General features: G+C 45.0%; 4 protein-coding genes across 4 annotated transcripts; 2 read left to right on the top strand and 2 right to left on the bottom strand.

Annotated features, from left to right (window-relative positions):
- The first annotated feature begins 6,805 nt into the window (after positions 1 to 6,805).
- On the top strand, positions 6,806 to 54,764 carry PDE6A (phosphodiesterase 6A). Its single transcript, XM_030212023.1, has 22 exons — positions 6,806 to 7,279; positions 11,238 to 11,390; positions 11,829 to 11,918; positions 12,917 to 13,057; positions 14,568 to 14,642; positions 15,197 to 15,261; positions 15,913 to 15,979; positions 18,304 to 18,351; positions 25,859 to 26,008; positions 28,567 to 28,710; positions 29,552 to 29,617; positions 31,979 to 32,125; positions 33,416 to 33,523; positions 35,037 to 35,146; positions 35,289 to 35,376; positions 39,026 to 39,126; positions 40,185 to 40,292; positions 41,474 to 41,537; positions 42,513 to 42,587; positions 43,979 to 44,062; positions 46,890 to 47,046; positions 54,336 to 54,764. The coding sequence occupies exons 1-22, from the start codon at positions 6,806 to 6,808 to the stop codon at positions 54,410 to 54,412; spliced, it is 2,592 nt and encodes an 863-aa protein (XP_030067883.1). The 3' UTR covers positions 54,413 to 54,764.
- A 5,818-nt stretch (positions 54,765 to 60,582) lies between these two features.
- PPARGC1B (PPARG coactivator 1 beta) lies at positions 60,583 to 181,490 on the bottom strand. Its single transcript, XM_030212054.1, has 12 exons — positions 181,374 to 181,490; positions 99,002 to 99,169; positions 92,907 to 93,098; positions 85,099 to 85,215; positions 83,044 to 84,109; positions 80,262 to 80,298; positions 75,914 to 75,978; positions 74,156 to 74,867; positions 72,134 to 72,218; positions 66,849 to 66,970; positions 66,201 to 66,355; positions 60,583 to 63,295 (listed from the first exon to the last, which is right to left on the bottom strand). The coding sequence occupies exons 1-12, from the start codon at positions 181,443 to 181,445 to the stop codon at positions 63,192 to 63,194; spliced, it is 2,895 nt and encodes a 964-aa protein (XP_030067914.1). The 5' UTR covers positions 181,446 to 181,490; the 3' UTR covers positions 60,583 to 63,191.
- Positions 181,491 to 237,558: 56,068 nt separating this feature from the next.
- ARHGEF37 (Rho guanine nucleotide exchange factor 37) lies at positions 237,559 to 274,241 on the bottom strand. Its single transcript, XM_030211809.1, is given in 15 exon segments — positions 237,559 to 238,405; positions 238,563 to 238,735; positions 239,324 to 239,519; positions 243,204 to 243,332; positions 244,047 to 244,376; positions 245,902 to 246,012; positions 246,251 to 246,355; positions 246,697 to 246,827; positions 247,663 to 247,862; positions 251,690 to 251,834; positions 254,548 to 254,581; positions 254,583 to 254,674; positions 258,222 to 258,606; positions 273,810 to 273,974; positions 274,107 to 274,241. Coding segments are annotated over 14 exon segments (2,316 nt in total). The 5' UTR covers positions 273,861 to 273,974; positions 274,107 to 274,241; the 3' UTR covers positions 237,559 to 238,171.
- Positions 271,851 to 286,926, top strand: LOC115475806 (toll-like receptor 13). Its single transcript, XM_030211808.1, is given in 4 exon segments — positions 271,851 to 271,962; positions 279,282 to 279,434; positions 283,168 to 284,504; positions 284,507 to 286,926. Coding segments are annotated over 2 exon segments (2,883 nt in total). The 5' UTR covers positions 271,851 to 271,962; positions 279,282 to 279,434; position 283,168; the 3' UTR covers positions 286,054 to 286,926.
- Positions 286,927 to 288,358: the final 1,432 nt, after the last annotated feature.

Genomic DNA, 288,358 nt, shown 5'->3' with positions numbered 1-288,358 from the left:
GCCTGCAACCTCGGTGTCATCTTCGACTCCTCCCTCTCCTTCTCTGCGCATATCCAGCAGATAGCCAAGACCTGTCGCTTCTTCCTCTATAACATTAGCAAAATTCGCCCCTTCCTCTCCGAGCACACCACCCGAACTCTCATCCACTCTCTCATTACCTCTCGCCTTGACTACTGCAACCTACTCCTCACCGGCCTCCCACTTAGCCATCTATCCCCCCTTCAGTCCATTCAGAACTCTGCTGCACGTCTTATCTTCCGCCTTAACCGATATACTCATATCACCCCTCTCCTCAAGTCACTTCATTGGCTTCCGATCAGACACCGAATACCGTTCAAGCTTCTCCTACTCACCTACAAGTGCACTCGATCTGCAGCCCCTCCTTACCTCTCTACCCTCATCTCCCCTTACGTCCCTACCTGTAACCTCCGCTCTCAAGACAAATCCCTCCTTTCAGTACCCTTCTCCACCACCGCCAACTCTAGGCTTCGCCCCTTCTGCCTCGCCTCTCCCCATGCTTGGAACAAACTCCCTGAACCCATATGCCGGGCCCCCTCCCTACCCATCTTCAAATCATTGCTCAAAGCCCACCTCTTCAATGTCACCTTCGGCACCTAATCACTACATCTCTTCTCAGGAAATCTCATCTACCCCAACTTGACATTTCGTCCTTTAGATTGTAAGCTCTTCTGAGCAGGGACCGTCCTTATTCGTTAATTTGTACAGCGCTGCGTAACCCTAGTAGCGCTCTAGAAATGTTAAGTAGTAGTAGTAAGTCTCCTGTAATTTGGCATTGAATAAGCTAATGGTAGAAAACTTCAGTGGAAATATGTAAGTGGGCAGTTCAGTCATCTGTGGTTACAATCATTGGGATGAGCCAACAGAAATAAATGAATTATGAGCATAGCTTGGAAAAGAGCATGAGGAGGAATTTTGTCCATTGCAGGACAGCCTAATCACAGGGCAAGTACTGGTAGTGGAACAGCATGATCATGGGAAGCATAATGCAAAGAGATATATGGAGTCAAAGCACACCAAGAAAGGAGAGGGGAGGCTGCAACCCCCAAAAAGGAAGAACTGAAGAGTCTGTTCAGATTTGTCCTGTACTGTAAATCAGAACTAGGAAATGGATGCGCGGCAATTTTCATTTTGCCGCACTTCCATTTTCGACAAAAATTTAAAAAAGGCATTTTTTGTAGGTGCTCTGAAAAATAATTCTGTGCGCATCCAAAGCACATGTCTACGCTACTGCAGGCCATTTTTCAGCGCATCTTAGTAAAAGGACTCCTTAGTAATCGCTGGTCTTCTGTTTCGTATGCTGTCATCTTATTGTCCTTGTGCTCTGCTATCAAGATGTTATTAGAGTCAACATAATCATGCATTCAAACAGTGTCTACGTCAGTGAACAGCTTATATGTTTGTAGGGAGACAAGCTGTTGCTCTGCAATATTTCGGAACATATACTTGGATCTCCTTTTGGAAGTCGAAAGTGCTGTTCCTGTTATCAGTCTGTGTGGCACTTCTTATATTCTAATTAAAATGATAAGGATAAATTGACAGATTTCCTTATATCGTATGAGCGTGGATCTTGTGTATCAGGGGACTGTTGGGCAGACTGTCGTCATTTACTATGTTACTTTGTTCCCTTCATGCCTGCAGTTACTCCAACAATGGCCAGATGTTGAATCCATTTCCTGGGATTTTACTGATACTGACCCAGCTTTGTTCTTTTCTTTTTGATCTTTCGGACCAGCATTTTCCATCTTTCAACAACTCTGACAGGGCCAACAATGCTGGACCAGGCTCCTCTGTTTATGATTTGTCCTACAAAAACTCCTCTCTCCATCTCTCCCCGTTACAGTGACGTGACCCCTGTTACATTCATCCCTTTTTAAACATGGTCCAGCCCTACTGACAGAGTTCCAACCACTGGGTTATTTCATGCTTATATCTTGTTTGCTTTACTTGAAGAGCTCAAGGTATCTGTTTGTTCTGTCTTTGAACAAAACAAATAAATTTGTGAAAGTGACATGTAAGACCATAGGGGAAGATGTAAGAACATAGGGGAAGATTTAGAGGGGCATCTAATATAATAATTTGCTCCTCCAACATTCCAATGTGTCTCACTGAGATTGTAACCACCTGCTGACATCACTCCTCCAACATTCTCCTCCAACGTTCTCCTCCAACATTCCAATGTGTCTCACTGAGATCGTAACCACCTGCTGACGTCACTCCTCCAATGTTCTCCATTCCCTCTTCCTCCCAGTTCCATGGGACCCTGGAACTGGGAGGGAAGGTTGGAGGGACAGAGGGAGGGGGACCCTGGAAATGGGAGGGAGGGGGACACTGGAACTCGGAGGGGGGAGGGAGGGAGGTGGGCCTGGAACTCGGAGGGAGGTGGAGGGGGCAGGGGAGAGATGCTGCACATGGATGGATGGAGGGGGCAGGGCACAGAGGACGTTGCCTGCATATGGATAAATGCAGGGGAGAGAGCATAATGCAGGGGAGGGAGGGGACCCTGAAACTCGGAGGGAGGGAGGGAGGGTCGACCCTGGAACTCGGAGGGAGGGAGGGGGACAACAACCCTGGAACTCAGAGGGAGGGAGGAAAGGGGTACAACAACCCTGGAACTCGGAGGGAGAGAGGGAGGGGGGACGACCCTGGAACTCAGAGGGTGGGAGGGAGGGGGGACCCTGGAACTGGGAGGGAGGGGGGGGCCCTGGCACACACTCTCATGCTCACACACACACACTCTCTCTCTCACAGGCACACTCGCACCCAGTCTCACTCTCTCTCTGTCACACACACACACTCGCATATTCACTCTCTCTCACACAGTCACTCTCACACACACTCTCTCAAACATACACACTCCGAGGAAAACCTTGCTAGCGCCCGTTTCATTTGTGTCAGAAATGGGCCTTTTTTACTAGTTTTCTATAAAACATCTAACATTTTGCTAAAAACGTCCAAAAAGCGAGTGACGAACAAAGCCATTTTTGAATCTGAAAAACATCTATCTTTTTGGTTTGAAAATCACCTTTTTCCTAGATGTTTTGTGCTCAGTGTGTTTTTCTTTTGGGACCATTTCTGAAAAAAAAAATGTCCAAGAGAAAAATGTCCAAAAACCAGTCACTGGGATGTCTGGGTCCATCATTCTTAGTAGACTGGCCACACAGACATCCCAGCAGAGCAGTAGGGCAGCCTAGGGGGTGCTGCAGTTCACTTCACATAAAAGGTCCCAGGTACACATCTCACCATAAACCCCTTATATTGTATGGTCAGCCCTCCAGGAGCAGGAAAGTACCTACTGTACCTCACTGTACACCACTACAATAGCTCTCAAGCTTGCAGGTGTCACCTATATTTAGGTACAATAGGTATTTCGTGTATTTTGGAAGGCTCACACATTCCACCACAAGTGTACCAGTTTGAATGGGATATGGTCCTGAATCCTCTTCTTTGCAGTCCACTGTACTGACTGCAAGGTTAACCTGCTGGCTGGTTTAACAAGAATGGTTATCATATGTGAAGCTGTCATAGAGCCTGGTATGTATTGTCACTGTCACATCTCAAGGGGGTGGGAGGGGGGTCTGTGACCACTGGGGGGGGAGTAAGCAGGGCCGCTGAGAGGGGGGGGCAAAGTTCCCCGGGCCTCCAAGGGGGGCCTGGTGCCAGGGTCAGGCCCCCGGCGCTGCAGTCCCCGTTCTCACCTGCCTGCCTCCTCGGCTCAGGGCCCCCTGCATTCAAAACGGCACTCACAGATCGCCTCTCTTCTGGCCTTCCCTCTCTGTGTCCCGCCCTCGCGGAAACTGAAAGTTACATCAGATGAGGGTGGGACACAGGGAGGGAAGGTCAGAAGAGAGGCGATCTGCGACTGCCGCCTTGAATGCAGGGGGCCCGGAGCTGTGGAGACAAGCAGGTGAGGTGGCGGGGGGGGGGGGGGGGGGGGCGATGGGGGGGGCGGGGCGGACTTGTCTCTCAGCGGCCCTGGGAGTAAGGGGGGGGGGTTCTTGGGTAGGCTACTGCGTTTAGTTCACCTTGCTGTTAGACACCATTAGGAACAAATGATTCATTTAATCCTCTTCACTGTCAGCAGTATTAGAATAATGAGATTTGATAGCTGGAACCTGTACATAGAAATAGGCCAGTGCCAGTGTTTTGAGACCAGACAACTAAAAAGATCACAGCACTTCAGTTCAGCCTACAGGAAAAAGGGCAGAACCTCACAGGCCTCTGATTTCTCCTTCTTTTTCTTTAGTGCTCCTGAAAATTTGGAAACAAGAATTGGAGTGAGATTTACTAGCCACATGGTGACCTCTGTCTGATCTGCAGCAGCACTGGCTATCCTTGGCTCGGGCTGTGCTGCATCAGGCTGTCACTTTTCCTCAACAGATTATAGATATAGCCATATGGGGAAGGGGGGGGGGGGGTGACAGATGGAATAGATTTCCATAGTCTGTGACCAGTTTCATACCCCTGGACCTCACAGCAGTTTTCAAAGAAAAGCTATGCAGTATAGATTTTCTTTGAAAATTCATTAACGCTGGCACAAAAATCCACCTCCTTTTCATGTGGGTGCAAAAGTAGGGATGGAATTATGCGTGAGCCTTTGAAAATTCTATTCTGCATGTGCGCCTTCCCCCCTCCCCCAAGAATACCCCCTTTTCATCCAGAAACCTGTGTGCACTGTGACTCCATGCATAGGTTTTAGCCACTGTGACGTGAGCCGTGTTGTACCAGGATTTTTTTATTTTATAGTTATTGGGATTTTATTTACCCAACAAGACCCCCTTGAAAACTGACTAGGGGTGAAGTTTAGATTATCACATTAATTTCACTTATGACCTAAGGTAACTCAGAAAAGGGATTCCACACCAAGATCTGGAACATCTTCCAGTCTAATTATGACATCTAGAACTGGTTTCCTTTGTACCTATAAGAAACTAAGAAGTAACTGTGTTGGAATTCAAGCAGTAGCTCATAGTTAATTATTGAACGTTATTAGTGTAATTAAATTGTAAACATTACAAAAATGTTCCAAGTCCATGTTAAAAGACGTAAACGCATAAAAAGTGATTCTATAACTGGCTCCTAGAGGTTGAGCATCACTTAAGCGCATTCATTGACAGGCTGATGCCTATGTCCAATAGAATTGCATCACCTGATGTACCTAGGCATTGCCAACTTATGCCTACCATTGACATGGTGTAAGAAGGTCGTGCCATCACCAATGTGCACCAACATTCTATAGTTTATTTATTACATTTGTATCCCACATTTTCCCACCTATTTGCAGGCTCAAATAATGGAATCTGGGCTCCAAGATGCTGTTTTAAAATTGGTAGAAAGCGCAGGGTGTTGGACACCAAGAATGAAGCAACAATTTATAGAACTGCTGCCACAAAACACAATTCTATAACTGGGTGCCTGCCATTACATGCCCTGCACACGTAAATGTGGAGACAACTGGGGCAAACGTGTGTAAGTGCACTATGCACTACTGTACAAGGCAGTGTGCAAATGTCGCAGCACGTAGCTGCAAGGGGAGCATGCACATGGGCACAGTGTGGTATCTGCAGCTGTAAATGCCACATCACATAACTGCAAGGGTAACATGCGCATGGGCAGAGCATGAGTGTATCTGCAGTTGTAAATACTGCATCACCAGACTGCAAGGGGAGCATGCACATGGGCACAGCATGGGTGTATCTGCAGCTCTAAATGCCGCAACACATAACTGCAAGGGGAACTTGCACATGGGCACAGCGTGGATATATCTGCAGCTTCCAAATGTGTTCTACGGCACAATTTGGCATGCTTATTTGCGACTGCCTAATGTAGGGCCACCAATTCAAGTTTACACTTGTATTGTATAGTGGCATCTTGGCACTGAGTGACACCAGCACGCCTAACTAGAAGTGCCACGTTAGAGAATGTTTGAGTGATAAATGCTCCGTCTTGGCTTATGTAGTGTGTAGTTACTGCTCTGTGGTTGAAAATGCTGTTATCCACGTGTTATAATTACACACATATTATATTACTGATTATATATGGATTAGCCTGGTTCTCTATGCAGGCAAAGGAGGTCTTTCACAAAAGATTAGCATGAGTTATCTGCAGCAGAGCCCCTAGGAATCAAATGAATCCTGTGGCAGATAACATACACTAAAGTTTACTAAAAGACCCCCAAAGAGACTTATCTCTGTTTGTAACAGTGGATTCCCTGCTGGACATTCCTGTCTGTAGCGACCTATGAGACTCCTTGGGTGGCCATGTAATCAACGTTCTCCCAATCCATAGTTTTGGATGAGGTATCAACTCATTTTGTTGTGTTATGTTTTTATAAGTATTGTTATGTTGGTTTTAGATTGTGAATTCCTCCTTAATATTGGAGTTTTTGTTATTTAATGTAAATCGCTGTGAATCCTTTTGGAAAACTAACGGTATGCACAAGTCCGATAGTAAAGTATAGTATTACAAACCCTGACTGTAGCTTCTATCAGTGGCACTTCTCAAGCTCGCATGTGATTGGTCAGCAGATTAGCAGAGTCATGTGACCATTTAAAAAGATCAGGATAATCCCTTCTTCACCTTCACTGTTAGGGGACTAAGGTCAACCCAGCTCAGAATCAGAAGAGGAAGATGGAAGGAGGCAGGATCCCCCTGTGCAGCTGAAAAGGAGCAGGACATTTGGGGTATTGGTGTTCTTTGTTGTTTTTAATTGAACATTACTGGACATCTAGGTGTGACACAAATTCAGTGGTGGGGTCTTTGCAAGTTGGCAGACAGTGTGTTTAGAATGAGCGCAGTAACAGAAGAAGCAGTGCAGAGGTTTTTGGACTCTAATCCTGCCTTTGCAAAGCATTATTACGATCTTAAATTCAGACCAGAGGTCACTCCCCAACTGCTCAGCTCAAAAAATGGTAATGCGGACATTAGCCCTCATCATACTATGACCAGTGAGGAGGACAGCGAAATCATTTTTGAACTCATTAGAGAGTTCCAGGACAACCTGCAGATGGAAAAATGTGTTTTCAATGTTCTGAAACGAATAAGCTTCCTCATCCGGGCAGACCGCATGAGCCTCTTCATGTACCGTACAAGGAATGGCACACCTGAGCTGGCCACCCGGCTCTTTAATGTCCATAAGGATGCCACTTTGGAGGAGTGTCTGGTTGTGCCAGACTCTGAGATTGTCTTCCCATTGGATATGGGCATTCTTGGTCATGTAGCACAATCCAAGAAAATTGTTAATGTCACCAGTGTCGAACAGGTATATCTTCCATTTTTCTTTCAAGTTTATTATAAGTCAGTGGCTCTCGGTCCAGTCCTCAGATCATACCCGGCCAGTCAGATTTTCAGAATATCCACCATTAATATCTGCATACAACGGAAGCAATGTATGTAAATCTAGCTCATGCATATTCATGGTGGATATCCTGAGAACCAGATTGGCTGGGTGCATAGCAAGGACTAATGTATATTGGGTTACAGTGACCCAGTTGTGGAAATGGAGGGAGAAATGAAAGGTCAGTATTTTGCACACTACAATATTCACAATGATTTAACTGGCAGGAAAGGCTCCTGCCCAGTTAAATCATGCTGGTCAGCCAAACCTCTAATATTTAGTCACACGTATGTGCCACTGAATATCTGCTCTGACCGTCGTGGCACTATCCAGTGAGTCTAGGGGCGGAGTCAGGGCAGACCCAGAAGTTATCCAGACCTTCCAGATATTCACTCTTTATGATTGTTTAATGTTTTTAGCTGGTTGTTTATTATTTCATTTTATTAGAGCTCACCACCTTAAACGATTATACATTAAAAAAAATGAATAAAATAAAATAAATAAAGGCCTCATGTGATATCAGATGCATCATAATAGCTATTCTTGGAATACAGATAGCTGGGTTTTGCAATGAGCAGAGAGCTGCCGGGGGAAGGGGGGTGATGGCAGGGAAGGGATTTCATTCTTGTATGTCTTTGGTTTCATGAATCCAGGACATGGAAGTGAAGAGGGAAGGGACAGAGAAAGAAATGCAATACAGAATATTGTCTCTGCATAAAGGTGGTTAATAAATCCCAATAAATAAACATGAAAAGAGATACTCAGAAATTCTGGCAGAGATGCTGCTTCTCTGTGTTCTGCACTATGTTAGGTCCAAACATGTCTTAACTTCTACAATGGCCTCCAGTGATGGTTCACTTCATGGGGCAGATGAGAACCAAACAGGTTTTTTAGCTTCGTAATTACCTCTGATTTCACCAGGGGGAAAATTCCCTGGGTACTTAATGTGAATCCTCTCATCTTGATTTGATTAGAATAACCTTGGATTAAACCTAGAGGTGATACACCCCAGCCTGAAGCGACGGGATAGACTACACTGTAAACGACTTTACCCATGAATATTTGAAATAAACATTTTGGATGTTTACTGATTATTATTGAACAATTTTAACATTTCTATTAGTTCTCTGAATGGGAAAAGAAAACACAGCTCCTTAGAGATTTGTACAAGGCTGTTCCAGCGTTCAGAGGTTCCTTTGAGAGACTTTTCATCATTTTTTGATTTTTGTAACAAAACAAGCACATCTTTGTCATGTGCAGTAGTGGCAGCCGAAGTAAGGGTCCTTCTTAGATGCACTGCTTAGGGCATTAAAGGATACAAATGCTTCATTTATGAAGATACATTTTCTAAAACTTCAAGAATGATTTGTCAAACATTTGACAAAATCCTTTGGCACAACCCTCAGCAGAGGGATTTATTTACTGCCTTTTTGAAGGAATTCACTCAAGGAGCTGTACAGTAGGAATAAATCAAACATGAGCAACAGGCAATTACAGCAGTAAAAACATTCAAATAACAATACAAAGTATGGTATAGTTACTGCTTACAATGTCATCACAATGGACCTTATTCTATAAAGGTTATTCTCCTAAATTTATGCTCCTGAAATGTATGCTTGTAATTTATCAGCATAATTTATTCTCATAAATTAGGTACATAAATTTTAGGAGCATAACCTTTATAGAATAATGTCCATTATGTAATAGAGCATTTTAATAGACAGCATAGGGTATAAGTAAAGATGGAACATATAGATAGGTAAGAGAGTAAAAGGAGTTAGAAAATAAAGTAACCAATTTAATGAAAGGTGCACATGAGGTCAGAGAGGTAATTAAATATTATCTCAGCTAGGGTAGGAGTGGATAAACATGTCCTGCTGCAGTATATGCAGTCTGTGTCACTTCTTGTGTGTGTGAGAGAGATTAGCAGGTTAGTTACTTCCTGTAATCACATATCAGTTACAAGGTTCTTGAACATATTGACTGTCAGCTCAGTGTAAGATGAAGGGGAATGGAAAATGAGAAACAAATTTGAAACTCACTATAATTCTCCTTGTCTGCTACTACTGAAATAGGTGTGACTGAATTCAGACTCCTTTCCCTTTCCTAAATCCACAGCACGGATACCTGGATGGAGTGCCAGAGGGCTGATTTTAGAGGCAAGACTTAGAATTCTAGAGGAAGAAATGTTCCCGTTCCATGAAGGACATAAGAGGACCACCATGTAAACAATGCACACTGCCTTCAGAAAAAGCATTTAGGGACCAATTCAGCAAAATAGGTGCCGGGAAAAATCAGGGCTCAGTGCAATTGTTTAAGGGGCCTAGCAGGGATTCTCATGCCTAACTGTGGTCAGGAGAACTTATGCCAGCTGAAACCTGGTGTAAATCCTGGTCCCGCACTTTTGAAGCAAGATTTGTAGCATCTTTTTTTGTAGTGGTTCTTTCCTTTTTGTGGAAAGACGTTGAGACATTATGTACAGATACATAGACTCCTGAAGCAGGCTTTTTCATAGCCGAAACATGGGACCAAATCGGGTCCATTGTATCTGTTTACTGAGAATAAAGACTTTGATGTACCTACCTCTGGCATCCTACATGTTTTCTGGTTGGCCTACGTCCCTTCACTACTTTATTGGACAGTAAATCCTGGTATGGGATTTGGGAGCACATCCCCCGAATTTTATACACTGGAATGCCCCTAATGTACCCATGCCTCTCCCATGGCCACACCTCCTTTTGGGTTACACATGAGGGGATTTAGGAGCAGATCCAGCCAGAACCACGCGCAAATTCAAATTACAGCCAATTAATGTCAGGATCAGGCACAAATTTGGGTTCCATTTATGAAATCCAGGGATTAGGATTATCTAGGGTCAGCGTTTAATGTAGTGACTGTATGTGAGACACCGACCTCAATGGCTGGAACTGTGGAAAGAAAACATGAGATTACAGCCTCCCTCATAACTCATTTCTGGATGACCCATAGCACTGGATATCTGAATATCTAGATCTACTCGATGCCAGGACCTGGATAGCTAGCCAGGTGTCAGAACTGCCCTGTATGCAGTCCTATTTTCCCATATATTCATCTGTCAACTGGTACTGAATATCCACCTCTGTTTCATGCCCAGACTGTCCCGGCACTAGCCAAATACTGCCACAGTGGTCACATATTCAGGAGCGCTATCCAATTATCTCCTGCTGAATATCATGTGGGGAGCTGGTCAGTGGTAGTTAAGCAGGCAGGAACCACCTGTAGATTATGGGAGGGGGGGGGGTAATTTTCTAACATTTTTCAGGTTATAAATCTTGTTTTCCATGCCTGAAAAGTCTTTCATAAAATTGCCTGGCAATATGTTTCCATTGCTGATTGGCATATTTGCCACTGGATGTTTTCACTCTGAAGATTATATTAAAAGACTTCTGAGACAGGCCTTTGGCCAAAACACAGTGCTGTATTGAGTCTTCTGTCAACAAAATTTGTGTAATTAGGAATCTAACGTCTCTTTGATTTGTTCCTGGAGAGCCTGGTCCAATTCTCACTGTTTATGTACATATAAGTTCCTGAGGGCATAATTTGGGCATAGCAAGCTGGCATTGCAATGTGCATGTGTAGTTTATAACACGCGTGAGTACACGTGCAGAGTGCATGCACATATTTCACTTGCCTCGGAGCAAGTGTATTTGAGTCTGTTGGCATGTGCACACTCTTCCAGCTGGATCTGAGAGCCTGGCTTATAAAATGCACAGGCCACCTGCGTTATCTTTATAAAATCGGCTTCAAAAAGGCATCTTTTTGGTAAAATCAGGCCCATAAAGGATCGCGAATATTTAGAAATGTCTCACACTTTGATTTATACATTTCTTCTTTTCTTTTGTAGGAAGGTCATTTCTCCATGTTTGTAGATAATCTCACAGAATACAAGACAAGGAACATCCTGGCTTCGCCTGTCCTGAACGGAAAGGATGTTGTGGCCGTTATTATGGCTGTCAATAAAGTGGATGGTCAACATTTCACAAGAAATGATGAAGCGGTAACTCATAGTGGTAACGTTTGAAACCACAGGAACACAGGCACTCAAGCCACAGGCACATGGCATTTTGGACAATTGTAGGGTTATTATCTTGATCATTTTCACTTACTTCTTAACTCCTATTGCTCCTTCAACAAAATTCAGAACGTATGTGTCCATGGCCATCAGGGATAAGGGAGAGTTAGACTTGAGAAAGCTTGGGCAAAAGAAGTGAACATCTGATACGCCAGGATTCAATTGTCCCAAATTTCTGAAAGGGAAAGAATTCCACAGTAAAGCTTGTATAGTAAACGGGATGGGACTGATGTGGGATCTTTAATTTAGAAAACAATCCCACAGTGCTTTTGGCAGAAATATTTGCCCTCTATTAATAGTGTTACTGTGCTCCACTAATTCCTCATCTAGCGTTCATTGTGTACCACATTGCTTTTCTTGCAGATTTTTCTAAAGTACCTCAATTTTGCCAATCTGATACTCAAAGTTTATCATCTGAGTTACCTGCATAACTGTGAAACCCGCAGAGGTCAGGTAAGGTGCCCATTTCATCAGCATTCAAAGGCTGTAAGGAGAGAACTGAGGCACAAGGATTGTTATTATAATGTTCTCAGCACAGTAGCTTCACAGTAAAAGCATTTCAAAGCAAAAGGAAAGCCTCGGAACACTCAGGTATATTTCAAAACCTGTTTTGGTGCAAATCAAGCTTTGACATATACCTGGGGGGGTTTGAGGCTTTTCCTCCTATTTTTCATATGTTTCAGATGTTTACTGTGAAGTTGCTTTTGACTATTTCTGTTGATTTATTCTTCACATTACCCATCTGTATATGTATTATAATGTTCTTACATAGATAAACTGAGTAATACTGTTAACAAAACTGTAAGTTTTATATTAAAGTGTACCTGCTGTACACTGCCTTGGGTGAATCTCTTCATAAAGACGATTAATAAGTCCCAATAAATAAAATAAGAGCACAGTGTTTCCTCTGAGTCCCTCCAGCCTCTGTCTCATCCTAGGCTCAGTGAGATGGGGGGAGAGCATTGCCCTGAGCACTGAATCTGACTCACTTGAGTGTTGAGAGCAGCTACTCTGGAAGCCCTGTGACATCCAAGGCGACTGATTAAGCTGTCTGCTCACACTGGCTTCACCCATCTCCTGCACTTCTATACAGAGGGAGCTGGTCCATTGTGAGGGATTCATGTATATGTCTGCCCCTTCCCCCCCCCCCTTTTTTTTTAAACTTGGAAGACAAAATGGCGGAGTTTCAGTGGTTCCCTTGTTCTTTTGGTCCTATGAGTCCTATCCATGTCTACATCGCTTGCTCTGCACAGGTCACTATCTGCCACACAGCATTTTGTTAATATGGGTGTGTTTTGCACTTGAAGATGCTGGGAAACGGTGTGATAATTCAATGCTGTGAGATGATTACTCTTGACACGTCATCAGACTTCCCAACATACTTTGATGTTTGTGGTATGGGATGCATAGAGACTCCAGTCTCAATGGATTTGGGCTTTTCTTTCTCATAGGTGCTACTGTGGTCTGCAAATAAAGTCTTTGAAGAGCTCACAGACATTGAGAGACAGTTTCACAAAGTGCTTTACACAGTCCGCGCCTTCCTCAACTGTGACAGATACTCTGTGGGACTCCTAGATATGACAAAAACAAAGGTTAGCACAAATGAAAGACAAAACTTGTGTTTAAAATTTGACCTAGGCTACTGCATTAGTGCATGCTAACTTGCACTTAACACATTTTATTTAACGTGGATTCCATTTTATGCAATAAGACCTATTTATTAATAATATACGTTAAGGGTATATAACAGTGGAGTAGCCATAATTTGGACTGAGGCTCATCCAAAATTGTGGCACTCTTGCTGTGGCTGGCGGGGATCCCCAGACCCCACCAGCTGAAGATTTCTTCCTCCTTGGACAGCCAGAACTCTTCCAAATGGCAGCCGACAGCACTTGCCTCAAGCTGACAATGACATCAGCCCCACTGCACATGCTAAGTTTTCATGCATGTGCAAGCTCCGAGCATGCGCAGCCTGCCAGAAGTGGGATCAGCTTGAAGCAAGTGCTTCTGGATGCCATTTGGAAGAGTTCTGGCTGCCCAAGGAGGAAGAAATCTTCACCTGGTGGGGTCTGGGGATCCCTGACAACTCAGATATTTAATATTTTGCATTGGCTGGCGGGTGGAGAGTGGAGCCAGGGGAGGGGGGTGAATTCCGTGCCCACTTTCCTTGAGGTCAGGTCCACCCAAAATTGGCCATCTGGCTACAAGCCTGGCATATAAGCAAACTTTAATAAATTTAGCCCTTTTTACATATACTGGCAATAGGAGAAAAGCCCTAAATATATAAATCAACATTTAAGCAACTGAGAATGACATGCACTGACAATTCTTTTAAAAGAGTAAGGAGAAATGGAGCATCCTAATTAGTGAAAAATTACCGAACAACCATAAAGCAAGATTTTCTTACCACACAGCTTTGCTTTCTTTCACCTTTCCTCTTACTGGTATCTATTCAGCTAATAATGGAATCATCTCATTGGCCAAAGCAGTTGTCAATCAGAATGACCCATTCCATCACAGAACTTTCAGCTGCCATCTTGGACAGGCAGTTTTGTGAGAGGAAAATAAACATAAGATCTTCCTTCTTTAACGTCTTCATATTTTTTTTAGCTAGTTTCAGAGTTTGGTATTATCGAGAACCAGCCGGTGTAACAAAAACAATGAACATATGTTCAGAAACCACCTAGATATCTTTCTAATAGGCAATAGATCAAATAAATATGAGACCTGAAATGAAGCCTGGGATCCAGAGCTGTTTATTATTGTACAGTATATGAGTTTGGGACAAATCAACTCAGAGACATTATCCTGTGAAAGGTCATAGTCAGGGTCAGTGGGACCTTCCTCCACTGTCTGTGAAGGTTGTCTGAGATTTCTGAGTAACAGACCCTGAAATAGTGTCATGGACATTTTACTGTCTTGTCCTTCTGGCTGTTCAGAAAGCGTCCATATTTATTCTCATTACTTTTATACCCTGGTGGGATGGCACCATGGAAAAGTACTTCAAGCCAGTGCTCAATTTCTTCAGTAAAGTATTTTTCTTATTAAAGCAAGTTAATTTGATATTAAAACCTATACTATCTATGAATTCTATTTTCTCAGGACTTTTTCGATCAGTGGCCAGTTCTGATGGGTGAGGTCCCCCCCTATTCGGGGCCAAGGACTCCAGATGGAAGAGTAAGACTTTTAGGTTTTAATTTGATTATTTACACCCCAAATACATGTTTATATTTGAGTATGATAGTTCCATGCTTGTGAAAAAAGATCAACACTCTGTTGGTCAAATTACAAGAGTTTTCTGCTTCCCAAGAGATCTAAACCTTACCTCTTTGAGAAGATCCACAATGGCAGGAAACAAATAGGAGAAACATCAATTTGTTACAAGCAAGATTTGTCTTAAAGCATTCCCACTGTATCACCTACACAGTTAAGATTTAAAGTCTCTTGAGGAATCTAAAAGATGCACTTCTTGTGTACCCTTGGGGAATCAAATACACAGCAGGATGAAAATCTGAGAGAGTTCACTGTTGTGGAGTTTGATTGTATGTAAAACATCAAAATGTTTGCATAACTCCTTCATGATATCCTGCTATGATCCGTTAACTAGCTAGAAATGTACCATCTGCAGGTGGAACGGAGAATACAGCAGCATGAACTACTCTCAAGTCACCATTTGGTTCTCTGTAAGCCAATGACCAGAACTTTCCTTTTTTGTGTGTGTGTGTATCCAGGAAATCATTTTCTACAAAGTGATTGACTACATTTTACATGGGAAAGAGGAAATTAAAGTTATTCCGTAAGTTCTATTCAAATGTTTAACTGTTTATAGCTTTATTCTGAATAACTAGGCCTTAGGCCTTGGAAAACCCTTTCAAGTGAGTTTCAAAGAGCTAGGGAGGTATATGTGATAGGATAGGTAAAGGGAGATTTGTGAGAAATTTAGATATATCAATGGTCCAAATGCACAGGAGGCAGGTCTCTTTCAGTCGATAGGAAGCTCTGCAATAAGGGGTAGTAGCATGAGATTAAGGGGGGGGGGGGGTAGAAGACTTGGGAATAATCTAAGGAAATATTTTGTATGGAGCTGGTGGAGCCAAGGACAGTATCTAAATTTAAGTAAGCATGGGACAAGAACACAGGATGTCTGAAGGAGAGAAAAAGATTGTAGAACTTAGTAATTGATGTAGGCGATATGGTCTTTATCTGTCATCATTTTCGATGTTTCTATATTTGTTTTTACCAGTAATGAGCATAAATATAACAAAAATATTGGCAAAGATATTGGAATGTAATATGGGTAGTGAACCCAGAAACATATGTTAATTAGTAAAAATAAGACTGCAGCACCATTCAGAAAGGGTGAATCTAGACAAGACGCCATGAACTGTGTGTAATGGAACATGAAATGTTTTGTAATTAACATCTTGTTTGTGTGATGTCCTTACAGGAATCCTCCTGCTGACCACTGGGCCTTAGTCAGCAAGCTACCAACATACGTTGCTGAACATGGACTTGTGAGTAGGAAAAATAAAGAATTATTTCTCTTTGCAATAGAAAGATAAATAGATATAGACATACATAACGACACATTGGGCAGCAGAGAAAAAAACCCCAAAGAAGAACCAAAAATCTTCCACAAAAAACTGCAAGCACAAACCAAATGAGAAGTAGAAGTCATCACAACCACGTCCAAAGGTACCATATTCCAAGAATATACAATTTAATGTTCCAAATTATTTATTTGTCAATGGTACATAGCAAAACACAGGCCGTGTTTCAGCACAATGGCCTTCATCAGGGGTCCTATATGGAGCCAATGCATACACAGCTGTTTCTATGAACACACACCACTGTTATAACACCAATGAAGGATACTTAATCCTAAAGTGCTCCAGATGCAATGGTCACAACACAGTGTCCTATTAGAAATGTTTGGAAACTGGGCAGCAAGTCATTGGTTATACATGAGTTTGGCACTAGAGGGAGCACCACAGAGCACAGGAGAGTTCTTAAAGGAAGTGAACTCATGGAATTCTGGTAGATTTAATCCCTGAAATTCATGAACTGGTAAAATAGAAGATCATATTGGAGTCTGGGAGGTGTAGTGACAAAGCATCAAGGGTTTAGAATGCAGTTGAAGGTAATTGAGCACCTGAAACCAATTAGCACTTTGAAGGGAACAAAAGTCCATTCTGTTTGATCTGTCTCTCTGCCTCATTATTCCTTTGCAGAGAGGTGGAATGCTCCAGGCTTAGTTATCAGACCCCTGAAATGAGTTTGAATGCTGTTACTGATTTTCATTAAGGGATTAAGGAACAATCAGTATTTTGGACATTGACAGAAACACAGTGTGTTGGCCCTGTGATAGGTCCAAATTAGACAGAAGTTATAGCAAATCATCAATCCAGTAGATTGAATCATTGCTGCTCAACTATCTCCTGGAAGCATAACTAACCAGTTGGCTTTCAGAATTACCACAATGAAAATGCATAATATAAATCTGCATGTTTTGGAGAACAGTTGTATGGGAGTGAAGGAGTGGCCTAGTGGTAAGAGCACTGGTCTTGCAATCCAGAGGTGGCCAGTTCAAATCCCACTGCTGCTCCTTGTGATTTTGGGCAAGTCACTTAACCCTCCATTGCCTCAGGTACAAACTTAGATTGTGAGCCCTCCTGGGTCAGAGAAATATCCAGTCTACCTGAATGTAACTCACCTTGAACTACTACTGAAAAAGGTGTGAGCAAAATCCAAATAAATAAATAAATTCTATCTCATGCATTATTTGGTAATCCTGAAAACCCAACTGGCTTAGGTGTGCATCCAAGAGAGGATTGAGAACCCTTGGGCTAAAGTACCTGAAGAAAGAATTTGTGCTGGGAAACAGACAGACAAGTTGGGATAGGTAACTTTAGCACCATTAGAAATAAACCCTGTTTTAAAGTAGTGGCATTATGTGGGCTGGGAATATTTTATTTACCAGAGGCCCAGGGGAAAATTAACCTCCCAAGAAGATTAATGTTGAGGCTCTGCAGCGTCAGGAAAACTTCAGTTAAGCTGCTGACAGGGGAAGTCAGATACAGATTAAAGAGCCTAGATGGTGCTCTGTACAATGGAGAATCAGACAAGCTAAAAGAGGAAAATTTTATTTCTTGTTTCTAGTTGTACTTTGGATTAAGTTGTGCAAAAGCTGTAAATTTGCTATAAAAGTTCAATAGCACATTTAAAGCCGTGGCTTTAGTGGTTGGGGAACGTTACTGCCTGTTTGAACTTGTGTTTTGGATTAAGTTGTGCAAGTTATGAAAGATATGCTTTGGATTAATTTGGAGTTGTTTTTTTCATGTGTGTTCATGAATAAGAAAATACCCATGCACATTCAATTGGTTGATTTCTTGTATCTGACATTTTAAAGTACCTAAATTATATGGTATTGTACATAAATTTAACTAGCTACATCTATCTATCTATCTATCTATGTCTATATCCTGTTTTGCCCAAATTATATCAAACATAGAAATGTTGTATGTTTCTCTGTTTAACATTATAATGTCAAAGTATCTTTAATTCCTATTTCCAGTTTATGTGCTATTATACCTACATTTAACCAGCTGGATATGTAGATATAGATAAGTCATGTTACACTTACTGTATTAATAAAAGTTCTATTGATCAATAATGTGGCCAATGAACTAATTGATTAAACCAACTAGGAAGCTGGAATAACAATGAATTGTGCTGGATAAATGTATTGCTTCCTGAGAGAAGGGAGCAGACATCTGGATAATAGTTTCTAAACATGCCTCAGATAAAAAAAAAATATTGGTCTATACTTCTTTTCTAGATCTGCAATATTATGGATACAGCAGTTGATGCCTATTTTGAGTTTCAGGTAAGAGGCTCTCATGTTCTGGGTTTTCTGTGGCAGGAATGATCACTGTTGGCCGCGATATCACACTGAATTTGGAGCATTTGGGATTTAAGTGTCATATGTTGTGTTGAACGGATCCAGTTTACCATTTTTAAGTTTACTGTCATAAATACAAGACCCCTGATGAAGATAGTGTGCTGAAACATAGCCCATGTTGGGTCTTGCCTGCATTTGTTGATGAACAATAAACATTATAGATGATTTCAGCTGTTGACGAATAAACATTGTGGACTATTTCAGTTGAATATTTTCTGAGACTTCTGTTCTTTGGACATGTGGTTTTGGTGACTTCCACTTTTTGGTTGGCTTTTTTGCTTGCTGCTTATCCATGGAAGGTTTTGTGCTCTTCCATTCTATTGGAGATTTGCATACTGCCCATTTTCCAAAAGGATTCATAGCAGTTTACAGTGCAAGAGGGTCTCAACAATAGAGGGGGCATTAACATCTCAGAACTATAAGCATTAAGGTGAAACTGAGGTCGATTACATAAGTACGCAGATCAATTGACATAGGCCTGGCTGTTGGTCAAACAGGTAGGTCTTCAAAGTCTTCTGGAAGGAGTGATAGGAAGATGAATGTTTTAGATCTGGTGGTAGTGTGTCTCATAGTCGTTTCCCAGTGAAAGGGAAGGAATTTTCATTAATGGTCCTGAAGCGAATGCCCTTCATAGAGGGAAAACCCAGTTTCAGTGTCCTCAGAAAGACTAAATTCTTGTTTAGGGATGGTACATCAAGAAGTTCACCCAGCCCCTCTGAATTCTGACCAAATACAGATTTAAAGATTTAGTAGATTACCTTAAAGTTTACGTAAGTAATGCCATACTGGGAAAAGACCAAAGGTCTATCGAGCCCAGAATCCTGTCCCTGACAGCGGCCAATCCAGGTCAAGGGCACCTGGCAAGCTACCCAAACGTACAAACATTTTATACAAGTTTAATATGCTGACTGATTGGCAGCCAGTGTAGGTTTTGTCTGGGAGATGACCCTCTGTCACGACAACCCAGACCACAAACTAGCTGAACGGCAGTGTTTTGCAGTAGTTGCAAATAGTTGCGTAAGGTGCTTGAAATATGAAGGTATAGCAAATTTCCTGGGCATTCCAAAATTTATGAGCAGTGTTTTAGAATATGGCCCAGTGTGCATAAATCTACATGCAGGGATCAACCCCACATTTTTGTTGGTGTAAATGGCTGTGTGTAGTTTTAAGCACTGGGATATCAGCTAAGTGTATTCTATATACCGCACCTAAATCTAGGTATAGCTTGCAGAATACGCTTAGACGGAAAGGTTTACCATGTGGATTTTTTTAGGCACCATATATAGAATCTGTCCCATATGGCCTATATAAATAAACTCACTTTTTAGAATTTTTATTGGTACCCTGTTATAAAAATACCCTTAGATTGCGCAGACCAGATTTACTGATTCATTTCAGTGGAACTTCTGGTAACCAAGGCTGCACCTGCAGTGCAACTCATTCCAGGAGTGGGATGGATAGCTTAGAAACATGGAATGTGAGGGCAGATACAGACTTCAAGGTTCATTTAATCTGCCAATTTCCAATTCTGCTACTGTGCCAAGATCCTAGATGGTCTTTGGCTTTCCTCTCACTTAAAACTTGTAATTAGACATAGTTTTTATTATTTTATTTTTAATTTATTAAAATGTAATTCTCTCTCTATCTTCTAACCAATAAAATGCGACACAAAACTCTGAGCACTAAAACCCAAAAGATCCCAAAATAAAATTTGAAGTGACCCTAAGATATCAGAAATGTGTTGAATGAGAACACGAAAATGAAAACGCTGGGAATCTTCCACGGAAGGGCTATGAAAGTGGTTTTGCATCTGTTCCAAAAATCCTATGTTATGAGACTTAAGATCCTAACTAAGGAGACCCTAAAGGAAGAGAAAGAGAAGGAGGTATGATAGAGATATTCAAATGCCTCAAATGTAGAAATAATGAATAAGAAGCATCCTGAAAATTCTAGAAGTCATGATATGAGGCATAGCAGGGCAAGCTCAGAAGGAACATTAGAAAAAAAGTTCATTTTTGCAGAGGTGAAAGGATGCATGGAAAGGTTCCCAGGGAAGGTGGTGAAGGCAAAAAAATAATCATAGATTTTAAGAAAACCTTGAATTGGCACAGAGAGGCCTACGTTGCGAAGAAGTGAGGGGAAAACAGAGAACAACTGGGGTCTATGGCAGTGAAGTGAAGTGCACCTTATTGATCTGTGGTTTTATGTTCTGTTATGATTCTGCCGGTTTGGCTGAGGGGGAGGGGGGGACGTCTCTTCTGATTGGCTGCCAGGGGTTGTGCTGACGTCAGGGGATAGTACTTTAGCCTGCAGCTGAAGAGTTTCTCTGCTTTTGCGTAGCGTTACTTACTTGGTGGTAACAGGAAAGCCTGATAGTTTTCTCTCAGAAAGTGCTCTAGGTTCTGACAGGGATCTGTCTTGTATTAGAGTATTCTTTTCCTTCCCTCTGGGTTAGCTGCTGCTGTGTGTGTGTGCGTAGCTCTATAATCAGGGTCAGCTGCTCGTTTGTTTAGTGGGGGCTGGGCATTGCTCAGCCTCCGGGGGGGGGGGGGGGGGGGGCTCTGGGCTGAGTGAGAGCGTTCTCCTTTGTTTGTTTGTTTTAAGGATTTCTCTTCCCAGTGTCGGCCAACATTAAGGACGAACTCACAGGCCGGGAGCTGCCCTCAGATCTGAATGACCTCATCCGTCTCTGCACCCAGGTGGACATCCGGTTCAGGGAGCGAGCCTGTGAACGTCGCGCTGGACAGCAGGTTGCAGGGGCTAACTCGAGGAGCTCGCACAAGAGCCCTGCTTCCCCGTCGCTGGGTGTGCCCGACGGGTCTGAACCTATGCAGGTTGACCGGGCGGCCCAGGAGAGACAGCGGAGACGCTCTAAGGGGCTGTGCCTGCATTGTGGAGTGAAGGGGCACTTTGTCCGTGAGTGCCCGAAGAGAAAGAAGTCGGGAAACCAGCAGCCCTGATACCGGCTAGGGAGACCGGGTCAGGGCCAAAGTCCGTCTCCCCTTGGATGCAGGTTTTGGTGCCAGTTCTACTGGCGATTAAGGATACCCCTTGTTTTGAGGCGCTAGTTGACTCGGGGGCGGGAGGCAACTTTATCAGCGCGGACCTGGTGCGGGTTCATCAAATTCCTACGATGGAGTTACCTCAGTCCATCACTGTCTCAGCGGCTTAGGGACTGGTTCGGGGAGTCCTCCGCTCCAGGACCGTGCCTATGACCATACGGGTAGGAGTCTTACACAAAGAAGTTATCTCCTTCTATGTCCTTCCGTCGGCCACTGAGGCCATAATCCTGGGATTACCCTGGCTTCGCCTGCATAACCCTTGCATTGATTGGGCCCGGGATGAATTGACGGCGTGGGGCCCGGGCTGCCAGAAGATCTGTTTGGATAAGGTCTCGCCAGCCCCAGTGACGCTTTCTTTGGATCGAGCCAATGTTATGTTACCAGGCCCCTACAGATCCTTTGAAGATGTTTTTTCCAAACAGCAAGCAGAGATTCTGCCTCCTCATCACTTCTATGACTGTGCCATAGAGCTACTACCTGGCACTGAACCTCCCTGTGGCCGCGTATACCCCCTATCCCGGCCAGAGACGGAAGCCATGTCCCAGTATATTCGAGAGAACCTAGCTCGAGGCTTCATCTGGCCCTCTAAATCGCCCGCGGGGGCTGGATTCTTCTTCGTGGAGAAGAAGGATGGGGGGTTGCGCCCCTGTATTGACTACAAGGGACTCAATGCCATCACGCGGAAGGACAAATACCCCCTTCCCTTGATTTCTGAGATGTTTGACCGCCTCCAGGGGGCCCAGATCTTCTCCAAGCTCGATCTCAGGGGGGCCTACAACCTTGTGCGGATCAAGGAGGGGGATGAGTGGAAGACGACGTTTAACACCCGCGACGGGCATTACGAATATCTGGTAATGCCGTTTGGACTTGCTAATGCTCCAGCCGTCTTCCAAGCCTTCATGAATGACATCTTCAGGGATCTCCTGTATAAGTTTGTGATGGTCTACTTGGACAACATTTTGATTTTTTTCAAGGGCTGAGGAAGAGCACCAGGAGCACGTGAAGACCGTATTGCAGCGGTTGAGGGAGAACCACCTCTATGTGAAATTGGAAAAATGTGAATTCCATTGCTCCGAACTGCTCTTCCTGGGGTACATCATTTCTAACCACGGGCTGCGTATGGACCCCAGTAAGCTGACAGCCATCCTGCACTGGCAGCAACCTACGGGGCGTAAGGCTCTACAGCGCTTCTTAGGTTTTGCAAACTACTATAGGCAGTTTATTTGGAATTACTCGTCCCTGACTGCCCCTCTTACTGCCTTGACTAAGAAGAACGCTGACGCTCGCAACTGGTCGCCTGAGGCGTGTCAGGCCTTTGAGAATCTGAAACAGGCATTTGTTGGAGCTCCAGTGTTGCGCCATCCCAACCCGACAAATACATTTTTCGTGGAAGTGGACGCATCATTGTTTGGCGTAGGAGCAGTGCTGTCCCAGGCCCACCCCAGTGGGAAACTTCTCCCATGTGCATTCTTCTCTAAAAAGTATACCCCTGCCGAGAAGAATTATGCCATCGGGGATCAGGAGCTATTAGCCATTAAATTGGCCCTGGAAGAATGGCGTCATCTGCTGGAAGGAGCGCAGGAGCCCTTCACGGTGTTCACGGACCATAAAAACCTGACTTATTTACGAGAAGCGAGAAGGCTGAATCCTCGCCAGGCCCGGTGGGCACTATTCTTCTCCCGCTTTGATTTCATTCTGACTTATCGTCCAGCGGAGAGGAACATCAAGGCAGACGCCCTCTCCAGGTCCATGGAGGCTGACCTGGAGGAAGAACCCCTGCAGTATGTTATTAAACCCGATGTCATTGTGCCCGCGATGACGCTAGCAGTACCTGCAGGTATGACCTTTGTGCCACCCCGGCTAAGAGAAAAGACACTCCAATGGGGGCATGCCTCTCTAATGGCAGGACATCCCGGGATCCTGGGAACCAAGCAGTTCATCTCCCAGCAGTATTGGTGGCCTTCACTTGATCGGGATGTGCAGGAGTTCGTGGCTGCGTGTCCTGAGTGCACCCAGCATAAAGCTGACCGTCGGAGACCCCAGGGGTTGCTGATGCCTTTACCGGTACCTGAGAGACCGTGGACCCACATTGCCATGGACTTTGTTATGGATCTGCCCAACTCTGAAGGGCACACAGTTGTCTTGGTAGTGGTGGACCGGTTTTCTAAAATGGCCCACTTCATACCCATGCCTACCCTTCCTTCGGCGGTGAAGCTGGCACAGTATTTCATCAGCGCTATTTTTCATCTCCATGGTCTGCCAGAATCTATTACCTCTGATCGAGGAGTACAGTTTGTCTCAAAGTTCTGGAGAGCCCTGAATCGGGCCCTTGAAATAAAGCTGAACTTTTCGTCGGGATATCACCCACAATCCAATGGCCAAACAGAACGAGTGAACCAATGCTTGAAGCAGTTCTTGCGGATGTATGTCAATGAGCACCACAATGACTGGAGTCAGCTGCTGCCTTGGGCAGAATTCGCTCATAACAACCGAGTGAGCTTGGCCATGGGCGCTTCGCCCTTTTGCATCGTATATGGACAACATCCGCGGATACCAGCCTCCTTGAAAACCAACTCGGATGTCCCGGCAGCGGCCAATGCGGTGACCTCGCTCCAAGCAATTTGGTCGTCAGTTCAGAAAGCGCTGCGAGTGACCTCCGCTCGTATAAAACGCCAAGTGGATCGGTCTCGCAGAGTGGAACCGCGCTTCCAGCCTGGTGACTTGGTGTGGTTGTCCACGCGTAATCTTCGTCTGAAGATTCCATCCTCCCACTTTGCACCTCGATTTGTGGGCCCGTATCCCATTGTGAGGCAAGTGAATCGGGTCTGTTATCAGCTAAAGTTACCACCTACATTACGGGTACATAACACGTTTCATGTGTCCTTGCTGAAGCCTGTGATTCTGAGAAAAGGGGCTTTGCCCGCGTTGCCTGCTAGTCCAGCCATCTCAGCCTCCCAGGGGGAATACGAAGTCCGGGATGTCTTGGATGCAAGGCGCTTCCGGGGACATCTCCAGTATCTCATTGCGTGGAAGGGATATGGACCGGCAGACAACTCCTGGGAGGACGCTACTCATGTCCACGCGCCAGTCCTAGTCAGACGGTTCCATCGCCTTTTCTCTCACAAACCTAAACCTCGTGGACGGGGTAGGGGGGGCCCTTGAAGGGGGGGTGATGTTATGATTCTGCCGGTTTGGCTGAGGGGGAGGGGGGACGTCTCTTCTGATTGGCTGCCAGGTGTTGTGCTGACGTCAGGGGATAGTACTTTAGCCTGCAGCTGAAGAGTTTCTCTGCTTTTGCTTTACTTACTTGGTGGTAACAGGAAAGCCTGATAGTTTTCTCTCAGAACATGCTCTAGGTTCTGACAGGGATCTGTGTTGTATTAGAGTATTCTTTTCCTTCCCTCTGGGTTAGCTGCTGCTGTGTGTGTGTGTGTGTGTGTGTGTGTGTGCGTAGCTCTGTAATCAGGGTCAGCTGCTCGTTTGTTTAGTGGGGGCTGGGCATTGCTCAGCCTCCGGGGACTCTGGGCTGAGTGAGAGTGTTCTCCTTTGTTTGTTTGTTTTAAGGATTTCTCTTCCCAGTGTCCCGCCTGCTGGCTCAGTGAGTTTAACCCTTTGTGTACTGTGTGTATTGTATTCCTGCCTCTGCCAGTGTGTTTGTTGGATGGGCCCCGCTCCCTCTCGGGAGGGGAAGCGTTCTCTCTGATTGTTTGTTGATTTATGGCACTCTCTCTCTGCTGGCTCTGCAAGCTTAACCCTTTGTGTTCTGTGTGCCTCTGTCTACAGTGGGTTTAAGGCAAAAGCTTTCTGCCTTCCTTTTGTGTCTGGTTCCTCTGGCTTCTGCCTGGGGCTCCTACCCTGGTGGGGGGGGGGGGGGGTTGCTGTGTTAGTTCCCCTGTCCTGCACTAGTCCCCTGGGTGGGCGTGCCGCTCTGGTCCTTTGTTTTCCCCTCTGCCCTATTGCTGGTGTTCAGCGCGTGTCTGGCATCTTGGGGCCCTCTGGGTTCTTTCACCCCTCCCTGTGTGTGATTGGGTTCCAGTTCAGCCGTGAGGCTCACACGAGTGGCTCTGTGTACGAGGGTTCCGGTTCGGCCATGAGGCCCACCTGTATGCCTATTTCCCTTCTTCCTGAGGGACTGTGGGGAGGGGTAGCTTAGGGGGTATTGTGTAGCTGGGGTGTGTGGTGGTGGGTCGGTCTCCCCTTGGCCTGGGTCGGCACCCTGCTGGCCTCGGCCAAGGCCCAAGGGCTCACGACCAACCCAACGGATTACATGTTCCATGCTTAGATTGCCCCATTTTTATCACAACTCGTTAGAAACTTCTAGCGATGATATATAGATTGCAATTATACTAAGACTAAATATTTTTATATAGAAAGAACCTCTGGATGAGACTGGCTGGATGATCAAAAATGTTCTTTCCATGCCAATAGTCAACAAGAAAGAGGAGACTGTTGGAGTTGCTACGTTCTACAACAGGAAGGATGGAAAACCCTTTGACGAGATGGATGAGGTTCTAATGGAAGTAAGTCTGTCTGACATGGAATTACATTTAGTGAAAGGCTTTCACTGCATATCACATCTCATCCTTCCAAATATCAGAGATTGTAGTGACAGAAACATAGAGAAGTGCTGCCGGGCTGCTACAGTAGCCCGGTAGTACTTCCTCTTTAGCGAGTGGTAAGCCCCCTCCGCCTTGTAAAAGGGACCCATAGTAACATAGTAGATGATCTAATCTAATCAGCAGTTTGTATACTGCACAAATCCCAGCTGGAGGTTCAAGGCAGTTTACATAAGAGGATCAGGTCAAGAATGGGTGAATTGGGAAAGGAAGAAGGGAAGGGTAGATGGACGTTATTGGCAGATAAAGACCTGAACAGTCTATCCAGTCTGCCCAACAGTCATACTCATGATCCATTCATGATTAAATACTTGATCCTGCTCTTTCTTTGCCATTTCTAGGACACAGACTGTAGAAGTCCACCCGGCACTGTCCTTACTTTCCCAACTAACTACCACTTTCCCAATCATTAAAAACCAACCTGTTCAAGAAGGCATACCCTAATGATCCAACTTAAACACCTGAACCCTGCAACACAATGAAACTAATACTAGAACTGGACAAAACTTAACTCTTCCTCCTTGATTACCTAATGTGTTCTCACTTGTGAACTTTAACACACTACCACTCTGTATCTGTCATACTGGAATTGGCGATCGCCATCATGGTACTATGTAAGCCACATTGAGCCTGCAAATAGGTGGGAAAATGTGGGATACAAATACAACAAATAAAAAAAAAATATTTACAACCTGCCCAATGATTAGAGCAATGGGCAAAGAACCAAGCAAGTAGGGGTTCAGTCTCCTTTGTTTCACTGACACTCCTTGTGATCTTGGGCAAGTTACTTCATCCTTCATTGTTTCAGGTACCATCTTGGATTTGTAAGCTTTCTTCAACAGTTGCCTGTCACAATTTCTCCATATTATGGTTATCCACGTGTAAACTGAGCCCTTTCTAAAATGTCTATTTACAAGCAGATGTTGTTTCCATAGGCAAATGCCGGCATTTACATGTGCAAATCACAAATAAAATTTCTAAACTAAAGGCCTTAGTCTATTACATAGAAAACTTTATTTCAATCCATAACAATGAGCTGCTGTGATGCAAAGGCATGAACAGGACAGAGCTGTAAAAAGCTAGGACTGCTGACATGTATGTGAGGGACTGACTGGAGCTGGAGGACAGCCAGTAGACACCCCCTGTAACACACACTCAGAAACTCCTCCAGTGTTTTTGTTTTTTAAATTATTATTATTAATTTATCTCACACTTTTTAGTAGTTGTTCAAAGCATGTTACATTCAGATTCAGTAGATACTTTCCTGTCCCCAGAAGGTTTACAATCAAAGGGGTTCTTTTACTAAAGGGTGTTGAGCTCTTAACCTGGCATTAGCACAGGAAAACAGGCCTAATGCAAAATGCTTTAACATGTTTTGCAGTATTTTAAATGTTTTCACACGTTAAGCAACAATTTTTTAAAAATATTTTTGTAGAGGGGTGTGTCACAGACGAAAAGTGGATGGCCCTGCGCTATCCAGCTACCATATTGTGATTAGCACGCAGTAACAGCATAATGCTCAACATCTCCAGCGCTGCTGCTTTTGTTGAGGTTTTTCAGTATGATTCAACATATCCATTCTACTCACACAGTTGTCTCAGCTGCACAGAAGTCCATTTAACCTTTATTCACCAGGTTGGTTAGACTCCTGAGGCAGGCGCTTAGGCACCAAAACACAGTCACTGTGTTGAGTCCTTTTGGCTCATTGCAAATAAACATTACTTACTGCCATTCTTCCAGAGGCATACCAAGGGTGGGATGGTGGGGGCGGTCCCCCCAGGTGCATTCTGCGGGGGGGGGGGGGGGGGTGCAGGGAGCAGGCACGCGGCTGTCGGCTCCACCAGTTCCCTGCTCACTCTGATGTTATTTCCTGTCCCGGGGCAGAGGGAGCAGGGAACCTGCAGAGCCGACAGCTGCGCGGCTGCTCCCAGCACCCCAGGAAGTAAGAGGCAATGCACCCGGGAGGGGGGGGGGGTGTCTTGAGGTGATGTGCCGTGGTGGGGGGAGACGACGCTGCACCCGGCTGCAATCCGCCCAGAGTGCCAGCCGACCAAGGAATGCCACTGCATTCTTCATGTCTTCCTCGTGGTTTTTAGAAGTGCCCTACTCCTTGGTTAAATCTAGCCTTAGCACATGGGAAAGTCCCGTGTTAACATTACACTCTAGTGAAAGGGTCCCTAAGCTTGTACCTGCAGCAGTGGAGGGTTAAATGTCTTGCCCAGGGTCGCAAACAGCCACAGTAGGATTTGAACTCCGACTTCCCAAGTTCTCAGGCCAATGCTCTATCCACCCTTCTCATTTTTGTGTGCACTATAATAACAGGACATTTTTGGAGTGTGTGTGTGTCATTTAAAAACATCAACACATCCCTGTATTCCTAACATAGATCAAAGCAGTTATTCACCTTGATAAAAAACGATGGCATTAAACAGTTATCACTCTGGTGTCCTCTTGCTCCAAAGTCTCTCACACAGTTCCTTGGTTGGTCCGTCTTGAACACAGACGCCTATGACAAAATAAACAAGCTGGAGAACAGGAAGGACGTTTTCCTGGACATGGTGAATTATCATGTGAAATGCTCCAGTGATGAACTCCAGACGATATTGGTACAGCGTTTTCCTTCATGTTTCCTCTTTGCTTGTTTTTTTTACTGGTTCCTATTGTTGGTGGCAGAAAGTGTTAATTTAACAGATAAGGTGTTACTGAGGAAATTAGCCAGTTCAAGTGCTGTCTGACTAGTTCATGTAACCACTGCCCAAACTGTTTTCTAGCCAAAGGATAATGACTGTGGTCCATTCGTAGAGGCCTATTAACTGCACGCCAAGAGGGATGCTTCAGTTATATAAGGGACAAATCCCACACTGCTTTGAGAAGAAAGATAGAGACATGCACAAGACCAGCTCAATATGTCATTCATGATTGACAGCCCTGCCGTTCCCCAAATCTATTTCACTTCAACTGAAACGTAACCTATCCTGCAAAGATGTTTGCTCTGATAGTGTTAGCTTTAAATGAGATTCATTAGTGCCGTTCAGAATGCTGTGGGCCATAATTTGGAAACTGTTTCACTTACTCTGCTCCTAATGATAAACACTTTTCAACAGTAGATGTAAAAGTCAGGGAGAAAGCATGATTAGGGCTCAGGGACATAAGTGTGTAATCTGATTTTCACCTGGGGAGAAGAACAGAGGCATAAAAACAAGCAGATGATGTGATATAAGTGCTAAGCTTCCTGCATCAAGACCTAGGGCAACTCTGTGGTTTCGCTGGAGTCAAACATGTCTTGAATTTTCTGTAATTATCACGTGGGAGAGACGGGGTACCTGCCCTTTGCCAGGATAATAGCTGAGAGGGTGAGCGCACCACACATCAATGTCAGATCTGCTCTCAGCAAAAGCAGTGAGCTCCATGACCTCTGTCATCGACATCATTACTTTGCATTTCCAGAAAACAGAAGAGCTGTTGGGAAGGGAGCCAGAGGATTGTGATGAAGATGAGCTGTACGAAATACTGGTGAGTTGTCAGCCTTATCGAATCCCACCCTGTAAAAGCATGACTTAATGGGAATAACGCTACTGCATGGAGTCCCCTCTGTCCTCTCCTTGGTCATCACCACCCCATTCGTTTGTGCATTCATCTGCAGGGACCAATCTTCTTCTTTCATCAGCCTTCACATGTCAATATTAACCCTGTGGGTGAGACAGCTGAATGCTGGAAAAATATTTTGGTTGGATCAGATCCATCTACCTCTTCGAAGGAGGTCAGCTATCCAGGATCTGAAGTTCAAAGACTCCAGAATCCACTGTGGTGTCCAGAAGAATATCACAGAGGCCCAACTCAGCCAAGTTTCAGGGGTTTAGAGTAGTTTAATATACATAATCACAATTATATTTCTATGTTTCTATTGCTTTTTTATAAGTATTATATCTATCTATCTATCTATCTTGTATTTGTTCTCACCGGAGCCATCAAACGCCTTCCGGTACTATGTAAGCCACATTGAGCCTACAAATATGCGGGAAAATGTGGGATACAAATGCAACAAATAAATCTATCTATACACATGATTTTTTATCATATATAGGAAACAAGGGACACCGGAATAAAACTTTGAAGCTTTGTAACCATGTAACCACAGTGAATTCTGGCACCTTTTTTGTACTCTCCTTGGTCGTCACTACTTCTTAGATAATGTGGAGGGGCATAATCGAACGGGGCGCCTAAGGTTTCCTGAGGACATCTTGCGAACAGGCGAGGAAACCCATATTATCAAAACAAGATGGGCGGCCGTCTTTCGTTTTGATAATATGGTGAGAGATGCCCAAATCTCAACGTTTAGGTAGACCTTAGAGATGGTCGTCCTTAGAGATGCTCGTCCCCGATTTTCTGAGATAATGGAAACCGAGGACGCCCATCTCAGAAACAACCAAATCCAAGCCATTTGGTCGTGGGAACAGCCAGCATTCACAGTGCGCTGTTCCCCATGACATGCTAGGACACCAACCAGGCACCCTAGGGGGCACTGCAGTGGACGTCAGAAAAAGCTCCCAGGTGCATAGCTCCCTTGCCTTATGTGCTGAGCCCCCCCAAAACCCACTCCCCACAACTGTACATCACTACCATAGCCCTTGTGGATGAAGGGCAGCACCTAGATGTGGTTACAGTGGGTTTGTGGTGGGTCTTGGAGGGCTCACATTTACCACCACAAGTGTAAGGTAGGGGGGGATGGGCCTGGGTCTGCCTGCCTGAAGTGCACTGCAGTACGCACTAAAACTGCTCCAGGGACCTGCATACTGCTGGGTATGACATTTGAGGCTGGCAAAAAATATTTTAAAAGTTTTTTTTAGGGTGGTAGGGGGTTAGTGACCACTGGGGGAGTAATGGGAGCCCATCCCCGATTCCCTCCGGTGGTCATCTGGTCATTTAGGGCACATTTTTGTGGCTTGGTCGTAAAAAAAAAAAGGACCAAGTCGGCCAAGTGTTTGTCAAGGACGCCCTTCTTTTTTCCATTATCGGCCGAGGACGCCCATGTGTTAAGCACGCCCCAGTCCCGCCTTTCGCTATGCTTCCAACATGCCCCTGTGAACTTTGGTCATCCCCACAATGGAAAGCAGTTGAGGATGCCCAAAATCAGCTTTCAATTATGCCAATTTGGGCGACCCTGGGAGAAAGACGCCCATGTCGAAAGATGGGCGCCCTTCTCTTTCGAAAATAAGCCTGTAGGTCTGTTTTGTCTCATTTCTTGTCACAAATCAGTAACAAAGTGTACTGCAGAATTCTTTGAGTTTGCAGGAATCTAACTGGGGCCATGGCAGCTTCTGCTGTGGTCCCTGGAATGCAGGACTATCAGCATGCACGGAGTGCTTTACTCCCCTGTAGTATTTGTCCTTCCTGATTTATTACATAGGTCTCATTGCCTGTTACCATGATGGACAAGGCCAGGCTGTTGTTGAATGCATGGGCACATCCCAGGAGGAGGGATTTTGTTTGTAGTAGGAATGTTGGGCTGCTCTTGGCTCAGGGATTGGGGTATCCGTATACAGTAGTGCCCAGGCAATGAGTAGCTCAGCCATCTTGTTTCTGACCACTGGTAGTGTCTTGGCTTGGTGTGGTCCAGACAAGACCCCATGTGACTTTTCATGTTGACAGTCCTGCTGAAACTTTCACCTTATAAGCCCCTATCAGCCTGATCTAGATTTGAATTGGTGTCACAGTATTATGACATTTACTCCTTTATGTTACTTCCACTTTGTTTCTGACCCCAAAGAGCTCAGCCTCAACTCTCCCCTCATCCCCGTTTTTCAGTTACAGCTCCATTCATCAGCCACATTTACAGTCAGTTTTGGTCATACTTTCTCCTCCTTTGGGTTACAGCAAAGAGAGCTCCCAGATCCCAAGGCTGCTGAGATTTATGAATTTCACTTTAGTGATTTGCCTGTTACGGAGCTGCATTTGGTGAAGTGTGCGATCCAGATGTACTATGAACTAGAGGTGGTGGATAAATTCCATATACCACAGGCGGTAAGAACACAACCTATTACCTGACAGGGGTCATTGGATATACTGTTGTGTTTCAGGAATTAAGGTGGGGCACATTTTCTGAATTTGACAATGGCAGTTCAGGCCTCTTTGATGATGCTCAGACTGGAAGAGAAATGAGCTGATTGCGAAGACTCATGGAAGTTAAGAATCAATGGCCAAGCTTGAAGTCATCAAAAAACCGTGAAGAACCTTACGAAGCTCTAGTGTGAGTGTGGTGGGAGAAATAGGTCCAGATGCATCAAAGGCTCTTTCCCATTTGGGGGGCACTTCTATAATGGGGGGGGGGGGGGCAATGCTGCATGGGGAGTGCCTCTTCTATAGCAGCATCGGGGATCCCAGCTTCTGTTATACAATGCTAGCATAAATCCACATTGGAGGCCTAAATGTAGTCGTGACCTTTTATGCCAGGTTAAATAGTTGCTCCTTCCGTGCGCCAAGTGACACTTGCAAGCTGTGGTATTCTGTCAGTTGCGTGTGTAATTTGGAGATATACCCATGTCCCTCCCCCTTGCAGTTATGCACAATAGAATTTACAGACTACCTTACAGAATAAGGACTGTTCTTCTGTGCACACACCCACTTATAGAATTGAAAGTGATGCATCTTTGTTCTATTTAGAAGGGGGTGAAGTGTTTTTTTCTTTCCTTTTGAATGTTAGGCTGTCAGAAGTGGAGGAGTAGCCTAGTAGTTAGTGAAGTGGGATTTGATCTTGTGGAACTGGGTTTGATTCCCATTGTAGCTACTTTTGTGACTCTGGGCAAGTCACTTAACCCTCCATTGCAGGTACAAATAAGTACCTGTATATACCATGTACACCGCTTTGAATGTAGTTGCAAAAACCACAGAAAGGTAGAATATCAAGTCCCATTTACCTTTCCCTATTTGAGATTCTGCGTGGAATGTTGCTAGTGGAGGAGTAGCCCAGTGGTTAGTGCAGTGGACTTTGATCCTGGGGAACTGGGTTCAATTCCCACTGCAGCTCCTTATGACTCTGGGCAAGTCACTTAACCCTCCATTGCCCCAAAGTACAAATAAGTACCAGTATATACTATGTAAACCATTTTGAATGTAGTTGCAAAACCCCCCCAGAAAGGTGGTATATCAGTCTCATTCCCTAATGTGACTTTGTGTTTATGGTGTTTTATAATTTTATGTACACTGTCTTGATTGGGTTTTGCCCAAGGAGAAGGTATATAAAGAAATCATACTGCACACTGTGGGTTCCATCTCTTCAGTTGTGTATGACCCATTCGTTCTGTGTTTTAACAGGTGCTGGTCCGTTTCCTGTTCTCCATCAGTAAAGGGTACCGAAAAATCACTTACCACAACTGGCGTCATGGTTTCAACGTGGGGCAGACGATGTTCACCCTACTCATGGTACACTCCATGAATTAGATGTGTTAGATAACTATGTTCCTGTGGATTCCAGATTTGGGGGTGGTATTTGATGGTACATTTGAAATGTGGATCTGTCAGTTCTCAGACATTGTCTCAATATAGAAAACATTTAGGCCAACCTACAGCTATGGTGTCCACAAAGCATACATTTTTCAAAAAGAGAACAGTATTTCTTTTACATGATTTTTCTGACTATTAAAACAAGTTCTGGAGTCTTGTCCTGCTGCCCTTGGTACAAAGGACTAAAGTAGAGGCTTAACGTCATCGCCAACATTGATCATTTCCTGTAACGTGCCAATGCTGAGGCAAGGGGAGGTGTAGGCATCAGTTTTGCACAAGGGTTCTCAACCCAGCCCTCAGGACACATCCAACCAGACAGGTTTTCAGGATATCCACAATGAATCTCCTGCATATTCATAGATTTGCATAGAATGGAGAGAGCACATCCAAATTTATCTCATGCATATTCATTGTGGATTTTTTCCTGAATCCTTGACTTGAGGACTGGGTTGAGATCTCATGGTGTATCAGGGATGAGGCAGACACAAAAAAGTTACTGCTTGCTAACTGGACAGCTTGGCAGGGCCACCGAGAGGGGGGCAGGGGGGACAAAATTCTCCAGGCCTGAGCCTCCAAGGGGGGCCCGGTGCCAGGGTCAGGTCGCCGGCACTGCAGTCCCCGGTCTCACCTGCCTGATCCTCGGCTCCGTCCGCCACCGGGCCCCCTGCATTAAGATCACGATGGCAGCGTCACAGCTCTGTTTGGAAAGGCAGATCGCCTCCCTTCGGGCCCTCCCTGTGTCCCGCCCTCGCGCAAACTGGAAGTTACATCAGACGAGGGCGGGACACAGTGAGAGAAGGCCCGAAGGGAGGCGATCTGCCTTTCCAAACGGAGCTGAGGTGCTGCTGATCTTAATGCAGGGGGCACGGTGGCGGACGGAGCTGAGGGCAGGCAGGTGAGACCAGGGACTGCAGCGGCGGCGGAGGGGGCGGTAAGGGCGGCGGCGGTGGGGAGGGTGAGGGCAGCAGCAGGGGGGTGGCTTAGTCTCTCGGCAGCCCTGCAGCTCGGAGCTGTCCAATCTTAGCAACTGTCCCTCTCAGAGTCAGAATGAGGGCAAAGGGATGACCTAACATGAAGGTGATCCATAGCTTCACTCCATTGTTCTTGAAACTAAAAGAACCATCTCCACATTACTTCCAGCCAAAGTTAGGTCTAATCCTAGATCTCTCATTTACACAGACTCTGCTTTGTACACAACCACCATCACCTCACCTAGCAAAACTTTGAAAGAAACTATTTAAGTAGCCTGCACTGCTCTGTGGTAAGTCATCACGTAGGAGAAAAGTGCAAACTCTGTCCCTCCCAAAAGTCTGAGGTTTACTCAGATAATTCAAGCTTCTGGTGAGCAGGACAGAAACCTCACCATAATGTCTACTCAGAAATCCTTATTAGTAAATTTAAATTCAGAGGATGCTGCCTCTCGTTCTTCTAGACAGGAAAGTTGAAGCGCTACTACACGGACCTAGAGGCTTTAGCAATGATGACGGCAGCTTTCTGCCATGATATCGACCACAGAGGCACCAATAACCTGTATCAAATGAAGTAAGTCGGAGTTCACCATCTAGCATAATAGGAATGATAAGTAGTAGCTAGTAACTCGTCTTCAAACCGCAAGGTCTTCTGTCTGAAGTCATGCTTTAATATGTTTTGCTAATTCTTATTTCTTTATCCACTTTCTTTATAGATCATCAAACCCTTTGGCAAAGCTCCATGGATCCTCCATTTTGGAAAGGCATCACTTAGAGTTTAGCAAAACCCTGCTCAATGATGAGGTAGCTTAACTAGTTTCCCATGTTCAGGTTTTGTCACATTGCTACCTAACCATTGAGGCAGTGGTTCCCAAACCTGGTCCTGAAGGCACCTCAGCCAGTCAGGTTTTCAGGATATCCACAATGAATATTCATGAGAGAGATTTGCATGTAGTTACCCAGATGAAGAACACTCAAAGTCTCATATGATATGGTGCTAATATCCTGAGTCCAGACAGGGCCGCCGAGAGGGGGGGCAGGGGGGACAAAATTCCCCGGGCTTGTACCATTAGTCTGTTCTTATTATTAAGATCACAATTGTCGTCAGTTCTAGTTCTATACCTTTTATCTATGGAGTGTGGTCTTTTTTCTGGATGTGTTGTAAAACTCAGTATGTGACTGGGGCCTAATCCGTTTCTTTGTTTGATATTTAGCTCTTGCTTTGGCCCATGGATATACAGGGCCTCTCTTATAATCATCAATGTCACGTTTAAATATTTCCATTTTACCTTGTTTAACCTCTTGTCTGAAGCTCTTACTACGGGTATTGACATCTAATATAATATTACTAAAATTATTATCATCTTTTTCAAGAGAATCCTGTTCAATCTTGAGCTCACTCTTAAGATCTTCAGCTTTCTTTTTAGCTGTTTCTATTAAGAGAATCATCAAGTCCAAAGAGCACTTGTTTAAAATCTTACACCAGCTGTCCAAAAACATCTGGTCGTCTTGGAAAATGGTGGGTCCTTTCATGATCCTAAGGCCACGGGGGATTCTCTGTTGTCTGCAGTATTCCAAAAGAAAAGAATAATATAGATCATATCTAATGGCATTCCTCTGATGTATAATAACATTGGACCAATGGTCTAACAACGTAGTGTTAGTGTCCTCATCCTCAGTGAAGGGAACTTGGGACAGTAACAGTTTCCCAGGAGATCACCTTAATGAACTGAGAACATCCTCCCATGGGCGGAAGGCCATGTTGGGACCCAGAAAAGATGGACCAAAAAACTCGAAGGGCACAAAGGAAAGGAGGTCCAAGTCTTCCACAAACAAGCCAAAAGTGGCAAAGTACACAGGGATGGAAGAAAACCAAGTCCAAAAGACCAGTCCTGAAACCACGGTGGTAAGAACACCAAAATTACAGTTTATTGGGACCCTACACGGTCCGTGTTTTGGCTATAAAGCCTTCTTCAGGGGTCTAAAAACATAAAATGCAAAATGTAACCATAAAATTTAAAAACATAATAAAAGAGTATATATATAATATAAGAAAACAATATAAATATAAATATAAACCACTGAAAATACAACAAAAGCATGGATCATAAGGACATGACAAATAAAAATATATAAAAACATAATAAAAGTATACATGGAAAAATCCAATTGTGTATACATATATATAGCAAGAGCAATGGACTTCTATAACATGCATAGAAAATTAAATATATATATATATATATGCATAGCCACATAAGAGCATACTACAGACGACATAGGGATGGAAGGGAACTGTATTCCAGCTTCAAATTGAAAGACGCAGGCACATTTAAATGACATTATAAATGTACATACCAACAAATTGATGTGTATAGATTTTGCGCCTGACCCTCTCAAACATGAGCAGCAATGAGCTGCATCGGATACAAAGGAGAAAGAGAGGACAACTGTGAATATCATTGCGTATTGTAAAAACAATCAAACATATAAATGGCAAGTGACCGACTCACCTACAAATGTGCAGTAGAGACTTCCCTCTCTGTCCCGCCCCCACGTCAAGACGTGATGACAGAACAGAGAGGGAAACTGCGCTGAGGAGTGCACCACACGGAAGGGGAGGGAGGGAGGGAACCACCGAGGTCGCTACCGCTCCTCCCCCCCCCCCCAGGTCACTGCCGGCCCTCCTCCACCCGGGCCGGGCCCTCTCTTCTCCATTGAACTTACAGTGCCGAAACCGCAGCAGGCAGAGCAGCTCCCGTCGGCCTTCCTTCTCTGCCAGTGTCCCGCCCTCGCCGACGTTACGTCACACGAGGGCGGGACACAGGCAGGGAAGGAAGGCCGACGGGAGGCGATCTGCCTGCTGCGGTTTCGGAGGTGAAGCGCTGTACGTTTAATGGAGAGGAGAGGGCCCGGCCCGGGTGGAGGGGGGGGGCGGCAGCGACCCTGGGGGGGAGGGGCGGTGGCGACCTTGGGGGGGGGAGGGAGGGGAGGGCAGGAGAAATGCTGGACATGGGAGGTCTCAGAAGGAGGGGGGCCTTGGAGCTGGGAGGGATGGACGGAGGGGGGGGCCTTGGAGCTGCAAGGGAGGAGGGACCTTGGAACTGGGAGAGAGGGCGGAGGGCCTTGGAGCTGGCAGGGAAGGAGGGAGGATGCTGGACATGGGAGGTCAGAAGGAGGGGAGCCTTGGAGCTGGGAGGGATGGACAGAGGGGGGCTTTGGAGCTGGCTGGGAGGGAGGGACGGAGGGGGGCCCTTGCAGCTGGGAGGGAATGGGGCCTTGGAACTGGGAGGGAGGGCAGGGGGCCTTGGAGCTGGGAGGGGAGGGGGAGCCTTGGAGCTGGGAGGAGGGGGGAGAGACTTGGGCCTTTGAGCTGGGAGGGAGAGACGGAGGGGAGCTTTGGAGCTGGGAGGCGGGGGGGGGGCCTTGGAGCTGGGAGGGAGGGACAGAGGGCCTTGGAGCTGGCAGGGAGGGTGGGGGGCCTTGCAGCTGGGAGGGGAGGGGGAGGGAATGGAGCTGGGAGGGAGGAAGTTAGACATCAAAATAGAACATACCAATGCTCGCCCGTTTTAACGGGCTTAACGGCTAGTAATCCCATATTTCAGAGACGTTTCTCGCATGTATCATAATAACGGTCGGGATATTCAGCAGCAGGATCCAGATATGTGCCTCTCTCTTTGCCTACAGACTGCCGCCCTCAGCACTATGCAAATAGTTGCTTTGGCAGAACATGGGCAGAGCCAGGGCGATCCTAGAACTTATCCAGACAGTGAAATATTCAGTCTACTTATCTGGATAACTTAGGAGAGGAAAAAGCTGTCCTAAGTTATCTGAATAGCAGACTGAATATTGTACTGTCCAGTACCTGGATAAATTAAAATACTGGCTGCCTTACCCAGATATTTCATATACTGAATATAGGGATACTGTTGACTACTACAGTCAGCAATTAAAAAAAAAATTCTGACCTTGGCAGGTGAATATTGATCCACATATTTAGAAAGTAAAGACATCTAAAAATGTTCTCTGAATAACTGTGTCACCAACTTACATTTTATATATAAACTAAGCCAGACCTGCTATGGACTCTCCTAAATTAGGCATTTGGGATTCACCCAGTTTTATCTAAGATGAAATATAACTTATGAGCCTTTATTTCCAGATGAACTAACAAAGTAACCACATTTCCCTTCATTATCCCAGAGCGTTAGTAATAATCTCTGTACCCCAAAACCTTTATAATCACATTGGTGCCTTATCTAGAGAAAGCAGAACACAGGAAGCTGTGCCAGACCTACCATCCTCTGCACCAATAAATGCATTTCTTTCAATAAACTTTCAGCTCTAATCCTTCATTAAACCCAAAAAAGGGTTTGCACAGTTATTTACTGCTCGAAGCTCTCTGCATTTTGCATTGCATTGTTGTACTCTAACTCTTTTCTCCTCTGTCTAGAGCATAAACATCTTCCAGAATCTGAACAGAAGACAGTTTGACCATGTCATGCACATGATGGAAATAGCCATCATTAGCACAGATCTGGCTTTGTACTTCAAGTAGGTATTTGGTTGTCACATATTTCCCCTTATTTTTATACCTCTGGTTCTTGCTAATTCTTTGCTGTCTTCAGAGCAGCCAAGTTTTAAGAAGTTGGAATGAGTAGGACTGGAATTTTGCCTGGTCCTTGCACTGTGCATCACAGCTAGTACAGAGCCAACTGCACCCATAAAATACCCTTCCGAAAATGGCGAGAGGTATGCTGCACTTCAAAATGGCACAGGAAAGACAGTAAAGTTGGCTGTTTTGTTTTCTGTTGCTTCCAACCTGAAACAGTTTGTTTTTGTTTTGATGTGTGCTAAAAGAAATAAAGAAAGTTTACAAACAAACAAAAAAGTGAATGGAAATTATCAACAGAAAATAAAAAACAAAATGAAATTTTTTTTCCCATTCCTGTTCCTAAAGTGGCGCCTCTCAGTTACATGGCTTAAAGACATTCGGAAACAATCATTTATTAATATGATATCATGCACAGTGGATGGGTTTTATGTACTGTACCTGTATGATTAGAGGAATAAACCACCCTGAAATGATTATATTGTTGCACAGCAATCTACAAGGTTTATGTAAATGTTGTCTGCATAATCAACCTGATATTGAAATAATTTATCAGGGTGGCAGCTCCTGGGACCAGATCAATGTCATTGACCAAAGGCCAGTCACTGATGCCACTGAAAATCACTGCAGATTGCCACGGTGCAATCCAGATAATATTGGGGTGGCTTGGAGGCGGGGCTGGAAATATCTGGATACCAGTGAAATTCAGGACCGGTATCTGCATAACAAATCCGGATAGTTATCCATATCCCAGTGCTCAGTACAGCTCTAACCACATAACTGCAGCTGCTGGCGGACCTCAGTATGTCTGGATCTTCAGCACCACCATCCGGACAGCAGACGACACTGAATGACTGGTGTCTGTTTAAATGCTTCAGCCGGTATTTATACAGTGACTGACTGTTTCTAGTACTTTCCATATAATTCCACCTCTGACATACCTGGGTTTGTGCCTCCCTGTCAGGACACCATTTCTCACCCACCTTTCCTATCCCTGCAGAAAGCGGACAATGTTTCAGAAGATTGTAGATCAGTCCAAGACATTTGCAAGTGATGAAGCCTGGACAGAGTACATGATACTGGATCAAACAAGGAAAGAAATTGTCATGTGAGTTTTTTTCTTAACCTCTCTTTGATGTGTCTCTTTACTGTGGCTCCTGTGCAGCTCCGTTAGAGCATTTGCATTTTGACACACTGCGCATGATTTTATTACAAGATGCCTAAAAGGCACCTATTTTAAGCTTATTTCATAAAGACAACATAAGCACAGTCCAGAACCAGCCCCCCTACCCCCATAGCACACAAATGCTAGAGAGCAAATCTGCACCTGCTGTGAAGTTACTACTACTACTTATCATTTCTATAGCACTACTAGACGTACGCAGTGCTGTACCCTTGAAGTTGGTGTAAAGGTGTGTATGCTGTCTGCACAAACTATGTATTTTATTAAACAATGAGTGCAAATCACAACTCTGCCTCCATCCTACTCAAGCTGCTCCCCTGGGAATGCTGTACCTGTATCACAAGGTCTGTGCACATGCTTTTTACAGGCATCTGGGCGCACTGTAAAACAGACTTTATATGTGGACAGAGCTTTATCAAACTACCCACGCTGTGGCTAGGATTTGATTTGTTGCCAATTTGTTTTTAGGTCACATGGTTTAGATTTAAATCTGTACATTTATAATTATAATCTTATTAATCGTAACAATGGACTGTGCAATTATCCAAACTACTGTACAGAGGTAATAAATAGATCATTAGTTATGAATGAATGCATGAAATTATCAGTGTTCTTGTCACATTCTTTATAATTGTAGGCTGGAATCAACTGGACAAAAGGAAGAAAAGGGCTTTCCCTCCACACAAAATAAGAACTGTATTTAATTTTTAAGTTCCAAAAAAAAAAAATGAGATCATTGCATTTCTAAAACTGAGCCCAACAACTTCTGCCCTTTGAAAAATGGTCATGGGATAGGAAGAGCTGTGACCTTGTGAAGTGTCTGAATCGCAGCCTGTAATCACACATTCTGCTGCCATGTTAACTATGACATAGGAATATAGTGTGTAGGGTTTGTTCCAGATATCTCTGCACTACAAGGATCCTCTCCCTGACCAAAATTCAGGGACTCTTCTCACACCAACACTGAGTAGCTTCGTCATATGGATGATTCCAGCAGCTAAGATTAATAGTTGACGTGTCTGATCTGCTGAGAAAAGGGCAGTGTACCGGGTGAGAACCTCGGATATTGCAAGTTTTTAATGGGATGGTTTTTCATTCTCTCCTAGGGCAATGATGATGACAGCCTGTGATTTGTCTGCTATTGCCAAACCCTGGGAGGTGCAAAGTAAGGTAGAGGCACAAGTGTTCCGTGATCCTTTGGTTACATGTTCATTAAGTAATGCACTTTATCTAGACCAGAGATGTTCAATATTTTTCACCAGGGAGTCACTGTGTCAAAAACATATTCAATGAGAAAGCAAGAGTGGGAGGGGGGGGGGGGGGTGGTTACTGCCATATAAGTTGCATATTATTAACCCTTCTAGTCCAGCTGTCTGTTGGTCTTGCCACTCCCAAACGGGTACTCTCAGGCATCTTATATTTGAATGTGTGTGCCTTCACAAGTACTGGTCAGAAATCTGGTCCCAGCTGGTAGCCATTTTTCCCCTCCCTGGTTCCATCTCTTATCAATTTGTGATTCTTCGGGAACAGTCCTTTGGGGGTCAGTTAACTCCTAGTGAGGGGGCTCTTGTTAGTGCCATGGTCTCTTTGGCATTGAAGGTGATCTTCTCTCACTGGAAGTCCTTACATCAGGCCACTTATCAGGAATGGTGGAACTCATTGCTCCAAATGTACAAATTCGAATTACATCTGGCGAAGAAATCTTCTCGCTTCGCTTCCTATAGGGAAAAATGGCTGCCACTGGTGTCCTATTTTGCTTCGGTACAGAGATAAACACTGAGGTTGATGTATTTTGTGGCCTATGCATGCTCCATGACTGGATTTGTATCCTCCAGCACCCCCCCACTTCTCCACCTCCTCTTTCTTCCCCCCTTTTCTTAATGTGTTTCTAGTTGTGGATAGTTGTTTTTTTGAATGCGAGCTCCAGTTTTGCCATGTTTGTAACTGTTGTTTGTTGAACTGTGATGCGCTCTTGCTTGTTTTGTATTATGATAAAATCCAATAAAAGATATTAAACAAGAAAAACATATTCAATGAGAAAGCAAGAGTGGGGGGGGGGGGTTACTGCGTTAACTGGTCACTCCCAAACTTTCTGCACTGAGGGTCTCCATTTAACCCTTTCCATTCCATTCTTTCTGCTTCCAGGTGGCTTTATTAGTTGCTGCTGAATTCTGGGAACAGGGTGACCTTGAACGAACTGTGCTGCAGCAGAATCCCATTGTGAGTAAAGGTTTGGTTGTCGGTGATAAACAGTGTTGTGGAGTTAATGGTAATGGTGTACTGTGTAAACTAAGGTGTGTAAGATCCTACTAAGTGAAAAGTATATTTATCATGTGACATTAGAGGTTCTCCCTAGCTACAGCCCTGCCTGTGTAAGATGCAGTACTATCAGCTCTGTATAATCACTGACAGATGAAAGAATAGAACGGCTTCTGGCACGTGAACAGACTGTGACAAGGTTATAAACTCTGTTTCGGGATTGTAGAAGATCCGAGCGAAGGCGCACTGATTTCGTTTTGCTATCTGGGGGTTGTCTCAGCTTTGTAGCTGTAATTGGGGGCCGAAGTTAGCGCCGGCGGGAAGTTTAAACACTGTGAGCGAGGTGTCTTGGAGTTTTCTGTTTATAGGTGTAGCTTTGTTTATTATTGGAGCTCTAGTGAATCTTGTTGGCGAAGCGGCAGGTGTTGTTCCCGTATCGGGTGAACTCTTCTGGACTATTGAAATCGAAAGATCTCTTGTGTTCTGAGATCATCTCACTCTTTTTGTGAGACCCTTTTTGGAGGAATACCAGTATAAGCCAGTCTGAAGACCCCTGAGGAAGGCCTTTTTGGCCGAAACACGGACCGTGTTGGGTCGTAATAAATTATTTTGGTTCCCATATCTGTGGCTTCAGTCTGGTCCTTCTGGATAGCTTCCGCTCATTTTTGTTGTGGTTTAAGGTTATAAACAAACCATTTCCTGCCATCTTTACGTAAATTAAAGACAAACGGTTTCACGGGGCAGAAATGCAAGACAGCTTGACCCATCCAAAACACAGTAAGTGACGGCAGATAAAGACCTGAATAGTCCATCCAGTCTGCCCAACAATCACATTATCAATTCAAGATTAAATCAAGAATGAACGTCAAAGCTGTCAAAGCTCACTCCAGCCTATCCGAATCAGTCTTGTCATTTGCAGGACAAACACTATAGAAGTAAAAGGGTAAAAAGATGTTTGTGGAAAACAAGTGATAAGAGTGAACTTAAAAATTAAACGTGGCATTACATCTCACATTATGGGCCTCATTTTCAAAGCACTTCGACTGACGAAGCTGCGGGTACCTGGACTGCCCGCTCCCCCACCATATTGGTTTTTTCCCCTACTATCCCTCTTTCCTGTATCCATCGTAGTTCCACCCTGGTTCCTTTTGTCCTATGTCAGTATCATGTATCCTCTCCTTCTTTCTCCTTTTTCTTCGATTGTACGCCACCCAGATGGTTTTCTGTTGGGCAGGATGGAAAGTCTTTAACAAACTTGAAACTTGTGCGATCTGTATCCTGAGTCAGACTGGAAGACCCAGGCAAAGCCAAGTTAATGATGTCCTGCTTCTTGTGCAATTCTTTTCCTACAGCCCATGATGGACAGAAATAAAGCTGACGAGCTCCCCAAACTTCAGTGTGGGTTCATAGACTTTGTTTGCACGTTTGTATATAAGGTAATCTCTGCCCTTCCAAAAGCAAACACCATTAATTACAAAATGTCAACACTTGTTGAAGTACATCCCTCTGTGTTTACAGTAGCAAATATTAAGTCTGATGCATGAACTGAATGAAAACCGGGGTGACATGTACACCCTTTGAAAAATGTAGCCTTGTTAAACAATTTCTGAAAATGTGTTACTTCTGGCTAGTTAAAGGGCTGTTCCTATGTTAACCCAAGAAAATGTTGCAGTCTAGTTCCTTAACTATTGCAAGTTATATTTCAGCACACCTATGGCATTACTGTTGTCACATCACCTAAGTACATTTGGGGTTTATAAAGTCAAAGGAGTCTTTTTATTACATTTGTACCCCGTGCTTTCCCACTCATGGCAGGCTCAATGTGGCTTACATGGGGCAATGGAGGGTTAAGTGACTTGCCCAGAGTCACAAGGAGCTGCCTGTCCTAGGAATTGAACTCAGTTCCTCAGTTCCCCAGGACCAAAGTCCACCACCCTAACCACTAGGCCACTCCTCCACTTTTTACTAAGGTACACTGACGTTTTTAGCTCATGATAAAATCAGCAGGTGCTAAACGCTGGGCATCTCGGCGTTTATCGCCAGCTGATTCTTAGCACGAGCTAAAAACGGTAGTGCAGCTTAGTAAAATACCCCCAAAGCACAGTAAAACCATATCAACCACATTTCCAACTTACGCCAGAAGCACTACCATGATGTTCTTGGCATCTTCCACATATTAGCAGTGCAGGAGACATAGGGGCAGATCTGTTACTGGCTGCCACACGCGGAACGCTAATTCTTTAATGAAATCCAGGCAGCAAGATTCTGCCATAGATGCAGAAGCAGAGCCAGATTGACAGCACGGGGGGAGTGAAAGCGGCGTGAGAGTGGACTTCTACCGGCGCTGGCACACATTTTCAATGCAACATGTTGAGAAAAAAATAGGCGCCGGTACCGGCAGAACTCCGTTTGGGGGAGCAGCCATTCCCCTGGCACCCCCCCCCCAGCTACGCCATTGCATAGATGGGCATCAACATGCCAACATTTAGGGGTGCGCCAGTGTCAGCGCGTGTTTTTGATGAGTGCTCAGGCCCCCTTTTACCACAAGAGGTAAAAGGCTGTCTTTTTGTCTCAACAAGAAATGGTCACGGGCTAAGTGAATCACTTGCCGCACGGCCATTTCAGGGAAAGCTCTTACCGCCACTGGTTGAGGTGGCGGTAAGGGCTCCCACGCTAGCCCAGTGGTAACCGATTACGCTACAAAATTGAAAACATTTTTGTAGAGCCAGAAACAGCACGTGCGGGGGGTGGGAGCTACTGACGGTGGCTCCTGCGGTAGCCCGGCAGTAGTCGCAGACTGGCACGCAGCAAGCCTGTTGCTGCATGCCAGCCCTTTAGTGAAAGGGCCCCTTCGTGCACCCACATAGCACTATCAATAGCAGATGGAAGTGAGGTGCTAATTCCACGCCCACATTTCGGCATAGAAAATGCGTTGCAACGTGTGCGAGGTGCTAAAACGGGGCTGAAACGTCAGATTGGCACAGAAATACTCTTATGTGTCCAGCTATAGAATAGCTCCTAAGTGTTCCATGTGCAGCTGCAACGGGAGGGAGGGGTCCCAAGGGAGGGGCAATCCAGAAAATTGCCTGCAGTATTACAGAATACCGAGGATGCGCATCCAACTTGCGTGCCAGGATTTGCACCTGGTTTCAGTTGCTGTAAGTGCTCTCACACCCACAGTTGGGCACGGAATTCGGCGTCCTTTTGCTATTCTATAAATAGCGCTCATCTCGGAGCAGCCTTTAGAGAGTAACACTGGGGCCGATTTGTTTTGGCGCTCATGTTTGGCTGCCACTTCCTGAATCTAGCCCTGGAGTTTAACTTAGGATTCTGTAAGTTGACCATATAGATGCTGATCCTCACCAGGCCCCACCCATGATCCTCCACTATGGGGCCCTTTTACTAAAAGGTTGGCGTGCAGCAACAGACTCGCCATGCGCCAATCCAGAACTACTGCCGGACTACCGCAGGAACCCGGCAGTAGTTCCCGCCCCCAGCACACGCCGTTTCCAGCACTACAAAAATATTTTCTATTTTGATAGTGCCGCTGCTTACCTGGCGTAATCACTGCCAGGTTAATGTAGGAACCCTTACCGCCAAGTCAATGGATGGTGGTAAGTGCTCGCGCCCCCTCCCCCCCCCCCGAAATGGCAGTGCGGTTACCAAGACAGCCTTTTACCCGCTGCGGTAAAAGGGGGCTTCAGCGCACATCAAAAACATACACTGATGCTAGCGCAGACCCCTTTTACCTCTGCTTAGTAAAAGGACCCCTGAGTTGCGGCCATCGCTTCTAAAATCCCACTGAGCGCTCTGCTAGCAATTACCCACTTAAGTGCTAGTATTGTATAAATTATGAGTGTGATCGGTGCATAAATGTTAAACGTGGTGTTGTAGAGTTATTTAATGACAGGAGCCTAGTTTTAAGAGGGTAAGTAGGCACTGCATAGTCTCTATTTTATAAAGGCACTTGTACACTTCTAGCGGAATCAGCAAAAACTGCATCTGTGTCATAGGTCTGGACCTTTACACCTGCCTACATTATGCAACTGTGACTGTGGATTAGCAATAGTTTGTAATAAACTTCACCCATGCTTCATCCAAATTCTGCCCCTGTACACACCGCCATTATCTCATGTCACTTTTACACCTATTTTTTTATATGAGGTGCATGAAAATGACTGTATACAATGACCTACCTAGTGGAGATGGCGGTGTCTGAAGGTTGGTGTGTGTCTCCCCCCCCCCCCCTCCTCCACTTTGTAGGAGTTCTCAAGATTCCATGAGGAAATCTCCCCCATGTACGATGGAATCCTCAACAACGGTAAGGAGTGGAAGGCTCTGGCTGACGAGCACGAAGCAAAAGTGAAAGTGCTGGAAGAAGAAAAGCAAAGGAAGGCTGCACTGCTGGCACCCAAACAAGGTCAGTGACGGTGGGAGAACTAGACCTCGAGACAAGAGCTACCAGAAAACACAGGCAAAAGCATAGACTCCACTTCCCTAGAGCAGTTCTTCTCAACCCTCTCCTGGAGCCACACCTAGCCAGTCAAGTTTTTAGGATTTCCAAAATAAATACTGTAGGTATGAAATCACCATGCATATATTATATGCAAATCCTATGTCATGCACACTCACTGGGGCTGATATTCTGACCGGGGGAGGCAGCTCGACACTGAATATCTGGTTTATTTTTGTCTGGTTTAAATTTATCCAGCCAAGCCACTATTCAGCACTGGTCAGTTAAGTTTACAGCAGCCAAAGATAGGCCCAATTTGGCCACCAAACGTAGCTGGATTGGCCTCTGCTGGAAGCAGGATATTGGGCTAGATGGACCATTGATCTGACCCAGTATGGCTATTTTTATGTTCTCAAGTATTATTCGCAGATAGCCGGTTCTATTGTGCGATATAACCAGTTAGCCACTAACCCCCCGATTCTATATAGCGCTGAAATCGGTGCAGATTCTATAACAATCAGCATAACAAGCTTAACAAGATAATCAGCACTGATAGCAGCACTTGCATAATGAGCACTAATTGGCACCGAGAATTTAGGTGCACAAGTCACTAAGCATATTCTGTAACAACGTACGCCGATCCTCTAATGCACACAGGCAAAAATGGCATGGTTATGGGCGGGGAAATGGACATTCCGAATTTTCACGCCTGGTTATAGAATATGGTCCAGTGTTCCTAAATCTACGGGCTGGGATTTACGCCACATTATTGTTTAGTGATGGATGTGTGTAGATTTAGGCACTGAAATATCAACTAAGCGTATTCTATAATTGGCGTCTAAATTTAGTCAGCGCTGATTTCAGCACCGATTTCTTTTTTGTAGGCACCATATATTGAATCTCCCCCTCAGTACTGACTGCAAATACTCAGTAGCAGATAAACCAGCTGTTTCCCGCTGAATATTTGTGGATAGCCAGTTAAGCGCTATTTAACCAGTCAGGAGCCATTCCTGGTCGGTTAAATATCTCTGTATATTGGGGGTGGGGGTTGTGTCTCCGAAACAGTGTTGCTGTACACTTGATCTAAAGGCAGCAAAAGGGAAGCCAAGATACTGAGCTGCTGAATAAAACAACTTTCTTAGCATCAAGAGGTCATTTGGCTCATTAACAGGGACTTTTATTTTTTGAACCTGGCTCAAATCGAATGGAAAAGGAATCCACACTCCAGTACAAGTTTAAACGGAGACTCTTCATTCATAGGGAAAAGGAAAGAACAGAACAGGAAAAATACGGCCAAGAGGAGTCACAAAATTATAAACCAACTTCGTTCCAGGGAGAACATCGGAGTAAAGCTTTGCAGATCTTATTTTTCCATTCAACCCGGCTGCCAAGTGTCTCACTGTCACGCAATGACAGGTCCGTCTCCGGTCAATAATCTCTTAGTCACACTAACTGGGGAGAATTTCCTCCAGTGTCTGGTGAATGTTTGCACAGCGCATCTCGGGCAGGTCTGTCCAGCACCAGTAGCAGTGTTCACTTGCTGTTGCTAATAAGTTTTCTTATTTTTAAAGCAGTAGAGTTTGAAAGAACCGACTAAGAGGCAGATGCACTAAAGCTAAATGAGCCTTTAATGACCCTCCAACGAGGAAAATTTGATCCGTTGCATGCATCAAAGGGCTTTTACCGAGGAAGCCAGCAGCTAACGAAAACGGAATGGAGATGAGCAATTAGTGTGAAAACCCCATTGAAACGACATGCACTAACCTTTTCCGATTGCCTTTACGCAGGAAAAAGGCAGGAAATCTAACGAGAGGTCTGGACCTCTCGTTAGGACAGCTCTGTGCCAGGAAAAATCATTAAGTGAAAAAATAAACAAACTTTGAGCCAATCCCAGCGCATTAGCAGAGCTAAAAGCGCTGTGATTGGTCCAAAGGACGTCAGAAAAAACATCAAATAAAAAAAATAAAAAAAGGATCGGGAGGGGGCAAGGGCGCTCATCAGGAGCGTCCTGTATGGACGGCCTTGCCCCCCCCCCCCCCCCCGCTGCTCCCCACTTTCCGCCGCTCCCCCCCCCCCCGAAAAAGCAAAATTCTAGCAGCCCCGGCCCCCCTCCCTTCCTCACTACTCTGTCTCCCCTCAGCTCCGCCTCCCGACATCCTCCGCCCTGTGCCCTGCCCCCTCTTGGGGTCGTCGCCGCCATTCCCCTCCTCCATCGGGCCCCCCTCCCTCTTACCGGGCCCGTGCAGCGCCTCTCTCCTCTGTCCGAAGGCGCTGCACGGGCAAGAAGAAAGCTGATGCCTGCCTTCGCACAGCTTCGGTCGCGCGTCTCTCTCCTCCTGCGCCCGCCCCTGTCTGACGTCAGTAACCTACGTAGGGGGAAGTGGGGCGGGGGGAACGGCGACCACGGGTGGGGGGGGGCAAGGACGGCCATACAGGACGCTCCTGACCAGCGCCTTTGCCCCCTCCCGACCCTTTTTTTTTATTTTTGTTTTGATTTGGGAGCCATGTGCTTGTGTTTTGACTGTGTTTTGACTGTTTGTGGCATGCGCAGAGCAGCTAACATAACGCTTGGCTGCTCTGCGCATGATTTGGGGGCCGATTAACGATGTGTATTGTGATTCTTTGATACATTGTACGTTTCAATACCGATCTCAGCATGTGTGACTTTCTTTTTTGGTGCATTCTTCGTTATTTTAAAATCGTTAGGGACTTTAACGATTTAGATTTTTTTACGTTTGGTTGCTGCATCTGCCTCTAAGAGACAAGAGTTCCTGTAATCCTCCTCACATTGGGTCTTCTGTAGGTACATTCCCAGTGTCACAGCTACTACTGAAAAAGGTGTGAGCAAAATCCAAATAAATAAAAATAAAATAAATGAATAGTACTGCAATCGCTACGGATGGAACGGAAGTGTAGTTAGGAGTCTAAAGTGCTACTTGGGGCTCATTTGTCAAGCCTTTTGCCCATAAACATAGAAAGGGAGAAAATTATTTTAAATTCCCCCCTCCCTTTAGACTGTGCACAAGGTATCTGTGCAAAGCACAAATGCTGCTGTAACACATCCCAATGAAAACCGGTGCTAGCAGGGCCGGAGTTAGGGGTAGGCAAACAGGGCAATTGCCCTGGGCCCCCATGCCTGAAGTTGAAAGAGGGACAATCTGCAAGCAAGTTATGGGGGCCCACTCCCTAGCGTTTGCCCTGGGCCCCATCATGTCTAGCACTGGCCCTGGGTGCCAGGCTTGTACATTACCAGTGCCTTTGCTTATTTTAAAGTTTCTAAAACCATCTTATCCTGACATCTGCCACTTAAAAACTCTTCTGCAGATGTCATAAAAAAAAGCTTCAGGACAACCTTAGTTTGAAAGAGAAAATGTTTCTGCACTCAATGTGTAATTAAACTCTGGAATTCATTGCCAGAGAATGTGGTAAAGGAGGTTAGCTTAGCAGGGTTTAAAAAAAGGTTTGGGCAGCTTCCTAAAGGAAAAGTCCATAGACCTATTAAATTGACTTGGGGAAAATCCACTGCTTATTTCTAGAATAAGCAGCATAAAATGTTTTGTACTTTTTGGGGATCTTGCCAGGTATTTGTGACCTGCATTAGCCACTGTTGGAAACAGGATGCTGGGCTTGATGGACCTTTGGTCTGTCCCAGTATGGCAACACTTATGTACTTGGGATTCTGAATGGAATCTTGCTACTCTTTGGGGTTCTACATGGAATGTTGCTACACTTTGAAATTCTGCACGGAATCTTGCTATTCTTTAGAATTCTAGTATCTTGCTATTCTTTGCGGTTCTACATGGAATGTTGCTACTCTTTGGGTTTCTGCCAGGTACTTGAGACCTGGATTGGCCATTGTTGGAAACAGGATACTGGGCTTGATGGACCTTCGATCTGTCCCAGTATGGCAATACTTATGTACTTATGACTTTTAGCAAGCAAAAAACGGGGCTGGTCTAATGGCTCAGTGGTGCCACCTAGTGGCCAGAGTCAGGGCCCATGACTTCAGGGTTCCAGAAAGTGTCTCCATGCTTGGTTCTTGTTTGAAGGACTGATGCCACAATGTTGGGAGAAATGTAAACTAGAGAGAAAACTCCATGGGTATGAAGGACCCTGGTGCCAAATCCCAGCCTTAGACTTGACTGGGCTGAAACTATAAAGAAGCTGGAAAAAACTGCCATGTCGAAACAAGAAAAGAGCACATAACTGCCTCAATGAAGGAGAATTAACAAGAGGCTTCCAAAAAATGTTAGATTTCTTACCACCCAATGTCTTGCATTGAGACTTGCAGCTGACGGGTTTGTCTCCTTCCTTGGATATTTGGAAATAAGGGTCAACAAACAAGTTGTACTGGACTAACTTAAGGCCCTATTACTAAGCCACGTACACGCATCCTATGCGTGCCAATTTTGAACTACCGCTCGGCCGGTAATTTCATTTTCTACGTGCCCAGGAAAATTTGTGGCACATGGCACTAACCGGGCGGTAATCAGCATTGTACGCACGCTGACCAACTCTCTTGGCTCTAATCCTCGACTTCTCTTCACCACATTGAACTCTCTCCTCAAGGTGCCCCCTCCCCCAACTCCCCCTTCATTATCTCCTCAGACCCTTGCTGAATTCTTTCACAACAAGGTTCAAAAGATATACCTTGCTTTCTCTACCTCACCAGCTCTTCCTCCACTAGTCCGTTCCCCTCTCTCTCCTTCCCCTCATTCCCTTTCCTCCTTTCCTGAAGTTACTATTGAGGAAACTACACTTCTCCTTTCTTCCTCAAAATGTACCACCTGTTCCTCTGATCCCATTCCCACCCACCTTCTTAATGCCATCTCTCCTACTCTTATTCCTTTTATCTGTCACATTCTCAACCTCTCACTTTCCACTGCGACTGTCCCTGCTGCCTTTAAACATGCTGTGGTCACACCTCTCCTTAAGAAGCCTTCACTTGACCCTACTTGTCCCTCTAATTACCGACCAATCTCCCTCCTTCCTTTTCTCTCCAAATTACTTGAGCGTGCTGTTCACCGCCGCTGCCTTGATTTTCTTTCCTCACATGCTATTCTTGACCCATTGCAATCTGGTTTTCGCCCTCTCCACTCAACCGAAACTGCGCTTACTAAAGTCTCCAATGACCTATTACTGGCTAAATCCAGAGGTCAATATTCCATCCTCATTCTTCTTGATCTTTCTGCTGCTTTTGACACTGTCGATCACAGCATACTTCTCGATACCCTGTCCTCACTTGGATTCCAGGGCTCTGTCCTTTCCTGGTTCTCTTCCTACCTCTCCCTCCGCACCTTTAGTGTTCACTCTGGTGGATCCTCTTCTACTTCTATCCCTCTGCCTGTCAGCGTACCTCAGGGTTCTGTTCTTGGTCCCCTCCTCTTTTCTATCTACACTTCTTCCCTTGGTTCATTAATCTCATCCCATGGCTTTTCCTACCATCTCTATGCTGATGACTCCCAAATCTACCTTTCTACCCCTAATATCTCACCTTGCATCCAAACCAAAGTTTCAGCGTGCTTGTCTGACATTGCTGCCTGGATGTCTCAACGCCACCTGAAATTAAATATGACCAAAACCGAGCTTCTCATTTTCCCCCCCAAACCCACCTCCCCGCTCCCCCCGTTTTCTATTTCTGTTGATGGCTCTCTCATTCTCCCTGTCTCCTCAGCTCGAAACCTTGGGGTCATCTTTGACTCTTCTCTCTCCTTCTCTGCTCATATCCAGCAGACCGCCAAGACCTGTCGTTTCTTTCTTTACAACATCCGTAAAATCCGCCCCTTTCTTTCCGAGCACTCTACCAAAACCCTCATCCACACCCTTGTCACCTCTCGTTTAGACTACTGCAATCTGCTTCTTGCTGGCCTCCCACTTAGTCACCTCTCCCCTCTCCAGTCGGTTCAAAACTCTGCTGCCTGTCTCATCTTCCGCCAGGGTCGCTTTACTCATACTACCCCTCTCCTCAAGACCCTTCACTGGCTCCCTATCCGTTTTCGCATCCTGTTCAAACTTCTTCTACTAACCTATAAATGTATTCACTCTGCTGCTCCCCAGTATCTCTCCACACTCGTCCTTCCCTACACCCCTTCCCGTGCACTCCGCTCCATGGATAAATCCTTATCTGTTCCCTTCTCCACTACTGCCAACTCCAGACTTTGCGCCTTCTGTCTCGCTGCACCCTACGCCTGGAATAAACTTCCTGAGCCCCTACGTCTTGCCCCATCCTTGGCCACCTTTAAATCTAGACTGAAAGGCCACCTCTTTAACATTGCTTTTGACTCGTAACCACTTGTAACCACTCGCCTCCACCTACCCTCCTCTCTTCCTTCCCGCTCACATTAATTGATTTGATTTGCTTACTTTATTTATTTTTTGTCTATTAGATTGTAAGCTCTTTGAGCAGGGACTGTCTTTCTTCTATGTTTGTGCAGCGCTGCGTATGCCTTGTAGCGCTATAGAAATGCTAAATAGTAGTAGTAGTAGTAGTAGGTTAACGCGTGAGACTTTACCACTAGGTCAATGGGTGGCAGTAAGGTCTGAGGCCCAAAATGGACGTGCACCAATTTTTATTTTGCTGCACGTCCATTTTTGGCTAAAAAAAAGAGAGGCCTTTTTGCAGGTGCGCTGAAACATGGACCTACGCGCGTCCAATACACGCGTCTACACCAGTGCAGGCCACTTTTGGGGGCACCTTAGTAAAGCACCCCTTAATATATCTGTGACAAGCTTTCAAAGAGTTATCCTCTCTTCATCAGGCTGGGATAACTCTCAAAAGCTTAGGCTAAGTTACTCCAATCTCACCTATAACCAGGGCTTTTTTTGAGGGGGTACTGAGTACAGGCACCTTTTCCGTTGTCTGCTACAATTGACCCATGGACCCCAAGTTTTAATGAAAGAGCTGAGGCTCTACACACCAATTCTGCCTTGTCATACATTCTGTGATCGGTTGCAGGGGGCTTGGCTATTGTGGGATGGGTCCCTCAGTGATTACCCCACCGCTGAAGAGTGGCCTAGCATTTGAGTACCGGCACCTTTTTTACTAGGAAATACGCACTGCCTATAACTTACTGGTGACACTTATGGCCCCCTAAAAATGTGAAGACTTCCAAACTGGCCAAAGGAAATCTTAAAACTTTTAGAAATAAAATTTGATTTAACCACTCCTAATCCCAGAGAGTCAATTGCAGAAAATGCAGAGTAGAACTGCTGAACCCAGCAGACCTGACGTGACTTTCTGTATCTCATTGCAACAGGTACCGGCAAAGAGAATGGAATGAATGGCCCAGCTGCTGAAGAAGTTTCTCAGTCCAAGAGCTGTTCCATCTTGTAAAAACAAAACTAGATTACATCCTTTTATCTCAGACACATCGTTCTCTTCTCTGGACCTGAAGAAAACCACTTGACAAAATGCTAAGCAACTGAAAAAATATTTAGTAAGTGTGTCGTTGAACAATTTCTGCAAAGAGGATCTTGTGAAACCTTCAGTCCAGTGGTACCAAGCCTGTGCCAAGACACCGGATCTTCTGTGTATGCACAATATGTCTTTACAGGCTGATCCTGTATGAATCCCGCTGAACAGGGCATCATTGAGTAGTACACTTGTTTGCATTTTATTAAGTTTGAAGTGTGCTCTCACATCCCCCATGACAAGCCAAACTAATATGATGAATAAACAAGAAAGATAAGACACAGAAAACTTCTCAGTCACTACCACTGTAAAGAATAAACAAATGAAACAGTAGCCCTGAAGGGTCATTGTGGATGATTCAGATTGGATATGACAAACACACCCTTTTCACACCCCTCCATTCAAAATAATCCGAGCTGGCATGAGGAGCTCATGGCTCCTGGAGAAGGTACAGGATATACCCGGTAGGTACATTAGAAGAGAGTTCTTAATTGCTAGCAGGCTACAAATAAAGACTAGACAAACATCCTGTTTACTCGGATCAACATCCCTCCACTGTCCTTCTAGAGCCCTTTCTGCTATTTCAATTTCTGTCAATACCCCCCCCCCCCCCTTTCTTTTGCAGATCCTAATGGAACCTTTAGCTCAATTGCTCTTTCAGTTTCACTCAAAACTCCTTTTTGCAGGGATTTCCTTTGCTGTTTTCCCATTCTGAGCCCAACCAAGCCCAGGATCACGTTGCCCCCCCTTTCTATGTCCACAAACCCCTATAGCACTCAAGGGGGAATGGGCAGGTCAGGTGCGTGTCCAGCAATTATGCACTGTTTATAGAACTCTGGAGGTTGCACATGCCCCTCCCACTTTGATACAATGGTACATAGCTATACATAAAGTCAATAAATCCAATCCACTCCTGTGGCCACACCCCCTTTTGGGTGGTATGCAAGACAATTCAGGTGCTCAGTGTTATAGAATAGCGCAAAAATCCAAGTTACTACCAATTAACATCAATTATTAAGAAAGGGATGATATATAAGACCGAGAATACTATAATGCCTCTGTATTGCTCCATGGTGCAACCTCACCTTTATTGCATTTAGTTCTGGTCACCATATCTCAAAAAAGATAAAGCAGAATTAGAAAAGGTTCAAAGAAGAGTGACTAAAATGATCGAGGGGATGGAACTCCTCTCGTATGAGGAAAGACTAAAAAGGTTAGGGATCTTCAGCTTGGAAAAGAGACGACTGAGGGGGGATACGATTGAAGTCTACAAAATCCTGAGTGGTGTAGAACGAGTAGAAGTGAATCAATTTTTTACTCTTTCAAAAAGTACAAAGACTAGGCAACACTCAAGGAAGTTACATGTAAATACTTTTAAAAGGGAAAGAGAAATGATATACCACCTTTCTGAGGTTTTTGCAACTACATTCAAAGTGGTTTACATATATTCAGGTACTTATTTTGTACCAGGGGCAATGGAGGGTTAAGTGACTTGCCCAGAGTCACAAGGAGCTGCAGTGGGAATTGCAGGGCCATACCGACAAGGTAAGCGAGGTAAGCAACGCAGGGGGGGCGCCGACCTCTAGAGGGCGCCACTCACTTGCAAAATCTTTTACCTGAAGTTGTGAATCTCCTCTCTCCCCTGCCCTTCCCACATCAGGAAGTGAAGGTAGCCCAACAGTGCTGAGACAGACAAGCTGCTCTGCTAAAGCTGCTTCAAAGAGTACAACCAGCAGCTATTTATGGCTTTGGTGTGTGAACAACTTACATTCAGGGTGAGCTGGAACAACATTCAAATTAAAGAGAACAGGTTTGGAGGCAGGTGTGCAAGTGAGACTGGGGAGAAATAAAAAATAAATAGTGTAATTGTTATCTGTAAGTGGTTCAAAGTTTTTTGTTTTTTGAGCATGTACACTGAGAGGAGGGCATGACTGCAATGATGTGTACATAATTATCATAGCTACACCTAAAATCCATTTAATTGGCTGAGGTTCAAAGAGGAAGTTTAGCTGACGTATAGTGTAGAATAGCTGGTAAGTAAAAATCTGATTGCTTTTTTTGTGTGTTTGTTTTTATATAAAACATTCTGCTTGGATAGGGAGAGTTTGTGATATTTGAAAATACATTTTGCTTTAATGAAATTGCTAAACTTTAGAGTCAGAGACTTATCAATGAGGGATACATACAGTGGAAAGGAAGCCCTGGAAACAGAGTTAAGAGGACAGATACCAGCAACAGAATCAGATACTGGGCCAGCATGATCAGAAAAAGAAAGTCACCAGCCAACAAAGGTAGAAAAAAATCGTTTTATTTTCATTTTAGTGTTTGGAATATGTCCACTTTGAGAATTTACATCTGCTATCTTATTTTGCAATGTATAGCAGTCTCCAAGAGACTGGGCTCCCAGTGAGCCAGGGAGGTCAGACTGTGTAAATGAGATGAAGAGACCCCCCCTCCCCCCCACTTTAACAAAGACAGGAACATGCATAATCAAAGCTTAGGTCTCTGCAGTTACAAGGGCTGGCCATTCCTAATTATGCTAATAGTTTTTAATAGGCTAAGTCCCACTGAAAAGCCTCTTTATAAAGGCAGTGCTTTCTCTGGAGAGCAGTGTTAAGAAACAGCAGAAATTGTGTTTATTTTTTTAAACTGCTTTCCTGTGTAAGCTAATTTACAGTTTTCTAGTATATGCTTGACATTGAAGGGTGTGGTAGACCCTTTTGTCAGGTCTGGCAGGGCCTGTAGTTTTCAGTCTAAAGGAAAGACAAGTAGCAATGGAGAAACATCTAATGAAGAAGCGAGACGGGGGGGGGGGGGGGCACACCAACTGATAGTCTGCAGGGGGGCACCAGAGACCCTTCGCACGGCCCTGGGGAATTGAACTCAGTTCCCCAGGATCAAAGTCTACTGCACTAACCACTAGGCTACTCCTCCACTCCGAATATGCCAGAGGATATGGTAACAGCGATTAGCATATCTGGGTCTACGAAAAGTTTGGACAAGTCCTGGATAAAAGTCCATAGTCTAGAGTCAGACATGGGGAAGCTACTGCTTGACCTGTGATTGGTAGCATGGAATGTTGCTACTATTTGGGTTTCTGCCAGGTACTTGTGACCTGGATTGGCCACTGTTGGAAGCAGGATACTGGGCTAGATGGACTGTGTTTCTTTAATGTACCTAGTGCTTGTTTTGAAATCACGTGTTCTGCGTTGTTGTACATGAGCCACATATGCTTTTCTGCAGTGGCCTGGGCAGCTGTCATACCAGAGCTTCCTAACCTTGTCATGGGGACTCCACAACCATTTGGGTTTTCAAGATATCCACGACGACTATGTATGAAATCAGTTTCCACTGTGTCTCCAGCGCATGCAAATTGATCTCATGCATTTTCATTATGGGTATCCTGAAAACCTGTTCCAAAAGAAGGAATTATAATTAAAAAGAAATCTCAACTAATATAACCAAGTTTGGTAAAAATCATTAAATCTCCAATGAAAAATAAATCAACAGAATGTGCTCATAAATATCATGTGGAGGGGCATAATCGGACGTGAACGCCCATCTCCATGGGCGTCTATCTCTGAGAACAGGTACGTGAAGGGGCGGGACAAACTGTATTTTTGAAAAAAAATGGGCATCAGATTTGTGCGGATTTGAGCTGGGCGGTATCGTTTTTCAGCGATAATGGAAACCGAAGGTGCCCAGCTCAAAAACGAACAAATCCAAGGCATTGGGTTGTGGGAGGGGCCAGGATTCATAGTGCACTGGTCCCCCTCACATGCCAGGACACCAACCGGGCACCCTAGGGGGCACTTGTAACAATTTAAAAAAAAAGTTAACTACCTCTGAAGTCCATAGCTCCCTACACTCCCTTCCCTTGGGTGCTGAGCCCCCCAAATCCCACTCCCCACAACTCTACACCATTACCATAGCACTTATGGCTGAAGGGGGGCACCTAGATGTGGGTACCATGGGTTTTGGGGGCGGTTTGGAGGGCTCCCATTTACCACCACAAGTGTAACAGGTGGGGGGGGGGGGGGGCCTGGGTCCACCTGGCTGAAGTCCACTGCACCCACTAACAACTGCTCCAGGGACCTGCATACTGCTGTGATGGAGCTGGGTATGACATTTGAGGCTGGCATACAGGCTGGAAAAAAAAAGTTTTTTAAGTTGTTTTTTTTTTTGGGTGGGAGGGGGTTAGTAACCACTGGGGGAGTCAGGGGTGGTCATCCCCGATTCCCTCCAGTGGTCATCTGGTCATTTAGGGCACTTTTTCGTGAAAAAAAAGGTCCACAAAAAGTGTCCCAAATTCGCGCTAAAAACGCCTTTCTTTTTTCGATTATCAGCCGAGGACGCCCATCTTTCCTCGGCCGATAAACATGCCCCAGTCCCACCTTCACCATGCCTCCGACACGCCCCCATCAACTTTGGCCGTTTCCGTGACATATCCCACATTTTCCCACTGATTTCAGGCTCAAAGTGGCTTACATAAATCTGTAGTAAGGCTACAGTGCAAGAAAAAACAGTTATACAAAATTGATAATAACATAGGAAAAAACTATATGAATGGACTTGTATCAATTTCAATCATTGCACATCAAGGAGAAAAATCTCATTTTCATATACATGAAGTATAAGCAAATGCTTTCTCATCTATTTTCTCAAACTCCTTGAGAAAACTTGCTGTGTTCAGATCAACAATATACATCTGACACAAAGTCCATTCAAAGCAAAAGATCTTCATACGTCTCCAGTCCCGACATAGATCCAAGTTTCACTAAATTGCTTTCTCAGGGGACTAAGTTGAAATCCATGTAGTTTGGGAACCTCTGTGATATACAGAATAGAAGCGTGTACCTCTAAAATGTTTATAGGACAGTTCCTGGAAACTCAGGTGCTGAGAGCGACTGACATTACGAATCATTTAAAAATCCGGGACACCTGCTTGGTTCTTGAGATTCTCTTCAAAGGGAGAGTTTTGTTAAAATATTTGCACACAACACAATCCATAAACGATGATTTTCCCACAGTCACTGTAGAGACCAGACAAATGTTTTCTCACCAAAACTTTTACAAAACCTCAAAATGGCAAATGAAGACACCCTGATGTATATGTTACAATTTTATTTATAAGCAGAGCACTTTACTATTTACAAGACATGAGTTGCAGAGACTCGACAGTCTTTTGTGATGTAAACAAGAATCTTCTGAGCCAGAGAGGAAAGTCTGGAAATCAAAAAGAGTCAGCCCAGAAATATTTACACAATTCAAAATAGAGAAGATTCATCAGGATCATTTTTCATTGCGCAATTTTGGTTAAATTATCTATGAAACTATAGGATCTGACATGTAAAAGTACAAGAAAACATTCTTTTGTTTATAAGGTAGACAGGTAAATTCCCACTACAAACAAAGAGAGGAACAAGGAAATTCACAGAAATCTATTCCATTGAGGTTAAAATATATAGTTACATAAATAAAGACATTATGGAACAAAAATTGTGAAATATAAAAAAAAACCTCTACCAATCTGAAAACAAAAAAATAATCCTAAAATTTTCATCTTCAGTTATTTAGTCAATTATTAGCAGTGTCCCTTAGAAAAGTAAAATTTAACTTATTATAAATATCAAAGCAGATATTCCCCAACCCTTAACCCCCCCCCCCCCCCAAAAAAAAAAAAAGCAGGTGAATTTTACACCCATTGAAGAAATGCATCAGCAGACACAGGTGGCTTCCTATAGCTTATGTTGTGTTTCGATCTCTGCTCAGTGCCTCTCGCAGCCCAGTCTGGTGTGTGAGCTCCCAAATCTCCCAGTCACCCCCTTCCCCCAGTCTGAGGACACAGGTACAGTATGAGTGGCAGAAAGGACCATTCTACCATCTTCCTATTGCTCAGGACATGTTTAAGGCTTCTCTCAGGTTAAGGGGTGTAGTTCAAACTGATTAAACTTTACAGAAAGAAAAGGAGGGATTTCACAAAGCTTCTAATCTTGGATTATGTCTTTCAGATGAACTGAGTTGCTTTCTGTGAAAGCCTGGCACTGGGAATTGCATTAAATTTATTGGGTCAACTCAATAATAATTTAAAAAAAAAAACCAGAAATGGAATAGCTGTCAGTGTGTGGTCCCCTCTCATGAGTGGCACTGGCTGGTACTTTGCTGATTGCATGCCCCCAACTGCAGGCTCTGGTACCCAGCAGTGGATGAGGAACTAGACACAGTTGTCATTTTTCAGTCCCTGGACAAGAGCAATCAAGTAGGCTGCTATTGCTATAAGTGAAGTGGCCATCAGTTTGAAGTTAGGCACAAAGCCAGCAAGTTGCCACTAGATTTCGGACATTCTGGCTACTCTTTGTTCAAAGGTTTTGCCAGTCACCCTTCTCCACTTGGCATGATCCCTGTAGAAAAACAATACAGCAGTGGGCAATGTCCACAGTTTCCCAGCACCCTCTCTCCACCTCTGACACAGACTAGACTATATATGACGGGCCAGGGAAGTTTTCGGCCCTGCAGTTTGCCATCCACTCCCAGAAACAGGCTGAGCAGAGACCCAACAGTATTGCTAGAAAAAAGTAAAATGGCTTAATCTAATATTACGTAAATCACACCAAGTGAGTGCCAGAAGCACAGCAGTAAAGACCGACTGTCCTCTCCAATCTTACTAGTGCTTCCTTGACAGTCACTTTCATAGCACTAGGAATTAGCATTGTTCGCAGGCATCAGCCGCTTTTGGTTAACATTCAAGGGTGTAATACACACCCCGTCGTATACATGGCCTTAGGGAGCACAATCGTGTGTCCTGTGCACGACTGCAGAACACGTTTCATCCAAAACAACATTCAGAAGGCTTCGGGCAACATAAATCTCTTTTATTGCATCTCATAGTATCCTGGAAGCTCAGCCACAGCTGGTGAATTTCCTCCCAGAGCGCTCCTCGGACACTGAGAATTCTGCACGGCTCCTTTGCCACCCAGGGGAAGCGGTACCGACGCTGTAGCACACAGGGAGACAAACGGCCTGCCCTGGCTGCAGTGCGACTCATTCAAAAGACGTCTTCCATCACTGGAGGAATTTTACCTTCTGTAATCAAAGCACACTGTCCACTTTGATTCTGCCATATGTTTCAGGTTAGGAGGAAAAAAAGGAATTTGCCGCTGTAGGGATTCAGTGATCAGTTTTTTTGTTTTTGAAGTATTAGCACAGCACAGTACAGTACTATATTCACCCTACAGGTGTCATGGTAAGCTCTCTACAGCAAGCGCATAGCAATCACATGTAAACATCATCGAGTGAGGAACTAGAAGGATAAAGAGATACAATGAGGCATTTGTGAAAGACAGATCCTAAATCCCAGCTTCAGTCGTGGCTGCTGATGCCCAGGCAGAGAAACACAAACATCAAAAACAATTTCAAGGCTAGACTAGACGTCTTCGTTGGACAGGTCTCCTCTCTAAAAAGTTGGTGAATGTGGTAACAAGAGAGGCAGTATATTACCCAGCCTTAAAAGTTCTCCCACAGCAGCATCACAAATGGCTTTTTGGACAGATTCTGAAATGACAAAGCAAACCTGAAAGTCAGCGAATAGGACCAACCGATGCGTTTGCCACGTCAGGCTTAATGGTCTGGGGAAGACTATGGCTTATGATCAGAGACTGAAAAATTAATTTCTGCTCTGACGCAGATTACCAGGGAAAGGACTCTGTCACCCCAAAGGCAATGGCAAACTTTTCCAACTAAACTCGGAGCCTTTTCTTAGGAAGCATTACTGATTCAAGGCGCCTTATAATGTAAATATTCAAAATGTAAATCACAAGAAAAGCAGTAGAAGTTACCCAATAACACAAAATCCTAATTCACCCCAACAGGCATAGGACCCCCAACCCCCCCCCCCCCCCCCCAAAAAAAAAACAGCTGAAGACCCTCCAGAGGGAGCAGCCTTTACTGCTTGCCTGTCTTCTGCTTTCTGTTTTGGAGAGGTGGAAAACCATCACCAGTGAAGCTGCAGGACAGAGGACACTATACAGAACTCCTGCACCGAGGGGGTGGGGGGGGGGAGGAAGAGCAGACTTCCCATTTTCCAGCATTCACTGCCTTCCACCCTCCTGAGTACCTGATTTGCGGATATTTTGATCTAAAGGGACTATTTACAAACGGCCGGGATTAAGCAGCCTCCTTGAACAAGTGCCTCGCAAGTGACTCGTCTGTTCTGTGCGCTGGGATTGAGTCTGTCTCTCTCTCTCTCACAAACACCTCATTACACTGCATAGATGAAATTAAGGAAGGGTACGTTACAGTACATGTGAACCATAAATACATCTTTAGGATATACTTTTGTTCTATTAAAAATTAGTTTATAATTTCATTTCTATTCACAACCAACATGTTGTCATCACACACTACAGACACTAATGTGAATGGTGAACACAGCTGCAGCTTCACTACTGGCGGGGGTAGGGGAGGGTGATGGAATGCCTGAAAATACACCCAAAAACCCACCAGTGGGAAGCAAGAATACTAGCGTGTGGCGGTAGGGCTTTAACACACCATGAAAATCACAAACGGAAGCAGCTTTGTTCAATGTAAACATCAATTTTAAAGGATAAAAGTCTTTTTTTTTTGTATATATTTCTTTCAAAACGTAAACATACTGGAAGTGCCTTGACTGAGGTATTGAGGTATTCCTCGAAGGTTAAGGCTGTTATCGATGTAGGCTCATCTGTGCCTCCCTCAGCAAGCTGTCAAAATCCATACACTCGTACTTGCTCTTCAGGGAAGGTGTTGAGGGCTCTTCTGCACTGGAATCTGGTATCAAGAATGAGAACATGAGTGCTGGCACTCCCTCACAAATGACAAATAATGGTCTTGGAGGACTGTGAGCTCTATATGCTTATTTTACAAGTTCTACTCCTGTTTTGGATGGCTGTAAATTGGCGTTTAGATGTTCAAATCCTGATTTTATAAAACCAGGATATGGACATCGAAGACTGCATGACAAGGGGGCATGGTCTGGGCATGTTTGGGCCAGACTAGAAAGCTGGGAGGAGAATGCTGGCCCATTATGGAATGGAGGTTCGGGACTGGATCTAGAGGATTGAGGTTCCATAGCCAAAAAGTGCCAAGATAGAGGTCTGAAGTGTCAGCAACTTCTGATCATCCACCGTTGGCAGCCCAATCCCTAGAACAATAGAGGTTTCCCTAGCAACTATCCCCTCTGGCACCCTCTTTCACCACCCTCATTCTTTTTTGGGGTGGATGATCCTCTAGATGGTGCCACCATCAAGTCTGCCTCTTGCCCTTCCCTGCTTCCATCAGTGACTGGTCAGCAGGATGTTGAGCCTCTGGTATTCGAGGAGGAGGAGGACAGCAAGAACTCCTCAAAGTGGGGAATCAAGGCAAAACTCCAGAAATAAATAATGGGGTCAGATCATTACATGGGGCTAATCAGACCTCAGGAGTGCAGTTCTGGCTTTACTTCTCCGCTGACTCATTTATTTTTGGGCCCAGCGTGCAGGCCTATGAACCTCCTCACGATGCTTGCAGAGATGTGAGATACATGAGCAGGAAGTGGGGCCGAGATGTGGAGACACCATGCTATTAGGTCCTATTCCAGATGGATTACTACATCACTGTGTCCTCTGGTTTGATGGATGTCTTCAGTAGCCAGAGGGCACTGAATGATGTACTCTGCTCAGCACCACCATCCCCTCCCCACATTTTGTAAGTCAACATTTCAATTTTTTTCTCTGTGAACTCTATTTCTTTTTGTTTTGCAGTCACAAGTATACTGGTTTTATTTCATTCTCAGTTTATGGTTTACTAGTGGAACCCAACCCGTTTCCTCAACAATGAAATGGGCCCTAGAAAGGCTCTCTTGTAAGCAATTTTTTTGTCTCTCCCCTGCCCTCCCCTCCATGTCCAGCGATTCTTCCCTTCCCTCCCCTCCATGTCCAGCGATTCTTCCCTTCCCTCCCCTCCATGTCCAGCGATTCTCCTCTTCCCTGCCCTCCCATCCGTGTCTCGCGATTCTCTTCTCTCCTGTCCTCTCCTCCCATCCCATCCCATCCATGTCCATCGATTCTGCTGGAGGCTGGCTGACGTGATGAGATCTTACGAACCCAGGCAGCCAGACAGCAATGGAATGTTGGAGGTGCAAATTATTATATAGGATTTGGACTTGCTGGACTGCTCTAACTGCCTTGACAGAGCAGAGCAGTTTACAATACTACCATCATATAAAATCAGGAAAGGAACACCAATTTTGATAGTAAAGAAACATTCATACAAACGGTAGGGAGCAAAGGACAATCTGTTAGGTGGAGTTCTCAAGCTGGAAGGACCTTCAACCTACACCTTCAAAAGCCCGCTTAAAGATGAAGGCTTTAAGATTCGCTTTAAAGCATTTTTGAGAAGAATTGCTGCAAAGTGAGAATGGGAGAGAGTTCCAGATAAATGGGGAAAGAAAGAAAAAAGCACTATGTCTGGTAGATTCATAATGAGCTAATTTTGGATTAGGAAGGACAAGGCGATGGTTGTTAATGGGGCAAAGGACCTTTGCAGACAAATAGGGGATGGTAAGACGTGCTAGGTAATCCGGAAGGCCTATACAGAAAGCTTTAAAAGTTAGGAGCGCTATCTTATAAGTGATTTGTTTTTCAATGGGTAACCAGTGGTAAAGTTTAAGGACAGGAGTGGTATGGTCCCAATGGTGGGCATGACAGAGTAATTTAATAGCAACGTTTTGGAGGGATTGGAGCTTTTTCAGCGAGGAACGGGGTAGGCCTGCATAGACAGCATTGCAATAGTCAAGGTGAGAAGTAAAAAGGGAAAGGATAAGGGCACGGAAATAGTTACGATCAAAGAGGTGACGTATTGTTAGCAGCTGTCGAAATAGAAGAAAGGAAACCTTGGACAGATGCGAGTTTTAAGGGAGAAAAGAAAGAGATGATCCCAAGGCCACGGAAACTAGTATCTGGCCTGACTTGTGCATCAGAAAGGGTAATAGGGGTTGAAGGAGGGGTATGGAGTCCAGAAAACCAACAGGCAACTGTTTTGTCTACGTTAAGGACCAGCTGGTGATTTGTTAGCCAGGTCTTTACAGAATCCAAACAAATTTGAAGAGGGGTAATTAAAGGGGAAGTAGCAGGATAGACTGGGAACAGCAGCAGTCTATCCTGCATAGAAATAAGCTGAAATGCCTAAGGACTGGATGAGACCAGCAAGGGGGGCTGAGGAACAAGTAGAAGTGGTGACAAAATCGATCCTTGAGGGACTCCACAGTGAATGCTTTGTGACTGGAACAGGAAGAGGCGGTGGTGACTGGTCCGCTTTTTAGCTTTCTTCCAAGACATTAGGTCTAAAAGAGACCTGACCCCACTGACTTACCATTCCCCTCTGCTGGAAGCAGGCAGGGCAGGGGGAGGACATGAAAGCTGCCACCAATGAAAAATATCTAGACCCTTTAGCCTTCCTTCTAACTTTTGTTGCATTAATGCCTGTAGAATCCAGAAAAAAAGAGACAGTTGGCATCTTAACCCCCCCCCCCCCTCATGACATCTGATAAGACCCCCTCCTCCCCCAAATATCTGCTTATCTATAAATTGTTTATGAGAAGGTTCCCATTTTAAGGCTGGTTAGACAGGTAAGAGTTCAGCATCACCGTTTTATTTCTCAAGAATGCCCCAGTGCTGGGTAAGAGATGCCATCTTACCTAGGTCAGCGTAACGAGTCCAGAAGAAGTGTCTGTGACCCCCATAGCTGAGCTGGAAGGAGGGCTCGTTCCTCTTTCTCAGTGAGGTCCCTTTCCTCAGTGACAGGGCAGCATCTTCAGAGCAGCGGTAGGTAATGAATCCGTACTTATCCTCTCTGAATAACAAGAAATAAAACGGGAGACGTCATTAAACCTGCCTAGTCTAACTCCACTTAAGGTTTTCACGCTTACAAGCCACAAACTGTTCACCCCATCTTCACACTGAAAAGGATCACTTCAGGCTATAAAAAAAAATAATAAAAATCACACAACCTTGTGAAACAGTGAGTAAACTATTCCCTGACACAGCAAGCGTCTGCTGCTCAGAGAGTAACTGGTGGGGAGGCCTGGAGGTCCCAGGCTAGCAACAAGTCACTGACCAGAGAATGCTACTGGGATTATAAATGATTTGGTTTAAAAACAAAGCATGCAGATCCTGTGTATTTACAATGATGGAACCTTTCCTCCCTCTGTTAGGTCATGGAAAATCCATTTCACACCTGGCTTCATTAGCCAGGGTCTATGGCAGCAAAGCCCTTCCATACCTATCTCTCTTTTTGAGCCTGTCCAGACCCCCACTATGAAGGCCAGCGCTGAGGGCCGACTCACCTATTGCTTCGACTCAGAACTCTGCACTCCACAATCTCCCCAAACACCTCAAATCGTTTCTTCAGCTCGCTGGGACTGATGTTTCTGGAGAGGTTTCGAATGCAGACCATGCGGCCTTCGTCCTGTGCAGAAAGAGACAAAAGTCTTTTGGTCTCATTGGTGCCACTTGAATGAACTGTGTATGCCCTGGGCCTCTGAGCAGTAAACTTCACCGGGTGGTGCAGAATGATTAGTTTGATGCTTTACTGCTGTTTCATTGTAAAACAGGATATCAATTTCGGAGATGGTGTAAAATCCAGGCTACAAGCACAAACCCCAGGACTCATGTCATTCAGCTCCAACTCTCTTTCAACCTGACATCCGGCCACTGATGATACATTTAATCATTTATAACCCACTTAAAACTAAGTAGGAATACACGTAAAATATACATAATCAAATAAACATGAAAATACATATTGCAATAACAAACACAATATACAATGACACTGTAAAAGACTTGAAAACCCTTAAGGCTTAACGAAGATCATGCGTCTTGCTGACCGTCACCAGAAATTCAAGGCCAGGGATGTCCAGGTTTTGGCACTGAATTTCCAGGTTGGTGGAGCCAGCATTCAGTGCTTAACTGGTTATAAGATACCGCATAAAAACAGAACTGGCTTTATGTGGTTAAGTTCTGAATATCCAAAGAGAATCCATGTATGTGGAGGAGAACTAAAAAAAAAAAAGTCCCATGGAGTAACTCACAGCGAGAAGAGAAGTGGGAACAGAGACCACAGGTTCCGGAGACTGGAGAACACAAATATCTTGAATTAAAACAAGGTTTATTGAGAATCAAAATCGACTCAACAAAACATTGTGTTTCGGCCGGAGGACCTGCATCAGGAGTCTGGGTGCAAACTTCAGAGTAAAAGCATCAAAAAGTGAAATCGTAAAATCCACAATAAAAGTAGAAAGGTTATCTTTGGAAAGATCGTTGGTTGTATATGCTGATCGATAATAAGACTAATTGCCCTGCAGAAAACGTTGTGCTGAGTCGTTTTTGATTCTCAATAAACCTTGTTTTAATTCAAGATATTTGTGTGCTCCAGTCTCTGGAACCCGTGGTCTCTGTTCCCACTTCTCTTCTCGCTGTAAGTTCTGAATATCAGCACTTAACTGGCCAAGTACCGACCGCACCCCTGAAACACCCCCAAAATAGCCGGTTTCCAGTTCGGCGCTAACCGGTTACTTTCAAGCAGCACTAACCAGTTAAGAGCCTCTGAAAATTAGCTCCAAACAAGCGATTTAACTAGCCAGGAGCCATTTCTAGCTGGTTAAATCATCTAATATAATAATTTGCTCCTCCAACATTCCAGAAACGACCGTGCGTAATGTCAGGTGGGCAGCACAGGCTGGCTTGTCTGAGTGATGACTGGAGTGCTTAATGTGGAAATGAGCTTTAACACTTCACGGGTGGACACCTCGGCCCTGCAGCTGATGACAGCAGGTGGTGGACGGCCCATGCAGCTTGACGCAGGAATCTAGATTTCAGATCTGCCTGCTGGGTCGGATACACTGCGAATTGTCTGCTGGCCCTGACAGATGGAAGCACTTGCCTGAATATATTTGATTGTAGCCTGATAGTTTTAAACGACAGCTTAAATCCCTGCTATTTATGCACATGTACGGCATTGGTGTTTAGATGACTGCATTTGCTCATTAGTGTATTTGTAGTGCCCATCGGATCTCACTGGGATCATAATCACCTGCTGACATCACTCCTCCAACGTTCCAATGTGTGTCACTGGGATTGTAACCACCTGCTGACGTCACTCCTCCAATGTTCTCCGCCCCCCTCCCTCCCAGTTCCATAGGACCCTGGAACTGGGAGAGAGGGACGGAGGGACAGAGGGAGGGGGGACCCTGGAAATGGGAGGGAGGGAGGGGGACACTGGAACTCGGAGGGGGGGGGAGGGAGGGGGGCCTGGAACTCAGAGGGAGGTGGAGGGGGCAGGGGAGAGATGCTGCACATGGATGGATGGAGGGGGGCAGGGCACAGAGGACGTTGCCTGCATATGGATGAATGCAGGGGAGACAGCATAATGCAGGGGAGGGAGGGGACCCTGAAACTCGGAGGGAGGCAGGGAGGGGACGACCCTGGAACTCAGAGGCAGGGAGGGGACGACCCTGGAACTCGGAGGCAGGGCGGGAGGGAGGGGACAACCCTGGAACTCGGAGGGAGGGAGGGAGGGAGGGGGGACGACCCTGGATCTCAGAGGGCGGGAGGGAGGAGGGGCCCTGGCACACACTCTCATGCTCACACACACACTCTCTCTCTCACAGACACACTCACACCCAGTCTCACTCTCTCTCTGTCACACACACACTCGCACATTCACTCTCTCTCTCTCACACAGTCACTCTCACACATACTCCGAGGAAAACCTTGCTAGCGCCCATTTCATTTGTGTCAGAAACAGGCCTTTTTTTACTAGTGTTGAATATTGACCCGATGGGCACTACAAATACACTAATTAGAAAATGCAGTCATCTAAACACCAATGCCGTACATGTGCATAAATAGCAGGGATTTAAGCTGTCTTTTAAAACTATCAGGCTACAATCAAATATATTCGGGCAAGTGCTTCCATCTGTCAGGGCCAGCAGACAATTCGCAGTGTATCCGACCCAGCAGGCACATCTGAAATCTAGATTCCTGCGTCAAGCTGCATGGGCCGTCCACCACCTGCTGTCATCAGCTGCAGGGCCGATGTGTCCACCCGTGAACAGTGTTAAAGCTCATTTCCACATTAAGCACTCCAGTCATCACTCAGACAAGCCAGCCTGTGCTGCCCACCTGACATTACGCACGGTCGTTTCTGTACAGATGGGACAGGGAGGAAGTTGACTCATAGCTGTTGCTTGTCTTAATGGTGTCCAGTGTGCAGATGGATTGTGTACCAGGGGCTGGTGTTGGTTCATGCACATACAGGCAAACAGAGGCACTAAAACAAGTTTGTGTTTCTTGCAGCAAAAATTCCACATTTGCTGCCCAGAAAGAGGTAAAACCAGATTCTAGATGTATTTTCTTAAGTCTGCTGCCTCTGGTAAAAACCTGAAATGCTTACAATATTTTCACTGACGAAGTGATTGGAGCAAAGAATGATGACAAAGAAATTCTTCTTAAAAATAAGAATGTTCCATGTTGACCCCATCTACAAAGTGGGGTTGTGATGTGAGGGCTGCTGTGGTGGAGTTTTGTTTTATTTCTGATATTTGTTTTATTATGGACTTGGGGTGTGGTTTTTTTAATGAAACATGTAGTGAAATGGAAGTAAAATAAGTACATGAATGAAATCTGCAGCAAAGGAGTAGAGTTCGAGAAAAGGAAAACAGCTGAAAGCAGAGGGGAAGGTGCCCAGTATAAAAAGAACACTGGATATCACAGTATCAGCCTACAGCTTGCCTCTCTTCTGCCCTCTACTGGCCTCAGTATGGAAAAACACGGATTCTTACATTTTCCTATTTCAGTGACCTAAAAGATGGCCAATTCTAAAATCCTGACGTCCCTGCTCAGCGGCTGAGGGTTTGTAACTATAGGCAGACTATGATGCCTATGCAATGCTGTACCCTACTCAACAGAGCTTGCAATCTATTCGAGACAGACAAATGGATTAGGGAAATACTTTTGTGGGAATGATTAAAACAAACATAGGTACTGAAAAGGTAAATAGGGGTCAGGAATTAAAAGCAGCCTCAAAAGGGTTTTAGCCTAGATCTGAATATAGCCAGAGATGGAGCTAGAGGTTCTGATTCAGGAAGTCTATTCCAGGCATACGGTTCAGCAAGATAAAAGGAAGGTCTGGAGTTAGCAGTGGAGGAGAAGGGTGCAGATAAGCGAGATTTACCCGATGAATGGAGTTCCCGGAAAGGAGTGTAGGGAGACATAAGAGTCGAAAGGTACTGAGGAGCTGCAGAGTGAATGCACTTGTAAGTCAATAAGAGGAGTTTGAACTGTATGCGGAAACGGATAAGGAGCCAATGAAGTGACTTGAGGAGAAGGTTAATATGAGCATTGCGACACTTGCAGAATATAAGTCGTGCAGCAGAATTTTGAACAGATTAAAAAGGAGAGAGATGGCTAAGTGGGAGACCTGTGAGAAGCAAGTTGCAATAGTCTAAGCGAGAAGTGATAAGAGTGTGGATGAGGGTTCTGGTAGTGTGCTCAGAAAGGAAAGGACGAATCTTGGTGATAATGTAGAGAAAGAAATGACAGGCTTTAGCAGTCTGTTGAACTATGTGCAGAGAAGGAGAGCGAGGGGTCAAAGATGACCCCAAGGTTATCAGCTGATGAGAGTGTTATCCACAGAGATAGAGAATGGGGGAAGAGGAGAGGTTGATTTAGGAGGAAAGATAAGAAGCTCAGCCTTGGTCATGTACAGTTTCAGATGGCGGTGAGACATCCAGGCAGCAATGTCAGACAGACAGGCCGAGACTTGGGCCTGGATTCCTGCTGAAAATTCTGGTGTGGAGCGGTAGATCTGGGAGTCATCAGCATAAAGGTGATACTGAAAATCATGGGATGAGATCAGAGTACCAAGGGAAGAAGTATAGATGGAGAAAAGAAGAGGTCCCAGGAAAGGCTTTTTGTAAAGTTGTCAGGGAGTGGTGCTGCTCTTCTGTTGTTTATCATGCACTGCTTCAATAGTTAGTGTATCTTGGTTTAAAAATGGTTTGGACAAGTTCCTGCAGGAAAAGTTCATAGGCTGTTACTGAGATAGACACGGGGAAGCCACTGCTTGCCCTGGGATTGGTAGCGTGCAATGTTGCTGCTCTTTGAGGTTCTGCCAGGTACTTGTGACCTGGATTTGGCCACTGTTGGAAGCAGGATACTGGGCTAGATGGACCATTGGTCTGACCCAGTATGGCTTATGTTTTTATGCTATCAATAACTGAACCAGTATGAAACTGGAAGAAACTATTGGTATAGCTTCATTTGTTTACAGCAAGGGTCTGATTTAGGAGAACATTTTGGCTCACCCTTTCCTAGCTGGTGGCCTTTCACCTCCCTGGCTAGGAATCCTAATTCATTACACAGAACAGGAAGCAGGCAAAGAGCAAAAAACCTCCTGCAAAGAAAGGGCACTCATAAAACATCAGAGACAATGCCAAAACCAATGAGAGAGAGAGAGTCCTCAAACTGTATGGAGCCTCTCCCAAAACCTGAGTGCCCCCTCCTGGCTGCCATGGAAACTACAGGATGTGGGCAACCTCCCCCCCCTCCCCTCCCCCAGACTACTTACAATGGCCTTTTCTCTCCTCTTCTGTGTATGGCTCTGGCTTTCTCCACCACGGTACCGCTCCTGGCATGTCTCTCTATTCTCACATCTGTTTAAAAACAAGGAAAGGCGTGAGGAAGGCTCTGTACATTCCCACCCCACCTTCCCTAAAGATTACAGGTTCTTAATATCTGTGGCTTATATCTGTGAGGTAGACATAAAGAAAAAAAACCCTGAAGATGTGCTGAACAAGAGAACGCTAAATCTAATGTATGTTACAGCCCAATTTATTACCCATTACCTTCATGCATTACCATAATGTATACTCCCTTACCATGTATATATGCACATAATATATATTTATACCATGATCTGTTCCATGCATGTTATGTTCCATGTATATTACCATGTAGGTATGCACCTGAACGGAATACCATTTGTAATTCTGTTACCCGGAAGTGGCATACGCCATTATGGCAAATGTAAGCCACATTGAGCCTGCAAATTGGTGGGAAAATGTGGGATACAAATGCTACAAATAAATAAATAAATATATATAACTGTTTGTAGCACTAAACCAGAGAAACTACAAGGTGTACATATCGTAGCCACTATTTTCATCTGTATGCATTGTGTGGAAGTATTTGGAAGGTCAAAGATCTGCCAGCAATGATGGGGATGTTATATTAGCCAAATGTCTCTCACTGTACAAACACCCTTTTTTCTTCCACTGAATTTAATGCCCGAGAAAGGTGTTGGACTCACAGCAAGGGAAAACCAATGCTTAACAGTTTCTACTATACAGAGGTGACAAAACCTTCAGCTCTGCTCTGAGTGGCCCACTGGTAGCAGTGAGAGGATTGCTCTCTCTCCATGCCTGCTTATAATGCTGACACCTGCCCCTCAGAATCAGGAACGAGACCACTGACAAACTGCACAAAAGCTGCCAAGCAACTTTCAGGTACTGAGGACTATCAATCTGAATTTTGGCCATTGAGGTGAAATACTTTGCACTGTCATTGAGTTGCCAGCAAAATGACTTTGTGTGTAAGTGGCATAGGGAAAGGGGACGGGATTTGATATAACGGCTTTCTGTGGTTAAAATGAAAGCAATTGACAGATTATATACAGATATGATAGAGACATTTAAATAAATATCTATGTGGCATAAATGCACAGGAGGCGAGTCTCTTTCAATTGAAAGGAAGCTCTGGAATGAGGGGCACAGGATGAAGGTGAAAGGGGACAGACTCAGAAGCAACCTGAGGAAATGCTTCTTCATGGGAAGGGTGGTGAATTCGTGGAACGGCCTCCCGGTGGGTGGAGAAGAAAACAGTATCTGAATTCAAGAGAGTTTGGGACAAGTACATAGGACCTCTAAAGGAGTGATACAGAGAACAGATGGCATGGACGGCCAGACTGGACAGGCCATATGGTCTTTATCTGCCCACATTTTTCTATGGGGCGATGGAGGGTTTAAGTGACTTGCCCAGAGTCACAAGGAGCTGCAGTGGGAACTGAAGCTGGTTCCCCAGGGCCTCAGGCTGCTGCACTAGCCACGAGGCTACTCCTTCACACTGTACAGATGCAAGGTGGTGTTTACATGGGCGGAGCATGGGGGGGCATGGGCAGTGCTGCCGTTTACAGACACAACTTATACCATCCGGTCACTTACATGTGTTTCTGCTGCATTTAGGCACCAGTAGCAAGGCCAGATCTATGGCTGGTGTACCTGCAGATACATAACTGCAGTGTATGCCAGTGTTGGGTTACAATAATATTTCTAGAACAAAATTTGAGCATCCAGATGCTATTATACAACAGGCTCTGAAAGCACAGTATTGTGGGCACCTGAAAAGAGGTCCCGTCCCCCCTTCCATCGTATCTGGCATACATCGTTAGCAGTGTGCACAGGAACAATGGGTATATGGGATAGGGTAGTTGATATTTTTTTGCTGTCACTTACTGGGTTATACTCATCATGATATTTTTCCTAAGTTGTTATTTATTCAGTCCCACGAAGCCCCGTAATTGGTGACTTCATACCTGAATGCCCTCCTGTTGGCCGGAGATCTTGATCTGCAGCATGAAGTCTCAGATGTGGACCGGTTCTGAGGGCAATGGTGCCCACTGGCCCTTGCAGACGGGCTTCTGTGTGGATACAGTTTGGGCTTACAGGGCAGTACACAGCACTCATCCTCTACAGGGGAACCACTGTCACTAACACTGTCCTCAAAGTTGGTGGCGTAGTCGGGGCTCTTGCAGACAGATGTGATCTCATCTTCCAGAGAGCCAAAGTGCTTGGTTAAGCTGGCTCGGATTTCATGATCTTTCAGTTGCTTGCCACCCTCCGTCAGCGATGCCTCGCTGTCTTTGTCCTTGCACCTGCCCATTCCCTGCTGCTCTCTGCTTCCCACCTGTTTTGGGGGCTCCCAGGACTTCAGTACCTTTCTCTGTAAAGAAGCCTCTGGTTTTCTAGCTAGACAGTAATCGTGGTCCCCAAAAGAACGAGAAAAAGGTCTTTTCAGGGTCTGCTGCTCTAAGCTTGCAACTTGCGTGACTCCCTGGCTCAGGTGGGCCAGCAGTTCAGTCCGCTCTGGGTGCTTCTTGGGTTGCTCCCTGGAGGCCCCCAAAACCTCATCTTCTTTGACTGAGGGACTGATGACAGCCTTATTCTTTTCTTGCTTGTGATTCATGTCTGGCTTGTACAGCTCCTCATCCGCCGGTTTGTAGGGTGGGGTGGTAGGCGGTGTGAGACCTATATCAGAAAAAAAGACAATCAAAGATTAAACCCAGCAAATAACAAGATGCAAAGATACGGAAAGCATTCTCAAAGCTATTTAGCTGCTCAAAAACAGCTGCTGACTGGTTAAATAGCATTTTGGCACGGAGTCGCAAATATTCAGTGCGAGATAACTGGTTATCTGCGCTGAATATTCAGGTCAGCGCTGAAAGGTTAGCCAGTTATCTCACGCGATAACTGACATCACTCAGCGCTAACCAGCAAATCAGACCACATAAATAGTAGGTCCCTATGTTTGCCTGCTATTAACTTAAGCGGCCAGCCAGTTAAGTTAGCACCAGTCAAAAAAAAAAACCCGGATATTCAATGCCGGTCACTGGTAACCGCCTGGCAGTGAACATCCGGGGTCAGCGCTGACCGCGACACTTATGCAGGCTGCCTCCCGCCAGCTCAATATCGGCCCGTCTGTGTTTAGAACTTGAGAAAAAAAGGGAAAAGCCTTGGGCAGCAGCTAAGAATTCTCTCAACAAAAGGACCAGCTCAAAAAATTGTCAGAGAATGTATCGGGTAGTGGAAAGAAGACCAGAACTGGATCCTACAGTCACTCAGGAGTGCCAACGATGGTGGAGAGTATGGTGGCATGAGAACAGCAGCGGGCACACTAGCTATTTCAGTGGCAGTGGCAGTGTTAAGCAGGGATTCCATAGCACTGTGTGGCAAGGCGGCTAGGGTTACCATATGGCTCCAGAAAAAGGAAGACACATTGATCCAGTCCGGGTTTTGCTTCCATTGAAAGCAATGGAAGTAAAACCCAGACTGGCTCAATCTGTCCTCCTTTTTCTGGAGCCACATGGTAACCCTATGACAAGGCCTCATGGGCATGCATGAAAGTGGAAAGGCCCTACACATCAAGAAATACAGGAAAAACTGTGCATTAAAGCGATGCACTGAAATAGCAGAAATGCACTTAAAGCTCTTGTCCTGCATGTGGAATTTCATACACAGTCTGTTTGCTGCCGTATAGAAGGAGGAGGGGCCAGGCTGACACCGACAAGCCTTACCTGCCGTCCCAGAAAGCTCCACAGTCAGGGTCTGCTCAAAACTCTTCTTTCCAAATGAAGGGTCACTGTAGGATATAAGCAAACAGTAGGTGCGGATGAGTTAATACAGAAGAAGCAAGTCAAGAGTTTAGAGTCTATCGACAACAGAGCAAGCTCACTGCAGAGACTGCTCATCTCCAGTGTTAGTCAATGGAAAGATGCCATCAGGACATTTCTGGATGAACAGGACAGGAACGTAGGACACCAGAATGCTTGTCACAGCCCCTACCCTACCTCAGCAGTCGGCAGAAGCGAAAAGAGCAGTAAGGGGGGAGTGCTCCTGAACAGGGCTTGCCCAGAGACAGAAACTGCTGGGTGCTGGGAAGTGTATGCTGTCTGACAGGGTCTCAGTGCAGGGCCCTTTTCACTGCAGCTTAGTAAAAAGGCCCCTAAACCATTTTAATGCAGCAGGTAAAAAGGCTGAAAAAAAGATTGCTCTTACCACATGGCCATGTGGGGAAGAGAACTTACTGCCACCCACTGAAGTAGCAGCCAGGGCTCCCCCGATAACCTGCAGGGTAACCCCCTTGTGGAAATATTTTTTTTACTTTTTCCGCCAGTGCCAAAAATGCTGTGCGCTGGTCTGGAAGGACAGCTTGTGCCCGCATCAGACCGGCAGTCGCTCCAGATTGGCGCATGGTAAGCCAGTGGTGGCCTTACCGCTGCTTAGTAAAAGGGCCCCTTAGTGAGAAAGGACGCTGTTGGGGTAGGTAAAATGGAATCATCTAATGCTTATTGAGGAAATGCTGCAGCCACGAGCTTATGCAAGTTCGGGATCCAGCAAGAAATCCTCACGATCCGCCTCAGGAGAAGCGCCCCCCTCCCCCGCTTCAATCTGTGCACGTGCTGCTGGAGCGCAGAAGAAAAGGAAGGGTCCTTTTACAAAGCTGTGGTAAGTACTAACGCGTACTCAGTGGCGTTCCTAGGGTGGCTGACACCCGGAGCGGATCACCGATGCGCCCCCCCCCCCCCGGGTGCAGCGCCCCCCACCCTCGGCGAAAGGACCCCCCCCCAGGGGCATTTTTACCTGCGGGGGGGGGGGGGGGGGGTGCCGCGCGCCTGTTGGCTTTGCTTGTTCCATGCTCCTTCTGCCCCGGAACAGGAAGTAACCTGTTCCAGGGCAGAGGGAGCATGGAACGAGCGGAGCCAACAGGCGCGCGGCACCCCCGCCCAGCGGCGTGCACCCGGGGCGGACTTCCCCCACCACCACCCCCTTGGTACACCACTGCGCGTACTTACTGTAGCCGAAAGGTGTTACCGCCGGGCGTGCTCAGGCATCCTTCGATGCACGCTTCCCATGCACTACAAAATAGATGTTACTTGTAGCACTGGAGGTGGGTTGGGGCAGAGAAGTGGCGTGGTCTGTGCTAATTGGTTAGCACAATTATATTGCCGAGTTCTAACTGATGAGCGTGTGAGTGCCTACCGCCCACAAAAGAGGTGGTGGTGGGGATTCCCTAATGGCCCGTGTAGCCATTAATTCAAAAAATAGAAAAGCAGCCATTTTACCCAAGCGGTAAAAGTGGGCTTAGCGCAGGGAATGACCCGCGTAAGGGTGCGCTACGGCCATTTTTTTTACTGCAGTTTAGCGAAAGACCCCTAAGAGTGGAACAGGAGGTTCAAACAGAAGCTCAAATATTGCCCTAAAGCAGGGTGTCACTGATACATGAAGGTGAAAGGGACAAAGGAAACAAGCTAAAGAGAGGTCAGGAAGTGAGGGAGGGGGGGTGGGCCAGGGTCCTATTAAAGCCAACTGGGATGAAGGGTTTAGTGCAGGGGACACTTGTCCATTGGGAGCTGACCCGAGACCTCCTACTCATTCCACAAAAGCCACCGACTGCAGATATAACCCTGTCCCTCAGACCCTTGTTTTATATGTGGGGAAACTGAATTACGCTTCATCTGTGACTCAGAGTTTGCGTTGCGCAGATTGATTTGGAAGTTACTGGTTCCAGCACTAGCAGCACAGATGAGCACACGGAAACGGCAAGCTTGACTGATCCTGCTCAGCTCCCCTAAGACTCAGCAGAGTCCAAATTTGGACAGAAAAAAAGCAAAGGGAAGAGGAAACAAAGAGGCAACTACCTCTTATTACACAAGAGGGCAGCCCTTAAATATCAGCTCTATAATATCACCGCGTCTCCAGTTTTAATCATACAGCTTGTTAACTGCCATAAATGTGTCAAACTATTGTTAAGGATAATTAACCGGTATTTAAGGGCCGTCCTGTCATTTCTTTTGTGAAAAACATACAGCTAAACACGAAAAAAACCTCAGAGCTGATAGTGGTGATGGTCGGGGGGGGGGGGGGGGGGGGGGGGAAGTGGGTGAATAGTCAGTCATCTTATGCATATAAATTGGACTGCTGAATATATTAGGAAATCATATTGTAGTCAAGGTAGGACTGCTATCCGTAAGGTAAATTTATCCCAATATCACGTAAATATCGTTACTACAGGCCTGATACCGAATGAATTTATGCTCCCAACTGAGAGTTCTGCTCCTAAAGAGGCCTCTTAGAAATTTACTAGGATCAAATTCCTAAATTTGTACTCGAAATTTCAATAAATCCCTAAATTTTGTAGACTAAAAAGGGTGGGGAAAAAAGTTAGGAGCTTAACACTTATTTTCAGCCCTAGCTTCATAAATCAAGCTCATAAATCTAGGGCCTACATTCATAACAACAACTTTTAAACCCCTAAATTAAGATGATGTAGGAGATCTGCTTTTTTTTTTTTGCAAACTGGGCCCAATGTCACTAAAATTTAAGGCCCCTGCAACACTCTGAGGGGCATAATGGAACAGAAACGCCTATCTCCATGGGCGTTTATCTCCGAGAACGGGTCCGTGAAGGGGCGGGGCGGATCGTATTTTTTAAAAGAAAAAGACGCCCATGTTTTATTCGTCAAGGTGTGAGCTGGGCGTTTTTGCTTTTCAGCGATAATGGAATATGAAATCGCCCAGCTCAAAAACGAATAAATCCAAGGCATTTGTTCGTGGGAGGGGCCAGGATTCATAGTGCACTGGTCCCCCTCACATGCCAGGACACCAACCGGGCACCCTAGGGGGCACTTTTACAAAAACCAAATAAAAGGTAAAAGAGCTCCCAGGTGCATAGCACCCTTCCCTTGGGTGTTGAGCCCCCCAAATCCCCCTCAAAACCCACTGCCCACAAGTCTACATCATTACTATAGCCCTAAGAGGTGAAGGGGGGCACCTACATGTGGGTACAGTGGGTTTGGGGGGGTTGGACGACTAGTAGCATTAAGCAGCACAATTGTAACAGGTAGGGGGGGGGGATGGGCCTGGGTCCACCTGCCTGACGTCCACTGCACCCCCTAACAACTGCTCCAGGGACCTGCATACTGCTGCTTGGGAGGAGGGTATGACATTTGAGGGTGAAAGTAAAAAGTTGTGAAACATCATTTGTTGTGGTGGGAGGGGGTTAGTGACCACTGGGGGAGTCAGGGGAGGTCATCCCCGACTCCCTCTGGGGGTCATCTGGTCATTTAGGGCACTTTTGGGGGCCTTATTCGTCAAAAAACAGGGTCCAGGAAAAGTGTCCTAAATTCTAGCTCAAAGCTGTTCCATTATCGGCGAAGGGCGCCCATCTCTGTTCGCCCGATAACCACGCCCCAGTTCCGCCTTCGACACGCCTTCGATACGCCCCCGTCAACTTTGTCCGCATCCGCGACGGAGTGCAGTTGAAAGCGTCCAAAGTTCGGCTTTCGATTATACCGCTTTATTTGTTTTTGTGAGAAGAACGCCCATCTCCCGATTTAGGTCGGAACTTGGGCGTTATTCTCGTTCGATTATAAGCTGGTCTGTCTCCTCATATAGGACTTATTTTACACGGCCATGCTTGTGATTCCCACACGGCAAATGAGAGGAATATGACAGGAACTGAATGGGCTTCCTCTCATTTGCCAGGTAGGAATTGCTAGTGCGGCTTTGTAAAAGAAGCTAATAATATACTGGAAAATTAAGTCAACTCATACCATGACTTATCTCTTTGGAAGCTGGATCACAGCCTGTCATATAAAAAAAAATAACATTCACTGATCCCTGGTTTGTTTGGGTTTTTTTCAAATGGTCTTTTCAACGTTCCCCTTACAGAAATGTAGAGGGCATGTTCTTAGCAAGGCTACAAAGCGAATCTCCGTATCGCAGGTGGGACCTGTGCTGACTGCTATAAAGCCAGTGCTACAGCCTCATATGAAATCACTCATAATGGAACCAGAACCAGCCAGAAGCAATAATTGAGCAACCCTATGCAGGCCACAGGCCACTACAAAACTACCACACTTACCTCTGTGATAAGGCCAGAGAGAGACATCGTGGTTTATCTGAAAGAAAAGCACAGAAAATTACATGAGACAATATACTACAAGCCGTCTTCAGCAGCTTCCACATACCCGATTCTTAAACGAAGTGTGAATTTCAATCTTTATTTATTAAAACATGGCAGTGCACTAGGACTAGACATGTGAAGGCCTAGTACGTATTGGCAGGCTTGGGCCCCCTGTGGCCTAGGGGCTCAGGGCAATTGAGCTGGTTGAACCCCCCCCCCCCCCCCCCCCCCAACTCCGGCTCTGTGATGTACCGACATTATTTTTCCAATCAAAGAAATACCACACTGACAGTGGCGTAGCTATGCAGGGCCACGGGGGTCTGGACCCCCTCAAATTCACTCTGGGTCCCTGGTTTGGCTGGCAGGGGTCACCAACCCCACCAGCTGAAGCCTTTGTCCAGCACTGGTCTCCCTGCTCTCTCTTCCCCTGATATCTGGCACGCTCATTTTAATGAAACTGAGCATGCGCATGTGCCCAATTTCATTAAAACAAGCATGTTGGACGTCAGGGGAAATGAGAGCAGGGCAGACAACGCAGCGGCGCCGGAGACCAGCGCTAGACAAAGGCTTCAGCTGGCATGGGTTGTGGACCCCCGCCAGCCAAGGTATGTGCAGCGGCGACAGTGGGTGAGGAGCAGCAGACCAAAATGTGTCCCCTCACCTTGGGCTCTGGCCCCCTCCTACCTCAAGGTTTGGATACACCTCTGCATACTGGGAGCCCAAGGTATAAGGTCCAGTAAGAGCAGGAGCACCAGCCAACCTATGAAAGAAACTGTTTATGCTTATTTTACTACTGTTATGCTGTTAACAAAACTGTAAGTTTTATATTAAACTGTACCTGCTGTAAACGCCTTGGGTGAATCTCTTCATAAAGGTGGTTAATAAATCCCAATAAATAAAATAATATAAGTATTCCACACTTGATAGATCACCTCTCTGTAATTACAGTCAAAGCGGTTTACATATACTATTTTTTCAGGTACTTTTCTGTCCCAAATGGGCTCATAATCTAAAGTTATTTGTACCTGGGGCAATGGAGGGTTAAGTGACTGCCCAGAGTCACAAGGAGCTGCAAAAATAAATATATAACATACCTTTAGTTGTAAAATTTAAATTTTAATGAAATGCAGCCCTAATTACAATAAAACAGTAGGTATTAAAGCAGCCCAGAAACACTCTGCAGCACTAGCCTAGTGCAACAACGCTACACAGCAGATGCACATGGTCACCACTCCAAGCTCACTTTAGATCTTCAAACACCAACACAATATTGAGGCATCCGAGCATGAAGAGGATCAGCTAATACCTTCTAAAGCTAAGGAACGCACAAAAAAACTATCTAGTAACAGATTAATGCCATTAAAGCTGTGGGAATGTAATGCCAGAGTATGAGGTCAAATCTAGTAATACAACTCAGTTGAAGATGTTGTGGAGGACACTCCATTAATATGGGGATCACCACTTCCTTCACCAGGGAAGGAGCAATTAAGGGAGTCATCTGAGTACTTTCAGGTGATCCAGATTGGTCATGGTCAGAGACAGGATGCTGGGCCATCGGTTTAACGCAGCAAGACACTACTTATGTTGATCAGATAGAGAAGGAGCATAAAATTAACTCTTCATATTGCCACACTGGCACAGTCTAATGTCCAAAGCAGCGACCTCCTGGCACAAACTGTGCTTTCAGGTCCCATACCAGGACTTCAGGCCAAGTTCCAGGTAACACTTTACACTGGGCGTGATTTTCAGGATCTCTAGTCTGTGACTTTATGAATTCAGGGGCAGTTCTATCACTGGGCACCCAGATTCCATTACAGAAATACTAGTGCAACGCGGCATCAGCATGCCTAACATTCACATGCCCGCAGTTACACTTTGCATAACTGCGGGCAGGGACAAGCATAACACAGTCTTCTGTACACATGTAACGGAGCCCCACCCATGCATATATGCACCCTTCTTATTACTCACTAGGTTGCACGAGAGCACTTAGGTGCCCTACTGATACTTTCACGGGCAAGTGTACCCTTACACACGTTAGTGACGTTCTAGACCTTTATGTGCACAAGGGATGTATACAGGTAGGTGCCCAGATTACAGAATCGCCTTTTTCGTGGATAAGTTACCTCCAACACACACATGAGTGCTGGAAAACTACCCTATGCTCTCCAGAACAAGTGTAAGCAGCTTTGCTGGCACTCTGTCAAAGTCACAGATGAGTTGCAATGTATTAAATCAAAGAGCTCAACAAATGAACTATAAGGACAGTAACAGAACTCACCGAGGCTCACTCAATAGTAAGAGAGAAACATAAGTGATGAGGCTGCAGGTGAGGGTCTAAAGACAACCCTCTTTACCCCCTGCTTTTGCTCCCATCCCTGCCATTACTCCTGCCATCTGAAGAGACACTAAGGGTGGCCCAACCCAAAGAGTGAGATTTACCGCCCCTATGAGTGGGACTGAAGGCCAGTGAGGGAGATGTTTCCAGTGGTGTTTCAGAGGAATAAACGCATGCTTCCCACCCAAGCCATTCCTTCTCTGTGGCCCTCCTTCAGCAACCTCTCTCCCCCCTCCCCCAACTCAATCACCTAATATCACCCAATACAATCCCTTAGCAAAATGCAAAGACAGGGACCACCTCCATCAGCAGAAGTGATGTATTAAGGTAAAGGTAGATTTCTGTAAAAGCAGCTACCAGTGTTTCTATAAACAAGTTTTTTAATCATGTGGCGCACCTTACCTGGATGACGGAGCTGGCTGCAAAGCCGGTCTTCTCCATTCTCAGCTCCACTTCCCATTAAAGGATGCTGGGATTCGGTGGAAGTGCCACCCACTTCCACCCTTGTCACCTGTTCTTCCTTGTCAAAGACGACAGCTGCCTCCAGGCTCAACATGGGCTTAGCTATAGTGACCTCCCCCTCATCCTCCGATTCAAAATCTTCTGTGGGTTTCTCATCTCTAAAAAAGAACCACTTGCTCAGCTCTGGGTTCAATCTCTTGGAACGCCGGACGGCATAAAGCCCTCTCTCCAGTTTCTGTGGCACCCTCAGCGATTTGCTTTCAGAAGCAGCTGTTGCAGTGTGCTGTTTCACATTGTGGCTTTGTACTTGAACTCCAGGAGAAGGTCTGAGGCATTGCTTTGGGGTGATTACCTCCAGCTGCGTCTTGCCTCTGATTTTAGAAAGTCCAGGGGCGTCAGCCTCCTGAGTCAGTACACGAGGAGTCTTGCTGTTCTGAGCACAAGGCAATGAGGAGTAGGTTGGCTGCACCAGTCTATACGGTTTGCTCACATCACAAGGGACGTCCTTAACCAGAAGCTCCTTCAGGATGGAAAGTTCCAATGATGTGCTCTGTTTCATGCAGCTGGCTGATGTAGCAGTTGGAGCAGTGGGTTTCCCATCAAGTTTAGCTCTCTTTTGAAAGTTGGTACAATGCTGATGTTTGACGTCTGACTCCTGAAGAAGCAGTTTTCTCTGAGGAAGGCAGTAGGTGTGCATGTATTGAATGAGTGCCACCATCGCTTCCATTTCTTTGTCACAGGTGAACTGTGGGCTGGTGGGCAGACTGTCCTGGGATAAGGAGTCACCGGAGACAGTCTCCACTGGACTCTGAACTTCTTCCTCAGATCCACTGTCCTCTCCCTTGGGGCTCTTATACTGAGGGACGTTGTCCGGGCCGTCTCCTGCTGGGGCACCTGCTTTGGTTTGAGGGCTGTGCTTAGCTGAAATCAGGTGTTTGTGTAACTCACTACAGATCCTGGTTTGGCCATGGAAGAAACCAGACTTTCTCTCCCTGTGGTTCTCCACCTTTAAACAGGAAAAAGCAAACCAGTTAACTACTGTACAATTCAACCACTGGAGCCAAAGGAGCATCACCTGAAGAACTGAAGGTCTGTAACAGTTCATGTTGCAAGCAGAGAGTGGACACACTCAGGGTAGTCAGATGTGCTGAAACCCAACTTTCAACTTGGAGAACATGAACGATCACACCACAGCTAAGCGAGGGACTACAAGTAAAATCAGTTCCCTTCACCTAAAGCACCACAGGTATCTCATAGGTATCTCATAGAAGCCAGACACACCTTGAGGAATCAAAGTGCTATTGTGAAATAGAAACATGTCACATTTTATCTTGTATATCTGGAGCAATTTCTCTTTGTCTTTCATCTGTGTATGTACCAATACTCTGTACTAGAACATTCTTTACCAGAGTTTTGTATTCATAATTCTTGGTGGGTTTTTAACCTGCCAGCAATGTACCAAAGAGCTCTTTTTAAAATTCTTTTAAAGACTTTTCTTTTCCTAGTCAAAATCTTTCATACCAGTCCATGAGGGTTTCAGGGGACTGTATTTATTTATTTATTACATTTGTATCCCACATTTTCCCACCTATTTGTAGGCTCAATGTGGCTTACATAGTACCGGAGAGGCCTTTGCAGGCTCCGATGTGAACAAATACAGGGTGATGTTGTGGTAAGATCAAGTTCATGTGGCACAGCCACATTAGGGAATCGGAGAACGGAAGAGTTGTGTTATGACCATTACGTGCTTTAGTTTGGTTGTGTTGCAAAGAATAGGCATTTAAGTTGGATCGGTAGGGTATGCCTTTTTAAACAGGTTGGTTTTTAGTGATTTCCGGAAGCTTAGGTGTATGTAGGGTTGGGTCAGCCCAGAATACACCCAAAGGGGATTTAGTTACAAGGTGCTTCAGGACTTGAAATATATTACATCCAGCTTTCCCACCATCCTCGCTTTACCCCTTGTCATTTCCCTGCGACTGCTCTGACCAGAAGTACCTTAATGCAAGCATGTTGGGATCGGGATTTGGGACCACCATGGCGCCAGGCGCTCACATCCTTGTGCACCTCAAAGCTCTGAGCCACATGGGCTGGAGAAAGAAGCAACTTCTTTAACTGTGGAAACAAAGAGTGAAGTGAAATGTCAGGCTTCACACAATGTACAGAAGAAAAACATGTCTATACTGAACTGGTAGAAGAGCAGATGCTGTTCTCACATGACTTGAGCCTACAGCAGCTCTTCTTTGTGGCCGGCATTCAAAAGAAATTTGGCCGGCTAACTTGGAAAGTAGCTAGATTTCTCAGACTGAAAATAAATGTAGATATGCAGTTTCACTAGGTTTAGCTGCTCAGAAACTGGACATGAGGGGTGGAAACAATTCAGCTGGTTAAGGGGACCTTTTCACAAAGTGGCAGTAGAGTGACCGATGCTTTGTCGCGTGCCAATCTGGCAGTACCTGAGGCTCACCGCAGGAGCCAGCGGTAGTACTGCCCCCACTGGGTGCCATTTCCAGCGTGCCACATGCTATTTTTTCCACCGGGGGCTTACCCGGCGGTAATCGGTCAGCACGGTAAGGGCTCCCTCAGGAAATGGCTGCACGGCAAGTATGTACTTACCACACAGCCATTTCCTTTTAGTCAGAAAAACCCCGCCTCAGTGAAAGGGCCCCCTAGCAGGGGCATTTTCAAAAGAGAAGGGCGCCCATCTTCCGACACAAATCGGGAGATGGGCGTCCTCTCAGGGTCATCCAAATCAGCATAATCGAAAGCCGATTTTGGGCGCCCTCAACTGCAGTCTGTCGCGGGGACGACCAAAGTTCATAGGGGCGTGTCGGAGGCATAGCGAAAGCGGGACTGGGGCGTGCTTAAGAGATGGGCATCCTCGGCCGATAATGGAAAAAAGAAGGGTGTCCCTGATGAGCATTTGGTCAACTTTACTTGGTCCATTTTTTTTCATGACCAAGCCTCAAAAAGGTGCCCAAACTGACCAGATGACCACCAGAGGGAATCGGGGTTGACCTCCCTTTACTCCCCCAGTGGTCACCAACCCCCTCCCACCCTAAAAAAAAATGTTGTTTTAATTTTTTGCCAGTCTCTATGCCAGCCTGAAATGTCATACCCAGCTCCATGACAGCAGTATGCAGGTCCCTGGAGCAGTTTTAGTGGGTGCAGTGCACTTCAGGCAGGCGGACCCAGGCCCATCCCCCCCCCCACCTGTTACACTTATGGTGGTAAATGTGAGCCCTTCAAAACCCACCCGAAACCCACTGTACCCACATGTACGTGCCCTCCTTCACCCCTTAGGGCTATGGTAGTGGTGTACAGTTGTGGGGAGTGGGTTTTGGGGGGGGGGGGGCTCAGCACCTAAGGGAAAGGAGCTATGCACCTGGGAGCAATTTGTGAAGTCCGCTGCAGTGCACCCTAGGGTGCCCGGTTGGTGTCCTGGCATGTCAGGGGGACCAGTGCACCACGAATGCTGGCTCCTTCCACAACCAAATGCCTTGGATTTGGTCATTTTTGAGATGGGCGTCCTTGGTTTCCATTACGGCCGAAAACCAGGGATGACCATCTCTAAGGTCGACCTAAATGTTGAGATTTCGGCGTCCCCGACTGTATTATCGAAACGAAAGATGGACGCCCATCTTGTTTCGATAATACAGGTTTCCCCGCCCCTTTGCCGGGACGTCCTTAGAGATGGGCGCCCTTAGAGATGGTCGTCCCCGTTCGATTATGCCCCTCCACATGATCTAGCCAACTCTGTTCTGCAGCTATAACCAATTTAAACCAGCTGGTGAAATTTAGCCCAGCTAAATTTCAGTCAATTTTCACCCACAACCAGGCCAGGTGGACTGTGGAGAAAATTTCTCTAAAATATATTCGGCTAAGCCCTTCCAACATTGGCCACAAAAAACAGATCTTAAACATATGAGTCTCCTCTTTTGATCACATCATTTTCTGTTTTTCTATTCTGTGCATCAGAGATGAAGCTCTTAAAGGTACATTTGCTAAAGGATTTAAATAATAAACACTAAAAGTTACACTTAGAACACATTTCTCGCCCTCATGTCATTTTGACTTTGGTTCCCAACTTCTGTCAAGTCCAATACCTTTGGCACTTACATATTATCTGCGGTTCTGTCTCTGGGTTTGTTGAGTGCTGGCTGGGGTCTTGTATTTAACATGTGTTCCTCCTGGCCCTATTGTCAGAGGTAGATAGGTTTGTATAGGTTTCTGTTGGGATTTTTCATTCCCTTTGCTACAAAATACTGCATGTAACAGATAAAGTTGGGTGTCATATGGCCCACACTTAACAAGTTGTTATGGGGTGGTGATGTCCACAGATTTTGAGTCTAAGGCTCCATTAGAACTGTAAGACTCTGGGTTCCATATCAGAAGACACCACCCTGGAACAGAATCTTGGAATCACCGCAGATAGAATGTGAGAATCCTCAGCTCAGTCAACAAAGGAAAGTAGAATCTTACTATTCCGAAAAGAATGGAGACTAAAACAAAGAATATTACAACGCCTTTGTTCTGATGGTCACTCACTCTCACAAAGGATATGGTGGAACTAGAAAATGTTCAGAGAAAGGAAACAAAATGATAAAGGGGATAGAACACCTTCCTCATGAGGAAAAGCTAAACAGCTTGGAGGAAAGACGACCCACGTCTGTAAAATCACGATGGGGTGGACCAAGTAAATGGGAATGGTTGTTACCCTTTCAAATACTTCAAGAACAAGGGGACACTCAATGAAATTAATAGGTAGCTCATTTGAAACACATAGGGACCGTTATTCAGACTGCGGGAAGGAGTCGGGCTCCCTCCCATGGTCGGTGGTCAACCTGGATATTCAATGCTGGTGACTGGAATTAAATTTCCAGTTTATTTTTAGCCGGTTTAAAGTTAACTCACTAAGTCGACATTCAAAGATAGCCAGTTAACTTTAAACCGGCTAAAGATATACCAGCCATTTAAGTGGCCCGATGTGGTTGCTTACAATAGCCGGATATGAATTGAATATTTAGGGGTAGCTGGCTATATCCTAGGCGCCAACCGGGAAATAACTGGCTACCCCCGCTGAATATCGCCGGACAGCTGGTTACATGGTGCAGTTCCTGGTTAAATGGTTTTGAATATGAGGCAGATAGTATTTAACTCAACCTACAATTAAGATGTGGATTTTGCTGTTGGAAGTTGTGACCAAGGCAACAAGTATCACTGGATTTAAAAAGTGTTTAGACAAGTTCCTGGAGGAAAAGTCTATAAACCCCTATTAGAAAGGTAGACGGGAAAGTCACCACTTATCTCTGGGTTAGGGTTAATGGTTGGGACTGGGGTTGAGGTTGGGGATGGAACTCTGGTCTGAGCCAGTACAGCACCTCTGTGGTCTTATGCTGTCCAGTATCAGGCCCTGAATGATACAAACCTCCCTTTGCTTAGTTGATTAAAATAATATTTTTACATTTCCATTTCATCCTTACACCTGGCAAATTCTGTTTCATATTTTATGCTCCCTCTTTTCTTTTCCAATCCCTTTTCAAATTTGTTGGCTATCCTTCAGCAATACCTCTTTTGTGGTTAATTTGAACCTGTCTGACCCTCTTGTAAGGCTTCCTCTGTCCTTTCCCTTTGTAATCCACTCTTTCCTCTCTCTTACAGTCGGACTTTGTGGATAACAATCTGTAATTGAATTAATTATGCAATACTACCCAACCCTTTCATGATTTCAGAAACAAAGAAAGCTTATTTCTAGAACCGTATAAAAACTATAATCATAAAAACTATAATCAAAAAGATTTATGGCCTAGCCAAGACCTCTTGCATTGTCTCTTGAGAGATAGAAGTGGATACATACCGGAATGCATTAGAAAAGACTGGACCAGTTCACCCCAGGAGGGGACAGTCTACAGCCTCGGTTGTCACTCCCAGTCCTCAAGGGCCACCAACAGGATATCCCTAATAAATATGCATGAGACAGATTTGCATACAGTGGAGGTAATAGGCTGGCCTCTGAGGACCGGGAATGAAGACCAGGGGTTATAGGATTTCCTCATATGGCTGTGACTAAAGGCAGATCAATCAACAAAACCAGAATTATAAATAAAATACATTTAAGGACTTGTTAACAAGATGAAGGAGCTGAAGCCTATTTATTGCTACTGGTCTTTGAAGAGGAATATCCACCTTAGCATTGCAATACATTTGCATGGGGTTCTCGGTGGCTGCTAAGCAGGGTTACCATATGGCTCAAGAAAATGGAGGTGACAAAAGAGAGGGTAAAACAGCATAACATGTGGAGGAGTGGCCTAGTGGTTAGGGTGGTGGACTCTGGTCCAGGGGAACTGAAGAACTGAGTTCGATTCCCACTTCAGGCACAGCTCCTTGTGACTCTGGGCAAGTCACTTAACCCTCCATTGCCCCATGTAAGCCGCATTGAGCCTGCCATAAGTGGGAAAGCATGGGGTACAAATGTAACTTAAAAAAAAAAAATACAAGCATAAACAGAAAAAAAGCAACACTGGGCCTTCAGTACTGAGATAAATGCATATCTTTTAATTCGGGAAATTAGCCGACAAGGGCAGTGTTTCGGCATACAAACGCCTGCCTCTGGGGTCAAAAAGTCTTTGTGGATATATAATCACAGAAAGTTGGGAAAACCCAGTCAGGGTATGTTGGCGTTTTTTTCACCGACAGTGTTGGCTATAGACTATACAAACATTTGCAACTCTCAGGGCAGCATACCCTGACTGTTTGGTTTTTTCCAACTTTGTGATTATATCTGTAGGCGCCGACTCCATGGGTGCTGTGGGTGCTCAAGCACCCCCAATATTTCACCCACTGGAAGTTCGTTCCCTCCCTCTGAGTTCCAGGGTCGTCGTCCCTCCCTCCAAGTTACTACTACTACTACTTAGCATTTCTATAGCGCTGCCAGGGTTACGCAGCGCTGTACAAGTTTAACAAGGGGAAGGACAGTCCCTGCTCAAGAGAGCTTACAATCTAAGGGTTACAAACTATGTAGTCAGTGTAGGTATCATGAATGGGGAAGGTGGTTAGGTGCCAAAAGCAAGGGAGAAGAGATGGGCTTTGAGTAAGGACTTGAAAATGGGCAGGGAGGGCGCATGGCGTATGGGCTCGGGAAGTCTGTTCCAGGCATATGGTGATGCGAGGCAGAAGGGGCGGAGTCTGGAGTTAGCGGTGGTGGAGAAGGGTACAGATAGGAGTGATTTGTCCTGAGAGCGGAGGTTATGGGTGGGAACATACGGGGAGAGGAGGGTAGAGAGGTAATGGGGGGCTGCAGATTGAGTGCATTTGAAGGTTAATAGGAGAAGCTTGAACTGTATACGGTAGCGGATCAGGAGCCAGTGAAGTGACTTGAGGAGAGGGGTGATATGAGAGTATCGGTTCACGCAGTAGGTAAGACGTGCGGCGGAATTTTGGACAGATTGAAGGGGGGATAGATGGTTAAGTGGGAGGCCAGTGAGAAGAAGGCTGCAATAGTCAAGACGAGAGGTAACGAGCGAGTGGACGAGGGTTCGGGTGGTCTGTTCAGAGAGGAATTGGCAAATTTTGCTAATATTATAGAGGAAGAAGCGACAGGTCTTAGCTGTCTGCTGGATATGGATATGGTTCCAGGGTCATCGTCCCTCCCTTCCTCCCTCCCTCCCTTCCAGTTCCAGGCCCCCTCCCTCCAAATTTTAAAAGACATCTTGACTTACCTCGTCAGGGTTATGGCGGCCTGCAGCAGCGGTAAAAAGCGTGCAGGCTTGGCGCTTACTTCAGTTTTCCCTTCTCTCTCTCTCAGCTCTGGACCCGTCCTCATTTCCTATTTCTGCAAAGGCAGGACCAGAGCTGAGAGAGAAGGGAAAACTGAAGTAAGCGCCAAGCCTGCACGCTTTTTACCGCTGCTGTTGCTGCCGGCCGCCGTAACCCCGACGAGGTAAGTCAAGATGACTTTTAAAATTCGGAGGGAGGGGGCCTGGCACTAGAAGAGAGGAAGGGAGGAAGGGAGGGACGACGACCCTGGAACTGGGAGGGAGGGAGGGAGGGGGGAACCCTGGAACTCGGAGGGAGGGGGGAGAAGGGGGAGGGGACCCTGTGGAACTCGGAGGGACTGGGACCCTGTGGAACTCGGAGGGAGGGAGGGGAGAGGGAGAGGGGGACCCTGGAACTCGGAGGGGGGGACCCTTGGAACTCGGAGGGGGGGGGGAGGGAGGTGGGCCTGGAACTCGGAGGGGGGTAGAGGGGGGACGGGGGGAATGAACCACCTGTAAAAAAAAAAAAAAAATTCAGCAGCCCCAATCATTTTGAAAAGTTGGCTCCTATGATTATATCCACAAAGACATTTTGACCCCAGAGGCAGGCGTTTGTACGCCGAAACACGGCCCGTGTCGGGTCATTTTTCGAATTAAACGATATGCATTTATCTCAGTCCTGAAGGCCCAGAGTTGCTTTCTTTCTGTTCAAGAAAAAGGAGGACAGAATGAGCCAGTCCAGGTTTTACTTACATTAAAAGCAATGGAAATCAAACTTGGACTGGCTCAATCTCTCCTCCTTCATCTGCAGTCGTATGGTAACCCTATGCTAACGGCACATGTTAGAGCCACAGAAAATCCCTTTGTGCATTACTAGCTAAAAAGTCTGCTTTAGACTGGCAAGAACCAGTCTAAAGCACACGTTAATAGCACGGTAAGCTTTGTGCATCTGGCCCCCACAACCAATACACAGCACCTAGGCGTCGATTCTGAAATTATAGAAAAACTATTTCTATCATTTAATGCTATCCCCTGAATGGACAACTTCAATCGAACTTTCTGAACTGGCCACTTTAGGAAAAAAAAAGTTTAGAAATGATTTTGAAAATATTTCATAAAAACAGGAAACATACAGTATGTCAGGTTAATTCTGAGATAAGATTGCCTGCCCTGCTATGGGAATGACATCAGTTCTCTGTCAAGCATTTTGGGGGGGGGGGGGGGGGTTATTTTTATTAGGATCCTGGGAAATGCCATGCATTACCCCAGGCCTGGTACCCTGAGCAATGGAGCAGATCAGAAGGTTATTTACTGCTGGGTTATACTATTACGTACTTAGGATGCAAGAATATCTCTAATTACATGGGCAGAATGAAAGCTGGGATGGAGGGGAATTGTTTTAATGGATTATATTGGATTTCTTGTCAGGGGATCATGTAGTCTAATGATATTTATTGTAAATCATTTTGAGGTTACATAAATTAAAAGCAAATAACCAAATGTAAATCAAAGTAAAATCAGCTGAAGACCATTCAGGAATCAGTATTCTCATCTTCTCCCACTGGTTGATTAGATATTCTGGAAAAGATGCACATGAATGCTAAAATGCAGCAAAAGAGCAGCAGAAAGGGGTGTTTCATATGTAAAAGGCAAAGGGAGAGTTGCCAGATTCAGATGATTAGGCTGATCCAGTCCTGGGTTTACCCAAATTCCATGCAGAGGCTTGTGGGCTTACAACTGAGAAATGAGAACTACAAGTCCCCTACATGCAATGGGGCAAAACAAGGCCCGGATCTACCCTGTCAGGTGAACCTGGAGCCAAAGCAAGACATGTGAGCCAGAAATACTGATGCAGCACATATTTCCCTTAGAAATTCTTACATTACAAACCAATTGCAAATTATGTAAACATCATGTATTTGGGTGTTTGTTAAATGGTTTGAAAGCCTTAAATGAAAAAAGTCAGACCTTTGTTGCCTATATCATACCCATGCGGCCGGCTATTCAGCTCCTCAGCCATTTCCACTTTAAACAGTAGGAACTGGTTCTTACTAGAGACAGCTCATCGTCAGCCTCTGGGGCTGGAGGGGGCAGTGCAGGGACACTGGGCTTTGGCGATGGTGGGACAGAGAGGTCCCTGTCTCCCGTGATTTGGAAGGCAGAAAAGCCGACATCGTCCTCTTCTATATCATCCAGTGTCTGTGTAAGAGCGGCCAACAAAGCCTCATTTTCACTGTCTGTTATCTGCAAGGTTAGAAGGAATCGCAGTTACAAGGAAATCACCACCGCACATGCTACAGAGTTAACAGGCTACACACAGGGATCAAGATAACGATTCTTATTCATCACAGGAATCAGATCTCACCCAAGTCACCCATTCCTATTCTCAGCCACATAAATTCACCAGACCCCCAGTTGTGACTAAGAAGCAGGAGTTCATGGGCAGATGACGGATAACAGGAGAATAGTTTTGACTGTTTTACAGATGCTGGGTCTCAAGTGTAGACAACAGGGCCACAAAGCCTGCACAATGACTTTAAGAAATGAAGGCACGCCTCTCGAGGTCTCATTTCCAGACAAGAATTGCAAAACTATTTAAAGATTTATGCTTTATGCCTGTTTACTAGGCATTCAACAAGGACACAAATTCACAGCCTCAAGGGTCACCCCTTGGAATAGGACAGCCTTAAGATCTCCATTTCCCTCTCCACAGACATTACTGATGTCACAGGTCAAAGCCGAGCATAGAAAGAAGACCTGCACCCATGTGAGAGATGTCAGGATTTGTACTGGTGCCCACGAGGCAAAGAATTGTTTCTGGAGTCTATTGCACACGCTGGGAGTAATTTCGTAACAGTGCACTCACATATCAAGGAAAGTCGGCACCCACTTCCTGTAGACAACACTAGGGTAACAGGTGAAATGCGCAGCTATAATTTAGGTGTGAGCATGTGTGGCAGCCATAAAGCTGGTAGAAGAGCTTGCACTTAAGTACCAGACATTCGAACTGTACTTATAGTATTCTGTACGTTATTTGCGCTGCCAGTTCCGCTCAAGCTCCGCCCAGACTCCGCCTATCTTTAGTTACTGTAAACATTTACTTATTTTAAACATTTATATTCCGCTTTAATCCCAAAGTGGATTACAATAAAAACAGCAAAACACACAGTCATCAAGACATACACACATATAAAAACAATTATACTATGCCTCGGACAAGGTATGACTGAAAATATTGAACTGATTACAATAAGTAAGATCATAGCAGCACGTACATTTTAATGCATAAGGTTTTGTATTCAGGATTTCCATCTTACCTTTCTTCCTCTCTGGTCTCATACACCCCTCCAAGAGTCCTCCGTTCGCTCCACAACAACCATCTCAGAATCCCTCCTTTTAACAAAGGCCCATCTCGATGCCACACCCCCGTGGAACTCTCTACCTGCTTCAGTCCATTTAGGGACTCTTACTAAGGTGTACTAGGATTTTTAGCGTGCACTAATATTTAGGGCGCGCTAAACGTTAGAGGCATCCATTTATTCCTATGGACGTCTCTAACGTTTAGTATGCCCTAAATATTAGCGCGTGCTAAAAACGCTAGCGCGCCTTAGTAAAAGAGGCCCTTAGAATGCTCCTACCCCAGATTTAAGACTCTCCTGAAGACCTTTTGGTTTGAAATGGCTTTCTCTAGCCATCCTAGCCCAGAAGAGGCCCACCGAATCCATTAGCCTTCTGCTCTGACCTCCCCCCACCTTTCTCTTCTCCTCTGCCTCTTTCCTCTAATCTTACAATTATTGGCGTTCCTTTCTTATTCTATTGCTTTAAAATTCTTTTACATCATTTTGTTATCCTTGTGATGAAAGGTGATTAAGTATTGAGAAGCAAAACCAGTGCTGGGCAGACTTCTACAGTCTACGCTCTGAGAATGGCAAGGACAAATCAAACTCGGGTATAAAGTATCACATACCATGTACAATGAGTTTATCTTGTTGGGCAGACTTGATGGACCGTTCAAGTCTTCATCTGCCGTCATTTACTATGCTACTGATTCGGATTCTACATGGAATGTTGCTACTAATTGGGATTCCAGAATCTTGTAACTCTTTAGGATTCCAGAATCTTCAGAACTTTTAGTACAAGAAGAGTGCTGGGCAGACTTCTACGGTCTACGCCCTGATCGTGACTGAATAGATATGGATAGGCTGGAGTGTAAATTTTAAGGGGCTTCGACGTTAGCTTCAGAACTTAGTACATGAAGAGTGTTGGGCAGACTTCTACGGTCTACGCCCTGAGAATGGCAAGGACAAATCAATAGGGCCACCGAGAGACTGGGTCGGGCCTCTGCCGTCCTCGCCACCCCGAAGTCGCCACCGCTGCTCCCCCCTCCACCCCCCGAGGTTGCCACAGCTCTCCCCCCTGATATCGCCGCAGCCACTGCTCCCCCTCTCCACACCCCCAAGGTCACCACAGCTCCCCCCTCCACCCCCCCCCCCCCGCGATCGCTGCCGCCGGTCCCCCCTCTCCCCCCCCAAGGTCGCCGTCGTTTCCCCCCTCCGTCCGTCACCGGGCCCTTCAGCTCTCCTTCCCTCCTTGTTTCCCACCCTCGCGGAAGTTACGTCAGACGAGGGCGGGACACAGGGAGGGAAGGAGGTCCGAAGGGAGGTGTTCTGCTGCCTGCCGCGCTGCTTTCACGGAGGTGAGTGCGATTTCAATGCAGGGGGCAGACGGTCGACAATGGCGAGCGGGTGGGACTGCGGCGCCGGGCCCCCCTTGGAGGCCCGGGCCCGGGGAATTTTGTCCCCCCTGCCCCCCTCTCTCGGCGGCTATGCAAATCAAACTTGGGTATACATATAAAGTATCACATACCATATAAAATGAGTTTATCTTGTTGGACAGACTGGATGGACCGTACAGGTCTTTATCTGTCGTCATTTACTATGTTACTATGTTACTCTTTGGGGTTCTACATGGAATGTTTCTACTAATTGGGATTCCGGAATCTTCAGAACATTTAGTACAGGAACAGTGCTGGGCAGACTTCTATGGTCTGTGACCTGAGAATGGCAAGGACAAATCAAACTCGGGTGTAAATTATCACATACCATGTAAAATGAGTTTATCTTGTTGGGCAGACTGGATGGACCGTACAGGTCTTCATCTGCTGTCATTTACTATGTTACCAATACATCAAATCAAATTTTGGCATTTCTGTGCATAATTGGCACAGAGAACGTTAGCACAATTTCATCGAATAACCCCGCTCTGTACAGCAGAGGCACCTGAGCAGGAAAAATGTTACTCCAATCCAATGGAGTAGAGGAGTGGCCTAGTGGTTAGAGCACTGGTCTTGCAAGCCAGAGGTAACCAGTTCAAATCCCACTACTGCTCCTTGTGATCTTGAGCAAGTCATTTAACCCTCCATTGCCTCAGGTACAAACTTAGATTGTGAGCCCTCCTGGGCCAGAGAAATATCCAGAGTACCTGAATGTAACTCAACTTGAGCTACTACTGAAAAAGGTGTGAGCAAAATCTAAATAAATAAATGATGGATCAAGAGCAAATGTAGCAGAAGCAAGCTCAGTTTCATTTTTTTTGTTTTGCTTTACCGAGCCCAGCAGGGACCCCCACAGCACATTTCCCAAGGGGAAAAGAGACAATGGATAATCAGTGTAGATCACAGAAGGATAATGGCAGCCAGCTCCAGCATTCCTAGAAGGGAAGGAGTCAAAGGCAGCTAGATGTGAGTTAAAAGGGTTTTATTAAGCTTCTCCGCACCAGCTGGTGCGGCCTCCTGTTTGCCAGTGTAGTACCGCATGTCCTCACTAGGGGTCAGCACTGAACTACAGGCTCACAAACGTTCTCGGGGTGGGGGGGGGGGGGGGGGATAGGAACTGAACAGACAGGCACCGAATCCTCTCCCGGACCGGTAAAAGGTTCACGACCAGCTCAGCAAAAGGAGGCTGAGAGGCCTGAGAAGGAGTGAGGGGCAAAATCTTGCAAGAATCCTAATAAGAGGGCTTCCTGTATGTGCCAATGTATAAAGTCCAAAAATTCACCAATACAGGGGTCAATGTGCCTTTAGAATCCAGGCTCTCGGGACCATTCCTAACGGCACCCCAATGCTCTTGCATAAATTGAAGCTTCCTCCAAAGAAGGTGTAAACGTGTGCAGGGCATCTCTATGTGTATTTTGTAAAACAATCATGTCCTTCGCAACATGGTGCCCACCGAAGCTTAATTTCTGGAGGAACGGCCTGGAACGCAGTTCCTCCACTGTTTTCAGACTCCAGAGCAGCAGGGGGTGTTCCGATCCAGTCCCTTCCTTCCAGACAGCCTGTAGAGAAGGGGGTTTGGTGTGTATGTGGGGGGGAGCCTCAAGTAAAGCAGAGAACAGTCACTCTGTTCCCTAATCCAGTTGCTTCTGCTCGTTTTTTCGACAAATGAAGCACTGGTGCCAGCTCTGCACAAGCCACATCCCTGGGTACAGCTATGTGCAATGTCAGGGACACTTCCAAAAGTCTGCGCTTTGATGCAAAATCTGTGGGTGCATCTCCTCGTGATTTGTACCACTTTTCACAGGGCACAAATGTACAATAGTTTCCATCTGAAAACTGCTCAAGGGAAATGAACCAGCAGGGATCGGTGCTGCCTTCCCTGACCTAGCCCTGAATGACACCATGAAATTATGCTCAGATCAGTTCTTTCACTGGCTGCCTGAAGGTCGGCCTCATGGATTCAAGGCAAGTGCTGCCTTCTTTTCTCCACTGAGGATGTATGATGGAGCTGGTTTCTGAGTTCTGTTGAGTCACGTACAATCTGGCACGAGTAACCACACTGTGTGCTGTGCTTGTAAGAGAGTTTTTGCTACACAGGCAGGAGAAATGCTTTAGAACACAGGTTCCAAACTATGGTTATCAATTCATAAGAAGAAATTCCTGCAATACTTAAGTTTTATGCAGGTCTAAAGTCTCACTTGCGGCGGCTGATGCACAGATTGTATTGAAGGTACTTTCAACCTTGAACCCCCAACATACTAGAACAGGAAACAGCCTCCTAGCCCTTCTGGGGGTGGGTGACGGACCTTAAGTATGAACAGAGGCTTCTAAAGGCCTCGAGTGCTGAAGAGCATCTCACCATCACCCAAAAAGAATCCCACATCAGGCAGCACCGTTTTCTTATGAAGCCACAAGAGAAACTGCTGAAGTGGCAAATTCCTCTCTCCCCATTAGCTTTACCCTGCTGCTAGATTTCACAACAAATCCCAAATTAATGAAGCACTGATCCTTTGGGCATGGTATATTCAAGAAGTTAGGCCTGATGCAGTAAGATCTCAGCTATAACAACTGAAAGTTTTGTGTCAGTGAATCCTTGAACGTCTTCATCAGAACTCAGGAAATAACAGCCCACAGTCAGATACGTTAGGGGTGATTGTGTAAGTGACTTGAGTGTGTGGAAGAGCATTTCACATGCTCAAGTAGATGCTTAGAAAATTGATCCAGTAAATACACCAGGAAAAAACAGTGCCTAATTATATCTGATAAATATGTTGGTGTTCCCAGGGCATAAGAGCATGCCATACTGGGTCAGGCCAATGGCCCGTCTAGCCCAGTATTCTGTTTTCCAAACAGTAGCCAAGCCAGGTCACAAGTACCTGGCAGAAACCCAAATCGTGGCAACATTTCATGTAGAACCCCAAAGAACAGCAAGATTCTGGAATCCTAAAGAGTGACAAGATTCCATACAGAATCTCAAAGAGTAGTAACATTCCATGTAGAACTCCAAAGAATAGCAAGATTTTGGAATCCTAAAGAGTGACAAGATTCCATGCAGAATCTCAGAGAAGCAACATTCCATACTACAAATCCCAGGGCAAGTCATAGCTATCTTAAACTCCTTAATAGAGGAAATACTGCAGATAGGAAGTGGTAGTTGCGTCCCATGTCTGTCTCAATAGCAGACAATGGGCAGAGCAGGAGAGAACTGAACTTTTAGCTGCCTCTTAGAAAATACCCATCTTAGCACCGATTCTTACCCACAAAGTTACTCCTGTCTTGGAGCAAATGTAACTTTGTGAGGGTTATTTTAAGAGGGCACATAGATGCCTATAACAAAATTACCCTCCCTAAAGTCGATGCTAAGTTACTGTACCTGGAAAAGCTCTGGGTCATCTGTACTGTAGTGGCCTGATTCATTCTCAGAGTGGTCACTGCACCACTGCAATTCGTTGAAGCAACTGGTGGAATCAAAGTCACCGGCATCCAGCTGAGACAGGTCGATCTCTGGGAAATCCAAGCACAGGGCTTCCTCTCCAGACACCTGCAAATGGAGGAAAAGAGGTTACTCACTGCGTCTTCCTTTCTTACTGCATAGACCTCTCTGGGACACAACACTTAAGGGGTAATTCAGTAATGGATGCCCAACGGGCAAAATTTGGCATCAAGAGGTATTTTATAAGGGCACTTAGGCAGGTAAATGCCATTATAGGAATATGGGAATAAGGCGCCAGTTACGCACGAACATGTAGCCGCAATTGCTTACATTTTGTCAACAGCTGGCACGCAGCTATGTGGCACCTCATTCGCGAATAACTTACACACTTATCAGGTAGAGCCACCCACTGGCCGCCCATGAGAATGTCCCCCTTTCACATATGCGCTAAAGAGAAAACATGCATATTTTACAGAATCACGGCTCGTATATACACGGGATAAGCGTCAGATAGTATGCGTAATATTCTGTAACCGCAGACTGTTAAGCCCTCTGCTGACCGGGAAATACCTCATGTACTTGTATATAATTCAACTTGAGCTTCAGTTTGGAAATGCGAATAATCAGTTTGCTATTGTTACGCTGTTAACAAAATTGTAAGTTTTCTGTCAAGCTCTACCTTGTGTGAATCTCTTCATTAGGTGGTTAATAAAAATTCCACAAAACCCAGACTCCAAAAGGTCATTTGCTACAGCCCCTTTCCTTAGACAGGAAGCTCTTCTCCACAGAAACCCACCGTATAGTCATTAAATAGAGAGAGCAGGTGAACACGGAAGACCAGATACAGGAAAACATGCTACAGCTGAGTGTGAGCAATTACTCCACCCCATTCAACTGCAAAACCCAAACCTGTGTAATTTCCCAATGGAAAAATACAAGCAAAATCAATTTAAATAAACTTTAGGTCTTCATATCAATCATTTCTATGACAACTTTAGAAAACAAAACCTATAAATCAATAGAATTACACCACAATCTAATGGAAGAAACATTCAAATTGGTTTTAATTGCTTCTAAGCTGCTACCCTTCCCCAACACCAACCAACATCATTATTGATGTACCTGAGATTTTACTGAACAGCTAGAAGATTCTGAGAAAATAATTTGCTACCTCTGGATGGAGCAAAAAATGTGCCCATCGCTGGCCACTGAACTAGTGATTTTTGTGGGTCACAAGGTACCTCTTGAAATGTGATGCCCAAAGAAGTTGGGGATGGCAGTCTATGTTCTAGGTGTTTCTGCTCTACAGAGGAATCTTGTAAGAGTCTCACTTCATGAATATAAATAATGGTGGATAAAGATCTCAACTGCCCAGTTGATATTCATGTCATTGTGCACACGCACATAAGAGTGTTCTCACAGGTAGTCCAGCACCAACTTCTCCTCACATCTCCCATGCCTACCTCTAATCTCCCCACTGCTACAAAGGCTGGTTAGACATGCTGAGGATCAGGGCAGCAATTTTGGGGAGGGCTCTGAAGTTACATTGGCGCCGGGCAGGCTGAACTATCTTCCACTTTCAGCAGATGTGGAGCCCCCTGTGGCATAGGGGCCCTGGAAATTGCCCTGTTTGCACCCCCTCTAACACCAGCCCTAATATACCTGAAAAACTATACTGGGGGTTCTCAATCCAGTCCCAGGATTTCAGGATATCCACAATGAATATGCATGCGAGAAATCTGCAAACCTCCACTGTATGCAAATCTATCTCATACATATTCATTGTAGATATCCTGAAAACCCAACCGGCTAGGTATATTTCTGAAGGACTGGGCTGCAAACCCCTGATCTATGCCAGTGATTAACACCACCATCCCCACAAGTAGTCCATCCAGGCCATGCCATCTTCAGCTTTGCCTCCCACAGTATCAACTCTTTAAGTCAGCAGCCAGGCCTCTTTCTCTGTTAACATTTGGCTCCCCATGCTCAACGGACTTAACCACAGCCCTTCCTTGAAGGCCAGAAGTATTCATAGCATTGGTTTTCACGAATGTATCCTTCTTGGAAGCACAATGCCATTGTGGGAGATAACAAGAAGACTTTACCAACCAGCTGTGGCATATCTTTACGGATGCAGCAGCTGAGCAGTCCTTTACCGTGTCACACATTACTGGCATGCAGACTGCATTTCTCTGACTGACTGTAATTACACAGAACAAGAAACACTGCAACCGGCCCCCAGCTCACACAGTGTGAATGACGTGAATGACGGCAGTGCACAGTTCTGCTATTCATAGTTTCATTGGGGCTATTTTTAGTCAGAGTTTCCTCCACAGTAAAAGGACAAACTGCAGGGCCCTGACTTCCAAGCTCTGCTTTCTCATGTATTTCTCATGCTGACTGTGAGAGACTCTTCCTGTATTTTCTGCTGTTTTTTACAGACAGCTTTCTTTCTTCACACAGCCTTAGCAATAAGAGAAGCTGAAACTGCAGAGAGTGTGGATGGCATGAGGAAGGATCTAACGAAGCTTGAAGAATGGGCCAATAATTGGCAACTAAGATTTAATGATATGAAATGCAGGGTCATGCACTTGGGTTACAAAAATCCAAGGGAATGGTATAATATAGGAGCTGAAGAAGTACTTCTGTGTATGAAAGAACAGCAGGACTTGGGGGTGATTGTGTCTGATGATCTCAAGGTGGCCAAACGGGTAGAAAAGGCAACGGTCAAAGCCAGAAGGATGCTCGGGTGCATAAGGAGAGGGATGACCAGCAGGAAAAAAGAGGTGATAGTGCCCTTGTATAAGTCCCTGGTGAAGCCCCATTTAGAGTACTGTGGGGAGACATAATAGAGGTATATAAAATAATGAGTGGAGTGGAACAGGTGGATGTGAAGCGTCTGTTCACGCTTTCCAAAAATACTAGGACTAGGGGGCATGCGATTAAACTACAGTGTAGTAAATTTAAAACAAATCGGAGAAAATTTTTCTTCACCCAACGTGTAATTAAACTCTGGAATTCATTGCCGGAGAATGTGGTGAAGGCGGTTAGCTTAGCAGAGTTTAAAAAGGGGTTGGACGGTTTCCTAAAGGACAAGTCCATAAACCGCTACTAAACGGACTTGGAAAAATCCAAAATCTCAGGAATAACATGTATAGAATGTTTGTACGTTTGGGAATCTTGCCAGGTGCCCTTGGCCTGGATTGGCCGCTGTCGTGGACAAGATGCTGGGCTCGATGGACCCTTGGTCTTTTCCCAGTATGGCATTACTTATGTAACCTATGGAAAGATATAAACAGGATAGAGTCGGTCCAGAGTAAGCAGTCTCTGTCATAAAACATATAGTGACAGCTTAGGAACCTCAACGTGTAAACACTGCAAGAGAGGTGGGAGAGAGGGGATATTTTATTTATTTATTTAGGTCATTTATACCCCGCCTTTTGCCGCAGTTTAGCAGCCCCAAAGCGGCTTACAATGAACTAATGAAATAATTACAATGAGAATTGACAGAAACGTTTAAATACCTCAGTGGCATTAATGTACAGGAGGTGAACTTTTTTTCAAATGAAGGAAAACTCTGGAATGAGAGGGCATAGGATGAAGATAAGAGGAAATAGGCTTAGGAGGAATCTAAGAAAATATTCTTTCACAGAAAGGGTACTGGATGTGTGGAATGGCCTCCTGGTGGAGGTCACGGAGACAAGGACTGGATCGGAATTTACGAAAGTGTGGGACTGGCACATGGGATCCCTTAGGAAAGGGGTTACTGAGGATGGGCAGACAGGATGGGCCATTTTGGACCTTATCTGCTGTCAAGTTTCTATGTTTTTCTGCCATGGGTGACATCAACTGGAACAAATATTCACCTCAGTTCTGTCTCCAAATGGAAAGCCAGTGAAGTAGGGTTCTGCTCAACATGCTATTCGAAGAAGTGCTGCTGGGCAAGATATTCAAAAGTACTATTTGGACAGCATCTCTGAATTATTATTAGAAAAGTCCTTTTGTTAGACATCGTAATAGCAGGGGCGTAGCCAGACACTCAATTTTGGGTGGGCCTGGGTCCAACATGGGTGGGCAGAAGAACTCCGCCCTGTCCCACAAGTGATTTGGTCTCTCCCTCTCTCGTCTGGATGCCATATGGTCTCTCAAATATCCCCCTCCCCCGCATACCTTTTAAGTAGCAGATTTTCTCCGGCAGCGATAGGAACTAATACTCACTGCTCATGTTGGCCCCACAGCCTTCCCTCTGATACAACTTCCTGTTTCCATATAGGTGGGAATACATCAGAGGGAAGGCTGTGGGGCCAGTGCGAGCAGAATGTATCAGTCTCTGCTCGCTGCAGGTGAAGATCTGCTATTTACAAGGTATGCAGGAGGGACGACAGCTGTTGGTTTTTGGCTGGTGGGGCTTGGGGATCCCAGCCAGCCACATCATAGGTGTGCTGCTGCTGGGTGGGCCTGAACCCAAAGTGGGTGAGCCTAGGCCCACCCAGGCCCACCCTTGGCTACGCCACTGCGTAATAGGCAGCATGGTAAGAACATGCTGCCTATTAAGATGAGGAGTAGGCCTTGTGGTTCATGCAGCAACCTGACAGCCTGGTGAATCCTGGGTTTGATTCCCACTGCAACTCCTTGTGACTCTGGATAAGTCACTTCACCCTCCATTGCCCCAGGTACAATATGCAAACTGCTTTGATTGTAACCACAGAAAGGCAGCATATCAAGTCTCATCCCCTTCCCCTAACATTCATACAACATAGATATGATATCTATTCAATGTTGACAAAAAAAGTATCTTAATAGGCAGCGGAGTAAAGCATTCATATAACAGACAAGACGCTCCAAATGCCAGCATGATACGACTTGTCTGTTTGAGAAGTACACCTCTGCTTGTGACTGTCCTAGAGGTGGCTGTGACCCTAGCCTGCACTGCTGCTCCTGTTTCTCAGTTCTGAAACTGTGCAGTTGGAATTTGCCACCCTGTAACACTGTCATGCGGCAGTTTGAATCATTCAAACCCAGGGTTTTAGCTTCTTTTTACTAGTAAATTGCACACAACTTCTATGTTCTCACTGCTCAAAACAACACAAAGCTGCCCTACGGGGCACCCAAATAGCACAATCAACAGAATGCCCATCCCAGCCAGCCAGGTGCCAGGCAGTTACAGGCATTAAAGGATCCTGTAAGAGCTGGAGTGGAGTGAGGCTGGGCTCCCATGCAGGCTATCATGCACCAGCTTGCTCTGTTCTGTGCACGTGAACTTTATCCTACGTCTATATTAAGAGTCTGTAGGGCAAGTCGCTGGAACACTGCCAACAAGTACCCATGGAGATGAAGGCACGCGGTCTATTCTAAGCCATCTCTCATACCCGCCACTTTCTCATAGCAGCTGGGGTCCACCTCCAAGAAGATAATGTGACATTCAAAGGACGGTCCGACACAGCAGGGACATTTATCACACTATTCCTCATGGTTCATCTGAGAATGACCTAAACACACCACAGCTCAGGCAGGTGGTTTGCTGTGACAAAAACAGCTGAGTGAGGGTGTTCTGCAGGATGTTCATAGAAACAGCAAATCCCTACGTCTGTTTATACCTGCAGAGCACACTGCGAGATCAGAAAGCTGTAAGCCTGGGTTGAGTTATTTTAACCTCATTATACCAGACTTTTGATTTGGATTTAGCTCAGACCTCTGCAGTAGTGGCTTATGGTGAGGTACATTCAGGTACAGGACGTATTTTCCTGTCACCAGAGACCTCACAATCTGAGGGGCCAATACCTGTTAGCGCAGAGGTTACGCTTGATTTTCCTGCACTAATCCTAGTGACTGATGCAGGAAGAAAGATCACCAAGGGAAAGGATAGTACAGTGGACATGCAAATTGCATGCAAATCGCTGAATTAAGAACTGCTCCCCAATGTAAAAAAAAACTGTGCTAAAATCTAGAGCAGTTTTTATGATTTTTTTTCTAGCGGTGAATCTTTATGCCAAACATAAATCTGGAAAAAAGTTCAAACAAACCAAAAATAAACTTAAAATATGTGCTCTGCTCACACCCTTACTAAAAAGGGCCATAGTGAAGGTGGCAAAGCATTCAGTACCAAGTGAAATACAGCCACTTTATCCATTTCAGACTGTGCAAGTTATTCTTTCTTTTAAAGTAGGTCATTGCTAAGATGCTGGGGAAACAGAATTACATCCCGGTTCCTTCTCGTTCACTGAGGTGATCCAAAATGGTCCTGAACCCCTCTCTGCTGCTTTTAGATTCTGCACATTCTCTGAAGCATTTGGGCATTGCAACAAATGAACATTCCTCAATCCCTGGACCTGATTTAGCAGCAGTGACCTTTTGTACAAATTGTGACTAGGAAAAAAACAGGCTGGAGGAAGCTAATTATTGGTTTAAAAGGCTAGAAATGAAATTTCATCAAAGCCTCTGCTACCAGGTGCAGCCCTACTCCCGGAGTGAACCCAGCTGGTAAGATTCCGAGCGGGTCCCTCTGTCCTGCAGTCCAGGTCCCTCCAGGGCAATGCAGCACATACAAACACAATGCAGATAGGCCGAAAATTTGCCAAGACATTGGGAGAACAAGGACTTATGGCAGAACTTCAATCGCTTCCCAGGGATTTTATGACATCAGGGGGTTCGGTCAGTTCAAACACAGTATGTTTCATTGCAAAAGCCCTCCACAGGAGGTGAGTTTCATGTGTGCTCCCTTCACCCCAACCCTGGAAAGCATCACAATTAAACTGTGAACTGTTTATTTTCCATGTGTGCACAGGGGTTGCATGAAAGCAACTCAGTATTGGCAAGATGTATGGTGGCGGGGCAGGGCCCGTGCTCGACTATGAAGTGAGTAGGTGAACCTCTGGGCTTATTCCCCTTCTAGATTAACTTCCAGGTTCCTAATCCCCCCCCCAGATAGTTTGATAATTATGATCACCCTAACACCATCCCTCCTAGAACGAACCTGTAGAATCACATTAGGCACTAAATTTAAATATTAAAGTTTGTTTCATAATTACACTGAGTATGAGAACAGTTTCCAAAAGCCATTTACTTGGGTAAAAGGGCTATTTGAACCCTGCCCCCCTCCCCCTTTCCAGGTAAAAGATTGTGCTGATAATTCTTGGAGTTTATCGTTTATTTGTTCACTATACCGTCACTTATTGCATCAGCAAATCAGAACGGGTTTACATTATAAAAAATATACATTTAAAACACAAGAAATAAAAACTAAGAAATCCAATATTTGATAGGAAAGCACAAAACAAAAAAACATCCACACTAAGAAATAACTAGGCAAATATGATACCAGTTTGTGAGGCTGTCGGTATCTCTCGTTCTCCTTTGCCTCCGCAGCTCTTTGCGGGCGGCCCCCCTTCCCCGAAGGTCTCACCCCAGATGACCAAACCAGCCTTGCTCAGGAGTAACAGATCCCTTAAACCCTCTCAGTGCAGGTTCCAGTTGCTCAGACTAGTTCAACAGGATGTTATTGTGCAAGGCCAATTCATTTCACCAATACAGACTGTCAGCCCTCTAGGGACAGAGAAAGTACCTACATATGACGTGTACAGCGCTGCCTACAACCAGTAGTGCTATAGAAATGATTAGCAGTAGTATTTATTTCACTTGACGCAGTGATGCTCCATTCACATGAAATTGTGTAGTTTCACTCTACACCCTTAAAAAAGGCCATTTATCTCAGGACCGCACCATCCCGGCTTCAAGAGAAGCATTTTTCCATGGCTGGGAATTATTTAGATGAAGTTTGTATTATGTTGAGTGTGTTATGTTGCAGTGTGCACTATTAATGATTTTTTTTTTAACATTTTGGGCCCCGTTTACTAAGGTTCGCTAGTGTTTTTAGCGTGTGCTAAAAATGAGCATGCGCTAACCATGTAGACACCCATAAGAATATTGTGGGCAGCTACATAAGCGCGTGTTAATGTTTAGCATATGCTAAAAATGCTAACGTGCCTCTAGCGCAGCTTAGTAAACAGCGCCCTTTGTCTCACGCACCTGTGTGGCTTAGATACATAATGATAGCATTTGAGTATTCACTCTTCTTATCACAGAAGTGCTATGGGAATCTCCCTAAAAAATTTTTTCCTCTGTGATTTGGTAGGTGTTGGGTTCCCAGTTCCTGAATGTACTAAAAGGTGTGTGGGAGCCTCTGGGAGACATTCCCTAATTTCTGTTTCACCTCGTCTCTGCAGACCCCGGGGTAGTGAGGCAGGTCCATTTTAGGTTTAGATTTTATTAAAAGTTATTCAAGTGTGTTTTAAATTGTTAAAATTAGAATTCGGGCTGTTTTCCGGTGAATCGAATCATCAAATAGTGTAAAGTCAAGTGACCCTTTTACTAAATATTAGAGCACATTAAATGCTGCGCATCCTATTTTATAGCTATGGAGAAGTGGCATAGCACGTACTAAGATTTAATAAAAGGGCTCCTAAATTTGAAACTGTGCCGAGCCGGAGGAAGGCCTTAATCTAGAAACTCTCTGGACTCTATTCAAAAAGATACCTGAAGCTGGGCTCAAATCCAGGACTTTGAACTATTTCTTCTCCACTAAGTTCCACATTTCCTTTTTCAGAGCCGTCGAGAGACAAAGCAGGGCCAGGGGCAGGTCCGCCGCTCACCCCCACTCCACTCGGGCCAGCCCCCCCCCCCCAACTCAGGATGCCCCCCTTATCTTCCTGCGTCTGCTCCTCCCTCACTGTCGCTTCCTGCTCCTATGTGACAGGACCCAGATTATCGCGTTAACGCAATCACCGACCAGATGTCCTGGAACACAGGAGAGAGACAGAACCTTCTGCCTGCCTACCTCTGAAAGCCTTGCCCGCACCGGGCTCCCCTTGGAATCTTGTCCCCCACCCCCTTGGCGGCCCTGATGCTGCTCGATCTCTAGGTGGATCAGGAAGTGCTGAACCTCCTATTGAACAAGTCTAGGTTAGGAAATCTTGCCTCTGACCCTGTGTACACATGCCCAACATGGTGCAAGAGTTCACACCCTTTTGCAGTTCGGTACAAGCTCGAGCCTCAGGGCTACAAATCTTGGGAAAAGGATTTAGCAATGAACAGGAGCAATCCTGCAGCGCCAGTAAAGACTTTAACCCGTTGCTTCCTGGGCCTGTGGGTCACAAACAGACCCTAGGGTAGAATATTCATTGGAACTGAAACTGTGTAAGAAGCAAAGGGATGGCAGGAGGCTGTGTTTTCTGCATTCATAAATCACCACTCAGTGCCTCCAGCCACAAGTGACTCAGCTAATTTCATTTTTAACAGCTCCTGTCTCAAAGCATTTTTTAAAAGAAAACAATTTACAGGAAGGACAGAACAAAAACGTTCCAGTGATGTCCTTACAGCCATCACGTTTTCAGCCTTAAGGCAGCAGGCGTGCTGATGGTTCTGTGCTCCTGGAACCCGTCCCACGGCCTCGTTCCCCTTGCTCCATGAAGAAGGTTCTCTTCTACCTGCCTGCAGCCGTGAACAGCACTTTTCAGCATTTTCAAAATAATGCATGCCTGTACTTTCACTTTGAAAGTTATCCCAGGAAAAGCATCACCACATACTTACATGCTAATTTGCATGGATAATTTGCCTCAGAAAAAACATGTCTGCATGTTTCAAAATACAAAAGTATATGCTATAGTTTCAAACCCCCTCCCATCTTAACCCCCAGGGATATCTCCCCCTATGCAAAAGTGGCACCATGATCATTAAAAGCTCATTTCTGCGGGTCGAGCACCTCAGAAACAGCTTTAACCCTCAAATGGGGTAATTCCATAACAGGGCGTCTATACACAGTCACCCAGAGGGCATCTTTCTAGAACACCAGCCTAACTGGATATATAAACACGTATGTCCTTAGGCATGATCCCTTACAGATATGAACATAATTACAGCATTCCATATGTTACGCATGTAAATGTACGCCCCGCTTACACAGTATTCTATAAATCACACATGAGCCACCCACAGTCTGTGTTCTATAAATTACAAGTGTAAATGTGACCCACCCACACTCAGTAATTCTATAAGTTACACGTGTAAATGTGCCCCAGCTCAGTATTCTATAAATTACGTGTGTAAATGTGCCCCGCCCACAGTCAGTATTCTATGTTATGTGTGTAAATGTGGCCCCACCCACACTCAGTGTTCTATAAGTTACACATGTAAATGTGCTCACACTCTGTACTCTATAAATTACATGCATAAATGTGCCCACCTACGCTCATTATTCTATAAGTTACGCATGTAAATGTGTGCCTTGTACACACACCCATAAAACACATGCTATTGAGGGTATTTACAGAACAATGTGTAGGCACACATTCGGCATAAATCCGTGTATGTGTGCACAGAGGCGTGTAACTGGTATGTAAATGTTGACACCCACTTTATAGAATTCCTCCCATCATGTACAGTGTCTCCAGGCCTGTCCTCTGTTTGATGTAGGCTGCACTTTGATAAAGATTATACTGCACAAGATAGATATGTGGCCTTTGAGTGTCTAGAGTAGGCATTGCACAATTTTGGGCTTCTTGAAACTACCTTTGCAACATATACAAGTAAACCATAAGCTCTCGTGTTTCCATACTGACATGGTGATCTGTATATTCTCAGCCAGGGTGTTTAAAGCGATGCAAATAAGAGCCACCTGTCAGCCTCCCCATCCCTTCAAACATGTAGCCATCTGTTCTGCTGTCTCACGTAGCCTGCCAGGTGTAGCGCTCCGAGCTGGTTCAGATGAATCCTAATGAAAGCAGCTCGTAGCCTTTCTACTACTCAGATAAAACTTGCCTTGCCTTTCGACACCAAGTTTTCAAGGAGATACATGTAAAGCAGATGGTCTGCAGACAGCATTAGACTAATGAATAGCATTAGATAACTTTAACCTTATATGTTTATCTACTGTCATTCCAGGGTGCTTCCCAAGATGGCCATAATAACAGCATGAACAAACATTAGAGATAGATGCAAAGAACATGGGATGGATGAGCAGGAATGATAGCGTGACCTACCAATCTGAAGGTGGAGAGAGTGGAGGAGTCCTGAACGCAGGGGGGCTGCGAGACCAGGACAGAAAACTTATGGAATTGCAATGAGGTTTATTTAGAGCAAGACATGTAGAGGCGGAAAAGAGGCCAAAGAGGCCAGGGGATGAATGGAAAAATCAATTCTAGAACCTTAAAGTGGGAATGGCATGTTTTCAGAGAGTTGTTTTGCCATCAGACAGAAAGACAAATATTTTTTCAACTCTTTACGTATAATTTGTTTCCAACATTGCATTGGGTTGGAAAGAGTAAAAAAGGGAACTTGACAAATGTAGTTGCACCTTCCCCTCTAGATCAAGGGCCATCTCTTTATAATCCAGTCCTCCTCCTCTCCCACGAACTGCCAAGCAGATAAGGTAAAAAAATGCTTGACTACGCTTTTATACAGTGGAAATTTGCATAGAACAGTTTGTGAGTCATATTTCAACTTGGAAAGAGAGAAAAAAATGTAGACTTATACTAAAGAGTCTGAAGCGTTCAGTAAATAAAGGTTATATACCAAAAGTATCCGTATCAAGATGTCAAGCTCAGAAATGATTACAAATGGATCCAAGGCTTTCCAATTTATTTTTGGAAAGGTTGCATTCATTCTTCATCGTCTGAAGAATCTGTTCCTCCCACATAAACCCATTTGCATGACAGAAATACTAAAGACATGCTGACTGCAAGAACCCACTCAGTTCTTTCTACACCCAACCAATGCCCACCATCCAAGGGTGCCGAATCATATGACTAAGAGAAGTGTCTAAGATTATTAAGAGCTGAACAATCAATCAAAAAAATTTAAGCTACACCTCAGAGGCTGAATGACAGCATGTTATCACCAGCCAGAATCATCGAATCATGGCTGCTGGAGATCTGCTAGGATAGGAATGATGCAAATCTGATCTGCTTGACTCTTCATGGGGGAGTCATGTAATGCTTGGAAGCTCCTGAGAGCAATACTTTGAAGAACCACTTTCAGACGATGGCTATTTTGATAACTGTCCAGCTGTAAAGCATGCTTTAGATGAGCTATTTAGAAAGCTGTGTGGCTGAATATGCCAACATAAAGGGTAATTTTATCAAGAGGTGCTCAAGGGTTTGCACCCCTTTGCATACCTAAATGCACAAACAACAGCATTTCTGCACATAAGCACAGTAAGCATTGCTTTGTAAGGCTCTGTGTAATAACCTTTACGCTCCAAAATGAAGATGAGTTTTCAGCTGAAAACTTATGTTCCTAAAATTTAGCTGAAAATAGGGCCCGAGTTTATGATCAACCCAGGAGCATAAAATCAGGGGCTCAGCCTTTCATGAATATTGGGCCCCTCATGTTTCTTCTTCACTGTCCATAAGTGATTTGAATATGCAACATCTGACACAGGAAGCAGCAGACGCATTCACAGAGTACTCTCTGGGAAGCCTCATTTTTGAGAAGCAACGCACTGATCCCCAGATGGCCCTCATGCTGCATTTCACAATGCTATCTGACAAAATCCAAGAACTAATAGCGGCATGCTAAGTACCACTGGGGATAAAGGCATGAAGAGGGAATCAGTGACCCCTCCACTAGAAGGTGACTGGAAGCCCTGCAGTTGCTTTAATGCAGCAGTGCACAAGGATATGAGCAACATTTCAATGTGAAGGAAGCAGAACAGCAACTGGACAGAATTTAGGAACAGAGGTTGTCCCTGTCTTTCAGTTATTCGTGAATTTCAGCTGTCAAAGCATGTGGCTGCATTATGTGATGCACCAGCCCTTCTTCCCTCCTGATGAAGTATCACAAAGCCTAGATCGGTCACATTGTACGTAAACTACCTTATCTTGGCCCTTCAAAGAAATCTAGAATTGGATGTGGAAGGAGAGAAAAATGGAAGCCAGCTGCACATCAAGATGGCAGAAATGCAAGAACACAGAAGTGCATCTAAAGAAGGTTACCACACAGACAGAAACATGTGCCATGTCACGAGGCTCAAAGGAGCAAGGAACTCAAGCTTGGATGTGTTCTTCAAACACTGACAGCGTTAGACGGGAACCAAGGATTATATGATGGTTAAATGAAAAGTAATGCCTCCATCTCCAGAATTCACCAACAGGTGGCAGCACTGGCAAGTCATGTGTTCACTTATTCTTTGAAATCTCTCCCTTCATCTCAGTTGGTAAGAAGCATCTGCGTGAAAAGGCTGTTTTATTATTGCTTGTGAAATGGAAACATGCAGTGAGCATTCGTCAGTACGATTTAAGCATTGTGCCGTGGTAGAATTCCTGACCGTTGAAGGAATCCCTCCAACTGAAATTCGTTACCACATGCAGTTTGTTTGTAGTGATGACTGTGTTGATGTGTGTGTACTGTGCATTGCTGGGCCAAAACAAAAATGTAAAGATTGCGAAACTGGAAGGGCCGATTTGTATGATCAAAAATGAAGTGGACAACCTGTGACAGCAATGGATGAGTCTCACAAGGGAAAGGTTGATGAACTTGCAAAGGACAATCGGAAGATCACTCAAAACAATTACATCGCAAGCCTGAAAACGTTTGAAAGAACAATTGAGAAATGTTTGGAAGCACATAAAGGAAATGTTGCTGCAACATAACGACAATAGACCTCACAAAATTAAAGACCAGAGAGGCAACTGGGTGTCACAGTCTTACCTCATTCAACATTGAGCTCAGACATAGTGCCAAGCAATTTCCATCTTTTTCCAAAATTGAAGGAGGTGGAAAGTACTGTGAGCAACTGGTTGAAGAGGCAAGATGTGCAGTTCTTTCGGAATGGCTTTCAAAAACATGTGGTGTATGGTGATGACTACATAGAAAAGGAAATACATGTAATAAAAGAGAAAGTTTTAAGTATAGTTTTTTATTCATCACAATATCTTCATTTTTTAAAAAAGTTATGGAGATGGAGGCATTACTTTTCATTTAACCCTCATATGTGTTCCGAAGATTCTGTAGAGATGCTCACTGACTATTTAATTTGGTTACGTTGTTTTATTGAACGGAGAAAGAGATTTGGCATCGTAAATGTTTACCTTTACCAAATCTGAACTACTGCCAGTGAAGGACTGAAACATTTAAACTAAAATGAACAGTTTGCCTTGGTGAAGACTCTTAAACATATGCCAGACCAGAGATTATTATCAGAGTAAAACTGACACATTTTCTATGAATTCAGAATAAAGCAGTGTTTGGGGTGAAGAAAGGTATAAGCTATTAGTTGTTCATCTGTGGTGGCTTTCCTGAGCCTTCGACCACCAACTCACATAGAATCACCAAACTCCCTTGTTGATTATTTCCACCATATCATTCCCAAGAACATCTGAGCCATCTGCTGTCTAGTTCTGTGTTTTGAAGATTTCTTTTAAGCTTATTTTCCTCTGGCATGTTAGCCTTGGATTCCTTCACCGATTTGTTCTTCTGATCATCTCAAGATCTTTGGATTTGTTTACATGTTTCAGTGTTGTTTTTATTGTTTGGTTTTCTTATGCTTTGTTACTGTCTTCTTTGTTTTATGTAATTTCTTATCTCATGTTTTGTAAGCTACTTTGAGTGGTTGTTCCAGGAAAATGGCACATAAGTTTGGATAAATAAAGGCATTGAATATTTACCCCTTTGGTGTTCTGATAAAGGGGATGGGCCGACTTCCCTATGAGGAAAGGCTGAAGTGGCTGGGGCTCTTCAGCTGGTCTATAAAATAATGAGTGGAGTGGAACGGGTAGTTGTGAATCGTTTGTTTAATCTTTCTAAAAATGCCAGGTGGTTAGCTTAGCGGGGTTTAAAAAGGTTTAGACGGCTTCCTAAAGGAAAAGTCCATAGACCGTTATTAAAATGACTTGGGGAAAATCCACTGCTTATTTCTGGAATAAGCAGCATAAAATGTATTGAACTTTTTCGGGATCTCGCCAGGTATTTGTGACCTGGATTAGCCACTGTCGGAAACAGGACCCTGGGCTTGATGAACCTTTGGTCTGTCCCAGTGTGGCAATACTTATGTACTTATGGCTGTGTGACCCTGTTTCTCCAGCACAATAAGCACTGCTGAAAATATGCCAACAAAGAGGATCTCAGCCAGCAGCAGCCAAAACAACATCTTACTCACTATAACAGAACATCTGTCAGAACTCAGATTCAAAGATCCTCATCTACTCTATAGATATGTACACAGAAAGATACATACATACACAGATACATAGATTCAGGACCTGGCACCCAATGGAAGAGAGGCTGGTAGACTCAGACCATTTAAAGTGTGGTGGCTGCTACTGATGGTCCAAGAGGCAGGAAAAGAGACGTGAAGAGCAGGAGGGTACATGGACAGAGAACAGGAGGGATGTAAAGGATGCTGGAGGAAAAGGAAGGGGAAAGTAAAGAAATATACTGGTAAAGGAGGCCCCTGTACCAACAAGATGGTTATTGTCTTCATCTGGGTTCATATGAAGAACACCGACAGAAAGGTATCCTAAGTCAGAGCAGATCATCTAGCTGTAGGTTTTCAGCATTACAGAAATGTGACAGAAAGGGGCAACTTACTGGTGTGAGTAGAAGTAGCTACCTGAGGGCTGGCCTGGTTATTCAGCAACAGATCTGGGCACAGATCTCTGGTTCAATCCTCCAGTTGGACCACCAGCTCCCTAAATCGGCTGAGGTGGATTCTAATATACAGGCAATGTTCACATCCCTCAGGTGGTAGAAAGGAGTCATGGTCACTGCTTAAGGGTGACATCCAGTGGACAGTCAGGCACCACAATGGCAACACTTTGGAAGCAGGTCCTAGGGCACGGACCCTGGCACCAGTGTGTTTGGGGGGAGGTAAGAATGTAAAACAGAGGGGAAACCTCCCGGATAGTTGGAAATGAAGGTTCATGCCACCAGATCCCAGCACTGGTTCCAACAGAGCTGAAAGTACAAAGGAGCAGCCACCATGGTTCCTCTTTCCTTGTCATGGTCCTACTGGTGGAAGAAGTGCAGTAAACAGGGGAAGGGCTAAGGATACAGGGTTCAAATTTTGTGGCCTCAGGCAGGATATAAATGGGGAAAAGTGTGTTTAGAGCCCCAAAACCACTCACCAGGGCCTTGGAACGAGGCATGTGGCTGATCCGATCACATCAGTACTGGAATGTTGTATCTGGAATGGCCCTGGATGGTGGGGAATAGCTCTGTCCTCCCTAACTGGGTGAAAAATGATGCTGTGTGTGTGGGGGGGGGGGGAGTATCTATCTGTGTGTTGTGTGTATGACTGTGTTTATGTGTGTGTCTGTGTGCTGGTATGTATTTGTGTTTGTGTGTGAAGGGAATGGGTCCTCTATGCACAGTGATGCTCAAAGGAAAGGGGGAAAAACCGGAGACAGCTTGATTTTCTTTATGCACATAAATGTGAACTTCCTGTTCCTCTGTACAGACCTTTCTTTAACTTTCTTCTACTAAAGCAAAGATTTCTTCCTGCGAGAAATACCTATTGTATCAGCATGTAACTTGCCTTGAGCTACAGATGAAATGGTGTCAGCTAAAAAAAAAAAAAATTAAAACATTTCTCTGAGGATTTCTTTTTCTTTTCTTTCCTGCTTTGCCTTCCGTGGAGCTGACCTACACACGTGGTCTAGAGGAGCGTTGCTGACTCAAGTGTGGACAGGGGGGTTCTCTCCAGACCAAATATCCCAACTGGAATACGTTCAGTGTTTCCTCCGCCCAATTCCAGATGTTACTGGCATCAGGAGAGGAAGATGAGGTGGCAATGCATGTTGTGATTCTAACTGAGGACTGGACTGGCCTGAAACAGTGGACAGGGGTTTCTCCTAGGACAAGCAGGATGCCGTCAGCCACATATATAGGTGACGTTACCTATATGTGGCTGACATCCTGCTGTCCATGGAGAACCTATGCTACAGATAAGTAACTCCTCTTTATCTGCCTTTGTTGACATATACAAGGCCTCACTCCCTTCTCTCTGCTTAGAATCAGTCTCCAACCCCCCCACCCCCACCCCCAGTTTCCCAGGCCTGCAGAGACCCAGAGCTTGCTGCTGTTCTGCCATTCCCCAGAGGAAGACGTGCAGCTGTACAGAGTGCAGGAATGTACTGCCTCACCCTAACTGGGCGGATTGTACTGCCTTAAGAACCCCGAAGGCAGGGAGTCCTAAGCTCTATCCTGGCCCACTTGCTGGGGTTGTGTACTACTGAGCAGAAAACCGGGGCTTAGGTCTCCTGTCAGTGATGGATACATGCACACACATACATATGTGAGCGTGGAGGAACCAGGCATGTTGTGTCTACTTCAAGCTCTTTATGCTTCTGCAAACTGGGGTTTTTGAATGACTGTTTCCTAAATTATTTTCTGTGCTGGCCTGAGAGTAGATCAAGACAGATGAAAGATGGACATGTGAAAACTTCATGTCCATATCTGTGTGTGTGTGTGTTATAAATATAAATATATCTATCTATCTATATATATATACACACACACACAAAAACATATACATAAGCGTATCACTCGTCATCCTGAAAGAGTTTTTCTCCTCTGTGCTCTTCAGTTAACCAGTTCATTCTGCTTTTGCTTGGTTTCTAGAAGAGGATACAGGTGGGAAAGTGCCTCAGCGAGCTGGAACCAGGTTTGACTGGATCACTGAAAGACGTCTACAGACAAGCACCAGACTTAGTAGCTCTGTGTGCCTGTGGCTAGGGGCAGCCCTGGAGTAAAACAGGAGGCCTGTCAAAACCACCTACCAAACAGCTGAGGACCTAAAACAGGAGAAAGGCCAGATCGGTTGTCTAAAATAAACCAGCAACTTGGCCATCAAAAGTTTCACTTCTTTCTATGTTCACCTGAACTGTACATCACGAGAAGCAGAATAATAGTTACACTGAGTTTCAGAGCCAGTGCAGTGCAGTGGCTGTGCTGCATATTGCTAACCCGAAGGACACACACTCAATTCCCAGTACAGGACACAAAGTCTGGGCTGGTGTGGGTTTGGTATCCTGGTCTTTCACTGCCATTTCTGGGACATAGACTGTAGAAGTCCTCCCAGCACTGTCCTCATGTTCCAACAACTGGAGTTGCCATCAAAGCCCACTCCAGCCCATCTCTTGCCAAATAAGGGACAAAACTGTACAAGTCTGCCCGGCATCAGCCTTGGTTCTTCACAGCTGGAGTCAACATCTAAGCACCACTTGACACAACACACATGCAGCCATTTTATACCATCCATTCTCAGATTAGGGATCATCTGTGTTCATCCCAGGCCTTTTTGAATTCTGTCACCGTCTTTGTCTCAACCACCTCCTTTGGGACGGCATTCCAGGCATTGACCACCCTCTCCGGGAAAAAAGACAATAAGACCACTGAATTACGAATGAATGTAGACCACCAAATCTACACATAGCTGCTTTAGCTCTTTGGCGTGATGGTCAGTAGACTGGTTATTACATTGAGACCTGGCTTGGTCTGTTATATTAAATATATGTTGCTCATACAGAACACTTGCCTTTGAGTGTGTTAAGTATCTTTTAATCTCCTGATTCTCTGCCTCAGTGTGAATTCTGATAAATGTGAACATTCTCTCCCCCCCCCCCCCCCCCCCCATTACAGAGCATAAGGAAGCCAAGCTCACATTGGGTTCTCTCTGGCCCAGTCCAGCTGCAGCCTCATAATTTTCTCACTGGAACCCAAAAATAGTCAGTTTGCAGCTAGATCTGCCTTACATGGGGGATGGGAGGAAAAGCTCCATGCCGCTATCATTCTCCGCCTTTTGCTTGATCCTCACTTCTTTTCTTCAGCCCTGCTCTAGTCTGTTCTTTCTTGAAAGTCAAATCCTGGTTCACTCTTTGGCCTTACAGCTTCCTTCTCAGTGGTGATGAATGTAGTGGTTTAAAGGTACCAAACTGCTGACACCACATCTTTCAAACTGCCAAGCTTTTCCACAGTGCATTATTTAAATATGTTCCCAGTAACACAGACAAACTGGTACTAGTGTCAGGAATGGACAGCAAATGGCAAAACTACCAGTGACCATCCCAGGCCTTTCTCTAACTCTGGTGTCATCTGATTTACAACTCGGTACCTGCCTGCGCTTTGCCTTCAGGAAACTCTCAAATAGCCATGTGCTCACTCTCATTCCTGGGTTCTCTATACCACCCTACTGACTTATACAGACATGTGTCCACAGACAGCTTGAATCTGCCCCATCACTAGGTCAGCATTTATTTATTTATTTACTGCCTTTTTAAAGAAATTCATCCAAGGTGGTGTACAGCAAGAATAACCCGAATACAGACAATATGCAATTAGAGCGGTAAAAAGCATTGAAAATAACAGCTTTGACCTGAAGCCTTAATCTTTGTGCACTAGCTGCTCCTAAGACTTTCATAAAAAGCCCTGTGTCTGATCTATTTCCCGCACTAGAAACATGGCTCCTTCCTCTCCCCTCCTTATAACCAGTTTGGGTGCAGCTGAAACTGTGCCCTTGAAGAGCCAATTTTCAGTGGCTGCAATGCCACCTTGAAGAAACCCTGCAGTCCTGTCTCATGAGGACTGGGGGGAGATTAACCCCTCATGAAGACCCACTTGTGTAGAAGATAACAGCATTGGTTCAATCGGTGATCTCATCTTCTTTGGACTACTGTAACTCTTTATACACTGGGGTGTCAGAGAAATTAATGCGGAGATTACGACTGATGCAAAATAGAGCTGCGAGATTAATTTATTCTAAATTAAGTTTCGATCATGTGACTCTAGATCTACATTAGTTTCCGATGGGATTACACATTAGGTACAAATTATGCTGTTTGGTTTTTAAAACATTATCTGGGAATGTGCCAGATAACTTCCTGTTGTTAATTAGTCTGTTAGGTGGCCGATATGAAAGTTGTAGTTCTAAATGTTTAATTTGTATGTTTTCCATCCACTGTAAACATTACATATAAATGGATGTATCAGGGATCTTATTATTATTCAGCAGTGAAGGTCTGGATTTCTTTACCTCTACAAACTCAGCAAAGCTCATCTTCTGTAATCTTAACACCTGGCTATTTAAGGGCTTTCTCAAAACGAGAGAGGCTGATTAAAGTGGAAGGTAAAAATATTTCTGGTAATTTTGAAGTAAAGGAAAATGTGTATGTATTAATTTGTGTATGTAAATTTCTTTTGTTTTGTAAACCTGCTCTGAACCTGAAATAAAGGATTTAGTGCGATAAAAAACAAACCGTAGTAGTATAGTATATAGTATAATACTATAAGATCTATCCAGCTTTGGACTGGGCTATGGTGAAGTGGATCTGCACAGATCAGGGTTCTCATTGCTCCTGGTAGCGGAATCCTTGAAGTGGAGACTGTATTGGTGTTTTTTAATGCTTCCTCTCTCTCTGCAGGTCATATGCTGCCCTGTGATGTACTGTATGTTAGTATCTCAATCAGCCATGTTCCTAGCGTACCATTCTCCCCGCGCACTCACAGGGCAGATGACTAGCGGCATTACCAGGACACACTCACTTCTTTGTCATGCCTCAATTTCATCCCCAACACACCCCAGCTCAGGAGTGAGGCTTATTCCTGTCATGGTATGTGCAGAAAGCACCCTTTTGGAGACACTGCCCCTGAAAAGAAGTTCAGATTAGTAACCCAAACACTCTGGATTATTAGCTTCAAAACTGATGGTGCCCTAATGGTTAGTACAGTGGGCTGAGAACTCGGGGAACCGGGTTTAATTCCTGCTGCAGCTCCCTGTGACCCTGAACAAGTCACTTAACCCTCCATTGCCCAGGCTACAAAACTTAGATTATGAGCCTGCTAGGAACAGAGAAAGTACCTGCGTATAATACATGTAAACCACTTTGGCTGTACCACAGAAAAGCCGAATATCAAATCCGTGACCCCTTACCCAAAGAGTGCTCTTCAGGATTTGGTAACACTCAGAGCAATCAGGGTGGACACTGCCTTTCATAAAACAATCCAGTGCAGCAGAGGTATATCAGATCAATAAATGACAATGATGATAACGGATGGCTTGTGAGCAGAGCCCTGACAAGAGGGATTGCAAGACACTGTAGATGCTATTCTTAATGCAAATTGAGGCAAACTGAATTTCAGAACGTCATGTGCTGAACACTCCCATCCACAAAGCTGCAGCCTGCAATACACAGAGCAAGACTCTGCTCCTGGGAGCTCCAGAGGCTCTAGATTAAGCAACATGAGCACAGAGGAAGCAACTTTCCATGTACTTGACTCCATTTCTATTATTCATCCTGAATTTGTCATGAATGTAATTAGATGTATCCTGAACAGCCAGGAGATTGATGGTCTCCAGGGACTGGGCTAGCCTTGGCACTAGGGACACGTGACAGCAGTCAGGAGGAGGAGAAAAAAGAGACACTTTCTTGAACTGCATGGAAATGTGTAGCCTGTACACGTCCCCATACTTGCAGACTCCAAAGATAGCTGCATGACCCCTGGGTCTTTTGGGAGGTGTGATAGAAAGTCAATGCCCTTTATTTCTTAGCATAACCCTTTCTGTGCTTGTTTGATTATTGTCATTATTACAAGGAATGGTGAGCACTGTTACCAAGAAACTGGAATTTTAAGGCCTATGAGACAAATTAATGCAGAGGAATTTCAAAAGCCAGTCTAATTGCTCGTTACATTTCTGCCATTTCCCATCACTTCCAGTTCTCTACCTCACCACTGAAGACTATAGACAGGATATCAAACTGGATAGACTGGATAGACCAATGTGTCCTTATCTGCCATCCACTGTGTTACTGCGTTAGCTGGAAATTTAAATGACGGGTCTGACAAGTGTCTGAGCATGAGAAAATCACAACAGAATGCCAACAGCTGAACCCAAAGGCATTAACGGTCCTTGGAATAAAGAGGCAGCCTAGGCCAGCAGCTTTGGTGAGATGAGGCAGGCAGACCCCTGACTAAAGCTATCAGACAAGTCTTTAGGAAAATGACCCAAGAGACCTGTGAACAGACAGGCAAGGTCAGGTGTGAGTCTCCCAACTGCAGACAGATTTGAAGAAACCATAACGGTTTCTTCACCAGGAGCTGATCAGCCTGCGTCTTCTGACATACAATTTTGGGGAACCCCCCTGGGCAAACTTTGTTAGGGGACAGGGATAGAACTCGATATACCACCTTTCTGTGGTTACAATCAAAGTGGTTTACATATAATATACAGGTACTTATTTGTACCTGGGGCAATGGAGGGTCAAGTGACTTGGCCAAAGTCACAAGGGGTTGCAGTGGGAATCAACACCAAAGATCAACTTAGCTGCCACATTTTGAACTAATTGAGGTCATTTCATTGATGTATCTGTACAACCTAAATAAAGCAGATTACAATAATCAAGCTGTGATAATATAACTGCCTGAATAAGTTTCAAGTTCATGTTTATTATAATTTACTAACCAGCCAGTCGGAGGCTCCATCTAGGCAGTTCACAATTTCAATAATAATATTATTATTACGAGTGCTTTAAGACACACATTGACTGTGAAGGAAGACAGAAGAACTACAATATTTGAAGGGCGGGGGGAACACTAGGATGCTCTTCAGTACTCTGAAAGGAGATGATTGGTAATAATAGAACTAAATACCTAAGAGAAAGTGTCTAGGAATAAGAATGTTCCAAAGGTGTGGACCCTGCACGGAGAATATTGATACAGGTGTGTTCATGGGATACTTGTTGATAAGTTTATTTATTTATTTGTTGCATTTGTATCCCACATTTTCCCACCTATTTGCAGGCTCAATGTGGCTTACATTATGCCGTAATGGTGATCACCATTTCCGGAATGAGAAATACAAAGTGGTATTGCATTAAAGTTCATAAGTGACAGAGTAAATTAAACAGTCAAGTATAGAGGATCCAACACAGAAGTTCGAGTGTCCACACCTAAGCGAGCCTGCCCTGGGGAAGGAGCTGCCCAGCCAAAGCCTCGAGCCCTGTGAGTGCCTGCAGTTAGGAGCCTGCCTTTAGGAGGTTTTGGTATAATAACTATTTTAGCACAGGATCCCATTTTATACAATGAGACCTAGTTACTAATAACTGAGGTTAACAGTAAAATAACGCATCTTAATGGTAGCCCATAATGATAACCCCCCCCCCCCTTAATTAAAAAGAAAATAAATGTCTCTAGAAATCAAAATCACTGCTATATGTAATAAGTGATGGTGGAATGAGGCATTATGTCATTACAATATCAGAAGTGAGCCAAGTATAGGACAATCAAGCTATTGTGACATCACTGATGAGGCTGGCTGTTATTGATAGAATGAGGTATTATGACATCACAACATCAGCTCTAGTTACCAGACTGAAACTCTTCATACTAAGGGAGGAAGTTATCAACATGGGCTGCTGTTAAGAAGGGTTATTTTACCACAGAACCCATTTTACACAATGAGACCTAGTTACTAATAACCTGGGTTAACAGTAAAATAATATGTCTTAACAGTAGCTCATGTTGATAACTCCCCCCCCCCCCCTAAATGGCAGATAATAGAGTTTCTAAACTTTAAATCCTGTTTCGTGGTCTCCCTCCCACTCAAGGCCTTGTTGATTTTACTCCAAAGACTCCTATCTAGTTTCTGTGTTTTTATTGGTTTATAAGCTCCATTAAGCAGGGATTGCCACTTACACTCTCTGTACAGTGCTGTGTACATCTGACAGTGCTAGAGGAATGATTGGGAAATAGCAGTGGAATGTCGGGCTTGTGAGGCAAAAGACATGGTTACCTTCTTCACATAGGTCTCTGCGCCTGATACAGCAGGAAATGCAGCATTAGAAAGACCTCTGAAGAAAGGATCTAGCCACCTGTCACCCCAGAAAACAGAGGAGGAGGGGGAGGACTTCCTCACCTGTCCCGCCTCTGCATCTTGGAATGATGCAGAACTGTACTCTGAACATAAAACAGCGTCACGGCCTCAGGTGCTGTTCAGGGGCCGGATATTTTTCCATCCTGACTAATCCCCCAGTGAGAATCTCTATTCTCTGATGCAAGTTGCCAAGACTGCTGCCACCTCCTCCCCTGACACCTACTGAAGGAAGCACCAGAGAACTAGAATGATGGGTAGCTAGAGACAAACCCCCCTCTCCCTGGGCTTTTTAGCAGAAATTTGTTAACCCTTGCTTAAGCTCATATTTCTCATGTGCCATATCCTGTTTCTGTTTCAGATGTTCAGGGGATGTGTATATTTCTGCGAGGCCGGGCTTCCCAGCCAGGGCTGATTTGCAGGACATCCACAACTAGAGTGACATTTAGTGGCGCAGATAACGAGCTGTTTAACATTCTACATGTAAAAGTGGCAAAAAATATGAATAAGCGCCAATTTGAAAATCCACATATAACATTAAATGTCCAGTTATCCACCAGATTCTTATAGTGTGACTTAAGTTGCGCTCACAAATCTGGTCGTATTCTGGATTTGTGTATGCAACTTAATTAGCTAAACAAGCCAACCAGTGCTGATAATTGCACTTAACAATTATTGACACTAATTGGCATTAATGAGAAGTTACGCACATAACTCTCTAAGCGTATTCTATAAACTGACGCACGTAAATTCTAACATGCGGACCTGAAAAGGGGGGTGTGGGCAGGGGCGGGCCATGGGCATTACTTGAATTTATGTGCATTGTTACAGAATATGCCCGTTCTGCGCCTAATTTAGGAATCAGGTTTTCATTGGCATAAATGGCCATGACCTAATACAGTCGCAGAAAATGGGCACTGGGTGTATTCTATAAACGACATCTAGATATAAGCATACTCTATAAACCGCGCCTAAGGGTAAATTAGGCCTTACCTGATCATTTTCTTTCCTTTTGTCCCTCCGGACCGGCCCAGATTGTGACTGATGGTTGTGCATGCCTGCTGGAAGACGTGCACAACCATCAATCACATTCTGGGCCGGTCCGGAGGGACGCTAAGGAACTTTAGGCATAGTTTATAGAATACGCCTAGGTGAATTTTTTTCAGTGCTGATTTTTTTTTTTAGGTGTTGGGCAGACTGGATGGACCATACAGGTCTTTATCTGTCGTCATCTACTATGTTACTATTCACTGGCACTTTAAATGTATAACTTATATGCTCAGTGGTAGAATTTTGCTGAATGTATAAATTCTTTCGCTGCCTTCACCCCATCCTAAACCTTTTCCGGATAGAAATATTTGGCCATTCTATGAATAAAGTAGTCAGATTTATCCATAGAGCAGCTGTGCTTTTTTATCACCAAAGCATTTAAGAGGTTGGAGATGCCGCATGCTGCATTGACCCAGTGAGCATTCATCAGCTGGGGTTGCATATTCCGGGTTTAATTTGCATAGCATAGTTATTCAGAAAACAGGTCCATAAGCAGAAGTCCTGATGCAGGTAACACTTCTCACAACTGTTCAAACGCTCCTTCATATCTGGCTGAAGTACAGGCAACAGTATTTGTCTTAAGGGACTGATCCATATTTCCTTAGAAAGAGTCCAGAGCACAGAGTCTGTGCTACAGCAGAAGGTGTTGGGGAAAAGGCCAGAGTCAGCAGCATCCTACAGACCTTGCTCTGTCCTCCAGGTTGTGTTACTGACGACACTAAGTGCAAGAATGGGGGGGGGGGGGGGGAGGGAGAGGAGGTAACACAGCTCTCTTCTGATACTGGAATGATCTGATGTCACATTAGTCTTATTGCTGGTTCCATAGCTCTGCTTAATAAAAGACATTTGATAGAAAAACTTAATCTTTCTCTCCTGAAAGGAGCAAAGACATTTTCAGAAAATGTACAGCTTTAAACTGTATTTGTAAATTCACATACAATGTACCATGACTCTAATACTTGGTAGCAGACTGATTATAATATTCTAAAACAGCCTAATCCCAGTGTAATCAGGAGAATATTGACCAAATATGATGTTCTCAATGGAATAGTATTTAGTCTTGAAGCTAAAAGGGGAACAATGCCTTATCACTCATGGGATACTGTGTGACCTTGAGTGCATCACTGCATCATCTCTGGGTGTCTTTGTTTCTCCTGCCCTAACTAGATTTCAGTCTTAGGATGCACTTAGTGTATGCACCCCAAACCTCACTGCTAAGTCCTTCACCTTAGAGGTGGCTGCATGTTCTAAACCCCACACAACACTCATTCACAATGTCTGATCACTGCCCTGACATGCATAGAGAATGATTCATATCCCGAGACTTCAATAGACACTCACTCAACAGTGTCCGGAGTACTGGAAAAAAGCTGTTTCTCATCATGAAAGGATGGTGATTCTTTCATTCCAGGATACTGCTGCAAAGGGCTGACTGTGTGGGTCAGCCATATGTGTCAACAGCCTCTATCTAATCAAGAGAAGACCCTAAAAGAGATGTTTGATATTCGGAGTCTTTAACAGCAACATTGGGGAGGATTAGGAGGTAAAATCTGCCATCTTGCACATGACACCGAGACCTGCAACAATGAATGGTGGAGCCTGGTGGTTAGCGAAGAGGCCTGAGAGCTAGAATTCAACCCCTCACCCCTACCCCCATCTATTACCGATGATCCATATGGCCCTGTATGAGTCACTTCACCTTCCACTGCTTCAGGTCCAAACAGACTTAAGTCCCTCTGAGAACAGGGAAACACTGATTACATGATCTTGAACTTGAATTTGGAAAAGTGACTAGTTAGACCTAAACCTGAAATCCAGAACCGCTCAAAGAAAACTTCAGAAGTAATCGAATGCTTAGCATTTAATATTCTATGTCAGTGGTTCCCAAACCTGGTCCTGGAGGAACCCCAGCCAGTCAGGTTATCCACAATGAATATTCATGACAGAGATTTGCATGCACTGCCTTCACTGCATGCAAATTTCTCTCATGAATATTCATTGTGGTAATCCTAAAAACCTGACTGGCTGGGTTTGTCCGGGGGACAGGGCTGAGAGAACCCCTGCCTTAATGGGATACATCATTCACGAGAAGCAAACGTCTTTCAGAGAAAAGAAGGCTCTACAGCAAGAAGTCACAGGAGGTAGATATCAATATCAGGAAACATTTATTTTCTTTATTAGTTTGGTAGCTGTTAAATTAGTTTCTAAGCTTGGTGGGAAAACATGAGGGTGATCTGGCCTACTGTAAGTACAGGGAAAACTAAAGACCCAAGTGGAAACTCAGGGGCTTACATAGCCAGAGGCTACACAGGAGACCTAGGAGGTCAGATGTCTTTCCACCACACTACTGTCGGTGGTCTTGTGGTTAGACACAGGATAGGAGGGGAGCAGGCTATAAATTAAGTGAGCAACTTATTTGCTTATCTGCACAAGCTGCAGGAGCACAAATAAAGAGATGACAACACTTGTCCCAAATATCTAGAGAGATGTTGCAAGTGGTTACATCTGTGGCTGGCAGCAGGGATGCATTCTCGCAGTGCGGACAGGAATGACTGGGCCAACTGGATGGGCCGCTCAGTCTTCTTCTACCACCATCATCTGTTTTGATGAGTCAGTGCGTCTGCAAGGGGAGAAAACAGCAGCTCTCCCTTGCAAATACTCAGACTTTAGAACGTTAACAAGCTGAATGTTCCCCTCCGAGGCGACATCACCTTGTAGTGGAAGAGGGGCTTATGTGTTTCACTGTCTCAGAGGGCTATGCTGGAGGCCCCCCCCCCCCCCCCCACACTTATCAGACAGGCCCCTTTGAGGAGAAACCAGATGAAGAGTGTCCCAAACCTGCAGGAGTCAAGATGGTGTTTGAGACAGAAGTGCTGTCAATCATCTCCTCTCCATTTGTGTTGGTTACAATGGGGGGAAAAGAAAGGACAGATATGTCTCTAACCACGGGTGCAAGGTTCTGTTCTTGAGTTGATTCAGACCATCCTCGAGGTTGCGGGCATCATAACCTATAGATCCACTACAGTGCCTTAGGAGGGCCCAGGATTGAATGAATCGGGCCTTAATGCAGAGCGGGCGGCTTTGAGCCCAGAAGACACACTGGTTCCACTGAGATTGGAAAGCAGTTTGTTGGCTTCTGTAGGGCCTGTGAAGGGGCAGGAGATGTTAGTCAACCTCATCGAGCAGGGAGCCAGTGCATGGAACTGTCCACTTCCCCCGAGTTGGCTGGGGGAGAGGTTATCGAGGATCAAGGCTTGACAGTGCAACAACTTCTGGCACTGCTGGGTTGGTTCAGCCCTCGGTGGATTACAGAAGCCAGCGGTAGTCGACTGTGAAGCCAGCAAGATGCTGGACCTGTCCCTACGGTAAACTGTGAAGATTTCTCTGGAGAAGTCTGGGGATATCCAGGCTAAGGTGGAAATAAAGGGTATTTAGATCCATTCTGGACAGATATATGCATGAACAATTTCCGGGTTCTAATGTTCGTATATTTTTTCTGATTTTTCTTTGGCAGCCCCAAGGAGCCGTAAGGACTTTTTGGGGATTCTGAACAAGGGTCTTGGTGACAAATGTCATATAAAAATTTAATGGTGGAGGATGATCTGGCTGCGATGGAAAAGAGAAAGGGAAATGGGACTTGATATACCACCTTTATGTGGTTTTTGCAACTACATTCAAAAGGTTTACATAGTATATACAGGTCTTTATTTGTACCTGGGGCAATGGAGGGTTAAGTGACCTGCCCAGGGTCACAAGGAGCTGCAGTAGGACTCAAACCCACTTCCCCAGGATAGAAAATCTGCTGCACTTACCACTAGGCTACTCCCTGATGGAAATTCCCTTTGGTTAGCACGTAATCTGGCCGTCACTGTATAGGATTCATCTGCCTTGTTGTTAGGGTTTTTTTTTTTCTTTCACTATATTTTCATTTCCTGTTTGACTCCAGCAATATTGTGGACTAATGGATGAAGTTTATTTCCTCTATTAAGAGGTTGCCCTGTATTTCTGTGTCTTCTTATGAATTTTTTTCACATACATGTTTGAATGTTATATTGAAATTCTAAAATATAATAATAATAACTGAATATTTGCTACAAAGAAAAACTTTTTGACTCTGTGCCAGCCTCTCTGGCACCAGGATCTATGTTTTTCTAAAGCAGTGAACTGTATCATTGAATGCTTTTGTCAATATGTCACTGGAGTGTGGGGGGGGGGGGGGGCGGGGGAGAGGAGAGCCTGCTGCAAATGTATAGCTAAATACATTAGAAACACTGTGAGGATGTTACAAAGCATGTGTTTGTATCAAGTGTCCTAATTCATTAGCTCTGCCTGAGTGCATCTAAAATGCATGGATTGATGTGATATTTTCCCCAATCTGGCACACAGGCTGAGGACTGCAGACAATCCCCAACAAAAGCAAAGAAACAGAGAAAAAAAATCAGAAAAAGACATATATATATATATATATATATATGCAAGCACATACAGAAAGAGTACCACATAAAGTACTTTCACAGATTTTCATCTTCTTGGACTTACATAGAGACACCAATAGGGTCAGACAGAGACGTTGCCCACAGTGATCACATAAACAGAGAGAGGGGAGGAAGTTCAGCAGAAGAAAGGGGTAGCGTGAAAACAAAGAAGAGGCAAGGGACAACAGGAAAGTGCATGAGAGGGGACAAACAGAAGGAAGACAAGAAAGTGGAAGACAGGAGAGGAGAAAGATGGAGTAAGAGAAAGAACTTTGCCAAGAATCATGATCCAAGGCCAACATTCTTGCTCACACTCCATGCGGCGAGTGTTGCTCCTACTACAAAGGTAATTACCATTCCTCACAGCTCTTCAGAACATTCCGGACAACTGGCTTCTGAGAATGTTAATGTCCAGCACACATGATACAACAAAGATCAATGTGGGGTTCATTGCAGTCCAAACTAGCTGGCTCACTTAGTGCCAGTTCTGCTCTGTTGGTCCTTAGGGATATGATAAACACAGAGATGGGGGCAGCTCTTCTGGTTCATGTTTCCTCTAGGTTTTATAGGCTGAGATGACTTGCAGCTTCTAGTGATGCCCTGTTTAGTGGTCAACAGAAATGTTGATTCATAATGAGTTTTCATTTTGCAAAGTGAAGATCTGTAATAGTCTTTTGAGACTTTCCGACGTCAGAAGGACTTTACATTTACAAATTTTAACTGGCTCCTTTACTGTGCACAGACCTTGAAACCTTTAATGCTAGAAGTCCATAACAGAACCGAGAGTGGAACATTTTTTCATGAAAAGGGTGGTAGATGCCAGCAACATGATGGAGACAAAAATAAGAGCAGAATTCCATAATTTGAGATATCCACAGTTTCATCCATGCCAACAAGAGGATGGAAATGAAGCACTGGGGTAATTAGCACAGAATGGCTCTTCATCTAAAAAGGGCAATAAGATAACTTGGACCCTAAAAACAAGACATGAAGGTAGCTTGCGTGGAACAGCAGATACAACCTTAACGCCTTGCTGGGAAGACTAGATGAGCCATTTTAGTCTTCATCTGCCATGTGCTTACATTTTAGACATACAATTGGCACTTAAATGTTTATCTTACATAAAAGTCTATGTTCTTATCTCCAAAACCGGGACATACATGTCTAAAACCAAACAACATGCAAATGACATAGGCTGAGCATGATTTGAGTAGAGGGCAGGCCTAAAACCTGAACATTTATTCATTTCAGAAGTGAAATGAACACCTATGACCTAACAGACTGACATTGGCAGAGCTGCCAACTTACCCATTGCAGGAGGGAGACTTTTTGGCCGGTCCTGGGTTTCTGCCAACCTCATCCTGATGCATTATGGGACCTGCAGCACTGATTTCAATGGATAGAATCATGAACTACAAATACTACACTGCTCTGGGATGTAAGTTTAAAACCAGGAGCAACCTCCTGGAATGGCAGCTCTGCACTGCCATCTAGATGCAGAGTGTTGAGGGAGCCGTTGGGCAAGCAGAAGAAGTTTGGGTAAACCTCGTACCTTCATTTGATTTAAACCAGCTCTGGAACTGTGTAATGTGGTCTCTGATATCTGCACTGGACTGACCAGCACTTTGAAGACAAGGAAAGGGAATTCTGAAAAAAAAAATCTCCAAATGAATTCTTATTGGGTATCCTTGGATCATGTGTAAATAAAGCATATTTAAAGAAAATAAGAAGGTAGAAAAATTGTACTCCTTGGGGGTGTTAATGAAGGAGCTTGCATTCTCTCCACCAGTCAAAAAGGTACAACCTCCTCTCCAGATCAGCCAGCCTCAGTTTCATTTGCTCCATTTCTTCAGGAGAATGCCTTCTTATGGCCGCTCTGCCATGTCATTTGGAAGCATAAGAACATAAGAGAGCCATACTTGGTCAGAACAATCTAGCCCAGTATCTTGTTTTCCAAACAGTGGCCAAGCCAGGTCACAAGTACCTGGCAGAAACCCAATTAGCAGCAACATTCCATGCTACCAATCCTGGGGCAATAACCGACTATGCACTTTTCCTCCAGGAATTTGTCCAAACCTTTTTTAAACTCAGATACCCTAACCATCATTACTACATCCTCCGGCAGAGTTCCAGAGCTTAACTGTTCATTGAGTGAAACAATACTTCCTCCTATTTGTTTTAAAAGTATTTCCATGCACCCGAGTGGAGGTTCCAGACCTGGAGATGTCTCTGTCTGATCAACCCTCCCAGATCATCTGGCTCCAGGGCGCTGGGTGCTTACCACAGCCTTTCCCAGACAGGCAGTATAGTGCAGAGTACTACATCAAAGAGGTCCCGAGCAGATGTGACCAGGACTTACTGTGTTTTCTTGCAGAAAATAACGTCGAAAAATCCACCCCAAAACAGTAATGCCATAAAGCGAATGCTACATACCTGTAGAAGTTATTCTCCGAGGACAGCAGGCTGATTGTTCTCACTGATGGGTGACGTCCACGGCAGCCCCTCCAATCGGAAACTTCACTAGCAAAAGCCTTTGCTAGTCCTCGCGCGTCCATGTGCACCGCGCATGCGCGGCCGTCTTCCCGCCCGAACCGGCTCGTGTTCGTCAGTCCCGTATGTAGCAAGACAAAGACAAGGGAAGACACAACTCCAAAGGGGAGGCGGGCGGGTTTGTGAGAACAATCAGCCTGCTGTCCTCGGAGAATACCTTCTACAGGTATGTAGCATTCGCTTTCTCCGAGGACAAGCAGGCTGCTTGTTCTCACTGATGGGGTATCCCTAGCCCCCAGGCTCACTCAAAACAACAACCATGGTCAATTGGGCCTCGCAACAGCGAGGACATAACTGAGATTGACCTGAAAAATTTACCAACTAACTGAGAGTGCAGCCTGGAACAGAACAAACAGGGCCCTCGGGGGGTGGAGTTGGATCCTAAAGCCCAAACAGGTTCTGAAGAACTGACTGCCCGAACCGACTGTCGCGTCGGGTATCCTGCTGCAGGCAGTAATGAGATGTGAATGTGTGGACAGATGACCACGTCGCAGCTTTGCAAATTTCTTCAATAGAGGCTGACTTCAAGTGGGCTACCGACGCAGCCATGGCTCTAACATTATGAGCCGTGACATGACCCTCAAGAGCCAGCCCAGCCTGGGCGTAAGTGAAGGAAATGCAATCTGCTAGCCAGTTGGATATGGTGCGTTTCCCCACAGCCACTCCCCTCCTATTGGGATCAAAAGAATCAAACAATTGGGCGGACTGTCTGTTGGGCTGTGTCCGCTCCAGATAGAAGGCCAATGCTCTCTTGCAGTCCAATGTGTGCAGCTGACATTCAGCAGGGCAGGAATGAGGACGGGGAAAGAATGTTGGCAAGACAGTTGACTGGTTCAGATGGAACTCCGACACAACCTTCGGCAAGAACTTAGGGTGAGTGCGGAGGACTACTCTGTTATGATGAAATTTGGTGTAAGGGGCCTGGGCTACCAGGGCCTGAAGCTCACTGACTCTACGAGCTGAAGTAACTGCCACCAAGAAAATGACCTTCCAGGTCAAGTACTTCAGATGGCAGGAATTCAGTGGCTCAAAAGGAGGTTTCATCAGCTGGGTGAGAACGACATTGAGATCCCATGACACTGTAGGAGGCATGACAGGGGGCTTTGACAAAAGCAAACCTCTCATGAAGCGAACAACTAAAGGCTGTCCTGAGATCGGCTTACCTTCCACACGGTAATGGTATGCACTGATTGCACTAAGGTGAACCCTTACGGAGTTGGTCTTGAGACCAGACTCAGACAAGTGCAGAAGGAATTCAAGCAGGGTCTATGTAGGACAAGAGCGAGGATCTAGGGCCTTGCTGTCACACCAGACGGCAAACCTCCTCCACAGAAAGAAGTAACTCCTCTTGGTGGAATCTTTCCTGGAAGCAAGCAAGATACGGGAGACACCCTCTGACAGACCCAAAGAGGCAAAGTCTACGCTCTCAACATCCAGGCCGTGAGAGCCAGGGACCGGAGGTTGGGATGCAGAAGCGCCCCTTCGTCCTGCGTGATGAGGGTCGGAAAACACTCCAATCTCCACGGTTCTTCGGAGGACAACTCCAGAAGAAGAGGGAACCAGATCTGACGTGGCCAAAAAGAAGCAATCAGAATCATGGTGCCTCGGTCTTGCTTGAGTTTCAACAAAGTCTTCCCCACCAGAGGTATGGGAGGATAAGCATACAGCAGACCCTCCCCCCAGTCCAGGAGGAAGGCATCCGATGCCAGTCTGCCGTGGGCCTGAAGCCTGGAACAGAACTGAGGGACTTTGTGGTTGGCTCGAGATGCGAAGAGATCTACCAAGGGGGTGCCCCACACCTGGAAGATCTGTCGCACTACACGGGAATTGAGCGACCACTCGTGAGGTTGCATAATCCTGCTCAACCTGTCGGCCAGACTGTTGTTTACGCCTGCCAGATATGTGGCTTGGAGCACCATGCCGTGACGGCGAGCCCAGAGCCACATGCTGACGGCTTCCTGACACGGGGGCGAGATCCGGTGCCCCCCTGCTTGTTGACGTAGTACATGGCAACCTGGTTGTCTGTCTGAATTTGGATAATTTGGTGGGACAGCCGATCTCTGAAAGCCTTCAGAGCGTTCCAGATCGCTCGTAACTCCAGAAGATTGATCTGCAGATCGCGTTCCTGGAGGGACCAGCTTCCTTGGGTGTGAAGCCCCTCGACATGAGCTCGCCACCCCAGGAGAGACGCATCCGTGGTCAGCACTTTTTGAGGCTGAGGAATTTGGAAGGGACGTCCCAGAGTCAGATTGGACCAAATCGTCCACCAATACAGGGATTCGAGAAAACTCGTGGACAGGTGGATTACGTCTTCTAGATCCCCAGCAGCCTGAAACCACTGGGAAGCTAGGGTCCATTGAGCAGATCTCATGTGAAGGCGGGCCATGGGAGTCACATGAACTGTGGAGGCCATGTGGCCTAGCAATCTCAACATCTGCCGAGCTGTGATCTGCTGGGACGCTCGCACCCGCGAGACGAGGGACAACAAGTTGTTGGCTCTCGTCTCTGGGAGATAGGCGCGAGCCGTCCGAGAATCCAGCAGAGCTCCTATGAATTCGAGTCTCTGCACTGGGAGAAGATGGGACTTTGGATAATTTATCACAAACCCCAGTAGCTCCAGGAGGCGAATAGTCATCTGCATGGACTGCAGGGCTCCTGCCTCGGATGTGTTCTTCACCAGCCAATTGTCGAGATATGGGAACACGTGCACCCCCAGCCTGCGAAGTGCCGCTGCTACTACAGCCAAGCACTTTGTGAACACCCTGGGCGCAGAGGCGAGCCCAAAGGGTAGCACACAGTACTGGAAGTGACGTGTGCCCAGCTGAAATCGCAGATACTGCCTGTGAGCTGGCAGTATCGGGATGTGTGTGTAGGCATCCTTCAAGTCCAGAGAGCATAGCCAATCGTTTTCCTGAATCATGGGAAGAAGGGTGCCCAGGGAAAGCATCCTGAACTTTTCTTTGACCAGATATTTGTTCAGGGCCCTTAGGTCTAGGATGGGACGCATCCCCCCTGTTTTCTTTTCCACAAGGAAGTACCTGGAATAGAATCCCAGCCCTTCTTGCCCGGATGGCACGGGCTCGACTGCATTGGCGCTGAGAAGGGCGGAGAGTTCCTCTGCAAGTACCTGCTTGTGCTGGAAGCTGTAAGACTGAGCTCCCGGTGGACAATTTGGAGGTTTTGAGGCCAAATTGAGGGTGTATCCTTGCCGGACTATTTGGAGAACCCACTGATCGGAGGTTATGAGAGGCCACCTTTGGTGAAAAGCTTTCAACCTCCCTCCGAGTGGCAGGTCGCCCGGCACTGACACTTGGATGTCGGTTATGCTCTGCTGGAGCCAGTCAAAAGCTCGTCCCTTGCTTTTGCTGGGGAGCCGAGGGGCCTTGCTGAGGCGCACGCTGCTGACGAGAGCGAGCGCGCTGGGGCTTAGCCTGGGCCGCAGGCTGTCGAGAAGGAGGATTGTACCTACGCTTGCCAGAAGAGTAGGGAACTGTCTTCCTTCCCCCAAAAAATCTTCTACCTGTAGAGGTAGAGGCTGAAGGCTGCCGGAGGGAGAACTTGTCGAATGCGGTGTCCCGCTGGTGGAGCTGCTCTACCACCTGTTCGACTTTCTCTCCAAAAATATTATCCGCACGGCAAGGCGAGTCCGCAATCCGCTGCTGGATTCTATTCTCCAGGTCGGAGGCACGCAGCCATGAGAGCCTGCGCATCACCACACCTTGAGCAGCGGCCCTGGACGCAACATCAAAGGTGTCATACACCCCTCTGGCCAGGAATTTTCTGCACGCCTTCAGCTGCCTGACCACCTCCTGAAAAGGCTTGGCTTGCTCAGGGGGGAGCGCATCAACCAAGCCCGCCAACTGCCGCACATTGTTCCGCATGTGTATGCTCGTGTAGAGCTGGTAGGACTGAATTTTGGCCACGAGCATAGAGGAATGGTAGGCCTTCCTCCCAAAGGAGTCCAAGGTTCTAGAGTCTTTGCCCGGGGGCGCCGAAGCATGCTCTCTAGAACTCTTAGCCTTCTTTAGGGCCAGATCCACAACTCCAGTCATGAGGCAACTGAGTGCGCATCAGCTCTGGGTCCCCATGGATCCGGTACTGGGACTCGATCTTCTTGGGAATGTGGGGATTAGTTAGAGGCTTGGTCCAGTTCGCCAGCAATGTCTTTTTTAGGACATGGTGCATGGGTACAGTGGACGCTTCCTTAGGTGGAGAAGGATAGTCCAGGAGCTCAAACATTTCAGCCCTGGGCTCGTCCTCCACAACCACCGGGAAGGGGATGGCCGTAGACATCTCCCGGACAAAGGAAGCAAAAGACAGACTCTCGGGAGGAGAAAGCTGTCTCTCAGGAGAGGGAGTGGGATCGGAAGGAAGACCTTCAGACTCCTCGTCAGAGAAATATCTGGGGTCTTCTTCCTCTTCCCACGAGGCCTCACCCTCGGTGTCAGACACAAGTTCACGGACCTGTGTCTGCAACCTCGCCCGACTCGACTCTGTGGAGCCACGTCCACGATGGGGGCGTCGAGAGGTAGACTCCCTCGCCCGCATCGGCGAAGCTCCCTCCGCCGACGTAGTCGGGGAGCCTTCCTGGGAGGCGGCGGCAGCCGGTACCGCACGCGGCACCGACGCCGGAGACCTCACCTCGGGCGATGGGCCAGCCGGCGCCACGCTCGACGGTACCGGTGGCGCAAGCACCGCCGGTACCGGAGGGTTAGGGCACAACAGCTCTCCCAGAATCTCTGGGAGAACGGCCCGGAGGCTCTCGTTCAGAGCGGCTGCAGAGAAAGGCATGGAGGTCGATGCAGGCGTCGACGTCAGAACCTGTTCCGGGCGTGGAGGCTGTTCCGGGCTGTCCAGAGTGGAGCGCATCGACACCTCCTGAACAGAGGGTGAGCGGTCCTCTCGGTGCCGATGCCTGCTGGGTGCCGACTCCCTCGGCGACCCAGAGCTCTCGGTGCCGACACGGGAAGGGGACCGATGACGATGCTTCTTCGACTTCTTGGAACGAAGCATGTCACCGGAGCTTCCCGGCACCGACGAGGAGGACGTAGAATCCAGCCGTCGCTTCCTCGGGGCCGAGGCCGAAGGAGGTCGGTCTCGGGGGGGCTGTACCGCAGGAGCCCTCAGGGTAGGGGGAGACCCACCCGAAGGCTCACCGCCACCAGCAGGGGAATGGACAGCCCTCACCTGCACTCCAGACGAAGCACCACCGTCCGACGACATCAGCCGACGAGGTCCCGGTACCACCGACGTCGATGCAGCTGTCCGATGTCTCAGCGCCGATGCAGAGGGCCGATGCCTCGATGCACTCGATGCACTGGCGGCCGAGGATGAAGCTCTGGACGCTGAAGACGTCGATGCACTCGATACCCTCGGTGCCAATGCCGACGAAGAGCCCGAGAACAAACGTTCCACTGGGCCAATCTCGCTACCTGAGTCCGCTTTTGCAAAAGGGAACACAGACTACAGGCCTGCGGGCGGTGCCCAGCCCCTAAGCACTGAAGACACGACGCGTGCCTGTCAGTAAGCGAGATGACCCGGGCGCACTGGGTGCACTTCTTGAAGCCGCTGGGAGACTTCGATGTCATGGGTGGAAAAATCACGCCGGCGAGATCAAAAGTCGAAATGGCGGAAAAGGCACCGAAAAAACAAGGGGAAGAAAACTTCGACCCGAGGCCTAAAAGCGGCCTACCCCGACGACGAAAGAAAACTTACCGGGGCGAAAAAGCTGAAAATAGCGGAGGGAAAAAAGACCAAAGAGTCTTTTTCCACACAGAATGGTTTTTTTTTTTTTTTTTTTAACAACACAACGAACGCGCGAGGTCGACTTTGCGGGGCCCGACACGGCGAAAACACGACCGTACCGAGCGCGGACAAAAGAAGACTGACGAACACGAGCCGGTTCGGGCAGGAAGACGGCCGCGCATGCGCGGTGCGCATGGACGCGCGAGGACTAGCAAAGGCTTTTGCTAGTGAAGTTTCCGATTGGAGGGGCTGCCGTGGACGTCACCCATCAGTGAGAACAAGCAGCCTGCTTGTCCTCGGAGAAATGCTTTTAAACCTGAACACTACCATTGACTACCAACATTTACCTTCTTCAGGGACTGGGCTTTATTTTCTGAGAACGGAACTGTGCTTCACTTGGACAGAATGCTCTAAGGACAGAAGGTTCACTTTAACAACCGAGATCCATCTCCACTGAACAGCCACCTGCCACCGAGACGCAGAAGTCTGGTTTAGTATCTGAGAACATCAGTTAGCCAAGGATTGGCACCCAACCCAGCACTTGGCAAAATGAAACACTTTCAGCTTTATTTCTGTGCACACATGAGGAGTGCACTTTCAACGTATTTCACAATCAGGTAGATGGATGCCAAACTTAAACAAAGACTGCTTTCCCCACAACACACCTGCAGACATGCACACGCATTCAACAAACACACAGGTCTGTTTACTCAATACGGCTGTCTGGAAACAGCCAAAAATGGGTTTGTGAGCTGCATCCAAACCCACAACTTCCTTCTCTCTCTGCAAAGAACAAGTCATAAAACAGCCAGAGCTTGGGTTGGACATAAGAACAATGTTTTAAAAATGATCACACAGTGCACACAGAACACTGTCAGTCTGATCAATAGCAAGAGAGTATGGGAGTGTTACCTGCTCTTCAAGAGGGAACATGAGTGAAATCCCACAGCCATACTGAGCCCAAGGTGTAGAGTTACTTCAAGAAAAACCTGCAGGAGGGAAAGTCAGCCTCCAGCAACAAAGAAGGGGACACACCCCCACCTAAAATTCACTCTGCTTTACCTGCCGCTGGTACTGCTAGTAACAAGTGCAGATTCCCCAGCTCTCTCCTTAATAAACACTAATCACATGCACCCACTGTAACTCTGAAATTCTTTTGAAAATAGTTTCTCACTAGAAGTCTTGAATCAATAGACCACATGGCGTACTGTACGATGGGACAGAGCTACCCTCTCATGCTTAGTTTAAACCTCAGAGTGTCTTCCCTGCAAGTCCCATGGGATCATGATCTGAAACCAACCAGTCATACTGCAGGAATATTGTATCAATTAATGATTTGCTTCCAACTATTCAAGTCTTCCTGAATAGCTGTAAAGTATAAAAATCCCTGTTCTCCAATTGGGTGCCTCTGTTTCATCTCTCCTTGTGCATCCACACAACAATCATAGGTGCTTCAGTTTCAGCATATATGAAAAAGTAATTTTATCATACATTGAGAGCACCTCAGTGACCGTGCTATGCAGAAAGAGTACTTACAGCCCCTTGAGGAAGGGAGTCCTAGTCATTACTCAACAGGGACACCTTGTGGCCAGCTCTGTGGACCAGAATTACAGGATTCTGCAAGGAGCCCTGGTGTGCCCCCCCTCCCCCCAGGATCATGGCCGAAATGGCCGTACTAGCTTTGTTGGGGGTGAAGAGTGTTAGAAAATAGGAACCTGCAAATGAAGCCTCATGGTAACAGATTCCAGTTCTGGTTCTGATTCAGCTGGAGGCCCAAAGAAGCAAGAGTAACAGCTTGGTCATAAAGAAATGACAGCTTCACGTGAAAAAGTGTATGTGGGTAGAAATATATTTCTACAATAGGTACACCATGGATAGACCAAAGCCTAGAGAGCATGGGCAGTAGAACCAGTACTAGGGCAAGACTGAGGAATGGGTCCGATTGGTTACAAGTGGTTCCGGAACATAGATACTATGTGTCAGTGTTGACATTACTCAAAGGCACACACTAGTACAGGTAATAATCATTAACCAGTGGCATAAGAACACAGACTGTGCCCATGAAGCAACAATAAGCTGAAGCAGACTACACCTGGGGGCATCACAACAAAGCTGTACCACACACCCACCAACAGAAATATGCTACTGCTTTCAAAGCACACACCCTACGGTGCTTCACACTTCAGTGCAGATGCAACATGGAGCCGGGTCCGAGAAATGAAAACAGCGTCCGGTGGGTCCTGTGACAAGAGCCAAAATTGCTTCAGAAGCCTAAGGGAACAATAAAAAGCTGAAGAACCCAAGAATGAAGAAGGGCCAGAAACGGTGATGCCGGCTGTCTGTAAAGCAACAAGCCTGGCAAGGAAGGCAGTCAAACTGGTTCGAAGCAACAACATACAGCTAATGCTTGTAAACTGGAAAGACCTGCTGGAAGACGGCTGCTAACCTGCAACAGGCGGCCAAGAGTGCCATGAGAGGGGCCTGGACTAGCCCTGCACAATGCGCCTGTTTGTCTAATGCTGCAGCTTGGATGTTCCTCTGCCATCTTAAACTCAACATGGTCAAGACACAGCTTCTTATCTAGCCCTCCAAACCATAATGCTGCTAAGACATGCAAACAGTGCTGTCAAATTTTCTGTGGCCTGGATGAAGAGCAGGGTACAAAAAAAAAACAGAACAGGAGAAGTGATGGTTCAGCACTAAGGGCAGCTACAGCTGTGCAAAACTCTGCACAGACAAATATTTTCTCGGCACACATCTGCGCATGAATACTGGCATTGCGACAACGTTATGCACAGAATAAAACTCCATTAAATTAACTACCTGCTATATAACTCTAGTATACCACAGACCTCAGCGGTGCCACTCACTGGATTTAGATGTTGAACCAGTAAGAATTATGCACCCACCATGGACCGATGAGGAGGTGGGTGCATAATTCTTATTGGTTCAGCATCTAAATTCAGCGAGTGGCATATACATACACACACATATGTGTGTGTGTGTGTGTTATTACAGAATAACACTCCAGCACATATACAGGTGTGTGACAATATGTGTTTCTGCTCAGACATGTGCACAACACTCGTACATGCTCCAGTGTGCTCTCCCTAATTAGTTTGGAAGTTTTGTACTGGTCTTATTTGTACATCATTTGTTTACTGCACTGGCCAGCAAACATTATGCATTAAGCTTGCACTAGAAGTCATGTTGCATGGCTCTAACTCAAACTTTCTGCATTGGCCTCTCTGTTTTCCACTGTGCATCAGATTCCATCTCTGGCCATATTTAAATCCAGGCTAAAACCCCACATTTTTGAGGCTGTTTAACCCCTGAATCACCACAGTCGTATTGTTTTTATTTATGGATTATTCATTTATTAAATATAAATGGCTGAAAGTACTGCAAGGTTTCAAGGCTCACCACACACTTACCTTTATTCCTGATGTGTGTGGCATATTTTCAAAGCAGTTAGACTTACAAAGTTCCATAGGTTACTCTGAAACTTTGTAAGTCTAAGTGCTTTGAAACTGAGCCCCTATGAAAGTCACCTAAGTAGTACCTGACTGGCAATCTCATACAGTAAGATGAAAAACTCTTTCTGTTCCTCCGTCCCAGACATAGTTGCCAACAAACTCTCTGTTAGGCCACTGAACTGTTCTAACAGCAAGTGTTGGCCTGTTCCACTCTCAGACCCAAAGAAAAGCAATTCTCTGAGATTAACAGCATGACTCCCTGGCCAGCAGCAGGATTTCAACATCTCCCTTACCAGGGAAGGGCGAACAAAATGATAAGGGGTTGGAATGACTTACATAAGAGGTTAGGGCTCTTCGGCTTGGAGAAGAGATGGCCGAGGGAAGATATGATAGAGGTCTGTAAAATAATGAGTGGAGAGGAGTGTTTACTCTTTCAAAAGGTACAAGGACTAGGGAACATGCCACGAAGTTATATTTTTTCACTCAATGAATAATTAAGCTCTGGAGTTCATTGCCGGGGATGTGGTAGAAGCAGTTAGCGTAGCTGGGTTTAAAAAATGTTTGGTTAAATTCCTGGAGGAAAAGCCACTGCTTATCCCTGGGGTTGTTAGCATGGAATTTTGCTACTTTTTGGGATTCTACCAGGTACTTGTGACCTGGATTGGCCACTGTTGGAAGCAGGATACTGAGCTAGATGAACCTTTGGTCTGACAGAGTAGGGCAGTTCTTATGTTCTTAGGACAAGATAAACCCTCCTGCTCCAGGTACGAGGCAAGTTCTAACAGGATTGAGACTAAAGAGTCCTCTTGGTAACTATTATCAGCTCCATCACTAATCAACTAATCCTTATGATCCGGTGCTGTAAATAATACCTTGAGTGAGACTTAGTCATCCTCTCAAAGATCTCAGTGGGACAATCACTGGATAAATTACTTCCATAACCTTACCTGGATATTCAGCCAACCGCTGAATATAACCAGTTATATTTCAATGGCCCGACTCAACACCAGATAGCGCAGATATTGTGTACTATCCTACAAGCTGTAGCTGCCCCAAGATAACCAGATAAAATTTATGTGGTTAGTAGGGCAAAGATTTTTTTTAATCAAAGCTTTGTCAACTCTATCTCCTTTTTACTGGTCTAACTTGATGTTTCTTTGCTGAGAGTTATCCTCTCTTCATCAAGACAACTGTCAAAGATGTATTGTTACACCAATAAAAACATCTCAACTACAACTTGATTCTTATTTCCACAAATCCCAGTGATTACAATTCTCTGCTCTGCGTAACTCCCAAAGACACCTGGACAAACCCTTTGCGTATCAGCTTCTATGTGTCCAAGTGAAGACATAGATTCAACACTGGCTACAATGAGCCAGGATTGTTGCGGTTGTCTGGGTCGAGCCACATCTGAGTAAGTGGAACCAACATTTCAGTCACTTTGCTGTGGCTTTCTTAAGGGTGTCTTTATAAAGGCTTCTCAAACCTAACTGATTGGGGTTTGAGGTGGGCAGTTTCCCTTCAGGAAGGTAGGAGATTTTGGCAGAAAATTGACACGGAAAAGTCCATTGGTCAGAAATTTAAATTTTGGAAGGCAAGCAAGGTGGGAAAGTCCATTGGTCAGAAATTTAAATTTTGGAGGGAAAACGAGGCGGAAAAGTACATTGGTCACAAATTAAAATTTTGGAGGGAAAGCAAAGTGGGAAAGTCCATTGGTGTTACGTCCCTCACCTGTTCGATGCTCCTCCCGGCTAAGTCATTCTGCAGCTCCATCCAAAAGGGACAAGGTTCAGTTTTAAGGGTCTGTTTCAGTTTCCTAAGTCCGGCAGCCGTCATCCGGCTTGGAGCAAGAGCAGCAGCCATCTTGGCTAGCTCAGGAGGGGGCAGCCATTTTGGCTAAACGAGAACAGGAAGGAACTCCATATCTGGTCGTGGGAGAATCTCCTATGGGGGCTGCCATGTTGGATTCACCTGACTTTGGTTTGCTCTGATTGCTTCACTATTTAAAGCACTGCCTCCAGGCCTTCTTTGCTTTGGCCTCAGTTGTTCTGAGGAGTTGCTGTTGGATTGCTGTGCGCCAGCTGGCGTCGGTTCCTGATTTCCTGTGTACTGGACTTTGGCTAGTTTCTTGGATTTTGCTTGTTTGCTGCCTGCCTTGACCCTGGACTGATTTTTGACTACACTTGCCTATTCGGAGTTCTGGTGCTGGACTGTGTCTGTTTCCTGCCATCCTGGTCAGCGGCTGTGCAACCCCGCTGGTTCCAGAAGTCCTGGTGGCCACCTGCAGCTGAGAGCTCAACTCTCGGTGAACGGTGGTTGCTTCCCAGGTGAAGCTAGGGGTTGTCTGGCTGCCTGACCGAGTATGGCTTCACTCCATCTCAGCCGTGCTCAGTCGGGGCACAGGGGCTCACTATTACCGGGTCATAACAATTGGTCACAAATTTAAATTTTGGAAGGAAAGCAAGGCGGGAAAGTCCATTGGTCACAAATTTAAATTTTGGTGGGAAAATGAGGCAGGAAACTTATTGGAACAGTTTTGACTGGAGAGGGGGATTTCTGTAGATCACATTCTGAAACACTTTGCCAGTCCTTTTTGGACTGAACTTCTTTTAAATGAGTGGTTGTCATGCTTTAAGATGTACAATATCACTTCAGATTATCAATCAAGCATAAGGGCCATGTAAGCTCTTCTGAGCAGGGACTGTCCTTAGTTATTAATTTGTACAGTGCTGCGTAACCCTAGTAGTGCTCTAGAAATGTTAAGTAGTAGTAGTACAATATGAATAATGATAAGGATTCCAAGATGTATTCAGTGAATAGTTACATTGTTACCATGTGATCAGACACATTATGCTACTCTGGTGGGTGCTACAGAGGTGCTTTGCTCTCTGGTAGCTGCTCTGTTCTTCCATGAGCTCCACAGTTTATCCTTCACTTTGGACCAATGCTGCATTTTAAGGAGAGTTCTGTTGCCCCTTCTCCTTTCACAACCAGGATAGGATTAACCCTTTGGTGGGCCCAAGGCAAATAAATGAATTGGCCCTTCCTCATAATTTAAAAAAAACTGAGTGCAGAGAGGAAAGCAGCAGGTATGCAGTTCACGGACTTCGCTTGCCAACTAGGGGGTGGATAGACTAGACAGACCTCTGCCCCCCCCCCCCCCCCCCCGGATACCCCTTCTTTCTGCAGCAGTTGACTTACCAGGGTAAAAATCAGCCTTGAATGACAGGCTGAGTACAGCAGTGAGGTCCCCCCCCCCCCCCCCCCCCCCAATGTATGGGCCCTAGACACATGCCAATTTGCCTCTGCTTTAATCCTACCCCAGTCACAAGCTTTCAAACAAAACTTTCTGGCTCCATCCCTAAAAGTAAAAGAATGGTGACCTGCTGTCCCTCTTCCGTCCTCAGAGACTTTCAAGCAGCTTTACATGGAAATCTCAACTCATCCTGCAAGTGAAATCAAATCACGAGGTTTTCTTGCAACACTGGGGCTTTGGAGAAATGACTGCAATAATTGTAAAAGAAAAGGAGAATTGAAACAATAGAGCCTTTTCCTCCACAAACAGGAGGTTCACGGTCACCAGAGTCATTCCAGGATTCAAGATTTCAGTGGCCACCTAACGGCTCTATTTGGGGAACCCAGACTCACCAGCTTTCCTTCTCTCTTATATGGCCTCAGAAGTCTGCACTCAGTGGTGCATGTATCCCCTCTGTCTCATCCTACCTGACATGCTGTAATCCATTCCTCACTTCTTGCACACTGCCCCGCGCTATATTTTAAGCAAAAAACTTTCAACCTGTACACATCACTGCAAAGTCTGTTCTCTTTGTGCACACTCACTTTGAAAATAATTACTGTACCTGACTGTAAACCACTTTGACAGCTTTCAGGTTTGCAGGGGGTATATAAGAAAATAAATAAATATAAAAAAAATAGCTGCAAACATCTTAACCCTCATCCACACTCTTATCACTTCTCGCTTAGACTATTGCAACTTGCTTCTCACAGGTCTCCCACTTAGCCATCTCTCTCCTCTTCAATCTGTTCAAAATTCTGCTGCACAACTAATATTCCACCAGGGTCGTTATGCTCATATTAGCCCTCTCCTCAAGACACTTCACTGGCTTCCTATCCGTTTCCGCATACAGTTCAAACTCCTCTTATTGACCTATAAGTGCATTCACTCTGCAGCTCCTCAGTACCTCTCCACTCTCATCTCTCCCTACATTCCTCCCCGGGAACTCCATTCACTGGGTAAATCTCTCTTATCTGCACCCTTCTCCTCCACTGCTAACTCCAGACTCCGTTCCTTTTATCTTGCTGCACCATATGCCTGGAATAGACTTCCTGAGCTGGTATGTCAAGCTCCATCTCTGGCTGTCTTCAAATCTAAGCTAAAAGCCCACCTCTTTGATGCTGTTTTTAACTCCTAACCCATGTTCACTTGTTCAGAACCCTTATTTTATCATCCTCACTTTAATATTCCCTTATCTCTTGTTTGTCCTGTTTGTCTGTCCTAATTAGATTGTAAGCTCTGTCGAGCAGGGACTGTCTCTTCATGTTCAAGTGTACAGCGCTGCGTACGTCTAGTAGCGCTATAGAAATGATAAGTAGTAGTAGTTTTCCACAGTATTTTTTTCTCCATGGAAAATAACATGCAGATATTACAAAATTTAATCTAGGCATGAAATACACCCCTCAGAATATTTTTTTTCCCCCTAATGCAGCTATGCATTGTGGAACCAATTTTCAGATAACCTTCTTACCTGAGGAAATCAGTAGTGACCAGAGTAAACACCTTTTCTACTCTGTATACTTCAGCTTGAAGAAAAAGGTACTCAATAACTGAATGTCTGCAATATGGTTTTATAACAAGAAGGAAACTGGGAGAAAACCAGAGCTGTTACCTCAAATACACACCTCTCCCCAGTAGTACACCCCGCATTCAGACAAGCTGGTCCTGAGTGGGAATCTCTCAGCAATTTAGCGCAGTTGCAGTACCTAAAACCCATAACATAACTAAAAGCTAAACACCAGCAGGAAAGAGCATCTCAGATGGACACGTGCAACTTTAGCCATAAAGACAGAAACAGCCTTCAGGAACGGAAGAAACCAAACAAGGAAGCAGAAGGAAGGTCAGGTGAGGAGCACTGAATACTTTCCACCGTCTCTTCTGCAATTGGTTATAAGTGAGAACTGGTCGGCCTGATCTCAAGGGAACCAAATCGGTCAGCCTGAAACCGAAACTCCAGAGTCAGCGTCCATCTTGACTAGACCCTGGACCATTTATCTCATAGTACACAAATGAAGAAACCATGTAGTCCTCCAATCTACGTTATTCACAGGAGTCCACAAAGAGGTTAAAAAAAAAATTAGTACCCAAACTGGACTTATCAGGGGTTTAGTCAAAGACACACGACTTGCCAAATAATAAATAAACCATTGTCTTAAACGCAAACGTAGATGCGTCTCAGTTGCTAAATTTGTTTTCTAAATGCTAGAGAATGACACAGGGACAAGGTTTGTCCCCATCCCGTGGCTTCTGTCTCCGTTCCCACCCCATCCCCACAGGTTCTGTCTCCGTCCCCCATCCTGTCCCCACCCCATCCCCGTGGGCTCTGTCCTCATCTGCGGAAGCCTCAAACACTTATGATTTTATATTTCAATTTTTTTTATTAAAGTATAAAAAGGAAAAATATGCTGTGCAACTGTTGTGTATAAGTTACAAATAAAAAAACAATAATAACAGCAAACAGGCTATAATAACCTTCCTCACCACTACCCTCTACCCTTCCAACCCCAACAATAGCTAATTTCTACTACCCCAAGGAATCTTAATCCACCCTGTTTGTCCAAGGGTACAAAATACAACCCGTTCGGTATGCCCTTGAGGGGAGAAATATGCCTGTGAAGCACTGTTATGATTTTTTATTCTGTGGATGAATAAGAAGTCATCAACTCAGGATTCAGTCTAGCTCTCCTGTCTTCCACAGTCCTTCCTGCAATAGAAGATGTGCTGGTAGCAGGATGTACAGGATCCCACATGCAAGGTTTGCCAGTTGTGGCCAGCAAGTTTGCTTGTTTTTCCAAAAAAATCAAAATATCATGGTCTGCATCACTCAAACAGTCCAGTTCATTAACTGTCTTCAAAGTAGAAAATGACATGGGGACAAAGTCTGTCCCCATCCCCATGTCATTCTGTACTATATACCACAGAATCTCCTATATCTTATTGTTCCTGGTCTTTCTGTATCAGATCACTTTATTAATCACCTAAGTATCATCTTACAAGCAGAATATCAACATGAAATGTCCTTTTATCAGTGAAATAAAACAGCAGAGTGTTATCACCATTGCTCAAACTAAGTAAACATTAGCCCACTTTCTCAAGACAGTGTTTGATTAATCCTGGACAGCTGTATTACACCATATTGTGGTCAAGCAGACTAGAAGCAAAGGAACAATGCATTTTAGCTACTATAATGCCATTATAAGTGAAAATTTGAGTCTAAAAGCAGAAAGAATGCCACATGTAGATGTGGTATCATCACAGTGGTACCTCCATTTGCAGTGTCCTTGGGCTGTATCATATTTTATGAAAAGAGATTTCATAAAACACAAAGCAGCAGAATCCACTTAATATGTAATAAATGTTATAATATGGAAAATAAATTTTTCCTTCTTTCTAATTTTCCCCTCTACTGGTGTCCTTATGGTGCTAATACAGTACCATCTCGATTATCCAACGTAAACAAGACCGACCCGTTGTCGGATAAGTGAAAAGTTGGAAATACGGAAAACACTGCATAAACTCCACAAACAACGCATGAACAAAGGTACAGAGTTCCCGATCTTCTAAAATTGTTCTAAAACAAAGCTTTTTAATAGAAATAAATGCAATGGCGTTATCGGGGGGGAGGGGGTCTGTCGGTAAGTCAGTTGGATAACCGAGACTGTACTGTATCACTAGTTAGGGTTCCTGAGGGATCCTCTTTTCCTGCGTGCAATATTTGGGAAAAGGAGTGGGGCAAAGCGCTCTCCAATGAAGAGTGGATGCAGGTGGTCATTGGGGTTTCAAGTCATCAATGAAAGATACATCCCTGTCTGGATGGCTGCAATGGGCAAAGGGAAGTCCTTTAAGTGCTAGAAAAATTGTGGGGAAGAAGGAAGCATCTTACATATACTTTATAAATGCCCCATATTAAAATGTTTTGGCTGGTGTGGGGTTTTCCATCAAGAGAGCCTTGGCAATTAGGGTACCAGATGACCCTGGAATTTTCACCCTCTTCTAGGGGAAATGGGGACCAAACCAGTGTTGATGTATCTAAGAAACTATGGCTGTAAGACAGGTATTTGTAAGAATCTGGGGTCATCTACTGTCTCCCTGAATAGGGTGTGGTCTGAGGGACAGAAGCACGAAGATTGTGATGGATCTGCTGCTAGCCTGGAGGAAAATGGAATTCATGAAAATGAATCAATATTTAGTGGTCTGAAGAGTACAGCTATGTATCCATCTCTGGGATGAGTTGACAGTTTGGTTTGATGACGTTGAGGAGTACGCTGAATGGACTAAGGAGGGGAGGGGATTGGTTAGAAAGACCCATTGGATCCCCCTACTGAATGAGTCTTTACAAGCAGAAACTAATGGGTATGGAGAACAGGTTCCAGTTTTCTAGGTAGGTTTTGGGGAGAGTCATCTAGTGGATATATTCTTGGAGAAACGTCTCCAGATGGGATAGTTTTACACCTACCGTGACAATGATGAACGTCACTTCTAATCCAGGGTATTTGCAATAGGATCTCAGCCAGGTTTTGGGGACTGTTGTTTGTATTACTTGGATTATAAGAACATCCTGTCTGTTAATGGTTAAATAGGAAGCGTTAAAAGGATAAAGCTCTTCATATAGAATTCCCAATTCCATCGATAAAAAGCTTGATACAAGAAAAGTGGACTGTGGTAAAGGAGAAAAGACACAAACAGCATCGATAATAGGGAAGTCAGAGGTAAGGGATAATTCTGTACTACCCGTAGAGAGACCGAAGATCCTGAAGTACCAATAAAGAGCAATGTAAAGGTCCAGAAAGTGTCTTGGTTGTACTGGGGACCGATTTGCAAGCCGCTGAGTTGAGTTATTGTTAGCAGTGAATCTGACAGTGCTTCTCAACCCAGTCTTCAGGATACACCCAGCTAATCAGGTTTTCAGGATATCCACAATGAATATGCATGAGATAGATTTGCATGCCCTGCCTCTTTGGTATGCAAATCTATCTCCTGCATATACCGTGTGGATATCCTGAAAACCTGACTGACTGGGTGTGCCCGGAGGACTGGGTTGAGAAACATTGATCTAAGAGACTGAGATTATCCCCAATAAATTCCAGAACAGGCGTGAAGTTCATTTCGGTCACAATATGCACAAATCTAACCCTGAATAAGCTAAAGCTGAAAACTATTAAATTAATGCTTTGCTCCTATTTTGTATTTGTGGGAGAAATCTTTAAGATTTGGTTCTAAATTGTAAGAGCTTGCTGTAATAATTTATAAACTATCATGCCAATAAAGTTATCCGACTCCTGAAATGACTAGCATGAACTGGGACACCCAGCCGCAAAGGTGGGGGGAGGGGGGAAGGTGAAAGCTGACTGGTCACAGGACTGGATTAGCTTTTTCCAATTGCTGCACATCCACTGGCCACAGCCTCCCCCACCTCCGGCTGTCACTGGTGCCCTAACCAGAGAGAAATATTTTATATTAAAACTGGGGCGGGGCGGGGGGGGGGGGAAGAGTTAGCATCCAAGAAGTGGACCTCGATGACTCTGGCAGCACTGCCCGGGGTGCTGAACTCTTGCAACGCCTCTGGTATTCATGTGACAGGTCACCCTCTACTGAGAAGCAGGCAGGGCCTCCTGCCTGAACGGTTGAGAAACCATAGCATGCTCAGTGCCTCGCTGCAAAGCAGCCATCAGGCCAGGGAACAGCAGGGACAGCATTCCAGGTTCCAAAGTTCAGAGCACACGCCACTGACCTCTGGTTCCTTATGGCTTTACAATGCTGAGGAAAAGTGGAACAATCTGATTGGCTAATTGCCATCTCAGTCAATGAGTTACATCCAAGCGTGGGTTATTTCAGGTTTCTGACTGGCTGCATTAGACACACCAAACCAGGAATAAAGGTTAAAGAGCAGATTTCAAACCTACTCTCTTCCCACATTTCTATGATACTAACCAATGATGAAACCTGGCAGGAGTGGTCTAACAGTTAAAAAGCAACAGACTAGAAAGTCAAGGCTCAGATTGCACATCCCCCATTGCTGCTCCTTGTGAATCCATTGCAGACCTGGAGGTCTTTGAAAACTGCCCACCCCACTCATGTATGCATGTAACGTGTAATTAAACTCTGGAATTTGTGCCAGAGAATGTGGTAAAGACGGTTAGCTTAGCAGGGTTTAAAAAAGGTCTGGACGGCTTCCTAAAGGAAAAGTCCATAGACCATTATTAAATTGACTTGGGGAAAATCCACTGCTTATTTCTGGGATAAGCAGCATAAAATCTATTGAACATTTTTGGGATCTTACCAGGTATTTGTGACCTGGATTGGCCACTGTTGGAAACAGGAAACTGGGCTTGATGGACCTTTGGTCTGTCCCAGTATGGCAATACTTATGTACTTATAGAGAGCATGCGTGTTCCCAGGGGTAGGGTTGAGGAGGTGAGCGCACTCACATACTTGCTTTTGTATGTTTTCATGTGTAGATTTGTGTGTTCACTTTGTGAGTCAGTATTTAAAAGGAAATGGATGTAAAGCACATGCAGACTTTAAACATACGCACATTGTTTGAAAATTGCCCTGTCAAGAGGCCGATGCTCAAAACTACCACGAGCGTAAATGTGCCTTTAACACCAGGTTTGCGTGCAAGTTACTGTGCGCTGAATGTTCAGAGGGCTCGAGCGCGGGTGTTAACATGTACAGATGGTCACAAATCGTACTGAAATTTATTAAAACGGATGATAATGAGGCCAGTAAGTATTCCTTCAAAAGGCACAGAAGGGAACGCTGCAATCCGCAGAAAGAAACGATGACCCATAACGCCACAAGTTTATTGCCAAGTCAGGGACAGTGTAGAAGGCTTCGAGGAGAGGATTTTTTGTCAGTCTTTCACACTGAATTGCGACAGGCTCCTGCGAGTTTTAAAGACAGACGGGAAGGAAGAAACATGCGCGTGTGTCTGAGCAAAACCGAAAGTCAAAGCCCACACCCGCGTCTGTTCTTCTACGCAAATTCCACGTGCTAGTGATATTTGTGAGGCTCATGTTTAGGTGCTGAAGAAAAAGCACCGATGTCTGCTGACACTTCTGGTTTTTTTGTCTGCAAAACCTTTGCGCACATGAACCAGGCAAGTTCTTCCCACTTTCGTGTTAATAGTGCGATTTAACTACACATACATTTTGCATACCATTTGCTTCGAGCATCGATTTGCTAATTTTTTGCGTTACTGTTGGCCCATTGTTGCTTTGAGCATCAGCCCCTCAGTGTATTAAGCCCACTGAGACAGGGAACTGGAGTGGAGAAGCAGCCTAGTGTTTAGAGAAGGGATTCTGAACCCAGTCCGCCAGTCGGGTTTTCAGGATACCCACAATGAATATGCATGATATAAATCTGCATACAATATCTCCATTCTGCGCAAATCTATCTCATGAATATTCATCGGGGATATCCTGACTGGCTGGATGTATCCCAGAGAACTGGGTTAAGAACCCCTGGTTTAGGGCAAAGGAATCCAGGAAGCCAGAGTTCAATCCACATCCCTGATCTGCACACCAATTTAGATTGTAAGACTTCTGGGCACAAGGAAATACCTACTAAACCTGGATGCAATTCACATTGAGCTAATAAATAAATAACCTTGATCTTGGGTTTGGAAAAGTAATAAAATCCACATTCAAACTTCATTACAACCAGTAATTAAGCAGTAAGTCTCCCACTGAGGCAGCTTGTACAAGGAAACACTGCCCTTTAAGGGATATTGGAGGCTCCTGGCTTTGAGTCTTCAATTTGCCAGTTTCTGCCGACTGGCACAATCAGACCCTGCAGGGCTGGCTTAACCATTAGACAAGCCAAGCAGTCGCCTAGGATGGCAGCAAAAAGCCGCTGCAATCAAAGCAAAACAGTAAATCCAGACTGCCATGCGCACCACTGAGGCATGCTTTTACTCAAATGTAGGCCTGGCAGTTTCCAAACTGCCCACTTACCCTGGTAAATAGATATTTTATACACAAAAAGCAGCAAATATGAGTTATCTTGTTGGGCAGACTGGATGGACCGTGCAGGTCTTTTTCTGCCGTCATCTACTATGTTACTATGTATATTTACCCAGCCAATGGCTTTTGGAAATTGTCTCGATTATGGATCTATTAACAGTATGATGTCCAGAATTGACCAGGGAGGGGTGGTCAGGATTGTTGAATTTATCAATTGAAGGTTCATTTTGGACACCTAAAACTCACCAGCCCCGAGACTATGTCACACTTTTCATTACATAACCTAGTACCCGGTAGATTTTTGGCCTCAGCACATTCCAGAAGCAGCCCTGTTTCATGCTCACTGTCTGAAGCTGAAATACAACAGGCAAGTAACAACTAAAATACTTGCTACAAAGAGAAATCCAAAGTGACCTCAACAAAAACAGGTGCCATCTGAGCTGCCATCTTTCTTGTCATGCGCCACTAATTACAGACAACCCTACTTTAGAAAAGGCTAAATAAATATTGACCTGAAGACCCCCAGGGAAAAAAAATTGCAAATGTCAGGACTATATCACCATTGACAGGCAAACTGCATTGCTTACAGTCCGAGGCATAAGTAACAGAAATCAGCAGGTACAGCTGCTCTGTGTATGTCCTCCCAGCTGTGGAGAGTACGGCCAGGCCCAGCCGGGAAAGAGCGAGTACAACAGGGACAACCAAAGAAGGCAGAGGAATGGAGAGACTGAGGCCAGACTGTAAAAGGAGTGGGAACAAGCAATTCGGCTGCTTTGCCTTTTATCAGCTTGGGAATGGCTGGCTCTGCACCCAGAAGGACAGGAAAGGGAAAGTATTAACCCCTTCTGGCTCTAATGGTATGGCTATTTATAGCTACTGTTGATACAAATGAGGATTAATCCTTGCTGAGTTTACCCTCATCATGAGAGATGAGCTTATCACAGAATCTGCCACCTCCTGAGCTCCTTCCCTGAAGACAAGCCAAACCAAACTGCTGTGGTTATGTGGGCTGCTCGGTGGATTTTCTTTTGGACAGTCAGTTCAGGTAACTGAGCCCCTACAGATTGTCTGAAAGTTGCAGAGAGGTACTATTTAAGCACATGGAAACATTGCAGTTTCTGCTCCCTGTGCTGCAGTGACCAAATGCATCTGGCGGGAGACGAAGCTATTTGTTGTTCCTCCAGGAACACTTTTCATGAGGGTCAACGGACTGGACTCTAGCTCCTTAATTCCAGAGCTTCCGAGTTACCCATTTCAGGATGGAGACTTTTGGCCGGTCTTAGTACATAAGTACATAAGTAATGCCATACTGGGAAAAGACCAAGGGTCCATCGAGCCCAGCATCTTGTCCACGACTGCGGCCAATCCAGGCCAAGGGCACCTGGCAAGCTTCCCAAACGTACAAACATTCTATACATGTTATTCCTGGGATTTTGGATTTTTCCAAGTCCGTTTAGTAGCGGTTTATGGACTTGTCCTTTAGGAAACCGTCCAACCCCTTTTTAAACTCTGCTAAGCTAACCGCCTTCACCACATTTTCCGGCAATGAATTCCAGAGTTTAATTACACGTTGGGTGAAGAAAAATTTTCTCCGATTTGTTTTAAATTTACTACACTGTAGTTTAATCGCATGCCCCCTAGTCCTAGTATTTTTGGAAAGCGTGAACAGACGCTTCACATCCACCTGTTCCACTCCACTCATTATTTTATATACCTCTATCATGTCTCCCCTCAGCCGTCTCTTCTCCAAGCTGAATAGCCCTAGCCTCCTTAGTCTTTCTTCATAGGGAAGTCGTCCCATCCCCGCTATTATTTTAGTCGCCCTTCGCTGCACCTTTTCCAATTCTACTTGGTTTTTAAGCTTACATCCCAAAGTAGCATTTGTAGTCCATGATTCTATCCGTTGAAATCAGTGCTGCAGGTCCCATAATGCACCAGGATGAGGTTGGAAGAAATCCAGGACTGGCCAAAAAGTCTCCCTCCTGAATGGGTAACTTGGAAGCTCTGCTCTACCTCCTTAATTCTGCAAACAAGTCTGATTCAGGATATCCACAATAAATATTTTTGTGGTATTTTAGCATCCCATGGTCTTAATACAGGATCAGGCCCAAATGAAACAGCCAGTGCCAGCAAGCAGAGATGTTTATGTTTATATTTATTGCAGCTTGATATAATGCCTTTCAAAGCGGTTTACAAGATAAAAATTCCAAAATCATAAAATCTAGAAAAAAGAACTACAAAATTATAAGAGAAATATATGAGAACTGATTTCATATCTGCCATTGCTGATCCAAAGGCAAGACACATTGGACTGCAGTTTGCACCACGACTTCATCCCCCTGAGAAGCCCATAGTACAAAACAAGACCTTAATAAATGATTCTATTGACAGTAAGCTTTCCGGGAGGGAATTCCATAGATGGGGGGGGAGCAATATAGAAAAACACAGAGTGACATGTTGCTTCTAGAATGAACAGTGGACTGAGGGTACTTAAGAACATAAGCATTGCTATACAGGGACAGACAGAAGGCCCATCAAACCCAGTATCCTGTTTCCCAACAGTGACCAATCCAGGTTACAAGTACCTGGCAAAATCCCCAAACAGTAAAACAGATTTTATGCTGCTTATCCAAGAAATAAGCCATGGATTTTCCCAAGTCCATCTTAATAATGGCTTATGGACATTTCTTTTAGGAAATTATCCAAACCTTTTATGAACCCTGCTAAGCTAACTGCTTTTACCACATTCTCTGGCAATGAATTCCAGAGTTTAATTACATGTTGAGTGAAGAAATATTTTCTCCAGTTTGTTTTAAATTTACTACTTATTAGCTTCATTGTGTGCCTCGTAGTCCTAGTATTTTTGAGAAGGGTAAACAAGTGATTCACCTGTACCCGTTTACTCCACTCAGTATTTTAGAGACCTGTATCAAATCTCCCCTCAGCCATCTTTTCTCCAAGGTGAAGCTTTAACCTTTCCTCAAAGGGAAGTTGTCCTATCCCCTTATCAATTTCATTGTCCTTCTCTGTACCTTTTCTAATTCCACTCTATCTTTTTTGAGATGTGGTGACCAGAACTGCACACAGTATTCGAGGTGCGGTACAGTTAGACAGTGTTGGAATGACGAGTGGAGGGGTTTGTGACGGACTATAAGGAAAGATGATGGAAGTGAGGTAGAAATAGTTGCCAGAATGAAGGACTTTGCAGGTCAACGTTAAAATCTTATATTGTGCACAGCATGTAACTGGTAGCCAATGAAAACACGAAGGTGGGGGAGGGGGCGACATGAACAAATCAATAGGCATGAGCAAGCAGTCGAACAGAGGTGTTCTGGACTGATTGAAGTTTTTCCGAAAGAGTTGCTGGAAGCCCAGCAGATCATAATGCAATAGACACGTTTTGTAGTTACCAAAGAGGAAAGTAACATGACCCAGGTGTCATCTTCAAGGTACCTGTGAAGTGAGAGGTTATAACAGAGAGGAAAAACCCCTAAATATTACCACTGCAGAAATAAGAGGACCCAATGATAGTTCAGGGTCCACGATTACACCCAGATAACAGAGAGCAGTGACAAGGGTTATCGGGGAACCACATAAAAGTGGGCCTACCAAGGGCGTAAGATATAGACCGGCTGGTATTCAGGAACGGCTCCGGGCTGGTTAAATAGCAATTAACCAGCTAAACATTAATATTAATTTATTATTAGGATTTATTTACCACCTTTGTGATGAAATTCACTCAAGGCAGTGTACAGTAAGAATAGATCAAACATGAGCAATAGGCAATTAGAGTAGTAAAAATATTTGAACAACAATACAAAGAATGGCATGGTATACTACTTGCAATGACAACACAATATGTACTAGATTATAATTGGTAGTGAAGGGTAAGGCAAAGTTGTAATGTATAGATGAGTAAGAAAGTAGGAAGAATTAGAAAGTAAGGAGTTTGATTTGAAGAAAGTTGCACGAGATAGCCGGTTATCTCTGCTGAGTATTACTACCTAGCCTATAGCACGATATAACTGGCTAAGTTTGACGGCCAAATCAAGCCGCCCAAATAGCAGGCCAATATTTGCCTGCTATAAACTTAACCGGCCAGAGTTGGAACTGCCACACCACCCCTAAACTGCTCCCCTCCCCTAAAACTATCTCCTACAAAGTTCCCCCTCCAGAAAAGTATCCTTCAACTGCCCCACTGCCCTGTAAACTCCCCCCACCCAAACAAAAAAAACCCTACCTCCCCCACAACTGTCACCTGGTTCTGTTTACTCCACGTTCAGCCTTTCAAACAGCAGCATCCCAACCAAGCAGACTCACATCCCAGGGCAGCAGCTGCGCATTTTGTGGTGCCAAGATGAACTGAAACGTGCCCTTCAGTGACCGAGAAAGGTGGTACCCATCAGTCCGAGCTTCCACCCAAACCAAACTCATCCCAGACTTCCACAGTGATTATCTCTAACTCTGATGTTCACGAATGCCTGTCTGTCTCTGGAGACTAAAGACAGCTTGAGGCCATTTATAATTCTCTGAACACTGAAATACTTTATGGCTCACGAGAGTGGAAAGTGGCCTCACCTGTCCTCTCACACCACGATCCCAATCTATAGTGAAAGAGAACATAATCTTTCTATTGTAAAGTCAGTTGCTATGAACTAAGGTAAAGCCTTTTATTCACTCCTCAGGTGCCAGAAAGATTTACAGGTCAGCTGAGAACAGCGTGTACACAACTAGGGCTGGAATCGTGGCTTAACAGCATTGCCAGCATAAGTACCAATTCACTCGAGCCATCAGGAGCTCTGTGGGTCAGTGCTCTGCCTTTTCTATGTTTTTCTCTCCAAGCACCTGTACTGACCAAATTTCAGAAGGTTTGGAGAGAAAAGAAGAAAGTCCAGCACTTGGGCAGCCTGGTGGTTCGGTGAAAGGTCTCTGGTTCAGTCCCAACCCAGGCCTTCTGCTCCCCGGGTTGGCTGGTGCATGAGTTGCAGCAGAGGTGGGGTTCACAGCCAACTAGGAGGGGCAGAGGTTGTGGCTAGTTCTTAAGGATCCTAGAAAGAAACTTTGTTGCTTGGAAGACCTGTCACTGCACTGTGTTTCGGCTAAGTGTCTGCCTCAGGGGTCTGTACAGAGGGTGTCAATAATATTCGACCTTTGTAGATTAAAAAAAAAATGCTGTCTTTAAAGACACAATATAGTTCAAAGGGAAACAGAAATACAGCAGAACAGACCCCTGAGGCAGGCCCTTAGCCGAAACACAGTGCAGTGTTGGGTCTTCCAAGGAATAAAGTGTTACATTTTCATCTATACGTCCACTGGAACAGCTTTGCTGGCTACACTACTCTTCTGTTTTGGGTTTTTAGTTCCTAAGGATGACACCTATTGGCCACACTCAAGGTTCTGGAGGAGGGTCCCAAAAAACAGATAGACAAGTGGTTCACTAGTCCTAAGAGCAGAGAAGATGTAGAAATAGAAATGATGGAAGATATTAAAAACTTAGAATCCGAGCTGAAGATAGCTATGTACAGCCAGTGCAGCCACACAGGGTGGAAAGGAAACTGGGACATGAAAATAACACCCTCGCAATTGACTTCTCTTGCTGGCGTGACGCAAGTGGGCAGGGTGAGAGGCAGAGAATGACACGGGGACAAGGTTTGTCCCTTTCCCCTCCCTGTGGGTTCTGTCTCCGTCCACACCCCACCCATACAGGTTCTGTCTCCATCCCCACCCCGTCCCTGCAGGTTCTGTCCCCGCCCCATCCCCGTGGGCTCTGTCCTCATCTGCAAAAGCCTCAAACACTTATGATTTTATATTTAAATCTTTTTATTAAAGTATAAAAAGGAGCAATATACTGTGCAACTGTTGTTTATAAATCACAAATTGAAAACAATAATAACGAACAGCTATACTAACCCCACCACCACCCTCTACCTGTCCAATCCCAACAAGATGGAAGCGATTGGGGGGGGTATTTTAGAGGCAGGTAGGTAGGGGGGGCAGATCCAGGCGCCACACTGGGTTTACAATCCAGGTTAATATTGAGCCCCTTGTGGTCTGTGTGATTGTTTTTTAAGCTGTAGGCCACGGTGATTAAAGAAGATCCAGATAAGGCAGGCAATGCCTGCACAATCCAAATAGTAATATTGAGTCCCCAGTGTGTAGTTGCCAACATTTCAGAATCATTGGGGATGCCAAGATTACTACTACTATAAATCACATTTATAGCGCTACCAGTCATACGCAGCGCTTTACAATTGAACATGAAGAAGAGCTGGTGGTGGGAGGTGGGGATAGTGCTGGGCAGACTTATACGGTCTGTGCCAGAACCGGTGGTTGGGAGGCGGGGCTGGTGGTTGGGAAGCGGGGATAGTGCTGGGCAGACTTATACGGTCTGTGCCAGAACCGGTGGTTGGGAGGCGGGGCTGGTGGTTGGGAAGCGGGGATAGTGCTGGGCAGACTTATACGGTCTGTGCCAGAACCGGTGGTTGGGAGGCGGGGCTGGTGGTTGGGAAGCGGGGATAGTGCTGGGCAGACTTATACGGTCTGTGCCAGAACCGGTGGTTGGGAGGCGGGGCTGGTGGTTGGGAAGCGGGGATAGTGCTGGGCAGACTTATACGGTCTGTGCCAGAACCGGTGGTTGGGAGGCGGGGCTGGTGGTTGGGAAGCGGGGATAGTGCTGGGCAGACTTATACGGTCTGTGCCAGAACCGGTGGTTGGGAGGCGGGGCTGGTGGTTGGGAAGCGGGGATAGTGCTGGGCAGACTTATACGGTCTGTGCCAGAACCGGTGGTTGGGAGGCGGGGCTGGTGGTTGGGAAGCGGGGATAGTGCTGGGCAGACTTATACGGTCTGTGCCAGAACCGGTGGTTGGGAGGCGGGGCTGGTGGTTGGGAAGCGGGGATAGTGCTGGGCAGACTTATACGGTCTGTGCCAGAACCGGTGGTTGGGAGGCGGGGCTGGTGGTTGGGAAGCGGGGATAGTGCTGGGCAGACTTATACGGTCTGTGCCAGAACCGGTGGTTGGGAGGCGGGGCTGGTGGTTGGGAAGCGGGGATAGTGCTGGGCAGACTTATACGGTCTGTGCCAGAACCGGTGGTTGGGAGGCGGGGCTGGTGGTTGGGAAGCGGGGATAGTGCTGGGCAGACTTATACGGTCTGTGCCAGAACCGGTGGTTGGGAGGCGGGGCTGGTGGTTGGGAAGCGGGGATAGTGCTGGGCAGACTTATACGGTCTGTGCCAGAACCGGTGGTTGGGAGGCGGGGCTGGTGGTTGGGAGGCGGGGATAGTGCTGGGCAGACTTATACGGTCTGTGCCAGAACCGGTGGTTGGGAGGCGGGGCTGGTGGTTGGGAAGCGGGGATAGTGCTGGGCAGACTTATACGGTCTGTGCCAGAACCGGTGGTTGGGAGGCGGGGCTGGTGGTTGGGAAGCGGGGATAGTGCTGGGCAGACTTATACGGTCTGTGCCAGAACCGGTGGTTGGGAGGCGGGGCTGGTGGTTGGGAAGCGGGGATAGTGCTGGGCAGACTTATACGGTCTGTGCCCTGAAAATGGCAGATACAAATCAAGGTCAGGTATACACAAAAAGTAGCACATATGAGTTATCTTGTTGGGCAGACTGGATGGACCATGCAGGTCTTTTTCTGCCATCATCTACTATGTTACTATGTAATAGCTGACTTCTACTACCCCAAGGAATCCTAACCCACCCTGCTAAAATGTCCAGGGGTACAAATATAACCCACTCTGTATGCCTTAGCGGGGGAGAACTATGCCTGTGAAGCATTGTTATGATTTTTTTAATCTGTGGATGAATAAGAAGTCATCAACAATCTCAGGATTCAGTCTAGCTCTCCTGTCTTCCACAGTCCCTTCTGCAATAGAAGATGTCGCATCCCCCATGCAAATTTTGCTAGTTGTGGCCAGCATGTTTGCTTGTTTTTCCCAAAAAAATAAAAATATCGTCATCTGCATCACTGAAACATAAATAACAATCCACTTCATTACCAGGCTTCGAAGTAGAAAATGGCACGGGGACAAAGTTTATACTTCGTCCCCATCCCCACCACGTCCTCATGGGCTCTGTCCCCATTACCGTGGTTACCGCAGGTCCCGTCCCATTCTCTAGTGTGAGCTCACTGGGAGCATTTGAAGGTGAGCCACGCAAGGTGCATTTCCGTCCTGCTACGCTTCTGCCCCAGATTTAAAAGCAAAAGTAAGGAATTGCGAAGCTGAAAATCAGTGCTAAGTGTCCAGTTATCCTGCAGGGCTTCTGTGATACTTTGTTGCTCTCTTTTAAAAAAATGTTTCAAAATGTTTTCCACAACAGAAAACTACCAAACTTGGAGCAAATCAAAAGATGTTCTCATCCTAAATACGTGGAAACAAACTCAAAAGAAATACAAGAATGAAATTAAACGTGCCTAAAGAACATACTACACAAAACAAATCACAGCCACCGGAACAGACATAAAAAAAACAATACAAAATCATAAAGAATCTCCTCAACACAAACCCAGTAACATCTTCACCCTCAAATTGTCCATCTGCCGACCAGCTGGCCAAATACTTCAATGACAAAATCACCAATCTGTGCAACACAATTCCCCATGATTATTCCAATATCGACACTTTCCTTGATGAACTGGACCCCGACTCTGAAGCGATCCCAGCAGATCGCTACTGGACAAATTTCACCCCCCTCAGCACTAAGGAAATCTCCTCAGCACTATCCAAACTCTCCAAGTCTCACTGCCAACCTGGACCCATGCCCCAATTATCTGATGAAAAATGCCCCAGAGTGATTAATTACAGACTCACCACCCACTTAAATTTCCTACTTCAACAAGGCTCCTTCCCCACCGAACACGGTAGTATTCTACTTACACCAATACCGAAAAACCCCAAGAAACCAGCGAATGACATCATTAACTATCGACCTGTGGCCTCCATCCCTCTTCTAATCAAACTGCTGGAAAACAGAGTGACCTCCCAACTTAACGAATTCACTCAGAAGTTCTCCATATTACATGAATCACAATCGGGTTTTCAACCTGCACACAGCACAGAAACAGTACTGCTCACCCTGATATCCAGGTTCAAACAGGAGATTTCAATTGGCAACAAAATACTTCTTCTGCAGTTCGACTTATCTAGTGCATTTGACATGGTAGACCATAATATTCTAACAAAATTACTGGACAAATTAGGGATCGGCGGAAATATCATCAAATGGATAAAATGTTTTATCACCACCAGATCATATCAGGTCAAATCAACATCATCTATATTGCCTACGTGGTCATCAAAATGCAGAGTCCCCCAAGGCTCACCTTTATCCCCGATCCTCTTCAACCTTATGATGATTCCTCTGGCCAAATCCCTGTCCAAATCAGGCCTTAACCCCTTCATCTACGCTTATGACATCACAATATTCATCCCTTTCCAATCCAACCTTACAGAAATCTCGGAGAAAATTATCACTGCCATGAACATCCTAACATCCTGGGCCAACGCCTTCAAGATGAAATTGAACAAAGAAAAAACTCAATGCCTAATCCTTTCATCACAACACGCCACTCAGCTCCCAACCACCCTGACCACCCCCGACGTTACAATCCCAATATCTGACAATCTAAAAATCCTAGGAGTAACATTAGACAACCTCCTAACTTTGCAAACCCATGCAAAAGCTACGACGAAGAAGATGTTCCACATGATGTGGGTACTGAAAAGAGTAAAACCATTCCTCCCACAGAAAACTTTCCGCAATCTAGTACAATCCACAGTATTCACCCATGCCGACTACTGCAACAGCATCTTCATCGTTGCAAAGCCCAAATCATAAAAAAACTCCAAACCGCCCAAAACACAGCAGCCAGACTCATTTTTGGCAGATCACGATTTGAAAGTGCAACACCACTATGTGAAAAACTTCACTGGCTCCCTATAAAAGAACGCATAAACTTCAAAGCCCACACAATGATCCACAAGATCCTCCATGGCGAATCTCCAAGCTACATGGCCGACTTGATCGACCTACCAGCCAGGAACAGGTCCAAATCTTCTCGAACATATCTCAATCTTCATCTTCCCAATTGCAAAGGCCTCAAATACAAAACTTACTACGCATCCAACTTCTCCGTTATAGGTAGCAAACTCTGGAACGCAATACCTCGACACATCCGAACAACCAATGAACATCTATCTTTCCCAAAGCTGCTGAAAACTTACCTCTTCAAACAAGCCTACCCCAACAACCCAACTTAAATCTCGAACCTAATCCACACCACTAGCACCAACCATACTCCAATCCTCTCCCCCACGTCTTGTTCTATTGTCCTACTCTCTATAACTGGTTTACCTTGTGATACGTTGTACCATACTTTGTTTTATCTCTGTGATACTCTGTACCATACCTTGTAAGCCGCACTGAACCTGCTATCGAGCGGGAAAGAGCGGGGTATAAATGCTATAAATAAATAAATAATAAATTTACAGGCATTATGTACATAAATACGCAAGCAAACGCCATATTGGGACAGACTGAAGGTCGAACAAGTCCAGTACGTTGTCTCCAACAGCGGCCAATTCAGGTCACAGGTACCAGGCAAGATCCCAAAACAGTAAAACAGATTTTATGCCGCTTATCCTAGAAATAAGCAGTGGATTTTCCCAAGTCCATCTTAAAAATGGCTTAGGACCTTTTCTTTTAGGAAATTATCCAGACCTTTTTTAAACCTTGCTAAGGTAACTGCTTTTACCACATTTTCTGGTAACAAATTCCAGAGTTTAATTACACATTGAGTGAAGAAACATTTTCTCCAATTTGTTTGTGACTATGGACTTTTACATTGTAACATAGTAGATGACGGCAGAAAAAGACCTGCACGGTCCATCCAGTCTGCCCAACAAGATAACTCATATTTGCTGCTTTTTGTGTATACCCTACTTTGATTTGTACCTGTGCTCTTCAGGGCACAAACTGTATAAGTCTGCCCAGCACTATCCCCGCCTCCCAACCACCTGCCCCTCCTCCCAACCACCGGCTCTGGCACAGACCGTATAAGTCTGCCCAGCACTATCCTCACCTCCCAACCACCAGCCCTGCCTCCCAACCACCGGCTCTGGCACAGACCGTACAAGTCTGTCCAGCACTATCCCCGCCTCCCAACCACCAGTCCCGCTGCCCACCACCGGCTCTGGCACAGACCGTATAAGTCTGCCCAGCACTATCCCCGCCTCCCAACCACCAGCCCCGCCTCCCGATCTTGACTAAGCTCCTGAAGATCCATTCCTTCGGCACAGGATTCCTTTATGCTTATCCCACGCATGTTTGAATTCCGTTACCGTTTTCATTTCCACCACCTCCCGTGGGAGGGCATTCCAAGAATTCACTACTCTCTCCATGAAAAAATACTTCCTGACATTTTTCTTGAGTCTGCCCCCCTTCAATCTCATTTCATGTCCTCTCGTTCTACCACCTTCCCATCTCCGGAAAAGGTTCGTTTGCGGATTAATACCTTTCAAATATTTGAACGTCTGTATCATATCACCCCTGTTTCTCCTTTCCTCCAGAGTATACATGTTTAGTTCAGCAAGTCTCTCCTCATACGTCTTGTAACGCAAATCCCATACCATTCTCGTAGCTTTTCTTTGCACTGCTTCAATTCTTTTTACATCCTTAACAAGATACGGCCTCCAAAACTGAACACAATACTCCAGGTGGGGCCTCACCAATGACTTATACAGGGGCATCAACACCCCCTTTCTTCTGCTGGTCACACCTCTCTCTATACAGCCTAACAACCTTCTAGCTACGGCCACCGCCTTGTCACACTGTTTCGTCGCCTTCAAATCCTCAGATACTATCACCCCAAGATCCCTCTCTCCGCCCGTACCTATCAGACTCTCCCCGCCTAACACATACGTCTCCCGTGGATTTCTATTCCCTAAGTGCATCACTTTGCATTTCTTCGCATTGAATTTTAATTGCCAAACCTTAGACCATTCTTCTAGCTTCCTCAGATCCTTTTTCATGTTTTCCACTCCCTCCGGGGTGTCCACTCTGTTACAGATCTTAGTATCATCCGTAAATAGGCAAACTTTACCTTCTAACCCTTCGGCAATGTCACTCACAAATATATTGAACAGAATCGGCCCCAGCACCGATCCCTGAGGCACTCCACTACTCACCTTTCCTTCCTCCAAGCGAATTCCATTCACCTCCACGAATTTGTCTAAACCTTTTTTAAACCCAGATACACTAACCGCTGTTACTACATCCTTTGGCACAGAGTTCCAGAGCTTAACTATTAGTTAAGTGAAAAAATATTTCCTCTTGTTTGTTTTAAAAGTATTACTATGTAATTTCATTGTGTCCCCTAGTCCTAGTACTTTTGGAGCGAGTAAAAAAAAAATCAATTCACTTCTACTCACTCTAGACCACTCAGGATTTTGTAGATCTCAATCATATTTCCCCTCATTTTGGAACGCTCATGAAACACCATTCCTCACACAAGAATTTAGTGGCAGTTCATTACAGAATCACCTTAGCGACCTGTGCGCTTAAATTCTAATTACTGCCAATTAGTGCTCATTATTGCTTGTTAAGCCAATGAAGTTACCCACATTGTTACAGAATATGACTAGATTTTGGCACTATACAGAATCTGGCAGTAAATGACCAGTTACTGGGATCCCTCTTATTCCTAATAGTTTCTGAGCACAATAATTTCATAATTTTGAAACTAGTTGTTATAATGCATGATTGCACAATTCTAATTGATGTGCACAAAGATTAGCAGAACTGGTGTTTAAATCTATATCCCAGTTTATAATATAAGCTAGTTGACTCCCTGCCATGAGTCTGTTCTCCAACCTCCCAGCTGCTGTTTCCTAAGAGACCCTACAGGCAGGAAGATCTGAAAATCTAAGCAGCTCAAGATCACGACCGGCAATATGAACAGCTGGATTCACTGCCTCAAACTGCAGGTTATTGTTAGGATCCAGTGGGTCTGCCAGGTCCTCTTTCAGTGAAGCTGGATCACCTCCAAACCTCTCCAGCAAGGGCCAAAGGATAGCGCTGTCGGTCCACCTCAGCTCATTCTGGGTGCAAAGCCCTTACTCTGTCCATGTGCTATGTATTCATCACACATCATGGGAAAAAGCCATAGGCAAAGAAGCCTCTGTCCTATCCACTTCCTTAAAACAGTGTAATAAGGTTGCGGCACATTCAGTCCCCGAGCAGTCGGGCTATTTAAAACCTGCAAAGAGTAACGTTTCCTCAGCGCACAATGAGAAGTGAATGCCAGATAGATGAAAAGTGCAGGGTGCACTACAGCCAGGAGTTTTGTGTTTAGATGCTAAGGACCGTACAGCTCAATGGCACCGCTGATCTGTTCCACGTCTGTTTTTCCCTCATATATCAGGTGCCCAGCTTCTGTTTCTCATCACAGCAAAGGCCCTGTGTTTCTCTTCTATCAGATCCGATTTACTTTCCTAAATCCTTAAGGGCTGTAAAACAGGCCTGGGGCAAACAAGGGCCCCTCCCCCTCATTTCTGCTGGTCACTCACATATGGAAACACAGAGAGCAACAGGCAGGGCGGAAGAAAAGCTGTGACACAAGCAAGGTGCCAGGAGGGGTCCAGTCAGCCCTTCTGAGCTACAGCACCAGTCACTGTCCACACGCCTTGTTCTGAGACTGATAGGTCAGTGTTAAGTACATTAAAAGGGCAAAGGGTCACGGACCTTTTCTGTGGTGCAACCAAAGTGCTTTACATACTCTATGCAGGTACTAAAGTTTTCAAAAGTCATGTCATGGATCAGATTCCACCAGTATGCTGCACTGCACCAGCTCTCTTCTGGGAGGGAAGCTTGCACAGCTGTTGCCTGTGCAGCACCTCTTCTGTGCTGGGGCAGTGTGTGTGTGTCTCACACTGTCTGTGTGTGCATGCATGTGTATCTATGTGTGCATGAGTGTGTGCACATGGCATGTGTGAAGCTTGCACTGCCACCACCCATGCAAGGTAACAGATAGTGAAAGGCTTCAAGTGCAGGAGACTATCTTATCTAAAAAGAATTTGCACAGGATGAAAGTACAAAGGCTTCACCTGCTGGGAAAGGATGAATTGGGAAAGAGCTTTGGGATTCCTGTCAGGGAGCAGGGCTGCCAAACACAATACAAATTAGCCCTCCCTGGACAAGGTGAAGGAGCTGGTTCCGATGCTGCAGAGGTGCCAGTGAGCTCCAAATACATTTTTCTAAGGGTGACAGGCTGTCGCAGGACCTGCCTAGGTTCAGTCCCACCTGACTCTTATGGGATGTAGTTTGTCTGGCTACTTTGTGGTGGCTGGGGGGAGGGGGTGGAATGGGCAAATGGTAAGGAAAACATATTGACAGTAAAGGGCAGGGAACAAATTAAGTATTAGCATCTACAACATTTGGACCTCCTCCTCCCATGCCCACCCCCAATCTATGCTTATGCCTTTAAGGAACTGGTCCCATTACTGGACCCCCAGCTGATCATGAAATACCACCACCAGTGTCAGCTCTTAGCAAGCTTTCATTGCCCTTGGGGTAGGGAGGGAGGAATGTGCCGTTTTCAAGGAGTGGGGCAACTCGCTTCTCAAAAACAAAATGACCCCAAAGCTGAGGGGCACTGCCAGGTGCTTTCTGCTCACCATCTCTGAGGCGCATCAGGGGCTGCAGGGTCCCCTCGGCTGGGCAGTCCAGCTGTGCCAGCAGTCCTGAGGCACTGTGCATTTTGAGCAAGGTGGGGCTTTGGGGGTAGAGTGATTTTTGAGGTGTAAGGGGGTAGGAGTGCAATGAGTTTTGCCATGGGTCTTTGAGCAGAACACGTCTGTGTGGTTTGTTTGAATAGCAACATGGAGCTCCTGCCCTTGCCTTTTGCCCTCTTCTCTTTCATATGGAGGTTGATCAGCTACAGTTGCTCCCTGTAGCCAGCTAGAACTATTTGCACAACCATAGATCTGCCACACCCCCACCCGGCCTCCCCCACCACCAGCATTTCCATTCAGACCAAAAACTACAGTAAAAGACATAATAACATAGTCAAACAATCGTAAGCCACATTGAGACTGCTAATATGTGGGGAAATGCGGGATACAAATGTTACAAACAAATACATAAATAAACAAATAATACCATAACGATTTCACACTGCAGAGCCCGTGTCCCGCTCCCCACATGCACATAATGCAGAGCCTGTGCTCCCCCTCCCACAAACACACACAGTGCAAAGCCTGTGTCCACTGCCCCCCCCCCCCCTCCTAGATAAGGGCTGGCACTGAAAATCTAGGTGTAATTCATCCACCAATGGCCAGATTGAATATTAGCCCTCTAAATTCTGGGCTGAAAATAGGCATCTAATTTTCTCTTTAGGCACCTAAAACTCTCCATGGAGCATCTTTTAGAAATTACACACAGTCAAAATATCTGCACTCTTCACAACTAAGCAGGCTACTCAGAATTGCCCCTTTACTGCACAGTTACAGAGGCATCCAAAGCTCAGTCTGTGAAACTTCTATACAACACCATCAGATAGAGATGGACTCTGTTTAATGATGTCATATTATTGACAGGTCTACCATTTATATCAGCCTCCTTTTATTTTACAAAATAGTTAGTTTTACAAAACAATCATTAGATACGTGAAACGCAATGCTTGAGTTATATTATTATAAGGTACAATAAGTACGTTTCCTACAGGGATCATTTGTACCTGCCTACTGTGCTATCACAGGTCTTACTGAACCTCATAAGAACATAAGAATAGCCAATGGTCCATCTAGCCCAGTATTCTGCTTCCAACAGTGGCCAATCCAGGTCACAAGTACCTGGCAGAAACCCAAACAGTAGCAACATTCCATGCGGAATCCCAAAGAGAAGCAACATTTCATGCTACCAATCCCAGAGCAAGCAGTGGCTTCCCCATATCTGTCTCAATAGCAAACTATGGACCTTTCCTCCAGGAACTTGTCCAAACCTTTTTTTAAACCCAGATACACTAACCACTGTTACTACATCCTCTGGCAAAGAGTTCCAGTTCTTGTTCCAGAGCTTATTCATTGAATGAAAAAAATATTTCCTCCTATATGTTTTAAAAGTATTTTCTCTGCCCCCAGGTTCCCTTTGTGTCAGCCCCTTGCATGCATGGTGTCTACTACCAATGTTCAGTTACTGAGGTTGTAAATGTCCTCTTCCTCCCCACTGCCAGCTTTATGGAGTGGGGTTGAATCTCTCAAAGCCCGTCCATCTGATCCAGGCCTTCCTGGCGAGCTAATGCACTGAATGCCACCTTCTCTGTGAATGGCACAGTGAATACTACCCCCCTTGGTAATTGGCACACCAAATGCCACCTCCTTGGTACATGGCCATCTGTTCCTTGTTAGCTGCGCAGAAACCCACTGCCTACACTGAAGCTCGCTCCTGTCCTCCCCCAGTTTGTGCCACAAAGGACGGGCAGATCCTATGGGACTCCTGCAGCACCTGCTTGCCCCAGCCTTCAAACCGTGGGAGGGCTGCAGCCCACAGGCACTGGACGTCTGCACAGCATATAGCGAACGCTGCCCGCTGCCTTGCGCGTCCTTGTCTTTTGCCTTTCATCCATCACCTTCTCCCTCTAATGTGAATATCAGACAAAAATATTTGCTTAAGATATCTGCTTTCTTGTGATCTTTCTCTTCACTATAGTACAGAGCCCTGACTGTATCAGTGTACTTTAAAGGTTCATAAAATAAATATGGAAAATAAGGTGATACCTTTTTATTGGACTAAAACACTCTTTGGCTAGCTTTTGGAGGGGTCAGGACACACAAGCAACACTAATTCACAGCAGGAGAGTCCAGAGGAGGGGGGAGCTGTGTCTTAAAAAGGAGCGACTGAGCTGGAGAGGGCATGCAATATTTCCACTGTCACTTGGAGCTGCCCAGCTTCTACATTCCAGCCTGATACTGAGTCACAAGACTTGAAGCAGCCTCTCCACCACAGGCTGCTGGCGAGATTAGGGCGATGAGCTGCAAGGTATGCAATCCAAAGAGACGAGTCACTGACAGCACTTCCATATGGCTCCAGATAGGCAAATAGAATGAAGGAATACAGTCTGTGAAAGACCACCACTTGCCGAGTGACCCTGAGCTCTGTGAAAGGGGAGGTCGTGATGGCAAAGAGGGGCACTACCCATGGAAAATTGGCAATGTCCAAGCATTAGAGTCACCACTTCCACTGCTCTCTTTACTGGAAACCAGCTCAGCCTGTCCTGGGACACAGCACCAGAGTCTGCTTCTGAATTCCACCTCCAAACAAAACCCCTTGCTTCCATACCATAGAAAGAGAAGCTGGTGATATTTTTACATAGCGAGTGACGGCAGATAAAGACCTGAACGCTCCATCCTGTCTGCCCAAGTCACATTCATTATTATCAATTGAAGATTAAGTCAACAATGAATGTGATATTATACTTGATCATGGTCTTTCTTTGGAACATACACCATGGAAGTCTGCCCGACTCTGTCCTTATGTTCCAACTACTGGAGTTGCCATCAAAGCCCCACTCCAGCCTATCCGAATCCGTCTTGTCATTTGCAGGACACAGACCATAAAAGTCTGCCTGGCACTATCCTGACATTCCAAACCACTGGGGTTTCTGTCGAAGCTCTCTCCAGCCCTTCCTAAACCGGATTGCCATATGCGGGACTCAGATCGTACAAGCCAGCCCAGCATCGGCCTTAGCTGATACAGCCAGAGTTGGCATCTAAGCACCACGTGACAAGCAAACACATATGCAACCCTTTAAGTTTTGTTTTTTATATTACGTATTTTCTAATTAGAGATCCTCTGTGTTCATCCCACGCCTTTTTGAATTCCGCCCCAGTTTTTTTTCCCACCAACTTCCATGGGAGGGCATTCCAGGCATCAACTGCCATTACTCCTGAGTAGAGAGCTGCACGGCTTCCGTCCCCGCGGGAATCCCGCGGAACCCGCGGGATTCCCGCAGGGACGGAGGCAGTTCCTGCGGGGTTCCCGCGGGGATGGAAGCAGTTCTGCGGGGTTCCCGCGGGGACGGAGGCAGTTCCTGCGGGGTTCCCGCGGGGATGGAACCAGTTCTGTGGGCTTCCCGTGGAAGTGTAAGCTGCACCTGCACCTGCACCAGCCTCTCATCTACCGAATACCAATTTATTTGAGTGCTGTCTCCTCCTCCTCCTCTTCTTCCCTTGCTTTAACAGCATAAATGTGGAAAGTCTTCCATTAAGGAGGTGGTAGAGTCACAAATGATGACGGAATTCAAAAAGGCGTGGGATGAACACAGAGGATCTCTAATTAGAAAATGGAAGTTATATAAAAGCTAACCTTAAATGGCTGCATGTGTGTGGATGTGTCAAGTGACGCTTAGATGGCGACTCTGGCTGTGATGAACTAGGGCTGATACCTGGCAGACTTGTATGGTCTGTGTCTCATACATGGCAATCTGGTGTAGGATGGGCTGGAAAGGGCTTAGACAGCAACTTCAGTGGCTGGAACATGAGGACAGTGCTGGACAGACTTTTACGGTCTGTGTCCCACAAATGAGAACATGAATAGGCTGGAGTGGGCTTCGATGGCAACTCCAGCAGTTGGAACATAAGGATGGGGCCAGATAGACTTCTGTGGTCTTTGTTCCAGAAACACGAAAGAAAGACCATAATCAAGTATATAATATCACACTCGTTGATTTAATGATGAATTGGTCATGAGTGTGACTATTGGGCAGAGTGGATGGACCGTTCAGGTCTATTTGCTGTCACTTACTATGTTACTATTAATCCTCTTTGCTCCCAGGCTGGTGCATAGACCTCAGCTCTGACACAGGCACGAGAATCAGATGTCACCTGACCTACTGGCGCGTGCATGTGGCGGCCTCTCAGCACCCACTGCCAGTGGATCAGAGACAAATCTTACATGTGCACACCAGAGTGTTCCAAGTTCCAACTTCTGTTCCTTCCTTGCCTACAGTGCTGTGGCTCAAATCCAGAAAGAGACTGAGGGAGCTGACTGGAACTTTCTTTTATGTACTTTTAAATTCTTACGGGGATGGGTGGGGATGGGTTAAATTCTTGCGGGGACGGGTGGGGATGGGTTGGGATGGTTTAAATTTTTGCGGGGATGGGTGGGGATGGGTAAGATTCCAGTGGGGATGGGTGGGGACGGGTAAGATTCCAGCAGGGACGGGCGGGGATGGGTAAGATTTCTGTCCCCGTGCAACTCTCTACTCCTGAGTCTACCACCCCGCAACCTCAGTTCATATCCTCTACTTTTACCATTTTCCCTTCTCTGGAAAATATTTGTTTCTATAGCAATACCTTTCAAGTAAACGTCTGTATCATATTTTATGACTAAGACTCATCTAACACTCTTGTGCTTGGCTGGTGAAGAGTCTAACCGTCAGGAGCTCTCACCATCGCCTTCTGTCTTGACCTTTACTGTTGGTCAACATGGCGACTACTTCACTTTCCATCAGAAGTCCGAGCCAAAAGAGCTTTCCATGTGGAGCTGACCCTCAAGCCACAGAAGCTAGGTCTGCTGTAGTCTTGGCGGTGTTAGAGCCAGGTCGCCCCTGTGGAAGGCCGCTTCCTGCCACTACACAAAGAAGATGTCAACAGTGTCTAAGCTTATTCCTAGAGAACGGAAGTGATAATAAAAGCCTGCAAGAACACTTCCTGCTATTCAACAAGAAACAAAAGTCTCACTACAGGAAGCCTGGAGCAGCTTTTGTGACCTAACCAGAGCCAGCCAGTGCAGGGAGGGATCGGCCACAGCCAGAAAAGCAGAAGCCCAGAACTGGCACCAAGTTCTCCTTCCTTCTAAACCTACAGAAAGTTCCTCCACTCCCTATTTAGTGCTGAGGATTCCTTTCTCATGAGTTTCTACTTCCTTGCAGCACTGACCAAAGCCATGAGAATTCCTGATCCAGGAGCCTCAGAAGGGGTCTTTGTGCATCCCAGAATGTTTAAAGCTTCACAGAATCAGGTGGCGCCAGTGCTTTTCAGACTAATCAGAAAAGAACACTGGAACGAGCCCTTGCACCCCTCCGCTCACCAGTCTACCCTGCTGCCCCCCTCCCTAGCACTGCATGTTCCAGTCATTAAATGCTTGGCCTGGTGCCCCAGAAAAGGGAGGGACATTATTCAGCTCAATGAAGACACCGTGGGTTAGTTTACTCAGGACATTAGCTTTATTGATGGTAAATGCTTGCAAAGCAAGATCTGGAAGAAAATGAAAGAGGAAGAGAGGGTGGCCAGGCCCCCTTACTGCCTCCAGCTGGGTTCACAGTCCTTCCACAGCACACACTGGAGGGCAGTAAATGCAGGACTTCTGACATCCCTCTGCTCAGATTCCCAGCAGTACAAAATCCACCCATACAGTTCAGCTGACAGGAGGGAGTGGGAAGACCAAAAAGCCCTGCGGAAAGAATGAAACAAATTCCAGGGAAACACACAACTAAGACTTTTCCGACAGCCCTAAATGGCAAAAACTTGCTCCAAGAGCATTTCACAGTTTGACGCAGGACGTGTGTGTGATCTGCCTTGCTGAAGAGCTGCTGACTGTGAATACATCTCCCATCGGCTGACTTCCACTGTTATAAAGCTCTCTCCTGCTTTGCGAGGTGCTCTTGCAGTTGGGATAATGGTCACAGCAGTGGAGAAAGGAACAGGCTGGCTGGCTGGCAGTGACCTGAGCTCATTGCTGCAATTCCTCCCCTGCAAAAAGCACAAATACTTCTACCTCACAATTGTGGTGCAGTGCACCAGTGGAATGTTTCTGGAGCACTGTGAGAGGTAATGGGTACAAATGCCCAGCTCTTGCTAAGGAAGAAAGAAAACTCACACAAGATTGCCCATGCCACACTAACAAGGAAATCACAGGAATGTATTTATTTTTATTAACCATTTTTGTGAAGATATTCACTCAAGGTGGATTTATTACTCTTGTAAAACGGGGGGGGGGGGGGGGGGGGGTCATAAACCCTGTCAATGCAATGATCTTGCTACATTTGTAGCAGGGGCCATGTTGGCACCTTCAGTGTTAGAAGAGATTCTTGAGGGATGCACAGAGCAGGGAGGGGGAAGGGCACGGCTCTCCTGAGGATTCCCCTTTCTGATACAGTTGGCCTGGCTGCTCAGATGCATTATAAGTCTACTCCCCACCCCCTCCCCCACACACACTCATTTTCTCTTCCCTGTCCATCTCCCCTCAACCAACCCATTCTGTATCCCTGTTTCCCAGCTCCTTTCCCAAGCCTACCCTCCACCCTGGTCCCAATCCACATTCCCATCCCATCTTTCCCCGTCCTGTCTCCACTTCAGCCCCTTCAAGCTGGCTCTTCCCCTCAGTTTTTTGATGCTCCTATATTTGTTCCACCGGCTTGTTCGCATTGCCACCTCCGAACATCTGTTTTCTTCTCTCAGTACATGACTCTCAGCCAGGCTGAGCTGTTCAGTAACCAAACTTCCACATCGCTCTCACTCTTATGAGAACAGTGAAAGAGTCTGGGCAAGATGCGACTCAAACGTAGAGAGCTCAACGGTGAATGTAGAAAAAGGAACCAACATGGATTTGGAACATAAGGACAGAGCCGGGTGGACTTCTATGGTCTAAAGACTAGATGCATCAACCAAACGTAAAAAAAAACCTAAAACGTAAAAGTCCTTACCGAAGTTGAAAAAACGAAGAATGCACTAAAAAAACAAGTCACACGTTCAGTGCAGTATTCTAAAGTTGAATGCATTAAAGAAGTGTAATCCCCGTCGTTAATCTGCCCGTAAAGCATGCGCAGAGCAGCCAAGCATTTTGCTGGCTGCTCTGCGCATGCCAAAATATGTAAAAAAAAACCCCTGAAATGTCTTTTACCGATGTCCTTGCCCACCCGCCCGCCCGAGGTTGCCACTGCTCCCCGCTTGTCAGGAGCGTCTTTTACTGCCTCGCCCCCCTCCCCCCGCCCGAGGTCGCTGCTGCTCCCTGCTCCCCCTGCATCAAAATCACAAGTTAAGGCAGCCCGGCCCCCCTCCTCCCTCCCTCCCTTGACAGCTCCCGCCATCCTCCGCCCCCATGCCCCACACCCGCTGCCCCACTGAGGTCGTCACCGCCGCTCTACCCCTCCACCAGCACCCCCTCCGTCTTACCGGGCCCGTGCAGTGCCTCTCACCTCTGTGTGAAGGCGCTGCACAGGCAAGAACAGCTGATCGGCGATCAGTGAGGCCTTCTCCGACGTCCCTCCGTTCTTCCTGGGCCTGCCCTCCTCTGACGTAAGTTACCTACATTCACACAGAGGTGAGAGGCGCTGCATCGGCCCGGTAAGATGGAGGGGGGGCCGGTGGAGGGGGGAGCGACAGCGACAACCTCAGGGGGGGCGGCGGGGCACGGGGGGCGGAGGATGGCGGAAGCTGTCAAGGAAGGAAGGGAGGGAGGGAGGAGGGGGGCCGGGCTGCCTCAACTTGTGTTTTTGATGCAGGGGGGAGCGGGGAGCAGCGGTGACCTCGGGGGGGGGGGGGGGGGCAAGGACGTCAGTAAAAGATGCTCCTGGCGAAAATTTTTACTCTCTCCCGATTTTTTTTTGTTTTTGTTTTTACATTTAAAGACGCTCCTGGCAAGCATTTTTACCCTCTCCCGATTTTTTGTTGTTGTTTTTACATTTTTTTTTGTTACATTTGTACCCCGCGCTTTCCCACTCATGGCAGGCTCAATGCGGCTTACATGGGGCAATGGAGGGTTAAGTGACTTGCCCAGAGTCACAAAGAGCTGCCTGTGCCTGAAATGGGAATCGAACTCAGTTCCTCAGTTCCCCAGGACCAAAGTCCACCACCCTAACCACAAGACGCTCCTGACGAGCGTTTTTGTCCCCCCCCCGCGATTTGTTTTTTTTTAACGTTTTACATTTTTAGGCCGGGCAACCCTAACGAGAGGTACAGACCTCTCGTTAGCTTTCCCGGAGTTTTCTTGCGTTAGGGCAAGTGGAAAACTTTAGTGCATCTCATTCCAATAGGGTTTCTAAACAATTTGCTCATCTGCATTCCGTTTTCGTTAGCTGCTGTCGTCTTCGGAGAAAGGCCTTTAATGCATGTCACGGTTTAAAATTTGTTCGTTAAAGGGTTGTAAAAGGGTCGTTAAAGTTTAGTGCATCTGGCCCTAAGTCCCAGAAACAACAAAGAAAGGCCATGATCGAGTATATAACATCACATTCATTGTTGATTTAATCTTGAATTGATAATGAATGTGACTGTTGGGCAGACTGGATGGACAACTCAGGACTTTATCTGCTGTCACTTACTATGTTACTATGGATGTAGTACCAATAGCAAGACTCTGGGGACGGGAAGGGGGGGGAGAGAGTCAGATGGCCAAATTGCTCCTGCCCCCCCCCCCCCCCCCCCCGGATCTTGCAGTGAACTCTGTGTTAATGCAAAATGTAAGCACGGTGTCTGCTCCTTTGGTGACTCAGGACCCTTTCAATGCTGTGTTAAATTCTTTAGTTGAGTTGTGCCCTTTCCAGTGTTTTTGATCTAGTGTCGGCATCTTTACAACGTGCATCCTTTTTGCCCATTCAGTGCCTTTTTGGTGTTACAAGTGCAGCATTCACTCATCTGGTCAATCAGTGACTTTTCCATAGTATTGGTGCCGTGCGCATTCTTTTGGTAAGTTGGGGGCCCTTTTACTAAGCTGTGTAAGCATCTACACATGTCAAAATGGAGTTACCGCCTGACTACCACGTGACTTTTGCGGTAATTTCATTTTTGCACGCGTCTGATACTTGTGTATGAAAAATATTTTTTTATTTTAGGGCGAGCGTAACGGACATGCGCCAAGTGGCATTTGGCACGCGTAGGTCATTACCACCCGGTTACTGTGTGAGGCTTTACCGCTAGGTCAATGGCTGGCGGTAAGGTCTCGGACCCAAAATGGACGCATGGCAATTTTCATTTTGCTGCACATGCATTTTCGGCAAGAATGAAAAAAAAGGCCTTTTTAACAGGCGTGCTAAAAAAAATGGATTGGCGCGCACCCAAAACCCACACCTACAACACTGTAAGACATTTTTCAATGAGCCTTTATAAAAGGACCCCAAGGTGACTTATCAGTATTAGAGGTGTAGCATACACTCTTTTGGTGTGTGACTTTTTAATGTTATCAGTGATGTCTGCGCTCTTGGTGACCCTTCATTGTTATCAGTGCAGCATGTGCTCTTTTGGTGGCCTGGTGCCATTGTAGAAGAACAGAAAGGTGATATATAAACTCCACATTACATTAAATTAGATTTACAGTACATTTCTTCAGCCTTCCACTTCTTTGAAGTGTTAATCCATGCTGTCCGCAATGTCTAAGTACTAAATTCAAAACTGAACAACCTGAAATCAGTGAACCTGGGGAAGCTGCACTTGATTCCTTCCTGGCTGAGTGCAGTGTGTGATGTCTTGGGAGGTTTGTTTCACTTGCTATGGTAACAGATCCAGCACAGAGATTGCTCCAGTCCACTAAGTCGCTAAATCGTGTCCTGCCTTGGAATGTTCACATTAAACAAAGCCCTGGGAAGGGTTACCACAGAAGGAAACGGGTGCAAAGCACAGAGGTCTGGATTCAAAATACAAGAAGCTACCTCCACCTCCCTGCCACTCCATGAATGGGAGAGGAGTAGCCTAGTGGCTAGTGCAGCAGCCTGAGGGAAGCGGGTTCAGTTCTCACTGCTCTGGGCAAGTCACTTAACCCTCCATTGCCCCAGGTATAAAATAAGTACCTGTATATAATATGTAAACCGCTTTGAATGTAATTGCAAAAACCACAGAAAGGCTGTATATCAAGTCCCATCCCTTTCCCCCAAAACACTCCTTGACTGAGGACTAGTCATCAAGGTACACGTGGTACAGTCTATCCCTAAACACTTCTGCTGCAACTCAAGTTCCTTCAGGGCATCAGTACACTGCAACGTTTGAAACTGGGACACTGAAAACAGAAAATGTTCCTGCACACCAGGGAAGATCCTTCCAAAGTTATGGTAACTGTCATTGCACAAACAAGGAGAAACTATGCACGGAAATTATTCCAGACCAGAGCTGGGCGGAGACCCAATAGCATACTGTTCCTTCTTCAGCTTTGAAGAGGCTGGGGGCCCTTTTACTAAGCTGTGTAAGCATCTACGCGTGCCAAAATGGAGTTACCGCCCGACTATCACGTGACTTTTGTGATAATTTCATTTTTGGCATGCATCTGAGAAACATTTTTTATTTTCGGGTGTGCGTAACAGACACGCGCCGTGGCATTTGGCACACGTAGGTCATTACCACCCGGTTACCGCGTGAGGCTTTACTGCTAGGTCTCAGACCCAAAATGGACGTAGGGCAATTTTCATTTTGCCGCACGTCCTTTTAGAAGGAAATCACTCAACGTGGTGTACAGCAAGAATAAGTCATACATAAGCAACAGACAATTACAGCAGTAAAAAAAATATTCAAACAATACAAAGTAAAAGTTATTCTTAATAATCAGTTTTTCATTACTCTCCTTGATTAGCTTTCGAAGGTTGCCCTTCTTCCTCAGATCGGAAATAAGCAAGGATCTGGGGTTCCTAGCCCATTATAAACCATAAAGCTGTATGTCTCTGTTGATCACCCTCCCCTCACCTATCCACACCCATCCTGTTAGAATATCAATGATATGCTTTGATGTCCCCATGCATACTTCCTACCCACCCCCCTCCTCCCACCCTGTCAGACTGTCATAGTAATGCTTGAATGTTTTCACTTATATACACTGTCAGCTAGCACATTTGCTTATTTCCGATCTGAGGAAGAAGGGCAACCTTCGAAAGCTAATCAAGAAATGTATTAAGTTATGTCCAATAAAAAAGGTATCATCTTATTTTCTTTTCCATGTTTTATTTTGTTTGATTTCTATTGATAACCTTAAGAGTGGACTAACACGGCTACCACACTCCTCTACTTCATTACTCTCCAAAACTGGCAATAATCATTAGCTGAACAGGATTCATATGATAAAGAATTCCAAAGTTCAGGAAGTGTGAACAAACGAGACCCTTCACTGGTTCTCTTCAGTCTTAAAAACTATATGGAGTAGGAGACACATGAAATACCCATTGGCTGATTTAAGTGATTGGGTTGACTTCCACCAAGTAGAGTTGCGAGCAGGCTCCAGATTCTATCACTTACAAAGGAAGTAGCTGTTAGACCAAAAGACCACCTTCTTCATAGAATTAACACGCTACAGTCAATAGTCAAGAGATGTGGCTGAAGGGTGAGGACAGAAGAAAGAGAGATGAGAAAAGAACATATGAAAGGAAACCTACACATGTGTATCAACAGGGAGGCCCTGAAGATGTCTCTTTCTCCAGGTATTTGGTTGAGTGCCCTACTTACTGGGAGAACTTTGGGGGAGGGGTGTACATGAAGCGTGAAGATTTGCCATACTAAGGGGGAACAGTGAAAGCTAAAGGCTGAGGGCTGTTTCTGACTCTCCGTTGACAGCGAGCAGTCACAGATATTAGCTGAAGTATGTCTGATTACTGTTCAGATGACCAGGCGTCTTCAAGGACTAACATATGAACAAGGCAATCCAAGGCTTCAGTTAATAGTCTACCCCAAGAAAGAGAGAACCACAGCCCTTGCAACTGACATCCTGGCATTTCTCCACAAAGTTGCATCACTCGAGTTAAGAAAAGTCCAGCTCTGTTAGCTGAATGAAACACATAAGAAGCCGTTGGTTTTATTGCTCCGTCTTACTCTAGAAAGGATAAAGAACAGCTAAATTCACAATGAGTGCCATGCAGGGCCAGTGTTAGGGGATAGCAAACGGGGCAATTGCCCTGAGCCTCCATAGTACAAGGGGCTCCCATGACTGCCTCGTGCTGAAGGAGGTATAGGTTGAAGGCCAGCTTTGGGGTCCCCTCCCCAGTTTCTGCCCTGGGCTCCTGAATGTCTAGCAGCAGCCCTGGCGCCAGGTAAGAATGCACTTTCATATTTACTCCAGCCACCCAGGAAATGAATTATTAACCCATGCTCACAACACTCCCAGAGGTTTGCTAACATACCTCACAGCGATAAGTCACCCCCAACATTCCATGTACACAGCAGAGACAAGCAATGGTGCTTTACGTCTCTAGTTTTTAATGATACCTGGTTTCAAAAATTCATGGCCCTGATTTAACCTGATTTTTCCGGGTGACATCATAAAGCAACATACCTTTCCTCTTTAATTTTATAGCAGAACTGCAATGCCCCTCTTAGGACCTGTTGTGCATCATCCTTCAACTTTAGGTAATAAAATTCTAAAAACAGCCCTTTCTATCTGGCTTGCAAGAAAGCTTTAATAGGTCTCCATTTCTGCTGAAGGACAGACAAGCGTGTAAGATGGGGTGTTAGGTGTGGCTAGTTAACCACCTGCCTTATCAGGACTTCTTGTTTAATTTTTGCCGACAAGCTTATTGTATATGGGAATTCATAAGACCACCTTCCTCACTGGGCCTGGGGAAAAAGTCTAACCAAAGTTCAGATGCTCCATCAGCGGAACTAAAGGGGCGAGGCCGGCTACTGGCCACATCCATTTCAGAGCTGAATGACCTCTTCCACACTTCATGCAACCTAGAGGCAGCCCAAGGGATCCTCCTCTCCCTTACCCCATACTGCCTTCACTAACTGCCGAGTCTCGCACTGAGGTCTAAGCTGTGTTGCCAAGGCGAGGGGCCCAAGAACATGGAGCCAACCTCAACATGGCGCTGTGCACCCGTGTACCCACCCCATGGCTGGGGGAAGAGGGGGCTGCAAACCATCAGGGAATCCTGGTAAGCAGAAGAGAGCTTTTGACCTGAAGTTGAGCTCCCTGCTGGAAAGGGAGGGGCTGGAGGCAGGGGCTTAAAGCCCATAAGTTTGCCGGAAGAGCCCTCTTTGCCCCTGAGGGCACAAATGGAAGCAGCTTATCCTCCTGTCCATACTGCACCTGGGTTGGATGTACCTTGCTGTGATGTAGGAGGGTCCTGGGTACAGCATCTAGCACATTGGTCAGTCTTGCTTATGGCAGCGGACTGGGTGCATTATTTGACGCTTTTAAGGGCTAACAGTTTGGCTCGGGTACGTTGTTTTGGTTGTTTGTGTTAAAACAGTAATGTCTTTTCAATAAAGCTGCAACCTAGTTGTTACAAGGTGGGTTCAGGGTGTAAAACAGGCTGGGTTAAAGTGCCTATGTTATAGAAAAAGCCCTTCAGTATATCAGACCTCTGCATCTCTTGTATTGCATAGAAGCTGCAAAGGAAAAGGATTAAAAGGCACCTTGTAAACAAGCCAAGCCACTATCTCCCAAACCATCCGGGGCTTTCTTTGTGCACCCAGGGTTGGAAACTTTCAGGCAGTTGCTTAACGTTATCACTGCTATCCAAAACAAAACAAACTACTGCAAAGAGCATGCAGCACATTGCACATCAGGAGCCCTTCATATAGGCCTTGTCACTGCACAGCCCAGACTTTCTGGAGGAGAAGCGGAAGAGTTTGTTTAGCAAAAGCGGCTTAACTGTTTCATTCAATTCTCTGCAGCCCCGGGGAGGCGGGGCAGGGGGCGGTGCCTGCAAGTGCGTGACGTCAGCAGCCGTTAGGGAAAGCCTCCCATTTATAAATTATAACACCGAAGCGCGTGACTCGGTGAAGTACAACTCCCTCCCCCCACCCCGCTATACACATGACATATACACCTATGCACATATTACAATACACACATATATAAACACACCCTCCTACACACACACACACACACACACACACACGAGCATCACTGCCTTTAGCTCCCTCACACAATCTTGCTATTCTTCTCTGTCACACACACACCATCTTACTTCCCCCTCTCTGTCACACACACATATATCTCCACAACATCTGACTGCCTCACACTCACACCACTGCATCTTACTGCCCCCACTCACACACACAAGATTGTTATATGAGTTCAGGCTGTGTTGCCTATACTCGGTAATTAGAATTAGAAAGGTGTGTGTAAAAAAAATGCATAAATAAATAAATGGCATTTGGAATGATTCACGGAAGAAAAAAAAAAGCCAAATGCAGCTGCTCTAAAACTCCAGGGCTTCAGGTTTGATCTTTTCCCCGCCCTGCACTTTCTTCCCCTGCCTTGCATGCAACTCCATTCATCCGGCAGGGGCGAGCAGCGGTCAGCTTCGGCAGCCCAAAACCGGGCTCGCCCTGCATCCTTCCTACTCACCGGCTGGACGGGAGCTCCGAGGCCAGCCCAGACCTCTTGCATCTATTCCCTGGAAAGGCTTCAAGTTCCTGTTGCCACCGTCCCTCCTATCTGGCTCTTGCTTATAGTCCGATACAGCCCAGCTTTCTTACTCCCGGCCCGCAGTATTGCCGCATGCCGAAAGTGACAAGCGCCGCGTGGCTGCAGGAAAGCTGCCCCCCCCCCCCCCCCACACCCTGAAAACATGATGATGATAACAATAATACTAGTAATCACAGCTAGATTCACAGCCCAACCCTGATGGAAGAGGTGCAGAGGCACAAATTCCCCATTCATTCCCCACCCCACGTGTACGGCCGAGCGGGCAGGCAAGGTGCAGGAGGGTAAAGAATGAATGGAAGGGAAAGTTGGCCAAACTCTGGCAGCCAAGAGCGGGCGCAGAGGGACTGCAGTGCAGGGAAGAGCTCGGGGGCAAAGGGCAGGTATTTGAAGAGCCATTCGGAGCCTCAGCCCCACGTGGGAGAGCGAGCACGAGCCGGCCCGGATTGGAACGTGAGCCCAGGAATAGCGCGAGCCGGCAGGGAGCGAGCAGAGCGCGAGAGTCCCCGGCAGGGCTTTGCACCAGCCTGCTGCAGCCTCCCTCCCCGGGCCGGAACCGCCGCCTTACCTGGCTGTCAGTTAGGTAGTTAAACACGAAGGAGGAGAGCTCTTCATCCAGCAGCGCACTGCAGTCGGCCATCTTCCAGCAAGTGGAGTAAGAGAGCTTGCGAGTGCGAGGGGGGACGGAGCGGAGAAGGGGAGGAGAGGGAGGGAGGGAGGGAAGACAGGAGAGGGGAGGGAGCTGGGACGGGGCTCAATGGCTCTGCTTCCCCGCGCTCTCCGCAGCTCCGAACCTGGCTACCGGCACTGGCACAGACCGGGGGGGTGGGGGCAATCCGCCGGCTCAGCTTGAACTGCAACGCCGCATTCTTCGGCAGCGGCCGAACGGTTCTGCTTTTCGGTCCATGAGCATCCTTTGGATCAAGCCCGCTTTCATCATACCCGAACCCGCCCGGTTCTCTTTCGTAGCATCACTGATCCAAAAGTACTACGTACGGAGTAGCGGTCGGCATATTAGTACCCGGAGGCTGCAGTCCCCACATCAGCCGCTACTGATGATGAGCAAAGTGCAGTCTTTGGGGGACTCGCTGGCAATAGTTTGCAGAATCCCATCCAATCAAAGAGACAGACCGACCGTTTCCGAGGTTGGGGAGGGAGGAGGGGGCCTGATAGGAGCCGGATGCAATGGCAGGACTGCACAGTTCTTACAGATTGCATGTTCAGACGTGTGTGAAAACGTTTCTGCCATTTTATGTGTGCGTGTGATTTAATAATCACCTGCTGCTTAAAACTAGAAGTTAAAGCTGCTTCTGGCTTGTCACTTTGGAAGCATAAACCAATGGCTCACTGTGTCTATTACTAGAGCATCACCGGGAAAAGAGCGAGAAGGTGAATAAATATATCCTGCAGCCTTCTAGTGCTTATTTTCGTCTTCTGTAGCATTAAAATAAATAAATGAACCAGGCAGGCCCGCTGGCTGAGCTCTTACACCGTGTTCTGCAGGGCTTCGCAGGCGTGTTATAGGGTCACCAGAGCCACTGGGTTTTCTAGATATCCAGAGTGATGAAATCGATCAGTATATTGATCCCATGTATATTCATTCTGGGTCACTAGAGAGCCTGATTGGAACACATGTTTTCCTAGTCATGCAGCAGGATCCCATCTGCATGCATGTTAGAGGGGTGATGTGCCAGACCAGTTCCACAACAAAGGTTAGCAAATAGGGTAGAAAGATCCCATTAATCTACCCATTCCTACTGCAGTGTCACATGCCCTATAGAAGCTCCAGTTTTACTTTTTTTTTTTTTTCTTCCATCCAAGGATCCTCTGTGCTCATCAGTCACTTACTACAATTCTCTCTCATACTGTTCTGGTGCTCAGTACCTCCAGCAACCTGCACTGAGGTGTTTGAGTGTCTTTATCCTTCTTCACACCTGGCCCTGATGTTATAGTAGGTTATATAGATTTTGGTCCTTTAGATGTTTCTGGACTCTTTTCGCACCGTTGAATATGTATCATGTTTATTTGTAGACATTCCCTATCTATACCTTTACAGGGTACAACCCCTAGAACCACACCCAGATCTCAAAGTGCTCTGCTTCATTCAGATCACTAGATGTGGTCAGCTCACATCCAATAAGGTGAGCAGGACCTGAGCAGGCCAAGGCATCATTGGGTTGAACTGGAAGGTTCTCTTGTGCTCCTTTTGTCTCATCAGCTCATTCAGAATCAGGCTGGGATCTGACACCCTTTATAGAATAGCACTGGGTGCTGATTTTTTTTTTCCAGCACCCAAATTTGGGTGCCATGTGCTGTATCTGATCCATAATGATCAGAATCCTGCTTCAGGAGTAATATTTTTTTAAAGAATTCTTTGTTTTTTCATTGGGCATCCAATGACATTTTTTTTTCAATATAGGCCTAATATGCCGAAATCGAGAACATCCTGATATTAGTCTGAACAATCTACAAGGCCCTAATACAGTCTGCAAACCCAAGTATAGAGCATTACAGTAATGCAGCCCACTAACCACTAGACTCTGAATATGGTCAGTCGTGTTGCGTAATTGATAATTAGAGTCAATTAACATTACTTAGTGCCATTTATCTATTTATTTAAAATACTTATAACCTGCACAATGTGAATTGTGCTCAGCAGCTTACAAATAAAACAAAAAAAGAATCCAAACAGTACATGAAAACAACATTAAGACATCAATACTAGATATTAATCCTGTTCTTAAAGTGTGCCATCAAATACAAGCTCCACGATAATCTATTTAAGAGTGCTCCAGAAATAAATTCATCTCCATACGCTTGCCAAAATCAAAATGTTTTCAGTTCTGTCTTAAGTATTGTACTCAGGTTGTGTTTCTTGGTATCTTAACGATGTGGTTCAAGTGCATCAACCATCAAGATCACTGCGGTCTGAAAATTTGAAGTTATTAGCAAATGTTAAACTGCATACGGTAAGATATGCTGGTACCCGGAATACCACCTTTCCGATAGCAGGCCCACAAATTTGGAGCAATTTGCCAAGATACTTGAGATTATGTAGCAGAAGGGATCAATTTTGTACGTTTCTGAAGACGTATTTCTTTGAACACACTTAGAGTTGATACTATTGTCTGTTTTATGAGTGATGATTTTTTTTGGTCTGCTTTTGATCGTATGTTATTTATTGTTTGGCTTTAATTGTGTATGTTGATTTGTAATCTGCCTAGTTGTAGGCAAAATAGAAAATTTTAAAGGAATAAAATAAAAATAAATTAATTCTGTGGTTTTCAAAGCTCTTAAGGTCAATGGTAGACGGTTCCATAATTTCGGTTCTAATACTTTAGAAGTTGATAACTGGTATTCCTCCACTCCAATTATTTAAACAAGGGTATTTCTGAAAGACCTGCATCAATGGATCTTAGTGCTCTTGCAGGTTGGTACATTTGTAACATAAGACACAATAATTGGGGACACCCGATTATTGCTGGTTAAGATCAATTAATTAAGTTACTCATTCAGTTGACCTTCTGCTATAACTTGCAGGCACACCGAAGCGTTGAATCAAGGAGGAGATGCCAGTCCTTAGCCTACCTTCACTTATTCTATGTGTAGTGTCATCCATGGAAATCAGCGAGTGGAACACCTCATCACAAAACTTGAAAGAGTTTCTTTTGTTGATGTATTTTTCCACAGACATATAGCTCAATAGGTGAAGTTCACGGGATGACAGTGTCAGAAAGATGACGGGTAGACTTCATTAGTTTTGCAGCTCATTCTCCCACCCTAAAAACACATCACTCTCTGCTCCAGGGCCTCGATGCTCAAAACTCCTGCTCTATACTGAACAGCGCCGGAGAAATAGCACCAGAACAGTGCCCCAGAACAACTCCCTAACGCTCAGCGATAATGAGATGCAAGTATAGGCGTGCTCATAGCATTGAGCATTAGGGAGTTCAGCAGGAGGATAATGGCTGTCGCATTCGCTCAACAGTTGCACGTTAAGCACTACTCAACAGCATGGCCAAAATACCAGAAGGGGAGGAGGGAAGGAGGACGCCGAAGAGAAGGAGGAGAAAGAAGTGGTGGTTCAGAAGGTATAACCTCCTCTAACAATTGTTTTCCTCATGTTCCATAAAACGAGCTCAACGCAACAGAAGATTAAATTGGCTGTTCTCAATAGAAAACATAAACTTTGCAAAGGGAGGATTTCATTTGATCTACAAAAATGCCACTCAAAACACTGGTATATTCGGATGGTGAATTCCTAGAGTAATCAGACGCTTAAATTCTGAAATGTTATCATTGTTTGGCGCGCTTTCCTCTGAGCATTGGAGAGGAACAGGGAATGACCTCATCAGTATGCATTTGCATGCTCATTGCGCTGTGAGCTGGCGAGCTCATTCGCTCACGCGTTTGTTGGCACTAGCAACTGCGGGTGGTAGTCTGGCGCTAATGGCCTATAGAGCATCAGGTCCCAGATAAAGGAGCATGTCTCCACGTCTTCCCAAAGAGGCAGATCTGATCTTTGGCACTATTAGGATGCAACATTTTGTACAGTTTGAGGTGTTTCTAAAGCCCCCTGCTGGGCGCTTTCAGTAGACTTGCAGTGATAAGACCCAGCAGGTGATAAGGAAGGGACCAGTGGGAGTCAGTTGACAGTCAAGCTTGTAACATCTGATGCTGGCTAGAATAATTATAGACAAAATTGGTTTTTATTACTAGATCTGTTTTCTTCAAAGAGTTTCTAGTGCCATGTTATAGGTCCACAAGGAGCATTTTAACCCAGACAATATTTGATAGCACTGGTGATACGTTGCTTTCATTGTGTCGGCTTTTTCTTCTGGAAGAAACACAATGGGAAGCTTGTTTTAGAAACAAGAGCACTGAACAGGGCAAGGGTATATTAGATTTAAAAAATTGTAGAAATGTCCAGTGTCGTGATGCCAGGACTGCTTAAGTCATGCCGTAATATGACCCTTAAAGACTGTTATGCCAGGGTGGTAGAAAGGTTAAGCTCTCGCTATCTCTGAAATGTTCCAGTACTGAGCATCTCAAATAGCTTCTGACAGTCGGGGGCCGTTCCCCAGGCATCACATGATGTGGTCATTATCACTGACAGATGGGGGGGGGGGGGGGGGGGGTGAACAGTGAATTCTTGGTACCTTACAAACAGGAGCTTTTGGGCAGATGGACCTGCTGACCTTGATGGCAGCTAATTTAGGAGAAAGCAGGCTCGGGTTTTAATCTCCCACTGCCTTTTGGATAACCTCTGGACAGGGCGAAGACGAAAGGAGTAAAACCCCAACATAAAATCAGGAATATTGTCCAGAGAAATTCAATTGCAGTTCTGACATTACGCCAACAAGTCTTGCAGTGGAGCTGGTACCAAACTATCCTCTGTATTGGAGTATGCCAATGATACCAAGACAGGGACCTGTGATTTTACTGTAAATTACCTTGGATTGCCTAAATAGAGGCAGTAAAATAAATGTGCATTAATGAAAATGAGAGGCAAGTGGCACCTTATAGAGTTAACCAATTTATTGAGGCCTGATCTTCTGAGGACCAGAGTTCACTGTGTCAAATGTATCATCGCTCATCTCCCAGTCTGATGAAGTGGAATTTGGTCCTCAAAAGCTCACACCTCAATAAATTAATTAGTCTAGAAGGTGCCACCTGCCTCTATCATGTTTGTCACACCAGACTAAGATGGCCACCTCTTTCAAAATAATAATAATTATAAAGCAGTATTATTGGAAATATGAATATTGAACTCATTAAGAAAGAGGCTAACCAGTTTCGATCTGTGTTGCTTGCAACTCATCTTTAACATCCCTTGGAACTGGAAATGTAAAACCCCAAATTCCAGTCTTAGAGTGGGCTTCAATTCCCACTGTCTTCACCCAACTCAACAGAAACACTTTTTTGATGGCTGTGGTTTATGTATCATTTATCATAACAGAATTTCCCCAAGACATTGTTAATGGGGAGATAGCAACTTTGAAAACCAAAGGGGTTATCAACACCTCCAGTTCTGGGGTGACAGTAAGCGTGGTCTTGGGATGTGTCCTGGGAAAAGACCGCAGTTACTAGAATTACAAACTCTACAGTGGCCTTCAAAAACATGTGAAAAGACAGATATGGGTCCAGGAAGAGGAGAGAGCTGACTGCCAGAAAGGACAAAGCTTAAGCTTTCTGCTTCAGAGACTGTATAAGCCCTACCTAAAAATACAGCTCAGATTATGCAAAACACATATCCACAGTCTCTCCGGACTGAAAGTGCCTTTACAGGCTGAGGAATTCCAACATTCACCTGACACTTACTGATCTTTCAGCTTCAGAATTTCAAAGACATCTTGTCTAGCCACTCTTAGATGCAGGCCGAGAGTTATGGGCTTGTAACGGAGAACATTTGGAGAAATTGCAGGGCTTTACAGCCAGCTGCTCTGATGTGATACTTGGCTTACAGAGCTTGGGTGAAGTTTCAAGAGCTCTTTCATAACAGTAGCAGCAATTAGGGAACAAAGGTTAGACCACTGAAATGATGGCTAATTCTAGAAACAGTGTAGCATGCAGGAGGAAACCGAACTCAGAGCTAACTTTACCCCGAGTCCACACTTTTATTTACTGAAGTTGTATGCATGTTAAGCTTTTTGTACTTTATACAAAAGAACATAAGAGTAGCCATACTGGGTCAGACCAATAGTCTATCTAACCCAGTATCCTGTTTTCCAAACTGTGGCCAAGCCAGGTCACAAGTACCTGGCAGAAACCCAAATCGTGGCAACTTTAAGTGCAATATAATTGTTTATGATATGTCTTTATTGTGGATGATATGCTGTGTAAAATGACATCAAACATACTAGCGGAGGAAGTTTAGGAGATGGCTTTAGTCTACAATTATATCTCTCTTAGCCTTCTGGGTGATTAAATAAGGAGCAAAAAAAGTCCCAGATATCCATCGAGACCAGTATCCTGTCTCCGATCCCAAAGAATCAGAACCCTTCATTGCTCGATTGTTCGATTCCCACTGCAGCTTGTGACTCTGGGCAAGTCACTTAACTCTCCATTGCCCCTGGTACAAAATAAGTACCTGAATATATGTAAACTGCTTTGAATGTAGTTGCAGAAACCTCAGAAAGGCCGTATATCAAGTCCCATTTCCCTTTCCCTCAAGTACAAACTTAGACCATGAGCCCTCTAGGAACAGAAAAATACCTCCTCTACCTGAATGTACCCCACTTCAATAGCTTTCAGGTAGTATATAAGAAAATAAATAATAAATCCATTCCTTACATAAGCACATAAGTATTGCCATACTGGGAAAGACCAAAAGTCCATCAAGCCCAGCATCCTGTTTCCAACAAATACCTGGCAAGATCCCAAAAAAGTACAAGACATTTTATACTGCTTATCCCAGAAATTGTGGATTTTCCCCAAGTCCTGAGGCAGCATGGCTTCACTAGTGGTAGGTCGTGTCAGACAAATCTGACTGTCTTCTTCGACTGGGTGACCAAACAGTTGGATGTGGGAGGGGCACTTGATACGGTATACTTGGATTTCAGCTAAGCCTTTGACACGGTTCCGCACAGGCGACTAATAAATAAATTGAGTGCCCTCAGTGTGGGACCTAGAGTAACTGATTAGGTAAAAAAATTGGTTGAATGGTAGGAGACAGAGGGTGGTGGTAAATGGAGCTTGCTCTGAAGAAAAGGATGTCGTCAGTGGAGTACCCCAGAGATTGGTCCTAGGGCTGGCTCTTTTTAACGTCTTTGTGAGCGATATTGCGGAAGGGCTGTCTGGTAAGGTTTGTCTCTTTGCGGATGATACTAAACTCTGCAACAGGGTGGACACCCTGGAGGGTGTGAATGACATGAGGAAGGACCTAGCGAAGCTGGAGGAATGGACCAATATTTGGCAACTAAGGTTTAATCCCAAAAAATGCAGGGTCATGCAAAAACCCAAGGGAACGGTACAGTATAGGGGGTGTAATGCTTTAGTGTGCGAAGGAAGAGCGGGACTTGGGGGTAATTGTGTCTGACGACCGTAAAGCTTTCAAACAGGTAGAAAAAATGATGGCCAAAGCCAGAAGGATGCTTGGGTGCATAAAGAGAGGCATGACCAGCAGGAAAAAGAAGGTGATAGTGCTGTTGTATAAGTCTCTGGTGAGGCCTCATTTGGAGTACTGTGTGCAGTTCTGGAGACCACACCTACAGAAAGATATAAACAGGATGGAGTTGGTCCAGAAGGCGGCTACGAAATTAGTAAGCGGTCTTGAATACAAAAATTATAGGGATAGGCTTATGAACCTCAACATCTATTGGAAGAGAAGAGGGAGAGAGGAGACATGAAAGAAATGTTTAAATATCTCAAGGGCATTTATGTGCAGGAAGAGAGCCTTTTTCAAATGAAGGAGAGTCCTGGAATGAGGGGGCATACGACAAAGTTAAGAGGGAATAGGCTTAGGAGTAATCTAAGGAAGTACTATTTCACAAAAAGGGTGGTGGAGGCGTGGAATGGCCTCCCGGTGGAGGTGGTGGAGTTGAGGACTGTTCCAGAATTTAAAAAGGCATGGGATAAGCATGTGGAATTGCTTAGGAACAGGAAGAATTAGGGGTTACAGAGGATGGACAGACTGGATGGGTCATATGGCCTTTATCTGCCGTTATGTTTCTATGTTTCTATTTAATAATGGTGTATGGACTTTTCCTTTAGGAAGCTGGCCAAACCTTTTTTAAACTCCGCTAAGCTAACCATCTTTACCACATTTTCTGGCAACGGATTCCAGAGTTTAATTACACGTTGAGTGAAGAAAAAGATTCTCTGATTCGTTTTAAATTTACTACATTGTAGCTTCATCACATGCCCCCTAGTCCTAGTATTTTTGGAAAGTGTAAACAGATGCTTCACATCTACCCATTCAACTCCACTCATTATTTTATAGACCTCTATCATATCTCCCCTCAGCCGCCTTTTCTCCAAGCTGAAGAGCCCTAGCCGCTTTAGCCTTTCCTCATAGGGAAGTCGTCCCATCTCCTTTATCATTTTCGTCGCCCTTCTCTGCACCTTTTCTAATTCCACTATATCTTTTTTGAGATGTGGCAACCAGAATTGAACACAATATTCGAGGTGTGGTCGCACCATGAAGTGATACAAAGGCATTATAACATCCTCATTTTTGTTTTCCATTCCTTTCCTAATAATACCTAACATTCTATTTGCTTTCTTAGCCGCAGCAGCACACTGAGCAGAAGGTTTCAACGTATTATCAACGACGATACCTAGATCCCTTTCTTGGTCCGTGACTCCTAACATGGAACCTTGCATGACATAGCTATAATTCGGGTTCCTCTTTCCCACATGCATCACTTTACACTTGCTCACATTAAACGTCATCTGCCATTTAGACGCCCAGTCTCCCAGTCTCGTAAGGTCCTCTTGTAATTTTTCACAATCCTCCCGCGATTTAACAACTTTGAATAACTTTGTGTCATCAGCAAATGTAATTACTTCACTAGTTACTCCCATCTCTAGGTCATTTGTAAATATATTAAAAAGCAGCAGTCCCAGCACAGAGCCCTGGGGAACCCCACTAACTACCCTTCTCCATTGAGAATACTGACCATTTAACCCTACTCTCTGTTTTCTATCTTTTAACCAGTTTTAATCCACAATAGAACACTACCTCCTATCCCTGGAGTCTTTCATGAAGTTCTTTGTCAAACGCCTTCTGAAAATCCAGATACACAATATCAACTGACTCACCTTTATCCACATGTTTGTTCACCCCTTCAAAAAAATGTAGTAGATTGGTGAGGCAAGATTTCCCTTCACTAAACCATGTTGGTCTAATTAATCCATTCTTTTGAATATGCTCTGTAATTTTATTCTTAATAAAAGTCTCTACCATTTTGCCCGGCACCGACATCAGACTCACCGGTCTATAATTTCCCGGATCTCCTCTGAAACCTTTTTTAAAAATCGGCGTTACATTGGCCACCCTCCAATCTTCCGGTACCACGCTCAATTTTAAGGATAAATTACATATTACTAACAATAGCTCCGCAAGCTCATTTTTCAGTTCTATCAGTACTTTGGGATGAACATCCTCCAGGTATACAGAGAATTCATTGTTTCTCCGACTCGTCAGCTTCGAATACCATTTCTGGCACCGGTATCCCACCCAAATCTTCCTTGGTGAAGACCGAACCAAAAAATTCATTTAATCTCTCCGCCACAGCTTTGTCTTCCCTGATTGCCCCTTTTACTCCTTGGTCATCTAGCGGTCCAACCAATTCTTTTGCCGGCTTTCTGTTTTTAATATACCTAAAAAAATATTACTATGTGTTTTTGCCTCCAACGTAATCTTTTTTTCGAAGTTCCTCTTAGCCTTCCTTATCAGCGCTTTGCATTTGACTTGGCATTCCTTATGCCGTTTCTTATTATTTTCAGTCGATTCCTTCTTCCATTTTCTGAAGGATTTTCTTTTAGCTCTAATAGCTTCCTTCACCTCACTTTTTAACAATCCCGGCTGTTGTTTGGTCTTCCATCCTCCTTTTTTAATACGCAAATATATTTGGCATGGGCTTCCAGGATGGTGTTTTTGAACAGCATCCACACCTGATGTAAATTTTTGACCCTCGCAGTCGCTCCTCTAACTTGTTTTTTCACCGTTCTTCTCATTTTATCATAGTCTCCTTTTTTAAAGTTAAACACTAACGTATTTGATTTCCTATGTATACTTACTTCAAAGCTAATATCAAATCCGATCATATTATGATCACTGTTATCAAGCGGCTCCAGCACCATTACCTCCTGCAACAGATCATGTGCTCCACTAAGGACTAGGTCTAGAATTTTTCCTTCTCTCGTCGGCTCCTGTACCAGCTGCTCCATAAAGCTGTCCTTGATTTCATCAAGGAATTTTACCTCCCTAGCGTGTCCCGATGTTTCATTTACTCAGTGTAATTCACAACATCAGTCAATATCGGAGTAATTGAAAACACCCATTATTATCGTGTTGCCCAGTTTGTTTGCGTCCCTAATTTCCTTTAACATTTCTGCATCCGTCTGTTCATCCTGGCCAGGCGGACGGTAGTACACTCCTATCACTATCCTTTTCCCCTTTACACATGTAATTTCAATCCACAGTGATTGCAAGAAGTGTTTTGTTTCCTGCAGAATTTTCAATCTATTTGATTCAAGGCTCTCGTTAATATACAATGCTACCCCTCCACCAATTTGATCCACCCTATCACTATGATATAATTTGTACTCCGGTATGACAGTGTCCCACTGGTTATCCTCCTTCCACCAGGTCTCAGAGATGCCTATTATATCTAATTTTTCATTTAGTGCAATATATTCTAACTCTCCCATCTTATTTCTTAGGCTCCTAGCATTCGCATATAGACATTTCAAAGTATGTTTGTTGTTCCTATTTACATGATGCTTAGTACTTGACATTATTAATTTGCAATCTTTTGTCTGATTTTTATTTTTATTTAAGGACACCTGATCTACTATGGTCTCTTTTGCAACCTCACTATCAGGATACCCTATCTTCTCTGTTTTGGTGATATCTTTGAAAGATACCTTATCCCGAACCATGCGCTTTTGAGCGACTGTCGGCCTCCCCCCCCCCCCCCCTCCCGTTTCTAGTTTAAAAGCTGCTCTATCTCCTTTTTAAATGCCGATGCCAGCAGCCTGGTCCCACCCTGGTTAAGGTAGAGCCCATCCTTTCGGAATAGGCTCCCCCTTCCCCAGAATGCTGCCCAGTTCCTAACAAATCTAAAACCCTTCTCCGTGCACCATCATCTCATCCATGCATTGAGACTCTGGAGCTCTGCCTATCTCTTTGGCTCTGTGCGTGGAACGGGTAACATTTCAGAAATGCTACCCTAGAGGATCTGGATTTGAGCTTTCTACCTAAGAGCCTAAATTTGGCTTCCATAACCTCTCTCCCACATTTTCCTATGTCATTGGTACCCATATGTACCAAGACAGCTGGCTCCTCCCCAGCACTATCTAAAATCCTATCTAGGTGACGCGTGAGGTCTGCCACCTTTGCACCAGGCAGGCAAGTCACCAGGCGATCCTCACATCCACCATCCACCCAGCTATCTATATGCCTAATGATCGAATCACCAACTACATCAGCTGTCCTAACCTTTCCCTCCTGGTCAGCAGTTGGAGACATATCCTCGGTGCGAGAGGGTAGTACATCCCCTGGTGGGCAGGTCCTGGCTACAAGAGTACTTCCTACTTCACCAGGGTGATGCTCTCCTTCTAGGAGACCTCCCTCCTCCAAGGTAGCACAGGGGCTACCAGACTGGAGGTGGGACCTCTACAACATCCCTATAGGTCTCCTCTATGTACCTCTCTGTCTCCCTTAGCTCCACCAAGTCTGCTACTCTAGCCTCAGGAGAATGGACATGTTCTCTGAGAGCTAGGAGATCTTTGCATCGGGCACACACATATGACATCTCACCAACTGGGAAATAATCATACATGTGACACTCAATGCAAAAGACTGGATAGCACCCCTCTTGCTGCTGGACTGCTGACTCCATCTTAGTGTTTTTTAGTTTTTCAATAATTTAAAATTTGCTACAGTATTAAGGATATTAGCCTAATATAAAAGTGTCTTTTAGTTTATATAGTATATTGTATGATTTATTTAGTGTTTTCTTCTTAGATGGTAATGAAATGTATTTAAAACTCTGTAAGAGCACTCCTTGCTTGTTACCCTAATTACAATAACTGACTATAAATGAAGAGTTGTCCTAGGGGTGGGCAGGAAGGCTAAACTAGATCCTGCAGTGCCTGATGGATTCTATCTGTTAATGCTATGGTACAAACTTTTTAAAACTAAGTGGAAAAGACTATGGAGATTAGTTGATAAAAATTTGTTTTTTATATTTTTATTTTGCCTAACACTAACCTACAATTCCTCCTTTAAACCCCAATCTTTAAGTTCCCAAAGCACAATGCAAAATAGCATTCACTTACCAGAGAAATGTCCTCTTCTCTCGGAACTTCTCAGAAAGAAAGTTCAGTGGGACATTTCCTCTTTATATAGTTTTGAATCTAAGGGGCCTTTTTTATACAGGCTCTTTGAAGCTGACTCAGCAACCTATGCAAGTATTCTACTTCCCCACACCTTAATTAACACTTAATTGAGGTCCCTGGATGAGCTACCTCTCCAGCAGCCAAGGAACAGAAAATAACTGCCTTTTAGAACAAGAGTTTTTGGTTGTTTAGTTTCTACCTCTAGAACAGGTTTCAGTTTAAAACTATGGGGAAAATGCCTATTTCTAGAGAACATTTCAGTTTGAAACTATGGGGAAAGGGTTTGTACACTATCCAGCTTATAATCGAAAAAGAAAAACGCCTATATTTCGACCCAAATCGGGAGATGGGCGTTTTTCTCGCAAAGGCGCCCAAATCGGTATAATCAAAAGCCGATTTTGGGCGTTTCCAACTGCACTCCGTCGCGGAAACGAATAAAGTTGATGGGGGCGTGTCAGAGGCGTGGTGGAGGCGGGACTGGGGCGTGGTTATCAGCTGAGGAGAGATGGGCGTCTTTAGCTGATAATCGAAAAAAAAAAAGGCGTTTTGACCGCAATTTTGGGTCACATTTTTTGGACCCTTTTTTCTCAAGAACAAGTCCCAAAAAAGTGCCCCAACTGCCCAGATGACCACTGGAGGGAATCGGGGATGACCTCCCCGGACTCCCCCAGTGGTCACTAACCCCCTCCCACCAAAAAAAAAACCCCACTTTAAAAACTTTTTTTCCAGCCTGTATGCCAGCCTCAAATGCCGTACCCACCTCCATGACAGCAGAATGTGTTCGATCTTCTGACAACCTTTCCCTGGGTCAGATGTGGCTCTCGGGTGCAGTACAGGGTCACATCAGCATTGCATTGTGGTGGGTGTAGGGTATTGGGCTCCATGATTTCATTAGCTTGTGTTACAGTCTCACGATGTTGGTAGGCTCTTCTCCCATGGTGCTTTTCCCCCTGCCTACTGGGTCAGAGTGTGCCCTGTTGTGTTTCCTGTTGTAGTCCATGCGGTAGTGGCCATTTTTGTAAGCCAATTTTAGTTCCCTTTCCTGTGTTAGCCACGTTAGAGAAATTAGTTCTTACCTTGAATGTGGCTGAAAGAGGGCATTGTACAGCATTCTGCCAGCTCTGACCTACTGCTAATCTCAGTACCAGGGAGACTCATTGCCAGTGGGGCACAACCTCTGATCTGCAGTTAACTGTGAGTAAGCGTGCTTATTCCAATAAAAGACGTTTTCGGAGAGATTAGTCTTCAGGTGTCAACTGGTGTGCCAATGTTATACAGCAGCAACAAGTCCTAGAGGCCTGCGTGTATGCAAGTCCCTGGAGCACTTTTAGTGGGTACCGCAGTGCACTTCAGCCATGTGGCCCCAGGCCCCCCCCCCCCACCTGTAACACTTGTGCTGGTAAATGGGAGGCCTCCAAAACCCACTGTACCCACATGTAGGTGCCCCCTTCACCCCTAAGAGCTATGGTAATGTTGTACATTTGTGGGTAGTGGGTTTGGGGGGAGGGGGGTTGGGAGCTCAGCACCCGTGGTAAGGGAGCTATGCATGTGGGAGCTTTTTCTGAAGTTCACCGTACTGACCTAGGGTGCCCAGTTGGTATCCTGGCATATCAGGAGGGCCAGTGTACTACGAATCCTGGCCCCTCCCACGACCAAATGGCTCGGATTAGGACGTCTTTGAGCTGGGTGTTTTTAGTTTCCATTATCGCTAAAAAAAACAAACGCTCAGCTCAAAAACGTCCATTTTTTCGAAAATACGGTTCAGCCTGCCCCTTCACGGACCCGTTCTCGGAGATAAACGCCCATGGAGATAGGCGTTTGCGTTCGATTTTGCCCCTCCACGGCAACTAGTTAATGCTTGCTTTTCTCTCTCTCTCTCTCTCTCTCTTTTTATTCCCCCCTTAATACTAAACTAGGTCCTGCTTGCTTTTCCCTCTCTCTCTCTCTTTTTATTCTCCCTTAATACTAAACTAGATCCTGCAGTGCCTGCTAGATCCTATCTGTTAATGCTGTGGTACAAAGTTTTTAAAACTAAGTGGAAAAGACTATGGAGATTAGTTGATAAAATTTGATTTTTATATTTTTATTTTGCCTAACACTAACCTACAATTCCTCCTTTTTAACCCCAATCTTTAAGTTCCCAAAGCACAAAGCAAAATAGCGTTCACTTACCAGAGAAATGTCCTCTTCTCTCGGAACTTCTCAGATAAGTTACTTGTTACTCCTGGAAAGCAGCAGCTTTTCTAACTCTGGCTTATAATAGTTTATTGGCCTTTTCTTTCAGAAATGTGTCCAAATCCTTTTGAAACCCCATTGTGCTAACTGCTGGAGCCTCTTCCTCTAGCATCAACTTTCCACAACTCAGTTGTACATTGGCTGAAGAAATACTTCCTCTAGTTAGTTTCATGTAACATCTGATGCTGGCTAGAACGAGTAATAGTGACACACTAAATGATGGTAGAAAAAAAACCACCGTGGTCCGTCCAGCCTGCCCAAAAAGGCAGTTTGAGCTGCACCCACCACAACAGCCAGGTTACACCCCTATGAGCCTTGATACAAGGGTGAAGGTCTTCTAAGGTTTCTTTTGATTCCAACCTCCTGTCCATCCAGTCGGATGGCCAGACTTGTATCCGCTGTACCAGTGAGGTTGACCCTTAAACCTGTGATGAAAGTGTGAAGGTCATTTAGGTGTGTGTTCATTCCATCCTCTTTTGTCTATCTAGTCAGGTGGTCAGTTGTACCCGCCGTACCAGCCAAGTGCACCTTAAAGTGTGAAAGTCATTTGAATTTTGCTTTGATTGCAAACCTCTTTCTGTATAGAAATCCACTGTGTTCATCCCATGTGTTGTTAAGTTCCATCACTGTTTTTGGCCACCATTTATCCTTGGGATCTGTAGAATGGAATCCTGATACTCTTTGGGAATCGACATGGAATCTTGCTACTCTTTCAGGTTCCGGAATCTTGCTACTCTTTGGGATTCTACATGGAATCTTGCTACTCTTTGAGGTTCCAGAATCTTGCTACTCTTTGGGATTCTGCATGGAATCTTGCTACTCTTTGGGGTTCTGGAATCTTGCTACTCTTTGGGATTCTACCAGGTGCTTATGATCTGGACTGGCCACTGTTGGAAGCAGGAAGCTGGGCTAGGCGGACCCTTGGTCTGATGCAGTAGGACAACTCTTATTAGCAGAAAGAAACTGGGGTTTGAAGAGGCAGCAGGGATACCATGATTTCAGACTGTTTCCATCATTCCAGCCATATCATCTAGGAAAATAATATAGAATAAGTCGAGAGTACTAAAGTGGGGTTAATGCCTTTGAAAATTATCCTACCGAACCTACCTGTACACAGTTATGCCCACTAATGTGTGTAAAGGATTTTTCTTCTAGATACCAACCTCATCCCAACCCTGCCACCAGGAACACGTCTGCTCCAGTTTGGTAAATATATATGCAAAAGGCTTTGAAAATTAATCTTTATGTCATGCAGTCTCTCACGTTCCTACAACGCTCAATCCCGCAGTCCGTCTTTGTGTGAAATCACTGGGTTCCGCCTGCCCTGCTTATGTCCTGTTTGCCTTTGCACTGAATCTTGCATTGAGCTTTACTGATATGAACCTTTCCCAAGAAACCATTCCTTTGCTTATCATCACGGCAAGATTGTCTGGCTGTTCTTATCATGCTGGAGTCACCTGTATATAGACTTTCACAGCCTGAAGTCTTTCACTTTGCTTTCAGAGGAGATTGCATGGTCAGCCTCCCTGTGAATCTAAGAATTCTCTCCTGCTAGGATCTGTACTTTACAACAAGAATCTGTAATGTGTGCCTGAGTATATTTATTATTTACACTTCTGTCTACTCATCTGAGTCAATCATATGGCCTACAGAGCCTGAATTGTAACGGTGAGCTTACTGGGGCTCATTCTGTGAGTTGCTGACTGCTGGTCTCTAGACGTCCCAGTAGTGAGCTTTAACCCTGAGCAGGAGCAGGGTCCCTATTTATGGCAGAAAGAGTTGATCTGCCTATCTCTTCCTGTTGTTGAGCACTGTCCTATCTAGTAGAAAGGAGATGTAGGTACATTGTCCATAAGACCATTCCCTGTGAAGGAACACTAAGGCATCCTCCTAACTCCTTTCAGTCTTCTGCATGGAGGAGACAGTTCATAGCAATCAATGAATAGACCAGGAGCTAGGGGTGAGTGCAGGGAGGCTTGCTAGCTTCTTTGAAAGCTGACAATTTATGTAAATGGGATTTTAACCTGAATCTCCAGACTCTCCTGCACTCCAAGCTGTAACCCACCCCCCCCCCCCCCCCCCCCCCAGCAGGAAATCCAGCACTGCATTGTTTGAGAGACAAGGTGAATCAATACTTCAGACAATGCAGAATTTCTACCTGCTAGCCAGGATAAGGCAGATAAAAGCCTGAAGAGTGATAAGAAAGATTCCGCTTCACCCTCCCCTTTCCTAAAGCACATTAATTAATGGGAAGATATTTACACTGGCATGAGCACTGGAGAATCAGGGATGTTCTGTTCCCAATCCTGGGGTGGGGAAGGCAGGATTTTGTCTACAGTTCTTTGTGGTTTGCTGCAGGCAGGGTCCAGATTCTGCTGCCTGAGCTGGAGAATAGCCAGAACACCAAGATTAACATCTCTGTGAAAAATGCCATGGGATGTTTGTAATATTAACAAGCTGAAGGATCTCTCTCTCTCTTTTTCTGTCTCAACAACACCTGATTCATGTTCCTGGTCACTGTAAAGTTCAGCTGGCATGTGATGTCTACACCCCCACCCTGGCCAGTTACCTGGTGACCTTTCTGTCCTTGGCAGCTTCCATAGCACCGCAATTTTTATGCTTCCACTGGAGTCCCTGTGAAGGGAGATGGTGAGTGATCTGGGTTGAGGAAATCATAGCCACTCTGCTGAAACATGGGATATTTAAATTTAAATGTGAGGGCAAGCACCCTTATATCTACAGTCTCCCATTAGCTATACTGTCTAAAGAGAGAATCCATGCTGCAGGGCCCCTATAAACTGTTCATTTTCCCATATCCTTATAGCACTGCCTCCGTTACATCATCTTCACTGGCCTGCAGGTTATCCCAGCGTTTCATAAATTCTCAGATTCTGTTTGCTTCCAGCACTTCCCTCCTTTACTGAAGGTTTGCTTAGTTACGTCTTCAAGGAGAACATTTTTTAACTGCTGACACGGGGCAAAGTCCACAGATACGGTTTTTACCAGTGGAGTTTGCACCAGTGTTTTGAAAGAGAAATTACAGACACACACATTTTCCCAGTTCAACTTGTCTTTTCCACTTGTTTTTGTACTTTTCCATGGACAGTGACTCTTCAAAGAGTTGAAAATGCAGTGTTACCTGCATTATTTTCATTTCTTTTATCTCAACCATGTTGGCATTTTCACCCCCTAATTGCTAATGGTTTTTTATATAACTATCAGATACATATAACAGACAGGCCCTGCTCCTTAGAGTTTATAATCCAATGAAGACAGACTGACAGGACTTACAGACAAAACCACGTAAAATAGGGAAACTGAGACTGAGAAGAGCCAGGTACTGGTGACCTGCATTGGCCACTGTTGGAAAGAGGATACTGGGCTTGATGGACCTTCGGTCTGTCCCAGTATGGCAACACTTATGTACTTATATATGTACTAACCAAACCCTGTGGGTTAGAACTGGGATTCAGCTGGGGCACCTTGAACAGAGTGAAGTTTCAAGGAATGAGGCTTCCTAGGAGGTTCTAGAAAACTATTAGTGGGGTGGGTGGAATTTTGGAAAAGAGGAGAGGAACCACTTTAAAGTAACAGAGGAAAGGTGCGAGAAAAGCAGATTTTGGTGGGATGTGGGCAGGAGGGCTCTAGATCTGCGCCTTAATTTGCACAATAAAAAAAGGCACAGAGATCAAACAGCAGATTATTGGAGGCAATTCTAACTAGTATGTCCAGGTTTACTCCAGCCATGGGTTGAGACAGACACAAATGTTATGCAGATAGACAAAATAAACCATAGTTGCACTTAAATAGCTTAAAAGTAGCCATACTGTGCCAGACCAATGGTCCATCTAGCCCAGTATCCTGTTTCCAAACAGTGGCCAAGCCAGGTCACAAGTACCTGGTCAAAACCCAAAGAGTAGCCACATTCCACGTAGAACCCCAAAGAGTAGCAAGATTCTAGAATTCTAAAAAGAGTCCATGTAGAATCTCAAAGAGTAGCAACATTCCATACAGAATCCCAAAAAATAGCAAGATTCTGGAATCATAAAGAGTAACAAGATTCCATGCAGAATCCCAAATAGTAGCAACATTCCATGCTACCAATGCCAGGGCAAGCAGTGGATTCCCCATGTCTGTCTCAACAGCAGACTGTGGACTTTTCTTCCAGGAACTTCTGCAAACCTTTTTTAAACCCAGATACGCTAACCGCTGTTACCACATCCTCCGGCAGCAAGTTCTAGAGCTTAACTATTCTTTGAGTGAAAAAATATTTCCTCCTGTTTGTTTTAAAAGTATTTCCATGTAACTTCATTGCGTGTCCCCTGATCTTTGTACTTTTTGAAAGAGTGAAAAACTCAATTCACTTCTATCTGTTCTACACCACTCAGGATTTTATAGACCTCAATCATATCCCCCCTAAGCTGTCTCTTTTTCAATCTGAATAGCCCTAACTTTTTTAGCCTTTCCTCATATGGGAGCAGTTCTGTCCCCTTTATCATATAAACACTACCCACTCATTAAGAGAGAGCTCTCCTGCCTGCAGTCTCCAGCCTGTCTGCTTCAGACATCATTCAAAAGGCTGAATAAATAAGAAAATTCCCAGATAGACTAGTATCATTAGGAAAAGATGGATTCATCACCCAAGAAATGCATTATGTCAACTTAGAACCATTGAGCAAGTCTTGCATCAGTAAAATTTGGTTTGTAAGAACATTCAGGCCAATGTCTAAAGGCACTTTATTTTATTTAATGGTATCATATATATTTTGCTTAAAGCAAAGCGGATTACAATAAAAACCACACATAAAATAATAAAACAGATAGCCAAACTTTGCCCAAATAAAAACAGATTATCTCATGTCTCATAAAGAAAAAATTTGCACAAAAGAATGAGTTTTCAACTAGAATTGTTTTTTTAACTGAGAGGTATTAGCACAAGGGAGCTTATTGCACAGCAATGGCCCAGCAATGGAGAAGGCACAAGCATGAGTCTCAGCATAGTGAGTGACTGATAGTGGTGACAAAGACAGCTGCCTCGTAGTTTCGCATCTCAATTGTCAACCTGGCTCATGTGTCCTCAAAGCCTTAGAAATATGAGCTGGAACGTTTCCATACATTCTCTGATGAATCAATGTCAGAATTTTAAACTGCACCCTGTATACAATTGGCAACCAATGAAGTGTCTTCAAGTTAGGGGTAATATGCACAGATTTTCAAACTCCAGTTATCAATCTAGCCACAGCATTCTGAATAACCTACAAAGTCCAAAGACAAGATGATGAAATACCCAAATGCAATGAATTGCAATAATCTATTTTTGTCAGAATCAGACTTTGAACAACTGTCCTATAGTCCTATAGTCAGACACAGAAAGCATTGGCTTCAACTTACTTAAAAGTTGAAAAAAAGAGGCAGTTACAACATGATGTTGCATTAATGAACTTGAATCCAAAAGAACACCCAAACTCTTAATATGATGCTTTACAGCAAATAAAACATCCTAATACTGTATAACATGGGCAAATAAAAAAAAAATCCAGATCCCTCCTCAGATATATTACCTCAGTCTAATAAATTTAACAATAATTTATTCTTCATCATCCATTAATTAAACATATCCAAACAATGAGTCCATCAAGCACCTGGATCACTATTTACTGTATCCAAAGGAAAAAAATTTTTTTTTATATCATCTGCATACATCCTATAAGAAACATTCAATTCTCAAAAAATATTATCCAAAGAAGCCCCCCCCCCCCCAAAAAAAAAGGTTAAAAAACAAGGCAGATAAGGCTGATCCTTGTGATACATCTTTAACAACTGGAAACATATCCAAAATAGACCCTTTTACCTGTACCTGTATCTGTAATATCTGTCCAGTCAAATAGAAGGTAAACCAATTCACCTCAAAACCCCCATAAAGCTTTAGTAATATATCAATGTCAGTCATGTCAAAGGTTGAGGCATTGTCTAACGTAACAGTTTTGATCTAATCCTCATCTTATTTCCTCAGTTGTTGAAAGAAGAAAATACCACACTGTGGTCCTTCCTGAAACCATATTGATGTTCATCTAATAAATGCCTCCACCTTGCCTAAAAACAAAAATCAGTCTACAGCTCGTAGACAAGGTAATATCTAAAGAGCAATTTTTTAACAGGGGCTTAATAGTGGCCTGCTTTAAAGATCAAACGGTGCAACAAAATCAATGATTGAATAATAGCTGAAGAACACAGATCATTATCATTCAACAAGTGAAATTCCTGCCAAATATTCTCCATCTCTGTTAACTCAATGTCAACCAAGATGCCAACTCAAACTTACTGTAGATCAAGTCATTTACTATACGTTACTATGTTATTTATGTTCTTCATCAACAAAGCACTATAGTCTTGAACTCCTGAACCCATATAACTTGATCTACAGTATAGTACAGTATAGAATAATTCCACAGGCCTATTCATTGTTTCCTTACATAATGGAGAGCCATCTGTGGCTTCACCACTGTTTTACATAGGTTAGCCTGTGGCTGCTTCTTATAGAGAGTTCCATGTCTCTTGCCTGGAATGAAAATCTCTACATGACGTCAGCATTGGTGCACCCCTCAGTCTTGTCACAAAACAAGAGGCTCGACAGAGTGACAGAGACAGGACTTGGATCTCAATTTACATTTATCTCCTTTCCAAATCTGAGTTCAAGATTAATTTTAAAAAGGCGCATGTGTTATTTCTCTGCCCAGGAGAGCTTACAATCCTAAATTTTACACCTGAGGCAATGAAGGGTGAAGCAACTTGCCCAAGGTCACAAGGAGAGTGAGTGAGAGCAGAACCCTGGTAACATGGAGTATCCACCTCCCTCCTCTCCCTCCCCAGTGTATTTCATTGCAGTGAAAAGTGTGAGAGCAAATGACCTCCCCCAACACCCATCCCCCAACACCAGTCAATAGGCAACCATGATTGCAATGAGCACAGGGACTCATCACTCTTCCAGCCAAGGAGTCTCCCTAACTCAGAGACAGAGAGGAATCTCCCAGCTTCCTGTTTACAAGAACAACACTTTGGGAACAGAGTTTACTTTAACAAAACCTCAGGCTTACTAGTGGTTTTACAATCTATTTCTAGATGCAACTCAAATATTATCCTCAGCTGGACCCTAACAAAGAGAGATGCAATTATATAAATACATCTCTGTACTCTTTAACTCAGGCACCGAACCAGTGGTACCTGCCTCCCCTGCCCAGTTTATATCAATGGAAAAAGTGCTTCTAGTGAATGTTAGGGTCCAATTCATTTCCTGCATGAGAAATAGTCCAGTGGCGTAGCCAGAAGGCAATTTTTGGGTGGGCCAACAGGTTGGGTGGATGGGCACTAGAGAAACACCTGCCACCTGATATGCCCTGCCCACGCCCCTACTCCTACCGCACACCTACCCCACTCCCAATACCTTCAATGGGAGTAGCAGTGCTGGCCTCAGTGGCTGCAGGCCACATTGAGAGCTAGGGGAAATATAAGAGGGTGCACTCTTCATCCTCTACTGAGCCATGGTCCACCAACACACATATGCTTCCCTTAAATATGCCCTAAATATTACAGTGGGACCCTAAAATATCAATACATCTATCAAGAAAACTGAAGAAGCCAAAGTACTATAGAATACTACATAGAAAATTGATGCTCTCAGAATACTTTGGTCACACACACAGAACACAAATACAGAATAAGTGACCACAAACCATAAACAACTTAAATCAAAATCCGAAGAGGCCAGACCTTGCATTTAGCACAGCACAGAGAAATACAAAGAGATGCATTTTCTCCTGTACTGTGCAAAATCACATGCAAGAGACAGTGTTAGGGGAGGTACAACTAGGGCAACTGTGTTTGGCCCACTAGCCGGAGAGAACCCCAGGCCAGCTGGAAGCTGAAGAAGATGTAGCCTGTTAGTAAGCTTTTGTGTTCCCTCCCAAATTTCTGCCTTGGGCCCCAGCCATATCTAGAAGGATGTGCATTCCAAATCTGACATATTCTAGTCACAAAATAGAAAAATAAAATTATTTTTTCTTCCTTTTGTTGTCTGCTCATTTTATTTTTCAAGTCATGTTGGTCCCAGGCTCTGGTTTCTGCATCCTTCTCTTAACTCACTCACCAAGGTCTCATGTCCATTTGATAGTTCTACTCTCTCTCTCTCCATGTCCACTATCCATCTTCTTCCATCTCTGTACCTCTATCTTCCTCTATGTTTAGTATCTCCCTTTCTCTGTGTCCCTATATTTCTCTGTCCAGCTTCACCCCTCTCTTCGTTCCCAGTACCAATATATCTCTACCCTCTCTGACCCTACCCCACCCAGCTTCTCTCCCTTGTTGGAATGTAATTGTATTTTACATGCATTGCCTGTCACCTATTATTTCTCTGTGATTACTCTGTGACCTCTGATGTGAATTACTTAGAGAGGTCACACAGCTATGCAACTTCCTGTGGGGGTTAGATACAGCAGACACAGCACATGCAGCACATGGAGCACATGGAGCTCATGATCTCTCCTAACCTGAGAGGATCTATGGTGGTGTGAGCATCCATTACCATCTAAGCACATGGAAGGAGCTGATAATACAAATGTATAGTAATATGTATATATAAGCCTGTCTGATTATAATCTAACTACAAACTGTGAGTAAACAGATGTTTTGTTACTTCAACTTTAAAGTGACTCAGCAGTGAATTATTCAGGGGTGAATGAGAGAGAGATGAAGAAAGAAATTAACATTTCTAAAGCTGAAGCTGTGTGTACTAAAATCTGCTAATTATTTACTACAAATAATCCAACAAAAGGGTTATGGGCCCAGGGCTCAGGAATTGAAAAAGAAGAGAAATATTACCAGGCAGAAAAAAAAGCCACATTTTTCTCTTAAGTTTTAAAGGAAAGATTCAGTCTGTCTCTCTCTCCCCCCACACAGCAGACAGAAGGCTAAGAAAATGGCTGAGGGAAGAAATTCACTATTGTTCTACTCTCTCAAGGTGCCTAGATTAACTGAGTTTAATTATCGGCAGTGGGAATTAAGATTCATATGTCTCCTTCGAGCAAAAAGATTAAATATATGCTTAGACCAAGACAGAACAGCTGAAAATATGGCTGAATGGGACAATGCAAACTATAATGTGAAGTGCATGCTTTTGGAAGCTCTCTCTGAGAAACAAGCCATATTAGTGGAGGGAAAAGATACACCAAAGGACATTTTATATAAACTGAGAACTATGTATGCAACTACATATGCAAAGCAGCAACCAATTTGGTTAGCAGAGTTGAATGAAACCAAATTAAGGGATAAAAGTAAATGTAATGATCACATTATGCATCTTATGTCTTCATTTCAAAAGCTAGAACTTTCTGGAATTCCCATGTGTGATGCATTGAAAAGAGCATTTCTTTTTACCTCACTATCAAAAAAGTTTGATGTTTTTAGGTCTGTAAATGAGGCCATTGAAGGGCAATCTTTTGAACAGGCAACATCAAAACTAAGGCAGGAATGCATAATAAATGATTCTGAGGAGATGTGTTCTCAAAGCAAGTCAGAGAGAAATGAAACAAATTTCTTGGCAAAGAACAGAGGAAGGCGGAGCTATGGGAAAACTCCACCCAAGGGCAAGCTGATTTGCTACTCATGTGGAAAGGAGGGACATGTATCTAAATGGTGTAAGGAAACACAAAACACTCCCTCTAGCTCACCTAAGCCAATGGAACTAAAGAATTTTCCAAGCAGAAAATGTATGAAGGACAAAGATAAACACAAGGGCTTTCTAATGGCAGAAAAATCTTTGACTATGGTAAATAATAATTCAAATGAAAGTACTTGGATTTTGGATTCAGGGAGCACATGCCATTTAACCAATTGTAAAGATTTCTTTCAGGAAATGTGTCCAGAAGAAGGAATTCTTAAAACTGCAAACGCAGGGACTGCTAAGATCCAAGCAAAAGGTATTGGATTCTTAAAATGCAAAGTGTCTAATGAAGTTACAGAAATTCCTGTAAGTGATGTCTTGTATATTCCCCAAGCAGTTTGCAATATGCTTAGTGTATCTACATTAGATAAGAAGGGATTTGCGATTCATTTTGAAAACAGTAAGTGCACAATCTCTAAAAATGATGAAGTGTATGCTGAAGCTTTTATGCATAATGATGTTTATAAGCTGAACATTTCAGGTGAAGCCTCACATCTGGCGCAAGTAAGGAAGAATGATGGTAAATGTAGTCTGGAAATCTGGCATCGCCGCCTGGGACATCGTGATTTTAAGGTGATCCAGGATCTTTACAGTAAGCAACTGGCCACCGGCATTCAGATAAGTGCAGATGCTGGTAAAATGGAGAAATGCATAGACTGTGTTACTCAAAAAGGTGTAAGACCCTCATTTCCTGCATACACAGGAAATAGGAGTAATAAAGTGCTGGACTTAATACACAGTGACTTATGTGGACCGTTTAATATCCCATCATTGGGAAATAACAGATTTGTGCTAATATTCTTGGATGATTTCTCTAGATACTGTGTGGCCTATTTGCTGAAAGAAAAAAGTCAAGTCACAGACATGCTGAAGAAATACGTAGCCATGGTGAGCAATAAATTTGAAAGAAAACCAAAGGTTCTTCAGACCGACAATGGTGGTGAGTTCACTTCACAAAGCATGCGCACATTTCTAGAACAAGAAGGCATTCAACATATCACAACAGTAGCTTATACACCAGAGCAAAATTCTGTTGCAGAGAGAAAATTTAGGTCACTTGTGGAAATGACCAGATGTATGCTGTCAGATAGCAATCTCCCTAAAAGACTATGGGGGGAAGCCATTCTCACAGCAGTGTACCTACAAAACAGAATGCCAACTAAAGGCGCTGAGCGCACACCACATGAGACATGGCATGGTAGGAAGCCAAACCTGTCACACATAAGAACATTTGGAAGTACAGCATATGCTCATGTACCAAAGCAAAGAAGGCATAAGCTGGATTCCACAACAGAAAGGGGCATTTTAGTTGGCTATGCTCCAGGACACAAAGGATATAGAATTTTGAATCTGAAAACTGGCATTGTTGGCATAAGACATGTTACATATTTTGATGAAAACAAAAGGGTTGATAAAGGCTGGATTATCCCAGATGAGCCTTATCATCCAGAATATGAAACTAGAACCATAATAGACATGCCAGTGTATATAAATGCCATACCAAGGCAGATGTCTGAAAGCAACTCACCTGTATCTAACGAGGAACAGGCAGAGGAAGCAGACACAGAAAGGATCATTGAAGAAGACAGTACAGTTGGAGAAGGGGAATCAATTGGAGAAGGACTCTCAGATTTAGAGGATGCGGAAAGGTCAGACCAACCTGTTGTCAGACGCTCATCCAGGGAAAACAAAGGTGTTCCACCCCTAAGACTGTCTTACCTAACAAAGTCAGCAGAAGCTCAAGAGCCCTTAACATGGGATGAGATTGAGAAAATGCCAGCAGAAGAAGCTGCTGAATGGCATAAAGCTGCACAAGAAGAAATTGATGCATTGGATAAAAATAATACTTGGATTCTTACAAAATTACCTCCTGGCAAGAAAGCTATAGGATGCAAATGGGTATTCAAGTTAAAAAGGAATGCACAAGGAAAAGTGGAAAGGTATAAAGCCAGATTAGTGGCAAAGGGATATCTTCAAAAATATGGAGAAGATTTTGATGAAGTGTTTGCACCTGTAGTGAAACACACGACAATCAGAACACTTCTGAGCATTGCAGTCTCAAAAGGCATGCAAGTCAACCACGTTGATGTGAAAACAGCGTTTCTTCACGGAGATATAACTGAAGACTTGTACATGGAACAGCCAACAGGTTTCATAAATACAAAACAAAGACAGCTAGTGTGTAAATTAAACAAAGGTCTTTATGGATTAAAGCAAAGTGCAGAATGTTGGAATGAAAAATTGCATGAAATATTGACAAATTTAGGATTTAAGCAAGGTGAAGCAGATAAATGCTTGTACACTAGGTGCACAAATGGACAATATGCATACATTTTAGCTTTTGTTGATGATCTGCTCATTGCAAGCAAAAGTGAGCAAGAGTACAAGGACATTGTAAAGTGTTTAAACCACAATGTTGAGATAAAAGAACTTGGTAATGTGTCATACTATCTTGGTATAGAAATTGAGAAACAAAATGATGGTTCTTATCTTCTAAGCCAGAAGCAGAAAATAAATGAGCTTATTGAAAGTTTAGGTATGCAAGATGCCCAAGTTGTAAGCACTCCCATGATCACTGATTTTCTGAAGGATGAAACAGTAAGAGAACCTTTACCAGATAACATCCAATATAGATCAGCCATAGGTAAGCTTTTATATCTAGCTACCACATACAGGGCTGATATAGCAAATGCAGTAGGAATTTTGAGCAGAAGGGTCAGCTCACCTACCAAATCAGATTGGACTGCAGTTAAAAGGATGGTAAGGTATTTAAAGGGTACCATTGATTGTAAATTAAAGATTTCAGCCAATAGTAATCCAAAACTAATATGTTACTGTGATTCAGATTGGGCAGGGGATCATTCTGATTATAAATCCACAAGTGGATATGTGTTTATGTATGGAAATGTACAAATTTCATGGGCCAGTCATAAACAAAGTATTGTGAGTTTGTCTTCTACAGAAGCTGAATACGTGGCCGTATCGGAAGCGTGCAGAGAACTGATGTGGATTGAAAAACTTTTGCTGGATTTTGGAATAGCTGAAAAGAGACCAATCCAGATAATGGAAGATAATCAGAGCTGCATCCGACTGTCACAGAATGACAAGGTTCAGTCACGCACCAAGCACATCGCAACGAAATACCACAACGTGCGAGAGTTGGCGAAAGAAGGGGTCATCAGTCTACACTATTGTCACACCAGTGAGATGACAGCTGACATCATGACCAAACCGTTACCCAGAGAACATTTTGTGAATCTGCGTATAAAGCTTGGACTTTGTATGAATAAATAATTGCATGACAGTTATGCATGAGAAGGGGTTTGTTGGAATGTAATTGTATTTTACATGCATTGCCTGTCACCTATTATTTCTCTGTGATTACTCTGTGACCTCTGATGTGAATTACTTAGAGAGGTCACACAGCTATGCAACTTCCTGTGGGGGTTAGATACAGCAGACACAGCACATGCAGCACATGGAGCACATGGAGCTCATGATCTCTCCTAACCTGAGAGGATCTATGGTGGTGTGAGCATCCATTACCATCTAAGCACATGGAAGGAGCTGATAATACAAATGTATAGTAATATGTATATATAAGCCTGTCTGATTATAATCTAACTACAAACTGTGAGTAAACAGATGTTTTGTTACTTCAACTTTAAAGTGACTCAGCAGTGAATTATTCAGGGGTGAATGAGAGAGAGATGAAGAAAGAAATTAACATTTCTAAAGCTGAAGCTGTGTGTACTAAAATCTGCTAATTATTTACTACAAATAATCCAACATCCCTCTCACTCCCTCCGCTTTCCAGCATCTGGTTTGGTTGCTTGATTCCCTGCCTGCCCGCCCACCCACCCACACACCCTGCCCTCCCTCCCTCACACTGTAGGTTTAGTATTTGTGCCCTTTTCCTTCATCTCCTTGATCTAGTATCTCTATTTCCCTTCCCTCCCTCCTTGTGCTGTACCAGCAGTTCTCTCCCTTCCCTCCAGTTCTCCTCCCCCTCTTGCTCCCACATCCAGCAGCTCTCTCCCTTCCATCCAGATCCCCTCCTCCTCTTCCTCCAACAGCTCTCTCTCTTCCTTCCAATCTCCTCCTCCTCTTTCTCCCAGTCCAGCAGCTGTCTTCCTTCCCTCCAGCCCCCTCTTCCTCTGAAGTCCAGAAGCTCTCTCCCTTCCATCCAGATCCCCTCCTCCTCTTCCTCCAGCAGTTCGATCCAGTCTCCTCCTCCTATTTCTCCCAGTCCAGCAGCTGTCTTCCTTCCCTTCAGCCCCCTCTTCGTCTGAAGTCCACCAGATCTCTCCCTTCCATCCAGTCCCCTCCTCCTCTTCCTCCCATGTCCAGCAGCTCTCTCCCTTCCCTTCAGTCCCTTCTTCCTCTTCCTCCCTTGTCCAGCAGCTGTCTCTCTTCTCTCCAACCCCTTCCTCCTCTCCCTCCTCTGGCCAGAAGCTTCCATCCAGATCCCCTCCTCCTTTTCCTCCCACCTCCAGCAACTCTCTCCCTTCCATTCAGTCCCCTCCTCCTCTTCCTCCCACATCCAGCAGCTCTGTCCCTTCCCTCTAATCCCCTTCCTCCCACAAGTCCGGCAGCACTACCCCCCCCTCCCCAAGTCCAGCACTTCTGCCTTCCTCCAATTCATCCTGCCCCAATCCAACACCCTTGCTGCCTTTTCTCTCGCGGCTCCAGGTCCGGCCGGCCGGGAGCAGTGCCTGCGTCAAATTCTGCTCCTCCCCACCACTGCCTCGGTCCCTGCAGCATTCTTTTTTGGCCCATCGCCAGCAGCACTGCAATTCACACAGGCAGCTTCGCTCCCCTTTGCCGTGTCCATCCGGCCCTCTCTGATGCACTTCCTGTTTACGTAGGGCCAGATGGATGCGGAAGAGGGGAGAGGAGCTGCCTGTGTGAATCGCAGCGCTGCCAGCGACGGGCCAAAAAAAGAATGCTGCAGGGACCGAGGCAGCGGCAGGGAGGAGCAGAATTTGCGGCAGGCAACACTCCCGGACGGCCGGACCCAGAGCCGCGAGAGAAAAGGCAGCGAGGGATGTTGGGTTGGGGCTAGTTAGGGCGGGTCTCGAGCAAAAGTGGCTGGGCCTGGACCCGCCCGTGGCTACTCCCCTGGTTAAAACACAGTTTTAGAGCGTCAGAAGCCAGGATTCTTATCCCCCTTCTCCCTCTGTAACCGTGCTCAACTCTCTTCACAGACTGTATATGTAACTCCTCGAGCTCAGATTTGGAAAAGGTGAAATAACTTTAAACTCCAAATCCAAACAAATGATATTGTCCCCATCTGCCCTGGTATTTTCAGATTCTCTTGACCTGGTCACTTGGTGCTGCTGTGCAGGAGACTCCAGTTTAAATTCCAGACCCACATTCTGGTCTTCAGTCCAGTTGAAGCCTGGAGTGCTGTGCAGGTAGCGTTTGAAGTACCCAGGGAGAGAAGGGTTGGCAGCCGTCCCACAACATAACCGCCTTCCGCAGCCTCTCTTTGGACCAGAAGCACAAAGGTCTCGAGATTGCTGGTGTCAGAGATCCAGTGGGGAATGACTTTAAGTCAAGCTGTAAACCCTAAACAAAAGCAAATGAACAGGCCTAAACATAATCCTGACTTCTTCTAACATATGTGGAGGGACATTTTCGATATGACGTCTAATTCCAACTTTGGACATTTTGCTCAAAACGTCAAAATTTCAAGTGGGGAATATAGCCATTTTCAAAACAGAAAAACGCTCATCTTTTTTTTTTTTTTTTTTCTAAAATGGCTCTTTTCTAGATGTTTTTGTGTTCCGTGCGTTTATCTTTTTGGTCCATTTAAAAAAAAAAAACACGTCCAAATGAACAACACACAAAACCAAGCCATTGGGATGTAGGAGGAGCAAACATTCTTAGTAGACTGGCCACACAGACATCCCAGGAAAGCAATGGGATACTGGACTTCAAATAAATGTTCCCGGGTAGACATCTCACTGTTGGTCCGTTATCTTGTCTGCTGAGCCCCCCCCCAAATCCACCCAAAACCTACTACTCCCAACTGTACACCACTAAAATAGTCCTTATGGGTGAAAGGGGAACCTATATGTGGATACAGTAGGGTTTGGGTGAGTTTGGGAGGGCTCATGTTTTCCACCACAAGTGTAGGGGGAGGTATGGGCCTGGGTCCACCTGTCTACAGTGCACTGCCCCCACCATTAGACTACTCCAGGGACCTACATGCTGCTCTAATGGATCTGAGTATTACATCTGAGGCTGGAATAGAGGCTGATAAGTAATGTTTTTAATCACATTTTTGGGGGGTGGGAGGGGGGTCAGTGACCACTGGGGGAGTGAGGGGAGGTTATCCATGATTCCCTCCAGTGGTCATTTAGGGCACCTTTTTGTGCCTTATTCGTTCTAAAAACAGGTCTAGCTCAAAACATCTTTGTTTTAGTCCTGGATGATTTCATTTAGTTCCATTATGGCTGAAAAATGTCCAAGTGATAGGAACACCCAGATCCCACTCTTAACATGCCCTGACATACCCCCTTCTGATTTGAGTGCACTTCTGTTGGACTTCATAGAAAACCATCTAAAAATTGGTTTCAAAAATACCAATTTGGACGTTTTTGTGAGAAAAACATCCAAATGCAGATTTATGCCACTTTTTGGGCATTTTTCTCTTTTGAAAATGAACCCCATAGTAACATAGTAGATGACTTCAGATAAAGACCTGCACAGTCCATCCAACTGCCCAAAGAGTTAAACTCATAGCAAGTGGTATGATGCAATATTACATATGCATACCTGATCTTGATCTGTCCTTGCCATTTTCAGATCTCAAACTGTAGAGGTCTGCCTGGCACTGGAGTTGCTGTCCAAGCCCCACTCCTGCCCAATTAGACCTCTCTAGCCATAATCAGGGCACAGACTGTAGAAGTCTGCCCAACACTGGCCTTACTTCTGTTACTGAATTTACCATCTAAGCCACAGATTTTCAACCTTTTTTGTCTCGTGGCACACATGGCGCTAAAATTGTCAAGGCAGTTCTCCACAAATAGTCCAGCATTTTACCTTCTTCCCCCCCCCCCACCTGCACCCCCACATATGGTCCAACATCTTACCTTCTCCCCCCACCAAATAATCCAGTATTTACATTCTCTTTCACCCTCCCCCCCATCCTCACAAATAGTCCAGCATTTTCCCTTCTATCCCCCACCCCCACCCACATATAGTCCAGCATTTTCCCTTCCTCCCCCCCCCCCCCCACCTGCACCCCCACATATGGTCCTGCATATTACCTTCTCCCCCACCAAATAGTCCAGCATTTACATTCTCTTTCACCCTCCTCCCATCCTCACAAATAGTCCAGCATCTCTCCTTCCTGTTCCCTTTCCAGCCAGCGACCAGGCGTCTTCCCTTATCTCTGATCCCCCCCCCCCCCCCCCCCCCCTCCAATCTATCTTTTAAAATTTTTCTTGTCACCAGCAGTTGGCGGCAGTGAGCAGCAATTCATGCAGCCTGTTCATGCCAACCCCGGAGCCTTTTCTCTGATGTAACTTTCCACAAGTGGAAGCAGGAAGTTACATCAGAGAGAAGGCTCTGGGGTTGGTGCAAGCCGGCTGTATGAATCGTTGCCCACTAGCACTGACCGCTAGAGACAAGGAAACTTTTAAAAGGTACATTTAGTTCCAGCACAAATTAAGCTGGCGCTATAATAAATGACACTCAACTCACGCTGCATACCTGCAGACCAGACACAGCGCACCGATGTGCTACGGCACACTGGTTGCAAAACACTGGTGTAAGCACTGCTAAGTTTTGTTTTCATTCCATATAGGAATCCTTTGTATTTATCCCACACATGTTTGAATTCTGTTATCATTTTTGTTTCCACCATCTCCCGCGGGTGGGCATTCCAGGCATCTATAACTCTGATGCAGCTTTTCCCCTTTCTCCATCTAGTGTTCACTTCTAGTAAATGCTTTCCAATAAAGCTTTCACGATGTTCTTTAATCATTTTATACAAGGAGTTTATAAACAGATATTGAGGGATCCTTTTTAACAATGCCATCTGGACAGAGACACATTTCCGTGGGAGCTGAAATGTTTTCAGCTGGCAGAAGCAGTTTCAGACATGAAGTAGCAACTTACCAATACATTTATTGTTTTAATCTTATACCGAAATGCACAGTCCTGGGTCCCTCCCAGGCTTAGGGAAAACGGTTATCAAAACCATTTGCTCAGGTAAGTTGAACTGTCTGAAAATTTCCAGTCCAGTTAAAGGAACACACAGGTTTCCACTATGGGATGCATTAGACTGGGGGAGGCATTTGGGTGGATTTTTTAGTCCTTGAAGATTAGTTTCTGTGGAAACATTACCGGCACAAACAGGGCCGTGCCTAGGGTCTCTGGCGCCCCCCTGCAGACTATCAGTTGGCGCCCCCCCCCCCCCCCCCCGTGAAAATGATCCCGCCCCCCCCCCCCCGGTGAAAATGATCGCTCACCACTTGCTACACTGACAGGAATTGTCAGCAATATTCTTAGAAACAAATTGCTATACATTGCAAAATAAGATAGCAGATGTAAATTCTCAAAGTGGACATATTCCAAACGCGAAAATGAAAATAAAATGATTTTTTTCTACCTTTGTTGTCTGGTGACTTTCTTTTTCCGATCATGCTGGCCCAGTATCTGAGTCTGCTGCTATCTGTCCTCTTAACTCCATTTCCAGGGCTTCCTTTCCATTTATTTCTTTACTTTCCTCCTTTCTTCTTCATTTCTTGCTCTATATCCATTTCCAGCAATTTTTTCTCTCTCCCTGGGTCCTGTCCTCCCATCCACGTCCATCCTTGTCCCTCTCTGCCCTTCCCTCCTCCATCCATAGCCAGCAATCCTCCTCTCTTCCCTCCCCTCCATTTCCAGCAATTTGTCCTCTCCCTGGGCCCCCATGTCCATCCTTGTCCCTCTCTGCCCTTCCCTGCTGCATCCATAGCTAGCAATCCTCCTCTCTCCCCTCCCCTTCCAGCAATTTGTCCTCTCCCTGGGCCCTGCTGCTGCCCTCCCAATCCATGCCTCTCTGCCCTCCCATCCATGCCCTCCCATCCATGCCTGTCTCTCTGCCCTCCCATCCATGCCTCTCTGCTCTTTCCTCCGCGCCCTGGGGCCTTTAAATCTTTTACTTCCGGTCGCAGCAGCGTCAGTGAAAGCGGAGTGCTGCCGATGTCTCCCTTCCCTTCGCGCTCTTGGTTCCCTCAGTGTCTGCCTTCTTCTGACGTCAGAAGAAGGTGGGACACTGAGGGAACCAATGAGTGCAAGGGAAGGGAGACGTCGGCAGCGCTTTCACTGACGCTGCTGCGACCAGGTAAACGATTTAAAGGCCTCAGTGGCGCGGGGCGAGGGTAAGCACCGCAGCGGTGCCCTCCAGAGGTGGGCGTCCCCCTGCGGCGCTTACCCACCTTACCGCATCGGCACGGCCCTGGGCACAAAAGGAATGTGGAAAGGTTCATAGGTACTTTGTATCTGTGGATTCTTTAATGGTACAAATACTATTCACATGGTCATTGCACCTAGGGGGTCAATCTGGAAATTTCCTCTAAAAGATATTTGGAGAAAAACCCGCACCATTTCCCAAAGGAAAATCATGATTTTCTGTGTCCCACTATGAGAACTTTTCTCCTTCTGGGAGATCACTGCTCCTTGCCACACAAAACATTGAGAAAGGGTACATTTTCAGGCACAGCGGTCACCAGTTTTTCACTGCTGCCAGCTTTATGCCCAGGTATTCAACACCAGCTATGTCTGGGCATATGCAGCTGGCGTGTTAACCGGATAAGTGCCTAAATTGAGCCTTAACTGGTTACGTCACACCAGCCAAAACTAGGACTAGTTTTTATTCAGGTCCTATTTGGCTGCTTAACTTAGCCAGTTAAATACCGACTCTGCTCCACTGAACAGCTGGTTTCGCTTGGGCAGTTAGTGCTGATATTCAGTGGCTCTATCCAGTTAATTGCCACTGAATATCAGTTATCAGTGGATAACCCAGCACAGGCGATTTAACCGGGCAGGAACCGTTCCAGGCTGGTTAAATCTCTTTGAACGTTGACCCCGTTCTTTGCATGACCTGCACCTGCAAATGTAAATAGTGCTGATGGATTAAAACTCATATGATTCTTTAGTGCAAAGCCATGAAAATAATACAGTCAGAGAACAATAGCTACAGGTAAGCAATGGTTTTTTTCTGTATTTATTGTGAGTGTTTCAAGTTTGAGTATCTAAATGGTTTACAACTTTTTCTAGTCTTTCTTAAAGTGGATTCATCATGACACAGTGGGAGGGGAGTACATAGCTATAAAAGAGACCCAGGTCTTCTAAAAACACCCCAAAATCAAGCCACCTTCTCCAATCTGTGTTGCTTCTGTAGACAACAGTAAGTAATGAAGTATCACAGTTCAGCACCTGTAGATGGCTCTGGACTTCCAGTAAACCAGCTCCAATCAAGCCTATGGATTAAAGGGGACTAATGGGGTGGCTGGAAGTGATGTTGGATGCAAGCAGGGTAGTTGCTGGAACTGTGCAACAGGGAGGCGCCACCAGAAACCCTGAGCATGTGTTTAAGTCAGAAATGCTGTGCAGGCCCCTCACTGATCCAACCTGCCTTGAGTGTGCACAAACCAGAAGGGCATCATGGCAAAGTGGCTCACCACAAACCCAACCTGACACATCTCAGGAGATGGGGGTGAAGGGGCTCCATCCACATGCCACCTCAACGCTTTTCTCTCAGGAAGGGGATTTCATTGACATTCCTGATCCAGGTGCCAGCTGACCTAGAGACAGCCTTATCTGAGTAAACAATAAGTAATGGATCTGTTCTTTGGACCTGGATTAGTTGCTGTTGCAAATTGGCCCCATGCCAGAAGGAAGCAGGCACTATATTAAGTACCACTTCTCCTATATGTCAGAAGGATGGATTCTGGTTACAAGGAACAATGAGAACAGCAGCATCAGGGCCCCATGGGAGGAGAGAGACTGCAGTGCAGGATGAGCCAGTGGAAACACTAGCCCTGGAACTGCTGCCCACCTCAGACTGTGGCAGTCTAGGCAGCTGCTTCATGTGCCTTTTGCTTCTATGGGCCATGCCAGTATATGTTGGGTGGATGGGTGGGTGGATGAGTGTGTTTGTAAAGGTTGCACTTCTGTTGCCTGTGTTGTACCTGGTTGAATCATCATAAATAATGACTCTGGATACTCAGACTCTGGGAAGTCTCCATAATTAGGTTGCTGATAGGAACTGGTGTTTTGCTCCTTCCAGAACACGTGGCTCTGAAGTGTTGGACAGCCTGGCAGGGCCTTTGGACATGCATTGAGCTGGCTTTGAAGTGCATCCCCTGCCTGTGACAGAGCAATGGCTGAGCTCGAATTGTGGAGTGCAAATGAGACATGGAAATGAGCAAGATTTAAGCTGAACTCCAATAATTATTTATTTGATATACTGCCTCTTTCGAGCAAGAGTCGAGGTACTTCACTGTCTCTAATGGGCTCACAATCTAAGTAGTACATGGTACCTGGGGCAATGGAGGGCTAAGTGACTTGCCCAGGGTCGCACAGAGCTGCAGAGGGAATTTCTAAATAGCCATCAACAGAATGCAGGAAGCTTTGGGCTGTCAGTTAATATTTAACAGCTTGAAGCATATAAAAAAAATCAATTGTCCTGATACATTGCAGTTAAAAGGGATCCCGTCATAAGGATTAGCTAAGCCCTGTGGGTAGAAAGTAGGAACTGAGTGAGGTGAGCAGAACCTTCGTGTTCAGATGGTGAAATCCTAGTGCCAGGAAATCTCTTTGGAGCAATTCTATAAACTGGTGCCTAGAGGTAGGTGTCACTGTCGTGCATCACAGGAGCCATGAAATTAACAGGCGTTACCTATACAAGGAGCTATTCTACAAGGAAGTGTCCAAGTGCCAGAGTATCTAATTGCAAAGAAGGGGAGCATGGGAGTGTCTATAAATTAGACACATCACTTGGCACACTCATGAGTGCCAACTTACACCTGCCACGGACATGACGTAAGAGGGTGCGTCTACACCTGAGAACACCAATGCCGGCTTATGCTAGTATTCTACAGCCGAATCTTGGTGCCAAGAGGCTGTTCCAGAATTGGTGCTAAGCAAATGGCATTGGGGTGACTAGACAGAGGTGCCAGTTTAGAGAATTGCTCTTTTTGTTAGTAAAGGCTCTCCACTCGCTCACCCTAACCCATCTGCTGCTTATCTCTTTTCACTGGCATCTTGATTTCGGCTTTAATATTGTTCGATATACTCTCCTGTCATCTCATCAGCCACGAAACGACCAAGGACCATAAGAGTTGAAAGGTCATCACAAACTATTGAGTTACTAAGATAAAAGGTTTCACTTGTAAACTGTTTGTCGACTCTTATTTCTACAAAAGGGAGCATTTTTGCAAAGCATTTATGAAGCTAAACAGCTGGAAATTATCACTCCTCCTCTAAGTAGGTAAATGCTTGATTTGTTTCATAACATCTGCTCTTGTACCCATGGCAAGAAAAGGGCTGAGCTGGCTGCCCATGCATGGAGATTTCATTTTAAAATCTCCTCAAGTGGTTTAAGGTGTTAAATGTTGTCCTTGCAAAATCCAGTGGAGAGTTTCCCTCTGAAAATGTGCTTGCAGGTTCCCCACAGGGTTATAGTACTATTGGGTTGAAAACTGCCCCATGAATTACTGGTCAAATTTTCATGGAGCCTTCTCTGTCCCCTAAAACGATGCTTGTATTCAATTCTCCAGTGCTCCAACCTATAACAACGTACCTTTCTGCTGAACCAGGGGTAACTTGGCTTTCATAAGTGACCTAATGCTGTTTTTAAGTCATAACATGAAGGAAAACCTAGTAAATTATTTCTCTTTTTTCTAGCAGGCCTGGAGTCAGTCAGAACCTTGCTAGATACCTTCCATTCATGGTTCTTTAATTTTTGTAGGGTTTGGAGAAACACTGTCACGATCAATGTGTAAAATCAGATGCTTAATTATAGCACTGCATTTCTCTCCACCCCAGCCTCCAGCTACATCTCATCCCAGCCTAGCTCAAACGCAGAGCATCAAGCAGCTTAAACAGAATTAAACTCTGACATCACATCAGAATCTTGATAGAAAATCAGATAAAGACAGAGGATGGAGCCAAGGAAGATGGAATGAATGCAATGAATTTTCCTCTTTAATATTTTCCTGTGCCTGGGTGGAAACTTGGTGATAGGCATGTTTTGAGTCTGGTTAAAAGGAGGGGGAGGAGGAAGAGGATGACAATGAGAGGAAGGGATTAGGGTTGCTCCAATTCTTATTTTCTCCTTCACCCCCTGGGGAAGAGATGTATGGTCAAACCTAGAAAAACCCAAGGGTAGAGAGGAAATAGCTCAAGATACTCAGAGCAATGCCCACACACATTATGCATACAAAATATAAATTACACGCTTCACATTTGATCATTATGGTTAAAAGACATTTGGATGTATTGTCTCTTGATCCTTGTTTCCAGAATCTGGATATTCTTTTTTCCTATTCTCATAATTCTAACTTGAATGATTAGCTTTGTCCTGTGGAGTTCTGGCAGAACAATGGGATGCGGAGGGAGGTTGCTGGTATGCACAATGGGTGTAGGCATTGCTGTATATGCACCATGATGATAGTGAGCTCAGAGTTTTATGATACTTGTACCGGGAAGATTTGCCACTTGAAAGATGTATTTCCAGCAATGTAACTTATCTGTTGAGATGTCCATGTGGTCTTTACTATGTGGGACAAACTTCACACCAACTGAAAACTCGTTTGATTGAACGTTGACATTGTATATCAGCTGGTAAATTGATGGAACCTTTGGGGGCCCATTGTAAGGAAAAGGGCCATGATTTTTCTTCTCTTCATTGCATAGTGTTGGGACAAGTGTCTGTGGGTGATCGTCGCAGTGATGTTTGCCGCTGATTATGGCAAAAGGAACAGCGTTGGATATTTCTCCTACAGACAGCCTTCTCAAAGGGTTTAAACTATGCACTAGAACAGAAGGCATTTCTCTGATTGGTTGATTAATGCTCTTTTCCCCTCTGATTGTTAGGTTTTTCAATGTAATGATGTCAGTTTTGACGCTGTGACTTTTTTAGCTGAGCGTGTGATTTCCTCCACAGCCATTCTGAGTGTGGACTTTTGTGTTCCCAAATGGTGTCCTCTTCCCCTGATGATGCCTTAGGGTGAAACTGGGTCTCCTGTTGGGTTTTTGTGAACTTTACAGTACAATCAGATAAATATATTTTGAACTCTGAATGGTGAATCCTCTGTGTTTGCTGCCAAGTATATTTACCATTGACTGGAGGAAGTATTGCCTACTCTGATTTTGGGATTGGTTTTTTGCCTTACTTAAAAAAGTGGAATTTTTAATGACCTATGATTAATGTGAGCTTCTGACTTATTGCAGCTGTGTGCTGCATGGTTGTAGCTCTGTCCTCTCTGTGGTCTTTTTTCTCCACCTGGTTGTTGGTTTTAGGTTGATCAGTCCTGAGTTCATAGTGAAAGAGAGTTGATTTTGTGTAGTATCTTGAAGAGATGTATGGTCTCAGGAAACAAGAGGGTTGAAGAAAGATGGTGTAGTCGCACAGGAAGAGTAATGTGGTATTGGGAAAGAGTGTCAGTGTGGTCTGAGGAGGCTGTTGATCAACCAAAGAACAAAAAGGTCAAAGAACCAAAGGTACCAAGACTAAATCACAGTTTATTCAGAAAACAAATAAAATGGAGAGCAGTCCATATGACTTTTCACGGCCGTGTTTCGGCAAAGGTGCCTGCAGCAGGAGTCAAATATGCTCGTTCCTTATGGTAGTAAACATTGAAACACAAGCCTCCTTGAAAGCAGGGACATTATCCTCTCCAATGACAGGAATGAACAACTGTCACCTCTACTACTGAACACTGGTTAGAGGTGACAGTTGTCCATTCCCGTCACTGGAGAGGATAGTTTCCCTGCTTTCAAGGAGGCTTATATGCCAGTGTTTACTACCATAAGGAACTAGCATATTTGACTCCTGATGCAGGCACCTTTGCCAAAACATGGCCATGTCGAGTCGCATGGACTGCTCTCCATTTTATTTGTTTTCTGAATAAACTGATTTCTCATTGACACCGTTGGCTCTTTGGCCTTCTTGGTTTTTTTGGTTTGTTTTTTTTTTTTGCTTACTCTACTTCTTCATACGTGATTACCCATGAGGCATTTGTTTTCCTTTTTGTTTTGTTGATGAGACTAAAGATACAAGAAAGAAGAAAGGCCTAAATTAAACTGCCAGTCATGCCTTTTACTCCCTCTCCTCAGCTAGGCATTATTCTCTACTCCATTGGTCCCCACCCCCCCCCCCCATGGTGTCCATCTTTATGTGGGAGGAACCTATGAGAGTTACATGACATAGACACGGCAGCAGAACTGATGTAGGTAGATCACTAAAGTACTAATGATTCTCCGGTCTTCTCACTTCCTAGTTCCCAGATTGCCATTCTCGCTTTCATGTATAAAACAAATTATTAATATAACCAGTCCCAGGGTGTCAATCCAAGGGTGGAAACACTTAGAGCTCTGCTAGGCTCCTGCTTTAAAACCTCACTGGGGTATCTTTACAGGACTGGAACTGGCAATGGAAAGAGAAAAAAGGCGGGAACAGGGGCCCTGTCTTAATTGCCTGTGAATCGTCAGCCACAGACAATTTGATGCTGTGCTGGAGCCGGTGTTTCCACCAGTTCTAATTAACTGCCCTCTGAAGGGTTTCTTTCTTTAGTTTATATGTTCACATAGAAAATCATTCATCTCAAAGTTTAGAAGATTTGTGCTAGAAATTACCTATAATTTATGGTTTGGAGCATACTTCCGAGTTTAAGGAAAAGTCATGGAGAAGGGAGGGAGAAAGTAGGCAGAAAATGTATGAGGACAAGAGAGAATCAGCTTCCACCTACATTTGCTAAGGCAGTAAAAGGCTTCCTCAGGGTATGAATGTATCCTGCAATTACAGCTTGTAGCTGGCTGAAGTTGGGTGACTTGAAGCATGTAACCCTAGAAAGTGCACACCTATGAGTGCCTTGTTGTTTGTTAGAAGAGGGTGACATTATTTCCAGGACCAGACACTGGTCCCCTACAGTGACCCTCTCACATCACCCTCACAGGATGACAGCTGCTCGTCTCTCCTCCCATAGCTACATTATACCGCTAGGCCAGGAGTAGGCAACCATGATCCTCAAGGACCACAACCTAGTCAGGTTTTCAACAATAAATATGAATGAGATCTATTTTCATACAGTGGAGGCAATGCAATGCTAATAGATGTCATGAATATTCATTGGGGAAATCATGAAAACCTAGTGACCCTTGAGGACCAAGGTTGTCCATCCCTATGCTAAGCAGACTTGTGTGGCTTCAGCCTATTAAAATACAAAATCTCTTCCTCTTCCCTGTACTAAAGCTATCTGTTGAACAGATCTTTGCTTTACCTGGTGCGTGAAGAGGTGGAGGGCAGCAGTTGTCTGTAAGCCTATAATCCAACTAGAGGTTCTCTAAAGAAATGTCATGAAAATCTCAATTCTGCTGCAGAAAGTTTCCCTATGTGTGAAAGAAGCAGGTTCCAACATCAACTAGTCAGTGGAGAAGCCACTTTTACCCGTGCCATGAAATGCGCTCTGGCTTCGGCTCTGCCACACTTCCTTATGCAGCACAATATTACTGAAGGGGGAATGAGAAGTGCAGATGGGTTTGTTTCCGAGACAGAAGAAACCCTTGAAATCCTAGTACAGCTTAAACACCTGGGGTATGATTCTGCCAAATGTAGGAAGGGACACCAATACCTGACATACATAAGAAAACAAATCCTGAACTAAATTAAAAACACAAAATACAGAGTGTCTGTGGGTCCCAGAAAGGCAAAGAGCAGACAGCTGAAGCAGATCCAGAAAGGAAAATGGTTTCCAGCTCTCTTACCCTAGGAGAGAGCTATGTGAGAGTGAGCTGGGGCTAAGAATAATTTTTGAAGTGTGTTCAGAACGAAAATGTCTCATGTTTACCTCTATTGTCCAGAGCTGCCAAGTTACCCAGTGCCAAGAGGGAGATGTTAAGCCAGTCCTGGCTTTCTGATAACCCTATCTTGAGGCAGTATGGGACCTGCTGCACTGCTTTCAATGGACAGATTCAGGAACTATAAAGCCCACACTCCATTGAGGTATAAGTTCAAAACCCGGACTGGCCAAAAAGGCTCCCTCCTGAAACTGAATAATTTAGCACTGGCACTTCTGACAGGAGATGGATGTTGTGACCTGCTCAGACCATCTGCCAGGTACAAACCTTGTTAAATAAATAAATAACTTTTTCAATATGAGTTTTAATCCTTCCAATCTGGATAAGGTCCAGTTTTGAGTCTGCCCTGGGCCTGGGATTAGATGGCAGGTGTAACCTCCCTCCTCATATTATACAGACCGTTGATCTCAGTCAAAAAAAAAAAAAAGCTAAGGAGGGCTCATCCTTTGCTCACCTATACTACCATCATCCACAGCATTTCATTTCCACTCCCTGAAAGGCTTTGCTCAATGCAAGACTATCTCTACTTCAGGAAGCAGGTGAAAGCTTGGCTCGTCTCCAAATTTCTGTCAGTAGCTGGATGAGACTCATTGAGTTCCCCATCTGATGCACCCTTCCTGGGCCACAGACATACTGTATACACACAGGTGAGCCTGCCTGGGTTTCATAAGTTCTTTTACCCGAGCATTTATATTAAAGAGCAGGGAGATCTCAGGATGCATAAACAATAAACTGAAGCTGAGGACCTTGAAGATGGCTGACATCTCTGATCACAGTGTCACACATTCACAGCCTGGGGCTTATCTCACCCTCGTTTTTTTTCTGAGAATCTGGTAGAAGGGTGGACAGTACTGGGTCCCCATCACCTGTATCTGCCTCCCAGAAACCTCTCATCCATTTCAAAGAACATCCTGTGAATGAAAGCCCTGCTTTCAGCACTTATTACATAGAAGCTAAGATGGATTTTTCCAGTCCAGAAAGAGAGTACAGAGAGGATCTGGATTTTTCTGGCTCACTGCAGCTTTGAGGCCACCAGATCTGCCTTGCTGAAGGTTCAGCAGGTCTCTCCATTGCATTATTCATCCACTGGGGCTGCAGGTTTCTCTTCCTCACTCCCTGCAAGCTCTGATTTCACTTTGCTAATAACTATCTTGTGCATCTATCTCATCAGCTGCCATCCTTAAGAACCAACCCTCGTATTTTAATCCAAGCCATTTGCTTGATTGCTGCTTTCATTGTGAGAAAACTTCCAACCCCCAAAGAGATCTGTATTGTTTGGGAACATTTTGATGTCAGCTGGGTTTGAAGGGAGATTGTTTAGCTCTTGTACACTGACGTTTATATGTGAGTATATGAAAATATGGGGTTGCATGTGCTCCTTAAGAGACATAACATAAAAAATAAACAAACCAGGAGTCGCCAGACCCCCTTAAGGCCACTGACCCTTACGTTAAAAAAACAAAATCCTTTAGTCACAAAGTTGGTGACTCTACAACAAAATACATTAAGCATAATGTGATTAGATGAGCCTTCTCCATACTCTGGAATTATTATCATTGGATTCTTGCTATACTGCCTTTCTGTGGTACAACCAACGTAGTTTACATATTCATACAGGTATTTTTCCACTGCCTGAAAGACTTTGCTCAATGCAAGACTATTCCTATTTCAGGAAGCAGGTGAAAGCTTGGCTCTTCTCCCAGGCCTTTAATAGAGGAAACAGGTAACTAGCGAAAGACACAAACAAGGACTAATGCCAGCTATACAAACTATAGCAGGACTTGCTTATCCACTTCTACCCTAGCTGAGATCTTTTCTTGCACCTTTCTGACTCCACCTACAACTTTCTATAAGTTATTCACCCTTACTCTCTATCTAGAAGAACATACAAATAACCCTACTGGGTCAGACCAATGGTCCTTCTAGCCTAGTATCCTGTTTCTAGCAGTGGCCAATCCAGGTCAGAAGCACCTGGCAGAATCCCAAATAGTAGCAACAGTCCATGCCACCAATCCTGGGGCAAGCAGTGGCTTCCCCATGTCTATCTCAATAGCAGACTATAGACTTTTCCTCCAGGAACTTGTCCAAACCTTTTTAAATCTAGATAAGCTAACCACTGTTACCACATCCTAAAATTGTTTTAATAATAGCAACTGGAAAAGGTTTAGTTATGAAACGGAAACATTGGTCCAGTAAGATAAGCCAATAAAATTTATTTTGCATCTTTAAAACTAGTTAGGGTGTTCCTAGAATAGTTGTATTAATACCACTCAGACCCTGATTCAATAAGGCTCTTATTGTAGGAAAAGATCTTTATGAATCAAGGACATAAATATAACCAACTAGAAAGAGTGAAAACCTGGCTCTTCTCCCAAGCCTTTAATTTAATATACACTCATTCTGCACCTGGACTAGCTTGCTACACACAGTGTAACTTAGATCAGTTCCTTATATCTTGTTTAACTGTACAAAGAACTTTGTCTTTAGTTTAGCCACCCATCTAGGGTACAAATCCATAGCATTGGTCAGCATTTTAATTTAAGCCTCAGACATGGTGTTTAAATAAGCACCGCAGTTTTCATACTGGCCCCTGACCACTACTATCACTATCCATGTATTTTATAGAAACCATCTGTATGTAACTGAATATTGCCACTATGTGCATAGCTTTGGGTTGCCGTCCTTGTTCCCCCTCCTCTGCCAGAACCCCAACCTTGGCTGACTTCTAATATCCACTACCTACGTTCCTGTACCCACTCCGCCGAACGCCTCTGGTGGAAATCTCGGGCCCTTGCTGATTTCTTACACTTTAAGTTCATGCTGACCTCCTTCCAATCTGCTCTTTTACGCGCCAAACAGGATTATTATATCCAACTGACCAACTCACTTGGCTCTAACCCTCGACTTCTCTTCACCACATTGAACTCTCTCCTCAAGGTGCCCCCTCCCCCAACTCCCCCTTCATTATCTCCTCAGACCTTTGCTGAATTCTTTCACGACAAGGTTCAAAAGATAAACCTTGAATTCTCTACCTCGCCACCTCTCCCTCCACTAGTCCGTTCCCCTCTCTCTCCTTCCCCTCATTCCTTTTCCTCCTTTCCTGAAGTTACTATAGAGGAAACTACACTTCTCCTTTCTTCCTCAAAATGTACCACCTGTTCCTCTGATCCCATTCCCACCCACCTTCTTAATGCCATCTCACCTGCTCTTATTCCTTTTATCTGTCACATTCTCAACCTCTCACTTTCCACTGCAACTGTCCCTACTGCCTTTAAACATGCTGTGGTCACACCTCTCCTTAAGAAGCCTTCACTCAACCCTACTTGTCCCTCTAATTACCGACCCATCTCCCTCCTCCCTTTTCTCTCCAAATTACTTGAGCGTGCTGTTCACCACCGCTGCCTTGATTTTCTCTCCTCACATGCTATTCTTGACCCACTACAATCTGGTTTTCGTCCTCTCCACTCAACCGAAACTGCGCTTACTAAAGTCTCCAATGACCTATTACTGGCTAAATCCAGAGGTCAATATTCTATCCTCATTCTTCTTGATCTTTCCGCTGCTTTTGACACTGTCGATCACAGCATACTTCTCGATACCCTGTCCTCACTTGGATTCCAGGGCTCTGTGCTTTCCTGGTTCTCTTCCTACCTCTCCTTCCGCACCTTTAGTGTTCACTCTGGTGGATCCTCTTCTACTTCTATCCCTCTACCTGTCGGCTTACCTCAGGGTTCTGTTCTTGGTCCCCTCCTCTTTTCTATCTACACTTCTTCCCTTGGTTCATTAATCTCATCCCATGGCTTTTCCTACCATGTCTATGCTGATGACTCCCAAATCTACCTTTCTACCCCTGATATCTCACCTTGCATCCAAACCAAAGTTTCAGCATGCTTGTCTGACATTGCTGTCTGGATGTCTCAACGCCACCTGAAATTAAACATGATCAAAACCGAGCTTCTCATTTTTCCCCCCAAACCCACCTCCCCACTCCTCCCGTTTTCTATTTCTGTTGATGGCTCTCTCATTCTCCCTGTCTCCTCAGCTCGAAACCTTGGGGTCATCTTTGACTCTTCTTCTCTGCTCATATCCAGCAGATCGCCAAGACCTGTCGTTTCTTTCTTTACAACATCCGTAAAATCCGCCCCTTTCTTTCCGAGCACACTACCAAAACCCTCATCCACACCCTTGTCACCTCTCGTTTAGACTACTGCAATCTGCTTCTTGCTGGCCTCCCACTTAATCACCTCTCCCCTCTCCAATCGGTTCAAAACTCTGCTGCCCGTCTCGTCTTCCGCCAGGGTCGCTTTACTCATACTACCCCTCTCCTCAAGTCGCTTCACTGGCTCCCTATCCGTTTTTGCATCCTGTTCAAACTTCTTCTACTAACCTATAAATGTACTCACTCTGCTGCTCCCCAGTATCTCTCCACACTCATCCTTCCCTACACCCCTTCCCGTGCACTCCGCTCCATGGATAAATCCTTCTTATCTGTTCCCTTCTCCACTACTGCCAACTCCAGACTTCGCGCCTTCTGTCTCGCTGCACCCTACACCTGGAATAAACTTCCTGAGCCCCTACGTTTTGCCCCATCCTTGGCCACCATTAAATCTAGACTGAAATCCCACCTCTTTAACATTGCTTTTGACTCGTAACCACTTGTAACCACTCGCCTCCACCTACCCTCCTCTCCTCCTTCCTGTACACATTAATTGATTTGATTTGCTTACTTTATTTTTTGTCTATTAGATTGTAAGCTCTTTGAGCAGGGACTGTCTTTCTTCTATGTTTGTGCAGCGCTGCGTACGCCTTGTAGCGCTATAGAAATGCTAAATAGTAGTAGTAGTAGTAGCACTATCCATACAGATTTGATATCTATGAATATTGGCCACCAGAAAATGTATAACTTGGTTTGAAAAGTGACACAATTATTTTTGCCCAGACAGTTAGATGCTCACCAAAATGTTATTTATTTATTTATTATGATTTATTTACCATCTTTTTGAAGGAATTCACTCAAGGCGGTGTTCAGTAAGAATAGATCAAACATGAGCAATAGGCAATTAGAGCAGTAAAAATATTCGAACAATAATACAAAGTATGGCATGGTATACTACTTGCAATGACAACACAATATGTACTAAAACATTATAATTGGTAGTGAAGGGTAGGAAGAATTAAAAAGTAAGGTGATTGATTTGAAGAAAGTTGCACGTATGTGTGGTCCAGCCCCAAATTTTGAAAATAAATACATAAATAAAAACAACATTTAAGCAGTTAACTCTTGACATTTAATTGCATTAAAAAATATTTAGTCTGTTTTAATTTACTCTGTATTAACTTGAGGCTCAGAATGAAGCTTTCTGCCGTTGGTGTAATGGTGCTGGTGACCTCTAGTGACAGAGCTCAGTATGCACACATTTATCAATCTGGGTCTCTTGAGTTTAGTCGTGCCAGTGTAGAGATTAATGATTAAAACTGGTGTGTACGTGTGTGTTTTATCATAGATACTGGAAAATATTTAATTTCAAACGCTTTACGGTGTCTGAGTAATGCAGCTGCCCCTACCCCAAAGACCACTGCTCAAAACTAGGGTTTGCGGGAATTTTGTATGTGCTGGTTGGTAGCAAATTGTATGGTAATGAGGCCAGTAAGTATTCTTTTGCAATGTACAGACAGAAATGATGACCTATAAAGCTGAAAATTTTTCAACAGGCCAGGGGCAGCATAGACGCTTTTGAGGTTAGGATTTCTTGTACATTTTTCACATCAAACTGTTTTGTCTTCTTTAACAAGCGAAAGGAGGCTCCTGCAAGTTTGTCCTGTGGAGTTGTGGCAGAACGTTGGGATGCAGAGGGAGGTTGCTGGTGTCCATGATGGGTGTAGGCATTGCTCTGTCTGCACCGTGAACCAACTTTCCAAAATTATTAGGGGTGCTAAGCCCTGTGGAAATAACCCTTCCTTGGACACACACAAGGAATTTTCTCAATATTGGGGGTGCTCAAGCACCCACAGCACCCACAGAGTCGGCTCCTATGACCGTGACGATAGTGAGCTCAGAGTTTTATGATACTCGTACCAGGAAGATTTACCACTTGAAAGATGTATTTCCAGCTATTTAACTTATCTGTTGAGATGACCACGTGGTCTTTAGATTACTTTACTTTCACACCGAGAACTCGTTTGATTGAACACTGACACTGTATATCGGCTGGGTAGCGTCTATGTTCCTTTATCAAATAGGCTTAAAATTGACGCCTGTAAGTGACCTGATACAAAATCAAGCTCTGACTGGTGAAGTAATAGAAGTGCAATACATCAGCAGCTAAAGAGGAAAAAAAAAGCCACAGTCAGGGATTTTCCTTGTACAATTCAAAGCATGAAAGTCAGGGCAAAGAAGAAGAAAAACCTCAAGAATCTGATCATGTCGGTGAACTCCAGTTCTTTTACGTCTGCACAGACCTAAAATCCATTTCCAGTAGTTTAGTTTCAGTAGCCTCTGAAGTTTCTTCTTTACCAGCTAATCCTTGGTTGATCCTTTCCTCCAAAAGCTCCTCCTCATCCTCTCCTTTATAGAATTATTGTGAGAGGAAGAAGCCTAGCGACCCTCAGGGAAGCCTGGTTCAAATCCTCCCTGTGGATCCCTCTGATCTTCGGAAAGTCACTTAACCCTCCACTGCTTCAGTTACAAACTTAGGGGTCCTTTTACTAAAGGGTTGCCACGTGGCAACCCGGAACTACCACCAGCCTAATATGGCCGCCAACGGTCGTTCTGCCTCGAGCATGCGCCATTTCCAGCACTATAGAAAATAATTCTGTAATTTCTACTGTGGTGCTAACCTGGTGGTAATTGGACAGTGCCGTTACTGCCACGTCAATGCGGGAGTCCTTACCGCACGGCCATGTCTTTTTAGGGGCTTTTTATCTGCTGCAGTAAAAAGGGCCCCCACCGTTATCGCAGGGCCCTTTTTATCGCAGCTTGCCAAAAGGACCCCTTAAATTGTGAGACCTCCAGGGACAGGGAAATACCTACTGTACCTGAATGTAACTCACAACTGAAAAAAGGAATGAGCTAAAACCAAATAAATAATAATAATTCCACTATTCAAGCTGAACAGCAAAACTCCTCCCCCCCCCCCCCCCCCCAAGGGACCTGCCCCGGCACATCTCAGGACCAGTGGAGAAGAAAGACATTGGTAAAACTCAAGTGCTGGACTCCATTCAACATACTTTCCCTTTGGGTGTGTCATCATTTCTTCTCCTCTCAAAAGTAACTCATTACTTACAAAGGTTGTGTGATCTATGAAGTCCCTTAAGTAAGGGGAAGCTGCTTGCCTGTCTTGCCCTTCCGACCTAGTCCATGTGGGATCAACCCTCTCCTGAGCTCACTCACTCTTCCTCAGGAAATGAGGTCTCGAAAGAATGTTTTGTCTTTTCAAAAAATGCTAAAATCTTTTTTGTTCAAGAAGTTTTTAATTGAATACGAATGATTTTTTTTTTATTTGTAGCTTTTGTTATTTATATTTTGATTATTGCATGGTATTTTCTATGTTCTTTTGACTACTTTGACATTTATACCCCACATCTACTTCTTGAGTTCAATGTGGCTTACAAAGTAAATTAAAGTAATACCGTTTTCCACCATAGCGCATTTGGGATAGACAAGAAGAGGGTAATTCTATACCTGGGCATCTGGTAGGATCCTTTTCTATACAGGAATGTGGGCGCGTACGTCCCTTTACAGAACACTTGCGAAACAGTGAAATACATGCCTGTAAATTAGGCGCCAGCACATATAGCATTCTATGTGAGTCCCACCCAACCTCCGCCTAGGCATGTGCCTACCTGTTAAATATTTGATCTATGTAAGATATATGTGTATTTATACAATGGTATATTTATTTATTTATTTATTTGTTGCATTTGTATCCCACATTTTCCCACCTATTTGCAGGCTCAATGTGGCTTACATACTACCGTAAAGGCGTTCGCCAATTCCGGTATAAAACAAATACACAGTAATGTTGAGGTAGGATGGAGTTCGTGTGGAACAGACTTATAGGGAATTGTAGTGAGGAAGGGTTAAGTTGTATCCATTACATGCTTTGATTTCGTAGTGTTGCAGGGTTCAGGCATTTAAGTTGGATCGGGAGGGTATGCCTTTATAAACAGGTAGGTTTTTAATGATTTCCGGAAGTTTAAGTGGTTATACGTTGTTTTCATGGCTTTTGGTAATCCGTTCCATAGTTGTGTACTTATGTAGGAAAAGCTGGATGCATACGTTGATTTGTATTTGAGTCCTTTCCAGTTTGGCTAGTGGAGATTTAGGTATGTTCGTGTTGACCTGGTTGTGTTTCTGATTGGTAAGTCTATAAGGTCTGTCATGTATCCCAGGGCCTCTCCATAGATAATTTTGTGAACCAGGGTGCAGATTTTGAAAGCAATACGTTCTTTGATAGGGAGCCAATGCAATTTTTCTCTGAGGGGTTTGGCGCTTTCGAATCACGTTTTTCCAAATATATCTGGCTGCTGTGTTTTGGGAGGTCTGAAGTTTCTTTATCAGTTGTTCTGTACATCCCGCATAAATTCCATTGCAGTAGTCTACATGGCTTAGTACCATTGATTATATCAGGTTGCAAAATGTTTCCCTTGGGAAGAATGGTTTCACGTGTTTGAGTTTCCACATACAGTGGAACATTTTCTTTGTTGTAGATTTCACTTGGCTCTCAAGTGTTAGGTTGCGGTCGATTGTAACGCCGAGGATTTTCAGGCTATCTGAGATGGGGAGGGTGTAGTCTGGGGTGCTTATAGTTGTGGGGTTGTTTATGTTGTATTGGGATGAGAGGATGAGACAGTGTGTTTTTTTTGTATTGAGTTTTAGTTGAAATGCGTTTGCCCATGAGTCCATGATGTTCAAGCCATGCTTAATTTTGTTGGTAATTTCGTTGGTGATTTCTGTCAGATCATGTTTGTAGGGAATGTATATTGTGACATCGTCCGCATAGATGAATGGGTTAAGGCCTTGGTCGGATAAGGACTTGGCTAGTCAGGTCATCATTAGGTTGAAAAGGATTGGTGATAGTGGTGATCCCTGAGGTACTCCGCAGTCTGCTTTCCACGGTGATGATATGTTTGAACTTGATTTTACTTGATATGTTCTAGTGGTTAGGAAACCCTTAATCCAACTAAGTATATTTCCTCCAATCCTGAAGTAATCTAGGAGTCTTAGTAGTATATTACGGGTTACCATGTCGAATGCACTAGACATGTCAAATTGGAGGAGAAGTATGCTTTTACCTGTTGCTATTTCCTGCTTGAATTTGGCTAGGAGAGTAATTAGTACTGTTTCAGTGCTATGAAATCCTGATTGTGATTCATGTAATATAGAGAATTTATTTATATAATCAGAGAGTTGTTTGGTTACCATGCTTTCCATCAGTTTGATTACTAGTGGGATAGATGCTACAGGGCGGTAGTTAGTGATTTCGTTTGCATTTTTCTTGGTATCTTTTGGTATTGGGGTGAGTAGGATATTGCCATTTTCCTTAGGGAGGAGACCTTGTTGGAGCATGTAGTGTAGATAGGATGTGAGGTCTGCTATGAAGCGGTCAGGGGCGGATTTTATTAGGTAGCTGGGGCATGCCTACATGCCATTGTTCTAATAGATTACTTGTGTAATCGATGTGCTTTCTCCAGCCAGTGGAAAGAAGAAAGACCAGTAAGGGAAAACCAGGTCATCACCCAGGTCCTCACACTTTGACATTATTTGGAGGGCAGAGGTAAGTTTTTACAAGTGTCTCTCTCTTTGCATTTTCATCCAAAGGATTTTCAAAAGACCCTTACGGCATTGTGACTGGGTTATTTACCTGGGAAACACATCATTCTTCCTATACTATGGACTCTCCAGTAATTGATGTGTGAATTGGTTCTGTTGATATTTTGGATATTCTCTGCAAATGCCCTGGAATGAGAATATTATGTAATGCAGCTAGTCTTTGGATGGAGGGGCCTATAGATTGTGTGTGTGTGGGAGGGGGGGGGGGGTGTAAAAAATGTTTTGCTAACATAGGGTTAATCATTCTTACTATTTCTAAATTAAATGTAGATTCTTAGGCCTCTCTGAACTGTAGATTCTGTGACCTTGTGTACATGAGTTGTAGAATGGGATGCGCCTAGATAACTTGCTTGAGAACCAGACAAGTTGACTCCCAATAGTCTAGAAATGTAACATGTTAGAAAATATGAAAGTGTTGACAGACACACAGGCAACAAGCTTTCATTGTATTCCTGCACATAGAAAATGTATAAGAGACACAGGGAGGATTTTTAGAGTCAGACAATCTTTGAACTGTGGTTGGATATTGTCTCTTGCTTGCAAGCAATCAATAAACCTGTTTGTGATTATACCTGCTTGATCCTTTGGGGATTCGTGAGTATAATTGGTTAAATTCTTTTAACAGGGGGAAAGAGAGCCTTTACCTCTATTTGGATGTTGAAGAACTGGGGTCGGTCAGATTACTCTTGAAAACCCTAATTCACTTCCTCAACCTCTCTCTCAGGGCCCCCAGTCACTTCCAAGAAGTCCAATATCCACTCCAGAATGATATATAAAAGCATATTTCCTGGGCGATTCAAGAAAATTACAGTAGATGATTAGTTGAGCTTCACAGATTATAGAGAACACAAAAGAGATGGATTCTTCCTTCCTCTCTACTCTCCACCTTGGAACTCTTATTCCTCTCCCCTCTGAAACTCATCAAATTCTCCTTCAGGTCAGGATGCCTCTTCCTTGCGATGAGATCTCTTTTCTCATGTAATCATGCAGATGGAAAGAGCAGCAACAGTACAAGGCTGGCTTTTTCACCATTGGAATATTCATTATGTTCGACCCAATTGAGGGGATGAAGAGCTACGTTCAGTGACTCATGCTTTACTTACAAATTGATTAGATTATTGTAATTGACTTTATGCAGGATTACTACAAAAATAAAATCAGAGACTTCAATTAGTGCAAAGCATAACGGCACAGCTCATTGCTCGTTAAAATCATTTGATCATATTCAACTGTCACTTAAATCCTTCCACTGGGTATCGGTTACTCAGCATGTATATTTTAAACTTCTCCTGATGATTCACAAAACTAAGTTTCATCAGTCTCCTGCATATTTAGGTTCTCTTATGCGAGAGTGAAGTCCAGTACAGCTTCTGCAGAAGGCCCAGATGGGATCAGACCAGTTTGCACTAGTCATTCAGCCTTTTGCTGTTAAGGTCCAGTACTGCTGAATTCATTACCTCCTTTTTTTTTTATTATTATGGATTTGGCTCACACCTTTTTCAGTATTTGCTCAAGGTGAGTTCCATTCAGCTATAGTAAGTATTTCCTGGTCTCAGGAAGGCTCAATTTAATTTTGTACCTGAAGCAAGGGAGGGACTCGCCCAAGATCACAAGGGGAAGCAGCAGGATTTGAACCAGGCACCTATGGACGTCAAACCCAATGCTCGAACCATTGGGCTATTCCTCTATTCTGTCTTATCTCACGAGTTCTAAATGAAATATCAAAATTCAACTAATTATGTAAAACGTGATTGATCAAAGGAACTTTCATATTGTCATTTTTAGCTTATTTTATATTGCAATAGGACATTATGTTTTTATATGGTTTTAAATGGTCATAGCTTTAATTTGGAAAGGTGGTACAGAACATGATAGATTAAAATACAAAGTAATAGTCACTTCATAGAAGCCAGATGTACAGGTGCTTGAGTAGCCCCAAAATTGAGCAAACTCCTTGGCTGTTTCGGGGGGGGGGGGGGGATTTCTATTGGGTTTAGCACCCCCAATCATTTTGAAAACTTTGCTCCTATGAGTCAAATATCATGAAGGCTGGTCCTTAGATTATATATTTTTTTAATGATTTTTCATATTATATAATCACTTTCAGTAATTAGACATTCTTCATAACTTATTTGTATTTGGAGTTAGCCGACGCCTTCCCAGTAATAGTTCAAGTCGAGTTACATTCCTGTAGGAGGTATTTCATGCATTGTTCAGGGAATGCCTCCAATTATTATAGAACTGTGTGTCACTGGCTGGATCTGGCCAAAGCATGGAAGTGGTGGGTTGACAGCCAGGGAGGTTGAGAGAGGAGGGACCCACTGTGTAGCAACAGGAGTGTGTCCTGGAGGCAGAAGCACTGCAGGCCCTGGAGCTGGTGAGGGTATCCCGAGGCACATGGGCAAGCAATGGGGAAGGGGGGTGGGGAAGAAGTGGCGGACTCTGCTGGGAGGAGAAAAAGATAAAAAATGAAAACAGTACTGAATAGAAACCAGAACCAGAAAGATCATCACAGTGCATGCTAATCCCAATAGCAAGAGGCATTCAGGAAAATTCAATACTCAGAAGAAAACAAACACTCTTTGTAAATGGGAAATAGCAGCAATAAACATTTACGTTTTTATTTCATTATCGTATTACATAGATTTTAGTTAATTTGGCACATATTTAAATAAATACATAAATATCTATAGATGTTTATAAAATATATAATTTACAAATATATGCATTTCTATACTCAGTCATTATACACTCTTCAGTTTTGTTCTAAGAATTAGAGTTTAGCCCCTGACCTGGTGACGCCACAGACAGCCAAACCCAATGGAAAATAGCCCTCCTTGAACCCAGTCAATGAGTTTGTTCAATACTGGGGGTGCTCAACCACCCATAGAACTGCTCAGGGCTAGACATTCCCATTTTTCAAGATGGCAGCGCCGGAGGCAGAGAAAAGTGGGCATCGCTCCTGCCTCTCCTGCTAGGTACATTGGGTGGCTCGAGTGGGATGGGGGAGGGATTGGGGTGGAAGGGTGTCACTAGACACCACCAGGGATTAAATTTCTTTTAATTGAGGAAAGGGGTTTCAGTTCAGGGAGGGGAAGCTCTAGACTCTCAGGGAAATGTGAATGAGGGTGGGTGGGTAGTTGGGTGGCTGGAGGAGCTACTACACTACAAGGGAAAAAACTTAATTGTGGGTAAAGGGGGTCAGGTTGGGGAAGGAGGGGGCCTCTGCCAAAGACTGAAGATTCGGGAGGGAGGGAGGTTGATGGTGGTATGTTTTGTTTTTGATATTTTAAAATGCCACCCTTCCTTTCAGTGCCTGAGCCAATCACTGCTCAGGCACTGACAGGAAAGCTTTCTTGGCTGCTGGAATTGATATGACAGCAACACAGGTTGCAGAATGCATGATGTTCGCGCTTTCTGCTTTTAACTATGAATTTTGTGATGTTCCTTGTGACCTTGGGCAAATCACTTTATCCTCCATCGCCTCAGGTACAAATTTAGTGCTCCTTTTACTAAGTTGCACCAACGGATTTACCCCGTTTACTAAGCTATTCTAACGGCTGCTGCGTGTCAGTGCTGATGCAGTCCATTGAAAGTGAGTGAGTGGGCTGTTTGGCATTAGCGTACATCAGCCGATAGCACTGCTTAATAAACAGGGGGGTTAGTGACCAGTAATGATTAGCGTGCGTTAAATGCTAAGAAGTTTATCGTGAGACTCAAAGCGATGGGGAGGAATATGTTGAAGCTGATAAAGATAAGGCGGAATTGCTTAATAAATATTTCTGTGCTTTGTTCACAGCTGAAGGGTGAAGACCAGGACTGCAGAAGACAAACATTAATAGGAATGGAGGGGTGGTAGCGCCTGAAAGATTTTCAGAGGACTGTGTTCATGAGAACCTGGCTAAATTAAAGGTGGAGAAAGCAATGGGACTGGATGGAACACATCCAACGGTACTGAAGGGGAAGTTCTAGGGCTTCACTGGATGACCTTTTCAATGAGTCGCAAGTGATCCCACAGGACTGGAGAAGAGCAGAATGCATTGCCTAGAGCAGTGATGGCGAACCTATGGCACACGTGCCACAGAGGGCACGCAGAGCCCTCTCTGTTGGCACATGCGCCCAGTCATCAGGGCCGCCGAGAGGGGGACAGTCACAGGCAGCCTCGCGATTCACTCTGCTCCGTGTGTGCGGCACGTGCCGCATGGGTGGGCGGTGTGGCCAGTAGCGCCAGCCTATGCTTTGCTATGGGGGCGGGGCTAGTGCCTGCTGCTCCTCCTCCTCCGGCCGGGTCGCGTCGTGGGTCAGGAAGGAAGTGGAGTAGAGTCAGTTCGCCAGGAAGCTCTGAATCAATCGTCAGGAGGCTCTGAATCAATCGTCAGATCTGGGAACGTCAATTGTTCCGGATCCCCAAGCAACAGTAGCGGGTTCATCTCTACCTGCAGGACAGCCGAGTACTGCAGAAAGTGAGCAGGAGGTGGTTTCTTCAGCTCAGGAGCAGGTATCTTCTCCACAATGTTCTTCTTTTCTTTTTGCTAAGCCATCTGAAGTGACCAAAACAGCCCACACTTGCTTGACTTGAAAATGATATATATACAGTTCTCAGTTGCCCACTTGCACATTACTCCACAGTAACTCGGAGGGAGGGAGGGAGAGGGGGGAGGGGGATCCTGTGGAACTGGGAGGGAGGGGGGATCCTGTGGAACTTGGAGGGGGGGGATCCTGTGGAACTCGGAGGGAGGGAGGACCCTGGAACTCGGAGGGAGGTGGAGGGGGGACTAGGGGGAGGGGGAATGGCACTTTGCGATAAATAATTAGATTTTGGGTTGCTGTTTGGGCACTCGGTCTCTGAAAGGTTCGCCATCACTGGCTTAGAGCACCCTACCTCCATTTACATAATCCCAAGGTACTTGGCGAGGGTTTCTTGACAGGCTTTAGAATTCCATTCCAGGGTCTTAGGCAGGGTCTATTAACTCCTGATGTCCTATCTGCTATTTGATTCACAGCTGCTGTGGGTGACAAATTGCAGAACAATTATCTTGGGACCACATGGTGGGCACCTTCCTAGAATTCCTACATGAGGTTGGTCCCCCACCTCCCCCCACCACCACCATTAAAAAGAATCAGATATGTTTTGCCTCATTCAAAACTTATCCTACCTCAAGGGGAATGTCTTTAATGATTATAGGGGAGGCACGAACCGTCCAATACACCTTATTTGACAAGGCCATTGAGATATTTAGGTGGCCGATATAACAAATCATGTCAGGCACAAAAAGGTTCACACTTCCATTCTAGCAACTTCCTGGTGTGTGGTCACATTTGGAAGGGTCGTTCACTACTCGCATTCTTTGTGCTGCCACTTTTCTCCAGTGTTTCACTTCCTGCATCTCTGTCCCATTGTGGCTTCCTAGTGCAGTCTGAGATGGCGGAAGCTTCTTTACGTTTGCTGAAGTGGAAATGGCCATCCTGGCCCTGCCCAGGCACTAGGGTCCTGCAGGGGTACTACCATCAGAAAACTGGAGGGCACGTAGCCCCTCTGCCCATTCACTTCCACTAGACTCCACTGGCGGCTGCCCATCTTGTCCTGTGCTTCCAGCACTCTTAATGGCTGCCCCGGCTGCAGGCTGACCTCCTGGTTGCTCCGTGCTGAGAAAGCGTATGCTGCCACTGTCTGAAAGACCAGAAGAGAACAGTGTGTGAATACAGCAACAGGGCCTGCAGTCATCTGCATCTGAGCAACTCTTTGCACTTGCTCTTTCTACTGTATACTCTGAAATCACTCCGTATATTGCCAGCATGCAAACCTCTTGACATTCCTTTACACTTACATGAAAAAGTGGCCCAGTGCTGTGCTCCTCTGGAGTGGGACTCTCTTGCATGGTGTAGGAATGTCGGCGATTCCCCATGCCGTTATCTGGCGCCAGTGTTTGCTGCATGGGAGTCTGGTCATGGACCAGGTGGTACGGTTGAAGTTTGCCCTGTGGCACATAACCTCGAGAACCTGTAGGAGTCGATACAGTAAATAGATACAATTCTTCCCATTGTTCCATATAATGCAGATCAAACTCTAGAGGGCGCTCAATAAACTGCCACACCTTCACCTATATACTAATACTGACTGTACACTCATTCTGCACCTGGACTAGCTTGCTATACACACAGCAACTTAGACCAGTTCCTAACTTAGACCAGTATGAGATGACTTTCAGCTGCATTTACCAAAATAACGCTGCTGAAAATCACTGAGTGGTCTCAGGGTGAGCACACCTACTGCCCAGATAATGAGCTCTGAATTTCAGGGTCTAAGGGTTTTTCCACAGACACAGAATGGGAAGAAACTCTTGCCCTAATTTGTACCTGAGCAATAGAGGATGATGTGACTTGCTCCAAATCACCAGGAGCAGCAGTGGAGGCCCAGGATTTGAACCCTGACTTTCCTGGTTTCATCTGCTGCTCCAGCCACTAAGCTGCTTCCTAAGAAGGGACTGTTGAAAATTGTCTAATGGGTCATCTTGTGCCTTCCCTACAAACTCTACTAGAGCTGCCTAACCTTAAGGCTGTGCTTGTGACTCTCTCTGATGATTTGTACCTCCAGTGTCCACCAGCCACCTGTTCTGGTTGCCCTTCGTGTCCTTGTCATGCAGGAGGGCCACCACCTGTCCCTTTTGGAGAGTCAAGTCCATGTCTTTGCTGCCACTGATGTTGCTTGCCACTTGGTAGACCTTGTCCGGGCCGTATTTCTTCACAAGAGACGTGATCTGCAGTTTGGTCGTGGGGCTCAGAGTCTGGTAAAGGCAGCAACAGCAGAGTTAGGAACAGAGAAGCCAAGAACTGCCCCCTTCCCCCAAGCAGTGCACTGAAAAACTCATCATCAACTAGATTTCAAGTTTCAAGTTTATTCTATATTTGATATAACGCCCTAGGATATACCACCTGTGAGGTTAACATTCCAAAATTAAGGAAAGGAAAATAGGAAAAAGAATTACAATGAAAAGACAGGAAAGAACAAGTCGAGGTAAATAAGTAGAAGCTAAAGATAAATACAGAAAAATAAGCTACTAGCAATTAGTACCCAACTTTGAGAAGGGCGAAGGAGGGAACCCAGATATACAGGTGGCAGAAATGTGAACAAATCAGGTGACGGCATCCTTGAATAGGAATGTTTTCAGGGCTGTGACTCTGATCATAAGGAATATGGTAGGGAATTCCAGAGGATAGGAGCAGATACGCTAACGAACCAGGAGTGTATAGTATCAGATAGAATGAAGTAAAAGGATGGAACGAGGTGGTTTTGCTGGGATGACCGAAGACTGTGAGTAGGGATACAGGGAGTCAGGAACCATGAGAGATAAGGAGCTTGTACAAAAAATATAAATTTTATGGGTCAGAACCAAAATTGATTTTGTAAGTAATATGATCTGCAACTGGTAACCAGTGCTCTTCTCATAAAAGTGGAGTCACGTGATCATATTTGTGAGAATTAACTGTCATGTTCTGCACTAACTGTAAATGTCGTATATGTCCACACCCCGCGTGACCTCTTCCCCGCACCCCTTGTGGGTAAAGGCACCACTGGTTAAGACCCCCTGGTATAGAGCCCTCTTGCTAGATTTGTGAGTCTGTAGCTCTCTCCTTGGGGGTGGTACAGCCATAGCCAAGTGTTTAAAGCAATGGGACTTGCGCCAAATACTCACGCTGTCACTGGACCTAGGTACAATCTTGTGCTGATCCCTTTCCCTCCCTCAGCTCCAATTTCTCTGTCTTGGTGAATAATAATTCTACCTTTTCCTTTCCTCTGCTGCTGTGGTTCAGATCCCGTGTGCTAACATCAGATTTACCAGAGAAAATGCTACAAAGTGCAGTGAGCTCCTGTTTGGCTGAACAGTGATAGGTAAATGATTATCCAGCTTATTTTTGAAAGAGAAAGACGCCCATATTTCGACCCAAATCGGGAGATGGGCGTTCGTTTCCCATGGGCACCCAAATCGGTATAATCGAAACCCAATTTTTGGCATCCTCAACTGCAGTCCGTCACGGAGATGAACAAAGATCACGGGGACGTGTCGGAGGTGTGGCGAAGGCAGGACTGGGGCGTGGTTATCGGCCAAGAAGAGATGAGCGTCTTTTTTCAGGTCCAAGTCCCAAATAAGTGCCCGAACTGACCAGATGACCACCGGACGGAATCGGGGATGACCTCCCCTGACTCCCCCAGTGGTCACTAACCCCCTCCCACCAAAAAAAAACCACTTTACAAACTTTTTTCCCAGCCTGTATGCCAGCCTCAAATGCCGTACCCACCTCCATGACAGCAGAATGTGTTCTATCCTTTGACAGCCTTTCCCTGGTTTTGATGTGGGTCTCAGGTGAGTGTGACACCTTTTCTGTTAAGGACACTGCAGAGTCACATCAGCAATGCATTGTGGTGGGTGTAGGGTATTGGGCTCCGTGATTCCACTAGCTTGTGTTAAATGCTCACGATGTTGGTACTTGGTAGGCTCTAGTCCCATGGTGCTTTTCCCTCTGCTTACTGGGTCAGAGTGTGCCCTGTTTTGTTTCCGGTAGTCCATGAGGTAGTGGCCATTTGTGTAAGACACTTTTAGATCCCTTTCATGTGTTAGCCACGTTACAGCACTTAGTTCTTACCTTGAATGTTGCTGAAAGAGGGTATTGTACACCATTCTGCCAGCTTGGACCTACTGCTAATCTCAGTACCAGCGAGACTCGTTGCCAGTGGGGCACAACCTCTGATCTGCAGTTAACTGTGAGTAAAGGTGCTTATTCAAATAAAGGACGTTTTCAAAGAGATTAGTCTTCAGGTGTCAACTGCTGTGCCAAGGTTATACAGCAGCAACAAGTCCTGTCCCTGGAGCACTTTTAGTGGGTACTGCAGTGCACTTCAGACAGGCAGACCCAGGCCCATCCCCCCCTACCTGTAACACTTGTGGTGGTAAATGGGAGGCCTCTAAAACCCACTGTACCCACATGTAGTTGCCCCCTTCACCCCTAAGAGCTATGGCAGTGTCGTACATTTGTCCCTCCCACAACCAAATGGCTTGGATTAGGACGTTTCTGAGCTGGGCGCTTTCATTTTCCATTATCGCAAAAAAAAAACGCCCAGCTCAGGAAGGACCAAATCCATGACATTTGGTCCGTCCAAACCGTTTTTTCGAAACAAAAGATGGACACCCATTTTTTGCAAAAATACGGTCTGTCCTGCCTCTTCACGTACCTGTTTTCGGACATAGACGCCCATGGAGATGGGCGTTCGCATTTGATTATGCCCCTCTATGTGATGTAAAAGCTTCTAGATAGCCAGGACTGGTCCCCTAAGTTCAATATCATCACTATGGAACCCGGGATGTTGGGTACCATATGGCTCATCGCTTTCACCACTCCTGTTTAATATTTATCTCAGTTCTCTGGGTGATCTGCTTTCAGGCTTAGGTATTACTATCTTATCATATGCAGATGACAATTTTTGTTGAGTCCTGTTGTACATAAGAACATAAGAATAGCCATATTGGGTCCATCAAGCCCAGTATCATGTTTCCAACAGTGGCCAATCCAGGTCACCAGTACAAGTGTCTGGCAGAAACCCAAATAGTAGCAAAAAACAAAAATACTTTGGTTTGGTGATTATGCAAATGTCCCAAGGAAAGAGCTTATGTTATCCTCTTGTGAGATCCTAAAAACTGAGGATAGCTCAAAAGTCCTTGGTGTTATTATAGATTACACGCTATCTTTGAGAGACAAAGTAAAGCCTTGACTAATTTTTCTTTTTTTGATTAAGACGACTTTGAGCTATACGATCCGAACAGCACAAAGCTCCAGCATTATAACTCAATCCATTTCACTTCCACAATTAGATTATTGCAATTCATTATATTGTAATATTATGATTGAACTTCATAAAAGACTTCAGTTGCTGTAAAATACTGCAGCCAGCTTGATCTTACGTAAATTTCAGTATTACTCCACTTCTTGCACATCATCACTGGTTACCTATAAACAAACGTATCCAATTTAAATTAGCCTGCCTGGTTTTTAAATCACTTCAGGGTAAGAACTCTGAGGAAGTGATAAAAGTACTTGATATTCCTAACTACAGACAAAATGCTTGTTTTTTGCAAACTTTACAAGTAGGTTATCCATATTTAAGAAACATTCATTTAAAATTTTTATAGCAACACTTTCATATCAGGGTGTAACACCTTATCCGAGAATTAAAACTGATTCAATCTTATTTTCTTTTTAGGAAGGCTTTGAAAACCTACCTTTTTACTGTGATGAATTAATTATGTGAAGTTTTGAACTATAGACAGTTGTATATCCCTCAGATATCAAGGTACACTTGAGTGTAATCCGCTACAAATCGTAATCAGAATGTGGGCAGAATATAAAACATGGATAGAATAGAATAAACCCCTTTCTTTCCTGACATCTTTCGCAGGCTGTTGAACATACTGTACCTGGACAGATGGACTTGGCAGAACCTGCTCAAACTTCTTGCAGAACTCACTAAGCTGCAGGCCAGACTGGTACAAAGTCTCTTCAGTCAGCTTCCAGAACGCGGACACGGGGACCTGACTGTGAGGCAACTGTGAAAAACAAGAACCGGCCACAGAATTAACCAACCTGTTGTGAGAAAAAATAATCTGAAGCAGATTGTGGACAGGAGGTAGCGGTGGTGGTGGGGCTCCCTATTTACTTCCATTTCCACACAGTGCAAGCTTCTCAACTCACATGCAAGTGCTATACTTTGTAGCATCTCATTACCTCTCCAATCTCCCCTTCTCTCTACCTGTGCCCTTCTCCATCACCAGCTCCCACCTTGCTATACCAAGCAAGCACTCGGAATAAAGACTTCCTGGGGTGGTGTGTCATGCTCCCCCTCTAGCCGTACCCCAAACCTGCCTAAAATCTTCACCTTGCTTTGTTGCTTTTAACCACGTTTACTGCAATCAGTACAATACCTGAAGCCTTTTGTTTTGTCCATGTGTCTTATTTAAATTTACGCTTCACAGAACAGAGACCAGCTCTTCTGTGTCTGCATACATCTAGTAATGAATCTGCATGAGACAGATTTACATGCATACCACCTCCGTTGTATGCAAACTGATAACATGCATATTCATTAAAGATATCCTGAAAACCTGACCCATTTGCGGCCCTCGACGACTGGAAGACCACTGTAATAACAGTACAGTACTCTAGAAATGTCAGCAGTAAGGCCTAGAAATCAGTGCGACATGTCCAAGATGCAGCAGTAAAGAGTAGGCTAAGAATGACTTGAAGAAAAAAGCACCCGTTACCTTACTCAGCTGTTCTCCAGCCACTTGAAGCACCTGCTTAGCCAAGTCCCTCTGAAGGGCCACAAAGGCACGCAGGATCTGTCCCATCCATTTCTGGGCTGTCTCGTTTACGCTGGGCAGTTCAGCCAGGAGCATAGAGTCCATGGCCTTGTATGTGCTCATGGCTGCCTCGTCTTCATACGTGATGCTGCCCAACTCACGCTTCTTCTCCTGCAGCTGCTCATAATCCAGCAACTTCACCAGACGTTTCTTGATGAGCTGTTGGGGCCCCATTAGGCATTTTTCGAGGCTACACAGTGGCTGAAAAACCAGTTGTTCCAGTCTCCTCCTCTGTAAGGAAAGAAAGTCTGTGCTGGGAGAACAGTAGATGTCATATGAAAGCTGAGAACGTTGGTGGCCTGAAAGTTATTGGGAGCAGAGGAGCATGAGGAAAACCAAGGTAGACAGGGGGAAGGATGAGAGGGTGCCCCACGGGACAGGGACTGAATCAAAGAATAGTGGAGCGTCAGTAAGCAGCAGTATTTGAGGCCTGTCATCACTGAGGCACTTTGCTGGCCTGGCTGTACCCTACACAGTTTCTTCCTTGTGCTCCGATTTCCTGGTTCTCATCTCGTCACTGCTAAACCCCTTGCCTGCTTTGCTACACAGCAAAACCTGAAGTCCTGCTGCTTTGTTGCAGGACTTCAGAAGTTATGACCACAGCTCGTTCTTAACATTACTTCCCCTAAAACCTCAGGGCCTTCTGTGACTGTTCTCTTGTGCTTGACTGCTTAAATATTTTAAATTTAAATGCTTTACTTTTTGTCTATTAGATTGTAAGCTCTTTGAGCAGGGACTGTCTTTCTTCTGTGTTTGTACAGCGCTGCGTACACTTTGTAGCGCTCTAGAAATGTTAAATAGTAGTAGTAGTAGTAGTAGGGCCTGATATTTAAATCACCTGTCCAGCACTAACCAGACATATTAACCGGATAGTGCCACTAAAATGTCTGGCTAGCGTCCAACCCAGAACTGGAAATTCTGGGGGCATTCCAGGCTCAGAATCAGCACTTGGCCAGTTAAGTTCCAATATTAAGCACTTAACCGGCCAAGGTAATCGCTTAAATAGGACCGTATAAAAGTCAGTCCTAGCTTTATGTAGTTTATCATAGCCACTTACGTGCTGAACATCGCACTTAACTATGTTTTTCGCCAGTTCCGTATCCCCGGAAATCCAATGCTGGAGCCTGGACATGGCCTGGCACTGAATTTCTAGGGATACGCCGATTGGTGCTGGTCTTTTACGGCTTTCTTAATCTGGATTTAATCACTTGCCTTCTCAATCCAAACTCACGAATTTCTCTTGTACAATAGGAAGACTGTAAACCCTTTGGGGCAAGGACCAAAGTAGAAAATTGAGGCAATGGAGGGTGACGTAGCTTATCCAAAGATCACAAGGAGTATCATTGGCAGACACAGCATTTGAACTTCGTCCTCCACTTAATGCAGCAAACAGGCCACAGAGACTTTTAATGAGATGAATCTAATATCTCTCTGAGCAGGAAATGTCTCCCTTTATCCGATCAGTGCATTCTATAGCTCTAGAAAGCTCATCACACATTAATGAGCTCGATCCAATCAGCGGTATGCGTTTACTGCAATTTATAAAATAGTTTTTTTCCCAAAGACATTCAGCGCAATATACAAGTGATACCTGTGCACTGGATCAACTTAGTATATTTTATCTATCTATTTATTTATTTCTTGAGATTTGTTGATCGCCTTTATGACAAAATTCACCCAAGGCAGTTTACAGCAGCTAAATTTGGCATCCAAAGTAGCACAGAAGCTGCAAAACTTCCTCTAATGTGATACTTACAAACTCCGGGAAGATGATCTGATGCAGGCTTTCTACAAAGCAGCGATACTGCTGTACTGACCCACTGGTGATATCCAGTTCGCAGGTGTGAGGATAAACACTGAGAAATACCTGTGCAGAGGAAAGGACACACAACGCAAAGTTTACCCATGCACAAGGTGGTTACAAACCCATCACATCATAATAAAGCATTCGATATTTCATCCTACGTATGATTTTCTTGGAAATTATATTTCAGTATAGCCACTAGTCACCAGCACCCGCTTTACATCATTCTCGTGCAGCATCTTCTGAGGTATTAATGATATCTCAGCTCCAAATTTGCTGCCCATCCTTGATCACACCTCACCTCCAGATTCTTCAGGTATGTCGCCAAGTTCTCCTTAAAATGGGTCACCTGCGAAGCCAAATCCTGAAACTTCTCAACCAGTACATCAAACTCTTTGTTTTCCATCTGTTGAAAATGGTAGAGGGAAGAAGTGAAATGATTCACCCTTTCAGTAAAACCTTTTAGTAAATATTTATTTTTATTTCTATAAGCAAGAGAATACCCACACTGGTCAAACCAAAGGTCCATCTAGCCTAGTATCCTGTTTATAACAGTGGTTAATTTAGGTCACAAGTACCTGGCAGAGTCCCCAAAAGTAGCAAACTTCCATCCTATATACCCCTAGGGATAAGCAGCAGCTCTCCACAGGTCTACTTTATAACAGTATATAGACTTCACTGTCAGGAATTTTTTTTTAAACCATGGCTACATTAACTGCTTTCACCATGTTCTAATGAGCACCTTACCCGCGGCACAAGGCCAGCCTCTTGCTTTAGACGTTGGCTCAGGCGTGTGGTCTTCTTGGAGAACGTATGTTTGTTGATACGGGATAAACGTTCCATTAGACTCAGCTCCTCCACCTTTGTATACTTGGTTGCTGTGTTCATGTTAAACAGGCAGAGAAAAATCATAAGTGAACAGGGATCCTCCCCACCCCTGCATAGCTCCTGAGGGGATTCCCCGATTATCCTAAGGGGATTCCCTGATTACCCCACACAGCTTCTGAGGGGGTCCCCTGACTACCTTGCACAGCTCCTGAAGGTTTCCCTTTATTACCCTGCATAATAGCATAGTCGATGACGGCAGATAAAGACCTGTATGGTTCATCTAGCCTGCCCAATAAGATAAACTCATTGTATGTGATACTTTATATGTATACCTGATCTTGATTTGCCCTTGCCATTTTCAGACCGTAGAAGTCTGCCCAGCATTGGCTTTCCTTCCCAATTACTGGTGTTGCCACCCAATCTCCACTAAACATTTGTGGATACATTCCTTCTAAACAGGATTCCTTTGTATTTATCCCACACATTTTTGAATTCCATTAGCATTTTCATCTCCACCACCACCCTGTCTGTAAAACAATACTTCCTGACATTACTCCTGAGTTTGCCCCCCTTCAACCTCAATTCATGTCCTCTAGCTCTACCACCTTCCCATCTCTGGAAAAGGCGACCTTAACCCTGGCTTAAGAATGGGGTCCATTTCTGTCATGGTATGTGCTGCATCTGACAGAAAAACATGGAGGGAGGAAAGATGGAGAAAGACTTCCCACCGATCAGTGTCTGACACTGGAGAAACACACGCACTGCAGACTGAGAAGAGATTATTGTGTCTACAAACTGTGGGATTGTCACTTCCTTCTGAATATCTTATCTTACATTGTCCCACCAGTTACTACATCCGTTCTCTCCAGCTGAGTTGCTACTCACCAACTTCCTTGCACCGCTTGTACTCATTGATATTAAAGTTCAGCTCTTCCATGGTGACCAGCGCCCTCTGCAGGGAGGAGTAAGCAATATCATTGGAAGGAACAGCTTCCAAGATGTGCCTCAGCAGCAAAGGGTACCTCATGATCCGCTGAACAGGCATCACCAGGAAAAAGCTCAGGTTTTGGGCACTGAAGTGGGACCTGCAAAAAGAGATCATGACTGGCATTAGCAGGATGGTGCCAGCTCTCAATGCAACACTAGCACTGGCTCCATTATTTTCTGGTGACAGACTTAGGAAACAAGCAATTTAACGTCTAGGTGTTTCACTCCTACTCATGATTTAATAGACCTCATCATATCTCCACTCAGATGTCTCCTCTCCACGTTAAACAGCCCCAATCCCTTTAGCCTTCCCTCACAGGGAAGCAATTCTGTCTCCTTTATCAATTTGATCACTCTTCTTTGCACCTTTTCTAATTCCGCTATATCTTCACTGAGATGTAGCAAACCAGAACAGGGGTGGAGCTTAAATCCATAATTGTCTGATAACACACAGAAAAAAAAGTAAAAATAAAAGTCACAATTAATACCTTTTACTAAATTTAGATATTAGATATGTATCATATGTGTTATGATTCTGCTGGTTTGGCTGAGGGGGAGGGGGGACGTCTCTTCTGATTGGCTGCCAGGGGTTGTGCTGACGTCAGGGGATAGTACTTTAGCCTGCAGCTGAAGAGTTTATCTGCTTTTGCGTTACTTACTTGGTGGTAACAGGGAAGCCTGATAGGTTTCTCTCAGAACGTGCTCTAGGTTCTGACAGGGATCTGTGTTGTATTAGAGTATTCTTTTCCTTCCCTCTGGGTTAGCTGCTGCTGTGTGTGTGTGTGCGTAGCTCTGTAATCAGGGTCAGCTGCTCATTTGTTTAGTGGGGGCTGGGCATTGCTCAGCCTCTGGGGCTCTGGGCTGAGTGAGAGCATTCTCAGTTGTTTGTTTGTTTTAAGGATTTCTCTTCCCAGTGTCCTGGCCTGCTGGCTCAGTGAGTTTAACCCTTTGTGTACTGTGTGTATTGTATTCCTGCCTCTGCCAGTGTGTTTATTGAATGGGCCCCACTCCCTCTCGGGAGGGGAAGCGTTCTCTCTGATTGTTTGTTGTTTTATGGCACTCTCTCTCTGTTGGCTCTACAAGCTTAACCCTTTGTGTTCCGTGTGCCTCTGTCTACAGTGGGTTTGAGGCAAAGGCTTTCTGCCTTCCTTTTATGTCTGGTTCCTCTGGCTTCTGCCTGGGGCTCCTACCCTGGTGGGGGGGGGGGGGTTGCTGTGTTAGTTCCCCTGTCCTGCGCTAGTCCCCTGCGTGGGCGTGGCCCGCTCTGGTCCTTTGTTTCCCCCTCTGCCCTCTTGCTGGTGTTCAGCGCGTGTCTGGCATCTGGGGGACCTCTGGGTTCTTTCACCCCTCCCTGTGTGTTATTGGGTTCCAGTTCAGCCGTGAGGCTCGCACGAGTGGCTCTGTGTGCGTGGGTTCCGGTGCGGCCGCGAGGCCCGCCTGTATGCCTATTTCCCTTCTTCCTGAGGAACTGTGGGGAGGGGTAGCTTAGAGGGTATTGTGTAGCTAGGGTGTGCGGTGGTGGGTCGGTCTCCCCTTGGCCTGGGTCGGCGCCCTGCTGGCCTCGGCCAGGGCCCAAGGGCTCACGACCAAACCAACGGATTACAATATGTCAAAGAATAAAGTGGTTGCTCAAAGCATATACTAACCACAATCGCTCAACTGCAAAACACTATGCACAACTTTGTGCAAAAACACACTCAGAACCTTACTGTACCATAAATATTACTCTGGGCAGAACCTAATACACCAATATACCACCAATACGGAAAATGCAGACCATCAACAATATGAAACAAGGGATCATAATATCACAATTCTCATGTAGAGCCACAAAACACCCTAATTCATGTTTAATGTGAGATAAAATGCCATAAATAAGTAAATAAATATAAACTTTTAATGTTGAGCACCTAATTCTCAAAGTGGACATATTCCAAACACTATAATGAAAATAAAATGATCTTTTCTACCTTTGTTGTCTGGTGACTTTGTTTTTCTGATCATGCTGGCCCAGTACCCGATTCTGCTGCTATCTGTCCTCTTAACTCCATTTCCAGGGCTTCCTTTCCATTTATTTCTTTACTTTCCACCTTTCTTCTTCATTTCATTTCTTGCCTTACATCCGTAAGTAAAAGCTGGGTCCTCTGCAGACTTGACTGTCCAGTGGATCCAGCTTCTGCCTATTTTCTCCATCGATGTGCAGGTTTTCTCCCTTTTCCCTCATCTCATCTCCTTCCTCTCTCTTCCCTCCCCTCCATCCATGTCCAGCATTTCTTCTCTCTCCCTTCCCCTCCATCCATGTGCATCTCCTTCCTCTGTCTTCCCTCCCCTCCATGCATGTCCAGAATTTCTCTCCTTCATCCATGTGCATCTCCTTCCTGTCTTCCCTTCCCTCCATCCATCCACATCCAGCAACCCTCTTCTCTCCCCTGCCCTCCATCCACCAATGCCCAGCAACCCTCCTCTCCCCTCTAGCCACCCATGTCCAGCAACCCTCCTCTCTCCCCTCCATCCACCCATGTCCAGCAACTCTACTCTCCCCTCCATCCACCTATGTCCAGCAAATCTCCTCTCCTCTGACCTCCCCTCCATCCATGTCCAGCAACCCTCCTCTCTCTCCCCTGCCTTGCCCTCTATCCACCCATGTTCAGCAACCCTCCTCTCTCCCCTGCCATCCCCTCTATCCACCCATGTCCAGCAACCCTCCTCTCCCCTGCCCTCCTCCATCCATACCCAGCGCGATTCTCCTCTCCCCTGCCCCTGCCTCCATCCATCTGGGTGAGTGGCGCCGTGAGTCTCCCCTTCCCTACTATCTGCCCCGCACCGCCCTTAATCTTTAATGTACCTCCGTCCCTGGGCCGGCCGCATCATTTCGAAGCCCGCCCTGCCCGTCTCTATTCTTCTCTCCCTTTGTTCCGCAGAGTCCCGCCTTCTGACATCATTTCCCCAGGGCAGGACTCTGAGGGAACGAAGTAGTTCGTTCCCTCAGAGTCCCGCCCTGGGGGAAATGATGTCAGAAGGCGGGACTCTGCGGAACGAAAGGAGAGAAGAATAGAGACGGGCAGGGCAGGGTTCGAAATGACGTGGCCGGCGCTGGGACAGAGGTATATTAAAGATTAAGGGTAGCGCGGGGCAGATAGTAAGGAAGGGGAGGGAAGGGAAGACTCACAGCACCGCTCGCCCAACCCCCCCCCCCCCCCCCCCCCCCGGACGCCTAACCCTTTCCTGCTTCGAGCCTCTTATACCGGGCGCCTATGAATTCAGTGCTACGGAGCCTCCGGATTCTCTTCCGGGGACCAGGGAGCAGTGGTGACTCTCACAATCCCCATCCCGCTGCACAGATGACATCGTTCTGTCTATATAACTGTAATAAGAGAGCTCATCAATAAACCACATCCAGGCACAAAGCCTGAGACTGCTCCAGGCCTGCCCTTGGCACAGATGCTGACCTTTTCCTGTGCTTGATGTTCAGTGATGTTATGTTAAATTTCATTAAAAATATAGATGAAAGGAAAACATTTCTCTGCTGTTAGATTAATTTTCTGAGCTTTGATTCTGACCAGAGAAAAATGCAACTAATTCTAGCCACAAAACAGTCTGAGATACGCATCTAAGAACCGTGCACCAACACCAGGGAATTAACTCGTGCAGCAAACATAACAAGAGGGAGGTGAATGTCCCCCTCCCCCATGCACTAAATGGCAGCTAAGAATAGTTTGGTCACCCCATCCCCTGACCCAGAGCTGCCAGCTGCTTCTTGATTTTGTTTGGGGGGGGGGGGGGGTCTAGGGCAAGAGACATGGAATGTTGAAGGGAGAAAGAGAGGAAAATTATCATCATTTATATTGTTGTGCAGACCTGTGTATTAAATGTTCTGTAAGCATGACGAGTGCGCCTGTGTAATCATTGCTGTGTCCTTACTCACGCTGTGAGCTGCAGGATGCGCAGGATTTCCTGATCCATGCCCTGTCTCTTGTAACTTTCCAGCAGCAGGACGGCCTTCTCATAGTTAGCACAATAAACTTTGTACACGTTCTCCAGATCCTCCTTGAACTCCAGGAAGACATGACCTGTGAGATTAGGAAGCAGTGAGGCTGTGCTGGCAGAATGCGGTGGGGGGGGGGGGGGGGGGGGAGGAGAAAATCACAAACAGCAGGGATTTGGGAGCTGAAGAGCACCTGGACATACAAAGGATACATCTTTTGCCTAGGTTCTGGTCAACTTCTCTCATACCTAGAGCAAATCTTGTTATTTTGGGACCAGAAGGAACCCAAGGATATCTGATGTCATAGGCAAACCTTTAGCTGTGCATCTCCCATCCCAGAGGACATGTAGCTCAAGGCCCCTCCTCTCCTGTGTCCAGCTTCTCCCCTTCCCTCCCACTCAAGAGGTTCAGCATCTCCCCTTCCCTTCCCCCTCCAGTCAGCACAATTTGGTGGGCAGCACAGTGTGGCAGTTAGTATCTCTTAACAAGAGTCAGTACAGCTGGCATGGGACTTTGAGAGTCCAATCACGCTCAAAGCCTGCCATGTCCTATCACTTCCAAATTTCTGTTTCAGAGTGCACCTAAACTAAAGGATTGATACTCAAAGCAATTTAATTGTGCAAGAGAGACTTCTGCCTGGTTAAACCACCTGTGCGGGGCAATCTGGGGATATTCGGCAGCATTTAACCATAAAAACCAAAACCAGCATCTTGTGGGAAGTAGGGACAAAAGGAGACCCTACATAAACCATTACCATGAAGTAGTATTGTACATTGCGAACCTAGCTTTTTACAGACTTATCAAATCAAATCCTTAATAGTTTTTGAGACGTAATCTCATTTTATATCTTTCTATTATTATTTTTGTTTTAATTAGGAGGAAAAGCCTCACGTGACGTGATGTACCTCCGCTCCAGGGGCGTAGCTACATGGGGCCACAGGGGCCTGGGCCCCCATAGATTTGGCCCTGGAACCCCCTGATGACGACCCTCTCGACCCCCCCTCCCGCTGCCAACCCGCTGTCAACCCACCGTCACCTACCTTTGCTGGCGGGGACCCCAACCCCCCCAGCCGAGGTCCTCTTCTTCCTTCGTTCTGTCTCTAAGTCTGACGTCCTGCACATACAACGTGCAGGACGTCAGACTCAGAAACAGAACGAAGAAGAGGACCTCGGCTGGTGGGGGTTGGGGTCCCCCACCAGCAAAGGTAGGCGACGGCGAAGGCAGGGGAGGGTTGGCGGCGGGAGGGGGTCGAGAGGGTCGTCAACGGGGGGGGGGGTCAAAGTTGGTGCAGTGGTCGGCAATGGCGGGGGGGGGCGGCAATGGCGGGGGGGGCTATAATGTGCCCCCTTACCTCGGGCTCTGGACCCCTCTCCCGCCGAAGTCTGGCTACGCCCCTGCTCCGCTCTATTGCAGTTAAACTGTCACACAATTGAGGGTATCTCACTGGCATCATTGGCATAAAAACCTCCAAACTGTTTTTGCCTATCACTGTAAGCCTGTACATCAGGTTAGTAAATATATCATAAGACTTATCTTATTTTAACAGTCCAATGCTTGTCCACAGCCAATGATGCCAGTGAGATACCCCGCAATTGTGTGACAATTTAACTGCAATAGAGCAGTCACGTGAGGCTTTTCCTCCTAATTAAAAAAAAATAATGACAGAAAGATATAAAATAGAGATTACGTCTCAAAAACTATTAAGGATTTCATTTGATCAGTTGTGATAGCAACAATATCCTTACATACGCTCACCCTGAAGATTTTTACAGACTTAGCCATCGTCAGCTCTCATGTGGAGGCTTAGTACTGTGACAGGCCTCCTTTTGTCCCTACAAACCTGGTTTCTGATTACATTAGCTAATTGCTGCCAGTATTGTCTTATAAACAGTTTTTCTATTTTTATAACAACATCTGAGCCTTGTGTCCGTTTCTTTCAGTGTCTGTGCTTTAGGACTGTTCCAAATGTGGATTGTGAGCCTGTGATCTGTTCCCAGAGTGCTTAGCTAAATTACCCTTCCTTTCTTATTTGTACTTCTCACTCTTTGCCGGTCCTCTCCTGAGGCCTGGTGAATGCGATTTGTCCCCACAGGCAGTCTGGCAATGGAGTTGGCACTTACGCAGTTACATGACATACAGAACAACAGAGGTTGTGATCTACACGCAGATAATCCGCAGGAGAAAAATGCGGAGCAGAGTGAAAGTAGAAATACACTCTTTATTTATGACAATATTCAGCACTTAACCAGAAAAGGTAACCGGGCAAATCAGTACACATGCTACACAGGTCCTATCTTTGTCTGGTTTCACTATTTGGTTAAGGTTGAATATTGGCCTTCAACTGGAGAAGTTGCCGGCCAGCTGCACTTGGACATTCAATGCCGGTGCCTAGACATAATCAGTATTGAATATCTGGGGTTAAAGCCGGCAGTGCCTAAAAATTGCTGGCCACTGCCGGCTGAATATGTACCCCTAAATGTACAAGTTATTTGCATATCAGCTAAAATATTGCCACTATCCCAGTTAACTTTTCAGTCACCCTCTCACTATGTCCCAAACCCAACCCCTTATTACACAGATAGATCAGGATGAAATTCTGCGACTGAATAGTCCAATATTATCCATATAAGTTCTGAAATCCTTTGAGTATCGGTCTGTTTATTTTCACCAGGGCTGAAGCTGTAGGAGATAAGAAGTAGTAGTGGAAAGAGAGGGAAGGTAGAACGAACTGTGAACCTGCATGTTTAAGAGGAAAATGTTGAAATGCACAGAAAGGTATCTGAGATTTCTTGCCAACCTACTAATTGAAGCAGTTGATCATGTTGTTGAGAGTTCTATGCCCTCCAGTTCTTTGAGGAAAGCTCTGGAAACACTGGAGAACTTCATTGAGGTTGAGAAAAGCCCTTCCACATCAATGCATGGATCTAGGGGGAATAAAAAAAAGGATGAGAATGCTCGGATCAGAACGAACTGCCAAGGAGACTCATCACTCAGGAAATGATGCGATACTATGACAGAGGCAGTACTCATTGGGAATCTTTTAACATACATTTTCCCACCGGAAAGCCTACTGATGTTCACACTTTCAAACAGACCATGAGCGAGCACTCCAGGGTGTACTTAGGGCACAGGTGAGATGTACGTGCATATTTATAAAATACGTGGATACACATAATCTTCGGAGCAGGTGCATATTTGTGTATGTGGATTTGTGTGCTATTGGGGCTAATTCTGGGTGCCTATTTTAGAAGAAACAGCACCCAGTGTAAAATAGGCTTAAAGTGGAGGCCTTTTGGGGCTTTGCACTTAGGCACCCCTATAAATTCTCTCTTAGCTTTTTTTTTTTTGAGTCATGATAAATACTACCCAGTTCAGACTAGTGTGACTGACTGGCTGGTTGGCTGATGTTCTAAGGCTACTGCATGGAAAGTGTCAACTTACAGAGCCATGGAAGAGACAGACCAATACTAATTTCTTAGTGCAAACCTAACGCCCGTCTCACAGAGGCTGCTGTACTTCCCCCTAGTTTCCTGATTAATGGTGATTACCTTAGGTGAGAATTAGATGAAAGAAGATGAAGGTCATCCTTTGCAAGTTTCCCAGTGACCTGATGGAAACCAGGGTTACTCAATCCTAGCTGATCATGTTCATCCCAAAGCCACTTTTAAACTAATGTTGATCTCTATAGGAATGTTATAATAAAGTAAGGACTGGCTTACAATAATCATTTTGTCCTCATGTATCAGCTGTTGTTAGTAATGGCAGATACGCTCCCTTCAGCGCTTATTGGAAAAAAGGGCCCTTGTGTTACTTCTAATAACAAAATGTTTTTTTCTAACCTGCAGGGAACAAAGTACATGCTCTGGTACTTACACCATTAGATTATTGTAATTCCTTGAATTGGGGAATTCACCAGAGAGAAACTAAACAATTCCAATTAGTGCAAAACACTGCTGTTAATGCCCTTTGGGCTAGAAAATATGATCATGTTACTACTACTACTACTTATCATTTCTATAGCGCTACTAGACCCCCCCCCCCTTTTATTACAGGCTGAACCAGGGGTGTAGCTGCTAATGGGGCCATGGGGGCCAGGGCCCCTGTAGATTTGGCCTGGAACCCCCCTGCCAACGACCCTCTCACCCCCCTCCCGCCGCCAAACCCGCCGTCAATCTGCCGTCACCATCTAGTACCTTGCTGGCAGGGGACCCCAACCCCCGCCAGCCGAAGTCTTCTTGCTTCGTTTTGGTTTCTGAGTCTGTCTGACGTCCTGCACGTACACAATGTGGGGCTTCGTTCTGTTTCTGTGAGTCTGATGTCTGCACGTGTATGTGCAGGATGTCAGACAGGACTCAGAAACCAAACGAAGCAAGAAGCTTCGGCTGGCGGGGTTGGGGTCCCCCGCCAGCAAAGGTAGGCGACGTCACGGCGACGGCGGGCAGGAGGTCATCGGCGGGCGGGCCACAGTTGTTGGAGGTGGTTCTGGTGGGGGCGGGGGGGGGGGGGGGCTAAAATGTGCACTCTCACCTCGGCTCTGCATCCCCCTAACGGCGAAGTCCAGATACGCCCCTGGGAACACTGGCTACCGATTAACAATAATAACAACAATAAATGGACACTTGTATCCCACACTTACCACAAAAGTTCAGTGTGGCTTACAAAAGAGTAAACTGGACCAACTCCGGAATATTACACATGATGGTCAACTAACCATCAAGAAAATAACACAGACACATTTAAAAAATTCTAAACAAGAAGGTTTTCAACAGTTTTGGGGAAACCATATAATCAGATTGCCTTCTTAGATCAATAGGTAATTCATTCCAGTGGCCGGCTGCCAATAAGCAAATGTGCCAGAGAAAACCCGTTTATAAACCACATGTTTTGGATCTGGATATTGTAACGTAGAAAACACTAGATCCAGGCATAATATTTTCTATGCGGTAATCGTATCAGACTTTCCATATAGTCCGGTACTTCACCTCTGCACAATTTGAAAAAGAAGATAACAAAGCTCAAAGACAACTCACACTTGCAATGGCAACCAATCAACTGTATCAATAATGAGACTCTGGGGGGTAATTCTGTATAGGTGGCATAAAGCGAGACACTGGAGTGATACACACCAAGCGTGAATTTCATAGAATACCAGCGCGAGTCCGCATTTACATGCCTAACTTTAGGTGCGCACACTTACACTAGCTCAATGCTGCTGTTAATGCTCACATCTAACTGTAGCGGAACTTTTACTAAGCTAAGGTTAAAACGGGCCTTGCGCTACCAGCAGGGGCCATTTTTACCACACGCCGAGGCCCTATTTATCGTTGCAGGTAAATAGGCCAAAAAAAGAAATGGTCACGCGGGTAGATTGCACTTACTGCATGTCCATGCTGGGGGGAGCACATACCGCCACCCACTGAGGTGGTGGTAAGGGCTCCTGCGCTAACCCGGCAGTAACTAGGCCAACGCCGGGTAACCCCCTGCAGAAACATTTTTCAAATGTTTCCTCTAGCACCAGAATTGCCACGTGCTAGGGGTGGAACTACCATCGGCGCCCGGATTGCGCTAGCAGTAGTTCCAGATTGCCGCACTGTAAGCTCATGGTGGGCTTACCGCTGCTTTGTAAAAGGGCCCCTAAGTCTTCTATAGCCCATCCCCATAACTGCCTGAAACCCCCCTGACCCCGCCCATGCCCCTCCCAAGTCCGTGCTCCTGTGTTCTGGAATTTGAGGACGTAACTTATAGGATACTGACTACGGGCAGTTATATGCGTAACTACCAACTAGCAGCAATTAACAGCAATTGCAACCAAGAACTGGTTGTTAAAGCCAATTAGCAGCTAATTAATTCATTCAGTTCTACACAAAACTGATCGTATTCTATAAGTCGCAGGACTAGATTTCCGACTAGCGTGCAACGGTTCCAGAATTATGGGGGTCTCTGCTCAGAAAAGGAGTACGGACAATAGGAAAGGCCCATATAGCATGGGTACTTTTCCCCCACAGGGGAAGGGGGAGCACGGGGTAGGCAGGTTGGGTTCAGTACACGTGGCTGCTTTCCTTTCAAATGTAAGTGCAAGTCCCGGGATACAACGTACCCGGGATCTATGAGTATATCAGTAAGGCTGAAGATGTCCCTTCTCACATCTCAAAATCCTTCCAAATATGGGCTTTGAAAGACAGCTGACAGAAATATGCTTATAGAGGGCCTTTTTTTTCTATGTTGATGAATAACATCTCTCTGCTTTCTCTTGCAAATAAAGCAGAGCAGATCCCACACACGGGTGACTGTTTTCATACAGGGTTCTGTTTTCAACCCCTACAGATGTAGGAAAATATTTATGTAAATGAGGCCCTGCATCCCCTACAGACAGCCCCTGAACTACAGTATCATTAAATAAAAACCACAGGCCAAGCTCATCTGTCCCTGAAGACCTGGAATCCACCACTAACATTAGAGACATTTCTTAACGGTGGATCCTGTGTCCTTTTACCTGTTTGACCCGGTCTTGAATGTCAGATGCCAGGAGCAGGAGGGTCTGCACGTAGCTGCTCTCTGTCTTTATGAGCTCTTCCACAGCCTGCTGTTGGGTTCGGTCTGACCTGCTCAGAGTTCCCACTTCCTCATAGATGGATTCTTTCTCCTGGGATTCCTTTGGTGGAAACACAACGTTCAGATCTTTGCCCAATACTTCAAGAGTGGTTTCATACAAACTGGTGTTTTCTTCTGCAGGAGGTGTATCGTCTACTTGAGAGATTGTTATCATAGGTAATACATCATGCATTTTAGCGGGTGAACTGGGTGAAGGTGTATCATATATATTCGAGTCTGCCATAGCAGCCTTGCCCAGAGAACCCTGGGAGCGAGAGAGAAAGAGAGAGATGGATTAGTGCTTGTGCTAACTTCATGCTCTTAGGGACAGATTTGAAAAAGTACACCAAAAACTAGGGTGCTAAGCGCTAATTCCACAACAGTGATCGCACACAAAATTGTCTCTCTAGAATGGCATTTGCATGCCTATCCTTAGGCGGGAGAACTTGCGCCATGTCAAAGGTTAGTGTAAATGGCTGCACCTAAAGTTGGCAGTTGCGTAAGTGATTCTATAACTTACATGCACACCTGCGAGACCCACCCCTTTGTAGCTGTGCGCTATAGCTTTCAGGTGCTAAGCTAATAGAATAGAGCCCAAATGCAGTACAAAATAGCTCCAATTAATGCAACTTAAGGGCTAGTATGGTAACTTGGTAATTTAACAATTAAGTTCTGCATGCAACCGGCACTGTTTTATAATTTGTGTGTCCAAGTTGGAAATTTGGGTACAGAACTTTATAGAATCTGGTTGTTAATCTCTTCCAAATTTTAATGTATAGAGAAATCTTAAATGTTGCTGTAATTAAAGCAACATTAACGGCATTTTGTAAGGGGCTCTTTAAAGCAGGATGCACGGTCATAACAAAACAAAAGAAGAAATAGGAAAAAGACCAAAACAGGGTAGAAGAGAGCCAAGATCACCAGGCGCAATGACAGCATGCAGTTCTGGTCACCACATCTCAAAAGATATAGGGGAATTGAAAAGGCACAGAGAAAGGTGACCTTAGGTCACCTTTAAATATTGACGAGGATGGGATGATTCTCATATGAGGAAAGGCTAAAAAAAATAGGGCTGTTCAGCTTGGAGAAGAGACGGCTGAGGTCTATAAAACACTGAGTGGTGGAACAGGTAGATGTGAAACAGAGAAAATATTTCTTCACTCAATGTATAATTAAACCTCTGGAATTTGTTGCCCGAGAATGTGGTAAAAGCCGTTAGCATATCCATTGCAATTCTGGGATAAGCAGCACAAAATCTATTTTATTCTTTGGGATCTTGCTGGGCAATTGTGACCTGAATTGGCCACTGTTGGAAACTGGATACTGGGCTTGATGGACCTGTCCTAGTACAGTAATGGTTATGTACTTGTGTATCTCCATCTTGTCCTTTTTGGGGTAATTCCCAGCTCAGTCAGAACCAGCTTCTTTGGAGTGATGACACCCCCTTAGGGATTTTTCCCATATTTCATATCCCTTCTCAGCTGAGGCCATAAACCATAGTTCCCTCTGCAATCTAGCTAGCCTGGACCCTGGCTGGCTCTGACCAGCAGGTGTTGACACCGATTCCCTCCAAAGCACTGCCCAGTCATTCAGGAGCAGAATCTTGGCCCAGGAATTGAGCCAATGTCCCCTACATTGAGCCACTTTATTAATTAAAAAAAACCCTGTGATTCTGGTTGATAAACATCGGTAGAAATGAGTGAAGACCACAAGCAATGCACAGAATTTGTTGGCTGAAAATTCAGTTGAGGGGGGTGGTATGCTGGGAGGAGGAGGAGGACTTTCTGGTAGCGCTACATCGTTCCTGTACTTTTTTCTCTGGGGTAGCTGGAATTTATGATTGTTGGGTGTCAGCTGCACAATAGTGGAAAGTTCATAGGAATATTAAAGCTTGGACTGCATGAAAGCACAAAGAAGAGAATTGTGTTCATCAGAATATAAAGCAGTGTCTCCACGCCTGCACTAACACATTTCATTTCACTTCATCCCAGCTTGTGCATAAAGGAAAAGAAACTACCCTTAGAGTTTGAAATAAATATGGAAAGAAGGACCCTGATATTTTATTTATTTATTTATTTGTTACATTTGTATCCCCAAATTTTCCCCACCTATTTGCAGGCTCAATGTGGCTTACATTTTACCATAAGGTGATCGCCTAGACCGGTATGGAAACAGATAAATTTGATGTTAGGGTTCAGGTTAAGTTAGTATATTCAGGTTCCTAGGGATAGAAGATAGGAAGTAATATAGAGTGTCAAGTACAGGTTATGGTTTGCCATGTTGCAGATTGGAGGCATCTAGGTTAGGTCGGTGGGGAATGCTTTCCTGAATATGTAGGTCTTAATGACTCCTGAAGTTTAGATGGTCGTAGATGTGTTTTCACAGTCTTTGGCAGTGCATTCCACAATTGTGTGCTATGTAGGAGAAGTTGGATGCATAGGTTGATTTGTATTTGAGACCTTTGCAGCTCGGGTAGTGGAGATTTAGGTAGGTACGTGATGCTCTAGTTCTATTCCTGGTTGGGAGGTTAATCAGATCAACCATATATCCTGGACTTCACCATAGATAATCTTGTGGACCAAGGTGCAGATTTTGAATGTGATGCGTTCCTTGATTGGGAGCCAGTGCAGTTTTTCTCGAAGGGGTTTGGCCACTTTTGAAACGTGATTTACGAATATCAACCTGGCTGTTCATGTTTTTGGCTGAGTTTCTTATGAGTTGTTCTTTATCATCCGCATATATTCCATTGCAGTAATCTGCGTGGTTCATTACCATTGATTGTATCAGGTTGCAGAAAGTTTCCCTTGGGAAGAAAGGTTTTATATGTTTAAGCTTCCACATTGAATGAACATTTTCTTTATAGTGGAGTTTACTTGGCTTTCAAGAGTGAGATTGCGGTCAATTGTAACGTCTAGTATTTTGAGGCTGTCTGAGATAGGGAGGGTGTGATCTGGGGTGATAAGGTTGTGGGTTTATAATTATTATGTTGGGATGAGAGGATGATGGCAGCAGCAGTGTGTTTTTTCAGTGTTAATTTCAGTTGCAATGAGTTTGCCCATGAGTCCATGATGTCCAAACCGCACTTAATTTCATCGGTGATTTCTGTTAGATCGTGTTTGAAAGGGATGTAGATTGTGACGTCATCTGCATATATGAATGTTGGATAGGGATTTGGCCAAGGGGGTCATCATTATATTGAATAGTATTGGTGAAAGTGGAGATCCTTGAGGTACTCCACAGTCTGCTTTGTTTGTTTTTGATTTAACTTGGTATGTTCTGGTGTTTAGGAAACCCTTGAACCAATTAAGTGTATTTCCTCCAATCCCGAAATGGTCTAGGAGGCGTAATAGTATGTTGTGGTTTACCATGTCGAATGCACTCGACATGTCGAATTGTAGGAGGAGTATGCTTTTACCTGTGGCAATTTCGTGCTTGAATTTGGCCAGGAGAGTGACTAGTACAGTTTTTGTGCTATGGGAAGGACGGAATCCTGATTGTGATTCATGCAATAGTAAGAACTTGTCCAAGTATTCCATGAGCTGTTTTGTCACCATACTGTCCATCAATTTGACTATTAGTGGGATGGATGCAACTTTGCCCAGTGTCAAAGTTCCACATATATGTATGAATTAAAAGCAGCAAAGCTGGACGTATTAATCTATGGAGAAAACATTTCATATCACAGAATGCTCTTTACCCCTGGTTTATGCTCTCCCCAATGATCAAGAGGGGGGTTGTTTGTTTTATTGTTGTTGGGTGTTTTTTTATATGGGTGGTTAATTATCTCAGTTTCGTCAGAGTTCAACTGTTTTCATGTGCCCTGGGTGGGGGGGGGGGGGGGGGGGGGGGGGGGTATCAGGTATCAAGAATGTCCCACAACCTCCCCGTATTGTACAGGTTCTCTTCTCAGCCTAAAAATTAAGGGCTCAGATTTTATACAGTATTAGCCTACAAGAGGTCACTACTCTTTCCCCAGGAGAGAAGAGTTCCTGTGCCTCTCTATGCCTTGATAGGCTTCAGTAAATCACTGGAAGGTAAAATGTTCCACAGAATAGGAATTTCAACTAAAGGGGAGATGAAGGTTCAGAAGAAACATGGAAAATTATTTGTTTACAAGGAGAGATGTAGATGCCTGGAATAACTGACCAGAAGGACTGGTGAAAAATAGCTCTATGACAGATTTGAGGGATACTCTACAGCACTGGTATCCACTTCCACGCCTGGCTGTATATGAGATAAATTGCATGCCTACTGCCTCCATTTTTATGTAAATCTCTTTCATTAATATTCATTAGGGATATCCTATAAACCTGATCCACTGACAGCCCTCAAGGACCAGGAGTGAAAACCACCTGATCTGGAGAACCCTGGTAAAACAGGATTGGGAGGTTGTTAATAATTCTTCACTCTCTTGAGAACAGAGCCCAGAGCAGGCAAAGGGCTAAATCAAAGACTCCAGACAGCCCAAAACACTGCAGCCAGCTCATTGTTTGGAAAAGCGAACATGAAAGTGCACAGCCCCTCAGAGAAAAACTGCACTGGCTCCCATTACCTGACCGAATTACATTCAAGATTTGCACCCTGGCTGATAAAATCATCCATGGAGAGGCCCCGACTATACATGTCTGATCTTATAGACTTACCAGCAAGAAACCACAATAAGCTCATCACGCACTTTCTTAAACCTCCATTACCCCAACTGTAAAGGTTGAAAGATACAAATCACTATATGCATCAAGCTTTTAATACATCTGCACGCAATGTTGGAATGCACTATCGATTGTCTTAAAATCAACATATGATTTGGCAGCCTTCCGGAAATCGCTGAAAACTAACTTATTCAACATAATGATTCATCATCAGAACTGTATTAGTACTAATCAACATTGAATCCTTAATCTGACTACTTTAATTTCACTATTATCATCTAATGTTACTCTTGATCCTACATTTTACATACCTAATATGTATTGATTATTTCTTTACTTCTAATTTTTTGATATCTTATGTACCTTAATTGTATATTATTCTGTTCTCGCATTCCGTAATTGGTGACTGCCATTACGGCATAATGTAAGCCACATGAGCTACCAAAGAGGTGGGAAAAGTGGGGATACAAATGCAGCAAATAAATAAATAAATAAAGAGCTGATCAAATCGCCGGTTTTTGAGCCGGGGGGGGGGGGGGGGGGGGAGAAATTATGATGTGCCATAGTAACATAGTAAATGATGGCACATAAGGACCTGTACAGTCCATCCAGTCTGCCCAAGATAAACTCATAGCATAAGTTATGATGTGATACTACATATGCATACTTGATCTTGATTTGTCCTTGCCATTTTCAGTGCACAGACCATAAAAGTCTGCCTGGTACTAGCCTTATTCTACAAGTAATGAAGCTGTCGTCGAAGCCCACTCCAGCCCATCCAAATCTCTCCAGCCATGATTGGGGCATAGACTGTAGAAGTCTGCCCGGCACTGGTCTGAAGAGACATTGAAATACCTTCAGGGGATAAATGCACAATAGGCAAGTTTTTTTTTAACTGAAAGGAAGCTCTGCAATGAGGGGCATAGGATGAAGGTGAAAGGGGACAGACTCAGGAGTAATCTAGGGAAATAAGCTTTTTTTTTTTTTTGAAAGGGTGGTAAAAACATGAAACAGCCTCCTGGTGGAGGTGGTGAAAATGATTATCTGAATTGACAAGGGCCCGGGACAGACACGCGGGATCTCTCAGGGAAACCAAAGCATAGTAAGTGTTGCAGATGAGCAGACTGGATAAGTTGTGTGGTCATGTGCTGTCATGTGTTTCTATGGAAGTAGCAGGCTATTGCTCTTCAGAAGCCAAAGGGATTGATGTTGGCAATAACCAGGCACTGTCCAAAAAGGTCACAGGACCTTGCTAACCGAGGTTAAGGCAATAGTTTTGCCCTGTGGAAAGAGTTGGGTGTGGGATTAATATGAGAACTTGTATGTTCTTCCCCCAAATATAGAAAACCAAAGAAGACAGCAAACATTGCACTGGATAAGAAGCAAATCTTCTACACAGTTTAACATATGCCTGTCAGTGGGGAAAGATACAAATAGAAAATGAAGGCAGGATAGAGACCATATGGCCTATCCAGTCTGCCCATCCATCCCTTCCTCTCTCTTAGGGATCCTATGTACTTGTCCCAAGCTTTCTTGAATCGGATACGATTTTTCTCTCCACCACCATCACTGGGAGGCTGTTTCATGAATTCACCACCCTGTCTATGAAGAAATATTTCCTCAGGTTACTCCCGAGTCTGTCCCCTTTCACCTTCATCCTATGCTCCCTCATTCCAGAGCATCCTTTCAATGAAAAGAGACTCGCCTCCTCTGCATTTATGCTGCATTAGTATTAAATGTTTCTATCATATCTCCCCTCTCCTGCCTTTCTTCCAAAGTATATATTGGGATCTTTAAGTCTGTCCTCAAACACTTTAAGATGAAGACCACTGACCATTCTAGTAGCCTGCCCTCTGGACCAATTCCATTCTGTGTTATACCTTTTTTTTAAGGCGTAGTGTCCAGAATTGTACACAATATTCTAATGAGGTCTCATCAGAGTTTTATACGGGAGCATCATTCACCTCCTTTTTCCTACTGCCCATGCCTCTCCCTATGCACTCAAGCATCCTTCTAGCTTTCGTGTCACCTTTTCTACCTGTTTGGCCACCCTAAGATCATCACATACAATCACACCCAAGTCCCGCTTCCTCTTTCATGCAAGGGAAAGTTCTTCGCCCCCTAAACTGTACCCATTCCCTGCATTTTTTAGCATTAAATCCAAGCTGCCAACTTCCAGACCATTCCACTAGCTTCGCTAAGTCCTTCCTCATGTTATCTACATCATTAAGGGTGTATACTCTATTACAGACTTTGGTTCATCTGTAAAAAGTCAAACCTTACCAGAGAGCCCTTCAGCAATATCACACCTGGCTAGTGACTCCACACAAATAACAAGTGTACAGAAAGTGAGAACTCTGCATGTTCCTACGAAAGGGAGAAATATGAAAGGGAAGCCGAGAACATTCAGCAATCACTGCTTCAGTACAAAATCCTGGTTTCACCACAGAGCTTTAATCTGGCTCTCTGAGGTGTAAACATAACTCCAGTCACCAGCCAAGCAGAGCTCCGCAGTGCTTCCCGCATGCCAGGCACCTATACAAAAAGGTTTCCGAATTGAAAATGCTGGTTTGCCAGAGAGCGCATATGTTGCGACCTTCACCTAGGAATTTTCAGCAGTGCCTCAGCCACTCCTTGCGCTGGCCATCCAGCAGGGGACGGGCTTGTTTTCTCCTGCTACTGTCGCTAGGATGGCCTGTCATATTCTTACACCATGACTCAGGCTTGAAAACACGGTGGAAGTGACACCCCAGGGTCTATATCTATTCAGCTGCATCAGCATGAGCCCCTCCCATTCCCCTCCATCATCATAAACACACCTCGATCCTGGGTTTTCTGTCATTCTTACCTGCTAAGTTGACGAGCTGTTCACCGTCTCAGTCCCCTTCTACAGCTTGAGGAGGTTAATGAGCAACCCTGCACGACGCGGCGAGCCAGCCGGCTGTGTCATTCCTGCTGCAGCTGTGCAGTCGGAGCCTGATTTCTCCCTCTGTGAAAACAGTCCGCAATTCAGTGTAGAGTGAGATCAGCAAGGCAGTGCCAGTAGTGTATGCTTAAGAACACGACCAGGGCCAGCCAACCCGCCTGAGAGGACTGCTGGACACGCCATGCAAGCGCCTTCCATGAAAGAACAGAGGGGCAACTCATGACTGTGCTGTGCATCCACGGTTCCATCCACTGAGCTGGGTATTTTTTGCTCCTCGGGTCAACTGAACTTGGGATGTGCTGGAGACAGCCTTCACAGCCCCCAGAGGAGGGGGGGGGGGGGGAAGAGAGAAGGCATCATGGTCATGACTTAAGGGTGATATCTATTGAGCAATTCAGGTCCCATGGTTACAATTGCCCTTGTAAATGGCCCCTGGCAGAGGACTTTCAGTGCAATAACTAGACTAGGTATGTTGAGGGGGGAGAGGGAAAATCCTGGGATAGTTGCAGATGAAGTCTCATGGCATCGGAATCCCACGTCTGGTTCCAAATGAGCGGTAATCCCAAGCAAGAAACTATCAGAACAAACCCAAGAACAGTAAAGAGCATCTCAGCACCACTTACTGCCTTATATCGGCAAGACCAGATCTCCTGGCAGCAATCAGGCACCTACCAAATCCCCAGAGATGTGCAGATGGATGATAAGAAGGTGGTGGGCACTGGTGGCATCACTGTAAATATTTTGGTTTGCTGGTAAATCCTGTTATATTTGGTCAGAGATTGACGGAGGGTCTCAAGGGGGTCACATTTGTGGACCTGCTGCCCAGTGCAGTGAACTAGATGATGACAGCTGTTGCCTCTCCCCTCACCCTGGGTGCAACCCCTCCAGGTCTTTGCTGGCCATATTCAAGAGAAAGTGCAGACTCTGTCTCCCATTACATCCCTATGTGGTACCTCTGGTCTGTGGAGGAGCATGAGAGGTTTCAAATACTTAAAGAGGGATGGGAAATTCAAAGAAGCTCTTAGCACTAAGGTGCTTGTCCACAGAGGACTTTCAAATAATCTTTGGGCCACGTAAATTGCTGTACAGGTAAGAGAAAAGTTACCTGTATAAAGAGGTGGCAGGATTAAAGCATACTGGGGCATAGTCCAAGTTAAATGGAGAGCGGTGATATTCAGTCACTCTCCAATAGAACTTATCCATATAAATCAGCTTGTATAAAGGCAAAGTTACTCACCAGTAGCAGGTGTTCTCCACAGACAGCCGGCCAACTATTCGCACATCTGGGAGACGTCATCCAACAAAGCCCAGTGTGAGTGCTGACTAGTGAGTTCAAGAATTTGCTAGCAGCATCCCACTGTACATGTGCTGCTGCCTTCCTGCCCAGCTTGTGCCTCAGTCATTTTTAATGTTTTTAATGCATGACTGGGTCAATTATGTATAGGCGCTATCAGTCTCATACAAAGCCTTTTTATTTTTGGTTCATAAGTTTGATGTTTCTTTTTGGGTTATTTTCTATCTGGTTATGCCATAGTTTTGCACTTAACAATGGTGTTCTAAAATAGATCAATTGCTTGTTTTTGTTTGAAGGCTTTCAGGTACTAGCTTTTAGACAGCCTTTTAATTTTCTATGTTTACTTGCAGCACTACAGCTTCAGACTCATTGAGCGCTGATATAAGTACATAAGTAATGCCACACTGGGAAAAGACCAAGGGTCCATCGAGCCAGCATCCTGTCCATGACAGCGGCCAATCCAGGCCAAGGGCACCTGGTGAGCTTCCCAAACGTACAAACATTCTATACATGTTATTCCTGGAATTGTGGATTTTTCCCAAGTCCATTTAGTAGTGGTTTATGGACTAGTCGTTTAGGAAACCATCTAACCCCTTTTTAAACTCTGCTAAGCTAACCCGCCTTCACCACGTTCTCCGGCAACGAATTCCAGAGTTTAATTATGCGTTGGGTGAAGAAAACTTTTCTCTGATTTGTTTTAAATTTACTACACTGTAGTTTCATCGCATGCCCCCTAGTCCTAGTATTTTTGGAAAGCGTGAACAGACGCTTCACATCCACCTGTTCCACTCCACTCATTATTTTATATACCTCTGTCTCCCCTCAGCCGTCTCTTCTCCAAGCTGAAAAGCCCTAGCCTCCTTAGTCTTCTTCATAGGGAAGTCGTCCATCCCCGCTATCATTTTAGTCGCCCTTTGCTGCACCTTTTCCAATTCTACTATATCTTTCTTGAGATGCGGCGACCAGAATTGAACACAATACTCAAGGTGCGGTCGCACCATGGAGCGATACAACGGCATTATAACATCCTCACACCTGTTTTCCATACCTTTCCTAATAATACCCAACATTCTATTCGCTTTCCTAGTCGCAGCAGTGCACTGAGCAGAAGGTTTCAGTGTATTATCGACGACGACACCCAGATCCCTTTCTTGGTCCATAACTCCTAATGTGGAACCTTGCATGACGTAGCTATAATTCGGGTTCTTTTTTCCCGCATGCATCACCTTGCACTTGCTCACATTAAACATCATCTGCCATTTAGCCGCCTAGTCTCCCAGTCTCGTAAGGTCCTTCTGTAAGTTTTCACAATCCTGTCGCGAGTTAACGACTTTGAATAACTTGCTTTCTGTTCTTTGCTTGGTGAGGTGTCTTTATAAATGCTTTTTCAATTATACATACTCAAAAATTCTCTGCTGAACGATTTTCACTTTCACTCCCTTTCCCCTATTATTCTTTTGCCATTGTTATGGGTTACTTTTTCCCCCTTATTTGCCCTCTCCACATCACGCTATGCACTTATATATTCACATGTAATTTTATGTTTTATATTATTTCACTTGGGGCTCTTTTATCAAGTTGCGGCAAAAGGGGGCCTGCGCTGGCATTGGTGCATTTTTCATGCACGCCATGGCCCCCTTTTACTGCAGCAGATAAAAGGGAAGTCTTTCTTTCCTGCAGGAAATGGCTGTGCAGCAAGTAAAGCACTTGCTGCATGGCCATTTTGGAGGGGAGGCTTTACCGCCACCCACTGAGGTGATGGTAAGGGCTCCCGCGCTAACCCGTCAGTGATTGCCCACCGTGTACACCCCAGCGCTGCAAATTTAAATATATTTTTGTAGCGTCATAGTAGGAAGTACTGCTGGGCTGCTGTGGTAGCCCAGTGGTACTTCCTGTTTAGCAAGTGGTAAGCCGCATTGGGCTTGCCGATGCTTGGCAAAGAGGCTCTTGCTTTGTCACTTTTCTTGACTCTGTTTTGTTTTCTCGGGTATTCATCCACTCATATGCATTTTTATTTCTCTATTTTTACTTTTTCAAAGGACTCCTGACGAAGGCAAGCACTGAAACACGGACCACGTAGAATCCTTCATATTGGTGGATGATTGTCTGATATCCAAATTGTGCCATTGTTTGTGGATGCCTGCAAATAAAGATTTGAACTTTTTCTTCTTGGTTCATTGCCTGGTCATTCCTACCCTTTGGTTTTTGGTCTTGCTGATTTTGAGGGGTTGTTTGCCATTTTTACTTTTGTTGAACATAGTAGATGATGGCAGATAAAGTCCTGCACAACACAAACAAAAGCACCAGGTTGTGACACAGGTTTTTCTGCTTCTAGTCTTGTTACTATTTGACAAGGATCCTTTGCAATTATGTCACTGTCCTGGATTTTATCAGCCTGCCTGCCCTAGGCTCCTTCTTAGATGCTTCTCTGACCCATTTGAACTGCAGAATCTGTGCATTTCTTTTTTTTTTAGCAGACTTGAAAACTAGTATTCAAGCTCTCCTTACCGCAGAACTAATTATCTCCCAGGGATGGATGGTGAAGGATCTAGGAGGCAACCTAACCACTAAGGAACTGATGCAGAAAGTTACTGTCAGCATAACCATAGGGTTACTAATTAGAGGCATATTTTCAAAGCACTTTGGGAGGCTAACTTTGGGAGGCTAAGTGCTTTGAAAATGAGCCTGCAAGCATTGTACAAGCTCATTAACGGCCACACAATACAGAGAGAAGTGGAATGCAAATGTTAACTCATGTGGAAGACATGGCCACACACTGTATTAACATGTATGGTAATAAGGGCATTAAGCATTGCACAGCAATACAGAGAAGAAAACAGTGGCTTTTGACCTGCAGACAACGTGAGAAATGTTACCAGGTCCAGGGCAGTGCAGAAGGGTTTGCAGAGAAGATTTGCAACTAGAAAGAGGCGCCTGCAAGTTTAAAAGACTAACAGGAGGTAAGAGAGCTCATGCGCATGTTGGAACAAAATTAAAAATGTCAGCACATATCTGCACAATCTTGAAAAAATTGCAAGTGCAAGAAATTTTTGTGAGCCTGATATTATAGGCAGAAAAGCAAGCACTGATGCGTGCTGACACTTGCATTTGTGTTCCAACCTGTGCAAAGAAGCTGCACGTACCGCAAAACCTTTGTGCAGATGCGCCCAGCAGGCTCTCCCCGATTAGCATGCAAATTCTGCAAATGTAAAATCTGCACATACTTGGCTTTCTGCATAGCACAGTATTACAATCACAGTAGAAGCCATGCACTCAGACTTACGTGCAAGCACTACCACATGACTTGCTGCATCAGCCTCTGAGTGACCAAAGATGCTAAGGTAACTATACTTCCACACACTGGACAGCCAAATACCCAGAACTGCAGTGATACAGCTCAGAGCATGTCCTAGTGCTGATGACAAGTTCTGCAGAGTGGAATAAAGGGCTAATGTTACAATAAGCACACTGCACTGTTGCTGTGAATGATCTCAATAGTGGACTTGCTGGGGTGAAGTGAAGCAGGACTGTGGTATGTTGGTAGAGGCAAGGGGAGCGGAAAATAGCAGGGCAGTGTTGAGGGGAACTGACAGAGCTGCTCAGAATACCAGGACATGCTACAGGGCAGTACTGAGACTGGCACAGCTCTGTGTGTGGGTGAACTCAATACTGGGAGTGTGGAGAGAAAGAGAAAACCAAAAGTGAGGTATTGAAAAAAATGAGGAAGTCCAAGCACAATAATGCAGCTTCTTTATTGCTTCCAAAGTAGTTCAATCCTATTGTCAAAGGACTCGACATGGCCGTGTTTTGGATGGTGTGCCTTCGTAGGAGCCTTGACATATAACAGTACAATGAATATAGCAAAGAAGGATGAGACAATACCATTAACATCAAAGTGAACGAAGCAGTGCAATACTAATGTCAAGCAAACTGGCAGGGTAAGATTGAGGTGTATTGCCAGAAAATGTACACTGGGATTATAATACTGCAGCAGAACTGAGATACACTGGTGAAACTTTAAGTGGGACTCACAGCACTGTAACAGTAGAAGTGATGCAAGGCAGGATTGAGGTGCATTGGCAGAGCTGGGGGGGGGGGGGTCACTGTACTGGAATAGTGCTAAGATGGTGGGATACTGGCAGAACTGGGGGTGGGAAGGGGCTCAAAGTACTGCAATAGCAAGTAGGAGTGAGGTGAATTGGCAGAGCTGGAGAGGGGGACTCAAAGTACTAGAATAGTAGAGGTATTACACAGCAGGACTGAAGTGTATTGGCAGGGGGGGGGGAGCTCACAGTACTGAAGTAGCAGGAGGTATTACACAGCAGGTGCACTGGTAGAGCTGGTGGGGGGAGCAGCTCACAGTACTGGAATAGCAGAGGTATTGCATGGCAGGACTGGGGTATATTGGCAGGGCTCTTGCAAAGTCTAGTACAGAAATAGTAGGGGTGGAGGAGAGATGTTGCAGGCTTTGTTGCAGATATATTAGTGAACATGTGCAGTTATGTAGGGTGAGGCTGCAATGGTGCTGTGAGTCCCTCCTCTTTGAGGGTTAAAGGTTGAGTTTGCAAAATATTTTGCAAGATCCAGTCTTTAAAAGGGAACCAACTATTTTTGAACTTGACATTCACTCAAACGTTTTTCACTTCCTTCCTCTTAACAGTGATTTTCTCTCAGCGCTTCTCACTTGGAGATTAAGTGATCCATCTCTGCTCCAAGTCTAATACTGCAGGAAACATTTCCAGATTTTATCAGGTAACACTGAGGGCTGAAATTACCCTCCCCTTTTGGGAGTAATAATATTTTCACCCATAGGAATAGGGAATGGGAGGCAAGAGGGGCATTTGTAACCCCTCCCCCAATACGATTCTGAGAGAAGAGGACATTTCTCTGGGTAAGTGTACATTATTTTGCTCTGGTGATTTAAAGATTGGGGTTTAAAAGAAGAATTGTAGGTTTATTGACAGTTTGAATTTAAAACAGCAAACTTTATTAACTAGTCTTCATAGCATAAAACCCTTTTCTCCATAGTTTTAAATTTGAACTTTCTGCTATAGCCTACAGTATTAACAGATAGCCTTAGAAGGAGTTTTTTTTTCCTTATATAGTATTTGGCCCTCTCCCAGTGCATCCCAGGATGGACCGGGCAGGGGCGGGGTGCTGCCATTTTGACAGGGGTGGGCCCAGAGGTAGGAGAGAGTGGTCTTTCCTCCTGCCTCTGATGCAGGGTATGATTACACTAGATCACCAGGGCCAGAGTTCAGTGGGGGGGGGGGGGGGGGGGTCAGTGGGCCCACAGGGGGGGGGGGTTGTTAAGGATGGGGGGAGGCTCAGGCTCGGGAGGGTTTGGGGATAAGGGGCTGTGGCATGCTATTGACTTTCCTGTCAGTGCCTGAGTCAATCAACGCTCAGAAACTGACAGGAAAGTTAGCACGAGACCCAAACGACCCACTAGGGCAGGGGTTTTCCATTCACTGGTTTTCTGTGCATTGCACGGAATTGCTAATGAGCTTATTTTAATACAAGCAAGCTTATTAGCATGGGACTTTCGGTCACTGCTTTTGTGCACGTTAAAGCAGTGGCCAAAAGCCTCTGCACATTGGCCACACAATAATGTTTCATTTAGACTGCCTAAAACCAGTGCAAATGAAATGTTGGAAGCCTGGTATGCTTTGAGCATCTCCCTCAAAGTTCTCACTCCTAGGTTCAAGAGAACTCCTCCTCCTTTAAGGATGCATTATGTAAATAAACTATTGAATAACCAAATCACACTTTATACATACATTATCAGCTTTAGGATGGACAGAGTTCCCTATGTAAGTTTAAAGTTACCAAATGCTTTTCCTACTTAGCCGAATCATCATTGTAAATCTAAGGAAACTGCACTGCTGCTATGTATCAGAGCCCTAAGCAACCAAGGGACACATGAACACAGCACCTGAAAGCAACAGTGTCATATGTGCAATTTTTACGAGAAATAAGATAGACATATTTCAGTACTTTGCTGTAAGATCTTCCTGAATTTGTAACCTCTGAAGTGCCATATCTCAACTAAAAAATTAAAATTTGATATATTATTGGTGAATTATAATAAGCACATTACAATTCAGTTCTCATTTTCTCTGTTTCGCATCAAGTGCACATACAATACATTTGCTTTCAGGTGATGCAATGGAATACTGTAGCAGATTGTCATCAGAGCCCTATGCTGGCGTCACATTGATAACATGTAAATCACAAATACAGCCAACACAAACCGATTCCTTATTGAACTACCTGTTAAAGCTCATAAAAATAATTCCCAAATTATTATATTAGAAGGGAAAAGACCTCAGTGACTCTCATGGTTCGAAAATAAGGAGCCCATGGAAGAACCTCACATTCAAACCACCATCATTGGTCCAACCCCCTCTCTGTTTTCAAATATGCTTCAATTTGTGTATACCAATATGTGGCACTTTATATATTCTCATTCATCTGTGAACAATATATCATATTCTCTGTTATTTGTGTACAATATAAATCCCAGTTGCACTTCAATTTGACTTAATTCAGCTTAATTTAAGACATGAACTTATCTTATAAAACTACTGCTTGCTTACCAGTATGTAGACCAAGGCGACAGGTGAGATCTCCCAGTAAAAGAAATCCATGAAACGTGGTTATAGAGTGTAAAGACAGGCTCCTCGTTCAGAAGCTGGAATGAGTTTCTGGACTCGGAGTTCAGACTGCTGTCCTTATTCCAAACTGGGGACTTGCTTGGAGAGCTGGTCAAAAATTGGTAGGAATGTTTATGTAAGCAGTGTTTGTGCAGGAAGCTGCCAAGCCGGTCTGCACACATTCTCCTCAAGATATAGTGGCACCTTGGGTTTTGACTTCGAACTAGGCAACAGATTCACCTGACAGAGTTGATCTGGTCCAGAATTTATCCCACTGCATGCAAGGACCTGAAGTTTTCATCTCCCAATTCTATTCCCTGAGAAAAGCAAGACTGCAGTGGCCAGAACTAGATAAGCCCTAATAGCTGGATTTGGAATCAGTTTGGCAATGAACTGCACTGCAGACACATCACATATCCAGCAACATTTCTGGATGTTAGATTGGGAACAGTAAAAATACAAGAGCCTTAGCTGGCTGCAGCTGGGCGTTTCCCCTCTGCTCCTCAGGGAGGAGCTGTCTGTCTTCCCTTTGCCCAATGGCTTTGTAGGCTCCTGCCTTTCCCTGTCCCTTACCTTGATTAGCCTTGCTTGGGCCAGACCTGAGAGTTGTAGGTTTATTTTTTTACTACGACATTGTTTATTGATATTGTAGCATACCCTTGCTATTGTGTAAGCCACATTGAGCCTGCAACTAGTGGGAAAATGTGGGGTATAAATGTGTTAATTAAATAAATAAATAAATAACATTTGCTCTGCTTCTGGGGTTCTGGGATGGTCAAGTAATACATCTTTATCCATCTGTATCAGCTATATGTTCCCGCTCCAAAAAGTCCTGATCCATGCTTCAGTTGGCTGTGTTCATTGTACTCTGGAATACCTTATTCTCTACCTGATGTACTATCTACTGATGCATCATGCTTAAATTGAGCAGAGATGCCAAGTTATCCAGTTCCAGGCTGGACATTTTGGGACAGCACTGGTTTTGAACTTACAACCCAAAGAAGTGTAGGATTTGTACTGCCTGATCCTGCCCATTGAAATCGGTGTTGCAAGTCTCATAATGTAGAGAAATGCACCGATGGGGTGGTCAGAAATCCAGGACTGTCCCCAAATCTCCAGCCTGGAACTGGGTAACTCGGTATCTCTGCTTGAGAGACTAAATGGACTCCTTTATCATATGGATGAATAAAATGAACTTCTCCATTGTTCTTAGATCAGTGTGTCTTGAACCTGAATTTTCCTGAGGCTAAGGGAAATTAAACTTGCCTTGAATTAGCTCTGTGATATGCACTCTTTTCCCTATGATTGCCCATATCCCAGCCAGATTCCTCCTCACACAATGCAATTCACTTTTTTCAGGAGACCTTGATCCTTTAAGGCTGTGCACAGGCTGCCAGACTGGAATCTCCTCTATAAACCTCTGTCTGCCACAGAGCCTGGACATGTTCCCTGATAGCCAGGAGCTCTTTGCACTATCCAGCTCATTTTCGAAAGAGAAGGGCGCCCATATTCCGACCCAAATCGGGAGATGGGCGCCCTTCTCCCGTGGGCGCCCAAATCGGTATAATCAAAAGCCAATTTTGGGCGCCTCCAATGGCAGTCTGTCGCGTGAACGGACAAAGTTGATGGGGGTGTGTCGGAGGCGTTGTGAAGGTGGGACTGGGGCATGTTTATCAGCCAAGGAGAGATGGGCGCCCTCGGCCGATAATGGAAAAAAGAAGGGCAGCAGAAGCGAGAATTTGGGCCGCTTTTTTTGGACCCTTTTTTTTCACAAACAAGTCCACAAAAAGTGCCCGAACTGCCCAGATGACCACCGGAGGGAATCGGGGATGACCTCCCCTGCCTCCCCCAGTGGTCACTAACCCCCTCCCACCAAAATAAAAGAACTTTAAAAGCTTTTTTTGCCAGCCTGTATGCCAGCCTCAAATGTCATACCCAGCTCCATGACAGCAGTATGCAGGTCCCTGGAGCAGTTGTTAGTGGGTGCAGTGCACTTCAGGCAGGTGAACCCAGGCCCACCCCCCTACCTGTTACACTTGTGGTGGTAAATGGGAGCCCTCCAAACCTCCCCCCCCAAAACACACTGTACCCACATGCAGGTGCCCCCCTTCACCCATAAGTGCTATGGTAATGGTGTAGAGTTGTGGGGAGTGGGATTTGGGGGGGATTTGGGGGGCTCAGCACCCAAGGGAAGGGAGCTATGGACTTGGGAGGTATTTTAATGTTTTGTTTTACTTTTTACAAGTGCCCCTTAGGGTGCCCAGTTGGTGTCCTGGCATGTGAGGGGGAACAGTGCACTACGAATCCTGGCCCCTCCCATGACCAAATACCTTGGATGTGTTCGTTTTTGAGCTGGGCGGCTTCGGTTTCCATTATCGCTGAAAACCGAGGCTGGCCATCTCAAATCTGCCCAAATCCGATGCATTTGCCTGGCACCAACCGTATTATCGAAAGAAAAGATGGACGCCCATCTTTTTCGAAAATATGGTCTGTCCTGCCCCTTCACGTACCCGTCCTCGGAGATAGTCGCCCATGGAGATGGGCATCCACGTTCGATTATGCCCCTCCATGTGTATACATATGACCCACTCATCAACTGGTAGATAATCATACACTTGGCACTCAGAGCCAGCCCTAGCAATAGCAAAGAAGGCAGCCACCTAGGATGGCAGAATCTTAGGGGTGGCAATCTCTCCCACTATTCCCTATCTGTGATCCAGCATAGCTCCCTCCCTGTCCCAACCCCCTGAATCCATTATCTCCCCCTCTCTCTTGACCCACCCCAGTCCTTCCCCTCATGATCTTGCACCTCCCTGTTTCTCTTACTCCCCCCCCCCCCCAGCCTATCTTCAAACTTCTCTAGAAGTTGCTGGCAGAGACAATGATTCACAAACTCTGCCTGTGGCCAGACCCGGAGCCTTCCCTTTGATGTGCCCTATTCTGCTAAAAACTGGAAGTTGCATCAGAGAAGGTGGAACATATCGGAAAAAAGGTTCTGGGGCCAGCTGCAGGCAGCATTTGTGACTTGCTGCCACTACCAGCAGATTCTAGAGTAAAAGATGTTTGATGGTTGACTGGGGGATGGGATGACTTACCAAAATGTAGGTGGGGGAGGGGGAATATAGAGAGAGATGCAAGACAATGGGAGATGGGAGATGCTGGACAGGGACTAAACAAGGGAAGGGAAGAGAAGGGGATTGCGACACAAGTTTGGAAAGAGTGGGGAGATGCTGACTTTGAGGGAGGGAAGGGAAGAGGAGAGAAAGAGGGAGAAAGATGCTGTATTGTTGTGGGGGTAACAGAAAAGCTGCACTACTGCAGGAAGGGGAAGCGGAAAAGTGCACCATTAGTGGAAAGAGAAAGGAGAGAACTACTAGAAACAGAGAGAGAGAGAGAGAGAGAGATGAGATTGGGTGAGAGATGCATGAATCCCAATGGAGGGGGCAGAGAGACCATAAGATGGACCCATAATAAATTTGAAAAAGTCTGCATTCAAAACATATTAATTAAAACAAAATAATGGAGGAGGGCAGGGGTTCATCATGGAGGGGCACAGAGGAAAGAGGAAGTGCACCACAAGGAGCACTAGCAGGGGTGGTGCCTGGATGTCCAACCGTCACCTGAAACTAAACATGGCCAAGACGGAACTTATTGTGTTCCCACCCAAACCCACTTCTCCTCTCCCTTCACTCTCTATCTCAATTGATAACACCTTCATCGTCCCTGTCTCATCTGCCTGCAACCTTGGTGTCATCTTCGACTCCTCCCTCTCCTTCTCTGCGCATATCCAGCAGATAGCCAAGACCTGTCGCTTCTTCCTCTATAACATTAGCAAAATTCGCCCCCTCCTCTCTGAGCACACCACTCGAACTCTCATCCACTCTCTCATTACCTCTCGCCTTGACTACTGCAACCTACTCCTCACCGGCCTCCCACTTAGCCATCTATCCCCCCTTCAGTCCATCCAGAACTCGGCCACACGTCTTATCTTCCGCCTCAACCGATATACTCATATCACCCCTCTCCTCAAGTCACTTCACTGGCTTCCGATCAGATACCGCATACAGTTCAAGCTTCTCCTACTCACCTACAAATGCACTCGATCTGCAGCCATTCCTTACCTCTCTACTCTCATCTCCCCTTATGTCCCCACCCGTAACCTCCGCTCTCTAGACAAATCCCTCCTTTCAGTACCCTTCTCCACCACCGCCAACTCTAGGCTTCGCCCTTTCTGCCTCGCTTCACCCCATGCTTGGAACAAACTCCCTGAGCCCATACGCCGGGCCCCCTCCCTACCCATCTTCAAATCATTGCTCAAAGCCCACCTCTTCAATGTCGCCTTCGGCAACTAATCACTACACTTCTTCTCAGGGAATCTAAACTACCCCAATTTGACATTTCGTCCTTTAGATTGTAAGCTCTTCTGAGCAGGGACTGTCCTTATTTGTTAATTTGTACAGCGCTGTGTAACCCTAGTAGCGCTCTAGAAATGTTAAGTAGTAGTAGTAGTAATTTAGGGTATCAAATACCCTTGGTCAGCCCTAGTGGCACTCAATGCAAAGACATCTGGGGTTAGATGTACTAACACTTTTCTTCCATTATAAGTTTAGTTTATAGTATATGCAAGCACTTATTTGTACCTGAGGCAATGGAGGGTTAAGTGACTTGCCCAGACTCACAAGGAGCTGCAGTGGAAATCAAACATGAGGATCAAAGTCCACTGCACTAACCACTAGGCTACTCCTCCACTAGCAACATTTCATCTAGAATCTCAAATAATAGCAACATTCCATGTAGAATCTCAATAGGGAAATGTGACTTGATATACTGCCTTTCTGTGGTTTTTGCAACTACATTCAAAGTGGTTTACATAGTATATACAGGTCCTTATTTGTACCTGGGGCAATGGAGGGTTAAATGACTTGCCCAGAGTCACAAGGAGCTGCAGTGAGAATGGAACCCAGTTCCAAAAGGATCAAAATCCACTGCACTAACCAACTCCTTCACTAGCAACATTCCACATAGAATCTCAAATAGGAAAAGGGAAACAGGACTTGATATACTGCCTTTCTGTGGTTGTTACAGCTACATTCAAAGCAGTTTACATAGTATTGCCCCAGGTCCTTATTTGTACCTGGGGCAATGGAGGGTTAAGTGACTTGCCCAGAGTCACAAGGAGCTGTAGGGGAAATCAAACCCAGTTCCCCAGGCTCAAAGTCCACTGCACTAACCACTAGGCTACTCCTCAACCAAGCGCTTTTAGAATCAGGACAAGTAAAGTAATGGTAAAAATGCAATGATGTTCCAGGATGATACACAACATAGTTGTGAAAAGAAACCCTCTTGGAAAAATTAAACTGCTGACTCAACGACTGAATGTCATGTTCCCACAACTTTTTTCTTTTCTTCATTCAGATTTTCAGAAGCCATTATGTTTTCTATTTTACCATGGCGTACATACAGCTTTGGAGGATCATTGTTTTGGGGGCATTGATGAACATTGTTTTCCTTGGAATTTATTGCACACTATTTTATGAAGACTTCAACTGTCTACTATCGAGACTGAAGATAAGTATAAGATGTTTATTGACTGAGTTATTTATATATGACGTTCATGTTTTTGTTGGAAGCCGAGAAGTATGAGGAGGAAATCTACATAAGAATTTAAGTGTTGCTATATTGGGTCAGACTGAAGGTCCATCAAGCCCAGTAGCCTGTTTCCCACAGTGGTCAACCCAGTTCACAAGTACCTGGCAAGATCCCCAAAAAGTTCAATACATTTTATGCTGCTTATCCTAGAAATAAGCAGTGGATTTTCCCAAGTCCATTTTAATAATGGCTTATGGACTTTTCTTTTAGGAAATTATCCAAACCTTTTTTAAACCCTGTTAACTGCTTTTACCACATTCTCTGGCAACAAATTCCAGAGTTTAATTACATATTGTTAAGAAATATTTCCTCTGCTTTGTTTTAAATTTACTACTTAGTAGCTTCATTGTGTTCCCTCTAGTCCTAGTATTTTTGGAAAGCGTAGACAAGAAATTCACATCTTCCCGTTCAACTCCACTCATTATTTTATAGACCTCTATCATATCTCCCCTCAGCTGCCTTTTCTCGAAGCTGAAGAGCCCTAGCCGCTTTAGCCGTTCCTCATAGGGAAGTCGTCCCATCCCCTTTATCATTTTTGTTGCCCTTCCCTGCACCTTTTCTAATTCCACTATATCTTTTTTGAGATGCAGCGACCAGAATTGAACACAGTATTTGAGGTGTGGTCGCACCATGGAGCAATACAAAGGCATTATAACATTCTCATTTTTGTTTTGCAATCCTTTCCTAATAATATCTAACATTCTATTTGCTTTCTCAGCCACTGCTGCACACGGAGCAGAGGGTTTCAACGTATCATCAACGAAAACACATAGATCCTTTTCCTGGGCAGTGATTCCTAATATGAAGCCTTGCATCATGTAGCTATATATAGTTTCGGTTCCTCTTTCCCACATGCATCACTTTACACTTGATCACATTAAACGTCGTCTGCTATTTGGATGCCCACCATCCCAATCTTGTAAGGTCTTCTTGCTATTTTTTCACAATCCTCTTGCGACTTAACAACGTTGAACTGTGTTGTCACTAGTTATTCCCATTTCTAGATCATTTATACATATGTTAAAAAGCAGTGGCATGCAGCACAGACCCCTGGGGAACCTCAGTATCTACCTTTCTCCAGTGAGAATACTGACCATTTAACTTTAACTCAATTCTTGTTTTCTATCTTTGAATCCATTTTTAATCCACAATAGGACATTACCTCCTGTCCCATGACTTTCCTGTTTGCTCTGGAGTCTTTCATGGGGTACTTTGTCAAATATCTTTTGAAAATCCAGATACATATCAACTGGTTCGCCTTTATCCACATGTTTATTCACCCCTTCAAAGAAATGTAGTACATTTGTGAGGAAACATTTCCTCTGACTAAATCCATGTTGGCTTTGTCTCATTAATCTATGCTTATATATATGCTCTATAATTTTATTTTTTTATAATAGTCTCTACCATTTTGCTTGGCACCGACGTTAGGCTCACCAGTCTATAATTTCCCAGATCACCTCTGGAACCCTTCTTAATAATTGGCGTTACATTGGCCACCCTCCAATCTTCTGGTACCATGCTTGATTTTAAAGATGAATTACATATTACTAACAATAGATCTGTAAGTTCATTTTTCAATTCTATGAGTACTCTGGGGATACCAACCAGTCCAGGCAAATTGCTACTCTTCAATTTGTCATATTGCCCCATTACATCTTCTAGGATTACAGAGATTTGTTTGTTTCTTTGACTCATCAGCATTGAATACCATTTCTTGTACTGGTATATCTCTCACATCTTCCTCGGTGAAGATGGAAGCAAAGAGTTCATTTAATTTCTCTGCTATGGCCTTGTCTTTCTGAGTGCCCCTTTTACCCCTCAGTCATCTAGCAGTCCAACTGATTCTTTTGACAAAGTCTTGTTTCTAATATACCTAAAAAAATTTTTACTATGTGCTTTTGCTTCCAATGCAATCTTCTTTTCAAGGTTTCTCTTTGCTTTCTTTATCAGTGCTTTGCATTTCATTTGCCATTCCTTATGCCATTTTCTATTATTTTCAGTTGGTTCCTTCTTCCATTTTCTGAAGGATTTTCTTTTAGTTCTAATATTTTCCTTCACCTCAATTTTTAACCATGCCAGCTGTCGTTTGGCCTTCTTTCCTCCTTTTTTTTTAATACAGGGGTCTTCCAGGATGATATTTTTGAACAGCATCCATGCCTGATGTAAATTTTTGACCTTTGTAGCTGCTCCTCTAAGTTATTTTTTGACCGTTTTTCTCCAGAGCTTATCCCAACACCATTACCTCCTGCACCAGATCACGTGCTTTACTAAGGACTAGATCTAGAATTGTTCCCCCTCTTGATGGTTCCTGAACCAGCTGCTCCATAAAGCAGTCCTCAATTTCATCAAGAAATTTTACCTCCCTAGCGTGCCCCAATGTTACTTTTACCCAGTCAATATCGGGGTAATTGAAATCAACCTAAAGCTGTGAATACCAAGATAATGTAAGGGCTTTGGTAGCATTTTTCTATCTCCTTTTTTGTCCATATGCTCTTTTGAAAAATTATTTTTAATGTAATTTAAATTGTTTCAAACTAATTTTGATTATCCAGCTTATTTTCGAAAGAGAATGGCGGCCATCTTCCGACCCAAATTGGGAGATGGCCGCCCTTCTCTTGTGGGCGCCCAAATCGGTATAATCAAAAGCCGATTTTGGGCGCCCCCAACTGCAGTCTGTCGCGGAGACGAACAAAGTTCCCGGGGGCGTGTCGGAAGGGTAGCGAAGGTGGGACGGGGCATGCCAGGGCGTGCTTAAGAGATGGCTGCCCTCGGCCAATAATGGAAAAAAGAAGGGCGGCCGTGGCAAAAATTTGGTCCGCTTTTTTGGACCCTTTTTTTTCATGACCAAGTCCCAAAAAAGTGCCCGAACTGCCCAGATGACCACCGGAGGGAATCGGGGATGACCTCCCCTGACTCCCCCAGTGGTCACCCAGCTCCATCACAACAGTATGCAGGTCCCTGGAGCAGTTTTTAGTGGGTGCAGTGCACTTCAGGCAGGTGGACCCAGGCCCAACCCTCCCCCCACCTGTTATATTTGTGGTGGTAAATGGGAGCCCTCCAACCCCCCCCCAAAACCCACTGTACCCACATCTAGGTGCCCCCCCTTCACCCATAAGTGCTATGGTAATGGTGTAGAGTTGTGGGGAGTGGGTTTTGGGTACGATTTGGGGGGGCTCAGCACCCAAGGTAAGGGAGCTATGCACCTGGGAGGTATTTTAATGTTTTGTTTTTATTCTTAAAAGTGCCCCTTAGGGTGCCCGGTTGGTGTCCTGGCATGTGAGGGGGACCAATGCACTATGAATCCTGGCCCCTCCCACGACCAAATGCCTTGGATGTGTCCGTTTTTGAGATGGCCGCCTTCGGTTTCCATTATCGCCGAAAACCAAGGCTGGCCTTCTCAAATCTGCCCAAATCCTAGGCATTTGGCAGGCCCCAACCATATTATCGAAAGAAAAGATGGCCGAGAAGCCCCTTCTTGTAGCTGTTCCCGGAGATGGCCCCCCTTAGAGATGGGCGTCCCCATTCGATTATTCCCCTCCATGTGTCTCCTGATTGTATTACTAATGAATATAGCGCTCTTATTACATATTTTGTGAAAATTATTGTTTTGGTACTTAAGTCACATTTACTCTATGTTATCATTTTGTAAGATGCTGAAAAGAGAGAACATGCTTTCTCTCCAGATCTCAGTGCTGCTGCTGTTCTTCGGCACAGAGCGGACAGCTGGATACTGTCTTCAGGACTGTGAAATTCATGAGGTATGGGGAAGGAAGATGAAGGTGCTCTGCTATCATATTGGTTTGAGAGAAGTGCCCCATGACCTTCCTGAGATGGCAAGCAACCTGGACCTCTCAGAAAATGACATCACTGTGCTCCACCAGAATGATTTCAGGAACCTGAGTCAACTAGAGGTGCTGAACATCTCTGTGAATCAGATTAGTGCCATTGAAGGTGGAACTTTTGCAAGGCTCAAGGAGCTGCAGCTGCTGAACCTTACTTCCAATAAGCTGGAGGTGCTCTCTAATCACATGCTGGAAGGCCTAGAAAACCTAACTGTCCTGATGCTTGGCCACAACAATATCAGTACAATTCAACCTGCTGCCTTTGAAAGACTGTGGAACTTGAGAGTGCTTCATTTAACTTCAAACAAACTGCATACATTAAATATGCTAAGCTCAGTATTCCAGGTACGATCTTTGGTAGAGCTACATATTGCAGACAATGGTTTACAGAATTTTTCTACTCAACTCATCTTCAATATTTCTAGTGGGCTTTGCGACTTAGATATTTCTAGGAATCCCTTCTTTCTAATAAATGTTACAACAGATGTCTTGCAGAACCTCACTTCCTTGAATTTATCCTTTGCTGGAGAACCTTTTGTCATGGTATGGTTTATATATGACTCTTGCTTCCTAAAAGGATTACGGACTCTATATCTAGGAGGAATGCACATGAAACCACAAGCCACAGCAGATCTTCTCCAAAACCTTTCCTGTTCCTCACTGGAGGAGGTCCACCTGAACCATTTAAATCTGACTGACTCTGACAATCTAATTGAACATCTGTGCTCCTGTCATCCTGAAGTTAAGGTCCTTAATCTGAAAGGAAATGAATTCACAGCCCTGAAGAAAGATGTCTTTAGCAACTGTACAGCTCTACACCAGTTGGATTTATCAATAAACAAATTCAGACTGGTGCCTACTTTTTCTTTTGCAAATCTTGACTCATTGCAGCATTTGTCATTGTCAGGCAACCAGTTAACTGACGTACCAGCAGCTATTTCCAAAGTCACATTTTTAGAAAGTTTGGACCTCAGTTCTAATAACATTATCGAGATACGCTCCCAAGACTTTCAAACTCTGAGCAATCTTAAGAACCTAAATCTTGTTAGTAACTGCATATATAAGATTAACTCTTCATTATATTTCCAAGGCCTTGACAGTTTGCAGGAATTAAAACTGGGAAATAATAAACTCTTAGAGATTTCAGAGCCTTTGTCGCCTAGCTTAAAAGGCTTCAACGTCTAGAACTGAAAATAAATAAATTGAGTACCATCAAGGCAAAAACTTTCCAGTATTTGACTTCTCTGCAGTCCCTTAATCTAGTGGACAACCAGATTGAAACAATAGAGCCTGGGGCCTTTGATGGTCTCATCCATCTACAGTTTCTACTTCTTGGCAGTAACAAAATCACCAGTGTAACATTTCAAGAGAACACCTTCCATGGGCTGAGTTCCTTGCGAGAGCTTCAGCTTTTTGACAATTACATCTCCTACAGATCATCTGAAAAACTTGAGAACCCTCCATTTCTCCTACTGAAGTCCTTGAAAACAATAACTATCAACAGCCAAGGCCACCGAGGGATGCTTAATTTTCCATCAAATTTTCTGGAAGGGTTACTCTCACTGGAGAAAATTCATGCAGGCAACCTGGCTCTCAACAGCTTGGTCTCAAGTGTATTCAGCTATACCACAAAACTGAAAGAACTTGATTTAAGCAACAGTGCTTTAATTTCCATTAACGTAAACCTGCTCCAGCACGTGCCAAATTTGACTGAACTGCATGTGAATAGACTGGGACTGCAATCTCTTGATTTTGTTGTTAATGTAAATCTCCCTCATCTATGTATTCTCAGGGCAGCTGGTAACCAGTTGAACACCATTGATCGTAAGCACCTAGCAGCTATGCCTTCACTTAAATTGTTGGATCTTAGAAACAATCCCTTGACCTGCGATTGTGACAACCAATGGTTCTTGTCCTGGGCACTTAGCAATATAAAAACTCAAGTGATCCATTTCTATAATTACACCTGTGGCTATCCATCAATCTACAAAGGAAAGCAACTATCAACCTTCAACCCATCTTCATGCACAATGCACTATGAATTTATGTTATTTATATCCACTATGACAACAGTCATTGTGTTGATGACTGCTTGCACTTTCTTTCACTTTTGGAGGTGGCAAATGACCTATGCCTACTACCTTTTTTTTGCCTTCTTGTATGATAAAAAGCAAAAAAGAAAACCAGGCCATATGCAGCATAAGTATGATGCTTTTATCTCTTACAATAAGCATGATGAGGACTGGGTGATCAATGACCTTCTCCCAAAACTGGAAGGCAATTACAAGTGGAAGCTGTGTCTTCATCATCGAGATTTTGAGCCGGGGAAGCTCATTATAGACAACATTGTTGAAAACATCTACGCAAGTAGAAAGACCATTTGCATTATCAGTCACCATTATTTGGAGAGTGAATGGTGCTCCAGGGAGATACAGGTAGCCAGCTTTCGTCTCTTTGATGAATATAAAGACGTCCTTGTGTTGATTTTTCTTGAAGAAATACCCAGTTACAGGTTGTCACCATACCACAGAATGAGGAAGCTGGTGAAAAGAAAAACCTACCTCATGTGGCCTCGGGAGAAAGAAGCTGTACCACTGTTTTGGCACAAACTCAATTTGGCTCTGAAAACAAGTGAAAGCAAAGAAGAAGAAAATCCAATCTTGTCAGGGAACGTTCCAGAAGATGATGAATAAAGTTAATGGCCTTTTAACACGCTGTTTTGGAGGTCTCACAAAAGAGGTTCCACAAAGGTATTGCTGCAGAACAAAGACATTCTCTAACTGGGAATTGTGAGAAGTAAAATAAGTAAAATATAAACTGACACATGCATCCAGCTTCTCCTACATAGGTACGCAGCTATGGAATGCACTACCAACTGTTATGAAAAAAATGCACGACCTACTTAACTTTCGGAAATCCTTGAAGACTCACCTCTTTAATAGAATATACCATAACGATCCATCATTTGAACATTAATACACTGCCGCGTTACCTGTTATTCCGATAATGTTATCTATATAAATGATGCTTTTATACACTATGTTTCCCATGTTCTTATGAAATTAATAATTGTATATGCTATTCTGTCGTGGTGACACCATGGCGGAACAATGTAAGCCACATTGAGCCTGCAAACATGTGGGAAAATGTGGAATACAAATGCAATAAATAAATAAATAATGAGAAAAACAGGGTTGGCTCAAGGGATAGCAGTGCCCTGAGCCAATTTGCTTTGGTGGCACTCTCCCATTGCATTGCTTCCAGCACCTCTTCATGCCTTGCCCCTCCCACAGGTTTGGCAACTCCCCCCCCCCCCCAGTCCAGTCTCTTTCCTCTCCTCTGTCCCCCCTCCCTGTGAGTCCAGCACTGCTCTCTCACTCCCCCGCAGTCCTATAAAGTTTATGTCGATTACCAGCGATGGCAGCAGCATGACAAGCTGCCTTCGGCCAGCCCTTGGGTCTTCACTCTGACGTGTGCTGCCCACAGGACCCTGGCGACTGATGTAAACTTTTCAGGACCACAGGGGAGTGAGGAGACCTGTAGGGAGGAGGGAAGAGAGAAGGAGAGAGACTGGACCAGGGAGGTGGGGGTGGGCAAAAAGGCTTAACCAGGTGAGGTCAGAGGCTGGGTATTTTGGTGCACTCTTAATCACTGGCGCCCTGGGCCAGAACCTCACCTGGTCCGAAGGTTAAGCCAGCCCTGGGGAAAAAGATCAGACTCCTACAAATTCATTGGGACAGCAAGAAGCCCCTCTCTTCTCTACAGAATCTAGGCCTCATGAAGATTCTGAAGCATATTCAAAACAGAGTTTTTCCAAGTCTTATGACTCACAGCTTCAGCAATGGTGTCTCCTACTGATTAGAGAACAGAAACTTGTAACAAATATAGCCCAGAATTAAAGATAAGAAAAAAAAAACATTTTTCACTTGATCATGGCACAAAGACAACCCCTAAATGTGAGCTCAAACTGTGTTGAAAATAAATGTGCTTGCAGTCAGAGCTGCTCCATCAGCTCGTTTCCAAGAAAAGCAACTTTAAGGAACTGAAACATGATTGGTCAATAGCAAAGGAAAGCAGAAATTCTTGCAAGAACACTGAACAAAGTATCACTCTACAATCAAATTATTCTAGAAACCAGAAATGCTAATGCATTTTGGGGCTGATGGACCCACCCCCCAAGTCAGACAAGAGCCCTCTTTGCAAGCCCCAAAGATTTCCCATCATTAAATATACTGAAGAAAAGTGCATAACAACTTAGAAAAACTTTTATGCCCAAGGAAAACTTGTTTCTTGCCTTCTTGCAAGGCGTGGCTACTTAAATGCACAGAATGTATGCTTTTTCTGGGGTTTAGTACTAAGGGCTATGTGTTGAGCACATGGAACACGTACAAAAACGTCTCCTCAAAAGTTATATAGGCAAAAAGCAAATGCACAGCCTTTCAGTGGTACAACGAAAGCGGTTTACATATTGCATGCAGATATTTTTTCTGTCCCTAGTGGGCTCACCATCTAAGTTTTTTTTAAATTAATTAATTTATAACACAGTTTATAGACCGCTCTATCCTATATGCTAGGCGGTTTACAAAGATAACATCCATGATAAACTTAAACAAAAACAGTATCTTTCATACAAAAACAATTAATAAAACAAGAAATTAAAACAAACAGCTCCCTAGTCAACTAACATCACCCATCAGCAAAGCAATCCACAGACACCAGGCAACACACAGTGTCAGACCTCTCCAAAACAAAGGTAGACAGTAACGAAATTAGTCAATATTTCTCCTGGGCCTTGTGAAAGGGGCAGTCAGCAATTTTAAGCAGCCTGTCTTGATTTTATTGTATTATAATAAAACTCATTGCTCTCAGCCTTCTATTCTGGAGTCCTTTTAAATAAGCAGGGCTGCTGTCATACTAATACTGCACTGCTTCAGAGCTTTCTATGAAATGACGCTTTGGGAATTATGCATTTTTGTCAAAGTAACAGCCTTCCAAATT

This window comes from Microcaecilia unicolor, chromosome 8 (genome assembly GCF_901765095.1).
Source record: "Microcaecilia unicolor chromosome 8, aMicUni1.1, whole genome shotgun sequence".
Taxonomy (NCBI): domain Eukaryota; kingdom Metazoa; phylum Chordata; class Amphibia; order Gymnophiona; family Siphonopidae; genus Microcaecilia; species Microcaecilia unicolor.
Note: the sequence above shows the minus strand (reverse complement) of the source record. Positions and strands in the feature narration are given on the sequence as shown.

Bases quoted from the DNA above. Each gene is read 5' to 3' on its own strand.
- PDE6A (XM_030212023.1), top strand. From the start codon at position 6,806: ATGAGCGCAGTAACAGAAGAAGCAGTGCAGAGGTTTTTGGACTCTAAT. The intron at 35,147-35,288 runs GTAAGTCGGAGT...CTTTCTTTATAG, and splicing joins AATAACCTGTATCAAATGAA to ATCATCAAACCCTTTGGCAA. The intron at 47,047-54,335 runs GTCAGTGACGGT...TCATTGCAACAG, and splicing joins ACTGCTGGCACCCAAACAAG to GTACCGGCAAAGAGAATGGA.
- PPARGC1B (XM_030212054.1), bottom strand. From the start codon at position 181,445: ATGGCCGACTGCAGTGCGCTGCTGGATGAAGAGCTCTCCTCCTTCGTG. The intron at 93,099-99,001 runs GTACAGTAACTT...CTAACCTTGCAG, and splicing joins ATGACCCAGAGCTTTTCCAG to ATAACAGACAGTGAAAATGA. The intron at 74,868-75,913 runs GTAAGGCTTGTC...TTTCTGATATAG, and splicing joins GGAGCTTTCTGGGACGGCAG to GTCTCACACCGCCTACCACC.